Here is a 242,249-nt window from a genome sequence, read left to right as displayed (position 1 = left end):
TCACAGCCGTACCCCTTTCTAGATGCGAAAACTAGCTTGTGGTAGAGATCCTCAGAGTATGGGCCGACTCTGTAACGAATTAGTCTTTCGAACACCTTTGACAGTGACGGTGATATCGATAATGGCCGGTAATTGGATTTCATTATATTGCAGTCCTTCTTATGCACTGGAGAAATTTCACCAAGTTTCCATTGTGACGGCACAGACGCGTGATCTAGCACATAGTTAAATAGTGTGCTAAACGGCTGGACACTTCCACTGATTGCTGAGCAAGTCTTGTTGGAATTAAGTCGCAACCAGTCGCCTTGTTAGGCTTTAATCCTTTCCGAACTTCACATACTTCTATCGGGTTTGATTTCTAAGTGACAGCGTTGAGTCAACAGCTAAATGTGAAAGATCAATACCGCTACTGGAACGACTACAAATGTGGCTTTGGTGACCTGAATAGTGAATTTTGGTTGGGACTGGACAAGATTCACCGCCTGACCTCATATATTGACAACACGCTGCGTGTGGATTTGGAAGACTTTCAAGGGAACACAGCTTATGCCAAGTATAACTTGTTTGGAGTTATGAGTGAGAAAGACAAGTACAAGTTGATCCTTGGTTCTTATTCAGGTAGAACTGTAAGTTTTGTGATTTTTAGATTAAGAAGGGAGGAGTTGACTGATAATCAGTGCGTTAGTGAGCTCTAGGGCTTACACGTAAAGAGGAAAGTGATTGGGCATGAAGAAAATATACAGAAAAAAAGTTTTAATGATGACGTCATCTATACATCTGTCCTCCAATAGATCATATGTGAGAACCAATCATAATGCGTGCATAACTAAACTTATTATATAAACCGTTATATTTGTTTTCATTATCGTCTTTATACTTTGATTTTACAGATTCGTTTAAATATAACCTTTTGAAACGGTTTATTATTGTTAAGTTTCTTATGGATCTTATCTTATTAACCATCGTAATTACTATCGTATTAATCTGATGTTCTTGAAATGCATTGATTAAGCAGATGAACTTTTAAGTTTCAGTCACCGTACGGCCACCTGGAGGTGGGCAATATTTTCACATTGAATCTCTTCATGTTTTGCGCAAATATTAGTGACATGAGTAATTTTCTTTGTCAGGAACTACTCCTGATTCTCTCTCTTACCATCGTGATCGTCCATGGAGCACGCAAGATCAAGATAATGATGAGAATATACGGGATAATTGTGCAATTTTGTACAAAGGAGCCTGGTGGTACAACAATTGCCATCACGCGAATCTCAATGGTTTATATCTTCGTGGAAATCACCCCTCCAACGCTGATGGAGTGAACTGGGCTGCGTGGAAGGGAAATTACTACTCGCTGAAGAGGACCGAGATGAAAATAAGACCAGTAGATTTCTGACTTCAATTCATGACTAACTATTCCCATAGTCTTTGGCCAACAGCATAACTTTAACACAGTTGAAGTTTAAAAGAATTGATTGATTCGAACAAATCTGTTTAATAGTCTCAAAAGTGTGGCTTATTTTCCGTGTAAATCATGTAGTTCAAACCAAGTATTGTAAATTTTGGTAGTTTTAATTGCTTCCTTGCGTTTTTTATTGTTTTCGTCTGAGTTTCGGTGTTTGCGTTTTGCCTTTGGTGCATTCAACTCACTATCTCTTTTCTGATTAACCGGGAGCATACAGTGAATTTCCAGCATCAGCCGTCGGCTTCGGCTAATAACGCCTGCCTATACCTTGATTATTCTGGATGTCAAAATACTTCATCCCGGCAATGATTGTTTAGAAACAGCTCGCAATGTCATTGATCGATATATGCCACTATAATTATAAAAAACACATCTTCATGCTCAAGGTCATTGTTTGTGTCGAGGCTAATCTGTTCATAATACTTCATAATGACTTTGAAAAATACCAAATGTAACTAGTAAGAGTAGACGAGAATACAATGGAATAACAGTAGAACACGAGTTAAGGAGTAAATATCATCTGCTATATGTTGAGATATTTCTCTTAAATTAGGTGGAAAAGTCACAAAACTAATGGAATCTCCTGAAGCCTATTGATGTGAATTGTAGAAAGGAGAACAAATCAGTTGACAAGTATATAGAGTGATAACCAGAAACTTTATCATTACAACTCTTGCAAATTAAACAACACCTTTTCCGAATAGTCGTAACAAGCTAGCTTTTCAAGTTCATCGCAAGTCGAATGTCGATTAATTACATCCTGCTTTCTTACTTGGTGGTATTACGCGGAGAGAAAGATTTCATGAGTTTATGTAATATTTAGTTTCTACAGGTCCATTTTTTGCACGAGGGTCAAGGTATTCACAAGAGCTACGTCGATTGAAGATGAAAATAATATCATCAATAACGCTCTGTTTGGAGGCGTTCGGAATGATAGCCTAAGAAACCCTTACGGGGAATAATTTGCATTATCAACTCATTTAATAGAACTAAGTTATCTTGTCATTAATAACAGCCTGTTTTAACAAGAGCACAAGACCGCAAAATAGGTTTTCGCGCAAGATGAGGAGTATCGTACAACGCTTACTTGTAACAGTATATACTCTGTAACACTACGTTTATCATTACTTAGGCCTATGGGTGAAAAAAAAACCTCAAAGTCGACATGTACCCCTTGCATTTTATCGCCATTACCCCCGCGTTTCTGAGCACTTATTACTGTAACATAAAATAAATAAAGCTGGTATATATATTTTCAGTCAAAAGAAACTACGCAGAAATCTACAAATCCACGGATAATCCAACTGACGCTGTGTACACCATTAAACCTGATAACTTGCCTGCCTTTTGATGATGTATTCTGTGACCAAACGACAGCCGGTGGAGGGTGGACTGTGTTCTAGAAAAGACTGAACGGCTCGGTTGATTTTTTCCGCTACTAAAAAGACTACAAATGTGGCTTTGGTGATCTGAAAAGGGAATTTTGGTTGGGACTGGACAAGATTCACCGCCTGACCTCACGACATGCTGCGTGTGGACTTGGAAGACGTTGAGGGGAACACAGCCTATGCCGAGTATAACTTGTTTAGTGTTATGAGTGAGAATGACAAGTACAAGTTGATCCTTGGTTCTTATTCAGGTAGAACTGTCATTTCGTCTCTTCTATTCTAGTCATTATAAGAAGGGGGAGGGGAGGGGAGGGGAGGGCAAGAGAGTGCTAAGTAATGTAAACATGATTAAACTATTTAATATCATTCAATAAATTTAGAAGACAAAAAAGTAACCTCAGCTAATCGATATGTAATCCTAGTCCAAAGGTTTTCACCGGTAGATCATGCGTAGTTAACCTGACGAACTTATGAGTTTCTCGGCAAACTTATTTATTGGTATTATTAAATTGAGTCATTCAATCCCTAGATTCTTCGAATAGAATCGTAGATATTTGTAAGAATTCTTTTAATCCATATCGTTATTGTTAAATTATACTTATCTGACATTTCAAGATTTGTTCTGCCTTATGAACGGCTCGTTGTTGGTCAAACCTAATACTCATAGTGCGGCTCATGTTTTCAGGAAGTTCTGGTCACTCTCTTGCTGTGCATCACGGTATGCCATTCACTTCGAGAGATCAAAATAGTGGCAATCAGGGGGGTCACAACTGCGCTATCAAGTTCAAAGGATCCTGGTGGTACAAGAGGTGTCACCGCTCAAATCTCAATGGCTTGTATCTTCGTGGCAATTACTCCTCTTTTGCTGATGGAGTGAACTGGGTCATTAATACTCCCTCAAGAGAATCACGATGAAAATAATACCAGTGGATTTCTCAACTGTCATGCTTATAGCACAAAAATGAAACAGTACCAACTTAACAAAAAAATATTTGAATACTTGATTCTGTAGAATCGGCCAGGTAACCGTTAATAATAATAATCATAATAGTAAAACTAACTTAATCTATATAGCGGCATATATAAAAAGCTCCTTATCAATGGCTTGTATCATCATGGCCATCATGCCTCCTATATTTCGCAAAAGTCGCAAAAGTAATGGAATATCCTGAAGCCTATTGATGTGGATTGTAGAAAGGCGAACAAATCAATTGACAAGTGTAGAGAATGATGCCTAAGCAAACTTTATCATTGCGACTCTTGCAAATTTAACTGCACCTTTTTCAAAAAGTCATAACAAGCTAGCTATATATTTTAATCGCAAGTCCAATGTCGATTTATCACAAACTGCTTTCCAACCTGTCATCGCAGGTCAATATGTGGAAAGTTTGGTGGGAGGGTTTCACTGACAAAACGAACAGCGAGTAACTAGGGCCTAATTCATAATTTTATGTAACATTTAGTTTGTACTGGTCCATTTTTGCACAAGGGTCATGTACAGGAGTTACGTCGATCGACATGAAAATGATGTCATCAATAACGCTCTGTTGAGGGCCGTTCGAAACAGTAATCCTAGAAACCCTTTACGGGGACCAATTTGCATTTTCAACACAGTTGATAGAACTAAGTTATCTTGTCGTTAATAACAGTCTGTTTTGACAAGAGTACAAGACCGCAAATCGGGTTTTCGCGCACGATGAGAGGTATCGTACAGCGCTTACTTGTAACAGTATATCACATTCTCTGTAACACCGTATATTTTATCATCACTCTGGCCTATGGCTTCCTGAGTAAAAAAAACCTCAAAGTCGACATGTTTCCCTTGCATTTTATCGCCATTTTCCCCAAGTTTGTGAGCACTTTCTGTTAGGATCACTTTTGTAAGCGGACAGATATTGAGTCAAAATGTTGAATTTGTGATGACGTCGTTAATAATTTCGGCATGTGCTAAAACCTGAAACAGCAAAACGAAACTACCAAAACGTAATGACCGTTACGACTAAAACAAAACCACTACAGTGATTCAGACGAGTGGACGATGAAAAGTCGCGGAAAATGTAGACTTCACTTCAGATATTCTCTCGTATTTAAGGATTTTACATATCAAGGCCGTCTCACGAAACTTAACTTTTTTCCACCACGCGAGCAGCTGAAACTACAATTTGACACTAACATGTAGTCTCCAGTTCGGAACGCCAGCCTCATTGAATACCCAAGCGTATACGGATAGGAGAGGAAGAAACAGATTACGGTATTCATTGACAACGTCTATGTCCGTGACTCTTTTATTGATTGTTTTTTCTAACTAAGGTTCCCTCGAAGCCTAAAGCTAAGTCGATGGCAATCAAGAGATAACTGAATTTCCCCGTGAAGTAGATCAGGAGAAGACCATAAGGGCATTCATTTTATTACTACTGACTGTTATTTTCTGTATACTTTTTTGGTCGTTAGGTTCGTTTCATTTCGATCGTTTTGTTTTGGTCATTACGCGTCCATACGTTTTAGTTAGAATATGTTCGCGTACGTCCTATTTTTGAAAATGTAACAATTCACGGCAATTTCATGTGATCAGCTTATTAATTAGAATTCTCAGACACATCACAGGTGCATCGATTTATCCACGGTGTAGGCGGAGCCAAGAAACTGCTTTCCTAGGAAAACCAAGGTTTCCGGCTTCAACATTCAGCGTAAACAAAATTACTTCTTACAACACTGCGAAAAGCCGCTCAAACTCTCTTTAGGGATACAAATTATTGTACAGTACTGTTGCTTCTGTCTAACTTATCGAGTAATTTTTAATTTGTAGAGAGCATTTTTTGCAAGATACTCTCTAAATTGGAAAAAATATAACCACATAGATAACACCGCAGTTAACACCGGAGGAAAATGCGACATGTTGTATAGTTTTAAAAATTTATATTTTCAAAAATTTTTATTTGAAAGACATAAAACTGATCATAACACCTTAGTTACCTCCAGGGAAAACAGGAAAACTTTGTGTAGTTCTAAAACTTCTTACATGTCCCGCTGAAAGTGTTTTGACCAAATAATTTGCAGCTTTGTTTAAGAGTTAGACTTGCCATATAAGTTTTTCAAAACATTCTCTGTTTTTCATTGAAGTATTTCGTTGACTGTCATATCCAGTGCTGAGATGTGAGATCAGTCATTTAAATTTAAACACAAAAGCTATGAGCTGATGACTAACACAATTAGAACAGCTGGACAGGAAGAGTGGCTGTGGCGTATAGAGCCACAATTCTGTTTTGTAACCATAGTTACAGAAGCTCAAACAGTTCCATAAATTAAAGAAAAGCACGACACCATAAAGTTTTCACTATTGATAATCTCAGGAACAAAACCAAGTGCAAAAAACACTTCTTCGCTCAGAAGGTAAGAAATATCTCTGTGAGCTACTTATCTATATATCTTGGACCAAGCCTTTCTTGTTCAGACCAATTGCGCTGATAGCAGAAATGATCGAGAAAACTTTTGTGTAAAATTCTGTCAACTCAGCCACACGATGTTTCACATTCTGTCAAAGTTGTTACAAATTTGTTTTTTTTTTATAGGTTGAAGCTCTCAAATACCATACGAAAGTCAGAATGCTTGCGACCAGTCTAACTAAGATAAAATCGGGTAATGTGTAATGCTAACTACCATGCTCAACTACCATTAGCAAAACGAGCCATAAAAAAACTTAGACCTCTGTGCCTTAAGGTTGCTACAAAGTTAATTTTTATTTTCATAATGTGCAATGCTGCTTTTATCGTATTGGAGAATGTTTTGAGATAAAAAAGGATAAATTGTTAAATGTTTGTATTTTCAGAAGTGATCTGACATCTTTGTCGGTAGCAAATCTGCAAAAATTTGTTTCTCGCTCTTAACTTGATTGCCGCAAGTTCAAAGTTAAACAGGCTGAAAATAAACATATTGATAAACTCCTGTCACCTCCGTAAGTGTGATGTGCTCTATTACGTTTTTCTCCGACGCTTTTGAAAATATTATGGCTTATCAGAATAAGATAAAATTTACAACGTAGAGTGAGAATTTTAAAATACTCCAATACAGATAAATGGCGTTACGGCGGTCTATAATTTTCCCTTTTTTGCGCCTTTTGCAGCCGTTAACACATCTTCGAAAATGAATATTTAACATGAAGAAATTCAAACTAAATTTTTTTTTTGTGCAAGGGATGAAACAAACCTGTTAGCATAAAAACGTGTTTTAGAACAATTACATGATTGAACGAAGTATTTGTCTTCGAGATGTTGTGCAAGTTAAGAGTCCCTTTAAGTAGACAAAGCTGGCAAATAAATGCCGAACACCTGTCTTACATTTGTCTACATTCAAATTTACAGGAAAACAGAACGATTTATATTTTGGGGCGCTCACTATCATATTTTTACCTTGAATTTACAATTATTTATTTATAGCGATGCAGTTCAAGTTTTCTATTCAACCGATCATTAATATTCTCTATATCTTCCATGGAATTATTCTCCTACCATGTTTCTGTTGCACAGGTGAGTATAAATCCCTTTTTGAATTTCTTGCGTTTTATCTTTCTGGTGTCGTTTCCTCAAAACCGTTACACCAACTACATATGCTACCTGCTGATCAAAGTAATAATCTTTAAGCAGACAATCTTTAACTAACTATTATGTCTACTATTATGGAATAAAGGATACAAAAAAAGCCAAATTTCAAAAAGACCCCATCACATGCGCATCAATGGTTCAAAATGATGAATTTAAGCAAACGATTCACAGATATCGTGGTGTGGTAATGAACGCTGTGAAAATACTCTTGATATTTTCCTTAATATTTTCTTTCCGCGCGATAATTCACAATCAAAGATTGATTTTTGTTAAGTTTAATTTCAAGAGATGACGATCACCTTTAGAGAAAATTCGTCAGGGTTCTCGTGCAGTAAAGTTTTGAAAGAAAGTGGTCTAATGTGCCTTTTTCATGGGTGAAAATAAAAACGTACCTCGAGTGAGTGGAAACTAAACGATATATTTGTTTTGCCTACCGCAGACGATGATTGTCGAAACATCATTTTCAAGCATCCAATACCAAACATGACCATGAAAAATCACGCGATCAAAAGTGTAAACGTGCCCAACGAAGGAAGTTGCAGAGTAATGTGTTATATGGAGCCTAATTGTGTGTCCATCAATATTGGACCTGTTGCAGGAGGAAACCAAAAATGCGAGTTGAATAACGCCACAGAGGAAAACCATGCTCCATTTCTTCTCGTGAAAAATCCGGGTTACACATATCTTGCAATCGAGGTAACATTTCACATTCCTACGAAACTACGGTGCCAGAAGAGATTGTTTCGTTTTCTTGGGCTAAAGACATAACATAAGGAAGATCTGCACTATAGCTTACTTTGTTTTGTCAACAGAATCTATGCAGCAGCAGCCCATGCTTAAACAATGGCACCTGTCAAGCTGGATTCACCAATAAAGGATTTCGTTGTGTCTGTCAGGAAAAATTCACTGGAGAAACCTGCCAAGTTGAAGGTAAAATGGCTGGATTATGTAGACCAGTCTCTCGCGTAGTACGCGAGGAGTTACTCACTAAAGTTTCAAAATTGACTTCAAGAACAAAATATTAACCACTGAATGAAAGCTAAAAAGGAAAAGCCACGTACGGTCACTTTCAGTGAATATAGCTGGTAGATATTAAGGAAGAAGAATTGGTATTTGTTAATGTTCAGAATCAAGTTTTATCAGCCAGAGCAATAGTCAGGAAAGCAAACAAAAAGCACTCAATATCCAAACAATTTAAAGTAGGCGTGAAGTTTTGTTTTTTGTTGTTGTTTTTTTTAACTGATTTTCAGTCAAAAGAAACTGCGCAGAAATCTACAAATCCGCGGGTAAACCAGCTGACGGTGTCTACGCCATTAAACCTGATAATTTGCCTGCCTTTGATGTATTCTGTGACCAAACAACGGAGGGTGGAGGATGGACTGTGTTCCAGAAGAGACTAGACGGCTCGGTTGATTTCTACCGCTACTGGAACGACTACAAACGTGGCTTTGGTGACCTGTGTGGTGAGTTTTGGCTCGGACTGGACAAGATTCACCGCTTGACCTCAGATGATAAAAACGTGCTGCGTGTAGACTTGGAAGACTTTGAAGGGAACACAGCTTATGCTGAATATAACTTGTTTAGTGTTATGAGTGAGAAAGACAAGTACAAGCTGATCCTTGGTTCTTATTCAGGTAGAACTGTCATTTCTTCCTTCCTATTCTAGTCATTCTAAGAAGTGGGAGGGGGGGGGGGGGAGGAGGAGGAGAGAGCTAAGTATTGTAAATATGCTTAAACTCTTTTACATCAATAATTTTGGAAGACAAAGAAGTAACCTCAGCTCATCGCTATGCAATCCTGGACAGCGCATACCAGACTTTGATTAGTCCAAAGGTATTTGCCGGTAGATCATGCGCAGTTAACCTGACCACCTAATCCAAATCTGAGGAGTGTCTCGGCGAACATGTTTATTGTAATTATTATATTGAGTATTTTAATCCCGAAAATCTTCGACAAGAATCATAGATATTACTAAGAATGTTTTTAATCCATATCATTATTGTTAAATTATACTTATCTTATATTTTAAGATTTCTTTTGAATTACGAACGGCTCATTGTTGGTCAAACGTAATACTCATGGTGCGGCTCATTTTGTCAGGAAATTCTGGTGACTCTCTTACCGAGCATCGCGATATGCCATTCACCACTAGAGATCAAGATAATGACAAGTTTAGATCCAACTGCGCAATTGCGTTCAAAGGAGCCTGGTGGTACCGTTGGTGTCACCACTCAAATCTCAATGGCTTGTATCTTCGTGGCAATCACTCCTCCCATGCTGACGGAGTGAACTAGTTTCACTGGAAAGGACATTATTACTCTCTAAAGAGAACCGAGATGAAAATAAGACCAAAGGATTTCTGAACTGTCATGTTTGTGGCACAACAATGAAACAGTACCAACTTAACCAAAAAGACGAGTGTCTCGATCAAGTATATTCAGCATTAGACAATGACTCTTAAATTGGAGCTTAGCGGAACGTTGTTCAGGGTTTTTCTTGCTTCTTTGTGCATGTTTTTCAAAATAGGAACAGTTGATACTGTGGAATCGGCCAGTTAACCAATAATAATAATCATCATAATAGTCATAATGACTTAATCTATATAGCGGTACATACAAAAAGCTTCTTATCATAGTTGGAAATTGACAGTTAATCATAAGAAGCTCTGAAAAAATGCGCTTTCGTCTTTTCTCGAAAAACAGAAACCAATGGACTCAATTCAAGGTCTATGAGTGAGACATTCTACAGCCTGGGGGCAGCGACTGAATAGACCCTGTCTCCATAAAATTTTAGGTGGGTCCTAGGTATTCACAAAAGTTATCCTCGAATCTCAATGGCTTGTGTCATCATGGCCATCACGACTCCTATGCTCCTTCTGTCTGGATTATACAAGTTTTGATTCTTTAAATTTTTGACTCGTATTTTCACTTGACGGAGCACAAAGCCATCACAAAGCCTTCATTTTTTCAATGTCAATATCAGAAGAGTAACAACAGTCGCTAATTCAGTTCTAGTTCCCTTTGATTTCTATAACGAAACTTCAAAAAATTACCTAATGTTTTGACTCTAAAAACGTTATCAGAAAAACAAATATTTCAAGTTTTAGTGTACAATGTAACGTAATGTTGATGATTCTAAAATGCTTCAAATATTGCTTTTATTTGTATTTTCTTAGCTTTTGTTAAAGTACACCTTGCACTGTTATTGATAAACATATTACACTTTAAACCATAAAAACACATTGTCAAGCCCAAGGTCCATTTGTAGATATGGCTCATCAGGTGATTATGTTACAAACTGAGTTTGTAGAAATACCAAATTTAAGGATAAGTAGGTGAGATTTCTTTTGTTTTATTCCCCCCTAGCCTCGGAGCCATGTTAGAATCTTGATATATCAAAAGTGACGTATTGGATCACTTGTGATCATTGGTTTGCAGGCTACAAGAGGACTCCTTACAGCTTTATTTACTTATAAATGATTAAAATCTTTGATACATTAAAGTTTTCGGTTATTCCCAATTTGAATGCGATGGGGAACGAAATCAAGAAACCGAGACCGTTCTTTTGGCTCGTTCTGCGGCTATGGCGTCCAGCTCGTGTAAGGTTTTTAATTTAGAGGTGAGTTTGTCCATATCTTTGGGTGCACGCCCCAGGTACTGAAGAATCTGCAGGTAGCTTTCCACCATCCACGCTCTGAGACTCATGGCTCTAGTGACAACAAGAAATTTGTTAGTGACAGGCTCAAACGATTCACCTTCGTTTCACCCTTTACACCCTAACATCAGGATGCATATTCTCCATACTGCTCTCTATACATTTCCTAAGATGATGACAGGGAGAATTTGTTTAACAATCAAGAGCTTCTTCAGTTGGTGATCATTTCCTTTCTTCTCATGACCTTAATGTTTGATTCAGGGTCAATAATGTGAGGAGAAATTAGATGTTAGTCATTCTTAAGGGTCAAAGGGTTAATAATCAGCACGGATTAGTTTAGGAACGATTTTCGTTTTAAAACCGAATTCTCTGCATCAGATAACTGAATGAACAAATAGATAAATAAAAAGATGAATAAATAAAGGAAAAGATAAACTAATCAATTAATTGAATAGGCTTTAATAAAAAACATTTCAACCCTAAGCGCGGTTAGACGTGTCGATGTCGTCCTAAACATCACCATCAAGAAAGTTAGAGTCGCACTCAGAGTAGTGACAAATGAGTGTAAGAGATAAAATGAGCTCAATATTAGCATGATTATGTGAAGAGAGGATGATTACAGCTAACCATGGACAGAGGTTTCAATGAAAGCTGGTTATCGGCGGTGTCTCTCTCCTCATATAAAACCTCTTACCGCCGTCTGTTTAGCCTGAGAGCAGGCTCTTGTGTTTGGGTTTGTTTAGAAACTTTCAGGGAGAGGAATCGAACCTCAGACCGTCGGATTCCGTTTTCCGATGCTCTACCACTGAGCCACAGAGACTCAACAGTGAGCGAAGTCTATAACGAATTTATATGACACGCGTCCTGCATACTGTTAGGATCAGCAATGGCGATAGCGTCATGTATGTAAATAAATAAGAGAGATGGTAAGTTTAGAGCTCGGTAATGAAATAGAGAAAGATGTTTTACGTATAGTCACGAGCATCGGACAAAGAAAAAACTCTGAGTTCCCACGAGGAGTCGAACCTCAGACCTTCGTATTCCACACTCCGATGCTCTACCAATGATGAGCCACACGTTGAGCGAGGTCTATTACGAAGTTCATACTCGGACACGCGTCCAGCGTACTGCTAGGATCAGCAATTCAATAGCGTCATGTTTGTAAATGGAATCAAAGAGATGGCAAGTTTTGAACTCGGTAAAGAAATAGAGAAAGGTGTTTTTCGTCGTGTCACGAGCGTGGGACTAAGAAAAATTCTGAGTTGTCTGAGGACGTATGACTCAAGGACCATAGACTATATACTATGCTTTATATGGCCGTAAATTCCCGCAATGGCGCTGCAAAAAAAGGTCCAAAATTGGTGTCCGATAGGTCGCGAATGAAAATCTTTGAAATTTTCCAAAATTTGACCCATAGTAATACTGGTAGATTAACTGGAAATCTCTTTTCTCGCATTCGAAGTATTTCCATAAAAACCTATCAAAAAGTGAAAAAGGTAAAAACAAAACAGTAGCCTAGGGGAGAGGGGAGGGGGCAGGGGAAAGGGAAGGATATAGAATGTGGTTCTACAGGAAAAAGCTTGAATCTCTAAAACATCCCATCGGTTCTCGAAGCGGAGGTGGGTGGGGTTTGATCCTTATCAAGGGCTCCGATATTTTTATCTGTCCAACGTCCACGATTAATAAAGCTGTACAGAAATTTCAGTATTTGCATTTCGGTCTGTTAAATTTAAGGAAATCTACAAATTATGACAGTTTGCTACAGTAAAAATACATCAAAAAGTCAACAAAGGAAATTAGAGGAAGTGCCCTGCTAAAAAATGGTGCCATTAACAGGAAAACGTGCCAAAAAATCTGCGGCAAGAATAAATTATTTCGAAGTGAAATAACACTATCCACACCTGAACACAAGCAGCATGCTCCGTGGAAGCTGTTTTAGAATTATTACTTTCTCGAAGTGTCCTTCAGCTTTGTCGTGATTGTCAAATCCTCCTCAGTCACTCTTAAAGATCATCTGTACATAATGCTTCATAATGCTTCATAATGAGTTTGAAAAAATACCAAATGTAACCAGTAAGAGTAGGCGAGAACACAATAGAATAACAATAAAACATGAGTTCAGGGGTGAATATCATTTGCTATGTGTTGAGATATTTCTCTTAATTAGGTGGAAAAATCACTATTAGGGTTCCCTCGCCGCCTAATAACAAGCCGATGGCAATCAAGAGATAACTGAATTTTCCCGTCAAGTAGATCAGGAGTAGACCATAATCTAAACAAGAAGAATATGACGACTGACATCTGACGCCCGAGGGAATTCATTTTATTATTACTAACTGTTATTTTTTTTTTTATACTTTTTTGGTCGTTAGGTTCGTTTCGTTTCGATCGTTTTATTTTGGTCATTTCAACTTACGCGTCCATATTACGTTTTAATTAGAATTTGCTCGCGTACGCCCTAATTTTGAAATTGTAACAATTCACGGCAATTTCATGAGATCAGCTTATTAAACTCAAATGTCTTAGCTTTCGCAGTCTGTCTTTCGGAGAATTCTGGCTCGGGCACATTATAGGTGCATCGATTTATCCACGGTGTAGGCGCAGCCTAGAAACTTCTTTCCTAGAAAAATCAAGATTTCCGGCCTCAACATTCAGTGTAAACAAAACTACCTCTTTCAACACTGCGGAAAGCCGCTCAAAATCTTCGGGGAAGCAAATTATTGTACAGAACTGTTGCTTCTGTCTAGCTTATCGGGTAGCTTTAATTTGTCGAGAGCATTTTTTGCAAGATACTTTCTAACTTGGAAAAAGCATAACCATATATATAACACCGCAGTTAACACCGGAGGAAAATGCGACATATTGTGTAGTTCTAAAAATTTATATTTTCATAAATTTTTTTTTGAAAGTCATAACACCTCAGTTACCTCCAAGGAAAATAGGAAAACATTGTGTAGTTCTAAAACTTCTTACATGTCCCGCTGAAAGTGTTTTGACCAAATAATTTGCAGCTTTGTTTAAGAGTTAGACTTGCCATATAAGTTTTTCAAAACATTCTCTGTTTTTCATTGAAGTATTTCGTTGACTGTCAGATCCAGTGGTACTGAGATGTGAGATCAGTCATTTAGATTTAAACACAAAAGCTATGAGCTGATGACTAACAACAATCAGTACAGCTGGACAGGAAGAATGGCTGTGGCGTATAGAGCAGCAATTCTGTTTTGTAACCATAGTTACAGAAGCTCAAACAGTTCTATAAATTAAAGGAAAGCACGACACCATAAAGTTTTCACTATTGATACCCCCAGGAACAAAATCAAGTAAGAAAAGCACTTTTTCGCTTAGGAAGTAAGAAATATCTCTGTGAGCTACTTATCTATATATCTTGGACCAAGCCTTTCTTGCTCAGACCAATTGCGCTGATAGCAGAAATGATCGAGAAAACTTTTGTGTAAAAATTCTGTCAACTCAGCCACACGATGTTTCACATTCTGTCAAAGTTGTTTCAAATTTGTTTTTTTTTTATAGGTTGAAGCTCTCAAATACCATCCGAAAGTCATAGAATGCTTACGACCAGTTTAACTGAGATAAAATCGGATGATGTTTAATGCTACCATACTCAACTACCATTAGCAAAACGAGCCATAAAAAAATTAGACCTCTGTGCCTTAAGGTTGCTACAAAGTTAATTTTTATTTTAATAATGTGCAATGCAGTTCTATCGTACTGGGGAATGTTCTGAGATAAAAAAAAAGATAAATTGTTAAAAGTTTGAATTTCAGAAGTGATCTGACATCTTTGTTGGGAGCAAATCTGCAAAAATTTGTTTCTTGCTCTTAACTTGATTGCCGCATGTTCAAAGGTAAACAGGTTGAAAATAAACATATTGATAAACTCCTGTCACCTCCGTAAGTGTGATGTGCTCTATTACGTTTTTCTCCGATGCTTATCAGAATAAGATAAAATTTACAACGTAGAGTGAGAATTTTAAAATACTCCAACACAGATAAATTGCGTTACGGCGGTCTATAATTTTCCTCTTTTTGCGCCTTTTGCAGCCGTTAACACATCTTCTAAAATGGATATTTAATATGAAGAAATTCAAACTAAGTTTTTTTTTTATGTAAGGGATGAAACAAGCCTTTTAGCATAAAGACGTGTTTTAGACCAATAACATAACTGAACGAAGTATTTGCCTTTGAAATTTTGTGATAATTAAGAGTTCCTTTAAGTAGATAAAGTTGGCAAATAAATGCCGAACACCTGCCTAACATTTGTCTACATTCAAATTTACGGGAAAACAGGACGATTTATAATTTTGGGACGCTCACTATCATATTTTTACCTTGAATTTACAATTATTTATTTACAGCGATGCAGTTCAAGTTTCCATTTAAACCGATTATTAGTATTCTATATATCTTCCGCCATGTTTCTGTTGCACGGGTGAGTATAAATCCCTTTTTAAATTTCTTGCGTCTCATCTTTCTGGTGTCGTTTCCTCAAAACCATTATACAAACTATATATGCTACCTGCTGATCAAAGCAGTTAATCTTTAAGAAGACAATCTTTATCTACGGTAACTCAAAATGTCTACTATTATGAAATAGACGATACAAAAAAAGTCAATTTTCAAAAATACGTGATCACATGCGCATCAATGGTTCAAAATGATGAATTAAAACAAACAATTCACAGATATCGTGGTGTGGTAATGAATGCTGTGAGAAAAATTCTTGATATTTTCCCTAACATTTTTTTTCCGCTCGTTAATTCACTATCAAAGATTAATTTTTGTTAAGTTGAATTTTCAAGAGATGACAATCCCCTTTAGGGAAAATTCCTCAGAGTTCTCATGCAGTAAAGTTTTAAAATAAAGCGGTTTAATGTGCCTTTTTCATCAGCGAAAATAAGAAAGTACCTCGAATGAATGGAAACTAAACGATATATTTGTTTTGCCTACCACAGACGACGACTGTCGAAACATCATATTCAAGGACCCAATACCGAACATGGCCATGAGAAATCACGCCATCAAAAGTGTAGAGGTGCCCAACGAAGGAAGTTGCAGAGTAATGTGTTATATGGAGCCCAATTGTGTGTCCATCAATATTGGACCTGTTGCAGGAGGAAACCAAAAATGCGAGTTGAATAACGCCACGGTGGAAAACCATGCTCCATTTCTTCTCGTGAAAAATCCGGGTTACACATATCTTGCAATCGAGGTAATACTTCACATTCTTACGAAACTAAGGTGGTAAAAGAGATTCTTTCGTTTTCTTGGGCTAAAGTGATCTTATCCTTGAAATAGAAAGATCTGCACTTTACTTTATTTTGTAAACAGAATCCTTGCAGCAGTAGCCCATGCTCAAACAGTGGCACCTGTCAAGCTGGATTTACCTATAAAGGTTTTCGTTGTGTCTGTTGGGAAAGATTCACTGAAATGGCTGCACTGTGTGGGTCAGTCTCTCGTGTAGTAAGCGAGGAGTTACTCACTAAAGTCTGGACTCCAAGAAAACAAATATTAAGCGCTTAGGCGAAAAGCCTATTACTGTAACTTTAAATGAATATAGCTGGGAGATATTAAGGAAGAAATGGTATTATTAACCATCGTAATTACTATCGTATTTATCTGATGTTCTTGAAATGCATTGATTAAGCAGATGAACTTTTAAGTTTCAGTCACCGTACGGCCACCTGGAGGTGGGCAATATTTTCACATTGAATCTCTTCATGTTTTGCGCAAATATTAGTGACATGAGTAATTTTCTTTGTCAGGAACTACTCCTGATTCTCTTTCTTACCATCGTGATCGTCCATGGAGCACGCAAGATCAAGATAATGATGAGAATATACGGGATAATTGTGCCATTTTGTACAAAGGATATCTTCGTGGAAATCACCCCTCCAACGCTGATGGAGTGAACTGGGCTGCGTGGAAGGGAAATCACCACTCGCTGAAGAGGATCGAGATGAAAATAAGACCAGTAGATTTCTGACTTCAATTCATGACTAACTATTCCCATAGTCTTTGGCCAACAGCATAACTTTAACACAGTTGAAGTTTAAAAGAATTGATTGATTCGAACAAATCTGTTTAATAGTCTCAAATGCGTGGCTTATTTTCCGTGTAAATCATGTAGTTCAAACAAAGTATTGTAAATTTTGGTAGTTTTAATTGCTTCCTTGCGTTTTTTATTGTTTTCGTCTGAGTTTCGGTGTTTGCGTTTTGCCTTTGGTGCTGGATGGCGGTTTCTATTACGTTTTCAGTTCAGGAAAAATTGATTCCGTAGAGTGGTTCATTTACCTGATACGGGCGATTCGATTACCTTTGACATGCTTCTGAACTTTTATGAACGCTGTGTAGTATTAACTCGTGTTTGTATTGCTATATGGTAGATGAAAAAAAGTCGCTGATGTAACGATTTTACATTCTCGTTTAAAGTTAACAAAAAGTTAGCGGACGCGCACTAACTTTTTATTTACTACTTTAACGAAACACAAAACAAAACGGGGTATTTTAAAGTATTTCAAGAATTCAGCCAAAAAAGTAGATATTTCAAGTTTCATATTCTTTTGATTTCAATAGGCTGTATCAAATATTGCTTGCATTTATTTCCTTGCTTCTTTTTCAAGTTATTAAACATTCAACTCACTATCTCTTTTCTGATTAACCGAGAGCATACAGTAAATTTTCTGCATCAGCCGTCGGCTTCGGCTGATAACGCCTGCCTATATACCTCGATTATTCTGGATGTCAAAATACTTCATCCAATGATTGTTTAGAAACAGCTCGCAATGTTATTGATCGAGATATCCCACTATAATTATAAAAAACACATCTTCATGCTCAAGGTCATTGTTTGTGTCGAGGCTAATCTGTTCATAATACTTCATAATGACTTTGAAAAATACCAAATGTAACTAGTAAGAGTAGACGAGAATACAATGGAATAACAGTAGAACACGAGTTAAGGAGTAAATATCATCTGCTATATGTTGAGATATTTCTCTTAATTAGGTGGAAAAGTCACAAAACTAATGGAATCTCCTGAAGCCTATTGATGTGAATCGTAGAAAGGAGGACAAATCAGTTGACAAGTATATAGAGTGATAACCAGAAACTTTATCATTACAACTCTTGCAAATTAAACAACGCCTTTTCCGAATAGTCGTAACAAGCTAGCTTTTCAAGTTCATCGCAAGTCGAATGTCGATTAATCACATCCTGCTTTCTTACTTGGTGGTATTACGCGGAGAGAAAGATTTCATGAGTTTATGTAATATTTAGTTTCTACAGGTCCATTTTTTGCACGAGGGTCAAAGTATTCACAAGAGCTACGTCGATTGAAGATGAAAATAATATCATCAATAACGCTCTGTTTGGAGGCGTTCGGAATGATAGCCTTAGAAACCCTTACGGGGAATAATTTGCATTTTCAACACAGTTGATAGAACTAAGTTATCTTGTCGTTAATAACAGTCTGTTTTGACAAGAGTACAAGACCGAAAATTGGGTTTTCGCGCACGGTGAGAAGTATCGTACAGCGCTTACTTGTAACAGTATATCACATTCTCTGTAACACCGTATATTTTATCATCACGCTGGCCTATGGCTTCCTGAGTAAAAAAAACCTCAAAGTCGACATGTTTCCCTTGCATTTTATCGCCATTTTCCCCAAGTTTGTGAGCACTTTCTGTTAGGTTACCGGTTACCTCGCCACCAGGGAGACTCGCCACCAGCGAACTCGCCACCAAGGAACGATCTCGCCACCAACGTACTCGCCACCAAGCGAAGTCTTCTCGCCACCAACCACCAATAAAGAGATAAACTAGAATAAAGTAGTCGAGGAGAGTAGGATGTTCCAACGAGCACAATTCAAATCGGCCGATACGTTTGTGCGCTTGTCTGTATTTAAATTATGACCTTCAGCGACGTGTTAGATGTGTTCCGTTCCTAACTCATTGACATTGAAACGTATCGTTTTTGGCTTTTGCACGTAAGCGAGGAGAAATTGCAAAACTCGATGCGAGGAATAAAAACTTACTTCGGTTTCGAACGTGCTATCGACAACATACATTTATAAAGTTTGAGTACAGACAAGCGAACAAACTTATCGGTTTCGAACGTGCTTTCGACAACATACGTTTATAAAGTTTGAGTACAGACAAGCGAAGAAACTTATCAGCCGAACATCCTACTCTCCTCGACTAATCTCTCTTTATTGGTGGTTGGTGGCGAGAAGACTTCGCTTGGTGGCGAGTACGTTGGTGGCGAGATCGTTCCTTGGTGGCGAGTTCGCTGGTGGCGAGTCTGCTTGGTGGCGAGGTAACTGGATACCTTCTGTTAAGATCACTTTTTGTTAAGATCACTTTTGTAAGCGGACAGATATTGAGTCAAAATGTTGAATTTGTGATGATGTCGTTAATAATTTCGGCATGTGCTAAAACCTGAAACAGCAAAACGAAACTACCAAAACGTAATGACCGTTAAGACTAAAACAAAACCACTACAGTGATCCAGACGAGTGGACGATGAAAAGTCGCGCAAAATGTAGACTTCACTTCAGATATTCTCTCGTATTTAAGGATTTTACATATCAAGGGCGTCTCACGAAACTTAATTTTTTTCCACCACGCGAGCAGCTGAAACTACAATTTGACACTAACATGTAATCTCCAGTTCGGAACGCCAGCCTCATTGAATACCCAAGCGTATACGGATAGGAGAGGAAGAAACAGATTACGGTATTCATTGACAACGTCTATGTCCGTGACTCTTTTATTGATTGTTTTTTCTAACTAAGGTTCCCTCGAAGCCTAAAGCTAAGTCGATGGCAATCAAGAGATAACTGAATTTCCCCGTGAAGTAGATCAGGAGAAGACCATAAGGGCATTCATTTTATTACTACTGACTGTTATATTTCAACGTCCTATTTTTGAAAATGTAACAATTCACGGCAATTTCATGTGATCAGCCTATTAATTAGAATTCTCAGACACATCACAGGTGCATCGATTTATCCACGGTGTAGGCGGAGCCAAGAAACTGCTTTCCTAGGAAAACCAAGGTTTCCGGCTTCAACATTCAGCGTAAACAACATTACCTCTTACAACACTGCAAAAAGCCGCTCAAAATCTTTAGGGATACAAATTATTGTACAGTACTGTTGCTTCTGTCTAACTTATCGGGGAATTTTTAATTTGTCGAGAGCATTTAAGATACTTTCTAAATTGGAAAAAATATAACCGCATATATAACACCGCAGTTAACACCGGAGGAAAATGCGACATGTTGTATAGTTTTAAAATTTATATTTTCATAAATTTTTATTTGAAAGACATAAAACTGGTCATAACACCTTAGTTACCTCCAGGGAAAATAGGAAAACATTGTGTAGTTCTAAAACTTCTTACATGTCCCTGAGAGTGTTTTGATCAAATAATTTGCAGCTTTGTTTAATAGTTAGACTTGCCATATAAGTTTTTCAAAACATTCTCTGTTTTTCATTAAAGTATTTCATTGACTGTCATATCCAGTGGTACTGAGATGTGAGATCAGTCATTTAGATTTAAACACAAAAGCTATGAGCTGATGACTATCGACAATTAGAACAGCTGGATAGGAAGAATGACTGTGGCGTATAGAACAGCGGTTTTGTATAGGTAATCACATGAGGCCAAGTACTATTAAGGATTAATTGCACGAGCTTCGCGACTTGGGCAATTTTGGAAAATTTTGAAAACTCAAGTGCAATTAATCCTTAATAGTACGAGGTCTCATGGGATTACTTGTTTATCAATAAAGGGCAAAATTATGCAACGGATTAGCCAATCATTAACAGGTAATCATGCCCTCTCTTGATTACCAAAAAGGTATCCAGTCACCTCGCCACCAAGCAGACTCGCCACCAGTGAACTCGCCACCAAGGAACGATCTCGCCACCAACGTACTCGCCACCAAGCGAAGTCTTCTCGCCACCAACCACCAATAAAGAGATTAGTCGAGGACAGTAGGATGTTCGGCTGATAAGTCTGTACTCAAACTTTATAAACGTATGTTGTCGAAAGCACGTTCGAAACCGATAAGTTTGTTCGCTTGTCTGTACTCAAACTTTATAAACGTATGTTGTCGAAAGCACGTTCGAAACCGATAAGTTTGTTCGCTTGTCTGTACTCAAACTTTATAAACATATGTTGTCGAAAGCACGTTCGAAACCGATAAGTTTAGTTTTAATACAACTGCTATCGAGTTTCATTTCATCACTTATTTCTTCCCATGAAGTTTCATTTTCTCTCAAGTAAGTTTTTATTCCTCGCATCGAGTTTTTCAATTTCTCCTCGCTTACGTGCAAAAGACAAACACGATACGTTTCGATGTCAATGAGTTAGGAACGGAACACATCTAACACGTCGCTGAAGGTCATAATTTAAATACAGACAAGCGCACAAACGTATCGGCTGATTTGAATTGTGCTCGTTCGAACATCCTACTCTCCTCGACTACTTTATTCTAGTTTATCTCTTTATTGGTGGTTGGTGGCGAGAAGACTTCGCTTGGTGGCGAGTACGTTGGTGGCGAGATCGTTCCTTGGTGGCGAGTTCGCTGGTGGCGAGTCTGCTTGGTGGCGAGGTGACCGGTAACCACTAAAAATGCCCTCGATTAAGAAAAAATGCCCTCTCTCTCAACCAATCAGCGCTCAGTAATTTTGCCCTTTATTAATAAGCGTTGTAAACATAGTTACAGAAGCTCAAACAGTTCTATAAATCAAAGGAAAGCACGCCACCATAAAGTTTTGACTATTGATAATCTCAGGAACAAAACCAAGTGCGAAAGACACTTTTTCGCTCAGAAGGTAAGAAATATCTCTGTGAGCTACTTATCTATATATCTTGGACCGAGCCTTTCTTGCTCGGACCAATTGCGTTGATAGCAGAAATGATCGAGAAAACTTTTGTGTACAATTCTGTCAATTCAGCCACACGATGTTTCACATTCTGTCAAAGTTGTTTCAAATTGTTGTTTTTTTTATAGGTTGAAGCTCTCAAATACCATCCGAAAGTCAGAATTCTTGCGACCAGTCTAACTAAGATGAAATCGGGTGATGCTTAATGCTAACTACCATGCTCGACTACCATTAGCAAAACGAGCCATAAGAAACTTAGGCCTCTGTACCTTAAGGTTGCTACAAAGTTAATTTTCATTTTAATAATGTGCAATGCTGTTCTATCGTATTGGAGAATGTTTTGAGATGAAAAAGGATAAATTGTTAAAGTTTGTATTTTAGAAGTGATCTGACATCTTTGTCGGTAGCAAATTAACACACCTTCGAAAATGAATATTTAATAAGAAGAAATTCAAACTAAGTTTTTTTTTGTGCAAGGGATGAAACAAGCCTGTTAGCATAGAAAAGTGTTTTAGAACAATTACATGACTGAAAGAAGTATTTGCCTTTGATCTAGATGTTGGGCTAGTTAAGAGTTTCTTTAAGTAGACAAAGCTGGCAAATAAATGCCGAACACCTGTCTTACATTTGTCTACATTCAAATTTATAGGAAAACAAGATGATTTATATTTTGGGACGCTCACTATCATATTTTTACCTTGAATTTACAATTATTTATTTATAGCGATGCCGTTCAAGTTTTCTATTCAACCGATCATTAATATTCTCTATATCTTCCATGGAATTATTCTCCCACCATGTTTCTGTTGCACAGGTGAGTATAAATCCCTTTTTGAATTTCTTGCGTTTTATCTTTCTGGTGTCGTTTCCTCAAAACCATTACACAAACTATATATGCTACCTGCTTATCAGAGCAAATAATCTTTAGGCAGACAATCTTAACTTTATCTAACTATTATGACTACTATTATGGAATAGACGATACAAAAAAAGCCAAATTTCAAAAAGACCCCATTACATGCGCATCAGTGGTTCAAAATGATGAATTTAAGCAAACGATTCACAGATATCGTGGTGTGGTAATGAACGCTGTGAAAATACTCTTGATATTTTCCTTAATATTTTCTTTCCGCGCGTTAATTCACAATCAATCACCTTTAGGGACCTCGAGTGAGTGGAAACTAAACGATATATTTGTTTTGCCTACCGCAGACGATGATTGTCGAAACATCATATTCAAGCACCCAATACCAAACATGACCATGAAAAATCACGCCATCATAAGTGTAGAGGTGCCCAACGAAGGAAGTTGCAAAGTAATGTGTTATTTGGAGCCTAATTGCGTGTCCATCAATATTGGACCTGTTGCAGGGGGAAACCAAAAATGCGAGTTGAATAACGCCACAGAGGAAAACCATGTTCCATTTCCTCTCGTGAAAAGTCCGGGTTACACATATCTTGCAATCGAGGTAACATTTCACATTCTTACGAAACTACGGTGCCAGAAGATATTGTTTCGTTTTCTCAGGCTAAAGACATAACATAAGGAAGACCTGCACTATAGCTTACTTTGTTTTGTCAACAGAATCCATGCAGCAGCAGCCCATGCTTAAACAATGGTACCTGTCAAGCTGGATTCACCAATAAAGGATTTCGTTGTGTCTGTCAGGAAAAATTCACTGGAGAAACCTGCCAAGTTGAAGGTAAAATGGCTGGATTCTGTAGACCAGTCTCTCGTGTAGTACGCGAGGAGTTACTCACTAAAGTTTCAAAATTGACTTCAAGAAAAAAATATTAACCACTGAATGAAAGCTAAAAAGGAAAAGCCACGTACGGTCACTTTAAACGAATATAGCTGGTAGATATTAAGGAAGAATAAATGGTATTTGTTAATGTTCAGAATCAAGTTTTATCAGCCAGATGAATAGTCAGGAAAGCAATAATATCAATATCCAAACAATTTAAAGTAGGGGTGTTGTTTTGTTTTTTGTTTTTAACTGATTTTCAGTCAAAAGAAACTGCGCAGAAATCTACAAATCCGCGGGTAAATCAGCTGACGGTGTCTACGCCATTAAACCTGATAATTTGCCTGCCTTTGATGTATTCTGTGACCAAACAACGGAGGGTGGAGGATGGACTGTGTTCCAGAAGAGACTGGACGGCTCGGTTGATTTCTACCGCTACTGGAACGACTACAAACGTGGCTTTGGTGACCTGTGTGGTGAGTTTTGGCTCGGACTGGACAAAATTCACCGCTTGACCTCAGATGATAATAACACGCTGCGTGTGGATTTTGAAGACTTTGAAGGAAACACAGCTTATGCTGAGTATAACTTGTTTAGTGTTATGAGTGGGAAAGACAAGTACAAGCTGATCCTTGGTTCTTATTCAGGTAGAACTGTCATTTTGTCTCCTCTATTCTAGTCATTCTAAGAAGTTAGGTGTCGGGGAGGAGGGGGAGAGAGCTAAGTAATGTAAGTATGCTTAAAATCTTTTACATCAATAGCTTTGGAAGACAAAGAAGTAACCTCAGCTCATCGCCATGCAATCCTGGACAGCGCATACCGGACGTTGATTAGTCCAAATCTATTCGTCGGTGGATCTTTCGCGGTTAACCTGACCAACTAATCCAAATCGGAGGAGTGTCTCGGCGAACATATTTTTTGTAATCATTATATTGAGTATTTTAATCCCTACAATCATCGACAAGAATCATAGATATTACTAAGAATGCTTTTAATCCATATTATCATTGTTAAATTATACTTATCTTATATTTTAAGATTTATTTTGAATTACGAACGGCTCATTGTTGGTCAAACGTAATACTCATAGTGCGGCTCATTTTGTCAGGAAATTCTGGTGACTCTCTTACCAAGCATCGCGATATGCCATTCACCACTAGAGATCAAGATAATGACATTCAGAGGGATCACAACTGCGCCATTAAGTTCAAAGGAGCCTGGTGGTACAGGAAGTGTCACCGCTCAAATCTCAATGGCTTGTATCTTCGTGGCAATCACTCCTCTTTTGCTGACGGAGTGAACTGGAAAGACTGGAAAGGACATCATTACTCCCTCAAGAGAACCGAGATGAAAATAAGACCAAAGGATTTCTGAACTGTCATGTTTGTGGCACAACAAACAGCAGCAACTTAACAAAAAAACCGAGTGTCTCGATCAGGTATATTCAGCATTAAACAATCACTCTTAAATTGGAGCTTAGCGGAGCGTTGTTCGGGGTTTTTCTTGCTTCTTTGTGCGTGTTTTTCAAAATAGGAACAGTTGATTCTGTAGAATTGGCCAGTTAACTAATAATAATAATAATCATCATAATAGTAATAATGACTTAATCCATATAGCATACATATATACAAAAAGCTTCTTATCCTATTTGGAAATTGACAGTTAATCATAAGAAGCTCTGAAAAATTGCGCTTTCGTCTTTTCTCGAAAAACAGAAACCAATGGACTCAATTCAAGGTCTATGAGTGAGACATTCTACAGCCTGGGGGCAGTGACTGAATAGACCCTGTCTCCATAACATTTTGGGTGGGTCCTAGGTATTCAAAAAAGTTATTCTCGAATCTCAATGGCTTGTGTCATCATGGCCATCACCACTCCTATGCTCCTTCTGTCTGGGTTATACAAGTTTTGATTCTTTAAATTTTTTACTCATATTTTCACTTGACGGAACACAAAGCCATCACAAAGCCTTCATTTTTTCAATGTCAATATCAGAAGAGTAACCACAGTCGCTAATTCAGTTCTAGTTCCCTTTGATTTCTATAACGAAACTCCAAACAATTACCCAATGTTTTGACTCTAAAGAACGCTATCAGAAAAACAAATATTTCAAGTTTTAGTGTACAATGTAACGTAATGTTGATGATTCTAAAATGCTTCAAATATTGCTTTTATTTGTATTTTCTTAGCTTTTGTTAAAGTACACCTTGCACTGTTATTGATAAACATATTACACTTTAAACCATAAAAACACATTGTCAAGCCCAAGGTCCATTTTGTAGATATGGCTCATCAGGTGATTATGTTACAAACTGAGTTTGTAGAAATACCAAATGTAAGGATGAGTAAGTGAAATTTCTTTTGTTTTATTCCCCCCTAGCCTCGGAGCCATGTTAGAATCTTGATATATCAAAAGTGGCGCATTGGATCACTTGTGATCATTGGTTTGCAGGCAAAAAGAGGACTCCTTACAGCTCTATTTTCTTAAGAAAGATTAAAATCTTTGATACATTAAAGTTTTCAGTTATTCCCAATTTGAATGCGATGGGGAACGAAATCAAGAAAACGAGACCATTCTTTTGGCTCGTTCTGCGGCTATGGCGTCCAACTCATGTAAGGTTTTTAATTTAGACGTGAGTTTGTCCATATCTTTAGGTGCACGCCCCAGGTACTGAAGAATCTGCAGGTAGCTTTCCACCATCCACGCTTTGAAACTCATGGCTCTAGTGACAACAAGAAATTTGTTAGTGACAGGCTCAAACGATTCACCTTCGTTTCACCCTTTACACCCTAACATCAGGATGCATATTCTCCATACTGCTCTCCTTACATTTCCTAAGATGATGACAGGGAGAATTTGTTTAACAATCAAGAGCTTCTTCAGTTGGTGATCATTTACTTTCTTCTCATGACCTTAATGTTTGATTCAGGAGCAATAATGTGAGGAGAAATTAGATGTTAGTCATTCTTAAGGGTCAAAGGGTTAATAATCAGCACGGATTAGTTTAGGAACGATTTTCGTTTTAAAACCGAATCTCTACGCCAGATAACTCAATGAACAAATAGATAAATAAATAGATAAAGAAATAAAGAAAAAGATAAACAGATAAATTAACTGAATAGGCTTTGAAAATACTTCAACAAAAATATCAAAAATTAGCGCGGTTAGACGTTTCGATGTCGTCCTAAACATCACCATCAAGAAAGTTAGAGTTGGAGTCGGAGTAGTGACAAATGAGTGTAAGAGATAAAATGAGCACAATGTTAGCATGATTATGTGAAGAGAGGATGATTACAGCTAACTATGGACAGGGGTTTCAATGAAAGCTGGTTACCGGCGGTGTCTCTCCTCAAATAAGACCAGTTACCGCCGTCTGTTTAGCCTGAGAGAGGGCTCTTGTCTTTGGGTTTGTTCAAAAACTATCAGATAGATAGATCAGATTAGACCTTCGGATTCCGTTTTCCGATGCTCTACCACTGAGCCACTGAGACTCGACGGTGAGCGAGGTCTATTACGGATTTATATGACACGGGACCAATTTACATTATCAACTCAGTTGATAGAACTTAGTTATCTTGTCGTTAATGACAGTCTGTTTTAACAAGAATACAAGACCGCAAATTAGGTTTTCGCGCACGATGAGAAGTATCGTGCTACACTTATTTGTAACAGTATATTACATTCTCTGTAACACTGCATATTATGTTCTTAGTCAGGCCAATGGCTTCCCTTGCATTTTATGACCATTTTCTCCAAGTTTCTGAGCACTTTCTAGTAAAATCGCTTTTGTCAGCGGAAAGATATTGAGTCAAAATGTTAAGTTTGTGATGATATCGTTAATGATTTCAGCATGTACTAGGACCCGAAACAGTAAAACGAAAGGACCAAAACTAAAACAAGCGAAACGGCCAAAACAAAACGACCTTTATTACCAAAACAAAACCGCTACAACGATCGAGCGGAGTGGAGGATGCAATGTCACGTAAAATGTATACTAAATTTCACTTCAGATATTCTCTCGCATTTAAGGGTTTTAGATATTAAAGCCGTCACACGAAACTTTATATTTATCTACCACGCGAGCAGCTGAAACTATAATTTGACGCTTTTTCAGGGTTTTAATTAATATCACTAGTATTCATGATATTATTTCTTCTTCGTGGTTGTCAAAGAAAATGAGAGTAATTTTGACAAAATTTTCCCCACGGTTAACTCCGGAGGAAAATGCGACACACTGTGTAGTTCTAAAAGTTCATATTTCCATAAATTTTCAATTTGAAAGACACAAAACCGATCATAACACTTTAATTATCTCCAGGGAAAATAGAACGATATAGTGTAATTCTAAAACTTCTTACATGTCCCGCTGAAAGTGTTTTGACCAAATAATTTGCAGCTTTATTTAAGAGTTAGACTTGCCATAAAAGTTTTTCAAAACATTCTACTGGATTTTCATCGAAGGATTTCATTGACTGTCATATCCAGTGGTACTAGGATGAGACCAGTCATTTAGATTAAAACACAGCAGCTATGATCTGATGTCTGACAACAATTAGAACAGCTGGACAGAAAGAATGGCTGTGGCGTATAGAGCAACAATTTTGTTTTGTAACCATAGTTACAGAAGCTCAAACAGTTCTATAAATTAAAGGAAAGCAGGACACCATAAAGGTTTCACTTTTGATAATCCTAGGAACAAAATCAAGTACGAAAAACACTTTTTCGCTCAGAAGGTAAGAAATATCTCTGTGAACTACTTATCTATATATCTTAGACTAAACCTTTATTGCTCAGACCAATTGCGCTGATTGCAGAAATGATGGAGGAGAGTTTTGTGTAAAATTCTGTCAATTCAGACACGCGATCTTTCGCATTCTGTCACATCCTCTTGGTCAAAGTTGTCACAAATTTGAAATTTTTAGGTTGAAGCTCTCAAATACCATCCGAAAGTCATAGAATGCTTACGACCAGTCTAACGAGCATGAAATCGGGTGATGTTTAATGATAACTACCATGCTCAACTACCATTAGTAAAACGAGCCATAAAAAACTTAGGCCTCTGTATTTAAAGTTGCTACAAAGTAACCTTTCATGTTAATAATGTGCCATGCCGTTTTATCGTATTGGAGAATTTTTTGAGATAAAAAAGGATAAATTGTTCAAAGTTTGTATTTCAGAAGTGACCTAACACCCTTGCCGGTAGCAAGTCTGCAAAAATTTGTTTCTTGGTCTTAACGTAATTGCCGCAAGTTCAAAGTTAAACAGGCTGAAAATAAACATATTGATAAACTCCTGTCACTTCTGATAAGTGTGATGTGCTCTATTTTGTTCTTCTCTGGTACTTTTGAAAATATTATGGCTTATCAGAATGAGATGAAATTTACAAGGTAGAGTAAGAATTTAAAAAATACTCCAATGCAGACAAAATGCGTTACACCGGTCTATTATATCTTCCTCTTTTTGCGGCTTTTGCAGCTGTTAACTCACCTTCGAGAATGAATATTTAATATGAAGAAATTCGTACTAAGTTTTCTTTGAGCAAGGGATGACACAGGCCTGTTAGCATAACAACGTGTTTTAGAACAATTACATAACTGAACAAGGTATTTGCCTTGAATTTACAATTATTTATTTATAGCGATGCAGTTCAAGTTTTCTCTTCAACCGATCATTGGTATTCTATATATCGTCCTTGGAATTATTCTCCCACCATGTTTCTGTTGCACTGGTGAGTATAAATCCCTTTTTGAATTTCTTGTGTTTTATCTTTCTGGCGTCGTTTCCTCAAAACCGTTACAAGAACTACATATGCTACCTGCTGATCAAAGCAAATAATCTTCAATCAGACAATTTTTATCCAACCCAAAATGTCTTCTATTACGAAATAGAAGATACAAAAACAGTCAAATTTCAAAAAGATCTCACCAACTGTGCATCAATGTTTCAAAATGACGAATTTAAACAAACGATTCACAGATATCGTGGTGTGGTAATGAACCCTGTGAAAATATTCTTGATACTGATTATTTTTAATATTTTCTTTGCGCTCATCAATTCACAATCAAAGATTAATTTTTGTTAATGAAAGCCTCCCTGTTAAGTTGAATTTTCAAGAGATGACAATCACCTTTACGGCAAATTCGTCAGGGTTCTCGTGCAGTAAAGTTTTGAAAGAAAGTGGTGTGGTGTGCCTTTTTCATCAATGCAAATAAAAAATTACTTCGAGTGAGTGGAAACTAAACGATATGTTTGTTTTGTCTACCACAGACGATGGTTGTCGAAACATTATATTCAAGGACCCAATACCGAACATGGCCATGAGAAATCACGCCATCAAAAGTGTAGAGGTGCCCAACGAAGGAAGTTGCAAAGTAATGTGTTATATGGAGCCTAATTGTGTGTCCATCAATATTGGACCTGTTGCAGGAGGAAACCAAAAATGCGAGTTGAATAACGCCACAGAGGAAAACCATGTTCCATTTCTTCTCGTGAAAAATCCGGGTTACACATATCTTGCAATTGAGGTAACATTTCACATTCTTACAAAACTACGGTGGTAGAAGATATTGTATCATTTTCTCATGGTAAAGTGATCTTATTCTTGGCATAAGGAAGATCTGCACACAAGTTTACTTTGTTTTGTCAACAGAATCCATGCAGCAGCAGCCCATGCTTAAACAATGGCACCTGTCAAGCTGGGTTTACCAATAAAGGATTTCGATGTGTCTGTCGGGAAAGATTCAGTGGAGAAACCTGCCAAGTTGAAGGTGAAATGGCTAAGATTGTGTGGGCCAGACTCTCGTGTAGTACGCAAGGAGTTACTCACCAAAGTCCCAAACTTGATTTCAAGAACAAGATATTAACCACTGAAATAAAGCTAAGAAGGAAAAGCCTATTGTTGTAACATTAAATAAATAAAGCTGGTGGATATTAAAGAAACAGTAATGGTACTTGTTAATGTTCAGAATCAAGTTTTATCACGCATAGCATTAGACAGGAAAGCAAGCAAAAAATATTTAATATCCAAACAATTTAAAGTGTTTTTTGTTTGTTTGTTTGTTTTTACTGATTTTCAGTCAAAAGAAACTGCGCAGAAATCTACAATTCCCCGGATAAATCAACTGACGGTGTGTACACCATTAAACCTAATAACTTTCCTGCCTTTGATGTATTCTGTGACCAAACGACAGCCGGTGGAGGATGGACTGTGTTCCAGAAAAGACTGAACGGCTCGGTTGATTTCTACCGCTACTGGAGCGACTACAAATGTGGTTTTGGTGACCTGTGTGGTGAATTTTGGCTCGGACTGGACAAGATTCACCACCTGACCTCAGATGATAACAACGTGCTGCGTGTAGACTTGGAAGACTTTGAAGGAAACACAGCTTATGCTGAGTATAACTTGTTTCGTGTTATGAGTGAAAAAGACAAGTACAAGCTGATCCTTGGGTCTTATTCAGGTAGAACTGTCATTTCGTCTCTTCTATTCTAGTCATTCTAAGAAGTGGGGGGGGGGAGGAGGAGGAGGAGGAGAGAGCTAAGTAATGTAAATATACTTACGCTAATATAATATAATTCAATAGCTTTGGAAGACAAAAAAGTAACCTCAGCTCATCGATATGCAATTCTGGACAGCACATACCGGACGTTAGTTAGTCCAAAGGTATTCACCGGTGGATCATGCGCAGTTAAACTGACGAACTAATCCAACTCTGATGAGTGTCTCGGCAAAGATAATTATTGGCATTATCATACTGAGTAATTCAATCTCTAGAATCTTTGACAGGAATCATTGCTAAGAATGCTTTTCATCCATATTATTATTGTTAAATTATACTTATCTGACATTTCAAGTTTTGTTCTGCCATACGAGCGGCTCATTGTTGGTCAAACGTAATACTCATACTGCTGCTCACTTTTTCAGGAAATTCTGGCAACTCTCTTGCTTTCCATCGCGGTATGCCATTCACCACTAGAGATCAAGATAGTGATAATTATGAGCATCACAACTGCGCCATTAAGTTCAAAGGAGCTTGGTGGTACAATAAGTGTCACCGCTCAAATCTCAATGGCTTGTATCTTCGTGGCAGTCACTCCTCTTATGCTGATGGAGTGAACTGGAAAGACTGGAAGGGTTATCATTACTCCCTCAAGAGAACCGAGATGAAAATAAGACCAAAGGATTTCTGAACTGTCATGTTTGTGGCACAACAAACAGCGCCAACTTAACAAAAAAACGAGTGTCTCGATCAAATATATTCAGCATTACACAATCACTCTTAAATCGGAGCTTAGCGAAACGTTGTTTAGGGTTTTTCTTCCTTCTTTGTACGTTTTTCAAAATAAGAATAATTGATTCTGTACAATCGGTCACTTAACCAATTATAATAATAATAATAATAATAATAATAGTAATAGTAATCATGACTTAATCTATTTAGCGGTACATACAGAAAGCTCCTTATCATAGTTGGACAGTTAACCATAAGTAACTCTGAAAAAATGCGTCTTTAATCTTTTCTCGAAAAACAGAAACTAATGAACTCAATTCAAGGTTTATGGGTGAGACATTATATAGCCTGGGCGTAGCGGCTGAAAAGACCCAGTCTCCATAAAAGTTTTAGGTAGGTTTGAGGAATTCACAAGAGTTATCCTCGAATCTCATGGGCTTGTGTCACCATGGCCAGCCTATACTCTTCCTATCTCGGTTATACAAATTTTGATTCTTTAAATTTTTGACTCGTATTTTCACTTGACGGAACACAAAGCAATCACACAGCCTTAATTTTTTCAAAGTCAATAGCAGAAGAGTAACCCAGTCGCTAATTTAGTTCTAGTACCCTTTGATTTCTATAACGAAACCCCAAACAATTACCCAATGTTTTGACTCTAAAGAACGCTAACAGAAAAACAAATATTTCAAGTTTTAGTGTACAATGTAACGTAATGTTGATGATTCTAAAATGCTTCAAATATTGCTTTTATTTGTATTTTCTTAGCTTTTGTTAAAGTAAACACCTTGCACTTTTATCGATAAACATATTGCACTTTAAATCATAAGAACATATTGCACGCCCAAGGTCCATTTTGTAGATATAGCTCATCAGGTGATTATGTTACAAACTGAGATTGTAGAAATACCAAATGTAAGGATAAGTAGGTGAAATTTCTTTTGTTTATTCCCTCCTAGTCTCGGAGCCATGTTAGAATCTTGATATATCAAAAGTGGCGTATTGGATCACTTGTGATCATTGGTTTGCAGGCTAAAAGAGGAATCATAACAGCATCATTTACTTATAAATGATTAAAATCTTTGATACATAAAACGTTTTCGATTTTTGACGATTTGAATGCGATGGGGAACGAAATCAAGAAATCGAGACCGTTCTTTTGGCTCGTTCTGCGGCTATGGCGTCCAACTCATGTAAGGTTTTTAATTTAGACGTGAGTTTGTCCATATCTTTGGGTGCACGCCCCAGGTACTGAAGAATCTGCAGGTAGCTTTCCACCATCCACGCTCTGAGACTCATGGCTCTAGTGACAACAAGAAATTTGTTAGTGACAGGCTCAAACGATTCACCTTCGTTTCACCCTTTACACCCTAACATCAGGATACATATTCTCCATACTGCTGTCTATACATTTCCTAAGATGATGACAGGGAGAATTTGTTTAACAATCAAGAGCTTCTTCAGTTGGTGATCATTTCCTTTCTTCTCATGACCTTAATGTTTGATTCAGGGTCAATAATGTGAGGAGAAATTAGATGTTAGTCATTCTTAAGGGTCAAAGGGTTAATAATCAGCACGGATTAGTTTAGGAACGATTTTCGATTTAAAACCGAATTCTCTACATCAGATAACTCAATGAACAAATAGATAAATAAAAAGATGAATAAATAAAGGAAAAGATAAATTAATAAATTAACTGAATAGGCTTTAATAAAAAACATTTCAACCCTAAGCGCGGTTAGACATTTCGATGTCGTCCTAAACATCGCCATCAAGAAAGTTAGAGTCGGAGTCGGAGTAGTGACAAATGAGTGTAAGAGATAAAATAAGCACAATGTTAGCATGCTTATGTGAAGAGAGGATGATTACAGCTAACCATGGACAGAGGTTTCAATGAAAGTTGGTTACCGGCGGCGTCTCTCCTCATATAAGACCTCTTACCGCCATCTGTTTAGCCTGAGAGCAGGCTCTTGTGTTTGGGTTTGTTTAGAAACTTTCAGGGAGAGGAATCGAACCTCAGACCGTCGGATTCCGTTTTCCGATGCTCTACCACTGAGCCACAGAGACTCAACAGTGAGCGAAGTCTATAACGAATTTATATGACACGCGTCCTGCATACTGTTAGGATCAGCAATGGCGATAGCGCCATGTATGTAAAAATAAGAGAGATGGTAAGTTTAGAGCTCGGTAAAGAAATAGAGAAAGATGTTTTACGTATAGTCACGAGCATCGGACAAAGAAAAAACTCTGAGTTCCCACGAGGAGTCGAACCTCAGACCTTCGTATTCCACACTCCGATGCTCTACCAATGATGAGCCACACGTTGAGCGAGGTCTATTACGAAGTTCATATGACACGCGTCCAGCGTACTGCTAGGATCAGCAATTCAATAGCGTCATGTTTGTAAATGGAATCAAAGAGATGGCAAGTTTTGAACTCGGTAAAGAAATAGAGAAAGGTGTTTTTCGTCGTGTCACGAGCGTGGGACTAAGAAAAATTCTGAGTTGTCTGAGGACGTATGACTCAAGGACCATAGACTATATACTATGCTTTATATGGCCGTGAATTCCCGCAATGGCGCTGCAAAAAAAGTTCCAAAATTGGTGTCCGATAGGTCGCGAATGAAAATCTTTGAAATTTTCCAAAATTTGACCCATAGTAATACTGGTAGATTAACTGGAAATCTCTTTTCTCGCATTCGAAGTATTTCCATAAAAACCTATCAAAAAGTGAAAAAGGTAAAAACAAAACAGTAGCCTGGGGGAGAGGGGAGGGGGCAGGGGAAAGGGAAGGATATAGAATGTAGTTCTACAGGAAAAAGCTTGAATCTTTAAAGCATCCCATCGGTTATCGAAGCGGAGGTGGGTGGGGTTTGATCCTTATCAAGGGCTCCGATATTTTTATCTGTCCAACGTCCACGATCAATAAAGCTGTACAGAAATTTCAGGATTTGCATTTCGGTCTGTTAAATTTAAGGAAATCTACAAATTATGACAGTTTGCTACAGTAAAAATACATCAAAAAGTCAACAAAGGAAATTAGAGGAAGTGCCCTGCTAAAAAATGGTGCCATTAACAGGAAAACGTGCAAAGAAAAAATCTGCGGCAAGAATAATTATTTCGAAGTCAAATAACACTATCCACACCTGAACACAAGCAGCATGCTCCGTGGAAGCTGTTTTAGAATTATTACTTTCTCGAAGTGTCCTTCAGCGAGCTTTGTCGTGATTGTCAAATCCTCCTCAGTTACTCTTAAAGTAAACAGCATTCCAGCGCTTCTTCAAGCGAACGTAGGTTGAAGAAGAATCTGACAAAAATTCTCGAAACCTGGAAGATAAAACGACATTTAAAACGAACACAAGTCTAGATACCTACTTTTTAAACTAACTCTTGATGGATATATCCCACTATAATTAAAAAAAATGTATATTGTCATGCTCAATGTCATTGTTTGTGTCGAGGCTCATCTGGACATGATGCTTCATAATGACTTTGAAAAAATATCAAATGTAACCAGTAAGAGTAGGCGAGAACACAGTAGAATAACAATAAAACATGAGTTCAGGGGTGAATATCATCTGCTATGTGTTGAGATATTTCTCTTAATTAGGTGGAAAAGTCACTATTAAGGTTCCCTCGCCGCCTAATAACAAGCCGATGGCAATCAAGAGATAACTGAATTTTCCCGTGAAGTAGATCAGGAGTAGACCATAATCTAAACAAGAAGAATGTGACGACTGACATCTGACGCCCGAGGGAATTCATTTTATTATTACTGACTGTTATTTTTTTTTTATACTTTTTTGGTCGTTAGGTTCGTTTCGTTTCGATCGTTTTACTTTGGTCATTTCAACTTACGCGTCCATACGTTTAAGATAGAATTTGCTCGGGTGCGCCCTATTTTTGAAAATGTAACAATTCACGGCAATTTCATGTGTTCAGCTTATTAATTAGAATTCTTGGACACATCACAAGTGCATCGATTTATCCACGGTGTAGGCGGAGCCTAGAAACTGCTTTCCCAGGAAAACGAAGGTTTCCAGCTTCAACATTCAGCGTAAACAAAATTATCTCTTATAACACTGCGAAAAGCCGCTCAAACTCTCTTTAGGGATACAAATTATTGTACAGTACTGTTGCTTCTGTCTAACTTATCGGGTAATTTTTAATTTGTCGAGAGCATTTTTTGCAAGATACTTTCTAAATTGGAAAAAAATATAACCGCATATATAACACCGCAGATAACACCAGAGGAAAATACGACAGGTTGTATAGTTTTAAAATTTATATTTTCATAACTTTTTATTTGAAATATATGAAACTGGTCATAACACCTTAGTTATCTCCAGGGAAAATAGGAAAACATTGTGTAGTTCTAAAACTTCTTACATGTCCCGCTGAAAGTGTTTTGACCAAATAATTTTCAGCTTTGTTTAAGAGTTAGACTTGCCATATAAGTTTTTCAAAACACAATCTGTTTTTCATTGAGGTATTTCACTAACTGTCATATCCAGTGGTACTGAGATGTGAGATCAGTCATTTAAATTTAAACACAAAAGCTATGAGCTGATGACTAACACAATGAGAACAGCTGGATAGGAAGAGTGGCTGTGGCGTATAGAGCCACAATTCTGTTTTGTAACCATAGTTACAGAAGTTCAAACAGTTCTATAAGTTAAAGGAAAGCACGACACCATAAAGTTTTCACTATTGATAATCTCAGGAACAAAACCAAGTGCGAAAAACACTTTTTCGCTTAGGAGGTAAGAAATATCTCTGTAAGCTACTTATCTATATATCTTGGACCAAGCCTTTCTTGCTCAGACCAATTGCGCTAATAGCAGAAATGATAGAGAAAACTTTTGAGTAAAATTCTGTCAATTCAGCCACGCAGTTTCACATTCTGTTACAAATTTTTTTTTTATAGGTTGGAGCTCTCCAATACCATCCGAAAGTCAGAATGCTTGCGACCAGTCTAACTAAGATAAAATCGGGTGATGTTTAATGCTAACTACCATGCTCAACTACCATAAGCAAAACGAGCCATAAGAAACTTAGGCCTCTGTACCTTAAGGTTGCTACAAAGTTAATTTTTATTTTAATAATGTGCAATGCTGTTCTATCGTATTGGAGAATGTTTTGAGATGAAAAAGGATAAATTGTTAAAGTTTGTATTTCAGAAGTGATCTGACATCTTTGTCGGTAGCAAATTAACACACCTTCGAAAATGAATATTTAATAAGAAAAATTCAAACTAAGTTTTTTTGTGTGCAAGGGATGAAACAAGCCTGTTAGTATAAAAATAGAACAATTACAGTATTTGCCTTTGATCTAGATGTTGGGCTAGTTAAGAGTTCCTTTAAGTAGACAAAGCTGGCAAATAAATGCCGAACACCTGTCTTATCATCTACGATCAAATTTACAGGAAAACAAGATGATTTATATTTTGGGACTCTCACTATCATATTTTTACCTTGAATTTACAATTATTTATTTATAGCGATGCAGTTCAAGTTTTCTATTCAACCAATCATTAATATTCTCTATATCTTCCACGGAATTATTCTCCTACCATGTTTCTGTTGCACTGGTGAGTATAAATCCCTTTTTAAATTTCTTGTATTTTATCTTTTTGGTGTCGTTTCCTCAAAACCATTACACAAACTATATATGCTACCTGATTATCAAAGCAAATAATCTTTAGGCAGACAATCTTTATCTAACTATTATGTCTACTATTATGGAATAGACGATACAAAAAAAGCCAAATTTCATAAAGACCCCATCACATGCGCATCAGTGGTTCAAAATGATGAATTTAAGCAAACGATTCACAGATATCGTGGTGTGGTAATGAACGCTGTGAAAATATTCTTGATATTTTCTTGAATATTTTCTTTCCGCGCGTTAATTCACAATCAAAGATGGATTTTTTGTTAAGTTTAATTTTCAAGAGATGACGATCACCTTTCGGGAAAATTCGTCAGGGTTCTCGTGTGGTAAAGTTTTATAATAAAGGAGTTTAACGTGCCTTTTTCATCAGTGAAAATAAGAAAGTACCTCGAATGAATGGAAACTAAACGATATATTTGTTTTGCCTACCACAGACGACGATTGTCGAAACATCATATTCAAGCACCGAATACCAAACATGACCATGAAAAATCACACCATCAAAAGTGTAGAGGTGCCCAACGAAGGAAGTTGCAAAGTAATGTGTTATTGGAGCCTAATTGCGTGTCCATCAATATTGGACCTGTTGCAGGAGGAAGCCAAAAATGCGAGTTGAATAACGCCACGGAGGAAAGCCATGCTCCATTTCTTCTCGTGAAAAATCCGGGTTACACATATCTTGCAATCGAGGTAACATTTTACATTCTTACGAAACTACCGTGCCAGAAGAGATTGTTTGGTTTTCTTAGGCTAAAGACATAACATAAGGAAGAACTGCACTATAGCTTACTTTGTTTTGTCAACAGAATCCATGCAGCAGCAGCCCATGCTTAAACAATGGCACCTGTCAAGCTGGATTCACCAATAAAGGATTTTGTTGTGTCTGTCAGGAAAAATTCACTGGAGAAACCTGCCAAGTTGAAGGTAAAATGGCTGAATTGTGTAGACTAGTCTCTCATGTAGTACGCGAGGAGTTAGTCACTAAAGTTTAAAAATTGACTTCAACAACAAAATATTAACCACTGAATGAAAGCTAAAAAGGAAAAGCCACGTACGGTCACTTTGAATGAATAAGAAATGGTATTTGTTAATGTTCAGAATCAAGTTTTATCAGAAAAGCAAACAAAAAGCACTCAATATCCAAACAATTTAAAGTAGGCGTGTTGTTTTGTTTTGTTTTGTTTTGTTTTTTTAACTGATTTTCAGTCAAAAGAAACTGCGCAGAAATCTACAAATCCGCGGATAAACCAGCTGACGGTGTCTACGCCATTAAACCTGATAATTTGCCTGCCTTTGATGTATTCTGTGACCAAACAACGGAGGGTGGAGGATGGACTGTGTTCCAGAAGAGACTGGACGGCTCGGTTGATTTCTACCGCTACTGGAACGACTACAAACGTGGCTTTGGTGACCTGTGGGGTGAGTTTTGGCTCGGACTGGACAAGATTCACCGCTTGACCTCATATAATAACAACACGCTTCGTGTGGGTTTTGAAGACTTTGAAGGAGACACAGCTTATGCTGAGTACAACTTGTTTGGTGTTATGAGTGAGAAAGACAAGTACAAGCTGATCCTTGGTTCTTATTCAGGTAGAACTGTCATTTCGTGTCTTCTTTTCTGGTCATTATAACAAGGGAGAGGGGAGGGGAGGAGAGTAGAGCGCTAAGTAATGTAAAATATGCTTAAACTATTTAATATCATTCAATAGCTTTGGAAGACAAAAAGGTAACCTCAGCTCATCGATATGCAATCCTGGACAGCACATACCGGACGTTGGTTAGTCCAAAGGTATTCGCCGGTGGATCATACGCGGTTAACCTGACGAACTAATCCAACTCTGATGGGTGTCTCGGCAAACATATTTATTTGCATTATCATATTAAGTAATTCAATCCCTAGAATCTTCGACATGAATCATAGATATTACTAAGAATGCTTTGCATCCATTATTATTATTATTAAATCATACTTATCTGACAATTCAAGATTTGTTCTACCGTACGACGGGCTCATTGTTGGTCAAACGTAATACTCATCCGGCTGCTCATTTTGTCAGGAAATTCTGGTGACTCTCTTGCTTACCATCGCGGTATGCCATTCACCACCAGAGATCAAGATAATGAAAATCATGGGGGTTACAACTGCGCCATTAAGTACAAAGCAGCTTGGTGGTACAAGAGGTGTCATTACTCAAATCTCAATGGCTTGTATTTTCGTGGCAATCACTTCACCTCTGCTAATGGAGTGAACTGGAAAGACTGGAAGGGTCATAAATACTCCCTCAAGAGAACCGAGATGAAAATAAGACCAGTCGATTTCTGAACTGTCACGTTTATGGCACAACAATGAAACAGTACCAACTTAACAAAAAAACGAGTGTCTCGATCAAGTTTATTCAGCATTAAACAATCACTCTTAAATTGGAGCTTAGCAAAACGTTGTTCAGGGTTTTTCTTGCTTCTTTGTGCGCTTTTCAAAATAGGAATAATTGATTCTGTAGAATCGGCCAGTTAACCAATAATGATAATAATCATAATAATGATAATGACTTAATCTATTTGGCGCTACATTCAAAAAGCTCCTTATCATAGTTGGAAATTGACAGTTAATCATAAGTAGCTATGAAAAAAATGTGTCTTTAATCTTTTCTCGCAAAACAGAAACTAATGAACTCAGTTTAAGGTTTATGGGTGAGACATTTCATAGCCTGGTTGCAGCGGCTGAAAAGACCCAGTCTCCATAAAATGTTTAGGTGGGTCTGAGGAATTCACAAGAGTTACCCTCGAATCTCAATGGCTTGTGTCATCATGGCCATCCTATACTCTTCCTATCTCGGTTATACAAGTTTTGATTGTTAAAATTTTTGACTCGTATTTTCACTTGACGCAACACAAAGCGATCAAACAGCCTTCGTTTTTTCAAAGTCAATATCAGAAGAGTAAACCCAGTCGCTAATTCAATTTTAGTTCCTTCTGAATTCTATAACGAAACCCTAAACAACTACCTTGACTCTAAATAACGCTATCAGAAAGACAAAAATTTCAAGTTTTAGTGTGCACTGGAGTGCGGTGACTTAATGTTGATGATTCTAAATGCTTCATATATTGCTTTTATTTGTATTTTCTAAGCTTTTCTTGAAGTAAATACCTTGCACTTTTATTGATAAACATATTGCACTAAATCATAAGAACATATTGCACGCCCAAGGTCCATTTTTTAAATATGGCTCATCAGGTGATTATGTTACAAATGTAAGGATAAGTAGGAAATTTCTTATGTTTTATTCCCCCCTAGCCTCGGAGCCATGTTAGAATCTTTATATATCAAAAGTGGCGTATTGGATCACTTGTGATCATTGGTTTGCAGGCTAAAAGAGAACTCCTTACAGCTTTACTTATAAGTGTTAAAATCTTGATACATAAAAATTTTTCGATTCTTCACAATTTGAATGCGATGGGGAACGAAATTAAGAAACCAAGACCGTTCTTTTGGTTCATTCTGCGGCTATGGCGTCCAACTCATGTAAGGTTTTTAATTTAGACGTGAGTTTGTCCATATCTTTGGGTGCACGCCCCAGGTACTGAAGAATCTGCAGGTAGCTTTCCACAATCCTCGCTCTGAAACTCATGGCTCTAGTGACAACGTAATAATCCGTAATAATTGCTTCCTAATTCAATTAAAGAACAACAAATCACAAGTTACGTGCTTATTGATTACACTCACTTTTCCTTTTGGAGTTCTCTCGATCTGACTCAAAAAAACTGCGCATAATGCAGAATGTGATATAACTAGCAATGATGGGTTTTGAGAATAATTGATATGACAAGATTGAATTCTGTGGCATTTTTTTCTTGGATAAATCATATCCTTCAGTACTACCATGGCTAACACGAAATACTTTCTTTTTCATAGGAAGAATAAAGGAACAGTTCGTGCATAAATTTACACAATCAAAAAAAAAAGCTACAGCCCAGTTTTTATTTAGAAGAAGACAAAATCCCGTACCACTTTATATACATCACGTTTTTGGAGACCAAAATCAGACGTGTAAATTTACCATCAACTCCGAGTTGTTTACTAAAATATTGCATCTGTTCATTGAGCCTGCTGGACTTCCACAGTTGACACAAGGCTACCCTGTCTCTGAAAAAAATTTGAAAACAAAGTCATATTCTAAAACGTATTATGATAAATCAAGAGATCTTGCATAAACGTATTGAGCCAATAACTGAGGGCCAAATTGGATTTTCTGCGCTTTTTTTCTAGCTTATTTATATCATTAGCTTAACGTTCGGCATTGAGAATTACAATTATCAAAACAATTGTAGACATAGTGTCTGCTAATTTCGTCACACATCCTAATTCCAGCATTTTCGACTCTTTAACAACTGCACTCACAATGCATCTACCGCTAACAGTGTAAGAGGGGGGTATCGATGCACAATGGAATCTTTTAATTGACTAGTATCAGTAAGTGAGAATTATCCTGCAGGCTCTTTCACCTTTCCCCGCCCTAACGCACCTCATTTGCTTGCCGTTCGAAAAAAGATAGATTGTCTTCAAGCTACAGTCCTTTCCAACAAACACCAAACAAAAAGATAATTGCTTACTATTGCTGGAGAGTTTCGTAAAGCCCGTGGTCAATGATGACTATTTCAGCTTTCCCATCTTTGCCTTTCCTAACGAGAACTTCAACAGAAAAGAGAACAGGAATCAGTTATCGATGGATTGTTATCCCTTTCATCAGAACATCAGTATGCACTTTATCAATATTGGTCCCTATACATTTCCTGAGGTGCTGACGAGGAGAATTTATCCAACAATCAAGAGCTTCTACGGTTGATGATGATTTCCTTTTTCCTTATGACCTTGAAGTTTCATTCAGGGGTGATATTGTAAGGAGAAATTAGATGTTAGTCACTCAGAAATTAAAGGTTAGATAAAATATTGGGTAGAACTAAAACAGCTTGTGAATGTTTCTTGATCAATATCGGACCACGCTGCAGAAAACCAATAGGATTGCGAGTTTTCATCGAGGACTAGAGCCTTTGATATATTTCGATCGAATAGGTTTTCCTTGCTGCTTGCTTCGCTGGGTGGCCCATTCTTTTACAGTGGATCAAACAGCGTTAATTAAGCTTTGGGCTATGCTGTCCAGGGAAAGGGGAGTGACATCCAGGGTGACGACTTGGGAAATGAGAATAATTGAGCTCACTCTAGGAAAGTGTCCCAAATGTTATGTGCAAAGGGTCTGATTGTGTGCCCTGATCGGCCAATTTTGTTGAGTTCTAAGGCAACACACTTTGCTCTCAACAGTGCCTCTCTCTTCTTACGAGCGGAAACTGTTGTGAAAACTTGACATGTCATCGAAATCATGCGACTACATGTGCGAAAAGATCATCAATAATACTGTTTGGTCCCTAATGTTCTGGTGATATTCATTGAAGCCGTTGGTTGTTCTCGTCAAGCAACAGGTTCTGACGCCCGTTGTCAGAGCGAATGACGAAGGGCCTCCGACCGAAGCTTCAGCTTTGGAAACTCTTTAGGGTGGCTATTTACATTATGAACCCAGTTGATAAAACTAAATTATCTTGTAAACAAAAATTGAACTACAGTTGAACCATCCTGCGCCACCAAAAGAAATCACATCGAGGTTGAGAGATGAAAAATAAATTTATTTTGTTTTATACCCCCTAGCCTCTGAGCCATGTTAGAATTTTGATATATCGAAAGTGGCCTTTTGGATTGCTTGTGATCGTTGGTTTGCAGGCTAAAAGAGGACTACTACAGCTCTATTTACTTACAAATGATTAAAATCCTTGATACATCAAAGTTTTCAGTTATTCCCGATTTGAATGCGATAGGGAACGAAATCAAGGAACCAAGACCGTTCTTTTGGCTCGTTCTGCGGCTATGGCGTCCAACTCATGTAAGGTTTTTAATTTAGAGGTGAATTTGTCCATATCTTTAGGTGCACGCCCCAGGTACTGAAGAATCTCCAAGTAGCTTTCCACGATCCACGCTCTGAAACTCATGGCTCTAGTAACAACAAGAAATTTGTTAGTGACAGGCTCAAACGATTCACCTTCGTTTCACCCTTTACACCCTAACATCAGGATGCATATTCTCCATACTGCTCTCTATACATTTCCTAAGATGATGACAGGGAGAATTTGTTTAACAATCAAGAGCTTCTTCAGTTGGTGATCATTTACTTTCTTCCCATGACCTTAATGTTTAATTCAGGGGCAATAATGTAAGGAGAAATTAACTTCTAGTCATTCTACAAGATCAACACGGATTCAATGAGAGCCGATTACCGGCGGTGTTTCTCCGCATATAAAACCTCTTATCACCGTCTGTTTAGCCCACGACCTGGCTCTTGTGTTTGGGCTTTGGGTTTAAAAACTATCAGATGCCAGTCGTAAAACGTATGCCCGGATGTGATGTAGCAGTATCATCCAATTACTGGAAGTACAATAATCGGAATTAGATTCGTAACAGAGAACCGGAAGTCAGAACACTTTAAGGACAAGGAAGGTAGAAACCGCGTTCGAGCTGGCGGGCTCCCTATGCGATAATAACTCGTTTTGCGAACCGTAAAAACTGAACCAGTCACTACCATGGAAACTTTTGAAATTTTCCAAAATTCGACCTATATTTATACTGGTAGATTAACTGGAAATCTCTTTTCTCACCTTCGAAGTATTTCGATAAAAACAATCAAAAACCGTGAATAAAAGCAAAAACAAAACGGAAAGATTTCGTAGAAAAGGTTGTGGTTATTCATTGTGGTGAATAACAATAAAAGCTAAGTTTTTCGTTTGTCTCATGATGTAGTCACGTGTGATGTAGATCGCGACGTTTCGACTGCATACTGCTAGTCTTCTTCAAGCGACGAGGTCGACTGGTCATGCATGATGTTATAAAGCATGATCCTCTGCTATGATTAGTTGTTTTTCAACAGCTTGGTGAATTTCGATCCTTGCTGTTCACTCAGTGATTTGCTCCCTCGGCGGTCCGCTGTCGCACGGCTCTCCTGTTGTTGTGTTTTTTTGATCGTGGGCATCCACGCTTCTGGAATTTCTATTCCAATATCCCTGTTGATGTTTTTAGGGTGCAAGCTCGCACGCTACACCAACCATCTCACCTTCCTAACAAGGTCCCTGTTGATGTTTTTAGGGTGCAAGCTCGCACGCTACACCAACCATCTCACCTTCCTAACAAGGTGCATCAGGAACCGCGTTGTTCCTTGTTTTATTAAAACAGAAAGAAGACCACAGGATACAAATATTTTTCACCAACCATCTGGCCATGAGAACAAATTTATCCACTGGTTCTCCTAGTTCCTGATTAATGTGTAGAACTGTGTTTAAGTTCCTGAAAAAAGAGAGAGAGCGAGAGAGAGAGAGAGAGAGAGAGAGAGAGAGAGAGAGAGAGAGAGAGAGAGAGAGAGAGAGAGAGAGATGGAACAAGGTTGAATACGAAGCAAACAGTTTTCAACAGCGGTAGGCTGGGGGAGAGTGGAGGGGGGAGGGGAAAGAAAAGGATACAGAATGTAGTTCTCAAGGAAAAAACTCGAATCTCTAAAGCATCCCACCGGTTATCGAAGGGGAGGTGGGTGAGGGTCGGATGGTAGGTTCGATCCGAATCAAGGGCTCAGAGTCTTTTACTCTGTTCAACGTCTACGACTACTAAAGCTGCGCAACAATTTTAGCATTTGCTCTTCGGTCTGTTAACTTTAAGGAAATCCACAAATTATGACAGTTTGTAACAGTAAAAATACATAACAAATTCAACAAAGCAAATAAGGTGAACTTGGCCTCGCTAAAGAATGGTGCCATTAACAGGAAAACGTGCAAAAATATCTGCGGCAAGAACAAGTTATTTCGAAGTGAAATAAAACTATCTACACCTGAACACAAGTAGCATGCTCCGTAGAAGCTGTTTAAGAATGATCGTCACTTTCTTGAAGTGTCTTTTAACGAGCTTTGTCATGATTGTCAAATCCTTTCCAGTCACTCCTAAAGTAAACAGCATCCCAGCGCTTCTCCAAGCGAATGGACGTTGAAGAAGAATCTGACAAAAATTCTCGAAACCTGGGAGATAAAACGACATTTAAAACGAACATAAGTCTTAAACTTACTCTGGATGGATATATCCCACTTTAATTATGAAAATATATATTGTCACGCTCAATGTCGTTGTTTATGTCGAGGCTCATCTGTACATAATGCTTCATAATGACTTTGAAAAAATTCCAAATGTAATTATAATAAAGTTCGGATATAACGCGCGCTGTCATTGGTTAAAAGAGCGTGCTCTATAAGAGTTTATAATAAAGTTCGGATATAACGCGCGCTGTCATTGGTTGAAAGAGCGTGCTCTATGAGAGTATAGAGCATAGAGCTGAGCTAAAGCCGTCACGCCGTCTGCCAAATTGTACTATGTTCGACCTTCTCCGGGATTTCTTTTAGCTTTTTTTCGATAATTGAAAGTGAAATTTCGGAACAAGCGAGCCGGCGAGTAGCGACAGAAGTACCAAAAAATGGTTTGTAAACATACCTGGCGCCGTAATTTACGTTATTAAAACGTGCGCAGATACAAAAATCCTCAAAGGGAAAAACAAAATAGACATTCCGAGTTTTAAAGATTTTCACGCTCAGTTAGATTGCAAGCTTACGCACGGTAATAAAATTAAACACAACTAACACTCGTATAGTATATAAAGTTCAGTGTTCAAAAACAAAACAGAACAAAACAGAAATGATGAAAAATATAACCAAACTGGCATAACCTTTCAAATTCATACTAATCATGACAATGTCTGAGCGAATATGATCATGCTGAAGTCCATCGCGGCTTGCTCATCATGGCGATCTCCGGTCATCACATTACGGCAAGCCTCAGAAATTACATCGGCCGCCCTTCGAGTGAAAAAATTAGAGCTTGCTCTGATATCCTTTCCCATGCGTTGAGGGGAAAGTCACATCAGTCACTGCAGCGAACTATTTTAGTTTGTAAACTATCGCAGATTGTGAACTTTGATGGTTTGACACTTTTGACAGTTTTTGTCCTGTACAGCCAATTAGATTATTTGAACCATTCTAACAGGGATTCTGATTGGCTTCTCCCTAAACTTCTTTCGTGCTCTAGCCGCTTCCTGCGTGCTTTATAACAGAACAGAGCACAGTCAAGGCTTCTCTATTTGTTAATTGGTTAGAGTAGGCGAGAACACAATAGCAAGTCAGTATGTGGAAAGTTAAGTGCGAAGGTTTCACTGAAAAAATGAAGAGCGAGTTACTGGGGCCTATTTCGTAAGTCCATTTTTGCACGAGGGTCAAAGTATTTACAGGAGTTATGTCGATCGACGATGTAAATGATGTCATCAATAAAGCTCTGTTGAGGGGCGTTCGAAATGATAGCCTTTGAAAACCTTTATCGGGACCAATTTGCATTATCAACACATTTAAGAGAACTAAGTTTTCTTGTCATTAATGACAGCCTGTTTTTAACAAGAGTACAAGAAGTATCGTACAGTGCTTACTTGTAACAGTATATGACATTCTCTGTAACACCGTATATTTTATCATCACTCTGGCCTTTGGCTTCCTGAGTAAAAAAAACCTCAAAGTCGACATGGCCCTTGCATTTTATCGCCATTTTCCCCAAGTTTGTGAGCACTTTCTATCAAGATCACTTTTGTTAGCGGACAGATATTGAGCCAAAATGTTGAATGTGTGATGATATCGTTTATAATTTTTGCATCTGCTAAAACCCGAAACAGCAAAACGAAACGACCAAACCGTAACGACCGTTATGACAAAAACAACACCACTACAATGATCGAGACGAGTAGATGATAAAAAGTTGACTTCACCTCAGATATTCTCTCGCATTTAAGGATTTTACATATCAAGGCCGTCTCACGAAACTTAATTTTTTCCACCACGCGAGCAACTGAAACTTTAACTTGACACTTATATCTAGTTTCCAGAACGTAACGCCAGCCTCATTGAATACTGAAGCGTATACGGAAAGGAGAGAAAGAAACAGATTACGGTATTCATTGACAACGTCTATGTCCGTGACTCTTTTATTGACTGTTTTTTTTCTTTGATTTAGGTTCCCTCGCCGCCTAATGCTAAGCCAATGGCAATCAAGAGATAACTGAATTTCCCTGTGAGGTAGATCAGGAGTAGACCATAATCTAAACAAGAAGAATATGACGACTGACATCTGACACCTGAGGGCATTCATTTTATTATTAATGACGGTTATTTTTTTTTTTGTATACTTTTTTGGTCGTTTCGTTTTGGTCGTTAGGTTCGTTTCGTTTCGATCGTTTTGTTTTGGTCATTTCGGTGGTTTCGCTAGTTTCATTTCGTTTTCATGTTTCGGGTTTTAGTAAATGTCAATAATTTCCATGATATCATTTCTTCATCCTGGTTGCCTTAGAGAAATGAAATTTTCAGGTAACACTGTAAAGAAGAGAGGTAAAGTAGAGCAAAAATAGGGAAGCAAACCTGCTTCAAACTTTGTTGTGGCTTAAGATTATTTGTATCTAGCAAATTAACAAAACATACGAGTGTCATCCTCTCCGATTCGGAATCGCTTTTCTTCTAAATGGCAAAGTGGCACAAAGTGTTGGGAAAAACGAGTCCTGGAAAACTCACGCGTCCATACGTGTCAATTAGAATTTGCTCGCGTGTGCCCTACTTTTCAAAATGTAACATTACAACATAGCGCGCGTGCTTGCCCTATATAAATATGAACAAAATCTTTATTTAAGCACGCCCGTGCGTAAATAAGATGACGTGAGCATTTTTTTCACCAGGCTTCAGAGTTTCCGTCTTGTTAAGCTGCAGAGCAGTTTTCTCTTTGAAATATGGAAGAAACCAGCGAAGAACTGCCCAATTTTTCTATCGGCATTGACCTTTTAGGTCCTGATCCAACAAGCAACAAAAATAAAGCCGAAAAAAACTCCCAAGTAGTTTCGGTCTTTGACTTTTAAAACATTTTTTAGTGACACTTGAGTTCATTTGGCTCTGATTTTCTCCATTTTCCCCGTAAATTTTGAGCTTTTCATTCACAGTTGTCGGTTAACTGGTTCAAATGTTCTCGCTCAAAGCAAAGTATAAAATGTGGCGTGTCACAGTTTTTGACCAGCCAATCGGAACGTTTGTTTTTTTTTTTTTGTGCGTTGTGAGAATTTTGCACTGTATCACAATAAAAGGCTTCTTCGCGCAGATCCTTGTCGTCGCTCCGTTATAAAAGAATTTGCTCTTGCTTTTAGCTGTGCGTATATCGAGTTATGGATGCACGCGGGAAGTTTGGAGAGCACTCAAAAAGCTATAGTTGCCCTCGGTTGCGCCTCTCTTACGCATTTTTCGTGCTCTCCAAATTTCCCGCGTGCATCCATAACTCGATATACGCACGCTAAGCATGAACAAATTCTTAAATTCACGGAGATTTCAATTATCAGTTTATTAAACACAAATGTCTTAGCTTTCGCAGTCTGTCTTTCGGAGAATTCTGTCTCAAACACATCACAGGTGCATCGATTTATCCAAGGTGGAGGCGGAGCCTAGAAACTTCTTTCCTAGAAAAATCAAGGTTTCCGGCCTCAACATTCAGCGTAAACAAAATTACCTACTACAACACAGCGAAAAGCCGCTCAAAATATCCAGAGAAAAAAATTTATTGTACAGTACTGTTCCTTCCGTCTAACTTATCGGGTAATTTTGTCGCGAGCATTTTTTGCAAGATACTTTCTAAATTGGAAAAAGCATAACCTCATATATAACACCATAGTTAACTCCGAAAGGAAAATGCGACATATTGTGTGGTTCTAAAAATTTATATTTTCATAAATTTTTCATTTGAGACACAAAACTGGTCATAACACCTTAGTTACATCCAGGGAAAACAGGAAAACATTGTGTAGTTCTAAGACTTCATACATGTCCCGCTGAAAGTGTTTTGTTAAAATAATTTGCAGCTTTGTTTAAGAGTTGCCATATAAGTTTTTCAAAACATTCTCTGTTTTTCACTGCAGTATTTCGTTGACTGTCATATCCAGTGGTACTGAGATGTGAGATCAGTCATTAATTAAGATTGAAAAGCTATGAGCTGATGACTAACACAATTAGAACAGTTGGACAGGAAGAAGGAGTGTGGCGTATGGAACAGCGGTTTTGTTTCGTAACCATAGTTACGTTCAAACAGTTCTATAAATTAAAGGAAAGCACGTAAGCTAGTTTTCACTTTTGATAATCTCAGGAACAAAACCAAATACGAAAAACACTGTTTCGCTCAGAAGGTAAGAAATGTCTCTGTGAGCTCTTTATCTATATATCTTGGACCGAGCCTTTCTTGCTCAGACCAATTACGCTGATAGCAGAAATGATCGAGAAAACATTTGTGTAAAATTCTGTCAATTCAGCCACACGGTGTTTCACATTCTGTCAAGGTCGTTACAAATTTGTTTTTTTTTATAGGTTGAAGGTCTCAAATACCATCCGAAAGTCAGAATGCTTGCGACCAGTCTAACTAAGATAAAATCAGGTGATGTTTAATGCTAACTACTATGCTCAACTACCATTACCAAAACGAGCCATAAAAAACTTAAGCCACTGTACCGTTGCTACAAAGTTAATTTTCATTTTAATAATGTGTAGTGCTGTTCTATCGTATTGGAGAATGCTTTGAGATGAAAAAGGATAAACTGTTAAAAGTTTGTATTTCAGAAGTGATCTGACATCTTTGTCGGTAGCAAGTCTGCAAAAATTTGTTTCTCGCTCTTAACTTGAATGCCGCAAGTTCAAAGTTAAACAGGCTGAAAATAAACATATTGATAAACTCCTGTCAGCTCCAAAAAGTGTAATGTGCTCTATTCCGTTTTTCGCTAGTTAACTATCCCTTTAAGTAGACAAAGCTGGCAAATAAATGCCGAACACCTGTCTTACATTTGTCTACATTCAAATTTACAGGAAAACTGGACGATTCATATTTTGGGACGCTCACTGTCATATTTTTACCTTGAATTTACAATTATTTATTTATAGCGATGCAGTTCAAGTTTTCTATTCAACCGATCATTAATATTCTCTATATCTTCCATGGAATTATTCTCCCACCATGTTTCTGTTGCACTGGTGAGTATAAATCCCTTTTCAAATTTCTTGTATTTAATCTTTTTGGTGTCGTTTCCTCAAAACCATTACACAAACTATATATGCTACCTGCTTATCAGAGCAAATAATCTTTAAGCAGACAATCTTTATCTAACTATTATGTCTACTATTATAGAATAGGCGATACAAAAAAAGCCAAATTTCAAAAAGACCCCATCACATGCGCATCAATGGTTCAAAATGATGAATTTAAACAAACGATTCACAGATATCGTGGTGTGGTAATGAACGCTGTGAAAATATTCTTGATATTTTCCTTAATATTTTCTTTCCGCGCGTTAATTTACGATCAAAGATGGATTTTTGTTAAGTTTAATTTTCAAGAGATGACAGTCACCTTTAGGGAAAATTCGTCAGGGTTCTCGTGCAGTAAAGTTTTGAAAGAAAGTGGTCTAATGTGCCTTTCTCATGAGTGAAAATAAAAGAGTACCTCGAGTGAGTGGAAACTAAACGATATATTTGTTTTGCCTACCACAGACGACGACTATCGAAACATCATATTCAAGGACCCAATACCAAACATGACCATGAAAAATCACACCATCATAAGTGTAGAGGTGCCCAACGAAGGAAGTTGCAGAGTAATGTGTTATTTGGAGCCTAATTGTGTGTCCATCAATATTGGACCTGTTGCAGGAGGAAACCAAAAATGCGAGTTGATTAACGCCACAGAGGAAAACCATGCTCCATTTCTTCTCGTGAAAAATCCGGGTTACACATATCTTGCAATCGAGGTGCCAGAAGAGATTGTTTCGTTTTCGTAGGCTAAAGACATAACATAAGGAAGATCTGCACTATGGCTTACTTTCTTTTGTCAACAGAATTTATGCAGCAGCAGCCCATGCTTAAACAATGGCACCTGTCAAGCTGGATTCACCAATAAAGGATTTCGTTGTGTCTGTCAGGAAAAATTCACTGGAGAAACCTGCCAAGTTGAAGGTAAAGTGGCTGGATTATGTAGACCAGTCTCTCATGTAGTACGCGAGGAGTTACTCACTAAAGTTTCAAAATTGACTTCAAGAAAAAAATATTAACCACTGAATGAAAGCTAAAAAGGAAATGCCACGTACGGTCATTTTAAATGAATATAGCTGGTAGATATTAAGGAAGAATAAATGGTATTTGTTAATGTTCAGAATCAAGTTTTATCAGCCAGATCAATAGTCAGGAAAGCAAACAAAAAGCACTCAATATCCAAACAATTTAAAGTAGGAGTGTTGTTTTGTTTTTTGTTTTTTTTTTTTAACTGATTTTCAGTCAAAAGAAACTGCGCAGAAATCTACAAATCCGCGGGTAAACCAGCTGACGGTGTCTACGCCATTAAACCTGATAATTTGCCTGCCTTTGATGTATTCTGTGACCAAACAACGGAGGGTGGAGGATGGACTGTGTTCCAGAAGAGACTGGACGGCTCGGTTGATTTCTACCGCAACTGGAACAACTACAAACGTGGCTTTGGTGACCTGTGTGGGGAGTTTTGGCTCGGACTGGACAAGATTCACCGCTTGACCTCAGATGATAATAACACGCTGCGTGTGGATTTTGAAGACTTTGAAGGAAACACAGCTTATGCTGAGTATAACTTGTTTGGTGTTATGAGTGAGAAAGACAAGTACAAGCTGATCCTTGGTTCTTATTCAGGTAGAACTGTCATTTTGTCTCCTCTATTCTAGTCATTCTAAGAAGTGGGGGGGGGGGGGGGGGGGGAGGAGGAGAGAGCTAAGTAATGTAAGTATGCTTAAAATCTTTTACATCAATAGCTTTGGAAGACAAAGAAGTAACCTCAGCTCATCGCCGTGCAATCCTGGACGGCGCATACCGGACGTTGATAAGTCCAAATCTATTCGTCGGTGGATCTTTCGCAGTTAACCTGACCAACTAATCCAAATCTGAGGAGTGTCTCGGCGAACATATTTATTGTAATTATTGTATTGAGTATTTTAATCCCTACAATCATCGACAAGAATCATAGATATTACTAAGAATGCTTTTAATCCATATTATCATTGTTAAATTATACTTATCTTATATTTTAAGATTTCTTTTGAATGACGAACGGCTCATTGTTGGTCAAACGTAATACTCATAGTGCGGCTCATTTTGTCAGGAAATTCTGGTGACTCTCTTACCAAGCATCGCGATATGCCATTCACCACTAGAGATCAAGATAATGACATTCGGAGGGATCACAACTGCGCCGTTAAGTTCAAAGGAGCCTGGTGGTACCGTTGGTGTCACAGCTCAAATCTCAATGGCTTGTATCTTCGTGGCAATCACTCCTCCCATGCTGACGGAGTGAACTGGAAAGACTGGAAAGGACATCATTACTCCCTCAAGAGAACCGAGATGAAAATAAGACCAAAGGATTTCTGAACTGTCATGTTTGTGGCACAACAAACAGCAGCAACTTAACAAAAAAACCAAGTGTCTCGATCAGGTATATTCAGCATTAAACAATCACTCTTAAATTGGAGCTTAGCGGAACGTTGTTCGGGGTTTTTCTTGCTTCTTTGTGCGTGTTTTTCAAAATAGGAACAGTTGATTCTGTAGAATTGGCCAGTTAACTAATAATAATAATAATAATCATCATAATAGTAATAATGACTTAATCCATATAGTGATACATATATACAAAAAGCTTCTTATCCTAGTTGGAAATTGACAGTTAATCATAAGAAGCTCTGAAAAAATGCGCTTTCGTCTTTTCTCGAAAAACAGAAACCAATGGACTCAATTCAAGGTCTATGAGTGAGACATTCTACGGCCTGGGGGCAGCGACTGAATAGACCCTGTCTCCATATCATTTTGGGTGGGTCCTAGGTATTCAAAAAAGTTATTCTCGAATCTCAATGGCTTGTGTCATCATGGCCATCACGACTCCTATGCTCCTTCTGTCTGGGTTATACAAGTTTTGATTCTTTAAATTTTTGACTCGTATTTTCACTTGACGGAACACAAAGCCATCACAAAGCCTTCATTTTTTCAATGTCAATATCAGAAGAGTAACAACAGTCGCTAATTCAGTTCTAGTTCCCTTTGATTTCTATAACGAAACTCCAAACAATTACCCAATGTTTTGACTCTAAAGAACGCTATCAGAAAAACAAATATTTCAAGTTTTAGTGTACAATGTAACGTAATGTTGATGATTCTAAAATGCTTCATATATTGGTTTTATTTGTATTTTCTTAGCTTTTGTTAAAGTAAATACCTTGCACTGTTATTGATGAACATATTACACTTTAAACCATTAAAACACATTGTCAAGCCCAAGGTCCATTTCGTAGATATGGCTCATCAGGTGATTATGTTACAAACTGAGTTTGTAGAAATACCAAATGTAAGGATGAGTAGGTGAAATTTCTTTTGTTTTATTCTCACTAACCGAGGAGCCATGTTAGAATTTTCATATATCGAAAGTGGCGTATTGGATCACTTGTGTTCATTGGTTTGCAGGCTACAAGAGAAATCCTAACAGCTTTGTTTATTTACAAACGATTAAAATCTTTGATACATAAAAAGTTTCGATTTTTCACAATTTGAATGCAATGGGGAACGAAATCAAGAAACCGAGACTTTTCTTTTGGTTCATTCTGCGGCTATGGCGTCCAGCTCGTGTAAGGTTTTTAATTTAGACGTGAGTTCGTCCATATCTTTAGGTGCGCGCACGAGGAAGGGGGGTAAGAGAGGAGGGGGGGTAAGGGAGGAGGGGGGTAAGGAAGGAGGGCGGGTAAGGGAGGAGGGGGGGTTGGATCCTAATTAAGGGCTCCGATATTTTTCCCTATCCAACGTCCACGACTAATAAAGCTGCACAACAATTTTTAGGATTTGCTTTTCGGGTTGTTAAATTTAAGGAAATCTACAAATTATGACAGTTTGCTACGGTAAAAATACATCAAAAAGTCAACAAAAGAAATTAAACATAAGTGAACTTGGCATTGTCAGGAAAACGTGCAAAAAAATCTGCGGCAAGAATAAGTTATTTCGAAGTGAAATAACACTATCCACACCTGAACACAAGCAGCATGCTCCGTGGAAGCTGTTTAAGAATGATTATCACTTTCTCGAAGTGTCCTTGAGCGAGTTTTGTCATGATTGTCAAATCCTCTTCTGTTACTCTTGATTTAAACAGCATTCCAGCGCTTCCCCACGCCAACGGACGTTGAGGAAGAATCTGACAAAAATTCTCGAAATCTGGAAGATAAAACTAAATAAACCTTAAATGACCTTAATGTTTGATTCAGGGTCAATAATGTGAGGAGAAATTAGATGTTAGTCATTCTTAAGGGTTAAAGGGTTAATAATCAGCACGGATTAGTTTAGGAACGATTTTAGAGTCGGAGTCGGAGTAGTGACAAATGAGTATTAGAGATAAAATGAGCACAATGTTAGCATGATTATGTGAAGAGGGGATGATTACAGCTAACCATGGACAGAGGTTTCAATGAAAGCTGGTTACCGGCGGTATCTCTCCTCAAATAAGACCTGTTACCGCCGTCTGGAGAGCAGGCTCTTGTGTTTGGGTTTGTTTAGAAACTATCAGAAGGAGGAATCGAACCTCAGACCTTCGGATTCCGTTTCCCGATGCTGTACCGCTGAGCTTAGAAAAAACTTAGGCCTCTGTACTTAAAGTTGCTACAAAGTAAATCTTCATGTCAATAATGTGCAATGCCGTTCTATCGTACTGGGGAATGTTTTGCGATAAAAAAGGATAAATTGTTAAAAGTTTGTATTTCAGATTGCTCTTAACGTAATTGCCGTAAGTTCAAAGTTAAACAGGCTGAAAATAAACATATTGATAAACTCCTGTCACTTCTGATAAGTGTGATGTGCTATATTTAGTTCTTCTCTGGTACTTTTGAAAATATTATGGCTTATCAGAATGAAATTTATAAGGTAGAGTGAGAATTTAAAAAATACACCAATGCAGACAAATTGCGTTACACCGGTCTATTATATCTTCCTCTTTTTGCGCCTTTTGCAGCTGTTAATTCACATTCGAGAATGAATATTTAATATGAAGAAATTCATACTAAGTCATTTTCTTTGTGCAAGGGATGACACAGGCCTGTTAGCATAACAAAGTTTTTTAGAACAATTACATAACTGAACGAGGTATTTGTCTTCTTTTACCTTGAATTTACAATTATTTATTTATAGCGATGCAGTTCAAGTTTTCTCTCCAACCGATCATTAGTACTCTCTATATCTTCCTAGGAATTATTCTCCCACCATGCATCTGTTGCACTGGTGAGTATAAGTCCCTTTTTAAATTTCTTGTGTTTTATCTTTCTGGCGTCGTTTCCTCAAAACCGTTACACGAACTACATATGCTACCTGCTACCTGTATTTTGGTTCGAAATGATGAATTAAAACAAGCGATTCACAGATATCGTGGTGTGGTAATAAACGCTGTCAAAATATTCTTGATATCATTTTTGATATTTTCTTTCCGCTCATTAATTCATTGGAAATAAAGTGGTTTAACGTGCCTTTTTCATTAATGAAAATAAGAAATTACCTCGAGTGAGAGGAAACTAAACGATATATTTGTTTGCCTACCACGGATGACGACTATCGAAACATCATATTCAAGGACCCAATACCGAACATGGCCATGAAAAATCACGCCATCAAAAGTGTAGAGGTGCTCAACGAAGGAAGTTGCAGATTAATGTGTTATATGGAGACTAATTGTGTGTCCATCAATATTGGACCTGTTGCGGGAGGAAACCAAAAATGCGAGTTGAATAACGCCACGGTGGAAAACCATGCTCCATTTCTTCTCGTGAAAAATCCGGGTTACACGTATCTTGCAATCGAGGTAACAGTTCACATTCTTACGAAACTACGGTGGTAGAAGATATTGTTTCATTTTCTTAGACTAAAGTGATCTTACTGTTGACATTTGGAAGATCTGCACAAAAGTTTACTTCGTTTTGTAAACAGAATCCATGTAGCAGCAGCCCATGCTTAAACAAGGGCATCTGTCAAGCTGGATTCACCAATAAAGGTTTTCGTTGTGTCTGTCGGGAAAGATTCACCGGAGAAACCTGCCAAGTTGAAGGTGAAATGTCTGCATTATGTGGGCCATTCTCTCGTGTAGTATGCGAGGAGTTATTAACTAAATTCCCAAACCTAACTTCCAGAACAAAATATTAACCACTGAAGTAAAGCTAAAAAGGAAAAGCCTATTAATGAAACTTTAAATGAATGTAGCTGGTAGATATTAAGGAAAAAGGAAATGGTACTAGTTTACTACTAATGTTCAGAATAAATAGTCAGGAGAGCTAACGAAAAGCGTCAACATCCAAACAAATTAAAGTGAGAGTTTTGTGTTGCTTTTTGTTTTTAATAATATTCAGTCAAGAGAAACTGCGCAGAAATCTACGAATCCGCGGATAAACCTACTGACGGCGTGTACACCATTAAACCTGATAATTTGCCTGCCTTTGATGTATTCTGTGACCAAACAGCGGAGGATGGAGGATGGACTGTGTTCCAGAAGAGACTGGACGGCTCGGTTGATTTCTACCGCTACTGGAACGACTACAAATGTGGCTTTGATGACCTCACAAGTGAATTTTGGATGGGACTGGACAAGATTCACCGCCTGACCTCAAATGATAGCAACATGCTGCGTGTGGATTTGGAAGACTTTGAAGGTAACACAACTTATGCCGAGTATAACACGTTTGACGTCAAGAGTGAGAATGACAAGTACAGGCTGATTCGCGGTTCCTATTCAGGTATAGCGGTATTTTTCCTTTTTATTATTACGGGAGAGGGGAGCGTAAATTAGAATAAAGAAGCTTCAATTCTTTTACAGCAATGGCTTCCAAAGATGGAAAAAATGATAAGCTAAGCCCATCTAAATGCAATAATCCTAGACAGTGCAGACCAGACGTTGATTAAATCTGAAAGTGTTCGCCGATGGATCTTATCCTGTTAGCAGGTAATTTAGTGTTAACAGCTGGGTTGAAGACGTAAATTAGCCACCGTAAAGAGTAAAAAAGCTGACGTTTCGAGCGTTAGCCCTTCGTCAATCGCTCTGACTAAGGGCTAACGCTCGAAACGTCAGCTTTTTTACTCTTTACGGTGGCTAATTTACGTTTTCAACCCAGTTGTTAACACTAAATTACCTGCTATACTCTCCCACCGACGCAGCACCACAGTTTCTTTAGAAACTTACCCCTTTATTCACTTGTCCTGTTAGCCCGACAATTCAAGTCTGATAATTATTAATCTATTAGCAATATCAAGCTAGCGATTTCATTTCACAGGGATGTTTGATAAGGATTATGTAAATTTTTATTTTATTGACTTTGTATTACCGTTAATTCCAATTTTTTTAGGAAACGCTAGTTCCTCTCTCCCTCGTGATCGGCCATTCACCACTGGAGATCACGATAATGATCATCACAGAAACCGTAACTGCGGTAACTCCATTGCGTTCAAAGGAGCCTGGTGGTACAGCGCGTGCCATGCGTCAAATCTCAATGGCTTGTATCGTGGCAATCACTCTTCCTATGCTGATGGTGTGAACTGGAAAGGCTGGAAAGGTTATCATTACTCCCTAAAGAGAACCGAGATGAAAATAAGACCAGAGAATTTCTGAACTATCATATTTATGTCATAATTTTGATTAAGAACCTACTTAGAAACGAGTGATTTGATCAAGTCTGTTCAGCGCTAAAAAAAGACATTGATGGGTTTGCCAGTTTAGTGAACATTCATTGAACTTTCTAAGGTTGTATATATTGTTTTTCTTTTCGTTTCGTTTTGGGTTTCATCTCGTAATTTTTTTCTATTGAGGGATGGATGTATCCCCCTTGCTATACGTTTTAAAAAACGTAGAAGGTTTGTCTCATATTATCACCAGCTTCTCGAAACATTAAACGATTTAGTACACGGTTGTTATTCTTTCAAAGAGACTTTATGAAGAGTAAGTGACCCGTCATTATTTATCACGGGGTGGGGAAGGGGGTGTTGAAGGCCTAAATGTAATAACTTTCCTAAATGTAATAAAGTCCTAAATGTAATAACATTTGGTCCTAAATGTAATAACATTTGGTCCTAAATGTAATAAGCCTTCAAAGCAATCGTTTAACTCCGTCAGTGCATTGTTGTTGTAGCGGACATTCACAGTGAGATGTTTAAGTGACAGCTGTTGCACCAAGGAATCCTCTGACCAATATTTGGTATATTGCAGGCTCGTTGATATTAATCAGCGTCTTTTTATTTGCTAGAGATGTAAGTCGAGAAGTATTGGCCACAAACCCCTATACTGATGTGCTTTTGGCATCAAATTGACAGACGTGAAAATATAAGAACGCTGACCAATACCTCTCTTTATATTATTGGCTCAGACTCTTTAGTGCAACAGATTTTGACGATAAATTTGTGTGATCAGTGCTGAAGTTAACACTTTATGAACCAAATTACAAGGAAAAGGAAGTCCATTGACCCATACGTAAGACAAATTCCGAACTCGGAAGTGAATTTTTTGCACTGTCTTCCCTTGCCAGATTTGGATGGGTCTGCATGAAATATGTTCATTTTTTTTTTTTTTTAGAGGGCACGGTAAAAATCCTGCAATCTGATTGGTTCTTTACCCGGTCAGTATTTTCCTATCTCTGCCCACGGGCCACGGTAACGCTTTCGTGAATCGCTGAGTACATCTTAAATTTTTTTTTTCATAAATATATCTCGTTTTTTCCGGCTGGGCAGTATTTTCGAGCAAACACGTCGGTCACTACCTAAGGCTGATAAATAACTTATGAATCCTCTCTTTCCTCTCTCTCAAACCACTTTGGTTGACAGAAAAATATTGGTTTCAGAATGAATTTGTATAAGCAATAGTGTCATAACGTTGGTTGACAAGCGGCCTTAAAACCGTCTGCAATTAAATTGACACAAAAGGTACATAGAAAGTTAAAACGTAAAGTATTTGGTTACAGTTAAACTGAACGATGGAACTTTCATTCATTTGATATCTGAATTTTCTCAAACAATTTGTTCATAGTGAAAGAGCGAGCGAAGTTTTAATTTAAGTTCTACAACAAATATACGCTCTCGGTGAGTCTTTTCAAGTCCGTTCAATCTGGACATTTGTACTGTAAGTTGCACAAGAGAAACTGAAGGAATTTAATGAGAAAAGGCCGCATTGAATCCTCGTGTGTTTCGTTGGAGTGTGCCATTCGAATTTAGTTTTTGTGGAGGAAAGACCAGATTTACACACGCCATTGCAGCAAACAAACGAGCAAACTCTCACAACTTCAAAATTCAAAATTTGAATTTACAATTACTTTCCTCGCCGTTTACTTAATGAACAGAGGTAAATCTTCGTACATGAATGAATCGTCTATGAGAGTGAATAATACTTTCCATTTGATCATTGACTGTTCTTGAAGAAAACATTGTCGTGACAGTCCTTGCCAAACTAGTTCCGTTGTTTTTCAAATGTTCTTGCGCTTTTTTTTCTTACGCGCTCTCTAATTGGCAGGTGTCAGATTGTGTAAAACTAATGTTTCAAAGTCTGTTTGGAAGCCTTTTTAATCACCTTCGTTGTTACGGAAATGAAAATGTTTCGGTGAGGCATCTCTCTTTAATTTGCATCACCTCTATTTTAACTACCATTTACTCGCTCAAAAATTGTTCAGTTTATGGAAGATCTTGCTGTATTTACAGCTCTAAATCATTCGGGTTCTTTCGGAAAGAATTTCGTCAAGTTTAAAAAAAATAAATATTTTATTTACCGGCTAAGGGTCGACCCGTATGGTGAAAAACTGTGACCTCGGTCTTGTATTTTCAAGACCTCGGTCACAGTTTTTCACCATAGGACCTCCCAGCCGGCAAATAACATATATATGCGTTACTGACCAAGCGTGAGGTCAAGATAGATGGATATTGGCCAAGTTCTTTTGTTGCGTTTTTGTGGACCGAGACGAAGTCGGGGTCCATAAAAACGCAGAAAAAGAGCAAGGTTAATATCCAGCCATCTTGACCGAATAAGTTTGGTCAAGAGAGAACATATATTCTACAGTCGATCTCAAGTCGATTTTATTTCATTTTTTGTCTTTATCTCTCCTCCCCGCCGAGAGGGGAGAAAAATGAATAGATAAATAAATAAATGAAAAAAGAAAGCTCATCAGTTTGCACTTATAGTTATATGGCACATGAACTGATTATCGAGGTGGAGTGAAGCCATAAAGGAATCCCAAGTTCAAAAAATGTATATTCGAGCCTGCAAATTGTCCTACAAGTCAGAGGACTCCCTTATACAAGTTTGTACTTTGGTTGATGACTTGTTAACTCGCTCACTCATCACACAAGTATTACGTATTCACATTTTTTCAAAGTCTATTGTACCTAAGAGTCTGAGCCAGTGATATTTGGAGAGATATAGGTCAGCGTACTCATTGTTAGCCAGTTGTCATCTGATGCTAATTGTTTATCAGTATAACGGTTTGCAGCCAATGCTTCTCGACTTACTGAGTCTAGCAAATAAGAAGACGCTGATTAATACCAACGAGCCCCCAATATGTGACATGAATACTGGTCAGAGGATTTTTTGGTGCAACAGCTGTCACTTCAAGATCTCAATATGGATGTCCGCTATAACAACAATGCACTGGCGGAGTTATACGATTGCATTGGAGGCTTATTTTATTTAGGACTAAATGTTATTACATTTAGAACCAAATGTTATTACATTTAGGACTTTATTACATTTAGGACCAAATGTTATTACATTTAGGACTTTATTACATTTAGGACAGTTATTACATTTAGGCCTTCAACAGGGGGGAGGGGGGATCGAGGGTTCTTGGTTGGACCTATTCTCCCCTAAGGTTCTGTAGTATTCGAAGATTCCCTTCATTTGCAATCAATGTTCTATAATTTCCACTTATTGTATGATTACCTACGATTACGTATTATTACGTATTATTTTTATTATTATTACTGTTATTCATGAATACTAAACGTCACTTTCGTAGGAAAAGGGCTCATAAAGTGCATTATGCTACATTACTTCGTTAAAATACAAAATGTCAGAATGAGTTTTCTCGAACAGAAAAAAAATCAAAACGTATTCTTATTTTGTTTCTCTCAACTCTGTGTTGAAAGATGTAACTATATGTAGTTAATTGGACATTTTTCAGCTGAAAAATTGCTCACGTACTGACTTTGATCTTCCAATTACCAAGCTAAGTTATTTGCAACTTTGCGAAAGAGTTTGATTCTCCACATTTTTCAAAGGCCTCTTGTGCGACGGTAATTCAATGACTTCAAATTATTGGATCACAAAGTAAAAACTAGTCTAGCACATAAAAAAGAGAAAACTTGTGAGCTGGAAAACTGCCCTAAATTTGAACAGCTGCAAACAGCAAGAAGGGCAGTGGCGTTTGTGTTCATCGCTTATAAAGCGGCGGTTTTCTTCTGTAGTCCATAGCTACAGCACTTACACACCTGGTTTTTTGACAATAAAATTAATAGAGTAGATTAAAAAATTTCATGTGCTCCAGTGCAGACGAATTCTATTAAAATGATCCATTTTTTCCACTAAATTTGCCTGTGCGAGTAACTCATCTGGAAAGATAAAACTTTAATATGGAGAAATTCCACCTGATTCCACCACATTCTTCAAGGAATGAAATAAACCCATTAGCAGGACGGCGTCAATGCTACCAATAACATCACAGAGGGAATTACTCGCTTGCGACTGAGTACCACGATAATTAGGACTAAGCTCAAACATAAATGCCGAAGACCTACCTGGCACTGAATTTGAGAGGGAAAAGGTATTTCAGCTATTATGGAGACCAGTTTTTTTATCAATGTTATCAAGATCAATTCATAGTTTTCAATTATAGCGACACATTTCAAGCTTTTCCTTGAAGCTGTCAATGGGAATCTCTAAATTTTTTTCAGAAACTATTCCCCCACTATGTTTTTTTCGCACTAGTGTTTATGATTCGCCATTTAATTCTTTTTTCTATGTTCGTGTTCGATTTTTCTGGCGACGTTCCCTCGAAACCCGCATTAAACGAACTTCATAAGCCACCAATTATAAAAGGAAATAATTCTAAAATTAAGCAAACACGATATTAAACTAGAAATATTACTGTTTTCTATTGTCAAACTTGACACTAGTTTCTACTGCGTTTGTGTTCCAACAATTATCATCCACATCTAATCATTTGTGGCTTTTTCATAGAGTTTGACTTTCTGGCATTTTTCAAAAACCCTCTACTGGACTATCAAAAGCATAAAAGACCAAAACCATGAGCTGATGAATATCAGCAATTTGAACGACCGATTAGGAAGAAAAACTAAAGCGCTTCTGTTCATCTCTTATTCAACGTTTCCTGTTTTGTAACCATGGTTACAGTACTTCAAATAGTTTTATTCATGATGGCACGACACCACTTTTAGCCACCGATATTTTCTGGAGTACTTAAGACCTTCACTTTAATCTGATAAAAAAAGATGCCATATGCTGTAGTTTCGTGGTATAAATGTTTGGAACAATGACCATATCCTTTGACAGCCGATTTCATATAATTGTGATCGTTTGAAGATTTTTCCGACGGCTCTGACATTTGGCTTGTTTTGAAATACAACTAATTACTAAATAAACCCCTTCAGGCGGCTGGTAAATCGGCTGATAATGCCCACGGCTGAGATATTGTCCAAAATTAGGGATGCTTGGCCGAGAAGTAGAGCCTCGAGGGAAAATGTGAAGTTTTGAGGACAAACTTTAATTTATAACGTACCGATGGTAAGTTACAAATTTATTTGTATAGATTATTTATTTTTTTATATCACGCGAGATCGCTCGCTCTGAGCGTAGTTGCGACCAAGTTTCTAATATTTTACTGGACTCTACACATAGAATTTGTTTTCTTCTGTGTAAGATAATTGAGCTGGCTCTCTTCCACTGGCTATATTTCTTTGCAACGGAAATACCGGAGTTATAGCGTGGTAACTGTCCGGATTTCTCTTGAGACTCGGGAGGCTGATATATCAACGTACCCTGTTATTAATTTTCATATGATCCGAAACCGCTTTTAGAAAACAAGTGCTTGCCACTGTTTTCTACTTGGCGACTGATCTTGGTTTCGCCCAGATTAGTCTCGTGCGCTCCTTGGGCTTTCGCTCGGCTTGCTTGTTCCGCTCACTGTAGAACGAGATCTTTAGAAGGGTTGAACCGAATACTACTTTCCGCACCACGTCTTTACAAGCGACGGGGGCTGTGTTAACTGTATAATCCGGGGGGGCTGTGTTAACTGTATAATCGACAATCAAACCGTCAGCGATCATAAAATTTAACTACAAAATATGTTACTCCTCCGCACTCTGTGCTAATTCTAATACACTTATTACATGCGGGAACGTGTGGGTTGTCCTAGTGACACCCGCCCCTTGATAAAATAATTCACATGTAACCCTTGCTATCTATTAGGGTTACATACATAAACTAGTTTATAGAGATGAAAGATTCAACGAGTCACCCGCCAAATCGACGCAGAAATTGAACCGACTGTCAAGTCAAGCCGAAGCTAATTTCGTATATGTTAATGAAAAGTCTCACCTTCTTTAGTTTAGGCGCCGCTCACGCTTCACAAGTCTACACAAAGACCGTAAACAATGGTTTGTTTACTGCTCTGCTCGCGCTTTACACGACCACACAAAGACCGTAAACGGTGGTTAATTTCATTTTAATACACATCTTAATGCTCAGTTTTACAGTTGCACGTTTCTTAATTCATTTTAAGCAAAATATCTTTTACACATTCGTAGACGACCGGGTTCCGCCATAATAAAGTTTTTAAAAACATTCGAACTTAGATGTTTTAGCGCGTTGTTTTTCTAGCCATCGAGGATAGAATGGAAGAAATAATACAAGGAACAAAGACTCTTAATAATTCCGATTTAAAGCTTCAACATCTGACTCGTAGGCGAACTGACATATAAGACGTAGGCGAATCGACTCTATTCGTAGGCGAACAGACCGTGGGCGAAACGACCCGTAGGCGAAACGACCGGATACCCTGAAACCGACAAGTCGTGGAGGTTTTGAAAGTATTTAGTGACCATCCGGCAGGCATTATGGCGTCAAGCTCGTGAATGGGCACAGAAAATTTTGTCGCTTGCAAAAGATTTGGCGCGGAAGGAAGACCACCGAACAACTCTTTAAAGGTCTCGGCATCCTTCGGCATGGTGACAGACGAACGTCTCACGATGCTGGTTGTTGGCGGTTTCTTCATGTTCAGCTTTTCTGCCACTAACAAAGCTAAGGTCTGCAGCAAGCCCAGAGTTCCTTGGTGGCGTGTCCTAAACACTTGTTTAAGGCGCTCGTTTGTGTCGGCTTCACCCACCCAGCTATCGTTCTTCTTTCCATAGCCACGCCAGCGGACGAGGTACTGAACGCGACCGTGGGCGTCTGTACGCTTATCGAGCACTTTCGAGACTTCGTAAAACTTGCTCATGTTCTTAGCTATTCTCTCAGTAAGGGATAATCTAAAGTGATTATGACTTGCGTTTACGAGGCCTTTATATGCAAGTACCTCTGATAAAATTTAAGACCTTTTGACCCGTTTATTTTTGAACGGCGTCGCGTGAGCGGATAAAAAAAAAGCAAATCTACGAGAAACGTGAGCGCGCGCAAGGTAGGGAGTCGTTTCGAAAAAAAAAAGGAACAAAAAACGACGGTTTAAACAAGCAAGTCCAAACAAGTCACCATTTTTTTTTCACTCACCTAATGCAGTGATGAACATTTTTTGTTTAAGAACTTGTGGCCAACCGGAGAATAAAGTCACTGAAACGGAAAAAGGTGCGAAAATTGCACCTATTGTTTTGCCTTCAACAGCGAGGTTTCTTTGCTTCAATAGACCAAAAAAAAACAAAAACGCGAGCCTGACAATAGTCTAAGAATACCAAAACCAACCCGCCTTTCTACACACTCTCGACATCGAGCGGTGTCTTCATTGCAATATGTCTTAATTTTTTTTCTTATCTTATTTAATTGTTTTTTTTTTTAGCAGTAGAACAATAATCATCATATTCATGTGCCAGAGTGTGCTGCCGGCCAACTACGCAACACCCGTCATTGACCAAGCGAAAATGAAACTCTATAAATTTAAACCGCTAATCGCCATAAACTGCTCAACCCTGACGCTACTGTTTATATTCCTATCTCATCTTCCATACTGCATCAGCCAATCTGCCGCTCAAGTCCTTTTACCTTGCCTTTCTGTCTGCGTTTGCTGTTTCTGCGCACTTCAAGCGGAAAAAGTGAAATCAGTCAAACGTAAAAAGGTGCGAAAATAACACCTTTTTGTTTTCTTGGCTTGCATACTCTTTTATACTCATCGCGCCAGTGGTTGAACATTGACAACGCGAGAAGAAATTTTTAGCAGAATACAATTTAGACTTCTGCGATCAGTCCTCAAGGCCTGCCTGCGTAAACGGTCCTGTCCTGGCTTATAAGCTCTAGACCGCATTTTCAATCACTCCAAGCTACTCGCGGCCCCTTGCCGTGAAAACATGAACTGAAAACAAACTATTATGTCACAAGCGGCTGAATTCCAATTTATTTTATACTGACGGCTTATCTTGCTTCTGAAGAAGTCAGAGGAAGTTACTTTAAGAGAAAATACATTAACGGTCCACTCGTTTCAAACACTGTATGACAATCGTTACCCTGGACAATTACTGACTAACCCCCTGTTAGTCTGTTCAAATTTTCCCAAGTAGACTACCGCTGGAGAAAAATGTCATCGCCGACAGTTTGCCGAATGAATCCGAATCAAGCCGAGTAAAAGCTCGTGATACTAACTAGAAAAGTCCCTAAAGATGGATAACAAAAGGCCCATTGTATTAAAAAATCCTAACCATAACAATAGGCAAAGTTTGATATGCTGATGCGGATGCGTAGGTGCGACCAGCCTTTTAATATTTCACTACACTCTACAAAAAGAGTGTTTTTCTTCCGTGTAAGATAATTGAGCTGGCTCTCTTCCACTATGAAATATAATGGCTCATTGAAGCATAGAAAACAAAAATTATGTAAGTGGCTCATTGTATGCTGATGTTCCTCTTTTTGTGCCTTGAATGAATGAATTTTTATTTACTAAGGAGAAATTCCCATAATGATTACCTTTCCAAAGAGAGGAAATGAAAAAACCCATCAGCAGAATGGCGTCGATACTTTCAATAATACAAATAAAACAAAGTATTTGTTATCGAAATTTCGCGATTACGAAGAGTTCCTTTGAGGAGAAATAGCTGAACAATGGCATGACCTTTATTAGCATTTCAATCGATAGAAAAACAGGAAGTTTCATAATTTGAGACGACTTTCAATGGTCACGATCATGATTCTTACCTTGGAGTTAATTTATAATTTATAGCAATGCAGTTGAAGTCTTTCCTTGAAGCTATCATTGGTAATATCTATATTCTTCTTGGAATAACCCTCCCACCGTGTTTTTGTTGCACTGGTGAGTATAACTACGCTGTTATTAAATTTTTTGCGTTTCATTTTTCTGGCGCTGCTCCCTCGAATCCATTAGAAGAACTAGGCCACCGTCGAACAATGCAAACAATCTTTAAGCGAATACTTATTTTCTAACTCAAAATGTCTCCTTTTAGGCACATATACGGAGACTATTGGATACGGTTTTCCTTCACCGTATTTGAAAAAAGCCCTAAAAGATGCGCATATTTATAAATTGAAACAAACGAGTCAAAGATATTGTAGTGTGGTAATTAACGCCATGAAAATTATTATTTTTCGGATATTTTCCGTAACATATATCCTTTACGCTGAATAAATAAAACCTCCTGTTAGAATTGAAGTATGAAAAGATGAAAATATCCTTCAGAGAAAACTCTTCAATAAAGGTTTTCATGCAGTAAGTTGGCAAAAGAGCGTGCTTTAATGTGTTTCTCTACCAATTGACAATAAGAAATTTTTACGAGTAAGCGATAACCTGCATGGACGAGTATGTAATCCTATTCGTTTTGCTTTCCCCAGGCGACGATTGTCGAAACATTATATTTAGGGACCCAATACAAAACATGGCCATGAAGGATCGTGTGATCTGGAGTGCAGAAGTGCCCAATGAGGGGAGCTGCAGAGTTATGTGTTATATGGAGCCTGATTGCGTGTCCATTAATATTGGACCTGTAGAAGGAGGAAACCAAAAATGCGAGTTGAACAACGCCACTGAGGAAAACCATGCTCTATTTCTTCTTGTGAATAAACCAGGCTTCATATATCTTGCAATCGAGGTAAAAATTTCGCACATTTTACCAACCTGAGAGGAGTCGGACACATGATTTCTTTTCATTTAAGGTTAAAGTGATCTTATTCTTGATTCTTGTCTAAGGGGAAAGCTACAAGAGCTTTATTTTGTTATTGATCAGAGGAGGTTGTTTAATTTTTTGGCGCTAAAGTGATTTTATTCTTGATGTAAGGAAAAGTTTCACGAACTTTACTTTGTTTTACCAACAGAATCCCTGCAGTAGCAGTTCATGTTTGAACAATGGCACCTGTCAAGCTGGATTCACCAGTAAAGGTTTTCGTTGTGTTTGTCGTCATGGATTCAGTGGAGAAAATTGCCAGTTGCAAGGTAGCATAAAAAGCGTTTTCGTTCACAAATCCTCTTGGGTTAAATGAACCACTGGAATTAGGGTAATTTACTAACTGTTTTTGGAATCTGGTGTCAGAAGTAGATTTAAACTCATTCTTAAATCGATCATTGTGGAGTATATATTTAGAAATGATTGAAATTTTATTCCTTGGACGAGTGTCTGGTGTGCGCGGCGTCGAATTCTACAATTTTCTCATTTATTCATAGGCTTGAAAAAAAATTGTGCTGAAATTTACAAAGCTGGGGATAGAAAAGATGGTATGTACACTATAAAACCTGATAACTTACATGCCTTTGATGTATTCTGCGACCAAACAACGAAGGGTGGAGGATGGACTGTGTTTCAGAAGAGACTGAACGGCTCGGTTGATTTCTACCGCTACTGGCACGACTACAAACATGGCTTTGGTGACCCACGTGATGAGTTTTGGCTCGGACTGGATAAGATTCACCGCCTGACCTCTGATGTTAACAATTCGCTGCGTGTAGACTTGGAAGACTTTGAAGGAAAAAATGCTTATGCTGAGTATAATATGTTTCGTGTTATGAGTGAGAAAGACAAGTACAAGCTGATTCTTGGTTCTTATTCAGGTAGAACTGTCATTTTGTCTCTTCTACTCTAGTCATTCTAAGAAAGGGTGGTAGGAGGGAGGAGAGGGGAGGGGAGGAGAGTGCTGAGTAATGCAAATATGTTTAAACTATTTAATATCATTCAATAGCTTTGGAAGACAAAAAAAAGTAACCACAGCTCATCGATATGCAATCCTGGACAGCGCACACCGGACGTTGATTAGTCCAAAGGTATTCGCTGGTAGATCATGCGTAGTTAACCTGACGAAATAATCCAACTCAGATGAGTGTCTCGGCAAACATATTTATTGGCATTATCATATTTAGTAATTCAATCCCCAGAATCTTCGACATGAATCATAGATAATACTAAGAATGCTTTTATTCCATATCATTACTGTTAAATTATACTTATCTGATATTTGAAGATTTCTTTTGAACGGTTCATTGTTGGTCAAACGTAATACTCATCCTGCTGCTCATTTTGTCAGGAAATTCTGGTGACTCTCTTGCTGAGCATCGCGATATGCCATTCACCACTAGAGATAAAGATAACGACATTTCTAAAACCAACATTAACTGCGCCATTAAGTTCAAAGGAGCCTGGTGGTACACGAGGTACACGAACTGTCATGTTCGTGGCACAACAATGATACAGTATCAACTTAAGATCGAGTCCATTCAGCATTTAATAATCACTATTAAATTGCAGCTTAGCGAAAGGTTCATCGCAATGTTCGAGGTTGTTCAGGGTTTTTCTTGCTTCTTTGTGTGCGTTTTTCAAAATAGGTGTAATTGATTCCGTAGAATCGGCCAGTTAACCGATAATAATAATAATTATAATAATAAGTAGCTCAGGAAAAATACGTCTTTAATCGTTTCTCAAAAACAGAAACTGATGGACTCAATATAAGATTTATGGGTGAGACATTCTGTAGCTTGGGGGCAGCGGCTGAAAAGACCCTGTCTCCATAAAATTTTAAGTGGGTGTTTGGTGTTTACAAGAGCTATCCTCGAATCTCAATGGCTTGTATCATTATAGCCATCACGACTCTATGCTCCTTCTTTCTCGGTTATATATGTTTTGACTCGTATTTTCACTTAACGGAACACAAAGCGATCACAAAGTCTTCATTTTTTCAAAGTTAATCAGAAGACTAAACCCAGTCGCTAATTCAGTTTTAGATACCTTTGATTTCTATAACGAAACCCTAAACAATTACCCAATGTTTTGACCCTAAAGAACGCTATCAGAAAAACAAATATTTCGAGTTGTAGTGTACACTGGAATGCGATAACGTAATGTCGATGATTCTAAAATGCTTCATATATTGCTTTTATTTGTATTTTCTTAGCTTTTGTTAAAGTAAATACCTTACACTGTTATTAATAACATATTGCACTCTCAATCATAAGAACACATCGTCACGCCCAAGTTCCATTTTGTAGATATGGCTCATCGGGTGATTATGTTACGAACTAAGTTTGTAGAAATACCAAATGTGAGGATGAGTAGGTGAGAATATAATGAAATAAAAATAAATCAAAAGTTAAGGATTGAATGTTGTCGGTTCAGAAGTTTTTCTTGATGGGGAAGAAACCTCTTAAAATAATGAAATCTCCTTGCGGTGTAAAAATGCGAACTGCAGCAAAAGAAACAAATCAATGGACAGAAAAAAAATCTTTTAAGAAAGCAGAACTTTCATTATAACCATAACAAAATTAATTAAACCTCTCTCGTAAACAAGTCATAATAAGCCAACTTTTGAAGGTTATCGCGAGTCAGATGTCGATTAATCACATCCTACTTTCCTACTTGGTGGCGTAATGTGGACGAACAAGATTCCTCCACCAAGACGGAGTTACGGCAGTCAATATTTAGTTTGTACCAGTCCATCTTCGACGAAAGTCAAGGCATTCAAAGGAGCCATATCGATCGACACTGAAAGTGATATTATTTATGTTAAGTTATTCTAGCAGCCGCACTAAATCGCAAGTTAGGACTTCGCTCTTGATGAGAAGTATCGTATAACGCTTGTAGGAAAACAATCTTTCTATATATATGTATATATATATATATATATATATATAGGAAGTCTGTGTATTGATTTTTCCGTTTTACAGTGCTCGATACGAAGGAGTAGAGCGCGATATATGTTGCAATTGGGGACACAGGCTCTGTCTGACGAGCGCTTAGGCGCGAAACTCAGAGTAACAGAGAATCGATGCGTCCTCTTTGATTCTTTCACTTATATATACTCAGCTCTGCTACCACAGCATTGAGCACTTTATGCCAAGGTAGACTCTACCCCCACATTTATATATATGTGTATATATATATATATATATATATATATATATACACATATATATATATATATATATACATATATATATACATATATATATATATATATAGGAAGTCTGCAAGTCGATTTTCGCGTGGAACAGTGCTCAATACGTTGAAGCAGAGCAGGATAAATATTATGAGAGGAAAAAAGGGACGTAACTACATTTCCCGACAAGCCTGTTTCGTGAATCGCTTCACTCTTCAGGGGTTTAAACCCCTGAAGAGTGAAGCGATTCACGAAACAGGCTTGTCGGGAAATGTAGTTACGTCCCTTTTTTCCTCTCATAATATTTATATATATATATATATATATATATATATATATATATAAGCAGCGTAGAATTGGTATACCTGACAAATCAATAAATCGATAAATCAAAACTCAAACGTGGCTCCCTCATAGGCTTCTAAAACAAAAGAAATCACATCGAGGTTGAGAGATGAATAATTAATTTCTTTTGTTTTATACCCCCTAGCCTCGGAGCCATGTTAGAATTTTGATCTATCGAAAGTGGCCTTTTGGATAGCCTGTGATATTGCTTTGCAGGCTAAAAGAGGACTTCTTACAGCTCTATTTACTTATAAATGATTAAAATCTTTGATATATTAAAATTTTCGGTTATTCCCAATTTGAATGCGATGGGGAACGAAATCAAGAAACCAAGACCGTTCTTTTGGCTCGTTCTGCGGCTATGGCGTCCAACTCATGTAAGGTTTTTAATTTAGACGTGAGTTTGTCCATATCTTTAGGTGCACGCCCCAGGTACTGAAGAATCTGCAGGTAGCTTTCCACCATCCACGCTCTGAGACTCATGGCTCTAGTGACAACAAGAAATTTGTTAGTGACAGTCTCAAACGATTCACCTTCGTTTCACCCTTTACACCCTAAAATCAGGATGCATATTCTCCATACTGCTCTCTATACATTTCCTAAGATGATGACAGAGAGAATTAGTTTAACAATCAAGAGCTTCTTGAGTTGGTGATCATTTCCTTTCTTCTCATGACCTTAATGTTTGATTCAGGGTCAATAATGTGAGGAGAAATTAGATGTTAGTCATTCTTAAGGGTCAAAGGGTTAATAATCAGCACGGATTAGTTTAGGAACGATTTTCGATTTAAAACCGAATTCTCTACATCAGATAACTCAATGAACAAGTAGATAAATAAAAAGATGAATAAATAAAGGAAAAGATAAATTAATAAATTAACTGAATAGGTTTTAATAAAAAACATTTCAACCCTAAGCGCGGTTAGACGTTTCGATGTCGTCCTAAACATCACCATCAAGAAAGTTAGAGTCGCACTCAGAGTAGTGACAAATGAGTATTAGAGATAAAATGAACACAATGTTAGCATGATTATGTGAAGAGAGGATGATTACAGCTAACCATGGACAGAGGTTTCTTTGAAAGCTGGTTACCGGCGGTATCTCTCCTCAAGTAAGACCTGTTACCGCCGTCTGGAGAGCAGGCTCTTGTGTTTGGGTTTGTTTAAAAACTATCAGAAGGAGGAATCGAACCTCAGACCGTCGGATTCCGTTTTCCGATGCTCTACCACTCGGAGCCACAGAGACTCGACGGTGAGCGAGGTCTATTACGGATTTATATGACACGGGGACCAATTTACATTATCTACTCAGTTGATAGAACTTAGTTATCTTGTCGTTAATAACAGTCTGTTTTAACAAGAATACAACATCGCAAATTAGCTTCTCGCCCACGATGAGAAGTATCGTGCTACACGTATTTGTAATAGTATATTACATTCTCTGTAACACTGTATATTATGTTCTTAGTCAGGCCAATGGCTTCCCTTGCATTTTATGACCATTTTCTCCAAGTTTCTGAGCACTTTCTAGTAAAATCGCTTTTGTCAGCGGAAAGATATTGAGTCAAAATGTTAAGTTTGTGATGATATCGTTAATGATTTCAGCATGTACTAAGACCCGAAACAGTAAAACGAAAGGACCAAAACTAAAACAAGCAAAACGGCCAAAACAAAACTACCTTTATTACCAAAACAAAACCACTACAACGATCGAGCGGAGTGGAGGATGCAATGTCACGTAAAATTTATACTAAATTTCACTTCAGATATTCTCTCGCATTTAAGGGTTTTAGATATTAAAGCCGTCACACGAAACTTTATTTTTATCTACCACGCGAGCAGCTGAAACTATAATTTGACGCTTTTTCAGGGTTTTAATTAATATCACTAATTTTCATGATATTATTTCTTCTTCCTGGTTGTCAAAGAAAATGAGAGTAATTTTGACAAAATTTTCCCCACGGTTAACTCCGGAGGAAAATGCGACACACTGTGTAGTTCTAAAAGTTCATATTTCCATAAATTTTCAATTTGAAAGACGTAAAACCGATCATAAAACTTTAATTATCTCCAGGGAAAATAGAACGACATAGTGTCATTCTAAAACTTCTTACATGTCCCGCTGAAAGTGTTTTGACCAAATAATTTGCAGCTTTATTTAAGAGTTAGACGTGCTATAAAAGTTTTTCAAAACATTCTACTGGATTTTCATCGAAGGATTTCATTGACTGTCATATCCAGTGGTACTAGGATGAGACCAGTCATTTAGATTTAAACACAGTAGTTATGATCTGATGTCTGACAACAATTAGAACAGCTGGACAGGAAGAATGACTGTGGCCTATAAAACAGCGGTTTTGTTTTGTAACCATAGTTACAGAAGCTCAAACAGTTCTATAAATTAAAGGAAAGCACGACACCATAAAGTTTTCACTATTGATAATCTCAGGAACAAAACCAAGTGCGAAAAACACTTTTTCGCTCAGAAGGTAAGAAATATCTCTGTGAGCTACTTATCTATATATCTTAGGCTAAGCCTTTCTTGCTCAGACCAATTGCGCTGATTGCAGAAATGATCGAGGAAAATTTTGTGCAAAATTCTGTCAATTCAGCCACACGATCTTTCGCTTTCTGTCACATCCTTCTGGTCAAAGTTGTTACAAATTTGAAATTTTTAGGTTGAAGCTCTCAAATACCATCCGAAAGTCATAGAATGCTTGCGACCAGTCTAACTAGGATGAAATCGGGTGATGTTTAATGCTAACTACCATGCTCAACTACCATTAGCAAAACGAGCCATAAAAAACTTAGGCCTCTGTACTTAAAGTTGCTATAAATTAACTTTTCATGTTAATAATGTGCAATGCCATTTTATCGTATTGGAGAATGTTTTGAGATAAAAAAGGATAAATTGTTAAAAGATTGTATTTCAGAAGTGACCTAACACCCTTGCCGGTAGCAAGTCTGCAAAAATTTGTTTCTTGGTCTTAACGTAATTGCCGCAAGTTCAAAGTTAAACAGGCTGAAAATAAACATATTGATAAACTCCTGTCACTTCTGATAAGTGTGATGTGCTCTATTTTGTTCTTCTCTGGTACTTTCGAAAATATTATGGCTTATCAGAATGAGATGAAATTTACAAGGTAGAGTAAGAATTTAAAAAATACTCAAATGCAGACAAAATGCGTTACACCGGTCTATTATATCTTCCTCTTTTTGCGGCTTTTGCAGCTGTTAACTCACCTTCGAGAATGAATATTTAATATGAAGAAATTCGTACTAAGTTTTCTTTGAGCAAGGGATGACACAGGCCTGTTAGTATAACAACGTGTTGTAATACAATTACATAACTGAACAAGGTATTTGCCTTGAATTTACAATTATTTATTTATAGCGATGCAGTTCAAGTTTTCTCTCCAACCGATCATTAGTACTCTCTATATCTTCCATGGAATTATTCTCCCACCATGCATCTGTTGCACTGGTGAGTATAAATCCCTTTTTAAATTTCTTGTGTTTTATCTTTCTGGCGTCGTTTCCTCAAAACCGTTACATGAACTACATATGCTACCTGCTGATCAAAGCAAATAATCCTCAAGCAGACAATTTTTATCCAACCCAAAATGTCTTCTATATGAAATAGAAGATACAAAAAAAGTCAAATTTCAAAAAGATCCCACCAACTGCGCATCAATGTTTCAAAATGATGAATTTAAACAAACGATTCACAGGTGGTAATGAACGCTGTGAAAATATTCTTGATATTTTCCTTAATATTTTCTTTCCGCGCTTTAATTCACGATCAAAGATTGATTTTTGCTAAGTTTAATTTTCAAGAGATGACAGTCACCTTTAGGGAAAATTTCGCCAGGGTTCTCGTGCAGTAAAGTTTTGAAAGAAAGTGGTCTAATGTGCCTTTCTCATGAGTGAAAATAAAAGAGTACCTCGAGTGAGTGGAAACTAAACGATATATTTGTTTGCCTACCACAGACGACGACTATCGAAACATCATATTCAAGGACCCAATACCAAACATGACCATGAAAAATCACACCATCATAAGTGTAGAGGTGCCCAACGAAGGAAGTTGCAGAGTAATGTGTTATATGGAGCCCAATTGTGTGTCCATCAATATTGGACCTGTTGCAGGAGGAAACCAAAAATGCGAGTTGAATAACGCCACAGAGGAAAACCATGCTCCATTTCTTCTCGTGAAAAATCCGGGTTACACATATCTTGCAATCGAGGTGCCAGAAGAGATTGTTTCGTTTTCGTAGGCTAAAGACATAACATAAGGAAGATCTGCACTATAGCTTACTTTCTTTTGTCAACAGAATTTATGCAGCAGCAGCCCATGCTTAAACAATGGCACCTGTCAAGCTGGATTCACCAATAAAGGATTTCGTTGTGTCTGTCAGGAAAAATTCACTGGAGAAACCTGCCAAGTTGAAGGTAAAATGGCTGGATTCTGTAGACCAGTCTCTCGTGTAGTACGCGAGGAGTTACTCACTAAAGTTTCAAAATTGACTTCAAGAACAAAATATTAACCACTGAATGAAAGCTAAAAAGGAAAAGCCACGTACGGTCACTTTAAATGAATATAGCTGGTAGATATTAAGGAAGAATAAATGGTATTTGTTAATGTTCAGAATCAAATTTTATCAGCCAGAGCAATAGTCAGGAAAGCAAACAAAAAGCACTCAATATCCAAACAATTTAAAGTAGGAGTGTTGTTTTGTTTTTTGTTTTTTGTTTTTTAACTGATTTTCAGTCAAAAGAAACTGCGCAGAAATCTACAAATCCGCGGGTAAACCAGCTGACGGTGTCTATCCCATTAAACCTGATAATTTGCCTGCCTTTGATGTATTCTGTGACCAAACAACGGAGGGTGGAGGATGGACTGTGTTCCAGAAGAGACTGGACGGCTCGGTTGATTTCTACCGCTACTGGAACGACTACAAACGTGGCTTTGGTGACCTGTGTGGTGAGTTTTGGCTCGGACTGGACAAAATTCACCGCTTGACCTCAGATGATAATAACACGCTGCGTGTGGATTTTGAAGACTTTGAAGGAAACACAGCTTATGCTGAGTATAACTTGTTTGGTGTTATGAGTGAGAAAGACAAGTACAAGCTGATCCTTGGTTCTTATTCAGGTAGAACTGTCATTTTGTCTCCTCTAATCTAGTCATTCTAAGAAGTTGGGGGGCAGGGGAGGAGGAGGAGAGAGCTAAGTAATGTAAGTATGCTTAAAATCTTTTACATCAATAGCTTTGGAAGACAAAGAAGTAACCTCAGCTCATCGCCATGCAATCCTGGACAGCGCATACCGGACGTTGATTAGTCCAAATCTATTCGTCGGTGGATCTTTCGCAGTTAACCTGACCAACTAATCCAAATCTGAGGAGTGTCTCGGCGAACATATTTATTGTAATCATTATATTGAGTATTTTAATCCCTACTAACATCGACAAGAATCATAGATATTACTAAGAATGCTTTTAATCCATTTTATCATTGTTAAATTATACTTCTCTTATATTTTAAGATTTCTTTTGAATTACGAACGGCTCATTGTTGGTCAAACGTAATACTCATAGTGCGGCTCATTTTGTCAGGAAATTCTGGTGACTCTCTTGCTTTCCATCGCGGTATGCCATTCACCACTAGAGATCAAGAGAATGACGATCATGTGGATCACAACTGCGCCATTAAGTTCAAAGGAGCCTGGTGGTACAAGGAGTGTCACCGCTCAAATCTCAATGGCCTGTATCTTCGTGGCAACCACTCCACCTATGCTGATGGAGTGAACTGGCATCACTGGAAAGGACATTATTACTCTCTCAAGAGAACCGAGATGAAAATAAGACCAAAGGATTTCTGAACTGTCATGTTTATGGCACAACAATGATACAGTACCAACTTAACCAAAAAGACGAGTGTCTCGATCAAGTATATTCAGCATTACACAATCACTCTTAAATCAGAGCTTAGCGAAACGTTGTTCAGGATTTTTCTTCCTTCTTTGTGCGTTTTTCAAAATAGGAATAATTGATTCTGTACAATCGGCCACTTCACCAATAATAATAGTAATAGTAATCATGACTTAATCTATTTAGCGGTACATACAGAAAGCTCCTTATCATAGTTGGACAGTTAACCATAAGTAGCTCTGAAAAAATGCGTCTTTAATCTTTTCTCGAAAAACAGAAACTAATGAACTCAATTCAAGGTTTATGGGTGAGACATTATATAGCCTGGGCGCAGCGGCAAAAAAGACTCAGTCTCCATAAAATTTTTAGGTGGGTTTGAGGAATTCACAAGAGTTATCCTCGAATCTCATGGGCTTGTGTCATCATGGCCATCCTATACTATTCCTATCTCGGTTATACAAGTTTTGATTCTTTAAATTTTTGACTCGTATTTTCACTTGACGGAGCACAAAGCCATCACACAGCCTTCATTTTTTCAAAGTCAATATCAGAAGAGTAACCCAGTCGCTAATTCAGTTCTAGTTCCCTTTGATTTCTACAACGAAACCCCAAACAATTACCCAATGTTTTGACTCTGAAGAACGCTATCAGAAAAAACAAATATTTCAAGTTTTACTGTACAATGTAACGTAATGTTGATGATTCTAAAATGCTTCAAATATTGCTTTTATTTGTATTTTCTTAGCTTTTGTTAGTGTACACCTTGCACTTTTATTGATAAACATATTGCACTTTAAATCATAAGAACATATTGCACGCCCAAGGTCCATTTTGTAGATATGGCTCATCAGGTGATTATGTTACAAACTGAGTTTGTAGAAATACCAAATGTAAGGATGAGTAGGTGAAATTTCTTTTGTTTATTCCCTCCTCGGAGCCATTTTAGAATCTTGATATATCAAAAGTGGCGTATTGGATCACTTGTGTTCATTGGTTTGCAGGCTAAAAGAGGAATCATAACAGCATTATTTACTTATAAATGATTAAAATCTTTGATACATAAAACGTTTTCGATTTTTGACGATTTGAATGCAATGGGGAACGAAATCAAGAAATCGAGACTGTTCTTTTGGCTCGTTCTGCGGCTATGGCGTCCAACTCATGTAAGGTTTTTAATTTAGACGTGAGTTTGTCCATATCTTTAGGTGCACGCCCCAGGTACTGAAGAATCTGCAGGTAGCTTTCCACCATCCACGCTCTGAGACTCATGGCTCTAGTGACAACAATAAATTTGTTAGTGACAGTCTCAAACGATTCACCTTCGTTTCACCCTTTACACCCTAAAATCAGGATGCATATTCTCCATACTGCTCTCTATACATTTCCTAAGATGATGACAGGGAGAATTTGTTTTAACAATCAAGAGCTTCTTCAGTTGGTGATCATTTCCTTTCTTCTCATGACCTTAATGTTAGATCCAGGGTCAATAATGTGAGGAGAAATTAACTTCTAGTCATTCTTAAGGGTCAAAGGGTTAATAATCAGCACGGATTAGTTTAGGAACGATTTCCGATTTAAAACCGAATTCTCTACATCAGATAACTGAATGAACAAATAGATAAATAAAAAGATGAATAAATAAAGGAAAAGATAAATTAATCAATTTACTGAATAGGCTTTAATAAAAAACATTTCAACCCTAAGCGCGGTTAGACGTTTCGATGTCGTCCTAAACATCACCATCAAGAAAGTTAGAGTCGGAGTCGGAGTAGTGACAAATGAGTGTAAGAGATAAAATAAGCACAATGTTAGCATGATTATGTGAAGAGAGGATGACTACAGCTAACCATGGACAGAGGTTAGGAGGCAGCAGGCTCTTGTGTTTGGGTTTGTTTAGAAACTTTCAGGGAGAGGAATCGAACCTCAGACCGTCGGATTCCGTTTTCCGATGCTCTACCACTGAGCCACAGAGACTCAACAGTGAGCGAAGTCTATAACGAATTTATATGACACGCGTCCTGCATACTGTTAGGATCAGCAATGGCGATAGCGTCATGTATGTAAATAAATAAGAGAGATGGTAAGTTTAGAGCTCGGTAATGAAATAGAGAAAGATGTTTTACGTATAGTCACGAGCATCGGACAAAGAAAAAACTCTGAGTTCCCACGAGGAGTCGAACCTCGGACCTTCGTATTCCACACTCCGATGCTCTACCAATGATGAGCCACACGTTGAGCGAGGTCTATTACGAAGTTCATACTCGGACACGCGTCCAGCGTACTGCTAGGATCAGCAATTCAATAGCGTCATGTTTGTAAATGGAATCAAAGAGATGGCAAGTTTTGAACTCGGTAAAGAAATAGAGAAAGGTGTTTTTCGTCGTGTCACGAGCGTGGGACTAAGAAAAATTCTGAGTTGTCTGAGGACGTATGACTCAAAGACCATAGACTATATACTATGCTTTATATGGCCGTGAATTCCCGCAATGGCGCTGCAAAAAAAGGTCCAAAATTGGTGTCCGATAGGTCGCGAATGAAAATCTTTGAAATTTTCCAAAATTTGACCCATAGTAATACTGGTAGATTAACTGGAAATCTCTTTTCTCGCATTCGAAGTATTTCCATAAAAACCTATCAAAAAGTGAAAAAGGTAAAAACAAAACAGTAGCCTAGGGGAGAGGGGAGGGGGCAGGGGAAAGGGAAGGATATAGAATGTGGTTCTACAGGAAAAAGCTTGAATCTTTAAAGCATCCCATCGGTTATCGAAGCGGAGGTGGGTGGGGTTTGATCCTTATCAAGGGCTCCGATATTTTTATCTGTCCAACGTCCACAATCAATAAAGCTGTACAGAAATTTCAGGATTTGCATTTCGGTCTGTTAAATTTAAGGAAATCTACAAATTATGACAGTTTGCTACAGTAAAAATACATCAAAAAGTCAACAAAGGAAATTAGAGGAAGTGCCCTGCTAAAAAAATGGTGCCATTAACAGGAAAACGTGCACAGAAAAAAATCTGCGGCAAGAATAAATTATTTCGAGGTGAAATAACACTATCCACACCTAAACACAAGCAGCATGCTCCGTGGAAGCTGTTTTAGAATTATTACTTTCTCGAAGTGTCCTTCAGCGAGCTTTGTCGTGATTGTCAAATCCTCCTCAGTCACTCTTAAAGTAAACAGCATTCCAGCGCTTCTCCAAGCGAACGTACGTTGAAGAAGAATCTGACAAAAATTCTTGAAACCTGGGAGATAAAACGACATTTAAAACGAACACAAGTCTAGATACCTACTTTTTAAACTAACTCTTGATGGATATATCCCACTATAATTAAAAAAATATATATTGTCATGCTCAATGTCATTGTTTGTGTCGAGGCTCATCTGTACATAATGCTTCATAATGAGTTTGAAAAAATACCAAATGTAACCAGTAGAGTAGGCGAGAACACAATAGAATAACAATAAAACATGAGTTCAGGAGTGAATATCATCTGCTATGTGTTGAGATATTTCTCTTAATTAGGTGGAAAAGTCACTATTAAGGTTCCCTCGCCGCCTAATAATAAGCCGCAATCAAGAGATAACTGAATTTTCCCGTGAAGTAGATTAGGAGTAGACCATAATCTAAACAAGAAGAATATGACGACTGACATCAGACGCCCGAGGGAATTCATTTTATTATTACTGACTGTTATTTTTTTTTATACTTTTTTGGTCGTTAGGTTCGTTTCGTTTCGATCGTTTTACTTTGGTCATTTCAACTTACGCGTCCATACGTTTTAATTAGAATTTGCTCGCGTACGCCCTAATTTTGAAATTGTAACAATTCACGGTAATTTCATAAGATCAGCTTATTAAACTCAAATGTCTTAGCTTTCGCAGTCTGTCTTTCGGAGAATTCTGACTCGGGCACATTATAGGTGCATCGATTTATCCACGGTGTAGGCGCAGCCTAGAAACTTCTTTCCTAGAAAAATCAAGATTTTCGGCCTCAACATTAAGTGTAAACAAAACTACCTCTTTCAACATTGCGGAAAGCCGCTCAAAATCTTCAGGGAAACAAATTATTGTACAGAACTGTTGCTTCTGTCTAGCTTATCGGGTAGCTTTAATTTTTCGAGAGCATTTTTTGCAAGATACTTTCTAACTTGGAAAAAGCATAACCATATATATAACACCGCAGTTAACACCGGAGGAAAATGCGACATATTGTGTCGTTCTAAAAATTTATATTTTCATAAATTTTTTTTTTGAAAGTCAGAACACCTCAGTTACCTCCAGGGAAAATAGGAAAACATTGTGTAGTTCTAAAACTTCTTACATGTCCCGCTGAAAGTGTTTTGACCAAATAATTTGCAGCTTTGTTTAAGAGTTAGACTTGCCATAAAAGGTTTTTCAAAACATTCTCTGTTTTTCATTGAAGTATTTCGTTGACTGTCATATCGAGTGGTGAGATGTGAGATCAGTCATTTAAATTTAAACACAAAAGCTATGAGCTGATGACTAACAACAATCAGTACAGCTGGACAGGAAGAATGGCTGTGGCGTATAGAGCAACAATTTTGTTTTGTAACCATAGTTACAGAAGCTCAAACAGTTCTATAAATCAAAGGAAAGCACGACACCATAAAGTTTTCACTATTGATAATCTCAGGAACAAAACCAAGTGCGAAAAACACTTTTTCGCTCAGAAGGTAAGAAATATCTCTGTGAGCTACTTATCTATATATCTTGGACCAAGCCTTTCTTGTTCAGACCAATTGCGCTGATAGCAGAAATGATCGAGAAAACTTTTGTGTAAAATTCTGTCAATTCAGCCACACGATGTTTCACATTCTGTCAAAGTTGTTACAAATTTGTTTTTTTTTTTTAAGGTTTAAGCTCTCAAATACCATCCGAAAGTCAGAATGCTTGCGACCAGTCTAACTAAGATAAAATCGGGTGATGTTTAATGCTAACTACCATGCTCAACTACCACTAGCAAAACGAGAAATAAAAAACTTAGGCCTCTGTGCCTTAAGGTTGCTACAAAGTTAAATTTTATTTTAATAATGTGCAATGCAGTTCTATCGTACTGGGAAATGTTCTGAGGTAAAAAAAAGATAAATTGTTAAAAGTTTGAATTTCAGAAGTGATCTGACATCTTTGTTGGTAGCAAATCTGCAAAAATTTGTTTCACGCTCTTAACTTGAATGCCGCAAGTTCAAAGTCAAACAGGCTGAAAATAAACATATTGATAAACTCCTGTCACCTCTAATAAGTGTGATGTGCTCTATTCCGTTTTTCTCCGACGCTTTTGAAAATATTATGGCTTATCAGAATAAGATAAAATTTACAACGTAGAGTGAGAATTTTAAAATACTCCAACACAGATAAATTGCGTTACGGCGGTCTATAATTTTGCTGTTTTTGCGCCTTTTGCAGCCGTTAACACATCTTCGAAAATGGATATTTGATATGAAGAAATTCAAACTAAGTTTTTTTTTTTTGTGTAAGGGATGAAACAAGCCTTTTAGCATAAAGACGTGTTTTAGACCAATAACATAACTGAACGAAGTATTTGCCTTTGAAATTTTGTGATAATTAAGAGTCCCTTTAAGTAGACAAAGTTGGCAAATAAATGCCGAACACCTGCCTAACATTTGTCTACACTCAAATTTACGGGAAAACAGGACGATTTGTAATTTTGGGACACTCACTATCATATTTTTACCTTGAATTTACAATTATTTATTTACAGCGATGCAGTTCAAGTTTTCATTTAAACCGATCATTAGTATTCTCTATATCTTCCACGCATTTATTCTCCCACTATGTTTCTGTTGCACTGGTGAGTATAAATCCCTTTTTAAATTTCGTGTGTTTCATCTTTCCTCAAAACCATTACACAAACTACATATGCTACCTGCTGATCAAAGCAGTTAATCTTTAAGAAGACAATCTTTATCTACGGTATCTCAAACTGTCTACTATTATGAAATAGACGATACAATAAAAGTCAATTTTCAAAAATACGTGATCATATGCGCATCAATGGTTCAAAATGATGAATTAAAACAAACGATTCACAGATGTCGTGGTGTGGTAATGAACGCTGTGAAAATATTCTTGATATTTTCCCTAACATTTTCTTTCCGCTCGTTAATTCACTATCAAAGATTAATTTTTGTTAAGTTGAATTTTCAAGAGATGACAATCACCTTTAGGGAAAATTCCTCAGGGTTCTCATGCAGTAAAGTTTTAAAATAAAGTGGTTTAATGTGCCTTTTTCATCAGCGAAAATTAGAAAGTACCTCGAATGAATGGAAACTAAACGATATATTTGTTTGCCTACCACAGACGACGGTTGTCGAAACATCATATTCAAGGACCCAATACCGATCATGGCCATGAAAAATCACACCATCATAAGTGTAGAGGTGCCCAACGAAGGAAGTTGTAGAGTAATGTGTTATATGGAGCCCAATTGTGTGTCCATCAATATTGGACCTGTTGCAGGAGGAAACCAAAAATGCGAGTTGAATAACGCCACGGTGGAAAACCATGCTCCATTTCTTCTCGTGAAAAGTCCGGGTTACACATATCTTGCAATCGAGGTAATACTTCACATTCTTACGAAAATAAGGTGGTAAAAGAGATTCTTTCGTTTTCTTGGGCTAAAGTGATCTTATCCTTGAAATAGAAAGATCTGCACTAAAGTTTACTTTATTTTGTCAACAGAATCCTTGCAGCAGTAGCCCATGTTCAAACAGTGGCACCTGTCAAGCTGGATTTACCTATAAAGGTTTTCGTTGTGTCTGTTGGGAAAGATTCACTGGAGAAACCTGCCAAGTTGAAGGTGAAATGGCTGCACTATGTGGGCCAGTCTCTCGTGTAGTAAGTGAGGAGTTACTCACTAAAGTCCCAAACTTAACTTCAAGAACAAAATATTAAACGCTTAGGTGAAGCTTAAAAGGAAAAGCCTATTACTGTAACTTTAAATGAATATAGCTGGCAGATATTAAAGAAGAAATGGTATTTGTTAATGTTCAGAATCAAATTTTATCAGCCGGAGCAAAAGTCAGGAAAGCAAATAAAAAGCAGTCAACATCCAAACAGTTTAAAGTTGGAGTTTTGTTTTGTTTTTTTTTTTTTTAACTGATTTTCAGTCAAAAGAAACTGCGCAGAAATCTACAAATCCGCGGGTGAACCAACTGATGGTGTTTACACCATTAAACCTGATGAGTTGCCTGCCTTTGATGTATTCTGTGACCAGACAACGGACGGTGGAGGATGGACTGTGTTCCAGAAGAGACTGAACGGCTCGGTTGATTTCTACCGCTACTGGAACGACTACAAATGTGGCTTTGGTGACCTGAATAGTGAATTTTGGTTGGGACTGGATAAGATTCACCGCCTGACTTCATATAATAACAACACGCTGCGTGTGGATTTGGAAGACTTTGAAGGGAACACAGCTTATGCCAAGTATAACTTGTTTGGAGTTATGAGTGAGAAAGACAAGTACAAGTTGATCCTTGGTTCTTATTCAGGTAGAACTGTAAGTTTTTTGATTTTTAGATTAAGAAGGGAGGAGTTGACTGATAATCAGTGCGTTAGTGAGCTCTAGGGCTTACACGTAAAGAGGAAAGTGATTGAGCATGAAGAAAATATACAGAAAAAAAGTTTTAATGATGACGTCATCTATACATCTGTCCTCCAATAGATCATAAGTGAGAACCAATCAGAATGCGTGCATAACTGAACTTATTATATAAACCGTTATATTTGTTTTCATTATCGTTTTTATAATTTGATTTTACAGATTCGTTTAAATATAACCTTTTGAAACGGTTTCTTAATGTTAAGTTTCTTATGTAGCTTATCTTATTAACCATCGTAATTACTATCGTAATTATCTGATGTTCTTGAAATGCATTGATTAAGCAGATGAACTTTTAAGTTTCAGTCACCGTACGGCTACCTGGAGGTGGGCAATATTTTCACATTGAATCTCTTCAAGTTTTGCGCAAATATTAGTGACATGAGTAATTTTCTTTGTTAGGAACTACTCCTGATTCTCTCTCTTACCATCGTGATCGTCCATGGAGCACGCAAGATTAAGATAATGATGAGAATATACGGGATAATTGTGCAATTTTGTACAAAGGAGCCTGGTGGTACAACAATTGCCATCACGCGAATCTCAATGGTTTATATCTTCGTGGAAATCACCCCTCCTACGCTGATGGAGTGAACTGGGCTGCGTGGAAGGGAAATTACTACTCGCTGAAGAGGACCGAGATGAAAATAAGACCAGTAGATTTCTGACTTCAATTCATGACTAACTATTCCCATAGTCTTTGGCCAACAGCATAACTTTAACACAGTTGAAGTTTAAAAGAATTGATTGATTCGAACAAATCTGTTTAATAGTCTCAAATGTGTGGCTTATTTTCCGTCTAAATCATGTAGTTCAAACCAAGTATTGTAAATTTTGGTAGTTTTAATTGCTTCCTTGCGTTTTTTATTGTTTTCGTCTGAGTTTCGGTGTTTGCGTTTTGCCTTTGGTGCATTCAACTCACTATCTCTTTTCTGATTAACCGGGAGCATACAGTGAATTTCCAGCATCAGCCGTCGGCTTCGGCTAATAACGCCTGCCTATACCTTGATTATTCTGGATGTCAAAATACTTCATCCCGGCAATGATTGTTTAGAAACAGCTCGCAATGTCATTGATCGATATATGCCACTATAATTATAAAAAAACACATCTTCATGCTCAAGTTCATTGTTTGTGTCGAGGCTAATCTGTTCATAATACTTCATAATGACTTTGAAAAATACCAAATGTAACTAGTAAGAGTAGACGAGAATACAATGGAATAACAGTAGAACACGAGTTAAGGAGTAAATATCATCTGCTATATGTTGAGATATTTCTCTTAATTAGGTGGAAAAGTCACAAAACTAATGGAATCTCCTAAAGCCTATTGATGTGAATTGTAGAAAGGAGAACAAATCAGTTGACAAGTATATAGAGTGATAACCAGAAACTTTATCATTTCAACTCTTGCAAATTAAACAACACCTTTTCCGAATAGTCGTAACAAGCTAGCTTTTCAAGTTCATCGCAAGTCGAATGTCGATTAATCACGTCCTGCTTTCTTACTTGGTGGTATTACGCGGAGAGAAAGATTTCATGAGTTTATGTAATATTTAGTTTGTACAGGTCCATTTTTTGCACGAGGGTCAAGGTATTCACAAGAGCTACGTCGATTGAAGATGAAAATAATATCATCAATAACGCTCTGTTTGGAGGCGTTCGGAATGATAGCCTAAGAAACCCTTACGGGGAATAATTTGCATTATCAACTCATTTAATAGAACTAAGTTATCTTGTCATTAATAACAGCCTGTTTTAACAAGAGCACAAGACCGCAAAATAGGTTTTCGCGCAAGATGAGGAGTATCGTACAACGCTTACTTGTAACAGTATATTCTCTGTAACACTACGTTTATCATTACTTAGGCCTATGGGTGAAAAAAAAACCTCAAAGTCGACATGTACCCCTTGCATTTTATCGCCATTACCCCCGCGTTTCTGAGCACTTATTACTGTAACATAAAATAAATAAAGCTGGTATATATTAAGGAAAAAGAAATGGTACTTGTTAATGTTCAGAATCAAGTTTTATCAAACATAGCAATAGACAGAAAAGCAAGCAAAAGACAGCCAATATCCAAACAGTTTAAAATGGGCGTTTTGTTTTGCTTTGTTTTTTTGTTTTTTCTGATTTTCAGTCAAAAGAAACTACGCAGAAATCTACAAATCCACGGATAATCCAACTGACGCTGTGTACACCATTAAACCTGATAACTTGCCTGCCTTTTGATGATGTATTCTGTGACCAAACGACAGCCAGTGGAGGGTGGACTGTGTTCTAGAAAAGACTGAACGGCTCGGTTGATTTTTTCCGCTACTAAAAAGACTACAAATGTGGCTTTGGTGATCTGAAAAGGGAATTTTGGTTGGGACTGGACAAGATTCACCGCCTGACCTCACGACATGCTGCGTGTGGACTTGGAAAACGTTGAAGGGAACACAGCCTATTCCGAGTATAACTTGTTTAGTGATATGAGTGAGAAAGACAAGTACAAGCTGATCCTTGGTTCTTATTCAGATAGAACTGTCATTTCGTCTCTTTTATTCTAGTCATTATAAGAAGGGGGAGGGGAGGGGAGGGGAGGGCAAGAGAGTGCTAAGTAATGTAAACATGATTAAACTATTTAATATCATTCAATAAATTTGGAAGACAAAAAAGTAACCTCAGCTAATCGATATGTAATCCTAGTCCAAAGGTTTTCACCGGTAGATCATGCGTAGTTAACCTGACGAACTTATGAGTGTCTCGGCAAACTTATTTATTGGTATAATTGAGTCATTGAATCCCTAGATTCTTCGAATAGAATCGTAGATGTTTGTAAGAATTCTTTTAATCCATATCGTTATTGTTAAATTATACTTATCTGACATTTCAAGATTTGTTCTGCCTTATGAACGGCTCGTTGTTGGTCAAACGTAATACTCATAGTGCGGCTCATGTTTTCAGGAAGTTCTGGTCACTCTCTTGCTGTGCATCACGGTATGCCATTCACTTCGAGAGATCAAAATAGTGGCAATCAGGGGGGTCACAACTGCGCTATCAAGTTCAAAGGATCCTGGTGGTACAAGAGGTGTCACCGCTCAAATCTCAATGGCTTGTATCTTCGTGGCAATCACTCCTCTTTTGCTGATGGAATGAACTGGTTTCACTGGAAGGGTCATCATTACTCCCTAACGAGAATCGCGATGAAAATAATACCAGTGGATTTCTGAACTGTCATGCTTATAGCACAAAAATGAAACAGTACCAACTTAACAAAAAAATATTTGAATACTTGATTCTGTAGAATCGGCCAGTTAACCGTTAATGATAATAATCATAATAGTAAAACTAACTTAATCTATATAGTGGCATATACAAAAAGCTCCTTACCAATGGCTTGTATCATCATGGCCATCATGCCTCCTATATTTCGCAAAAGTCGCAAAAGTAATGGAATATCCTGAAGCCTATTGATGTGGATTGTAGAAAGGCGAACAAATCAATTGACAAGTGTAGAGAATGATGCCTGAGCAAACTTTATCATTGCGACTCTTGCAAATTTAACTACACCTTTTTCAAATAGTCATAACAAGCTAGCTATATATGTTAATCGCAAGTCCAATGTCGATTTATCACAAATTGCTTTTCAACCTGGTGGTGTTTCACAGAGTCATCGCAGGTCAATATGTGGAAAGTTAGGTGGGAGGGTTTGACTGACAAAACAAACAGCGAGTTACTGGGGCCTACTTCATAATTTTATGTAATATTTAGTTTGTACTGGTCCATTTTTGCACAAGGGTCATGTACAGGAGTTACGTCGATCGACAAGAAAATGATGTCATCAATAACGCTCTGTTGAGGGCCGTTCGAAACGGTAACCCTAGAAACCCTTTACGGGGACCAATTTGCATTTTCAACACAGTTGATAGAACTAAGTTATCTTGTCGTTAATAACAGTCTGTTTGACAAGAGTACAAGACCGCAAATTGGGTTTTCGCGCACCATAAGAAGTATCGTACAGCGCTTACTTGTAACAGTATATCACATTCTCTGTAACACCGTATATTTTATCATCACTCTGGCCTATGGCTTCCTGAGTAAAGAAAACCTCAAAGTCGACACGTTTCCCTTGCATTTTATCGCCATTTTCCCCAAGTTTGTGAGCACTTTCTGTTAAGATCACTTTTGTAAGCGGACAGATATTGAGTCAAAATGTTGAATTTGTGATGACGTCGTTAATAATTTCGGCATGTGCTAAAACCTGAAACAGCAAAACGAAACTACCAAAGGTAATGACTAAAACAAAACCACTACAGTGATCCAGATGAGTGGACGATGAAAAGTCGCGCAAAATGTAGACTTCACTTCAGATATTCTCTCGTATCTTAAGGATTTTACATATCAAGGCCGTCTCACGAAACTTAACTTTTTTCCACTACGCGAGCAGCTGAAACTACAATTTGACACTAACATGTAGTCTCCAGTTCGGAACGCCAGCCTCATTGAATACCGAAGCGTATACAGAAAGGAGAGGAAGAAACAGATTACGGTATTCATTGACAACGTCTATGTCCGTGACTCTTTTATTGATTGTTTTTTTTAATTAAGGTTCCCTCGAAGCCTAAAGCTAAGTCGATGGCAATCAAGAGATAACTGAATTTCCCCGTGAAGTAGATCAGGAGAAGACCATAAGGGCATTCATTTTATTACTTTTTATTACTTTTTATTTACTTTGAAGTAGATCAGGAGAAGACCATAAGGGCATTCATTTTATTACTACTGACTGTTATTTTCTGTATACTTTTTTGGTCGTTAGGTTCGTTTCATTTCGATCGTTTTGTTTTGGTCATTACGCGTCCATACGTTTTAGTTAGAATTTGCTCGCGTACGTCCTATTTTTGAAAATGTAACAATTCACGGCAATTTCATGTGATCAGCTAATTAATTAGAATTCTCAGACACATCACAGGTGCATCGATTTATCCACGGTGTAGGCGGAGCCAAGAAACTGCTTTCCTAGGAAAACCAAGGTTTCCGGCTTCAACATTCAGCGTAAACAAAATTATCTCTTACAACACTGCGAAAAGCCGCTCAAACTCTTTAGGGATACAAATTATTGTACAGTACTGTTGCTTCTGTCTAACTTATCGGGTAATTTTTAATTTGTCGAGAGCATTTTTTGCAAGATACTCTCTAAATTGGAAAAAATATAACCACATATATAACACCGCAGTTAACACCGGAGGAAAATGCGACATGTTGTGTGGTTCTAAAAGTTTATATTTTCATAACTTTTTATTTAAAAGACATAAAACTGGTCATAACACCTCAGTTACCTCCAGGGAAAATAGGAAAACATTTTGTAGTTCTAAAACTTCTTACATGTCCCGCTGAAAGTGTTTTGACCAAATAATTTGCAGCTTTGTTTAAGAGTTAGACTTGCCATAAAAGGTTTTTCAAAACATTCTCTGTTTTTCATTGAAGTATTTCGTTGACTGTCATATCGAGTGGTGAGATGTGAGATCAGTCATTTAAATTTAAACACAAAAGCTATGAGCTGATGACTAACAACAATTAGAACAGCTGGACAGGAAGAATGGCTGTGGCGTATAGAGCAACAATTTTGTTTTGTAACCATAGTTACAGAAGCTCAAACAGTTCTATAAATTAAAGGAAAGCACGACACCATAAAGTTTTCCCTATTGATAATCTCAGGAACAAAACCAAGTGCGAAAAACACTTCTTCGCTCAGAAGGTAAGAAATATCTCTGTGAGCTACTTATCTATATATCTTGGACCAAGCCTTTCTTGTTCAGACCAATTGCGCTGATAGCAGAAATGATCGAGAAAACTTTTGTGTAAAATTCTGTCAATTCAGCCACAGGATGTTTCACATTCTGTCAAGTTCGTTACAAATTTGTTTATTTTATAGGTTGAAGCTCTCAAATACCATCCGAAAGTCAGAATGCTTGCGACCAGTCTAACTAAGATAAAACCGGGTGATGTTTAATTAATGCTAACTACCATGCTCGACTATCATTAACAAAACGAGCCATAAAAAACTTAGGCCTCTCTATCTTAAGGTTGCTACAAAGTTAATTTTCATTTTAATAATGTGCAATGCTGTTCTATCGTATTGGAGAATGCTTTGAGATGAAAAAGGATAAATTGTGAAAGTTTGTATTTGTGAGTGATCTGACATCTTTGTCGGTAATAAGTCTGCAAAAATTTGTTTCTCGCTCTTAACTTGAATGCCGCAAGTTCAAAGTTAAACAGGCGGAATACAACATATTGATAGACGCCTGTCACCTCCAATAAGTATGATGTACTCTATTCCGTTTTTCTCCGATGCTTTTGAAAATATTATGGCTTATCAGAATAAGATAAAATTAACAAGGTAGAGTAAGAATTTAAAAATACTCCAATACAGATAAATTGCGTTACGGCGGTCTATTATTTTCCTCTTTTTGCGCCTTTTGCAGCCGTTAACTCACCTTCGAAAATGAATATTTAGCATGAAGAAATTCAAACTAAGTTTTTTTTTGTGCAAGGGATGAAACAAGCCTGTTGCATAAAAGCGTGTTTTAGAACAATTACATGATTGAACGAAGTATTTGTCTTCGAGATGTTGTGCAAGTTAAGAATCCACAAGGTAGGTTTAAGTAGACAAAGCTGACAAATAAATGCCGAACACCTGTCTTACATTTGTCTACATTTAAATTTACAGGAAAACAGGACGATTTATATTTTGGGACGCTCACTATCATATTTTTACCTTGAGTTTATAATTATTTATTTATAGCGATGCAGTTCAAGTTTTCTCTTCAACCGATCATTAATATTCTCTATATCTTCTATGGAATTATTCTCCCACCATATTTCTGTTGCACTGGTGAGTATAAATCCCTTTTTAAATTTCTTGTATTTCATCTTTTTGGTGTCGTTTCCTCAAAACCATTACACAAATGCTTATCAGAGCAAATAATCTTTAAGCAGGCAATCTTTATCTAACTATTATGTCTTCTATTATGGAATAGACGATACAAAAAAAGCCAAATTTCAAAAAGACCCCATCATATGCGCATCAATGGTTCAAAATGATGAATTTAAACAAACGATTCACAGATATCGTGGTCTAGTGATGAACGCTGTGAAAATATTCTTGATAGTTTCCTTAATATTTTCTTTCCGCGCGTTAATTCACAATCAAAGATTAATTTTCAAGAGATGACAATCACCTTTAGGGAAAACTCGTCAGGGTTCTTGTGCAGTAAAGTTTTGAGTGGAAACTAAACGATATATTTGTTTTGCTTACTACAGACGATGATTGTCGAAACATCATATTCAAGCACCGAATACCAAACATGACCATGAAAAATCACGCGATCAAAAGTGTAAACGTGCCCAACGAAGGAAGTTGCAGAGTAATGTGTTATATGGAGCCTAATTGTGTGTCCATCAATATTGGACCTGTTGCAGGAGGAAACCAAAAATGCGATTTGAATAACGCCACAGAGGAAAACCATGTTCCATTTCTTCTCGTGAAAAATTCGGGTTACACATATCTTGCAATCGAGGTAACATTTCACATTCTTACGAAACTACGGTGCCAGAAGAGATTGTTTCGTTTTCTTAGGCTAAAGACATAACATAAGGAAGATCTGCACTATAGCTTACTTTCTTTTGTCAACAGAATCTATGCAGCAGCAGCCCATGCTTAAACAATGGCACCTGTCAAGCTGGATTCACCAATAAAGGATTTCGTTGTGTCTGTCAGGAAAAATTCACTGGAGAAACCTGCCAAGTTGAAGGTAAAATGGCTGGATTATGTAGACCAGTCTCTCGCGTAGTACGCGAGGAGTTACTCACTAAAGTTTCAAAATTGACTTCAAGAACAAAATATTAACCACTGAATGAAAGCTAAAAAGGAAAATCCACGTACGGTCACTTTCAGTGAATATAGCTGGTAGATATTAAGGAAGAAGAATTGGTATTTGTTAATGTTCAGAATCAAGTTTTATCAACCAGAGCAATAGTCAGGAAAGCAAACAAAAAGCACTCAATATCCAAACAATTTAAAGTAGGAGTGTTGTTTTGTTTTTTGTTTTTTGTTTTAACTGATTTTCAGTCAAAAGAAACTGCGCAGAAATCTACAAATCCGCGGGTAAACCAGCTGACGGTGTCTACGCCATTAAACCTGATAATTTGCCTGCCTTTGATGTATTCTGTGACCAAACAACGGAGGGTGGAGGATGGACTGTGTTCCAGAAGAGACTAGACGGCTCGGTTGATTTCTACCGCTACTGGAACGACTACAAACGTGGCTTTGGTGACCTGTGTGGTGAGTTTTGGCTCGGACTGGACAAGATTCACCGCTTGACCTCAGATGATAATAACACGCTGCGTGTGGATTTTGAAGACTTTGAAGGAAACACAGCTTATGCTGAGTATAACTTGTTTGGTGTTATGAGTGAGAAAGACAAGTACAAGCTGATCCTTGGTTCTTATTCAGGTAGAACTGTCATTTTGTCTCCTCTATTCTAGTCATTCTAAGAAGTGGGGGGGGGGGGGGGAGGAGGAGGAGGAGAGAGCTAAGTAATGTAAGTATGCTTAAAATCTTTTACATCAATAGCTTTGGAAGACAAAGAAGTAACCTCAGCTCATCGCCGTGCAATCCTGGACGGCGCATACCGGACGTTGATAAGTCCAAATCTATTCGTCGGTGGATCTTTCGCAGTTAACCTGACCAACTAATCCAAATCTGAGGAGTGTCTCGGCGAACATATTTATTGTAATTATTGTATTGAGTATTTTAATCCCTACAATCATCGACAAGAATCATAGATATTACTAAGAATGCTTTTAATCCATATTATCATTGTTAAATTATACTTATCTTATATTTTAAGATTTCTTTTGAATTACGAACGGCTCATTGTTGGTCAAACGTAATACTCATAGTGCGGCTCATTTTGTCAGGAAATTCTGGTGACTCTCTTACCAAGCATCGCGATATGCCATTCACCACTAGAGATCAAGATAATGACATTCGGTGGGATCACAACTGCGCCATTAAGTTCAAAGGAGCCTGGTGGTACAATAAGTGTCACAGCTCAAATCTCAATGGCTTGTATCTTCGTGGCAATCACTCCTCCCATGCTGACGGAGTGAACTGGAAAGACTGGAAAGGACATCATTACTCCCTCAAGAGAACCGAGATGAAAATAAGACCAAAGGATTTCTGAACTGTCATGTTTGTGGCACAACAAACAGCAGCAACTTAACAAAAAAACCAAGTGTCTCGATCAGGTATATTCAGCATTAAACAATCACTCTTAAATTGGAGCTTAGCGGAACGTTGTTCGGGGTTTTTCTTGCTTCTTTGTGCGTGTTTTTCAAAATAGGAACAGTTGATTCTGTAGAATTGGCCAGTTAACTAATAATAATAATAATCATCATAATAGCAATAATGACTTAATCCATATAGCGATACATATATACAAAAAGCTTCTTATCCTAGTTGGAAATTGACAGTTAATCACAAGAAGCTCTGAAAAAATGCGCTTTCGTCTTTTCTCGAAAAACAGAAACCAATGGACTCAATTCAAGGTCTATGAGTGAGACATTCTACAGCCTGGGGGCAGCGACTGAATAGACCCTGTCTCCATAACATTTTGGGTGGGTCCCAGGTATTCAAAAAAGTTATTCTGGAATCTCAATGGCTTGTGTCATCATGGCCATCACGACTCCTATGCTCCTTCTGTCTGGGTTATACAAGTTTTGATTCTTTAAATTTTTGACTCGTATTTTCACTTGACGGAACACAAAGCCATCACAAAGCCTTCATTTTTTCAATGTCAATATCAGAAGAGTAACAACAGTCGCTAATTCAGTTCTAGTTCCCTTTGATTTCTATAACGAAACTCCAAACAATTACCCAATGTTTTGACTCTAAAGAACGCTATCAGAAAAACAAATATTTCAAGTTTTAGTGTACAATGTAACGTAATGTTGATGATTCTAAAATGCTTCATATATTGGTTTTATTTGTATTTTCTTAGCTTTTGTTAAAGTAAATACCTTGCACTGTTATTGATGAACATATTACACTTTAAACCATTAAAACACATTGTCAAGCCCAAGGTCCATTTCGTAGATATGGCTCATCAGGTGATTATGTTACAAACTGAGTTTGTAGAAATACCAAATGTAAGGATGAGTAGGTGAAATTTCTTTTGTTTTATTCCCACTAACCGAGGAGCCATGTTAGAATTTTCATATATCGAAAGTGGCGTAGTGTTCATTGGTTTGCAGGCTACAAGAGGAATCCTAACAGCTTTGTTTATTTACAAACAATTAAAATCTTTGATACATAAAAAGTTTCGATTTTTCACAATTTGAATGCGATGGGGAACGAAATCAAGAAACCAAGACCTTTCTTTTGGCTCGTTCTGCGGCTATGGCGTCCAACTCATGTAAGGTTTTTAATTTAGACGTGAGTTTGTCCATATCTTTAGGTGCACGCACGAGGAAGGGAGGTAAGAGAGGAGGGGGGGTAAGGGAGGAGGGGGGGGTAAGGAAGGAGAGGGGGTAAGGGAGGAGGGGGGGTTGGATCCTAATCAAGGGCTCCGATATTTTTCCCTATCCAACGTCCACGACTAATAAAGCTGTGCGACAATTTTAGGATTTGCTTTTCGGGTTGTTAAATTTAAGGAAATCTACAAATTATGACAGTTTGCTACAGTAAAAATACATCAAATAGTCAACAAAAGAAATTAAAAATAAGTGAACTTGGCTTTGCTAAAGAATGGTGCCATTGACAGGAAAACGTGCAAAAATTGAGGTTTCAATAAAAGCTGGTTACCGGCGGTGTCTCTCCTCAAATAAGACCTGTTACCGCCGTCTGGAGAGCAGGCTCTGGTGTTTGGGTTTGTTTAGAAACTATCAGAAGGAGGAATCGAACCTCAGACCTTCGGATTCCGTTTCCCGATGCTGTACCGCTGAGCTTAGAAAAAACTTAGGACTCTGTACTTAAAGTTGCTACAAAGTAAATCTTCATGTCAATAATGTGCAATGCCGTTCTATCGTACTGGAGAATGTTTTGCGATAAAAAAGGATAAATTGTTAAAAGTTTGTATTTCAGATTGCTCTTAACGTAATTGCCGCAAGTTTAAAGTTAAACAGGCTGAAAATAAACATATTGATAAACTCCTGTCACTTCTGATAAGTGTCATTTTTCTGGCGCTGCTCCCTCGAATCCATTAGAAGAACTAGGCCACCGGCGAACAATGCAAACAATCTTTAAGCAAACACTTATTTTCTAACTCAAAATGTCTCCTTTATAGGCACATATACGGAGACTATTGGATACAGCTGTTCTTCACCGTATTTGAAAAAGCCCTCAAAACATGCGCACATTTATAAATTGAAACAAACGAGTCATTATTATATAATTATATTTAGGGACCCAATACGAAACATGGCCATGAAGGATCGTGTGATCTGGAGTGCAGAAGTGCCCAATGAGGGAAGCTGCAGAGTTATGTGTTTTATGGAGCCTGATCGCGTGTCCATTAATGTTGGACCTGTAGAAGGAGGAAACCAAAAATGCGAGTTGAACAACGCCACCGAGGAAAACCATGCTCTATTTCTTCCAGGCTTCATATATCTTGCAATCGTGGTAAAAATTTCGCATTTTTGCCAACCTGAGGGGAGTCAGACACATGATTTCTTTTCATTTTAGGTTAAAGTGATCTTATTCTTGATTCCTGTCTGAGGGGAAAGCAACAAGAGCTTTATTTTGTTGTTGATCAGAGGAGGTTGTTTATTTTTTGGCGCTAAAGTGATTTTATTCTTGATGTAAGGAAAAGTTTCACGAACTTTACTTTGTTTTTACCAACAGAATCCCTGCAGTAGCAGTTCATGTTTGAACAATGGCACCTGTCAAGCTGGATTCACCAGTAAAGGTTTTCGTTGTGTTTGTCGTCATAGATTCAGTGGAGAAAATTGCCAGTTGCAAGGTAGCATAAATAGCGTTTTCGTTCACTCATCCTCTTGGGTTAAATGAACCACTGGAATTGGGGTAATTTACTTACTGTTTTTAGAATCTGGTGACAGAAGTAGATTTAAACTCATTTTTTAAATCGATCATTGTAGAGTATTTAGAAATGATTGAAATTTTATTCCTTGTACGAGTGCCTGGTGTGCGCGGCGTCGAATCCTTCAATTTTCTCATTTATTCATAGGCCTGAAAAAAATTGTGCTGACATTTACAAAGCTGGGGAAAGAAGAGGTGGTATGTGCACCATAAAACCTGATAACTTACATGCCTTTGATGTATTCTGTGACCAAACAACGGAGGGTGGAGGATGGACTGTGTTTCAGAGGAGACTGAACGGCTCGGTTGATTTCTACCGCTACTGGAACGACTACAAATGTGGCTTTGGTGACCTGAATTATTTAATTTTGGCTCGGACTGGACAAGATTCACCGCCTGACCTCTGATGTTAACAATGTGCTGCGTGTAGACTCGGAAGACTTTGAAGGAAAAAATGCTTATGCTGAGTATAATATGTTTCGTGTTATGAGTGAGAATGACAAGTACAAGCTGATTCTTGGTTCTTATTCAGGTAGAACTGTCATTTCGTCTCTTCTACTCTAGTCATTCTAAGAAAGGGTGGTAGGAGGGAGGAGAGTGCTAAGTAATGCAAATATGTTTAAACTATTTAATATTATTCAATAGCTTTGGAAGACAAAAAAAAGTAACCACAGCTCATCGATATGCAATCCTGGACAGCGCACACCGGACGTTGATTAGTCCAAAGGTATTCGCTGGTAGATCATGCGTAGTTAACCTGACGAAATAATCCAACTCAGATGAGTGTCTCGGCAAACATATTTATTGGCATTATCATATTTAGTAATTCATCCCAGAATCTTCGACATGAATCATAGATAATACTAAGAATGCTTTTATTCCATATCATTACTGTTAAATTATACTTATCTGATATTTGAAGATTTCTTTTGAACGGTTCATTGTTGGTCAAACGTAATACTCATATTGCGGCTCATTTTGTCAGGAAATTCTGGTGACTCTCTTGCTGAGCATCGCGATATGCCATTCACCACTAGAGATCAAGATAACGACATTTCTGAAACCAACATTAACTGCGCCATTAAGTTCAAAGGAGCCTGGTGGTACACGAGGTGTCACAAATCAAATCTCAATGGCTTGTATCTTCATGGAAATCACTCCTCCTATGCTGATGGAGTGAACTGGCTTCATTGGAGAGGTTATCATTACTCCCTCAAGAGAACTGAGATGAAAATGAGACCAGTGGATTTCTGAACTGTCATGTTCGTGGCACAACAATGATACAGTATCAACTTAAGATCGAGTCCATTCAGCATTTAATAATCACTATTAAATTGCAGCTTAGCGAAAGGTTCATCGCCATGTTCGAGGTTGTTCAGGGTTTTTCTTGCTTCTTTGTGTGCGTTTTTCAAAATAGGTGTGATTGATTCCGTAGAATCGGCCAGTTAACCGATAATAATAATAATTATAATAATAAGTAGCTCAGGAAAAATACGTCTTTAATCGTTTCTCAAAAACAGAAACTGATGGACTCAATATAAGATTTATGGGTGAGACATTCTGTAGCTTGGGGGCAGCGGCTGAAAAGACCCTGTCTCCATAAAATTTTAAGTGGGTGTTTGGTGTTTACAAGAGCTATCCTCGAATCTCAATGGCTTGTATCATTATAGCCATCACGACTCTATGCTCCTTCTTTCTCGGTTATATATGTTTTGACTCGTATTTTCACTTAACGGAACACAAAGCGATCACAAAGTCTTCATTTTTTCAAAGTTAATCAGAAGACTAAACCCAGTCGCTAATTCAGTTTTAGATACCTTTGATTTCTATAACGAAACCCTAAACAATTACCCAATGTTTTGACCCTAAAGAACGCTATCAGAAAAACAAATATTTCGAGTTGTAGTGTACACTGGAATGCGATAACGTAATGTTGATGATTCTAAAATGCTTCATATATTGCTTTTATTTGTATTTTCTTAGCTTTTGTTAAAGTAAATACCTTACACTGTTATTAATAACATATTGCACTCTTAATCATAAGAACACATCGTCACGCCCAAGTTCCATTTTGTAGATATGGCTCATCGGGTGATTATGTTACGAACTAAGTTTGTAGAAATACCAAATGTGAGGATGAGTAGGTGAGAATATAATGAAATAAAAATAAATCAAAAGTTAAGAATTGAATGTTGTCGGTTCAGAAGTTTTTCTTGATGGGGAAGAAACCTCTTAAAATAATGAAATCTCCTTGCGGTGTAAAAATGCGAACTGCAGCAAAAGAAACAAATCAATGGACAGAAAAAAAATCTTTTAAGAAAGCAGAACTTTCATTATAACCATAACAAAATTAATTAAACCTCTCTCGTAAACAAGTCATAACAAGCCAACTTTTGAAGGTTATCGCGAGTCAGATGTCAATTAATCACATCCTACTTTCCTACTTGGTGGCGTAATGTGGACGAACAAGATTCCTCCACCAAGACGAAGTTACGGCAGTCAATATTTAGTTTGTACCAGTCCATCTTCGACGAAAGTCAAGGCATTCAAAGGAGCCATATCGATCGACACTGAAAGTGATATTATTTATGTTAAGTTATTCTAGCAGCCGCACTAAATCGCAAGTTAGGACTTCGCTCTTGATGAGAAGTATCGTATAACGCTTGTAGGAAAACAATATTTCTATATATATGTATGAATATATATATATATAGGAAGCCTGTGTATTGATTTTTCCGTTTTACAGTGCTCGATACGAAGGAGTAGAGCGCGATATATGTTGCAATTGGGGAAACAGGCTCTGTCTGACGAGCGCTTAGGCGCGAAACTCAGAGTAACAGAGAATCGATGCGTCCTCTTTGATTCTTTCACTTATATATACTCAGCTCTGCTACCACAGCATTGAGCACTTTATGCCAAGGTAGACTCTACCCCCACATTTATATATATGTGTATATATATATATATACACACATATATATATATATATATATATATATACATATAAATATTATGAGAGGAAAAAAGGACGTAACTACATTTCCCGACAAGCCTGTTTCGTGAATCGCTTCACTCTTCAGGGGTTTAATTAAACCCCTGAAGAGTGAAGCGATTCACGAAACAGGCTTGTCGGGAAATGTAGTTACGTCCTTTTTTCCTCTCATAATATTTATTCTGCTCTGCTTCAACGTATTGAGCACTGTTCCACGCGAAAATCGACTTGCAGACTTCCTATATATACATATATATATATACATATATATATATATATACATATATATATATATATATATATATAAGCAGCGTAGAATTGGTATACCTGACAAATCAATAAATCGATAAATCAAAACTCAAACGTGGCTCCCTCATAGGCTTCTAAAACAAAAGAAATCACATCGAGGTTGAGAGATGAATAATTAATTTCTTTTGTTTTATACCCCCTAGCCTCGGAGCCATGTTAGAATTTTGATCTATCGAAAGTGGCCTTTTGGATGGCCTGTGATATTGCTTTGCAGGCTAAAAGAGGACTCCTTACAGCTCTATTTACTTATAAATGATTAAAATCTTGATATATTAAAGTTTTCGGTTATTCCCAATTTGAATGCGATGGGGAACGAAATCAAGAAACCAAGACCGTTCTTTTGGCTCGTTCTGCGGCTATGGCGTCCAACTCATGTAAGGTTTTTAATTTAGACGTGAGTTTGTCCATATCTTTAGGTGCACGCCCCAGGTACTGAAGAATCTGCAGGTAGCTTTCCACCATCCACGCTCTAAAACTCATGGCTCTAGTGACAACAAGAAATTTGTTAGTGACAGGCTCAAACGATTCACCTTCGTTTCACCCTTTACACCCTAACATCAGGATGCATATTCTCCATACTGCTCTCTATACATTTCCTAAGATGATGACAGGGAGAATTTGTTTAACAATCAAGAGCTTCTTGAGTTGGTGATCATTTACTTTCTTCTCATGACCTTAATGTTTGATTCAGGTGCAATAATGTGAGGAGAAATTAGATGTTAGTCATTCTTAAGGGTCAAAGGGTTAATAATCAGCACGGATTAGTTTAGGAACGATTTTCGATTTAAAACCGAATTCTCTACATCAGATAACTCAATGAACAAATAGATAAATAAAAAGATGAATAAATAAAGGAAAAGATAAATTAATAAATTAACTGAATAGGCTTTAATAAAAAACATTTCAATCCTAAGCGCGGTTAGACGTTTCGATGTCGTCCTAAACATCACCATCAAGAAAGTTAGAGTCGGAGTCAGAGTAGTGACAAATGAATGTAAGAGATAAAATGAACACAATGTTAGCATGCTTATGTGAAGAGAGAATGATTACAGCTAACCATGGACAGAGGTTTCAATGAAAGCTGGTTACCGGCGGTGTCTCTCTCCTCATATAAGACCTCTTACCGCCGTCTGTTTAGCCTGAGAGCAGGCTCTTGTGTTTGGGTTTGTTTAGAAACTTTCAGGGAGAGGAATCGAACCTCAGACCGTCGGATTCCGTTTTCCGATGCTCTACCACTGAGCCACAGAGACTCAACAGTGAGCGAAGTCTATAACGAATTTATATGACACGCGTCCTGCATACTGTTAGGATCAGCAATGGCGATAGCGTCATGTATGTAAATAAATAAGAGAGATGGTAAGTTTAGAGCTCGGTAATGAAATAGAGAAAGATGTTTTACGTATAGTCACGAGCATCGGACAAAGAAAAAACTCTGAGTTCCCACGAGGAGTCGAACCTCAGACCTTCGTATTCCACACTCCGATGCTCTACCAATGATGAGCCACACGTTGAGCGAGGTCTATTACGAAGTTCATATGACACGCGTCCAGCGTACTGCTAGGATCAGCAATTCAATAGCGTCATGTTTGTAAATGGAATCAAAGAGATGGCAAGTTTTGAACTCGGTAAAGAAATAGAGAAAGGTGTTTTTCGTCGTGTCACGAGCGTGGGACTAAGAAAAATTGACTCAAGGACCATAGACTATATACTATGCTTTACATGGCCGTGAATTCCCGCCATGGCGCTGCAAAAAAAGGTCCAATATTGGTGTCCGATAGGTCGCGAATGAAAATCTTTGAAATTTTCCAAAATTTGACCCATAATAATACTGGTAGATTAGCTGGAAATCTCTTTTCTCGCATTCGAAGTATTTCCATAAAAACCAATCAAAAAGTGAAAAAAGTAAAAACAAAACAGTAGCCTGGGGGAGAGGGGAGGGGGCAGGGGAAAGGGAAGGATATAGAATGTGGTTCTACAGGAAAAAGCTTGAATCTTTAAAGCATCCCATCGGTTATCGAAGCGGAGGTGGGTGGGGTTTGATCCTTATCAAGGGCTCCGATATTTTTATCTGTCCAACGTCCACGATCAATAAAGCTGTACAGAAATTTCAGTGTTTGCATTTCGGTCTGTTAAATTTAAGGAAATCTACAAATTATGACAGTTTGCTACAGTAAAAATACATCAAAAAGTCAACAAGGAAATTAGAGGAAGTACCCTGCTAAAAAATGGTACCATTAACAGGAAAACGTGCAAAGAAAAAAATCTGCGGCAAGAATAAATTATTTCGAAGTGAAATAACACTATCCACACCTGAACACAAGCAGCATGCTCCGTGGAAGCTGTTTTAGAATTATTACTTTCTCGAAGTGTCCTTCAGCAAGCTTTTTAGTGATTGTCAAATCCTCCTCAGTCACTCTTAAAGTAAACAGCGTTCCGGCGCTTCTCCAAGCGAACGTACGTTGAAGAAGAATCTGACAAAAATTCTCGAAACCTGGGAGATAAAACGACATTTAAAACGAACACAAGTCTAGATACCTACTTTTTAAACTAACTCTTGATGGATATATCCCACTATAATTAAAAAAAATGTATATTGTCATGCTCGATGTCATTGTTTGTGTCGAGGCTCATCTGTACATAATGCTTCATAATGACTTTGAAAAAATATCAAATGTAATTAGTAAGAGTAGGCGAGAACACAATAGAATAACAATAAAACATGAGTTCAGGGGTGAATATCATCTGCTATGTGTTGAGATATTTCTCTTCAGGTAGAAGAAAGTCACAATTAAGGTTCCCTCGCCGCCTAATACTAAGCCGATAGCAATCAAGAGATAACTGAATTTTCCCGTGAAGTAGATTAGGAGTAGACCATAATCTAAACAAGAAGAATATGACGACTGACATCAGACGCCCGAGGGAATTCATTTTATTATTACTGACTGTTATTTTTTTTTTATACTTTTTTGGTCGTTAGGTTCGTTTCGTTTCGATCGTTTTATTTTGGTCATTTCAATTTACGCGTCCATACGTTTTAGTTAGAATTTGCTCGCGTACGCCCTAATTTTGAAATTGTAACAATTCACGGCAATTTCATAAGATCAGCTTATTAAACTCAAATGTCTTAGCTTTCGCAGTCTGTCTTTCGGAGAATTCTGACTCGGGCACATTATAGGTGCATCGATTTATCCACGGTGTAGGCGCAGCCTAGAAACTTCTTTCCTAGAAAAATCAAGATTTCCGGCCTCAACATTAAGTGTAAACAAAACTACCTCTTTTAACACTGCGGAAAGCCGCTCAAAATCTTCAGGGAAACAAATTATTGTACAGAACTGTTGCTTCTGTCTAGCTTATCGGGTAGCTTTAATTTTCGAGAGCATTTTTTGCAAGATACTTTCTAACTTGGAAAAAGCATAACCATATATATAACACCGCAGTTAACACCGGAGGAAAATGCGACATATTGTGTAGTTCTAAAAATTTATATTTTCATAAATTTTTTTTTTGAAAGTCATAACACCTCAGTTACCTCCAGGGAAAATAGGAAAACATTGTGTAGTTCTAAAACTTCTTACATGTCCCGCTGAAAGTGTTTTGACCAAGTAATTTGCAGCTTTGTTTAAGAGTTAGACTTGCCATATAAGTTTTTCAAAACATTCTCTGTTTTTCATTGAAGTATTTCGTTGACTGTCTTATCCAGTGGTACTTAGATGTGAGATCAATCATTTAGATTTAAACACAAAAGCTATGAGCTGATGACTAACAACAATCAGTACAACTGGACAGGAAGAATGGCTGTGGCGTATAGAGCAGCAATTCTGTTTTGTAGTTACAGAAGCTCAAACAGCTCTATAAATTAAAGGAAAGCACGACATCATAAAGTTTTCACTATTGATAATCTCAGGAACAAAACCAAGTGCAAAAAACACTTCTTCGTTCAGAAGGTAAGAAATATTTCTGTGAGCTACTTATCTATATATCTTGGACCAAGCCTTTCTTGCTCAGACCAATTGCACTGATAGCAGAAATGATCGAGAAAACTTTTGTGTAAAATTCAATTCAGCCACACGATGTTTCACATTCTGTCAAAGTTGTTACAAGTTTGGTTTTTTTTTTATAGGTTGAAGCTCTCAAATACCATACGAAAGTCAGAATGCTTGCGACCAGTCTAACTAAGATAAAATCGGGTGATGTTTAATGCTAACTACCATGCTCAGCTACCATATGCAAAACGAGCCATAAAAAATCACCCCTCCAACACTGATGGAGTGAACTGGGCTGCGTGGAAGGGAAATCACTACTCGCTGAAGAGGACCGAGATGAAAATAAGACCAGTAGATTTCTGACTTCAATTCATGACTAACTATTCCCATAGTCTTTGGCCAACAGCATAACTTTAACACAGTTGAAGTTTAAAAGAATTGATTGATTCGAACAAATCTGTTTAATAGTCTCAAATGTGTGGCTTATTTTCCGTGTAAATCATGTAGTTCAAACCAAGTATTTTAAATTTTGGTAGTTTTAATTGCTTCCTTGCGTTTTTTATTGTTTTCGTCTGAGTTTCGGTGTTTGCGTTTTGCCTTTGGTGCTGGATGGCGGTTTCTATTACGTTTTCAGTTCAGGAAAAATTGATTCCGTAGAGTGGTTCATTTACCTGATACGGGCGATTCGATTGCCTTTGACATGTTTCTGAACTTTTATGAACGCTGTGTAGTATTAACTCGTGTTTGTATTGCTATATGGTAGATGAAAAAAAGTCGCTGATGTAACAATTATACATTCTCGTTTAAAGTTAACAAAAAGTTAGCGGACGCGCACTAACTTTTTATTTACTACTTTAACGAAACACAAAACAAAACGGGGTATTTTAAAGTATTTCAAGAATTCAGCAAGAAAAGTAGATATTTCAAGTTTCATATTCTTTTGATTTCAATACGCTGTATCAAATATTGCTTGCATTTATCTCCTTGCTTCTTTTTCAAGTTATTAAACATTCAACTCACTATCTCTTTTCTGATTAAGTAAGTTAGTAAGAGTAGGTGAGAACACAATAGAATAACAATAAAACATGAGTTAAGGAGTGAATATCATCTGCTATATGTTGAGGTATTTCTCTTAATTAGGTGGAAAAGTTACAAAACTAATGGAATCTCCTGAAGCCTATTGACGTGTGGATTGTAGAAAGGAGAACAAATCAGTTGACAAGTATATAGAGTGATAACCAGAAACTTTATCATTACAACTCTTGCAAATTAAACAACACCTTTTCCGAATAGTCGTAACAAGCTAGCTTTTCAAGTTTATCGCAAGTCGAGTGTCGATTAATCACATCCTGCTTTCTTACTTGGTGGTATTACGCGGAGGGAAAGATTTCATGAGTTTATGTAATATTTAGTTTCTACAGGTCCATTTTTTGACGAGGGTCAAGGTATTCACAAGAGCTACGTCGATTGAAGATGAAAATAACATCATCAATAACGCTCTGTTTGGAGGCGTTCGGAATGATAGCCTTAGAAACCCTTACGGGGAATAATTTGCATTATCAACTCATTTAATACAACTAAGTTATCTTGTCATTAATAACAGCCTGTTTTAACAAGAGCACAAGACCGCAAAATAGGTTTTCGCGCAAGATGAGGAGTATCGTACAACGCTTACTTGTAACAGTATAATCTCTGTAACACTACGTTTATCATTACTTAGGCCTATGGGTGAAAAAAAAAACTCAAAGTCGACATGTACCCCTTGCATTTTATCGCCATTACCCCCGCGTTTCTGAGCACTTATTACTGTAACATAAAATAAATAAAGCTGGTATATATTAAGGAAAAAGAAATGGTTAAACTTGTTAATGTTCAGAATCAAGTTTTATCAAACATAGCAATAGCCAGGAAAGCAAGAAAAAGACAGTCAATATCCAAACAGTTTAAAATGGGCGTTTTGTTTTGCTTTGTTTTTTGTTAATTTTCAGTCAAAAGAAACTACGCAGAAATCTACAAATCCACGGATAATCCAACTGACGGTGAGTACACCATTAAACCTGATAACTTGCCTGCCTTTTGATGATGTATTCTGTGACCAAACGACAGCCGGTGGAGGGTGGACTGTGTTCTAGAAAAGACTGAACGGCTCGGTTGATTTTTTCCGCTTCTAAAAAGACTACAAATTTGGCTTTGGCGACCTGAAAAGGGAATTTTGTTTGGGACTGGACAAGATTCACCGCCTGACCTCACGACATGCTGCGTGTGGTCTTGGAAGACGTTGAAGGGAACACAGCCTATTCCGAGTATAACTTGTTTAGTGATATGAGGGAGAAAGACATGATCCATGGTTCTTATTCAGGTAGAACTGTCATTTCGTCTCTTCTATTCTAGTCATTATAAGAAGGGGGAGGGGAGGGGAGGGGAGGGCAAGAGAGTGCTAAGTAATGTAAACATGATTAAACTATTTAATATCATTCAATAAATTTGGAAGACAAAAAGTAACCTCAGCTAGTCGATATGTAATCCTAGTCCAAAGGTTTTCACCGGTGGATCATGCGCAGTCAACCTGACGAACTAATGCAACTAAGATGAGTGTCTCGGCCAACGTATTTATTGGTATTATTAAATTGAGTCATTCAATCCCTAGATTCTTCGAATAGAATCGTAGATATTTGTAAGAATTATTTTAATCCATATCGTTATTGTTAAATTATACTTATCTGACATTTCAAGATTTGTTCTGCCTTACGAACGGCTCGTTGTTGGTCAAACGTAATACTCATAGTGCAGCTCATGTTTTCAGGAAGTTCTGGTCACTCTCTTGCTGTGCATCACGGTATGCCATTCACTACGAGAGATCAAAATAGTGGCAATCAGGGGGGTCACAACTGCGCCATCAAGTTCAAAGGAGCCTGGTGGTACAAGAGTTGTCACCGCTCAAATCTCAATGGCTTGTATCTTCGTGGCAATCACTCCTCTTTTGCTGATGGCATGAACTGGTTTCACTGGAAGGGTCATCATTACTCCCTAACGAGAATCGCGATGAAAATAATACCAGTGGATTTCTGAACTGTCAAGCTTATAGCACAAAAATGAAACAGTACCAACTTAACAAAAAAATATTTGAATACTTGATTCTGTAGAATCGGCCAGGTAACCGTTAATAATGATAATCATAATAGTAAAATTAACTTAATCTATATAGCGGCATATATAAAAAGCTCCTTATCAATGGCTTGTATCATCATGGCCATCATGCCTCCTATATTTCGCAAAAGTCGCAAAAGTAATGGAATATCCTGAAGCCTATTGATGTGGATTGTAGAAAGGCGAACAAATCAATTGACAAGTGTAGAGAATGATGCCTAAGCAAACTTTATCATTGCGACTCTTGCAAATTTAACTGCACCTTTTTCAAATAGTCATAACAAGCTAGCTATATATTTTAATCGCAAGTCCAATGTCGATTTATCACAAACTGCTTTCCAACCTGGTGGTGTTCCACAGAGTCATCGCAGGTCAATATGTGGAAAGTTAGGTGGGAGGGTTTCACTGACAAAACGAACAGCGAGTTACTGGGGCCTAATTCATAATTTTATGTAATATTTAGTTTGTACTGGTCCATTTTTGCACAAGGGTCATGTACAGGAGTTACGTCGATCGACATGAAAATGATGTCATCAATAACGCTCTGTTGAGGGCCGTTCGAAACGGTAATCCTAGAAACCCTTTACGGGGACCAATTTGCATTTTCAACACAGTTGATAGAACTAAGTTATCTTGTCGTTAATAACAGTCTGTTTTGACAAGAGTACAAGACCGCAAATTGGGTTTTCGCGCACGATGAGAATTATCGTACAGTGCTTACTTGCAACAGTAAATCACATTCTCTGTAACACCGTATATTTTATCATCACTCTGGCCTATGGCTTCCTGAGTAAAAAAAACCTCAAAGTCGACATGTTTCCCTTGCATTTTATCGCCATTTTCCCCAAGTTTGTGAGCACTTTCTGTTAAGATCACTTTTGTAAGCGGACAGATATTGAGTCAAAATGTTGAATTTGTGATGACGTCGTTAATAATTTCGGCATGTGCTAAAACCTGAAACAGCAAAACGAAACTACCAAAAGGTAATGACCGTTACGACTAAAACAAAACCACTACAGTGATCCAGACGAGTGGACGATGAAAAGTCGCGCGAAATGTAGACTTCACTTCAGATATTCTCTCGTATCTTAAGGATTTTACATATATAGGCCGTCTCACGAAACTTAACTTTTTTCCACTACGCGAGCAGCTGAAACTACAATTTGACACTAACATGTAGTCTCCAGTTCGGAACGCCAGCCTCACTGAATACCGAAGCGTATACGGAAAGGAGAGGAAGAAACAGATTACGGTATTCATTGACGACGTCTATGTCCGTGACTCTTTTATTAATTGTTTTTTTTAATTAAGGTTCCCTCGAAGCCTAATGCTAAGCCGATGGCCATAGAGAGATAACTGAACTTCCCCGTGAGATAGATCAGGAGTAGACCATAAGGGCATTCATTTTATTACTACTGACTGTTATTTTCTGTATACTTTTTGGTCGTTAGGTTCGTTTCATTTCGATCGTTTTGTTTTGGTTATTACGCGTCCATACGTTTTAGTTAGAATTTGCTCGCGTACGTCCTATTTTTGAAATTGTAACAATTCACGGCAATTTCATGTGATCAGCTTATTAATTAGAATTCTCAGGCACATCACAGGTGCATCGATTTTGGCGAAGCCAAGAAACTGCTTTCCTAAGAAAACCGAGGTTTCCGGCTTCAACATTCAGCGTAAACAAAATTATCTCTTACAACACTGCGAAAAGCCGCTCAAAATCTTTAGGGATACAAATTATTGTACAGTACTGTTGCTTCTGTCTAACTTATCGGGTAATTTTTAATTTTTCGAGAGCATTTTTTGCAAGATACTCTCTAAATTGGAAAAAATATAACCACATATATAACACCGCAGTTAACACCGGAGGAAAATGCGACATGTTGTATAGTTTTATAGCGATGCAGTTCAAGTTTTCTATTCAACCGATCATTAATATTCTCTATATCTTCCATGGAATTATTCTCCTACCATGTTTCTGTTGCACAGGTGAGTATAAATCCCTTTTTGAATTTCTTGCGTTTTATCTTTCTGGTGTCGTTTCCTCAAAACCGTTACACGAACTACATATGCTACCTGCTGATCAAAGTAATAATCTTTAAGCAGACAATCTTTATCTAACTATTGTGTCTACTATTATGGAATAGACGATGCAAAAAAAGCCAAATTTCAAAAAGACCCCATCACATGCGCATCAATGGTTCAAAATGATGAATTTAAGCAAACGATTCACAGATATCGTGGTGTGGTAATGAACGCTGTGAAAATATTCTTGATATTTTCCTTAATATTTTCTTTCCGCGCGATAATTCACAATCAAAGATTGATTTTTGTTAAGTTTAATTTCAAGAGATGACGATCACCTTTAGAGAAAATTCGTCAGGGTTCTCGTGCAGTAAAGTTTTGAAAGAAAGTGGTCTAATGTGCCTTTTCATGGGTGAAAATAAAAAAGTACCTCGAGTGAGAGGAAACTAAACGATATATTTGTTTTGCCTACCGCAGACGATGATTGTCGAAACATCATTTTCAAGCATCCAATACCAAACATGACCATGAAAAATCACGCGATCAAAAGTGTAGACGTGCCCAACGAAGGAAGTTGCAGAGTAATGTGTTATATGGAGCCTAACTGTGTGTCCATCAATATTGGACCTGTTGCAGGAGGAAACCAAAAATGCGAGTTGAATAACGCCACAGAGGAAAACCATGCTCCATTTCTTCTCGTGAAAAATCCGGGTTACACATATCTTGCAATCGAGGTAACATTTCACATTCTTACGAAACTACGGTGCCAGAAGAGATTGTTTCGTTTTCTTAGGCTAAAGACATAACATAAGGAAGATCTGCACTATAGCTTACTTTGTTTTGTCAACAGAATTCATGCAGCAGCAGCCCATGCTTAAACAATGGCACCTGTCAAGCTGGATTCACCAATAAAGGATTTCGTTGTGTCTGTCAGGAAAAATTCACAGGAGAAACCTGCCAAGCTGAAGGTAAAATGGTTGGATTGTGTAGACCAGTCTCTCGTGTAGTAGTACGCGAGGAGTTACTCACTAAAGTTTCAAAATTGACTTCAAGAACAAAATATTAATCACTGAATGAAAGCTAAAAAGGAAAAGCCACGTACGGTCACTTTAAATGAATATAGCTGGTAGATATTAAGGAAGAAGAAATGGTACTTGTTAATGTTCAGAATCAAGTTTTATCAGTCAGAGCAATAGCCAGGAAAGCAAACAAAAAGCACTCAATATCCAAACAATTTAAAGTAAGCGTGTTGTTTTGTTGTTGTTTTTTTTAACCTTATTTTCAGTCAAAAGAAACTGCGCAGAAATCTACAAATCAGCGGGTAAACCAGCTGACGGTGTCTACGCCATTAAACCTGATAATTTGCCTGCCTTTGATGTATTCTGTGACCAAACAACGGACGGTGGAGGATGGACTGTGTTCCAGAAGAGACTGGACGGCTCGGTTGATTTCTACCGCTACTGGAACGACTACAAATGTGGCTTTGGTGACCTGTGTGGTGAGTTTTGGCTCGGACTGGACAAAATTCACCGCTTGACCTCCGATAATAATAACACGCTGCGTGTGGATTTGGAAGACTTTGAAGGAAACACAGCTTATGCTGAGTATAACTTGTTTGGTGTTATGAGTGAGAAAGACAAGTACAAGCTGATCCTTGGTTCTTATTCAGGTAGAACTGTCATTTTGTCTCCTCTATTCTAGTCATTCTAAGAAGTGGAGGGGGGGGGAGGGGAGGAGGAGGAGAGAGCTAGGTAATTTAAATATGCTCAAACTCTTTAATATTATTCAATAGCTTTGGGAGACAAAAAAGTAACCTCAGCTCATCGATATGCAATCCTGGACAGCACATACGGGACGTTGGTTAGTCCAAAGGTATTCGCCGGTGGATCATACGCGGTTAACCAACTCTGATGGGTGTCTCGACAAACATATTTATTTGCATTATCATATTCAGTAATACAATCCCTAGAATCTTCGACATGAATCATAGATATTACTAAGAATGCTTTTCATCCATATTATCATTGTTAAATCATACTTATCTGACAATTCAAGATTTGTTCTACTATACGACGAGCTCATTGTTGGTCAAACGTAATACTCATCCTGCTGCTCATTTTGTCAGGAAATTCTGATGACTCTCTTGCTTACCATCGCGGTATGCCATTCACCACCAGAGATCAAGATAATGACAATCAAGGGGGTTACAACTGCGCCATAAACTACAAAGGAGCCTGGTGGTACAAGAGGTGTCACCGCTCAAATCTCAATGGCTTGTATCTTCGTGGCAATCACTTCACCTCTGCCAATGGAGTGAACTGGAAAGACTGGAAGGGTTATAAATACTCCCTCAAGAGAACCGAGATGAAAATAAGACCAGTCGATTTCTGAACTGTCACGTTTATGGTAAAACAATCAAACAGTACCAACTTAACAAAAAAACCAAGTGTCTCGATCAAATATATTCAGCATTACACAATTACTCTTAAATTAGAGCTTAGCGAAACGTTGTTCAGGGTTTTTCTTCCTTCTTTGTGCGCTTTTCAAAATAGGAATAATTGGTTCTGTAGAATCGGCCAGTTAACTAATAATGATAACAATAATAAAAATAATAATAATAATAATAATAATAATAATGATGACTTAATCCATTTGGCGGTACATACAAAAAGCTCCTTATCATAGTTGGAAATTGACAGTTAATCATAAGTAGCTCTGAAAAAATGTGTCTTTAATCTTTTCTCGAAAAACAGAAACTAATTAACTCAATTTAAGGTTTATGGGTGAGACATTTCATAGCCCGGTAGCAGCGGCTGAAAAGACCCAGTCTCCATAAAATGTTTAGGTGGGTCTGAGGAATTCACAAGAGTTACCCTCGAATCTCAATGGCTTGTGTCATCATGGCCATCCTATATTCTTCCTATCTCGGTTATAAAAGTTTTGATTGTTTAAATATTTGACTCGTATTTTCACTTGACGGAACACAAAGCGATCACACAGCCTTCATTTTTTCAAAGTCAATATCAGAAGAGTAAACCCAGTGGCTAATTCAGTTCTAGTTCCCTTTGATTTCTATAACGAATCCCCAAACAACTACTTTGACCGGCTCTAAATAACGTTATCAGAAGACAAACATTTCAAGTCGTAGTGTACACTGGAATGCGGTGACGTAATGTTGATGATTCTAAATGCTTCATATATTGCTTTTATTTGTATTTTCTAAGCTTTTCTTGAAGTAAATACCTTGCACTTTTATTGATAAACATATTGCACTTTTAATAATAAGAACACCCTGTCACGCCCAAGGTTCATTTTTTAGATATGGCTCATCAGGTGATTATGTTACAAACTGAGTTTGTAGAAATACCAAATACCAAAGGATAAGCTGGTGAGATTTCTTTCGTTTTATTCCCCCTTGCCTCAGAGCCATGTTAGCATCTTGATATATCAAAAGTGGCGTATTGGATCACTTGTAGTCATTGGTTAGCAGGCTAAAAGAGGGATCATAACAGCATTATTTACTTATAAATGATTAAAATCTTTGATACATAAAAAGTTTTCGATTTTTCACAATTTGAATGTGATGGGGAACGAAATTAAGAAACCGAGACCGTTCTTTTGGCTCGTTCTGCGGCTATGGCGTCCAACTCATGTAAGGTTTTTAATTTAGACGTGAGTTTGTCCATATCTTTGGGTGCACGCCCCAGGTACTGAAGAATCTGCAGGTAGCTTTCCACCATCCACGCTCTGAAACTCATGGCTCTAGTGACAACAAGAAATTTGTTAGTGACGGGCTCAAACGATTCACCTTCGTTTCACCCTTTACACCCTAACATCAGGATGCATATTCTCCATACTGCTCTCTATAAATTTCTTAAACTGATGACAGGGAGAATTTGTTTAACAATCAAGAGCTTCTTGAGTTCGTGGTCATTTATTTTCTTTTCATGACCTTAATGTTTAATTCAGGGGAAATAATGTCAGGAGAAACTAAATGGTCGTCATTCTTAAGGTTCAGCGCGGATTGCATGAAAGCCGATTACCGGCGGTGTCTCTCCGCATATAAAACCTCTTACCGCCGTCCGTTTAGCCTACTAGCTGGTTCTTGTGTTTGTGTTTGTTTAATAACTATGAAATTCCAGTCGTAAAACGTATGGTCGGATGTGATGTAGCAGTATCATCCAATGACTGGATGTAAAATAATCGGAAGTAGAGTTGTAACAGAGAACCGGAAGTCAGAACACTTTAAGGGCAGGGAAGGTAGAAACGTCGTTGGAACTGGCGGCCTCACTATGCGATGATAACTCGTTCTGCGAACCATAAAAATTCTACATGGAATATATGATGAGAACGACAAGAAAACTTATCTCAAGCGGTAGTACTGGGAAGAACTTCCCACTTATTTGGAAAACATAATTACCTTATTTTCACATCGAGGACGTATGATTCAAAGATTGTCTTCATCTTCGACCATAGACTACTATGCTTTATATGGCCGTGAATTCCCGCGATGGCACTGCAAGAAAAGGTAAAAAAATTGACGTCTAAACCAGTCGCTACCGTGGAAACTTTTGAAATTTTCCAAAACTGGACCTATATTTATACTGAAAACCTCTTTTCTCGCCTTCGAACTATTTCGATAAAAACAATCAAAAACCGTGAAAAAAGTAAAACTAAACAGAAGGAAGACCACGGAATACAAATATTTTTTCACAAACCATCTGGCCATGAGAACAAATCTATCCACTGGCTCTCCTAGTTCCTGATTAATGTGTCGAACTGTGTTTAAGTTCCTAAAAAAAAAAATGAGATAGTACAAGGTTGAACACGAAGCAATTTTTCATCAGCGGTAGGCTGGGGGAGAGGGGAGGGAGGAGAGGAAAGGAAAGGAAAGGATATAGAATGTAGTTCTACAGGAAAAAGCTCGAATCTCTAAAGCATCCCATCGGTTGTTGAAAGGGAGGAGGGAGTAGGGAGGAGGGAGGAGGGAGGAGGGAGGAGGGAGGAGGGAGGAGGAGGAGGGAGGAGGAGGAGAGGGAGGAGGAGGAGGGAGGAGGAGGAGGGAGGAGGAGGAGGGAGGAGGGAGGAGGGAGGAGGACGGAGGAGGAGGGAGGAGGTGGAGGAGGAGGGAGGAGGGAGGAGGGAGGAGGGAGGAGGGAGGAGGGAGGAGGGAGGAGGGAGGAGGGGGTGGGGCTTCGATCCTAATCTAGGGCTCCGAGTATTTTCCTCTGTTCAACGTCCACGACTCTACAAGCTGCGCAACAATTTTTGGATTTGCTTTTCGGGCCGTTAAATTGAAGGAAATCTATAAATTATGGCAGTTTGCTACGGTAAAAATACATAAAAAAGTCAACAAAGGAAATTAAAAATAGGTGAACTTGGCTAAAGAATGCTAAAGAATGGTGCCACTTAACAGGAAAACGTGCAAAAAAAATCTGCGGCAAGAATAAACTATTTCGAAGTGAAATAACACTATCCACACCTGAACACAAGCAGCATGCTCCGTGGAAGCTGTTTAAGAATGATTATCACTTTCTCGAAGTGTCCTTGAGCGAGTTTTGTCATGATTGTCAAATCCTCTTCTGTTACTCTTGAAGTAAACAGCATTCCAGCGCTTCCCCATGCGAACGGACGTTGAAGAAGAATCTGACAAAAATTCTCGAAATCTGGAAGATAAAACGACATTTAAAACGAAAACAAGTCTCATAATACCTACTTTTTTAACTTACTTTTGATAAGGTAAACCCTATCAAGATTTGACCTCATCTTGTTACTCGTAAGGTTGACCCTAACGGGTTGCTTTACATTCTGCTACATGCTCGTATTATTAAAACAACCATCCAGTGAAATCATACGAGGCATCGCGTGATACTCAACCAACGTCAGGCCGTATTCCGCCTGATTAAGGGTGATAATTGCTTCCTAATTAAATTGAAGAACAACAAATCACAAGTTACGTGCTTATTGTTTACACTGGCTTTTCCTTTTGGAGTTATCTCGACCTGACTCAAAAAAAAACTGCGCATAATGCAGAGCGTGATATAACTAGCAATGACAGGTTTTGAAAATAATTGATATGACGAGATTAAATTCTGTGGCATTTGTTTTGGATAAATCATATCCTTCATTACTACCAAGGCTAACACAAAATACTCTCTTTTTCACAGAAAGAATAAAGGAACAGTTGGTGCATAAATTTACACAATAAAAAGAAAAAGGTACAGCCGAGTTTTTATTTAGAAGAAGATAAAATCCTGTACCACTTTATACACATCACGTTTTTGGAGACCAAAATCTGACGTGTGAATTTACCATCAACTCCGAGTTGTTTACTAAAATATTGCATATTCTTCTGGTCATTGAGTATGATGGACTTCCACAGTTGACACAAGGCTATCCTGTCTCTGAGGAAAAATTTGAAAACAAAGTCATATTCTAAAACGTATTATGATAAATTAAGAGATCTATGCATAAACGTATTGAGCTAATAGCTGAGGGCCGAATTGGTTTTTCTGCGCGTTTTTTTTTTCTGGCCTATTTATACCATTAGCTTAACGGTCGGCATTGAGAATTACTATAAACAAAAACAATTGTTGACAACGTCTGCTAATTTCGTGGCGCATCCTAATTCCAGCGTTTTCGGCTCTTGGCCAACTTTTCTGTGCAAGACACAGGGCACTCACACGGCATCTACTGCTAACAGTGTGAAAGGGGGGTTTCGGTGCACAATAGCATCTTTCAATTGACTGGTATCAGTAAGTGAGACTTATCCTAGAGGCTCTTTCACCTTTCCCCGCCCTGACGCACCTCATTTGCTTTCTGCTGGAAAAAAGACAGATTGTCTTCAAGCTACAGTCCTTTCCAACAAACACCAAACAAAAAGATAATTGCTTACTTTTGCTGGAGAGTTTCGTAAAGCCCGTGGTCAATGATGACTATTTCAGCTTTCCCATCTTTGCCTTTCCTAACGAGAACTTCAACAGAAAAGAGAACAGGAATCAGCATGCGCTTTCTCCATACTGGTCCCAATACATTTCCTGAGGTGCTGACGGGGAGAATTTGTTCAACAATCACGAGCTTCTACGTTTGATGATGATTTCCTTTTTCCTCATAACCTTAAAGTTTCATTCAGGGGTGATATTGTAAGGAGAAATTAGATGTTAGTCACTCTTAGAGATCAAAGGGTTGGATCAATATCGGACCAAGCTACAGAAAACCAATAGGATTGCGAGTTTTCATCGAGGACTAGAGCCTTTGATATATTCCGATCGAACAGGTTTTCTTTGCTGCTTTCTTTGCTGCTTTCTTTGTTGGGTGGCCCATTCTTTTACAGAGGATCAAACAGCGTTAATTTAGCTTTGGGCTACGTATGCTGTCCAGGGAAAGGGGACTGACATCCAGGGTGAAGACCTGGGAAATGAGAATAAATGAGCTCACCCTAGGAAAGTGTCCCAAATGTTTTGTACAAAGGGTCTGATTGTGTGCCCTGACCGGCCAATTTTGTTGAGTTCTAAGGCAACACACTTTGCTCTCAACAGTGCCTCTCTCTTCTTACGAGCGGAAACTATCATCCCGTCCAGGAATAATACCAGCGATACCCCACGTTACTTTATGATAGAGAAAAACTTCGACAGGAATAAGCCCACGATATAAGTGGACTAGTATCACTTAACTTTATTTTTTATCATGTACAGTAAAATAACTTACCATTTGCGGGATGAGGATCGCCGTGAATAAACCCACTACGAAACAACTGCTCGCCAAACGCTTTGATCATTTTCTCGTCAACCTTAGGATCGTGAATAAGACAGAAAAACAGTTTTTCATCTATCTATCACAAAAGACACAATGAAATTCTCAAACTCCAAATTGATCAATTTCCAAGCAAATGTTCTTGGTATTGGGACAGACTGAACTCTCAAGGCCCAAGAGTTAAGATGAACAGGATTCACCTTTCTTCTCCAAAGTCCGTTAAAACGGCCTTGAGCCTTTGCGATATTTTTCTCAAACTTTTTCAACCTGTAGTTTGTGACTAGGTATATATAGTATTGCAAACTTACATCAGCCACGTCCAGTCCTCTCCGTCTAAGATCTTCAACGTCATCCACCTTACAAGCATCCATATACTCTGCCGTCAACACACGCTGAAAGACAATCACAAGGATTCTGAGATGGCAAGAACGTATTTCTTACAACAGTTTACAGTGTTGCTCCTGAAACCCGGATGGCAAAATCGTAGCTTGTTGTTCTAATCTCCGCGTGGAGTGACCCTTTCACGTTTCCTGCTGACCATAGAAGTGAAGATGCGGGAGACGAGGTTTTCGGTTTTTTGTCCTCATCCGAAAAACTAGAACGTCGAAGTATTTTCAGGGCAACACATGTTCCTTGACTATTTAAGCCTTGTACTCTCAACCTCCGCATAACAGTGCAGTTCTTTACCTGACTCGACACGTAGACCGGACTGCATGTCAAAGGAACCAGTCCAAGAATCAGCTACCCTGGGTGCTGACAACCATTTTATCAAAACTGATTAGCCTCGTTAATCCCATCAAAAGATCTACTTCCGTTATTTGCATAAATTTCACGTTTCTCTCAAATAGTAACAAAGGTAGATAGATTGAGTAACCCTTTATAGTAATCAAGCACATGGCCTGACCAAAATGTTACTACTAAGTCGCAAATACAGCAGAACTTACGGCAACTGGAAAGAGGGTGCAACAACCGTTTCGAGTGAACTTTGAGAAGCACCCCCTTCCCCACCACCAAACTGTTGAAAACGTACATTCCTAGCCGGAAGTGAACATTCGATCACCGAGTGTTGTTGAAGGCCTAAAGAATTGTTTGTTTTCCTACCCAGTAACGACTGATAGACGACTCTTACCTTGGTAGTAAGATCCCAGTGTATTTTAGGTACATAAACATAACTGAGATGCTTCAGTTCATCTGCGCATCTTTCCCCATTGTGAGCTTCGTGTACAAAATCAAGCTCCTGCCTTAAAGTCGCCTGAATGTCCTGCATGTTGTTAAATAGGAAACTATCATTACCAAGTTCAATAAGGTTTCACAGCATTGGGTCATCAGGACTCGCCATCGAGTTCTCTTTAACTCTGTGCTAAAGCACCAAAGCATGGAACCCGAAGGCCTGTGGTTCGTTTCCTCGTGAGAACTTTTTCTTTGTCGCTTGCTCGTGACAAGACGGAAATATCTTTCAACAAATGAATCAACTATTCAAGCAGTATTGCTTTTTTGGTATTAACCTTCTTTTGATGCAATGAATAAACAAGGAGAATCTGTACCAGGTTTTCAGCCATAAGTTGTTATATGTTTTCTATCACCCTCAGAACTTACGTCTAAAACCCAAGCAAACTCAAAAGAAGGATGCATCCACGCAATCACTTGAAGTAAGCGTTTTAATGTCCACAGATCTCCATCATATCTGTCCAGAAGGTCAATGTATTGAATCTATCAGACATAAAAATCATAATTGAAAAGGCATGGCTGGACACCCCTATGAATAACATGCACAAAACAAGGCAGTAAGTAAACATACTGGCTGTCAGGCTCAAGCTCAAGAAAATGTGATCAATTAAGCAGCTATTACAACTAGTTTTGCATCCAATTGGTTGCTAGAGGGGCATGATTCTTTTTTCAACCAATCACAATTCCGGATTACTTTCAAAACTCAATTAGAAAATTTCTAATATGCACAAAATAACCAAAGCACACCAAACAGAGTGGCCAGTCAGGTGGTAATAACAATAATTATTGCCTACCTTCACAGCCACCTCTCTCCCATCATGTGTAACAGCTCTGTGCACCTGTGCCAGACTTGCGGCAGCTATGGGGTTGTGATCAAACTTCAGAAATAAATCATCAGCTTTCTTGCCAAAGTCCTCAAGAAATAACTCGTCTACCTAAGTAGAAATTTTCAAAAGTTATTCAGCATCAAGAGAATTAAATGTAGTATTAATAACTGCATAATGAATTTCATGTTCCAGATCACCTTTTTGCCATGTCACTCGTTAAATTAGAGTCAACTGCTAAGGCTCACTTTGGAAATTAACAATGGCATGGGAACCAAAGTTTCAGCACAAGTGCTAATGGGATTGTTTGGGGAACAAGGGTTATCTGGCTACTTCCCATGGTTAAATGCCTGTGCTAATAGAGGTTTGACAGTCTTTTGTAATAAGAACAATTTTGAATAACTAACCTCACCATGTTTCCTTCGAAGGGCCTACAAAAGAGTAACAAAATTGTATCAAAGAAAGAATTAACCTATGTCCTTTCTTTTAATGGCCGTCTTATAATGATCTTAATATCTACTCTCATTATTCTCTGCTGTACATTTCTTGTAATGCAAGTTTTAAGAATTTAATCATAAGTCTCATGTCAAATAATTGACATATTTCTTTAATCTAATCATCTGTCTGCTTGGAAAGTTCATGTATTTGCATTGAAAAGGGGGCATCATTCATCAATTACTTCTGGTTGTGAAAAAGTTAATGTAAGAAATGATACCACACTTCCTGATTTGAAGAGCACATCCCAGATAATAGATTTGGAAACTTCCATAAAGAAAATGTAAAAAAATTACTTTGATAGAGATCAACAGAGAGATGGCCAAAAAAGAAAAAGAAAAATGAACAAATGGAATAGTCATTAAGAATTAGTATTCTGGATTTCTGTGTGTTGATATCTTGAAGAAGGTTTGTCAGAGTTTCTCTCCTTATACCTTATCTTGTAATACTGGTAGAGTTTCTGTATACTCCCGTGGCAAGATATGGTTAAGGCAAGCAAGACCTTGTCCTAACTTGACATAAATCCCTCCATTTTCAATTGCACCAACCACAATCCTGTCTGCTGCTCTCTGGTGACATCCTTTAATGGCTTGGGCATATTCCTCTCCTTCCTTATCAACATTTAGATAAAAAATGTTAATTTGTGTAATAAGAAGCATAGATTATGTGCTTCTGGAGCAATTTAAAGCAAAATTATTCAGAAAGGATTTAATTACCTTTTAAGTTCCAACAGTTTTGAAAGAGAAGTTAAGATGAGACAAAATTCACAAGGTAGAATGTACTACTCACAGGATCTAAGTTGTGCAGGGTCCACCAGTAATCTAATGATATTTTCATTCCAACATAAAAACACCTAATCAGCAAAAAGAAAAGTAGATCAACATAGGAGATGCATTATTCTAATTTACTATCAAAGTGGTCTCCAGACCTACACACATGCATACTGTAAAGTATAACTGTTTCTTTGAGGTGTTTGTCCTCACTCAGTCAGAATGATTTCTGTATCAATAGCATCATACCAAAGTTGATAAGGGTCACAAGATCACAGGTTCTAATCCTACAGAGATTCTTAACCTTTTTCAGGCTTCTTCTGTCATATTAACCTTTTACACCCTAACATCAAAATTAATATTCTTCATACTGTTCTCTATTCATTTCCTATGGTGCTGACAAGGAGAATTTGTTTAACAATCAAGAGCTGCTTTAGTTTGTGATTATTTCCTTTATTCTCATGACCTTAATGTGTGACTCAGGGGGGATATTGTAATGAGAATTAGATGTTATTCATCCTTAGGGGTTAAAGGATTTAAAAGAGTACCTGTCATTGTCTGCTAGAAAATGGGAAAATAAGCAGGAGCCATTCTATAGACTGATTATGTCCTTTTCTAACCCATCTGGAGACATCTTGTCAAAGAGATGGGGCATTTTCCTTTGAGGGGTTCAATACTTTTCTTCAAAGAACTCAACATTAAAATAAAATTATGACCCTTATAGTATTTTTTTTAGGGTGGGGACAAAGAAAAAAATTTTTGGATTTTACCTCTCAAAGCTGACAAAAAAATTCAGAAGTTCGGCTTTCAATCGTTTTAATGGAAGGAGGCGGGGGAGGGTTTGGGATTAAAATGGAAAGTCGCCTCCCCCCCTCCCTAAACTTCTAAATTCAGTCAGGCCCATAAAAGCCTTCAATTCCTTACTTGACTAAATATTGGGAATTATTTTTCTTACCTGAAGAATCTTCCTACCCCCTCTAGTGAAACTCGCAGTCTTCTACGCTGTCTGGCCTCCCACAGTCTGTTATGGTAAACGTTCATCGCTAGTAAAGATGCACCGCTACCAAATAAGAGCCAAAACCATTTTCTCTGGAACAGTCGTTTTCTTCCCACGTGTACCATGGCCTGTGAACTCATTGGTCGTAATTTCCAGTGGCATTTTTTGCACATTAACGAAAAGTTACTCCTTGAGGTAGCAAAAGGTCGACCAAGGCTCGCCCAAATAATTCGTGAGGTTGCTGCCATCGTGAAAGTGTTTTAGGCGAATAGTTCATGTAATTTACTTGAAGTATTTGGTGATAGAGAAGTACGTGAATGTTCGCAAGAAGTCTGGGGTCGAAAGAAAATAAATATGGCGGCCAACGCGAACGCACGAGGTTGGCCGAGGAGTCGGGCGGCTAGTAATGCAGGCAAATACATGACGGGGCCGCAGGGAATACCAGGGGAACGGACCGTACGACTGTAAGATTTTAAATAGGTCATATATTTGATTTTTGTGTTGGTTATTTTTATAACACACCTATTATTGACAGTAACAACAACTTCAAATTATGTAGTCGTGTTTCCATGCCAGCAAGCAGAGCGTACCTTACCTACCGAAAATAAGAAAGATTAATGGAGGGAACAAGGCCTCTCCGTTCTAAAAGCAAATAAGATTAACACTGAAGATGATCGATAGTCGGGGTGACCGAGCAGTATATTTATCATATACAGTGCAGCTGATTTGATTCTTTTTAAAAATATGTCAGATACGTGCACCGTACCGACCTCTGTCAACGTCAGTTTCACAGCGGGTAATTAGACTTAAAGTTTGAAAGATTATATACAGTTTATGTTCCTGTCGTTAGCTATATGTCTGTTACATCTATGTATTAATTTTTTCAGGTATCCATTGACGAATTACACTTTCGGAACCAAAGAAGCGTTGTATGAAAAGGACAGGTAATAAATATGATCTAGTCTGGAGGTTCAAATTTTCCTTGGTCTAAACATTTTCTAACCAGTTTGATTTGAGTTTTCTTTTGTGTTAGATTATCATGATAAATGCAAATAAGTAAAAAAAAGAGCCTTAAAACCATCTGGTTGAAAAATTTTAAACCCTAACTGAAATTAAACTATAACATCAGTGCACCCCACAAGGAACTAGTAGAAAAGTTTGAATGTTCTTTCATACATACATGTATATAGCTCTCTTGTCACGTAGCTCCTGGTCATTCTTCCATGAAAATTATGTAGACCTGCAAACTTTTTCAGAGGTTAATCCATGATATTTTCCCAAACTTTATTTTAATTTTAAATTTTGCAGCTCTGTTCAAGCCAGATTTACTCGAATGAGGTAAGAAAAAATCAGTCTACATATTCAGGGTCACAATACAATAATAGCTAGTGTAATTGTGTACTTTTTTGATACCAAGTATTATATTTATGGCTTCATTTTCTTTTAATATCAAGGGAGGAATATGAAAAATTTGGAATGAGGAAGACTGTTGAAGGTGTACTGATTGTTCATGAACATGGATTGCCACATGTGCTTCTTTTACAGTTAGGAACGACATTCTTCAAATTGTAAGTCACCTACTACTTTCTTGTTTAATGTTGGTGGTTTATATGGCAAGCACAAAATGCAGTTATACATTTTTATCTGAAAGTACAATTGAAATGATGTAAAATGTGTTAAATAGTCTACTTTTGAATAAATTGATATTTTATCAGACCTGGAGGGGAACTTGTTGCTGGGGAAGATGAAATTGATGGACTTAAAAGATCAATGACTGAGGTAAAAAAGAATTATTTTAGACTGATTGCTATTAATAATTGTTTGATTTGCAATGTTTTTGGTTAAAAAATTGTAGTGAAATGCCATTCTTTCATTGCAAAAATACACAATAAGTTTTGCACCATTTGCAAAGAGAAGCAGGTCTTTGAACAGCCTTCAAATTTGCTCTCATTAATAACAAAGCTTACCAGATTCATGGTAAAGGGCAAGGTGAGTGGCAAGACATCTTTAAGGAATTTGCTAAAACACCTGCAGACCCCTTGCATACTCATGTTGCTTCAAGGTCTGCTTCTCTGTGCTGTTTTTATTTTCTATTTTTTTGGCAATTTCTTATACTATGTTTCAAGCCACATAATTTTATAATTATTGTTTGATGTTACCATCAATTTACCAGAATTTTAATGCAGTAAAAGATTTCTTTTACAGTGTAGATCTCAATGTTTTCCTGTTCTTCAGATCTTAGGCCGCCCTGAACAAGGAATCGAGGTAGACTGGGTTGTGGAAGACACCTTAGGAAACTGGTGGAGACCAAACTTTGAAGCACCTCAGGTAATTCACCCAATGTAGGAGAATCACCGCTCACCTTTCTTCGTAAATTAATAATCTTCATTTGATTTGGTACACATGCGCAATAATACTCTTTTTTCCCAAATTGAGGAGTCTTTTGACATGTCACTCCCTCTCTATCTACATGTAGTTCAGTATTTCTGGAAAGGAATATTTTATGGTATTGTACTCAAGTGATAACCTTAAATGTTCATTTTTTTTTCTCTGCAGTATCCATATATTCCTGCTCATATAACAAAGCCAAAAGAACAAAGAAAACTCTTTCTAGTTCAACTTGGAGAAAAAGGTAGAATTGAATTGAATTAGTTTTCACAAAAGCGCAAAACTTCCGTATGAATGTAAGTTGAAGGTTTACAGCAGTCATAGGAAATCTGGAAAATCAAACTGTTTTCTTTCTCATTAAAGGTACTTTAAATCAATTCAAAGCCCTTCAATTTTTTTTTCAGCTAACTTTGCTGTGCCTCGTAACTACAAGTTAGTGGCAGCACCATTGTTTGAACTGTATGATAACTCTCCTGGTTATGGTCCAGTCATAGCCAGTCTTCCACAAGCACTTAGTAGGTGAGTGGCCTGAAGTGTCATGTAACTTTAAAGACAACTCTTATGAATGGGTGGAATCAAAATTAATAACAGAGGTAAAAAATAACTAGCAGGAGAAATACATTTTATTGTAAGGAGTTCTGTTAGTCCTCAGCCTCATCCTTAGCAAGAAGGGCTGTAGAACCAGCCCTTAGTGTTTATAATTCTGAGAAATGGTCAACTTGTAACCTCTCCCCTCAATTTGGATGCAATATTCAGCAATCAGGTTATGAGGGTTGGTAATGTTATCAGTGAGAGGCTGCGTCCTTGTTAAAGCACCCAATTCTCATAACTGATTTACATTGAAATGTATAGCAGCTAGAAAGGAGAATTACAAATTGGATCAACAGATGTGAAGGGTTTATAAACACTCAGTAGACAGCTGATACCTACAATCAGCAAAAAAAACTGGTGATGCATAGCTCTTTTCAACCCCCTATTACTTCAGTTTTATCTCTTTTACCCTCCTTAAGTTAACCTATTTGCTCCCTCCCCCCCTAAAAAAAAGATATTGAATCGTGATTCAGTGAACTTCAGTTTAGCCAACTTTGAATTGGAAAGGGGGGTCTTATCAATGATTTAGAGTGTGGTAGAAACAGGGAGTGTTATTCTACCCATAAATAGAACTCTTCAAACATGTTGTGTCAATCAATTTTGTGGCTGATTGTAGCTAAGGGTTCATTTTGCTTCTAAGGATGTTTATTTAACTTACTCCTTGCACCCATTTGTTCTAGAGAAATTTGGTTTGTTTTTGGTTTGGTGAGAAATTTGGTTTGTATCAACTTACCGGGCATTACGTTTTCTTTTTCAGGTTTAGTTTTATATATTTATAAATTAAGTGACGGTGCAAGTCGCGACGTGAAGAAGAATGACTATGTTTTATCTCACTTTCTTTTTCTGCAATTTCTCTCTGTAATTACCTCGTAAAGTTTATTCGCTGTATGTCTTTTTAGAAATAAAATCAATTCAAAATGTCAGCAACTAATCTGTTCCTCTGTGAAATGAGTGTGACCTATAGCCTCTAGCGGTATACGAGATATTTGTAGCCGTCAAAATTTGAATTAAATCTGATCCACAAGAGAGGCAAAGTGCTTGAAGAAAAGAACGATTTAAGTCAGTTTTTTTTTTAGCTTGGGACAGAGGAGAAATCTCTAGAAATGGTGTAGTTCCTAAGGAAATGCGATTACATTGCACAAATTTGACTTGAGTTTTATAGGAAGCTTTTTCCATAAGTAATGTGAATATGGACATCAAACGAAGATGGTAAAAAAAGCGAAAGCAAGATACTTCAGGTCCTTCAAAGGCTGTCTCCATGACGAATTGGAGATTTGGGGGCGATCAGTTAACGAAGTCTACGTTTATGTACCTTAGGCCCTCGAACTAATGGATTTTGATATCTGATTTCATTAATTGCTTTCGAAGGAAATCAAAGCTTTTCAGGGTTAGTCATCAACTTTGCTAACACTGCAACCCGGTGAAATGACACTAGGACCAGTCCTCGTATGCAGGCCATACATAGAAATATGCCAAAAAGGTTTAAAGATAGGCTCAATGTAGTGAATCAACTTAACAGACCATTTTTAATGTCGACAATCTTGAATAAACTCCACGTCTTGTCTTCTTCTTATCCTGAGGGGAAGGTGAGTGAGCGAAGACGAAACAATATTTATGAACGTTGCGTAAACCACAGCGTTCAGGGTCGTTTTCCTTTTCGCTTTTTTTTTTTTTTATTTATTTATTTTTTTTTATGACGACTGAAGTTAAGGCAATCAGGTGTACATAGCACCTTTACGTCAGTCAAGGGTTACCAGAAAAATAAAGACCTGTCGCTGTGTGAATGGTGAAGACCCGTAACTTCGAGATCAAAATGAAAGCTACTTTAAGTCATTTTTATTCCATCTTTCCAATGTTTCGTTCTTCGAAGGAGTGATTTGGTCTCGATTTCGCAAGCTAAGAGTGAATAAAAATGTATTGGATGATCGGGTTTTTACCCGAAATAGAAAAAAAAATTCTGAACTGAACAGGTTCCTAATTGTTTAAGGGCTTTGTTTGACGCCGCACACTAAAGTTTAAAGATATTGAATAAATGCTAAGAGAGAAAGAAAAGCGTTGGAGGGGATGACCATGTTTTTACATCTAAGGTTAATCAGAACTGGATTCCTTCTTTTCATTTTGATGAAGACTAGTTTAGCAGTCCTCAACCATGGTAAAAAGCCGCACATTGTATTCATCTTAGCTGACGATCTGGGATTTAATGACATTGGCTACCACAACTCAAAATTCAAAACCAAAATTTTGGACGAGTTGGCTCGCACCGGGGTTCGACTGGATAACTATTACGTTCAACCTATTTGTACTCCAACGAGAGCGCAGCTTTTAACGGGACGATACGACATACATACTGGACTGCAACATGGAATAATTTGGCCCTCGCAGGCGAACGCGCTGCCGAGTAACGAAACTACAATCGCAGAAAAATTGAAAGACAGTGGCTACAGGATCCACGTGGTCGGAAAATGGCACCTCGGGTTCTATCGTAAGAAGTTTATACCAACAAGAAGGGGATTCGATTCGTTTTACGGTTTTCTAACCGGTGGACAAGATTACTACACGCATCGGAATCGACTTGGGTTTCCTGCATCGGGTTACAAGTTTCTTAACGGTTATGATTTTTGGCGGGATGAAAAGCTTGAACCAAATGTAGTCGGGAACTACACCACCAATCTCTTCGCTAGAGAAGCCGAAAGGATAATTAAAAAACATGACCCCCAAAACCCACTTTTTTTGTTTTTATCATTCCAAGCTCCCCACTCGCCGCTACAGGTACCTGAACGATTTTTGAAGCAGTACAAAAACATTAAGGATCACAATAGACGCGTGTACGCTGCCATGGTTTCTTGCATGGATGAGGCAGTTGGAAACGTGACACGAGTGCTCAAGAAACGCGGTTTGTGGGAAGACACTGTGCTCATTTTTAGCAGCGATAACGGAGGACAAGTCACGGCGGGGGGAAACAACTGGCCGCTGCGGGGTTGGAAAGCTTCGCTATGGGAAGGAGGCATAAGAGGCGTCGGGTTTGTAAACAGTGATCTGATTCAAAAGCCGGGGAGAGTTTATAAGGGACTGATGCACGTATCTGACTGGTTTCCCACCATTTTGCACTTGGCCAAGGTATCGGTTGAGGGCATTCCTCTGGACGGGGTAAGTCAGTGGGCGAGCATTAGCGAGAACTTGACGCCACCGAGGAACGAGATCTTACATAATATTGACCCTGTAGATACATTCTGGGGAAATCCGGACGGATATTCTCACTGTCGTAGCGCCGCTTTCAGAAGAGGGGATTGGAAACTCTTACTTGGTTGTCCAGGAAACGGAGATTGGGTTGCGGCGCCGGAATCCGGCTCCAAGACCCAGTCTTCCTGCAACCAACATAACGCAAATAGCGTGTTTCTTTTTAACATCACGGGCGATCCCCAAGAGAAGAGAGAAATTTCAGAACAGTTCCCAGATGTAGTGCGCGATTTACTCGGTATGATAGAAAAGTATAATACTACTGCGGTGCCTGTTAGATTCCCAGATCCCGATCTCAAATCCAAGCCAGTAAATCATGGAGGGGTCTGGAGACCTTGGATGGACTGAGTAACCAGGAAGAATATCAAATCGTTTTTGTTTAGGTGTTGCGAATTATGCTAAAAATAATCCATTATTTTTGCTAGCGCGCGATTGGTCTAAGTGCAGCACGTGACCGAACACTGGGCGATATCCGAGAATAACACCCAAGTGCTATTCCCTAGTTTTCAAACCTCACGTCCACTACCACAGGTCTTCTTTTAAAGATTTAATTCAAGACGAGAGAACGTTTTGTGATGGTTACAGAAGAAGGGAGATATTTTATTGTTTATAAAGTTTGTACTCCAAAGAAATCATCTCACGCTTCATACAGTTCGTAAACAATTTTTCACGCGCGTTGCAAAATCTTTTAAGGATACTAAACAAAATAGCCTCCATTTTGCGCGAAAGTGTGCCTGTACATTTTCCCTTGACACTATTTGTTCCTCGAAGTTCACAGTTTTCCTCGGGCTTCGCTCTCGGTAAACTGTTCGCATAATGGAACAGATAATGTCCGCGGACAAATATCCGTGCATATTTTTGCACCAGATAAAGGTTATTGTTTGTATATCGTAACCTCATTTTGTTTTAAACGGTATAGCCTATTTAGCTCGGTGATTTAGTCGTGCTTTCCTTCGTGAAGCTACACGAAATCTGCGCACACACTTTTGCAAAGAGCCTCTTCTGGCTTCCTGATGTCAGGTGTCTAAAAATATTTAACTTGATCCATCAAAAGTACGTATAATATTTTGTCACTGGCGTGGGAGGGGGTTTTAGAAGGACAACAATGATAATATCCCCTTAACACAGAAACAACGTAATTTTAAAACATTTCAATTTAGTGTTTATTGAAGTAAATCACAACAAAAAGGAATAAAATAACATTACCTCACAGCTTTTTAAAGAGGCTATTCACAGAGAGTAAGCTAAAAGCAGCTACACCTCAGCAACAAACACCATAACTCACGAAATTTAAGGAGGCACTCTGATCAACAGAATTTTTTTACAGTAAGCCTTGGTCAATATCACAACAGAATATTTGCACTTAATTAGGTGTGCAAGGCCTAAATGATGCTATCACCCTCTTAAAGCACAGATCAAATAGTACCTGCACTTATTTTTTTCATCTAATGCTGACATTATCTGCGTAAAAAGTTGTTTAAATTTGTTCAGTTATTGAGCCCCTCAGGAGTGGGGTGAGGGACGATACACGATCTTGCGGCTCTTTAACACTGACCACTTGTGACGCTTGTAGTAGTACGAGGCAAACGTAAGGAACCCGAGAATCGTCATGGCCTTAGGAAAAACAAACAAACAGACACAAGAGAAGAAGTAAATAAGTACACGGATTTGAACATAGTCTTTCAAAGAATGCTTCAGGAGACTTCTCTTTTAAAACGACAACAACTTCAACAAGAAACAAGGTTTTACTTCAGATCGAAGATGGAGTTCACACCAAGCATTGTGAAGAAAAACAAAGGATCCAACAAGATTAATAAAACATGCATGAAGATCTTGTTAATTTAGTAACAAAAAGTCAACTCATCCAATTTATCACAAAAACTTATTGAAAAATGTGATGTGCACTTTGCAGCTAAGTGCTCAAAACACGTTATATAGATCTATATACACACGGCTGCATGTACAGAAAGGAATACCATGGTGGCACTAAAGGAAAATTTACAAAATACTAAAACTGCAAGCTACATGTATGTTTTAATTAATCTTCACCCTTCTACTTTGGTGAGGCAGAATACATGTTAGGTTTGGTTTGTTGTTTAAGTATAACGAATGAAGATTTGAATATGCATTATACCTTCATTCCCATTCTTTTGCGGTCATCATGTTCAGGTTCTACAAAGACAATGCAATAACATCAAGCCATTAACAACTATTTGCTGACTGTAACTCCTAATACCCCAATTTCATCATACAGTAGCTCTGGAATACACACCAGCTATGATGAAATGCTGCAGATGGAAACAAACTTTAGAATAAACCCAGTAATGCCACACTGAATTAGAAGAATAATGATGATGTTAACTAGTACCTTTCAAAGAGCAAAAATGACAACTTGGATACAACTAAGTGATCTGTACCACCATTATTGAACCTAAGGTGCTAGGCAACTAAAATCTGTCTTGGCTAAAAAAAGTGAGACACTAGAATGGATGACATGTCTTTTTTTTTACATAATACTACCACATGATCTATTGCAATCATTGTTAGTGATAAAGGAAACATTGTTTTGAAGTAAACATAATTTGGAAGTAAAAACACAGCAGCATTTAACCGCGTTAATACAGTACTGTAGAAAATAAATTCTCACCTGCAGCCCACTTAAGGAAAGTACACACATCTTTAGCCAGCTGGCTGACTGTCGCAGGTGTACCTAAATTTCAACATGCACCAACATTAGTAAGAGATAAATTAACCATTAACACCCTAACATTAAAATGCATATTCTCCATAATGTTCATTATACATTTCCTAGGGCACTGAAAAAGGGAATCTGTTTAACAATCCTGAGCTTCTTAAGTTGATAATCATTTCATTAATTCTCATGAATTTTCTGTGGACTTAGCAGTGATACTGTAAGGAAAAATAAAAAAACCTGTCTTTCCTATGAGTAACCCTTCTCATTCCCAATTTCTCATTAAGAATTATCCTTACTGTCTGCCATACAATTCTTAAGATGTTAGTTCAGAGAATCTGTCATCGGATCAACTTTTAATCCCCTCACTGACACTTTTTTCTAACTATCATCACTTGTCTGTTTGATATTGCTTGATATTGTAAGGAGAAATTCTTTCTTGGTCGCTAGTGGGAGTGAAAGAATTAATAAGAGAGATTAAACAGTTTAATAGAAATTGGCTGGTAAGTTGGCTATAGGGAATCTTCCTCTACATTTCAATGCAATCTTACCATCCTCATATTCAATGATTTCATTGTACAATGCTGGTGCCATGGCAATATTTTGCCCTGGGAAGTATGGATTGTAGTACAAGTCATCCTTGACTTCTACTCCAGCAGGAGGATCTGTGTAACCTGTCAAGATACTGAATACATAGTCCTGTGGCAAGAGATGAAAAACAACCTGTTACCTACAGTGGAATGCTGATTGCTGACAACACCCCCTATAATCCATCATATATTTTCACTCTTGCATGATTGGCCTAAATGAGTTAAATGACCAAATATGCCCCAGCTAAACTATGGAATATCCACTATTATTGTTTTTTTAGAGGGCATGGTAACGAATCTTGCAATCTGATTGGTTCTTTACCCGGTCAGTATTTTCCTATCTCTGCCCACAGGCCACGGTAACGCTTTCGTGAGTCGCCGAGTACATCCCAACTTTCGTTGTCATTTTTCATAAATATACCTCGTTTTCCGGCTGGGCAGTATTTTTAAGCAAACATGTCGGTCACTACCTCAAGCCAATAAATAACTTATGAATCCTCTCTTTTCTCTCTATCAAATCACTTTGGTTGACAGAAAAATATTGGTTTCAGAATGAATTTGTATAAACAATAGTGTCATTACGTAGGTTGACAAGCGGCCTAAAAACCATCTGCAATTAATTTTAATCGTTCACAAAAAGTACCCAGAAAGTTGAAACGTGAGGTATTTGGTTACAGTTAAACTGAACGATGGAACTTTCATTCATTTAATATCTGAATTTTCTCGAGCAATTTGTTCATAGTGAAAGAGCAAGCGAAGTTTTAATTTAAGTTCTACAACAAATATACGCTCCTGGTGAGTCTTTCCAATTCCGTTCAATTTGGACATTTGTACCTTAAATTGCACAACAGAAATTGAAGGAATTGAGAAAAGGCCGCATTACATTCCCTTGTGTCTTGTTGGAGTGTGCCGTTCGAATTTAGTTTTTGTGAAGGAAAGATCAGAGTTAAACACGCCATTACAGCAAACAAACGAGCAAACTCTCACAACTTCAAAATAAAAAAATTGAATTTACTCACAATTACTTTCCTTGCTGTTTACTTAATGAACAGAAGTAAATCTTCGTACATGAATGAATGGTCGATGAGAGTGAATAATACTTTCCGTTAGATCATTAACTGATTTTGAAGAAAACATTGTCGTGACAGTCCTTGCCAAACTAGTTCTGTTGGTTTTCAAATGTTCCTACGCTTTTTTTTTCTTGCGCGCTCTCTAATTGACAGGTGTCAGATTGTGACAGATACTTGTAAAAATAATGTTTCAAAGTTTGTTTGGAAGCCTTTTAAATCACCTTTATCGTTACGGAAATGAAAATGTTTCGGGAGGCATCTCTCTTAAATTTGCATCACCTCCATTTTAACTACCATTTACTCACTCAAAAATTTTTCAGTTTATGGAAGATCTTGCCGTATTTACGGCCATAAATCATTCGGGTTCTTTCGGAAAGAATTTCGTCAAGTTTAAAAACAATAAATATGTTATTCACCGGCTAAGGGTCGGTCCGTATGGTGAAAAACTGTGACCTCGGTCTTGAAAATGCTGCCCTCGGCCTACGGCCTCGGGCAGTCTTTTCAAGACCTCAGTCACAGTTTTTCACCATACGGACCTCCCAGCCTGCAAATAACATATATATATTCCCCAAGTGACATTCCCCCAAATTTTATACCTTACAACCAATATAATGAAAGTCTTTGTTTAAAATTTAATTCAAACACAACTCCTTTCCTCCTTTCACTTGAACACAAATCAAAAAGCCATGACAAGGTTACTAATCTGGGACCAGTTGAATGAAGGTCAGATGACGTTATCCAAAAGATAAATCACTATCCAGTGGATAAGTGATAGCAAAATGTACTACACTATCCTCCCGATAGAGATTTATCCAGTTGATAGCATTATCCAACCTTCGCACAACCAGGGCCTGATGGATAACCAATTTATCAACACATGCAAACAAGAATGCTTAAGGTGCTTGAAAATTTAACACACTGACAAGATGTGTCAAATCAAGTCAATTCAGGGTGCAAGCACTCAATACACCAAAAAAGTAACACCACAAAAACTGGAAGGAAATAAATGTGTAAATTCTACCTCTCCACCATGTCTTGCTGATGTAATAAGGCTCAGGTCTGGGGGATAAGCACCTAAGATGTGGTGAAAAATCACAAGAAATGAGTACTCCTCACAACACAAGTACACATCTTTATAAAATGGTTTAAAACACAAATAATGGGTGTATAATAAAATACATAACATTACGCATTTTCCAAGGCATTTCTTACCAGCATTAGCAGCTCTTGCAGCCTGTTCATTAGGATATGGCTTAGGGAAGGAGTCTGACAACTGAAAAATGCAACAATGGGTTTTACACCAAGTCACCAAGCCAACATATGTAGCAATACACATGGATTTACAATGTCCTTGAGAATCAAAACAGATTTTGTTCTAAGTTGACTGATTGCTGTATCCATAAGCTTTACCAGGTATCTCACCTTTCCTGGTCTGGTGAACATGTTTCCATCATCATCAGGACCATCTTCAATCTGCGCCTGTGAAAAACAAACAATTCACCTCCTTCAGTTAAGTGTCATAACCACGTGCACAATGAAAAAGAACAGAAACACTAAAATAGCATCAACAGTGACAATAACAATAACATCATCTATGAAGATATTAAGAGGCAACCTGGTTTATTTATCAAAGGGGAACATGTATATGGTCAGCTTGCTTAAACTTTGTCTAGTAGATTATAGGGGAGAATATTTCATTTACACCACTTAATAACATTGTGTTAAACATCCCAATATAGCGTCCAGGCAATACATTGACACTCTCAGCTAATTTATTGCGTACCTCTGATGCAATAGCTTTCATTTCTTCTTCTGTGTAAGCCACATCCACAAGATGTCGATATGCCAATTGCTCCATTGAGTGGCAAGCAGCACAGACCTGTCTGTACACTTCATAACCTCGTCGGATGCTAGTAAAAATAAAACATTGCCAGTACTGGTACCTCAGTACTGTGAGAAATAAACTGGGTACCTCTATATTGGGTATTCGGCAAAACATATACACTCTATGCCTCATACCACATCAATCACAATTAAATTATTGTTTCCCTTCAAACATACCTTGCATGGTCAAGTGAACTCAAAAAGCCTTTGTGAGCCCAAGGGTAGTGGGGAGGGTGAAGTTCAAGTTCTGCAGCATCAACAGTTGGTTGAAGGATGTAACCTGTGGCAAGCCCTCCTGCAGCAAGTGCACCAAATGCAAACCACATCTGAAAGAGTCGTAATTGGATAATAAATAAAACGGTAAACACTTTCTTTCCAAAGAGTGACCAAAAATTTATGATTCCCTAAAACATCAGCACCTTTTCAAGGAGAAAGACAAACTATCTAAAAGCACAATTTCAATTCATAAGTAACTGATTTTGGCCCAACTTACTTTTGCATTGCTTTTCCCTCCTTCAACTGTGGCTGTTGTTGTTAGCCTGGTCTGTACCTAATGATGAGAAATAGACCTCTAAATTCAAACAGACTTTAATTCTTAGTTTCTAAAGTATTTCTATAATGGATGAAATTCACTGACTAAGACAATCCTAATTTTGAAAAGCCCTCAGGGTTAAGAGTAATTTCGTATTATTTAGTAACACAATGAGTCACCTGCTATCAGAGGGCTGGAATCAAGGGGACAACACATATATCATTGGCGTGCCAATTTTGCCAAACATATACTCTTAGAATGCTTGGGAGCAACGTCATAAACTGGTGTGCCAGAGTATATGTGGGTAGATGTATTTTGTACATTTTGGTGAGCAAAACTATATGTCACAAAAACATTTGCATGGGTACTTGAAGATCCAATTCTTCCAAAAGAAAAGAAATTCAAGCCAAATCCAGGAGGTGCTCACTGCTAAAGTTACTTTTACCAACAACAATCCCGAAACTTTACAATATCAAAACGCGAATTCAAGTCAACGGTTAAGAAATGAGAACTATGCTTAAATTGACCTTACAAAAAACATACCCGAGTTTTATAAAATCAAAAAAGGTTCAGTTTATAGGAGAATACTTGGAACATGATTAATCATCAACACAGATTTTCTGTTCGTGAGCAAAACTTTAGTACTACGTAACGAACAAAGTACGTACACTTACATCAAACTCAGTGGCCACGATCTCAGGTACTCTTCAAATATATTCTGTACAGTCTATTGTTAGATCTTTTAGGTGATAACTTTCAGCATAATACCAAGATGATTTCACCAATACAATCATTTCTTACCTTAAATACATCTTGTAATCGTTTTGATAATCCATGCGACCGGCACAATCTAAACGCCATCTTGAAATGGATGTGGGTTATTACCCAGAACGCAACGCGGTAGTATTGCATAACTTTCTCACTGCGCATGACTGCTATTTCGAGCCTGTAGCCGCGCCATCGATACTTACCGTGTGCGTGCTTGAGAGCCTGGAAAAGAAACTATTCAAGATGGCGGAAAATATTTGACTTTTGAGGAGCATTTCCATAGGTAAGCGCATTTGTTGGAAAGGAACTATTGTTTAAGCCCATTAAAACATAATTAAAATTGCGTTCAGTCTTTTCCCTCGAAGCTTTGCATTCTGTGGCGCGTGTTGTGGTGGTAATCAAAGTTCATTGCAGTATGTGAGTTATTACTTGACGAATTTTAAAGCTTGCTAACTTAAAAGTGTCTTTATCTGTTTCAACTTCAGCCTTAAAATACACCTCATATCCAGCTCTTTTGTGTGTAGTCAGTGCGAGAGAAATGGGTCTCTTGTCAGATGTTCGAGGACGGAAGAAAATTGTGGATGTTTTAGTAACTCATTGCTCAAAGCTGTGGTAACGAGGCTTTAAATTTTTGCAAGATTTTTCTCTTAGTATTATTAGGGATTATACTTCTAATACGCTTTCAATTGATGTTCTTATGTTTTATTTGACAAATTTTCGAAGTTTTTGTGCATAGATGTACGATGTACCACCATGCCAAAATTATAAGGAGATTCACGTTTAAGAGACTAATTGTATCTATGTCGTCCAATTTTCATTTTGACTTTTCCTTTCTTTGGATTTTGCTGATGCATGGTAATGAAAGTAGACAACAGCACAAAGTAAAATGTCAACCACAGCAAACTCTCGCCCACACTGATTGGCAATGATCTATTGATTCATTTATCAATTTTATGGTTCTCTTCCTTTTTCCAGTGTTCTCAGTTACATTATTGGTATCATCTGGCTGTGTGCTTTATCTGATCGCACATTCAATGGTCGTGTTTATTTCTCTGAGAATGCATTGTTGCCTGGTTTGGTTGAAGCAGAATTCAAGAATCACAGACTTGCTTCAGAGTTATTTGGGAAGTTATCAACTCTTCCAGAGGGAGATATTAGGTACCAATCATTACAGTTCTACTCTGCTTTTATAATTTAAGGGTCTAGAAAAAAGACTTACAGACTGATTGAATACTTCACACAGAATCCTGGGAAATTGTCACCTACATGTAATGGTTCCTTTGTGAAACTCAGAATTAAATTTAAGTTCTCATCCACAGGCACCAAGGGCTTTGTTATACACCCATTAAGTTTAATTTCTTAATAATCATGAGTAAAAGAAACGGCTTTTTCATTAGTAGTTTGGGAAAGAAAAATAGAACATTTATATGTGGCCATTATTTTTAATTTAGCTGTCTTTCTGTAAAAACATCTTATCTGAGACATGCTTCATACCCATGCTTGTTTGTCTTACATGTAAAATAATATAACTTTTTCTCTGGTCTCCGACAATTTTATTTGAAATTGTTTTCCTGATAAAGTACATTTATAGAAAAAATGTTTAGGCAAACCTCTATAATTTTCCTGTTGATGTGTGTAAAAACTATTACTGACAATAACCACCCCTCTCCCCCTTGTTTTTGGATCTGGACTTACTGGACCATAATTTCCTTCAATTACCATGTGCATTATTTTCAGTCAACATAATGTCCATTTTTCTTTAGCAATGCTGCATCACAGATGATCACAAACACAATGGAAAACATTGGTCTTTACACTTACCAACAGAACTTCACAGTTTACACACCATTTCCTGGCATTTCTGAGCCACGTGTGATAAATGGCGTAAATATTTATGGGATTCTTAGAGCTCCCAGGATTGCAGGCACTGAAGCACTTGTTATCAGTGTCCCGTACAATCAAGGGAACAATAAAGGAGCCTTAGCACTAATGTTGTCATTTGCTGACCATTGTAGAAGTGAGTATAAAGTGGTATTCAAAGTTTGAAAAATGTCTTTTAAGAAGCTTCAAATTAATGCAACTTTGCTTCCTAAGACTTAAATTAAATGGGAATGACTTCTATTAAATGACATTTAAAAAACACCAGCATATAGTGCTGAAGGATTTAAGAAAATTTTTCTATCTCTGATGGTAATGACTCTGCCCTCTGTGGAGTCAGTGTTTTTAAGGGACTATTGCTTTTCTCCAGAAAATCTTGAGCTGCTTTAATGTCCCGCACATGGAGTGGTATTACAGTGTTACGAACAGTGCTGTGATTTTCCTCTGGATGGACACTTTCTCTGGTGTGTCTCCAGAAAGCTTAGGATATTGAAACATTCATTCTTGATCAAAGAAGACTTTGTGTGAGAGCTTTACAAACATTATGAAGTAAAATATAATGTTATGCAGGATGAGAAGTGTATACTTCTTCTTCATGCCCACCCGTTTATACTCCTCATGCATGGTTTCTGTTGAGAAAAAGGGAAGTCCACTGTGATCTTCAAATTGTGTACTGTACATGTTTCTAGTCACCCCGCTCTGCCTAATTGTAATGTACAATGTAACTGGTTAGTTGAGGGGGGGGGGGGGATTCTGTACAATTTTCTTTTCTTTTCTTGTTTTCTTTTTACTTTTTCAGTATTTGATTTTGATAAATTAAAAAGAAATATCTTTTTTCACAGGGAAAAGTTACTGGTCAAAGGATATCATTTTTCTTGTGACTGATAGAGATCAACTTGGTATGCAAGCTTGGCTTGATGCATACCATGGTGTTACAAATTCTTGTAAGTATTAGTTTCCTGCACTTTCTTTGTTGATATAATCAACTCAAACACTTTGATTTAACAGGTTGAAATAACTCCCCTTGAGTAAATACCAAGTAAAGAGCTCAGAACTTACCTTCTTTATTATTTTGTTTACCAAACTTGATGCCATTGACATTGCTGATCCTAGCAGTATGCAGGATGCGTTTCATAAATGTGTTTCTCTGTGGCTCTGTGTATCGGAGCCCAGAAATCAGAAGGTCTGAAGTTCAGTTCCTCATGGGGACTCAAAATTTTTTTTGTTCCAAGCTCATGATAAGATGAAATAACATCTTTCTCTATTTCTTCACTGAGCTCAAAACTTACCACCTTTCTTATTGTACTTGAAACAACTTGTTTTTCCATTTGCAGATATTTCTTCTGCTCCTCTTGAGGGACATTCTGGTTCCATACAAGCTGCACTGAACTTGGAATTTCTGCATGAGAAAGTGAACTTCTTTAAGATTGCCATTGAAGGAATTAATGGACAGCTTCCTAATCTTGATCTAGTAAATACCGTGTTCAGGATGTGTCGCAAAGAGCATGTTCCAGTTTCTCTACACACAGAGGTGAATTGGATTTTTTATTTAGTGGGAACAAAGAGTGTATTAGTATATGACTTTTTTTGTTAAAAAATCATTTTCCTGGAATTCATTTTAACCTAAAAGATAGCTATTGTGTCTCTGATAATTAAACAGATATTCAAAATCGATAGAAACATGATTAGAAAACTTTTCTAGTACAGTGACAGAGGCAAACCAGTTGGGTATTTAATTATAATGGGCTGTTGGATCACAAGTTGAACGTGGTTACCTGTTACATGGTCCATCTTGAGCAAAAGTCATCTTAAGAGTCAATCTTTATGACTTTGACTTATCAGTGATGACTTCTGCTCAGATTTTTCACATTTTATACTTTTTCACTGACAAAATCTTTTCCAGGGCTGCCCCACTGGGAAAATCATCACTACAAATGAAATAATTGAGTACATAGTGGTTATTTTTATTCAAGTCCTCATTAAGCCTTTCACTCTCAAGTTCTACAAATGAATTCTCTGCATTATCTGTCATGAATTTCTACCAATCATAGCTTTGAGAATTTGGTGATTAATTGGTCAACTTGCCCTTGTTGATATTTTTCTTCCTGATCACTTTTCTGTACAGAAATGTATCTAGGTACTTTGTAGTAAGAAATTTATTTTTACTCACTACCTAGAGTGATTGAAAAAAAGCTCAGGCCCTTAAAATTTGGCAAAAAGATTGTGCATTGTAGGCTAAGAATTCTCTGATCTACAGTTTCTCATTAGCACCACGTTACACCCCTCTAAGGAGTTTTCTCCAGCATGTTTGGACGCATTTTGTCATTTAGTTGCCTTACAGTGTTTGTGTCATTTGATGTTGACAGGGATATCATGAACACCTGGGACCTTGGGCAGATTCTGTGCAATCCCTTGTTACCATGGTGATAATGATGTTTTACCAGGCCTCTGGAAGGGCTTCTGGCAATCATGGCTTGTTTCACAGATATCGTATTGAAGCTGTTACAATGAGGGGTGGCGGAGAAACCTTTCAGTATGGGCGTGGATTTCAGGAGACTGGAAGGTGGGCAGGTGTTAATAGGATTCCATTTAACCCTTTAAATTCCAAAAGTGATTAACATGTAAGTTCTCCCTGAATTATCCATAGATTATCCAGCGAACAGGTAATGAGAATAATCAAACTTTTCAGGTAGAAGTTGTTATCTTGATCTAACCCCAAATTCTCATAACTGATTTACATGGAAATGTGTAGTAGCTAGAGGGGAGAATTAACAATCAGATCTTGGGAGTTAAGGGGTTAATAAAACTTCATTGATTCTTAAAGAACCAATTTGAGCTAATAATATTGTTTTGAAGTCTGCTCTCAAGCTGGTTTGCCCATCCAGCTAGAATTTAGCCTGGTTTCCATTGCATGACACATTAATCCCCGAATTTCATCAGGCTTCCATGACAGATCACTGGTACCCATTTTATACTCCTGGGTGGAGAGAGAGAGAGAGACTGGAACACTTAAGTGTCTTACCCAAGAACATAGCACAGTGACTTTGCAAGGACTCGCCCGTTTACAGGAGAGAATAGCTAAGATGAAAGCTAAAATAGTTAATAAGGCTCTGAATGGCACTGAATGGCACTGAATGGCACTGAATGGTACTGAATGGCTCTGAATGGCACTGAATGGCATGCTGCTGCATTATCTCTCTAAAAGGGTTAACTGTTCGCTTGTCTTTCACGAGGGCCAAATTTAGATTATTTTGTGACATTTCGTACTATCCTCAATAAAGAAAGCCTCACCTTTCAACCCAGTGTTCAGCGTGCTAGTCATAAGGCATCACTGGCATCATTTTGTTTTACTGTAGACATGATTTAACAGTTAGTTCATCGTAGGTTTCCCCGGATTAAGTTAAGTTTCCCTTTCAACACAGTCATACTGGAATCTTTTCTATCGACTCTTAAATATTTGCTCCTTGCTTCGACAGAGTCATTGAGGGTATATTCCGTAGCTTGAACAACCTCCTGGAGCAATTTCACCAATCATTCTTCTTCTACCTTCTACCTGAGTCTAATCGCTATGTATCAATTGGCCTGTACATGCCTCCCTTTGGCTGCCTTCTGTTAGGTCCTCTGATCATGGCTATCGTGATGTGGGTATTAGCCGGGTCTGCTCCAGAAAATGGCTCAAAAGTTGACACCTCACAAGACGAAGCATCGAAGGAAGAAGCTAAATTTAAAACAGCTGAGGTGGAAAGTCGTGAAGAAAAAAGTGGTGATACTGGAAAGGAAATCCCTAATTTAGAAACTGAGGTTTGTTGAGCTTTCAATTTGATTTTCAACCCTGTTGAATTTAATTTAAAATGAAATCAAAATTGTTGAAAAAAGGAAAGAGAAATACGAGAGGCGAACCTTCTCACGGTCACATGTAACATGCGCCTTTTATAATGATGAAGGAACTACTGTTGGTCGCGGTATTTAGAGTCATTTTTAGCTCCGCAGAGAATTGCCTTTCAAGTGAATTGCCTTTTAAAATATTAGTTGGTTAGGTTCGATAAACAGCCTAGAGAAAAGAGTAAGCTATAAAGAAACCAGGCTGATAATGGATGAAGAAGATTGACTTACATTACAAATGATGGGAATTAAAAATTTTAAGCGAAACTTTTCAAGATGCACCAGCCATGACGCAGCTCCTGAAACTGTCGTCTGTGATGAAAAAAACCGCTGAAGCCTATCATGATGGTATGTAAGATGCTCAGAATGTCTTAATTTTGCAGGTAGCATTTTTGAAGTATCCTCCTGACATCGGAAGCGTCGTGCCTATTGCCATGGCAACACACGTGGCTGGTGTTGTAGTGTTTTATTCTCCAGAGCTTAGTTATAAACTGGGACAAGCGACAGGACTAGATCCTTTGCTATGTACATATGTTGGAATGGCTGTCTCCTTCCTTGTGGTAGTACTTCTTCCTTTTATCACAAGGTAAGAGACGTTTTTCACATTACTAGGGGAGATTACTGAATGAAATAAAGAGTAGATGGATAAATGACGCTTGCAGAAACGAAAAGTAGCAAGAATGAACTCACATTTTGAGCTATTTTCAATTGGTCGAAAGTAAGCTAAGATTGCATTGTTTTGCCCTACTTTGCTCTGCTACTTGCGCCTCTCCCCCAATCGGATGCAAAACAAAAACCAATTACGACTTTAAGAGATCCTCGCAGTTAAGAACACTACTGAACTAGTAGTTGAAAATAGGACCTGAAAGAATTCAGGCTCGTTCGGGATTTGAACCCATGACCTTTGCGATACCGATGCAGCGCTCTACCAAATGAGCTAACAAGCCAACTGAGAGGTGTCAATATGTTGGGTCCAAATAAACCATCCAAGTGATGAATAATGATTTTAGATTTGTGAAATTAATATATATTTGCACTGCGGTGAAGAGACGAATTTAAGAGATCCTCGCAGCTAAGAACACTACTGAACTAGTAGTTGAAAATAGGACCTGAAATCGCAGAGGTCATGGGTTCAAATCCCGTACGGCCCAGAAAACACCAAGATTTTACAAAAACCGAGTGGGTTGTGTATATAGCCTGACAGTACTGTTCAGAAGTAAGTTTATCAATCTCGTGTTTGGAGAATCTCGAAAGCCAAAAGATTGAAATAGTTTCCAAGTAAGTCTGAGAGAGATGTTGAATAGAGCGATGTTTTTAGTGGAGTGAGGGCATAGACATATTCAAACCAGCCTGACGCCATTATGTCTTTACAATGTTTGTTTGTTTTAACCGTTACCAAGTGCACCGCTGTATTTCGCCGTTGTAAACGTATAGTTAGCAACTTGTGCTCTAGAAACAAACACTGTATTTTGTCTCGGCTTAAACAGGATTATATAAATTCTCGGTGCAAAAATACAGAGTAAGAAGCCTAAGGCACTGGTGATGTTTGTGGCGCATTCAAGCACAGTTATGTACCATCCTTCGATCGCGAACGCTACCGGATAATATGATATTACGGAGAGAAATAAAATATACATGGAGAAGCCGATGCGCCTCGCTTCATTGAAGTTTTCGGGGATATTTCTCACCCTGAAAGCGTAATACGCACAAAACAGCCACAGAAAAACTCCGTACGCGATGTTTGCGAGCAAGATGTTTTTTCCAATAAGGGTAGAATATGCCTTGCATACAATCGAAATGTGCTGCAGATGAGTGATGGTGATTTTCTTGTAAGGCGGGCCAGTAATGAGCCAAACTACCGTTAAACCTATCTGAACAGCAGTAAGAGTCGCCAGGAGAGCTCTCTGTGTACTGGCTTTGGCGGTAAAGGGCTTGGCATTCCGCACGACGCTGTGACCTTGAAACACGCTGACAATACGCATCGTCTTTACAAGAAGCACGGCAACGCACATGATCCAAATCGTCATACGTCCACAGTGACTGAAGCAGCAGATTGTGTCGGCCGATTCGGAGAGATTCAACAGAGGTATGACAAACAGAGAAGTGATCCCTACCAAGAGGATCAAACTCATTTCTCTGTCGGCCGCCTTAGCTACGGGTGTGTTGAAATACTTCGCCAAGGTGCCCCAGGTGATGAATGTCAGGACGAGTCCGACAGCAGAGAAAACTGCTACAAGTACACCACTCACACTGTTCATTTGCATGCGTAGTATTGGTAAATCAACACAGCGCGTTCGTTCTTCGTTCGATTTCTGTGTTTGTGAGCATTCGGTGCAATTACGAGAGTTGTGACGCGTGCTTATGCTGCCCAGCGGGCACCTGATACACTTCCAGCAGCAAGGCGTGGTTGGCGACTGCCTGGTTCCTGGAGAACAGTCTTTAGCGCAGATTGACCGCGGAGCACTTTGATTTAAAAGTGTGTTCCATACTACATTTGAATTTAGTGTTAGTTGTGGATTCCTGTCTTTCATCCAAGACCCAACCAAAACTTTTTCGTACTTTTTCTCTCGCTGTTTGTTTCGCTGAAAATTGATGATATCGTAGGAGGCCACTAATCGATCTCCAAAATGGTTGAATTGCACTTTGCCAGTGGCTCCGTGAAAACTTACGTTCTTAAGGTAGTTTGGGAGGCTTTTTCTAACATTCACGGGTATAACACCAGGACATTTTCCTTCAGGCAGAAGACCGTTCGGTTCAACGCATTTGTAGATGTTGTCGAGAGCATGAGCTACTGCGTACACGGCATCTAAAAGGTACGGAACAAATGAGCTGCGAAATTGCCTAATCAAATGATGTGAAGAAATGTTGTCTTTACAATCAGACAGTGTTTGGTTACAGATCTGTGTCCAAAACTCATCCCACCATGCCGAATTTCTCTTCAATGTTGCGTTTCGTGTTAAGTGCTTCAAATGTTCATCAAAGGGTAAGTGTCGGAAGTCTTGAGGCTGAACTCCAAGTGACCCATCGAGTCCTGCAAAGCGCGGGTCAAGATGCACGCTTTCCTCGGCGGTCATAGCGTCGCTAAATAGCCAAGTACGGTCGCGAACGCCTTGTTTGTGTGTCTCGTGGAGAAAAGCTCTTGCATACCCGCCTGATAACCACACAAGTACGACTCCAATGTTCTGCTGTTGTTTGAGCTTAATAACAATTTGAACGAGCTTTTCCTGGTAGTCTAGTCTTGGAATAAACTCGGAAAAAGCGATGCAAAAGGTTCTTCGTCGGTATATCTCTTTTTCCACCGCCCAAACACCCTGACGTCCGTACGAGTCATCGATAGCGACAGCGGCGATGTAGGTCCATTTGAAATGCTCGATAATGTCGGCCATGACTCTCGCCTGCCACATATCGCAAGGGATTGTGCGAAAAAAATCCTGGTACATTTTGGAGCTGAGTTCGTGGCTTGTGGCTGTAGGGCTGATTGCAGCGATTTCGTGCACTTGGAGAAGACTTCCTACCAGAACAGCGCCTGCCGAGTCGTGCGGGCCTATCAGAGCAACCACTGGCTGCGTAGGTGAAGAATTGTCATCCAACGTGCGGTTCTTATCTGCCCGACAGACTGCATCAGTGTTTTGAACCAAGTCGTTCGCCATTCTCATGGCTATTGCTGCGTTTTCGCAGTAATCTCGAATGTCATAACCGATAGTGACGTTTGGTAAGATGGTAGAGTCGTTGTTGACGCGTTCAATGGCGAACAACATGGTCTCGACATGGCCAAGGCCCATAGTAAACAACTCGCCGCAGTCATCGTTGGGTCCATTGAAGTGGACATCAAAAAGACCCCCTAATGTAACATCTGCTGGCTTGAAAATTCGATTCTGATAAAACTTGGTGTCCGTTTGATGTATGGGATCTATCACGCTTAAAATGGACAAGAGGGAGACGATTCCTAGACGTTGCATGGTCAAAAGCTCGCAGCTATGCAGTCGTACTTCCTCCTTCGTGTAGCCTGGTAGGGCTTAATTGAATGCGAGAATTACTTATTAAGAAACTTACTGCTTCACAAGAACCATTCGAGATATTTTGACACGTATTTGTTGACACAAATATTTTCCTTTCGTCAAACAGGAAAAGTCTGTGTAAGTAGCTAAGTTATTGATTCTTGTCGGTCCCGTGTTTGCACTATATGTGAGTCCCCAAACTTAATCAAATAAAACGGCGACTCAATTTTACTCTCAAAACGGATTTTGATATTGTAAAAGCTTCTTTGGTTTGCTAATTCTACTTCCATACAGAGGAAGTGGAAAAAGTCAACGAATGCCTTTTATCAGATTCTATCGACATGGACCATTAATTATTTATTTTTTTTACACCTTTCCATTAAGAAGTCGATTACCTTTATCTGTGAGGTATAATATTCGAGTACTGGTGAACTTAACACAACAGATAAATTGGAAAAAATGCTCTTCACAAATGAGAAAAGGGAAATTTAACTATTTTCTCGCTTGCATTGATAGACATTGACATTGATGATGCGCCTTCAACTGATAGATCCAATAGAGAAATAGAAACACTGTACTCGTCATCTTCATAACAATAGCAATCTTTCCATATCATTACTCAAACAGGTGTAGGGTAAACAGCAGTGGTGTTCATTCCATTCGCGTAAAAAAAGGTTCTAAAAAAATCCCTCTGTATTTACTTGATTAAGGAGAACTTGTCTGTAGATGAATTGGTCGAACAAGATAGTTAAGAATTTATGCCCTCTGTTTCTGAAATGGAGGAAATATTTTTAACTAACTCATGCGTCAAGTTATTGTGTCAGCAAATTTTAAGTAAATACTTTTGTAAATGTGAAGCACCATTGTAAACACTAATGATCTGAATTTATATCCTTGAACTGTTGCTGCAAAAGGAGTTACAAAGCGTGTTTTTATGGTTTACTTTGTATTCCCGTTTTGATTCTCTAGTTCAGGACTCGCAAGAGTCATTTCGTATTTCTTTTTAATTTTAGACAGAGTGCACTTTATTAAATATGATTCAATGCGCAGGTGAACTTCGAATGGCGATAAACTAAAGAAAACAGAAATTAAGTTATCACATTTGATTAAGTTTGATGAATGTGCATATATTTTGTATTAGAACTTCTCAACTTATGCTCCCTTGCATCTGCCTGCAGGCTTTTCAACGCCAGTGAAATAATTGTACTGTTTTTTGTTTTTTTGTTTAAACAAATTTTTAGGTTTCTTTCATTTGATGAATAATTTCAATTGCTTTTTTGTGAAACGACCGTCCTTTTCTTCGCTTTACCCGTGTTTACACTGGAACTCTTTCCTTGCCAAATTAAGTTGTATGAGTGAAATTGCTTGTCAAGGTCGCCTCAAAAGAAAAAACCGAAACAATTTACATAAACCCGTCAAATGTTTCATGGCAAGTGTACTTGTCAAGAAAATTTTGTCGTCAAATTTTTCTTTGGGAGGATACCTGTTAAAACTCCTATTAAAAGGGACAAAGATAAAGCTACAAATTTCCCAAGTAAACACAGCCAAAAATAGGCTTGTCAAACGAAAATTGATGGTGTAAGGCAGATCCATGATACAAGCCACTAATTTCATTATTATGCTCCATTGAAGGTATTCGAGTGACGTAAGCTCTCATCATGTGACCCTTCGAAGCCATTATATGCTCAAATGTGGAGCTTTGATACTCTTCTCTGTTCTCATGGGAGCAATGGCGGCCATAAATTTCTCTCTGGCCTTTTTGGTTAGCATGTTCCAAGTGCCTGTATACCTGTTGGTGGCCCCTTGGGGGAGGAGGTTAGTAGTTCATTCATTTATTGGTTAATTGCGGAAATTGTAAATGTCCAAATTTTTTTTTGCCTCATTGTTGCGCATATCAAAAACATCGTACACTACTACTGACCAGAATCCACCTGGGTTTCTCTAGCATGAGGCGACCACGTGTGACACTACTCCTGCTGAACGTTATTCTTGATCATCGCTTACCCCTTCACAACACCTCCACTTTGTCGAGGTGGCTACCTGAAATTTTCCTAGTACCGTCAGTGCAATGTTTCAAAGTCGTTCTTACTTTGTATTGTTTGTTGTCTCAAATCAATATTATTTTGCAGTAACATTCTCTAGGCTAATGCTATTATCACTGATGTTCAAAGTCTCTCAAGGTTTACTTCTTCATCCAAAAATTACCCATCAGTGTAAGAAGATCAAAGACTAATTGAAATAGAAAATTAAATCTTCAGCTGGAACTCCTCTCATTTTTCAAAGAAACTCTTCAAAGCTGATGTAATCAGTAAACTTCAATAATGACTTGTCATTGATTTGCAAAAACTTTATACGTTCATTTTAAGATGATGATTAAAATTCTTGTTCGCATTTTGTTGACAGGAGTCGCCGTCTTCTCCAAGCAGTGCTACTAGTTTTGGTATCGCCGCCGATGATTCTATTTCTCCTTTCGCTGGCCTATAACGTAATTGTCTCACAAACCGAAGCTAACATCAACATCATACTTCAATCCACTCTTACAACTGTCTGCCAAACCGTGACGTCATCAATAAAAGAAGCCCGGATGTTGGGCACGTGGTCCTTTGCGATGACGTGTCTTGGGATTTTGCCCAACTGGCTTATGTTTTGGTGTTTAGCGTGGCGCTGAAATATGAACTAAATTACCTAAGGTCTTACGTTTGATTCTTCATGGTTTGATTTCTTTGTCTCATGCTGGCGATAAGAAGAAATTAGAACTTCTTGGGAGTCTTTTCAAATCCTTTTAAAGATATTTACCGGGAAAGTTCTGACTTATGAAGTCATTTCGAAACATGGGCAACTGGTAACGCTGAGAAAATTTTTTTTTATTAAATTAGAGTCGTCTACCCATTTACATTTAAGAAGTTTGTTTTGTTGTTTTAAGATTAAATCTTCTCCCTGATACTAAAGCTTGTACGCTTTCACTACCATTTTTACAGTTTGTTGTTTTAAGATTAAATCTTCTCCCTGATACTAAAGCTTGTAACCATTTTTACATTAAGAAGTTTGTTGTTTTAAGATTAAATCTTCTCCCTGATACTAAAGCTTGTACGCTTTCACTACCATTTTTACATTTAAGAAGTTTGTTTGTTTTAAGATTAAATCTTCTCCCTGATACTAAAGCTTGTATGCTTTCACTACCATTTTTACATTTAAGAAGTTTGTTTTGTTTTAAGATTAAATCTTCTCCCTGATACTAAAGCTTGTACGCTTTCACTACCATTTTTTCCTGAAGAATGTCTTGGTATTGTAAGGAGAAGTAGCATGTTAGTCACTCCTAAAAGTTGACGGGTTGAATGTGAAACCATTATCGCAGTATCCTGTATCCCATGTGTGAGGTTTACCGCTTCCTTAGTCAAATTCTTTTCCGGTTAGATAAGCCTATTCGTTCTATTTTCGCTTTTCTTGTATAGTCATTGTACTTGGTATTGCGGTTTGCGGTAGTCATCGAATTAGTTTAGTTCAAAGTGTCCCGTTCACTTCAAAGAAACTTTAAAATGCAGATATATGGAATTCACCGAGTATTACTGACGAATAATTATTAACTACAACCACATTTAGTGAGAGCAATTTCTTTTTTCTTTGTGCTAAATTGTTGATAGTGCATATCAAATGACCTGGACCCTCTAACAGGTGTACACATGAAGATGTGTAGTTTCAAAACTTACGCGGTCTAAAAATATCAACGACATTTGAGACCTTCGAAATATTCCTTTTCAATTGGCAAAGTCACTTCCCAATCAAAACTCATCACATATCCATGAAATCTTTGAGGTATAAGCGTGTTTTCGGTCAATGGAACAGTCCATGTTCACTCGTCCTTACTAAATAAGCTGAAATCATCAGAGTGATGTAATATTCTGTGTACAAGATATTGATGACAGATTCACGCTGGATAACTTTTTATAATTTTAAAGGTTTCCAATTTTCTTATCAATTTACTTCCCACTCAGGTGAATTTATAACGTCATGTTCAATATTTCACGATATCAAATACCCAACTACATTTATTCGATGCCTTTCAGTCGGATCTGTCATGGTGGTGGTTTCGAACCTTCTATGCAATATCTATTATTATTGAACTCAAAACTTGTTGTACCATACACTATCATTACAAAGTAGCGTTGTTTGTTGTTGTGCGTGTCTCATAACACTTGCAATGGAATGGAAATGGGTGGCGAGATCCAAATGATAAAATGTTCAAGGTGTCAGGGGAACTCAAACAGACAAATCATGGGGACCGAAAACAAACGTTAAATAGAATGATCACTAATGTCCCTCTCACGGACTTAACCTGTTTGAGTAATGATGTGGAAAGATTGCTATTGTTATGGAGATGACGAGTACAGTGTTTCTATTTCTCTATTGTATCTATCAGTTGAAGGATAGGAAGCAACGCAAGCATGGAAAGAGTAAAATTTCCTTTTTCTCATTTGTGAAGAGCATTTTTCCCAATTTATCTGTTGTCTTAAGTTCACTAGTACTCAAATATTATACCTCACAGATAAAGGTAATCGACTTCATAATGGAAAGGTGTAAAAAAAAAAATTGATAGTCCATGTCGATAGAATCTGATGAAAGGCGTGTTTTGACTTGTTCCACTTCCTCTGTCTATGGAAATAGAATTAGCAAACCAAAGAAGCTTTTACGTTATCAAAACCCGTTTTGAGAGTAAAATTGAGTCGCCGTTTTATTTGATTAAGTTTGGGGGCTCACCTATAGTGCAAACACGGGACCGACAAGAATTAATAACCTAGCTGCTTACACGGGCTTCCTCTGACTATGATTGTATAAAATCATGGTTGGAAGAAAAGCTAGTCAGTACAAGTCAAAACAGACTTGGAAATATCTTTCACCCCGCATCATCATTGTGATTTAGTTTGGTATTTTTAGGTTCGCGGGACAAACCTTTATCACCATGATCAGGTTCACTTTGGAAATTATGCGTTTTCTTTACGTAAAAGCACTTACAGGTTTCGAAACTGTTCTTCAGTTGTTCCAGAACATATTTATTTGGGATAAGGGTCGAAAAAAACACAACACAAAGTGCACCTCAGTTGTGGAAGGCGGACGACATTAAAAAGTCTTGATTACCTACTGGAGGTTTCTCTTCTTCTCGGGATTAAAAGGAAAGGAAAGGAAAAGAAAGAAAAAAGGTTGGTAAGAAAGTACACCTCTTGGGAGTTAAGAGAGGTCATTTGCCTTAAAAAAAAATTCCAATTATTTGAAATTTGTCATCATGACATGTCTTCTCCATCCTTACTCATCTTCACGGCCTCACAAGATTGCACTCGGTGATCTCACGAAGAAAAACCATTCTGATAATAGAAAACTACCAATCCAAGTCTAGATAGGTAATTTGTCGGGTGCGCTGAAGCTCAATTAGTCCGCACTAGATAGACAAATGAACATTTGAAGAGTTTCAATCGATAAACAATAATTTGCATTGAAAACGTCCGAAATTTACCCTAACAAATGACCAGTTCATTCCTTGGACTTATCTCCGAGAGAAATTTAAATAACATAGTTGATGTTTATATCAGGCGCAAAAAGAAGAAGAACATAACGAACAAAGAAACCGGCAAGTTCACATCACAAATCAACTAGAAGAGAGTAAGCAAGTAAAGGTGGAAAATGCTTTCATCACATGAGTGCATCGCCTGGACAACGGTTCACATCATAGGATGCGTTGCCATAGTAACGCTCAATATCATAACCATCATTGTTTTCACGAAGAACTGCAGCCTGCGTAGGCGCAGTACTTATTTGCTCGTATATCTGGCAGTAGTTGATATGCTGGTTGGATTGGTAGGAACCTTCACAGTTTATGAACTTGGAGCATACTGTAAACTTTGGGAGAATTCACTGGGTTTATTGGAAGATTATTTTTTGAGGGTGCTCCGCTTGCTTTATTCAATTTCCTCGCTCGTCAATATTGCACTTATTTCTGTGGAGAGGCTGCACGCCACTGCTCGACCATTCAGGCATCGCTTCCTTAAAAGAAGATCTTACCTAATAGCAATAGTCTCCAGTTATTTGATATCTGCGCTGTTTTCCATTACATCCTTGGTAATTCCTCGTATTTATCCGTTTGAAAAGTCTCATAATGTAGCAACTTCATTGATCTCAATATGTATCGTGATTATAGTTTTCTCCTATTCGCTCATCTTCATCAAAGTCAAATGTGGTTCTCAGCCTCGTCATCATACTGCAGCTGGCATGGAAGGTAGGCTGACGATGACTCTGTTCATTGTGACTGTAGTCTCGCTGATGATGTGGTTACCATTTATAGTGCAATCTTTCCTTTGGTACACAACTAAGATATTTAGCACATATCCGTCGCACTTAACCTGCTTCATCATCTTTTTAGTCGGAGCTAATTCTTTAGTAAACCCCTTATTATACGCGATCAGAATACCAGAATTCAGGAGAACGGCGAAGGCGATGTTTTGCTAGGAAGTGACGTACAGATTCGGGCAATATTATTTCAAAATAAGTCCTATTTACTTGGTCAGGGTGGGCAGAAAGTGAAGTTTTCCTCCCTAACCCCCCCCCCCCCTTCCGCGTCAAGAGCAGTTAATTCAAAATTAAATCAAAACTACACCTGTCTAAGGAGGAAGGCATATAGGGAAATATTCACTCCTACCCCTTCTTCCCCCCCCCCTCCCCCCACCTCGGCGTGAAAGGAAATTGGTCAAAATCACAGTATTATCTGTCCAGGGTGGGCAGATAGGGAAGTATTCACCCTTTCACCACCCCCACTCCCACCCCGCATCAAGTGCAATAAATAATAAAGCTGTTAGTTTTGATATGTATCGATCGAACTCAAAGTAAAGTACAGTAGACATACTATAGGACTAAAATGCTGATGAACGTGAGTGGCTTGTGCATATCTCGGCTCTATATCATTGACGTGTAGTGCAATAGATTAGCAAATAAAGGACAAAGGTTAGACAGCAATGTCTTGTGAGTACATCCGGTAAATTGATTAAAATGGTGGGGATTTCAAACTAAGTGAAGTTAATAAAGAGTCAAACGGGTAAACTACGAGTAAATGTCTCCGGTATTATGTACAAACGGCCTAACAACTTAGCCCGTAGGCGTAAAAACTGACAAATTTTAACCGATTGTTGTGAAAAAAAGATAAAAGAAAGTTCTGGCGACAACAATGGGATTATATTAACTGTTAGCCGTAAAGTGGCCAAAATTTTAATCGTAAGTCGTAAAAGCTATCACCTCGTTGAGACCCTCTGACAGGGTATCAGTGGTCTTAGCTGAGCATGAATCGACTTAGTATGAAGCGTCTGTGGGTTTTAAAACAAGCTCTAGATGGACACGTGGCGAAATACCCTTCTCTAATATTTGTACACTCTATCAATTAAACAGTAAGAGGATTTCTACTCAGCACTTTGCTTGTCGCACAAAAACACTGAGAGGTGTATCTTTGCTTTTAGTGATTAACCCACCCGTTAGATGAAAGCTTTTCCGGTTTCCAAAGCTAATGCGATTGTTATCGCTCGCCTTTCAGTTGATGAGATCATTGCCAGGGGTTATTTACAACAGTAAGTGAGTGTAAAAGTTATTGAGATGACTGTCCAGGGGCTGTCAATCGTTTAGGGCAGGAAATCCTTGCTCATCCACGTTCCTTACTTTGTCGATTCCTTGAAGTAATACTGAAGCTTAGAAATTACCCTGGTTCTCTAAAATGGATGTAACATAATACGTACTTGTCATATGACCACTATGAGTTGAAAATTTTTAAAACTTTGTGTCAACCTGAATAGGACGCGGAAGACGGACGCAAGAGAGACAACCACGAAAATAAAAACTACAATAAAAACTATTCTTTTCCCGTGTGTTTTCGAGTCAGAAAAAAGACTTATAACTAATTTATCGAAAAACGGCGACCTCTTTTAATATTTCCATTTCTCCTTTAAGGTTTTTCAACAAAGTATTGTAAGTGCAGGGACGGACGGGTTTTTCCGGATCGGCTCACGTCAGCCCGTCCAGCTCTACACCTATTAAGTTACACGATTGCTTTCGATGAGATTATGCAGGCGAGTCCATACGGGTCTCTACGGGTCATATGATAACAGACTTAAGACAGAGAGAATAATGACACCAATAGAACAGCTTAATTTTAACTGGTCTTGTATTTTCCTGAACTAGACGAACCACATAATCTCAATATTCATTGGTGTTATCTTTAAATATCTTCATCTGTATCAGACTTCATCAAGCAGGCACATTCAAGCAGTCATGGTTGTGATATTGACATCACAGAACTATGTTTAGCGCTAAACTTAAATAACAGGAGTGAATCTGAAAAGAAGTCACTGTGAAGAGATACCGAGAACGTTCCAAGACGTTGGCGTTGACTAGTAATCTCAAAATTTATGAGTTTTATACTATCCACTCCCTAGTTCGTAATGTTTATCGCCATTACACACCCCAGGCTCTTTTTAATTCTAACGATGAGAATTCGGTTTTAAATAAAAAAAAATATATTCCCTTAAGTGACTTTTTCCCTTTTTTTCTCTTTCCTCATCGCCTTTCGACTTAAAAATTTATTTCATCGTAAGGAGAAATCAATTTTTGGTCATTGCTTGGAGTGAAAGCGTTAATAAATACGCCGTTCAAGCGAAATGATGGTATCCCATAAGCGTACAAAGCGTTGAGAAAAAACTTTTTTATCGTTGCCGCAATCGATTGCGTGTCATTGACTTAAAACTTGCCTTTGCCTCGAGCATCACTTCCTAATTTCAATTCAATTTTTAACCGACTGTAAAAGTGGTACAACATTACTGTTCTTTCCTTCGCTTTGTGATTGATGTAAAAATGCATTACCTTGTTAACCAAGGAATTGCAACCAATCCTAAGTTACTTAGCCGTTACTCGCATTTTCTGACGCTTCTAGCGGCCTATTGTTTTTAATTTGCGTTCCTCTGATTCTTTGTGGTATTTTTTTTTCCCGACGGGCCGTTGTGAAATGATGTCTATTTCAGGAGATCTTAAGACCCAAGGTCAAAAAAAAAAAAGAAAAAAGGAATTACGTCTTCATTCGGTTGACCGACAAAAGATTGTCGCTGATTGGACAAAAAGGTTTTACCGTAAATTTGTACAATTCATGAAGAATCATCTTAAATATAAACAAATTCTAATTTGAAAACAGGATTTTCATTGCTTTAAAACTTGTTTATTTTGAGAAGTTTACTTTATTTTTAATATCGAAAAGAAAGATTAATCCAAAGGTGTTTAATGGAAAAAAAGTTGTGTGAAATACGGCACTTCGCAGCTGTTATTTAGGTTATATGTCTGGAAGCATTACGCAAATTTTACACTTGTCATCTTAAACTCTTAAACATTACATCACAATTTTTGCCGCAGAAATCTCAAAAGTGTTTCGAATGATTCCTTACGAAGAAGCTCTTTTACCCGTCGAAATTTATAGGAGAGATTACCTTTGATTTGCCTCATGAATAATAATACTCCGGAAAAAAAATTTTAATAAATAATTTTTTCAGGCTGTTATCATTCGAGGTTAAAAATTGGCTTTAAACAATCCCAGAATTTGGATATTTTTTGCACCTGTGACATCAACATAATTTATGCATCAGAACAGCTTGGAAGAATTTTAACGCTTTAATAACGAGTGTTAGCTTCAGTGAATTAAGAAGCTTAAAATCCAATCAGATTTGCTCTGATTCAAGGAAAGCATATTTTATTTACGGGACATCTTTGAGACCAATTGAAAACTGGCGAAATTTTGTGTCAGCGAGCGGCGGTGTATCAGAGAATTATTGTTAAAATTGAAAAGAACTTCATAGCATATTTTCCAGATTTTGATATCAATTCCCGCTGAGGAGGGCGCGTGGGTTTAAAAAGTGGTAGGAGACAAAAAAACCACGAATTGAAAAAAAATTCCTTTCCGCCATGCTGCTAAAAGCTGAGTGATATCAAAACAGAGAGTGACTCAGATACAAAAACCAAAGCACTTTAGGTAAGACAGAAATGAAGTCAATAATTCAAGAACATATCTATGGAGCTTACAAATTTCTCCGAAATGTCTCAGACGACGAAAGCGATCAAGAAGCTGCAGAAGAAGATAAAGAAAATAATCATGCCATTTCTTCCATGGAAGAGGATGACCACAACAAGACGACCAACTTGCAAACTTTCTGGAACATTTTTAATTCAAACCAAGGAGTTGCCATATTGGCCATGCCATATGTTGTCAAAAGTGGAGGTTATATGGCTCTTTTCAGCATACTTGCCATAGCCTTTATTTCCAACTTTACCAATAAGATTCTGGTGCAGTGTCTGTACGAATATTCACCAGAGCAGATCCCATTCCGAGTTCGAAACAGCTATGTCGAAATCGGAGAAGCGTTTTCGCCGAAAATCGGGCGACACCTGGTCAACGCGGCGCAAATGTTTGAACAGCTCTCGTACTGCACGGTGCTGTTGATTCTGTGCGGTTCCATTTTGGCCTCCACGTTTCCCTTCGTGCCGCTTTATCAAAGCCATTGGACAGCGTTAGGAGCCATGCTTCTGCTTCCAAACATCTTTCTCAAATCTCTCAAAGAAGTATCGTGGGTAAGTTTCCTGACGGTCATGATCGGAGGAATCATTTACCTCACGGTCACAATGTACGGCGTCCTTCATCACGAGCGCTGGAATTTTGCATCGCTACCCGATTTCAAGCTGAAGAGCTTCGGTGCAGCTGTCGGGATCGTTGTTGTGAGTTATTCATCGCAGCCTTACATGCCAGCAATTGAAGGTAGCATGAAAGAGCCCCAAAAATTTAGCGTTATAATGAACGTCACCTACATGGCCATAACCTTAGTGAAGGTCAGCTTTGGCCTCATCGGATATCTCACGTTCACTCAAGACACAGACCAAGTCATAACCAACAATCTCCCCATCGGTGGACTTCATATGTGCGTTAACCTACTCGTCCTTCTACTGGCCGTTACATCGTTCACAATACCAGTGTACACAGCATTCGACACTCTGGAAAACATTGAGTTTCCCTGGTGTAAAGTAGACAGTCCCAGCCAGGCAAAAGACACAATTTCCTACGCACAGGCGCTTGCAGCGCGCTTGTGTATAGTTTCCTTTACTTTATTCGTAGGAGTGTTAGTTCCTCACTTTGGTTTATATCTAGCTTTAGTCGGTAGCTTTACAGGAATGTGTCTAGCATTTATTTTTCCGGCGATTTTCCACATGAAAATCTGTTTTTCTAGAATGCAATGGTACGATTTTGTTGTCGATTCAGCAGTCGCCTTCTTTGGGCTGGTTGGGGCAATTATAGGTTGTCATTTTTCAGTTTTAGCTCTGATCGCAGAGTATCAAAAACACGAACTTTAAGGAATGGCCCTTTCAAAAAGGGAAAGAAGAAATTCTATTTTCTTCGTAAGCGTCAAAGTATTCAAATAAGCTTGTGTTATACCATTCATTTGAATTTTATATTACAGCTGATTAATTTTAACTGTCGCCTAAATTGACTTTTTTGCCCTTAAAGATCTCGCGCCAAAATTCTGTGGTTTTAAGGGTAAAGAAAAACTAGACATTGCAACCAATGATGCCTTTTTATGGATCCAAGAATATTTCAAATGAAACCAATATTATTGCAGTTAATTATTGACCGCAAAAACCGACAACCTTCTTGAACGTGCCAAATTCAAATTTCAGCAATGAATTGAAAAATTCAACAGGGGATTAAAGTTCTATGAAAAGTAAACTTAAAATTTTTTTAGCCATAGCTATTGTTGCTTTTGACCCCAAAAAAACTTCATTTAAGCATATGGGAAAAGGAATTATGACAACTCGTTAACGACGTATGTTAGAATTTCGCAAATGAATTAAATCATATCTCTTCGCAAGCAAACAGATATATAAATATAAGGAATTTCTTCTCGAAATAACAGATAACTTCTGTAATTTATACCATATTGTTAGTATCATTGACTGAACTATAATTCTGATCGATGAAAGCTAACTCAGGAAAGTTCCGGCTGCCAAGTGCATATTTAGTATATGTATATTTACCGGGAGACACAACATAAAATATTTCTCGTTTGAAAATATTGTTAGTGTTCTCTGTGCAATACCAAAAAAGGTTGCGTGAAGTAAAGTTTAAATCTTCTTCTTAGTTTGATCATTTTTCTTTTATCTCATCGCTAAAAGGTGACCACGAACCCTCTGACCGAGAGTAGAAATAAAAAGTACAGATAAGATTATCTAAGCGATAGACTCATGTAAAAGGCACAAGCTATGGGTTTTTGCCACTCGCAAGCCGCAAGGAAGATATATAATGAGAAAGATTTTTTGGATCAGTTTTCTGTTTTTTGTTTTTTTGTTTTTAAGATGTTCTCGTTTCTAACTGAAATCGCCTACTTGCCTGAAAGTAACTTTTCTTTTCAGCCCCTTACTCAATCAAACGCCTAATTCCAAGGCCAATCTCTCTTAATTTTGCTTCTTCAGATTTCTCCCGATCGTGGAGATTTCATTTGGATCATGAAACAACCGATCCTACTACGAATTTTGCTTACGTGAACATACTGCTAAAAAGACTTCTCCCATCCAGCCTCTTGTTTGATTCGTTACCCATCGGTAACCCAAAATTAAACTCCCCGACCGCACCTTGGGCCAGAGGATCGACTGGGTTCTAGTTCGTTTGAACGTCATTACACAGGTTGTGTACAAGAGAGAATAAGGGATATTGTTAAGGCTTTCCTGGGATTATGAAATAAAAATATAAAGGGGAAAGAGGTATCGAAACGAATAGGGTCATCTTTGGTAAAATTACACTATTCTGAAAATGGCCCTCTGTGCTGATTTTCACTAACCAGGAGAAAATAACATGGAATGTTCCATTATGTTCTCTTGCCCGACGCACAAGCACATATAAACAAAAGCAGAGTATCAAAAACACGAACTTTAAGGACTGGCTCTTTGAAAAAGGAAAGAAAAACGTATTTGTTCGTTGAGCTTCCTTTCTTGAAGAACTCAGATAAGGTTTTGTTATCAGTACCACTCTTTTTAATTTTATATCATAGCTGATTGATTTTAAATGTCGCCGAAATCTATCTTTACCTGAAGGATCTTGAGGTAAAATCCTTCAGTTTTTAGGTAATGGTAAGGTGATATTGCAACAAATGGTGACTACATGTTGATAAATTGCACTTAATTGTCGACCAAAAATACTGTTAACCTTCTTGAACTTGCCCATGTACCGATTCAACAGTTCTCTATTTCTATTTAGCAAAGGAGGAGAAATGTGAGCGGAACGAGAGTCACGCGAAGGCATTAGACGAATAGGAACTAAGGTTGAGAGGTCAGCTTAGGTCACAAGATGAAATTGTGCAAAGCAACTGAATCTACCATTCTCGCCTCATTTTAAGGTCAATTCCTCTGGACGTCTTTACTTAGATTACTCCTAAATCGGGAGATTTCGGATGGATTTGGAAAGAACCTTCTGTTACCGATCGATATCCCGAGATTGACTCCTTTACCACACTTTATCGACAGGAGTTCTAGTATTGTGCACATAATCACACATGTGACTAACAAAGATAGAGATGAGAAAAAGTTACATTACATGGTGTTCTATTGAGGAATTGTAAAATCAACGACTTTAAGAAACAAGTAAACAAATGAACTGGGTAACAATCACAACACTTCATGAATCACGTTTATTGGTCAACAAAATTTAAAGCTGTAAATCTAACCACACGGTAGTGGTGATAACGATACGTTTAGACAGCCCATAGTCCATAGATATTAGTATTGGTAATAACATGATTTTGAGTGCAATTGGGTTTTAATATGGACAGGTAAATTTCTCAAAGACCACAAAATTGCATGAGCCCTTAGGGCGAGCGCAATTTCTCACTAGTCTGAAACATTTATGAGTGCTCATTTACACCAAATTGCACAAGAAATCAGGTTACTATAATTTAAACGATAAAGCATCACGAAAAATCAAGACAGACAAAATTTTGACAGTGCGCACACTATTCGTAATTTGCACTCGTGATACAACTTATTACACGTACTACAACTTTGCACTCGTGTTACAACTTTGTATAACGGGGTAATTTAGTGTTGTACTCTCCCACCGACGCAGCACCACAGTTTCTTTAGAAACTTACCCCTTTTACAACTTTGTACACTTAATACAACTCTGCACTCGTATTACAACTTTGGACTCATGTTCCGTAAAAAATGCACACGTTTTCAGCCAATCAGAAGCGCGTAATTTTTTAATGTATATCATTATTGCATCAAGAAAATAGTGCTCCGTGGTAGGCGACAATACTCCTCAAGAAGCAGTTAGTTTTTGTTTTTTTTCTCCTCATTACCTGTTTACTAAAGAAATGCACTTTTTTATAATTTGAATGTTAAAAAGCATACACTTTTTTTTATATAAACTTCCTTTGCTTTTGTAACGTCATTAAATACAAAATAAGTATTTCACAGAGTTTTACATTGCCTTGGAAAGGAATTAATCATATTTGCATTAATTAAGCATTCTTCCTATTCTATGGTTGTTGGTTTATTGCCAAAGAATCAGCTCGTCTGTAATAATCTGAGAATGTTCAACTGTGTAATTCTTTAGATCATCATAAATCTTACTCACAATAATGACAAACTATTTACAATTTTTTTTCATGATAGATGTATTTTCTCATTTATTTCAAATCTCTCTGATATTAAAATTAATTGATAAACGATTTATTTTGATACTTTAAATTATGTAACATCTGTATAATTTGTATTTCATCACGTTTGTACCGCATTTCTGCAAAAATACTGCTACTACACGCGTGCTACACGTTATAAAGAGGACTTAACCCTATAACTTTCAAGATCTCACTAGTAATTCTCCTTACTGTCTGCCATACAGTTCTTGTGATGTTAGTTTGGAGAATTTGGTACTGGATCAACTTATAATCTGTCTTGGTCATTCATGGGAGTTAAAGGGTTAACCCTAAAAGTGGAACCGAAACGAAGAGAATTATCGGTTCATTCAGATATATATATTCTGCAGACCGTTAACAAATAGTCTACGACCAGGCTCTCATTGGCGCCATCCGCAGGTTACGTTACATACTTAGCTTATCAATTTGCGCGCGCGGAATGAATCGAACTCTTAAAAAGGAAATCTCCGTGAGCTTAAATCTAATTGAGAATAATTATTGAATATTTCTTGAGGATTTTCTGGTCATTTTTACATGATATAAATCGCGATAATAACATTTTTTATTGACTAATTTCTTCATCTATATAATTGAATGACAGTTGCTTCATGGCTTTACCATTTGGCGTTATTTCGTAGTTAATTAGAAGACACACGTATATAAGTAAACTGACATTCTTTCCATTTGTTGTGCAGGTCAATAAATGGTTTTTGTTAAAGCGTGATCAAATCGATTCAAAGATCCATCCAAAGGTATCTCTCTGATGTGTAGGGATTGTGATTGTTATATTTCTGATGAGATGGTAGCTAAAACGGTCGATGTGCGTGACACGGTGGCGAGGCAGGCGCGTTGGTCACACCATACCTAACCAAATGCCCAGACTTCCACTCCGATACAAATGAAGTCCTCTGTCGCGGATAGCATTTCACTGTTGTAAGTATCACACGCAGTGCTTCTACCATGGTAAAGTTCACTGTCCAGCCACAAGCCAAATTTCCCCCTGAAAGTTATAAACATGTCTCCCTGATAATTGTCTCGTGTCTCTCTGGAACTATAGAATCAACTGTCTCTTCACTGGGGCGTTTTCAATCAGCGGCTAAGTTTCAGGTTGCCGTAAAGTCAAGCTTAACATGAATTATTTTTTTTTATTTTAAGGTCACCTTTGCACCCGTTCTTTGGTAAGTCGAGAAAAAAAATTTTTTTACGTGCCACATCGTTGGTTGGGGAGATAAATTGTATTAATAAACATTCGCAATTGGTTTTTTAGACTAACGGAAAGCGCCTTGGATCTCCCATCGTTTATTTCAGGTGCTCAAATAGATGGTCATAGATGGCTGTGAACAGTCTAGAGAGGCGACTATGAACTGAACATCAATCACACAATGTCTAAAATAACAACATAAACAACAACAAAGAAAGAGAGAAACCCAACTGGTATTCAACTTTTAAACAATGCCGTCATCTCTGCACAGCTCACCGGCTTCTGAACCACTTAGATTAAATAGCTAACCGCGTTTAATTCTTTAAACATTATTTGAAGTACTTACTCGCTACATCCAAATGCAAGGTTTGTGTTGTCCCCTGTCATATAATAATTATTCTTTCCACTGCATGGATAGATCTGAGGAAATCAACATCGTAAATAAATTTAAATTTAGGTTGTTAACTCAAGCGAACTATGCGCTAAGTCAAAAACAAAGACAAGGAACAGAAACACTGAAGTACACCTTGATAGAGTATCCTAACACTAAAACCACAGTAATCAGCAAAAGCCAATCAAGAACTCGCCCGTTTCCCAACATATAATGATCATCTACTATATAACCCGAAGAACTAAAAAAAATTGTTGACAGACGAAAGTAATGCTGCATTCCTTTCGCGATTGTTCAGAGATTGATATAAACTTTTTATCATATCGGGGCAAATATATTCTTATAAAAAACACAAAACAAAAAAACTAATTTACATAAATGTTATACACAGCCGATGGTAAATCAAAGACAATACATGAAAAGAGCCAAAGGCACTTTGATACGCGAGAGACTAGTGTGAGTTTGTGTCTGATTGACAGTGTGGTAAAGCAAAACTAGCTTACTACCGCATTAAATGCGAATAAAAATTCCTTTCAATTGTTTTCATACCTCGTATTTGGGTTTACAAGTGAATAAAAATGATTTCCCAACGCCAAAGAATTTGTCAGGACCAATCCTGGGTGCCACTGGAGAAAACACACCAAACACCTGCCACAGAAAAGGCACATTTGGTTGGGCTTCCAAGGCTAAGTCATCGATATTTCGTTAAATACTATGAGAAACGTTCTCTGGACACTTCCCTTTTAAAACTATTTAGCTTCCTTCCGCCAGGATACTCATTGAAACGCGTATTTTAGAGGCAACTTATTTAGGAGATCGGCAATCTTTGGATAAAAGGTCTTATATGCAGATGGTCTGTTACGCTTTATCGCATTTTTGGATTTTATCTTGATAGGGTTGATTCCGCCTCGCAAACGATAAAAGAAAAAATGACAAAAAATACTTACAAATCCATTGCTATCTTCGACCACCAGAAGAACAGGAGTTTCAACTTCTCTGACCCGGTGATATAATGTATTAAGACTCATACCATGTTGAAATGTGCTGTAGGCCAAGATCCACGTTGTTGATTGGAGATAAAGGGCCAGCTGAAAACAATCAAACCGGGTTAAACCTTAAGTTCCCAGGATCTGATTAGCAAGTCTCCTTTTCTAACAACTATACATTTCCTTGTCAATCAGTTAAGAGATTTTGGTATCGAAAACCATGTTTGTTCAGAATTTATTGAAACCGCGGAAGAGTTGGTACAGACCCTGTTACATTATATGAGCTCGTTTCACATGGAATCGCGAGTATACAAGGTTTAGATAGCCACTGAGAAATATTCACGCGAGAGTTTCGAGGCGCGTGTAAAAACACGCGAGATTTGTCAACGCTTCACTCCTCGCTCGCTCGCGATAGGGAATTGATTACACACTTTAGATGAAACGGTGGAAACATTTTCCGTGCCAACTGGCAGAAGATCTGATTGAATTAAGAAAACTTGAGACACTTGATACCTTGTCGATGTCTTCCTCAGACAGTATATGGGATTCTTCTGCAAAGCTTTGATGTGTAGAGATGCTTAGAGTCCTAAAAGAGAAATGAAATTGAACTATCAATTGCACCAAATCATCTTTTGAACAACTGTTAGACAAGAAAGTCACATGAAATGGTACTTTCCTCAAAATGATCTGGACACGGGAAGTTCAACGTGTCCGTCTAATCCCAGTTGTTCAAAGGGTGGATAACACTATCCAACGGATAAACCGCTATCCTAAGGATAAGGGATTACAAAATGAACTACTCTTTCCACCAGATGGCGATTTATTCAATATATAGGGTTATCCGACCTTCGAACAACTGGGGCCTGGTGTCCAGAACACCTGTTCTGTTTTCTTTATTTGCTGCACGACCTGTTTTGACTACCTTCATCAGCCAGCTTAAATACAACAAGGTTATCTCACTTACTTCCTTTTTGCGTCTTCGTAACTCAGCATCTGTTAAGAAAAACGTAAATATCTTTACAATGGCACGTTGCCACCAGAATTGGTTCCTCACTGAAGAACCGTGGAGTTGTAAACTTCACTCACTGACTGTGAATATATGAAAATCATATATGTGTACTGAGGAATAATAACTAAATATGAAATAGATCTTCGCAGTAATGAACACTAATTAAGCAGTAGTGGAAATAAGGCCTGAAAAAAATTCAGGCCTTTACTGAAGTGTAACCCATGACCTATGCGATACCGGTGCAGTGCTCTACCAACTATGCTAACAAGCCAGCTGGAAGCTGGTCATTTTGTGGGTTCGTTATAATACCAATTGAGCTAACCAGCTTAGTTTTTATTTACCGAACAAGGTTTTTGTGAGAATGAGGGTATTGTATTTAAGAAGGCTACGGTCAACTACTCCCATACCTCCCAATGTGAGGTTTGAGACACGCGATCAAACGATACCTCCCAACTTTGACGAAGTTTCTGAGAAAGGAAAAAACTGTGCATTAGATAAACATTTTCTAAAAAAGAAGAAGTTTTCACGGAAAAAGGCGTTCATTTCTTACCGCGTCTTCGTCGCATCTCGCATCATTAACTGTGTTTTCAGTACTTTCCGTCATTTCAACTTGCTGTGATCTTCGATTCGTCGTTCTTCTTCGATAAAATTTTGGACTCCTCTCTTTTAAACCATCAATTTCCGTGCTATCTTCAAAGGTCTCAATTTCCCTGCCTTTGGTTTTTGGAAGAAAAAATTGACATAAAAAACCAGTTGTCAGAGAGAGGAGTCCCATCACACCGAGCGGCACTACGGCTTGAGTCTGCAATTGGAGCTTCATGATCAGAGGAGCCAGCGCTTCGCCCAAGTAGGCAAAACTAAATACCAAGCAAACGGCCGAGCATCTGTAGATATGAATTGAAACTAGGGGTAAAAACTGTATTCTAAAATTCAATTGTAATTTCTAACGGAGAGACTGATAAACTAACACCATAAAGCTAAGAACTGAATCCACATTATAGAATTGCTCCGATACTCTGGAACGCTACAGTCATACACCTCGCCTTTTAATGGGATTTGCTCTTCTGTGCCACCTCGTTACCGTATCCTGCGGATCGTACGGCTCAATCAGTATTAAAGTAACTAACATTAAGTATAATCACCTGCCTACTGTCGGGAACAATTCAATAGAATATAAATTGAGCGAAGCCTGGGAAGCCATCATACATACACGGCCTGTTAACTGAATCACTAACGTGACTGCATGACGCTCTGAAAAAAAAGACCCAAAAAACGCATACATGTTTATATCAATAGGTGTAAGAATCAGGGGCGCAGCTAGCATTTTACGCGAGGTAGACAAGGACGAAAAAATGAATTTTCCCGCGCTTTCTTGTTTTCATTTTGAGTCCTTGTAATAATTTCTTTCATTCTGATTGGTTGTTGCGATTGCCTTACTATTGGTCAAATGACACTCAAAAGAAAAGCGAAGGTCAGTTACCTGCTTTCAAAAATTCACGAGAAGCGAGAGAGAACAGCAAACAGAAAACACCGGCGAACATCATGGAAAGAACCGTGCATGCACGTCGACCGATCCTGAAAAAAGTTTAACACATGACACGTACACGACATGTATGGCGGAGGGGAAGGGGGAAGGGAGGGGGGAAGCGGAGGGGAACTCGGGGAGAGGGAGTAAGAGACAAATGCAGGGGGAATGAGGGAGGGGAGAGTAAACATTTTACCTTGTGACCATAAAGAAGAATAAAGCAACTCCAAGCAGGTGGACAATTTCTCGCACTGCATAGTTCGCATAGAAATTCGGAAGAAGCTGTATAGAACTTATGTTCAGTCCACGGTACAATATTCCCAAGGAAAACCTGTCATGAAAAATAGTAAGAAAAGTTAGACCTTAGGAAACGAATACTAGTGTAATTTAGTAAGTTTCTGCTAGGATCGTTGTTTTCGTTTATTTCTTTCATTATTCATCGATAACGCCATGACTGTCGTTGTCGTCAACAACATCTTCACCAACCTAGTTCCTAGGCACTCTCTCATCCTTGGAACGAGGTTGCATCAAACAGCAAAATCATGATCACTACAATCAACATACTATTGTCATTGTCAACGTCCACTTCATCGTCATCAAATTGATTGCCAGCGAACCAAATCACCAAACCATCACCTTCATTCCCCAGCAGGGTGCTTTTGCATTATCGCCACCGCCATTTTTGTCTCAAACTACCAAGATTATCATTACCCCCCTGACTCTCAAACCCAATTCAAATGTAGTAAAAGAAAACTCTCATTAGAATAAAGGTGGTAAATTTTTATAGAAACTGTGATGCTGCGTCGGTGGGAGGTATAACCAGATATATATCAATAGTATAAGTCTCCTAGCATTTTATTACAAACGCTGCAAACTGATTGGCTACGCTACTCGCTATACATTCCCTGATAGACAGTGGGTGAACGGCTTAACAGTGTGCAATGGTAAAATGAAAAAAAAAAAATGGGATAGAAAAACACGTACCATGTCTTTCTATAAAAAAGTGGCACATGTAGATTTGAATTGCAGTTATCTATCACCTAATATATAACGATAGCGAATCATCATTATTATTCGTCAAACAGCAACCCCTGCTCCTCTAACGGTTCAAGAACTTTCTTTACTCACCATGCAAACGCCAACACAATTGTTTTTCTTCGAGGATCCTTGCGTCGTAGAAAAGCAAAGCATCGGTTGTTCGACTCCACGTTTGGTGGGGTATAAAATTTTCTCCACATCGATAAACAGTCTCTAAATTTTGAGGTTTTCCTTTGACGTTCGTCAACTGCTCGCTCCAACAGCACATGCGCCTCGTTTATTTCTTCATCGGAGGAGGAATTGAGTAGAAACCAACGGGGAGACTCCGGAGCGAACCTAAGAGAGGCAAAATGCTTGTCCTTTAGATACGAACTGTGTCAGTGAGTCACAACTCCGAGATTTCAAGCAACGTGATTAGGCTTCGCCCACAGGAGCGTGGGTAAATTTGAAAAAAAGAAATGCTGCCTCAGTTTTTGTTGAATGCGAAATTATTCCCTCCCTGAGGCTCCAGCAACATTCAAACTGGCGTTCAATTGAGGAGTGTGTTGGTAGTTGGCGGACTGTAGCCTCGACAACAAGCTGATGTTCGTAAGGGGAACTTTCAGGCCTGTAAAGGTCGAACGACAAGAAAAGAAAATCAGAAAGTCCCGGCTTTCAAGTCCGCATATGAGTTTTCAACCCACCGAAAGACAACACCTAACTGCGGTATCAAATTCCTTAACTCCGAAGAAGTATTTTAGAAGCCCCGCCTTTGGTAACGGTAAACCTGCTATATAATTATAATTATAATTTATTACTTATATAGCGCAAAATACATGTGGATATGATCTAATGCGCTATAAAGTGGTCAGGCAAAAACTGGCATTTTAGTACTAAAAATGAACATACTTCCACAGCAGAACGGTCAGTAGTAATGGAAGCGTCATTCCAAGAATGAACATTTGGATATTTTGCAGCGCATAGGCGAGCCCAGCTGCTGACATGTAGGCCAGAGTTGTAGTAATCCAAAAAAATGACAGTAAGGTTGGTCGATGAGTCGAACTGACGTATTCAGCCACCAGAATCAACGTGATTTGAATGGCGCCAGCTAGAACAAAAACAAACTGGTTACCCAGGATGTGGAAAACCTTGTATTAGGTTTTGATGATGGTTTCACTACTTGAGCTGTCAGCTCAGACTACACCATACAGAATAAACTCTTTAACCCCAAGATCTGATTGTTATTTCTCCCCTCTAGATGCTACACATTTCATCGTAAATTAGTTACAACAATGTGGTATTAGATCAAGATAAAAACTCCTACTTGATTAGTTTAAGTATTCTTATTACCGATTTGCTGGATAATGTATGGATATGATAGGGAGAAGTTACATGTTAATCATGTCTGGGAGTTAAAAGATTAAAAATGTTGCTGTTCAGCTTTAACTTTATGTACCTGCTGCAAATCCAATCACACCTCGCAGGAAAATAAATATCCAAAGAAAATGAAAAGCAAGAGAACTTGCTATCCCTGCTATAAAAATCACAAAAACAGAAGCAAGGAGAGTCTTCAGTCTGCCACTGGCATCTGCTGTAAGTCCTAGGATCAAAGTTCCCAACAACATGCAGACTGTATGTGTTGTAACCAGGATAAGTACAACTTTCTCCACAGGGTCAGTACTAGTCTGAAAAAGTTAATCAAAGACAAAAATTAGTAATACTAATGAAATTAATAATAGTGATAATAATAATTATAATAATAATATTAATAGCAATGATAATGGGAGTTTAGTTTGACATGAGGTCATACCAATGAATCCTGCAATCTGACTGGTTCTTAGGCAGTCTAGAATTTCCTTACTCTGCTCGCAGCCACAATAATGCTTTTCTGACTTGAAAATACAGCACAACCTTTGTCAAAGTTTTTAATTATACCGACCTCCCAGCCATCAAATAACATCTACTCTATATAGATACATATATACATATAAGTGGATGTTAGTCTTCTGTGACATATAACTAAAAATAAGGGTCTTTCAAACATCTGCAAGATTCTGAACATTGTCGTGCTTTGTGCTCAGCAGATAGCTTCCATGTTTTGGATCATGTCTTTACCATTTTTCAACTTAAGATAAAAGAGGTTATTCATATTCAAAGAGAACAACCCTCTTTGAATCAACAATTACTTCATTTCAATCTAAAACTATCCTTTTAATTCTCACACTTTCATGCTTTGCATCTTTCTTGTTATCACCATTTATCATAATTAGCATTTTTCTAATTATTATAAATTCAACTTCCAATGCTTTGTACATTAATTAACTGAAGATGATAGAAGTTTCTGTTGAAATATGTTTTACAAACTCAAAATTTTTGTCGTTTTCTTCAAAAGAAGTAAAAGTTGCTGATGGCAAAATAATCCAAGCATCAGTCCTATAATAGATCACTACTGATAACCAATCAAAGTGAATGTAATATTCAGTATATCCTATTTACTGGTATATATTTATTCATCTACCTGTATTTACATTTATACCTGGTGCCTCTAGCATTCATCACACGTTAAAAAAAAAAAGTGAAAAATTTGACTCCAGGTGCCACAGTCACTGATGGCAAATAAAATATCGATAAATTAGAAGGAATTTTTACTAGGCAGAGAAAACTCAAGCATGACCAGAGATGAGAAATCTTAACTTCTGAGAATGACCCTGACTGATGAAAGCATGATTGGAAACTGGGACCAAAATGAATATAGCCTAATGAAAATCACTATTGCCATTTTCAAGTAAGTTGAGATAATTTTTCAAGCAGTAAGGACATAGAGATTATTCAATGGAAAGTGACCAAGAATGATTTTTATTTACAAGGTATGATGCATCAAGAAAACAAACAATTGAAAACAAACAAGTCAGTTTTTTATGCATCAAGTGATAGAGTAAAAATTGTTCAAGCACTTATCATGGTATGATGTTTTTATTTACACTATGAAGTACCAAGCAAATGATTGTGAAAATACATCATTCATCCAATCAGAGACAAGACTGATAGTACTTCAAAGAGTAAATCTCAATATAAATGAAATAAAAAGCATTGTTTTCATTCTTCAGCTCCTATTTATAGTAATCCTGCTCTGAAGGTTTTCCTAATGTCCTCCCAAATAAGTGAGAAGAGGTTTAATGTTATGTTAATCCTCTATACCATAAGATCAGTATGCATGTTCTCCATACTGTTCTCTGTACAATTCCTGAGGTGCTGACAAGGAGAATTTGTTCAACAATCAAGGGCTTCTTCGTTTTGTAATAATTTCCTTTCTTTTCCTGACCTCAATATTTAATTGAAGGGTGATATATTATGGAAAGAAATTGGATGTCGGTCACTCTTACAAGGTGAAAGGGTTAAGACAACAATTAGGATCATGATTTTGCTTTTCTCATCATTGTTGTACGTAACATCGTCATTTGCTATATAAGGGAGAAGTCACAGGTTAATCAATAACTGCAATTGGTGCCGGAAGTCGTAAAGATGAACTGAATAAATTCTCAACGCGAAAAATGGGAACTACAAACTTGCTCTACGTACGGGTCTGCTAATACCAACATCTACTCTGAACGCTTGATTCAGAAACTATCACTCAACCTGTTGTGACAAAAATTGTTCCCCCTTACGACATCATCGTTAACAAACATCATTGACATTGATGATGAAAACTGCTAAGTGACTATCCACGCACACCCTGATCAAAAATTACACTCGAAAAGGAACTGACAAAACCAGAGATTTGCAATCATTTGTGATGATTCGCTTTGCATTCAAATAAAAAAAGGCAATTTCAGTACCATACGGCGAAAATTTCTCAGAGACGTTCACAACCATAGGAACGAAAATATAAATTTTTGGCAAAAATATCATACCTCGGTAGAGTTTGTCGGTAGACTCGAATTGTTCAGCGGCTGAACATCAACGCTTGTATATACCAGACAGTTCTCTGGAAATGAAGAAATATAAGTTCACATCACATCAGTGGAGAAAAATTGTTAAGATACAAATTTATATAGCAACATCACCCGAAAAATGTGACCATGAATTGAAAACCCAAAGAGCCACGTGAAGCGGAATGCGCACTAACAAATTGTAATTTCTTTCGTCAATAGCAATTTCCTATGCAGTTTTCATGGTCATCACAAGATTACACCTGTATTAAAGAAATCATTCCCTCTTCGTTCGTGTCAAACGAGCAAAATTAGACTGTAAAAGTGACCGATTAAAGACAAACGAAGAAAAAGTGAAAGCCTGTTTGAAATGCGTAACACAAAGAAGAAATTCGAATAGTGCTTACTTGCTGAAATACAGACACCCTTCTCTTGTTCGTCGATTAAGAATTCCAAAATGGCCATTTGATATGTGAGGAAGAAAAGAATGAAAGCTAATATCGACGTACTCCGATAAAGAACAGATTTAAGTCTCGGAAAAGTCGCGTAGAAGCTATCAACTGGAGAAGGACCAGCCATGTTTGTTGTGATGTTACGCTTTTAAATCTGTCACGAGATATCACAACGACCGTGACGTAACGCAATTCGCTATAACATCTTAAATGAATGTCTACACAAAGGCGCATTCTCTCAATGAGTAGCAACACTCGGTTAAAGTGTATTGTTTCTGTTCAGGCTTGGCGTCTCTATACTTCCTTTATGCTAGACAGAGAACGTAGATTTTCACTTTATAAGGCATTTTAAAATAGTGTAGTCTCCCTGATATATAGGCGATAGTTAGAGGTACTCGTGATCGACTCGTGAAAGAAATTGAATCAAAATGCTATGCATGCAAGAGTTACTCTCAAAATTGGGTGGGGCTGGACAGTTACACGCCTCTTACACGTCCCTTCTCCCCACACCTATTAATTTTAAAAGGAACAGCAGATATTTTCATTTTTGACAAAAAAAAGAAGCATCAAATTTAAGATATTCCCACGAAAAAAGTCAAAGAGAATGGAAAAGGAGAGAAATAAAAAAAGACACTAATCCTAATGTTAACTCCAAGATTCAGTTTAATAATATACGTGAAAAAATTACGCTCGTATGATCGGCTGAAAATGAGTGCATTTTTCATGCAACACGAGTGCAGATTACAAATAGGGCGCAAGCGCTGCCAGAATTTTGTCTGTCTCGACTTTCTGTGATGCGTTTTTCATGTAAATTTTCAACAAGTAACAACGTAATTTCTCGTGCAATTTGGAGTAAATAAGCACTTATAATTTTTCAAAGACTACAAATTGCACCCGCCCTACGGGCTCGTGCAATTTTTTTGTCTTTGAAAAAATCGCCATCAGTACCAAATTGCACTCGAAATCATGTTGTTATCTATACTAAGCGATGTCCGTAGCTATCGAGGATCGAGCCGTTAAAGTACTGGCACTACTTTCCTATTGGAGTACCCAGAGTCCTGCTTATTAAACACCCCTACCAAATTTCGGCTCCTGCATTCAGTGTCGCTTTACCGTTAAAGCAAGAAACAATATGCAAGTGCTCTTTTTCAGCCGTATAATTCACTTTGCCTTCTTGACCCTCTGCATTCACAGTGAGCTAGCCAGCTCTACGATGAATGATGGCAACTGCAGTAATGGTAACTGAGATCATTTTTCATTCATATATTAATAGTAGTTTCCCATTAGCTATTGAGAACGATATACTTTGCTGTCCGGGCTCAAAAAAAAAACTATTTCAGTTCCAAGCAAAACTAAAAGCATATTGGATAGCGCGCTTACAAAGTACTCTTGCGGTTGAAATATCACTTCATTCGTTTACGTGAAGTGCTTGCTTGTTAATTTATAAGCGATCGCTAGCTACAGCTGTACGCTTTGAGTTCTGCCTTTACTGACACTTAAAAAAGAAAGTCTTCCTTCAGCACGGTTTGAATCCTTGAAAACCCAAATACGTGAATTCCAAACATAACTCATCGCATCTGAATAAGCTTAAGCAAGAAAGTGTCACGGCTATCTCAATATGCTTTTAGTTTGCAACAGCTGTATCTACGAGGTATTGTCTGGTTTGGGGATAATATGAGCAATATTGCACATTCGAACAATTCTTAGTTTTGTTCTTATAAAATAAAACAATACGGATATTATAAAAAACTCTTAATCATTTAATTTTCCGTCGAACCAGGAAAAATGCTAAATATTTTCTACACAAAAGTTATCGGGATATAATGAGAATCAAACTCGGACTTCTCGAAAGACTCTAATAAATGGTATTTGTTTTTACTGATATAACAAAAATGTCTATCAGTAAAAACAAACACCATTTATTAGTTTCTATTTATTAGTTTCCATTTAGAGACCAGAGGAGGATTTTCATGTTATGCACTCCTGTTGCCTGATCTCTTATTAATCTTCTCCTTCGTTGTTTCTCCTCCCAAAGCGAAATTTTTTCACACCATCAGAAAGTTACTCAAAATCTTGGTACATTTACCCTAAATAGGATCTCTGATATTCATATCCATATTGGAGCACTGACACTGAAAGTTATACAAACCAAAAATAATCTCAAGCTTTTAGAGTATTTTACAATCCTCTAAGCTGGATGTATTCTTATTAAATTACGAGACGGGGTTTCGCCTCCTTTTTCTGTTCGGGCGCTGAAAAGGAGAAAGGTGAATGGGTTAGATCTAAAATGAAAATGACAGGGACACGCTAAGTAGTAGCTGGTAGCGTGTAGATGATTGATTTTAGCCTGACACATACTTTTTTAAACTAATGCTTATTTCATAATTGCTCAAATTTAGACCGGGACAAGTTTTCCCTGTCTACGGTGGCACACTGCACAAGAATGATGAAATCATCTTCAAGTAGTCAATACAAATTGGACGCAATGGGTTCAGACAAAATGTCCATGTGTCGTGTTCTCGCTTAACCAACTCTTGAATCACAGGCGTATACAGTATCAGCAGAGTTACTTAACCAAGCAGGTTGGCAGGGAATAAACAGCGGCCATCTTGGATTGCTTTTTAACGCAAGGGATGAGAACAACTTTGATTTTGCCTACTTTAGGTGAGTTTTGTCTCCTAGCTTTAACGGGGCGCGACTGCGCGACGGTCAGAGTGAATGATCCTCAGCTCGCGCGCGTGTTACTCGCGCGTGTTGCTCACATGATAGATACTCGCGCACATGTTGCTCAAACGCTTGTTGCTTTCTCGCTGAATGCCATTTGTGCGGGGAATTCTTCGGGAGACCATTTCAAGAGTGTGCGCAACGCGGCCCTTTGTATCATGAAAACTGGTTTACTGTTGCCAAGATTTCTCAAGTGTAGGATCCAGCTTGGCAAACAGAATGAAGCTTTAAAGATTGCTTTTAATTACGGTTGATAATCTAAACTTTTCCATCTGAACGGCACAATTTTCAATCTGGAATTTCAACTCTATAACCGATATGAAATTTCCCAAATGAGTCGCAGACATGATTTGTCCGTTCTATCTATACCAGGCGGGTCATATGCCAAGAGCGAAGGACGTTATTTCATTTGTTAAGTTTTCCATTCTTCATGCACACAGACCTCATAGTGCTGGCGGCTGTTATCAGACAGGATTCATGAAGAGCGGAAACCTGAACTTTATCGAGAGTAAAGCGTGTCCTAAAGGTCCACCCAAAGGTGGGGTCTGGTTCCAAGTGTCGGTTAAGGCTCACGATCAAGATGCACAGATCTATTTCAATGGAGACTTGGTGACGACTATCAAGACCCATCATACCCTACAGGCTCGTGCAGGAGTTTTCACCTTCCATGGATACCAAAATGTGGTTCTTTTTAGAAACTTCCAAATCGACCCTCAGCTCTACGTCTCTAAAAGATGCGCGAGAACAGTCGAATTTCCGGGGTATGTCAAACTCGATGCAGATCACGGAAGCTGGCCGAAGGATGGTTTTTGTCAAGTATCGTACTTGAATGGCTGCGGGACCGGGAACTACCAGATAAGTGTGGACATGTATAACTTTATTGGGCGAGATGGAGTAAACTTCGGGCATTTAGGTGTATTTTTCAACGCTGAAGATGGGGACAACTATGACTTCGTGTACTTCAGGTTTGGAATAGCTATTTTTGTCTCAGATTAAACTGACACAAATCGAGTTTAATTCTCGAATGATTGGATTGATCGCTCTGAAACCAGCCCTAATCGTCAATAGGGAAGTGGTTGCCCATCGTTCTCTGAAAACTGCTTGACGAGACCAAAATGCCATTCCAGCTCCAAAACTGCCAAAAACTGAAATAAAATTTGTGTGGGAGAAAGAAATGAAAAGAAAGCTCTATTTATCACGATCAATTTGAGTGAGCATAACTCGGCAGAGTAATATTCCATGTACTATAGTGATTCCTTTGAGTGAGACTTATGGGTAAAAATGTTTTTCACGGGTAAACAAAAGATTATGGGAAGAAGAAGGGCCTTACACCCCTCATCCTCATCAGAGAGGACTTGAACTGTCTGAGAATCAGTTAAATTCACCATAGGTTTCAAAAACTTTTACGATAAGCGGCTGCCGATGGTATTATAAGCGGCAACACCCACGAAATCCAAAAACAATGGCCCGTTCGGGGGCTAAACAGACGGCCAATAAGAGGTCTCCTAGGCGGCGGTGGACCACCAGTATCCGACTTTACTGAAACCGGCCCTGATTCTTATCACACTTCCTTTGCAGAAGCACTGACAAAATCAGAAATACACATTAAGTGCGAGGGAATGGACGGAATATGAAAAAATTGCAGAAATATAGTGGAAACATAAACTGAAAGACTTAAAACTAAACGTGTGTCTCGAGCCTGCAACAAAGTAAGAAGCGATAACCTACCCGAGAAGATTGAGTCCACTGGCTGATCCGATTTGGCTTTCGGACGCTTTAATTAGTCAAAAGGCTTAGAAATTTCCTTGCCTGCCTCTTCACAGATGTATAAAGTACTTACTATTGCAGAGCCATTTTATCCCACTGTCGATTAAGATGTGCCATAATTACCTCTAATTTTCCCTATTTCTTTTTCTCAGGCTGCACAGTGTTCACAGTTGTTTTCAAACAGGTTACGTTTACAAAGCCGAACCAAAGTTTGACGGAGCCAAAAGCAGTACTTGCCCTGCCGGTCCCCCCAAGGGAGCAGAGTGGTTTAGTGTCAAGGTGACCGTATCAACAGCCCTTCCTGCAGGGAAAGTCAAAGTATACCTTAACGATAATCTGGTGACGTCTTGGAATCCCCGTTATGTTGTCAAAAGTCATGGAGGTGTTTTGGTTGCAAATGGTTATAAGAATGTAGCGTACTTCAGGAATTTTCGAATGTTTTGAGAAAAAAATTCAGATGGTTCTCTATTTCTATCTCGAGGGATTGTAGATTTCTCGGAAATTCAGTTCAAATCGTATGCCGGCAGGCAAGCGTTGTAGTTGTCATTTAGATTAAAGAAAGAGTCATGGGCAATATGCAATCTTTTTTTTCTGAGTGTCTCTTCTCCTTATGCTAAGATTCGACCGTTCACAGCGTCTTTAATAAAAGTTCTCCTATCGTGGGGTGGACGAAAAACCAAGTGCATTTAAGGAAAAGTGACCAAACCGAAATCTGCCCTGAATAGGATCTTGGCGCCACCCCCACTCTTTATTTTATCTTTTTTGTTTGTTTTCTATTGCAACAAGAGGAGGTTTCCTTCAATTCCCAGCTATCTCCAAACACCAAGTTTATTTAATGACAAGGGACCAAGCTGAGATATGTTCAGAATTGGAACTAAGAGCCACCTACACTCCTCTATATATATTTTTTCTTTTCAATATTGCGACATGAAAAAAGAGACAAAGGTTTCAATTCTCAGTTGAAGATAAGGTTAAAGCAAAGTACCTGGGAAGTAAGTAAAGAGGTATTTAATAGTCGAAGGGGAATCTTTGAATTGATAGATTATAAACAGTTTACAAGCTCCTAATTTATTACATCGTCCTGAAGGAGGAACGTACCAATAAGTCCCTTTGATATCTTTGACCTTCATGTCTCAACTTGACACTTTCAAATAAGTCTGAAAATATTCCCCTTCCGCCAGCTCTCCCGACAAAATTGGAAAATCACAGTTTAAAATACATTATGTCGTGACAATAGAGGTTCATGTTTCCTTCGTCGTGACAGCACTGACATCACGGAAAGCTTGCGTTATGTACCTTTTGTCACGCATATTATTAAGTCATCTGACCTCGGGAGAGCTGGTTTATTTACGCTGTGTGCTTTGTGAGCTGTTGAGAAAATGGAAGGAATTTATTTCCTCCTCACTCTCTATTCCTTTCTGAATTTAGCATCATCGCATCAAGCAGTGAAACACCTTTTTATGTCTGATTTGGCACCGTATGATTCTCCTCATGGACCCGAGCAAATTCACATTTCCTACGGAAATATTTCGAGTGAAATGACAATAATGTGGTCGACCTCGAATTCGTCGGAGTTTGCCAGTTCGGTCGTCCTCTTTGGCTTAGCGCCGATGAATTATTCTCTTGAAGCGAAGGGAAAATTTGTTTTATTTACCGAAGGAGATCTGGATGGATTAAAATACATTCATCGAGTTGTTCTTCAGGTAAGAGCCACAGAAGTGTTTTAAAACAATGGTGACTTGATTCCTAATCGATCGATCGTGCAATGTAATTTCAAAGTTTTCAGTTTTGAAGCAGTTTTCAATAGCCTATGATGGTAACTGTTTTTAGTCACAAAGTATTGTGCTAGCTCTGCCAGAAGGTCTTTTACAGTCAGCTAGTTTATTTCGTGAAGACTGGCCTCAACAGGAAATGGACCAGTTGTTCAGTGACGATTCACCAAGCGATAGTTTACACTTTCTATCGCGTTAGGTTAGCAACATGTGACTTAGACAATTTTGTAAGGGAAATATATTGCTTTTTTGAAACAGCAGTTCAAAAAAAATTACAAATAGGGCGCGCACGCTGCCAGAGTTTCATCCGTCTCGATTTTCTGTGATCCGTTTTCTATGTAAATTATCAACAAGTAACAACGTGATTTCTCGTGTAATGTGACGTAAATAAGCACTTATAATTTTTCAAAGACTACAAATTTTACGGATTGTAACACGGTTCCTATATTCAGTGTCGCTTTACCATTAAAGAAACAACATGCAAGTGCTCTCTCCCTTGCCTTCTTGATCCTCTGCATTCACAGCGAGCTAGCCAGCTCTAAGATGAATAATGGCAACTGCAGTAATGGTAACTGAGATCATTTTTCTTTCATATATTAATTGTAGTTTTTCCTTAGCTATTGAGAACGATATAATTTGCTGTCCGAGCTCATAATAATCAAACAAAATCATTTCCCAGGCAAAACTAAAAGCGTATTAGGTAGCGCGCTTACAAAGTACTCTTGCCGTTGAAATATCACTTCATTCGTTTACGTGAAGTGCTTGCTTGTTAATTTATTTAGCGATCGCTAGCTACAGCTGTACGCTTTGAGTTCCGCCTTTACTGAAGCTTAAAAAGAAAGTCTTCCTTGAGAACGGCTTGAATCCTTGAACACCCAAATACGTGAATTCCAAACATAACTCATCGCATCTGAATAAGCAAGAAAGCCGTGTCACTGCTATAATAATATGCTCTTAGTTTGCAACAGCTGTATCTACGAGGCATTATCTCGTTTGGGGATAATATGAGCAATATTGCACATCCGAACAATTCTTAGTTTTGTTCTTACAGTGTGAAATAAGACAATATGGATATCACAAAAACTCTTAATCATTTAATTTTCCGTCAAACCAGAAAAATGCTGAATATTTTCTAAACAAAAGTAATCGGGAAGTAATGAGAATCAAAGTCAGACTTCTCGAAAGACGCTAATGAATGGTGTTTGTTTTTACTGATACAACAAAAAATAGAGTTTCCATTTAGAGACCAGACGGAGGATTCTCATGCTATGCGCTCCTGTTGCCTGATCTCTTATTAATCTTCTCCTTCGTTGTTTCTCCTCCCAAAGCGAACTTTTTTCACACCATCTGAAAGTTACTCAAAATTTCGATACATTTACCCTAAACAGGATCTCTGATATTCATATCCATTTTGGGGCACTGACACAGGGAGTTATACAAACCAAAAATGATCTCAAGCTTTGAGAGTATCTTGCAGTCCTCTAACCTGGATGTATTCTTATAGGGGAAGTAAATTACAGGGTTTCGCTTCCTTTTTTCTGTTCGGGCGCTGAAAAAGACTGATTAAGGCTCACCGTGAGGTAGCTATCAGGAATAGGAGGCGAGGAGGAAGGGTATCGGGTTAGACAGGGACACGCTAAGTAGTAGCTGGTAGCGCGTAAATGATAAATTTTAGCCTGATATATACTTTTTTAAACTAATCCTTATTTCATAATTGCTCAAATTTAGACCGGGACAAGTTTTCCCTGTCCACGGTGGCACACTGCACAAGAATGATGAAATCATCTTCAAGTAGTCAGTACAAATTGGACGCAATGGGTTCAGACAAAAGGTCCATGTGTCGTGTTCTCGCTCAACCGACTCTTGAATCACAGGCGTATTCAGTATCAGCAGAGTTACTCAACCAAGCAGGTTGGCAGGGAATAAACAGCGGCCATCTTGGATTGCTTTTTAACGCAAGGGATGAGAACAACTTTGATTTTGTCTACTTTAGGTGAGTTTTGTCCCTTAGCTTTAATGAGGCGCGACTGCGTGACGGTCAGAGTGAACGATCTCTAGCTCGCGCGCGTGTTACTCGCGCGTGTTGCTCACATGATAGTTACTCGCGCACATGTTGCTCAAACGCGTGTTGCTTTCTAGCTGAACGCCATTTGTGCAGGGAATTCTTCGGGAGACCATTTCAAGAGTGTGTGCAACGCGGCCCCTTGTATAATGAGAACTGGTATACTGTTGCCAAGATTTCTCAAGTATAGGATCCAGCTTGGCAAACAAAATGGAGCTTTAAAGATTGCTTTTAATTACGGTTGATAATCTAAACTTTTCCATCTGAACGGCACAATTTTCAACCTGAAATTTCAACTCTATGGGCGATATGAAATTTCCTAAATGAGTCTCAGACATGATATGTCCGTTCATCTATACCAAGCGGGTCACATGCCAAGAGCGAAGGACGTTATTTCATTTGTTAAGTTTTCCATTCTTCATGCACACAGACCTCATAGTGCTGGCGGCTGTTATCAGACCGGATTCATGAAGAGCGGAAACCTGAACTTTATCGAGAGTAAAGCTTGTCCTAAAGGTCCACCCAAAGGTGGGGTCTGGTTCCAAGTGTCAGTTAAGGCTCACGATCAAGATGCACAGATCTATTTCAATGGAGACTTGGTGACGACTATCAAGACCAATCATACCTTGCAGGCTCGTGCAGGAGTTTTCACCTTCCATGGATACCAAAACGTGGTTCTTTTTAGAAACTTCCAAATCGACCCTCAGCTCTACGTCTCTAAAAGATGCGCGAGAACAGTCGAATTTCCGGGGTATGTCAAACTCGATGCAGATCACGGAAGCTGGCCGAAGGATGGCTTTTGTCAAGTATCGTACTTGAATGGCTGCGGGACCGGGAACTACCAGATAAGTGTGGACATGTATAACTTTATTGGGCGAGATGGAGTAAACTTCGGGCATTTAGGTGTATTTTTCAACGCTGAAGATGGGGACAACTATGACTTCGTGTACTTCAGGTTTGGAATAGCTATTTTTGTCTCAGAGAATAGATTAAACTGACACAAATCTAGTTTAATTCTCGGATGATTGGATTGGTCGCTCTGAAACCAGCCCTAATCGTCTATAGGGAAGTGGTTGCCCATCGTTCTCTGAAAACTGCTTGACGAGACCAAAATGCCATTCCAGCTCCAAAACTGCCAAAAACTGCAATAAAATTTGAATGGGGAGAAAGAAATGAAAAGAAAGCTCTATTTATCACGATCAATTTGAGTGAGTATAACTCGGCAGAGTAATATTCCATGTACTATAGTGATTCCTTTGAGTGAGACTTATGGGTAAAAATGTTTTTCACGGGTAAACAAAAGATTATGGGAAGAAGAAGGGCCTTACACCCCATGCTTCCTCATCAGAGAGGACTTGAACTGTCTGAGAATCAGGTAAATTCACCATAGGTTTCAAAAACTTTTACGATAAGCGGCTGCCGATGGTATTATAAGCGGCAACACCCACGAAACCCAAAAACAATGGCCCAGAAATACACATTAAGTGCGAGGGAATGGACGGAATATGAAAAAATTGCAGAAATATTGTGGAAACATAAACTGAAAGACTTTAAACTAAACTTGTGTCTCGAGCCTGCAACAAAGTAAGAAGCGATAACCTACCCGAAAAGATTTGGAGTCCACTGGCTGATCCGATTTGGCTTTCGGATGTTTTTATTAGTCAAAAGGCTTAGAAATTTCCTTGCCTGCCTCTTCACAGATGTATAAAGTACTGACTATTGCAGAGCCATTTTATCCCACTGTCGATTAAAAAGTATGCCATAATTACCTCTAATTTTCCCTATTTCTTTTTCTCAGGCTGCACAGTGTTCGCGGTTGTTTTCAAACAGGTTACGTTTACAAAGCCGAACCAAAGTTTGACGGAGCCAAAAGCAGTACTTGCCCTGCCGGTCCCCCCAAGGGAGCAGGGTGGTTTAATGTCAAGGTGACCGTATCAACAGCCCTTCCTGCAGGGAAAGTCAAAGTATATCTTAACGATAATCTGGTGACGTCTTGGAATCCCCGTTATGTTGTCAAAAGTCATGGAGGTGTTTTGGTTGCAAATGGTTATAAGAATGTGGCGTACTTCAGGAATATCCGAATGTTTTGAGAAAAAAATTCAGATGGTTCTCTATTTCTATCTCGAGGGATTGTAGATTTCTCGGGAATTCAGTTCAAACCGTAGGCCGGCAGGCAAGCGTTGTAGTTGTCATTTTAATTAAAGAAAGAAATAGTCGCGACCAATATGCAATCTTTTTTTCTGAGTGTCTCTTCTCCTAATGCTAAGATTCGACCGTTCACAGCGTCTTTAACAAAAATTCTCCTTTCGTGGTGTGGACGAAAAACCAAGTGCTTTTAAGGAAAAGTGACCAAACCGAAATCTGCTCTGAATAGGATCTTGGCGCCACCCCCACTCTTTATTTTATCTTTTTTGTTTGTTTTCTATTGCAACAAGAGGAGGTTTCCTTCAATTCCCAGCTATCTCCAAACACCAAGTTTATTTAATGACCAAACTGAGATGTGTTCGAAATTGGAACTAAGAGCCACCTACACTCCTTCATATATTTTTTCTTTTCAATATTGCGACATGAAAAAAGAGACAAAGTATTCAATCCTCATTTGAAGATAAGAAATAATTATAAGTCGAAGGGGAATCTTTGAACTAATAGATTATAAACGGTTTATAAGCTCCTGATTTATTACATCGTCCTGAAGGAGGAACGTACTAATAAGTCCCTTTGATATCGTTGACCTTCATATCTCAGCTCAACACTTTCAAATAAGTCTAAAAATATTCCCCTTCCGCCAGCTCTCACAAAAAAATTGGAAATCACAGTTTAAAATACGTTATGTCGTGACAAGAGAGAATTCGAGGTTGATGTTTCTTTCGTCGAGACCAAACTAGCATCACGGAAAGCTTGCGTTATGTAGCTTTTGTCACGCAAATTATTGAGTCACCTGATCTCGAGTGAGCCGGTTTATTTACGCTGTGTGCTTTTTGAGCTGTTGAGAAAATGGAAGGAATTTATTTCCTCCTCACTCTCTGTTCGTTTCTGAATTTAGCATCATCACATCAAGCAGTGAAACACCTTTTTATGTCTGATTTAGCACCGTATGATTCTCCTCATGGGCCCGAACAAATTCACATTTCCTTCGGAAATATTCCGAGTGAAATGACAATAATGTGGTCGACCTCGAATTCATCGGAGTTTGCCAGTTCGGTCGTCCTCTATGGCTTAGCGCCGAAGAATTATTCTCTTGAAGGCAGGGGAAAATTTGTTTTATTTACTGAAGGAAATCCGGATGGACTGAAATACATTCATCGCGTTGTTCTTCAGGTAAGAGCCACAGAAGTGTTTTAAAACAATGGTGACTTAATTCCCAATCGATCGAGCGTAATTTCAAAGTTTTCAGTTTTGAAGCGGTTTTCAATAGCCTATGATGGTAACTGTTTTTAGACACAAAGTATTGTACTAGCTCTGTCTGAAGGTCTTTTGCAGTCAGTTAGTTTATTTCGTTAAGACTGGCCTCAACAGGAAATGGACCAGTTGATGACGATTCATCAAGCGATAGTCTACACTTTCCATCGCGTGTGGTGCTTTATGTAATTGCATGAAGTAAATAAGTGATTGGTGATAAAGTTACCAACACGTGATTTAAACCGTTTTAGTAAAGGTAATATGCAGCTTCTTTGAAACAGCAGTTTGAAACATTCTCTTTTTGGCAATTGGTTCTGACCAGATTCAATATGTATTAGTATACATTTAGAAGGCCGCAAAGCACATTGTGTAACTCGTTCTTGAATTTGGCGAATTTATCAGGCTGGTGCTGGCTACGCATTGGTAATCTTCTTCTCAGTTTTAAGAAGATTTATTGCCAATGTCAATATAACAAGTAGTCAAATGAAAAAAGGGGGTAACTTTCTGAAGAAATTGTGTTTGATCTGTGTAACAAAGTTTGGTTTTAACAACCGAGTGAATAATGTAAATTGACCACCGTAAAGAGTTTCTCAGCTAAGAAACTCTTTACGGAGGCTAAGTTTCATTATCAACTCGTTTTATAAAACCGAAATACTCAGAGCCTTCCTTACTTAATGGTTGTGTAGAGTAATGGTTGCGTTGACTAAAACTCCAGGTTAATCCTACATCAGAAAAAGTATCATTTTAGGTAAGGTATGGGTTGCACCTTGAATATTTTTAAAGGACTGTATTTACTTTTTAATAAAATCTGTTTTCAATTGTTCCCCAAATTTCCAGTCAACAAAAACATTAATGGTGTTGTAGTACTTTAGTGGGGCAAATTTTGAAAAAATTGAGCTAAACAATAACAATAACAGCAGTAACTGACAGTGCTTACTAGTAAAGCATTATTGATATAACCCTTTAACTCCCAAGATCTAATTGTTAATTCTCCCCTCTAGCTGTTACACATCTCCTTGTAACTTAGTTATGAGACCTTAGTGCTAGATCAAGATGGCAGCTTCTACATGATAAGTTGGATTATTCTCATTACCTGTTTGCTGAATAGTGTATGGATATTATAGGGAGAAGTTTCATGTTGATAACTTCTGGGAGTTAAATGGTTAACATGAATGGAGATCAGTTTTATTTTGTCTGACAATGTTGATGTTTTTACACAAATTATGTCAATACTTGAATGGGGAGCTAATTGACCCAGATGTATGAAAAAGGTAGATAGCAAGCCAATTTTTGTCTACAGGTTTTAAGTTAGATTTTCCACTATTACCTCTCTTCAAGCTACCAACCAAATGCAGGCTTCATTTACTTATCTTTTCTAAACAGAATATAATAAACTGCCTCTGATTGAATAAAAGGATTAGCACAGTGGTTGAGCAAACTGTTCAATGGGATACAAAGCCATGATATCCTATCATTGGAGAACATGAATATTAGCCATCTTGTACTTACTTTCTGGTGTACTCCAGCTTTCAATGTGTCAAAACATTTATACTTACTTATAGTAATATAACCACTAGCGCAACCTTACTTGGTTGACTAACAGTTTTGGCATTTTACTCAGCAGAGTAGAAAAATCTTCTCAAGTAAGACCAATGTTGTAATTTTACAAATATTTCTTATTTCAGTAAATTACAATTATGGAACTTATTTTTGAACTTCCTAAGTTTATGTTTTGTCAAGTCTCCTCACATGTTTGCTGGATGTTGTATTGGAATTGTTGTGTGGAATTTATGTGTTGATCATGATTATTTTCTTACATCTAATGTTGATATTTTTTCACTCTTTCAGGGTTTAATTCCTGGGATGAAATACTCGTACCGTGTACAAAGTGGTAGTAACATTAGTGATGGGTTTGAATTCACAGCTAAAAGAGATGATGAGGTAAGGTGCTAAATATCTCTTGAGCCCCCTCACTCTCAAGATCTCATTAGTAATTCTCCTTACTGAATGCCATTCAATTCTTATGATGTTATGGTGGAGAATTTGGTATTCAATCAACTTTTAATCTCCTTATTGATGTTTTTCTTTATTCTCATTGCTTATCAGTATTGATATTGTAAGGAGAAATTCTGTCTTGGTTACTCAAGAGAGGATTTATGAAAATAAGTAAACAAAGACAACTAAATAAAACTTTATCCTATTTGAATTGTCTTTCAAGAAATCTGAATGCCATGCAAGTAATTGACTTGATTCACATGTGTTTGGAATGAGATTTTGTCCTTTCTCTAAAACACTTACCAAACAAAATGTTTTGTGTGATTTTGTCATTTCTGTTAAGGATAAAAGACATTTTATTAAGAACGTACAGGAAAAAAATTGGATGCAACAAAATAGTTTGATTGGTGATTAGTACATTTTTAGATATTTTATGTGGCATGTCCAACCATTTAACAATGTGCCCCACTGAAAATGTATTTCTGCCTTGTATCCTTGTGGCATAAATTTTTCCAGAGTCTATGAAAAGTGGAAGAGAGGGTAGATGTGTTAGTCTGGCACTCATCCGTATACATGTAGCTTCTGAAATCCCTCTATCTGCCATTGTTGCCTGAACAGTTGGAACAGGTATAACCAAGTTATGGCTGCTACAAAATAGTATGACAAATGGCTTATTACCTTGTAATTAATGTTTGGAACAATTTCCTTTTGTTTGGCATTAAAACAGCCTTAAATTAGGCAGTTGTAATTTTGAATTGATCATTCTCTTATTTGATTTGTTACATAGGAAGAATACTTGACTTTTGATATCTACAGGCTTGAAAAGAAAATTTGTAAACATCATTTTGATAAGTGTCAAGAGTTGCTGCTGCTTTGTATGAAACCTTTTTTCCTTCCCTTCCCATCAGACCATTTTATTATGTATTACTATTAATTATTATTATTATTTATTTATGTAACCTTTATCAGTCAACAACTATGATAGTCAAAAAGCTTCTCCATGAGGATTTTAAAAACATTGAGTCTCATTTGCAGTAAACATTTCCATTGTTTGTATCTAAGTGATAGTTGAGGCACTCTTCTTCAGCCATCACTAACAAAAAATTGAGAATTAGCACAGAACATTTGGAACCAACCCGCTTTCAATACTTGCTGCAGAGAATGGAACGTAATGAATTGCCGAAGCTTTGGTTAACTTTTCATTTCTCACCACTAGTAAACTCTAGAATCATTCCTAAACACATATTTTTTATTATTATTATCTTGAATTTTTTTGTTGGTTTACTCATTTTTTCGTGTTGTACTTAGTAAGATTGCATTACTTGTTTAATCATAACCATTACAATTTCCTCAACTGTGTTTGGCGCATCAGCTGCTTTGAATATCACTAATCACTTTGAACAGCTGTTATTGAACAGTGTAATCGGACAGTCAAAGCAGCCAATCATACTAAGTCCACTCAGCTAAATCCACCACTCACAGAATTAATCACAATGACCATAGCAACAATTACTTACCCTGAAAAAAAAAACTGGGAAATTTCCAAATTTTTTGCTTTAGACATTGTTCCTACTGGAGATGTTTGTCCTAAATGTATTTTTTTTTCGCTTCGCGGTCGTCCGATTTTGTTAATCACTCGTATGATTACAGACCGAATTGAACTCCACTCAATCCTATCACCATTATTATAATTAGTAAAGAAGAAACTTTCGTGTGCGCTGTACCAGCAACAACAAAGTGACCTAAGTTTTGTTTTGAGGCGAATGGTATCTCTCTGTCAATTTCACGAGCACGCAAGTAACACCTTACCCAATCACGAGCGAGAGTTTTTATTTTACTGACATGTGCTTGTCAGTGACTTCGTCGCCACCTTGGCAACAAATTTCGCTCAATTTGCTCGGCGATGATCGAGGCATCTAGGGCGTCGTCTCCAAAGAACGAAACTCTTCTGGTAGACAACTTTTTAACAAAATACTGTCAGGACAAATGAGCGAGACTTCTAGAAAAAAACAGACACACGACAGAAAAGAGCGCAATCCTTCGTGTACGCTCTGCATCAATCATGGAGTCCGATCGAAATTCAAGGGTCACAAACGCCTTGGTTGTCCGTTTTTGAGTTGCCACTGTGAGCTGTGTGTAAACGGACGTCAAAAACGAGTCACTATGAAAAAGCAAGTTCGTCTTCGGCGAAAGCAAATGAAAGATATCGGAAGAAGGAATAATCAGTGCATTTCACCCGCCGTGGAGCCCACTCGAGGTAACAGAACAATTTTTATGTGTTGTTTTTCATTTCACCGAATGTCATTTTTCCTTTGGTGTAAATCAAGCATTATCTTTATGTATCTTCATGTCTACAGTTAAAACAGTTAGAGAGTCTAGCGCTTTTGGCTTTGTCTTCTTGGATTTAAGCTGACCATTTAAATAAACAACATTCTTTCGGACGTGCTAGTGAAGTTGTTGCAACTTCCAACTTGTTCTTTTTTTAAAATTGTTTATTTGAAACTCAGAAAAAATATCAGAAACGCATTTTGTTAATGGTTTTATACGCTTAAGGAAAGTTTCTTTCTCTGTTATTAAAAGTTTTCTTTAATGGCTATCAAATGGTTTTCCAAATGAACCATTTTTTTTTTAACGAAGCTGTTTGATCAAATTTGCAGTGAGTTTCTTTCCTGCGGTTGTTAAAACTGGATCGCCTTTCACCGAAGAATACAGCACCGTCAACGGACTTGAAAAGACAACGAAAAACGGAAATGGAGGATTGATTCAGAGTGTGTCCAACATTTTGCATTCTCAGTTCGGGGTCGTTGGACAACATCCACTCAACTGTAGTGCTTACTTGTCTACACCTTACCAGCCTCAATGGACTGTAGGGGATGTTTACCTGGGCGGCTTTCATTACAACAACTGGCAGACATCAGAGCGGACAGCCTCTCACTCTGTGATCGAACCTCTAACAAGCCCTAACTTGGCCTTTTCGGACAACAGCGCTATTTTGAAGTACCGCAATCTTTCCCCGAGAACGGAAAGCAACTCCTTCAGTCTCAGTACGTCTTTGGAAGCCGCCGCCGTTTTGGCGTCATTTGCGGGAAATCAGAAACACCGAGTGCCGAAACTTTGAAGGCGTTTTAAAAACTTTTTTCTTCTCATACTTGCCCTCACTTGTTTCCTTCACTGTTTGTCGTTCTTGTGGGCTGCAAAGGAACTGTTAGCTTTCTTTATGAAATTGTGGTTTCCGCGAAACAGGAAATTTTTACTACACCGTATTTATGATATGTGCACCGTTTTTTTGTCAATCATATAAGAAAATTCATTACCTGACGAGGGAATTTCGTATTAAATTGCACGCGAAAACCGATACGAATCGCTAAGCGATGATATCGGTTTTCATGTGCAATTTAACGCGGAATTCACGAGTTAGGTAATGGATTTTCCTTGAATCGCATAATTGAATAAAAATGAGAAAAAAAGAAAACAGTAATAATATTGTTTGTTTTTATCCTGAGCGCGCGCCCCAGAAAGCCATTTCAAAGTCAATTGTCAGAACTGTCACTGCGTTAGCGAATAGGAAGCAAGGTCAGTCATACACGTTGGAATCTTCGACAAATTTGTTTGTACCTTGTGCTTGTTTTTACATTTGTTGTCAAACTTTTAAACAAGCTTCACACTATTTTGAGGATGATGGTGGTATTTCACTGAATTTAAAAGCTGTTTATCTCTAACATCTTTTTTCAAATTTCCAAATCATTTGCTCGAGAAGGAAAATAATTTACACCTTTTACCTCTTTGGTGGCAATACTGAAAGAAATGAAGTGTTCAAGCGAAAGCACTGAAAGTTGACATCGCGATTAAAAGTATTTATTTCTTCTTCTGTGTATATGACAATCGACCCAGACACTTCTTCCGTTGTCGATTCTTCGTCTTGTTTAGTTGAACTTTTGCTTGCCATTCTCGTTTTCGCGAGCGAAAGAGGGTTTTTCATGCCTCTCCAAGAATTTTAGTTCATTTTAAAACAGGGAAGAGCCTCTGGCTCACTTTAAAAAACGCTTTTGTTTGTTTTTAGCTCTTCAAAAGGTGACGATGGTTTTGAAAACACTTTAAAATGACATTGTAGATAACTTTGTTAGAATATGACAATAGTTGTTATGATTACGTAGATGCGAATCAATATCACTTAGCCTCCATTTCAACATCTGAATTCTACGCTAATTCTACTGAATTCCTTCGCTTCGTTGACCAATCAGAATGCGAGATTATATTCAATTGTGCGATTCCATTAGACATTTTTATGATAAAGTTTCGACGTAATGCTGAATATTTCTTTCAGACAAGTATGATTGTTTACCTAATTTGAACCGCAGAACTGTCTTCCAACAAACACTTGTTGACTTTGTTATTTGCTATTTGTTTCATGCCTTTCAAATAGAAAATTTAGTCTTAGTTCTAACCATTTCTCCGGTAGACAGATCTAACTATGCGTCAACTGATTTTTACTTTTTTTATAGATTGGCGAAAATTTTTGGTTTATAACGTTCCCGAAACTAATGATAATTATATGATATTGTTTTAGGAAGTTTATAGGTAGACTAGAAAAGCTATTTGTAACTATCTTGTTTGTAGCTGCTGTACGTAGTTGGTAATTTTTGCGAAAGCAGTCTCTGTTGATTTTGAAAACCCTTGCTAAGGCTTCTTTTCCCCTGGGAACAGACGTAGACGATTAAAAGACAGCTCGGCGTCTGTTGGGAGTTTCGCGCGACCCCTGGAAAGTAATGTATGTTGACATGTTCACATTCAACCCGAGATTAACGATAAACAATCCTCACGTATCAATAGCTGATTAACGAAGTAAGAAACGTTTGTGCAAATATGTTCTTTGTATGATGCAATCTTTCAATGCGAGTACACTTTCCCCAGTCAGACCTTAAGTTCTGAATGATAAGTGCTCGTATTTCAGTTCCCACGAACACCTCAAGACAGATTTGTCCTCTACACCTGAACAGATCGCGCCATTTGATTACCATCATTTCAGTGTTGTGCTTTCACGTTTCCAGGTCGTGTCCAGTGCAAGGATCGGCAGCAATTTTTCGAGGCACTTTTCTGGGAAATTCGTTACAATCTATTCATAGTTTAACCGAATTTCCGAAAATTTTTATGCAGTTCTGTTTGGAAGATTAAAATTCAGTTCCGTTTGTAATAATAACAAAGCAGCTTTTAACTCGCAGATATATATTGGAAAATAGCCGGCACTTCACTGTAATTAAACATTTCTTGCTCTTCGGCCTTAACTCAGTCTCGCCTAAATCGAGAATCTTTGTACCTCTTCTTGACAAACTTAGCAATTCAGTAAAAGTTGTCAATTAATAGCTTCGCAATTTTTGTAAGGCTCTTGGAGTGAATGTGGTACAATCAAAGCCCCCCCTCCCTCCTCCCCTGAGGGAGGGAAATTGGGTCTTAGTCGAAATAACGTAAGAAATTCAGCTTAGAAAGTGGCGTATAGTTTAGCGAAACCGGAGCCATTTGAGACTACACCCTACACATATTTAAAAATAGTTAAAGGTGATGATAATTTTATCAATCTAATCTGCGAAGGGAACTTAGTCTGATCAGGTTGGTACCAGACAACGATGATGAAAGAAATTTGTTTTCACAATTTTTTGTCCTTTGCAGGATTGGTCGCCGCAGTTCTTGGTTTATGGAGACATGGGTCGAATTGGAGGAGCTCCCAGTCTCAAACGGCTTATTATGGAAGCTAGGTCCGGACACAACACGGCTGCATTGCATGTTGGGGACTTCGCCTACGACCTTCAAACTGATGGAGGACTTGTAAGTAATGATGCAGCTTTTTCTATTCGCTCGATGTAATGCCCATAAGCACCCTAAAAGTACACGGTGCGAGTGAAATTCAAGCAATAGGAAATTGTCAGCTTTAAGATCGGAGATTTTCTAATAAACTGTTTCAAACCAACTCCATGTGCCTCCCAAGGCGCTGAGGTATTAAATTATTCTAATTAAATGTTATTGTTTTGGATCTCTTTTTAGTTTTCCCTTCCTTTTAAATCTTTTCATCTCTTTCTAGAATTTTTTCATCGTTAACTTGATTTTTTCGGCTGATTTTGTCTTGTTTTGTGATAAACAGGAATAAAATGAACAATTAAAGGGCCAGATTCGGGTTGCAAATCGATGAATTGATACCCAATCGAGGCGCACTGATTAAGATCACTGTCATGAAAGTGTAGAGCAGCGGAAAACTGTCTGTCGTAGTTCAAAGCTTTCCTTGGCTACCGTTCATGTGGCTTGAAGCCTCAGTTTCAAGCCTTTCTCGGCAGTTTCGTAGCCTGAGATCAGTATTTTTTTCTCTTCGGTTTTTCGTTTGTGACATACTCACTTGGAAATTCTTAGTCTCTCTTATTCTTTACCTACCTCAGAATGGTGACGCGTTTATGAACAGAATTCAGGACATGGCCGCGTGGATTCCTTACATGACATGTGTTGGAAATCACGGTAAGAGTTTACTCTTGGTTCAGTAGGAAAACTTCTCAAATTGTAGATTGAAAGAGGCTTAGGAAAGTCATTTAAATTCATGAAGAGAACGAACGTTGTCACCAATAGCCTGTAATGCAAGCGTCGTATTAGGACGAGTTAGCGCGGTTACAAGCTTGCGATCGTTTATCGGGCCGGAGTGGACGGGTGGGTGGAGAAGGTAGGGAAAGATGAGACTGCCCTCTTTTGACTGTCGCTTACGCTGTTGTGACAAACTTCTTTCTCTCCCATCCTCCCCTGTAAAAATGAAAGCTCTAAAAATCAAAGATGGCAGCTATAGTTTTCATCAAGAAAATACTGAGCTCTCACTTGCCAAAATCACGCCTTCTCTGCAGTTCATATCACTTATTATGAGATGTATTTGAGTTTTTTCCTTTTGTTGCAGAGATTCCTTTCAACTTCAGTCATTACCGATACAGGTTTTCCATGCCGCAACTTCAGTGGCCCACTGAAATCGACAGAATGTGGTACAGCTTTGACGTCGCCAGAGCTCACTTCATCGCGTATGTTTATCTCATATTTTACATTACTTTTTGAACCCGTCAAGGTGAAAAATCACGGGGTGGTTCGTGCGTTATCTGCGTCATAAAATTCAGCGCCGAAAAGACGACTGAGGTCGTTGTCAGGTCATGGAAAATGTCTTCTCTGATCAACCTCACCAGAATACTGAAACATCATGACAGCTTCTTGTTTTACGGACAGCCCCCTTCATTTCATGCGGTAGTCCCCCATCTTTATTTTTCCCACCCTCCCCCCTCCCCCCTCCCCCCTCCCCCCTCCCTCACCAGGTACAGCAACTTGTGCTGAGTTGGGAACTCTAAACCATAAATCAGATTCATTGGATGGAATTCGAACGGATTTTATTTTTATTTTCTCTTGAATTTTTATTTCCATTTGTTTTCCTCACAGTTACTCGTCTGAAGTATACTTCACCAACGGCTCCATTCAGGGTCAACTCGAGTGGTTAACCAACGACCTTAAAAAGGCGAATCAGCCCGAGAACCGTGCTAAGCGTCCTTGGATAATTGCATTTGGTCACAGACCAATGTACTGTTCAAATATTGATAAAGATGATTGTACCACGCTTCACTCTGTGGTTAGACACAGGTTGGTTACGCCCCTCCCCCCATTTTTTTTTCTCTCTGCGACATGTGAAATAACATTTTAGTACGAGGTCCCGGAGGTTTCGAATGCGATATAGTTTTGGGTAGTTTTTTTTTCAAGATGTTAAAATCCTGACCCAGTTCCTTTTGAAAAGAATAATGGAAAGTTAAAACAGGTTAATCTAAACAAGCGTAAATGAAGGCTAAGGTTAGCGCAGAGGACAATGGGCGTCGATGATATTGCCGACAGAACAGCGTTTGAAGGAGTGAAAGTCTTTAGAGAGAGGTGATCAAAGAATCCTACAGCATGGAAGGTACAGATCATGCGTGCAAAAAAAAAAGCCTTTTGAAAAAAACGAAACAGTAAGCAAAGTATACGCGTGGAAACATCTAACGGGAAGTAAGCTTGGAAAACACAGAGATCATGGTGACATCGGTGAACTTTTAAGGTATCAATTGTCCCAAAAAACAATTTTATGGATCAAAATTTTCCCTTGCTTGACGTTGCTTGAGTTAATGTAATGCACAATACTTCTACGATAACGGAGAGCGAACAGTTAGATGGTGAATTCGAACCAGTTTTGTGTTTGTGTTTTTCTTTAGCTTGGAACCGTTGTTTTTCCAGTACGGTGTAGACATTATCATCGAAGCGCATGAACACTCGTACGAACGCCTCTGGCCAGTGTTCAACGACACAGTAACAGCCCACAACTACAGCAATCCAAAGGCCCCAGTCCACCTGATATCGGGCGCAGCAGGCTGCAATGAGGCTTATGGAATATGCGTGAATCCCATGTTAGGACCTAGAGGTATGCAATATTTTATTAGCCGGTATAAATGAGTGTGTTTTCCTTGGTCGTGGATTTCCAAATCAAGGGCGGTTTAATATATAATAGGTAGCACTGTTGCCCTTCAAGAAAATCGAGGGTCGCCGTGCTAAATCTTCATAGTATAGTCTCGCTATCCAGAACTTAAGCCGCTGCTTCTTTTCGCGGTCGTAAAGTTGTGGTTTGTTCTAAATAATTCGCGTCCTTGGTACCTCAAACCGTTTTCACCAGCTGTACTGCAGTTTCCTAATAATTATCCTATCTTAAAATATGCTTCGGTTTCAAAATTTAGAAAGAGTCTCATGCAATTAAAACTGCTCGGGAAGCCGCTTTCTATTTATTAAAGGCATCACTTCAAAAACGTGTCAGGCTTTAGTCAAGAGCGTCTCGTTATTTGTGCTGCTAAGGGTCAAGATCTGAAATCCTTGTGAACTTTGTGGATCCAGCTAATACAAATTAGAGGTAATACGTTTGGTAGAGTTTTTTTCTAGTTTGTTAAATTTAGGACGCGGCTATTTCGTTAGTTAAAGAATAGTACTTTATCGCATACTATCTTGCTTGTAAAACTTTACTTCGAAGAAGAATTACCACCTCTATATTCTACATTCGACAAGAACTTTCGTCGATAAGCCGCAACCCCTCTGCATTCGTGGTTCTTCGAACGACCACTAGTACATTTAAAATGGTGGTCGTTCAGAACAAAACGCCAGTATAGCAACGAAAATGGAGACGTAATATCCACTTGTGCAGATTTTTGACGTTGGAGGTCCATCTTTGGTCAAAAAATAATTTAATCTTTCTTGACGAGGAAATCAACTATTCGCTGAGTTCCGCCTCTAGTTTTTTTTTTTCAAGAAATAAACTCAGCAGAAGGTAACTGGAACGTCATTTCGTGATCTGCTAAAGCTCTACCAAAAAAGAGTAACAGAGCGTCCTTTTGTTGAAGATACCATGCGCCTGGCTGGTTATCAACCTCTGTAGAGTTTCTGGAGAAGTGATTTTTATAAGTGTGGAATAACTTATTCCAGAAAAGAATCGGTGGCGTCTGCATTTGAAATGCTGGACAGAGGAAGTACCTTGGTAATCTTACCGTTCACTTGGTCACCACACCTTCATTTATTGACAAATTAATCCCGTGCAGTGGGGGTCTGGTGCTAGCATTCGTTTACCTTCAAAACTGCATCGTACTGTGATTTCTGTTCAAGATTTGTTGGAAAGTGCAAGGTATAGAGGAAGTCCTGAGTAAATTCATATTAATAGGTGGCATTCATTTGTGACCAGCAAAGTCTCGTCATGGATTCCAGATCAGCTGAACCACTCGCAGGACAACGTGCTGTTTTTCAAACATATTAGAACTGGCGCCATTCTTGTTTTGATTGTTTGTTTTTTAACCAATTTATACACTTTGTAAATATGTTTGCGATTTCATTTTTGGACTCCAGTCTCAGCCTTAATTTCAGTTTGAATTATGGGTCAACTGTAGATTCGGTGTTAACTACAATCGACACATTTAATGTGAATCAATCTTAAGAAGATGTCTACTCCTTCTTCAATATCAAAACAAAAAAAAACTTTCTCTATGTTATACAATTGTCCGAGTTAACGTGACTGTGGAATGAAAAAAAAGTTGCAAGGTGAATTCCTTTCTTTGCAGATCACCACTGCTTGCTTCTCGAGGCTTTCCTCATTTTTATATTTCTAGATAACATGAATTGATCTTTTAGTAACATGGTGCCTTAAGGGGCTACGTCGTAGATTGTTCCACTTGAAAACTGTAGATTTCAGCGCATAATCCTCGCTCATCTTCCCTCTGCAACATAATGAAATGTCTCTACGTAGATTCTTGGAATAGATTACAAGTGTTAATCGTCGTCTTTCGTCAGGTCCCTGGTCCGCCTTCCGCGAGTGGTTCCCAGGCAATGCTGGTTACGGTAAACTGAGGATTGAGAACTCGACTCATGTGTACTGGGAACAAATTGAAGCTTATGATGGTTCGGTTACAGACAGTATATGGATTAAACAGGAACACCACGGGCCTTTCAAACCCCTGGATCCGTGATTATAGTAGGAGACAGAGGGTAACAGCACAAAGTACAGGACACTGTATATTTAACCTAGAATTTCGCTGACCAGCTACTTTGGAATCATTCAATGGAACTCAAAATGTTATTTATTCCAAAACATACAGTACAACGTTTATATTTTTAGCACTCTTTAACTGCTTTTAACATAATTTTGGAGAGATTTCGAAGTTTCTATTCTTCAAAAATGTTCGCACTGAATGTAATAAAATTGAAGTAGTATCATATTGAACTGGAGCTCCAAAAGTCATCTGGATGGTGTCAGATTGAACGAAAAATATTTCTTATTTAAGACTGTAATCTCGAACTGCTACGATCATGTACGCTCGAACTGCTACGATCATGTACGGGACTCTTATTGTAAGAATTGAATTTTGAATACATTTAAGATTCTTTTTCGGCTTCGTATATATATGTAACCACCTTTCCACCGCCTTAGTGCACTCGTGTGCGGGCGTTTGATATTTTAGATGTGTTAGACGCGATGCATTACTTCGATGTGATGGTGGGTCAAAGGGGAGCAAAGTCATTTGACGGGGAACTAATAGATAATAAACATGGATTGTGTTGTTGTGTCGGGTTTTAAGGAACAAATGGCGACATCGCAGTCATTTAAACGATCTTAGGAGCATGTAAAATCATTCTATTTCTCGTACAGTATATGAAGCCGGTTTTTACCAAAGAAATTGTGTATGAAAGGTGGAGTTTTTTTTAATAAAGTACTCGTTTGTCAGGAGCTGTTTTAGTGCAGGGTCTCCATATGTAAACAAATCAGTTCATCGCTAGATTAACTGAGCAGACATATTTTACCACCTGCAGTGCATGACTTTCCGTGCGTGTTCTATGACTTGTTTGTCAACGTGACGGAAAACAGTGTCTACTTTTTATTTGAGTTGAGACACAGCAAAACGAGCTTTAATAACCTTTTGAGCAATGTGTGTTTGCTTAAGTTAGTCCAAAGGCGTTCCATTGTTCGCGTTTATTAAAACTGTCAAAGCGAGCGAGGTGTAATGTATCTCCAAGTAAACCCATTCAAAGCGTTTTGTTTTCCTCCAAGATCAAACAACATGTTATTGTCAGCCGCTTTGCGAGTCAAAAGAACTCGTACTTGGTAACTGTACTGGCAGTTGTTCTCAAAAGTAATTATCTAGAACTCTTTGTTCACTTGTAAAGTGAGACAAAACTTAACAAAAGGCACGAAGAATTGCTTCGCGTGCGATTGCCCAAAAACGATGTTTACCAAACTCCGCGCCCTCTTCCTTCCGTCAAAAGAAATCGTTCTCTGTCATTCACCACCAAAAATTTTCATGAAACTGACTTATTTTTAATTTTATCAAGTCGTCAAGAATTGCTAAGATTTTATCGCTACTGGATGGTGAAATGATAAGCGAATCGTTGGCGCGATTGTTACCGGTGGAAATCTTGAAGCGAAAATCAATGGAGCAATACTTTGTGCTAATAATGTGTTGTTAACAAAACCAATAACAAGCTGCTAAATATTGCTGTTCCTCCAACGCTCGTACTAACACCTAATTAAACAGTCCCACATCTTGTTAATTAAAAGGAAGTATATGAATTGATAAGATCACAAGCAACGCAGTTCACATCAGATTCAACTGAGATAAAACGATTTTAATGTGTGGAGAATATATCAGAAAGTTCTGTTCATCCACCTTTTGCTTACCTTGTTAACCGTAGGAAAACGAATATAAGTAGTTTCCCATTTCCTTTAATGAAAGATCGAGGTAAACAAAAAAAGTGTAATGAGATTTGTCGCTCTTTGGTATGTCTTTGAAGGTATTGTGAAACTGGTTACTTTTTTAAAAATATATTTTTTTTTGGTGCAAAAGAAAGGAGTGCTTTTGTTGTCAAATTCCCCATTTTTTTCGTGATCTGACAATCAATAGTGTGGCTTTGAAAGAGAACACGCGAAAACTCTGTTGAATAAAGGAATGAACTCAGTTATGAAGTAGGTTGAATACAATCGCGCAACTTGAGGGGATGTCATTATCAGGCGAAACTCCCAGCATCAATGAAAACTCTTTGAAAACACACCGTGTGCTCCCACATGGCTAATAAAAATGACAATGATACCCAACATGGTCCCACTACAATACACTGTTTTCACATGTTGTAAGCTATTGTTTACGCCTTTCTTTGCGGTAACCGGTATTGTCAAGCTATCTTTTGTTGTAAGCTCTCTACGACCCGCAAAGTTCACGTTTCTTGTGCGTTTGTGCCATAGGAAGTATTTTAACTTTGCGCTCGGCGCTGACGGCACATGCAAGATAATAACAATTTCTTTCTCGGGTGTAGAGAGTCTTGGTCTTGCATTACTTCCTCTTTCACAAAAAGTGGTTAAAAATTATGCCTTTTTTGGCACAAATAAACTACACCGGTGATTAAGTAAGTCAGAAATAAACGGTATGATGAGTCAAAATAAATGTGCGGTGAAAATCTTATCTAACACCCACGCTGAAAACATGAATGGTTTCTCCAACGGTGGAATATCTTCCGCAAAGGGCTAGACGATACAGGGAAAATTACCTTTCTCTGGCCAGGAGAATTAAATTTACAGATTAGGCCGACGGAATTGAACTCCTAATAGGACAAATGTGTATTTGAGCACGCTAATTTGAGAAGTGCTTCGAATCACAGAGTAATGAGCTTGTTGCCTAATTTGTCTCTCAGACTAGAGGTTTGTACCGTGAGTGAAAAAGGGGGAAAAGTTATATTGTCGGTTGAGTGTACAAAAGTTGAATGTTTCACACTTTCTTCTCACTAGAGCGCGAACAATACTTTTATTGTTATGATCTCTGGGCGTTAAGGGCATTTCGATAAACAAAACATTTTTTTGTCGGTTTTCTCGATTCTGGTTAAACTTTTGCCATTTACCACTTACACTAAAACGATATGGCAGCAAAGGGGACATTCATTTCAATTCCAAAAATTTTCAGTGAGAGTTATGCATAGTAAATGGGAATTAACTTATTTTGAGCAACATTAAATAACTTTCCATTTGACTCGTCAGTGCTGCATTCAAACTGAAAAGCCTAAACAAGGCAGAAAGGGGGAAAATTGTCAGAATGAGTCATACTTAAAAACTTGAATTTCACTTTTGTTTTCTAAAAAAAGGTTCCATTTGTTACTTCAGTGCTGTATTCAATCTAGAAAGCTTGAACGCGGCAAAATTTGCTTTAGACGGTACGAAGTTTGCACAACTGTATAAACCAAAATTTCGTTAATTATCTAAACCTCATGTGCAACTTACGAACAATTTAAAATTCAAGCATTTACGATAACTCAAATGTAGAGTAGACGGTTATGGCTAAGTTGAATTTTAAATCGAATTTCAAGCTTTGTATGCACCAGTTTCGATTTTTGCGTCAAGTGCTTACATGATGACAAATACAAGGCGAAGATTCTTCACGTTCACTCTTTTATTTACTCTTATATTACACAGATAAGAATTTTACATACTTCTTTTCAAATATCAGCGCATTTCTGATATGTAATAATTTGCTACGTATTCAACAGAAAAAATGAAGACTTTTACAAAAATTTTCATTTACAAACTTGAAATTTGTAATACTTGTTCAACAAAATTCGTACCTACTAATACATAGGGTGTCGCAAGTCACTTTAGTATTATACATTTCGATCCATGTAACAAAAAGAAAAATATTTTCCTCAAGGGATTGTTTTGAACGCCACAATTTGTGGCGCTGCTCGCTACTGTATAAAAAAATGTTTATTCTTAAGTGAAGTCTGACTAATTTTCAGGCAATCACTATGCAGAAAACTTAAAGCGTATGGCAAAAATAACACTGAGATATACATTAATTCTCAAATATCGAAATGTATACAACTAGGCAAAATTGAAATGGGCTGGAAAACGGACTTTACTCTTCATAGTTATCTGAAATGAATAGAAAAGAAACTTTAAACTTGTTCGTTATAAATGAACTTTGCAACATATTTTACAGTATTTTTAAGTACCGCGTAGCTTAGACATAAAAATAACCACAATGATGATGTTCTATTACAAACGAAGTTTTAACATATTTTTGAAAGAAAGTGAATTGGTTTGTCGAAGTCTTTTTTTTTTTTTTCCTATCAATGTTGATGTTTGAATTATGATAACTTTTTCGACCGGTGAACTTTTTTTTCCACAACTCTAATTCATTTTAAAGTCGTAAATATTCGCGGTCATTATATATACAAAGTTGAGGTCTCTATTCCGGCGAACTACGGTCAACAATACCTCAAAGAGCTCATTAATTTATAAAGAGTATTTGGAAAAGACTAGGCAATCCAATAAATCATTTCTAATTTACTAGACTCTTGGTAAAATAAGCGATGATGCTTTCACGCCGTGTGGCCTTCGTTGGTTGCCTATCCCAGCCTTCACATTTTTCGGTCGTGTGTTTGTTTGAACAAATTGGACAGCCTAGAACTTTCGCTTCTCAGTTTGCTTATCGAAATTGGCATGTGACTAAATCGACCACCGAGGCATGAATTAAATTTCCGTAGTCTACCATGCGTTCGGCATGTGGGTTTGGATCTCATAATTTACAATTTGTCAAAAACAAAATGACGATAACTTGAATGCGAAAGTGTCGTGTTACTTTGACTGTTTCATGTAATAGAGTAGAAAAACTTCCTTAAACTCTCTAGCTTGCCATTAAGGGCGAAATTAACTTAATGGAAACTACCTCAGCGAGCGACATGAAAGCTTTTGATCGCACCGCGCCATAAATATGCAAAAACGTGAAAAAAATAAATATTTCAAGTAATCTTTCGCTCCTTTCGTACCTTGAGCGCGGGATTGCACGCTGGCGACAGAGGCGATGAACATTATGTAAACATTGGTATCTCTTCATTGATCGTACTAAAAAGAAAGTTGTACCTAGATATTTAGAAATTGTTTTGTTCTCGTCTTTGACGTGGCCACTTGTTTTATCGCATTAAGTGAATTACAATCTTTGCATAACAATGACCTAAACAGAATGTTGGTTTGAATCCCGAGATTAGAGTATTGTTCCGCTATATAACAAGATGCCGTAGTGTCAAATACATGCCCGGCCGATTGAGTTTATAATCAGAGCCAAACTCTTAAACTTCCTTCGAGATAAAACAGTTGAAGCATTGTGCCCTTGTTTGTTCACAACATACGTATGCACCAGATAATGCGCATATATTAAAACGAAAAAAATTAGAACTTCATTTTCGATTTCGTTTGATCGCTCTAGAATAGTTTCAGATCAAGAAGACATCAAACCGTTACAGCAAATTGAATGTCTGTGATACCGAGGGATATGTTGTTACACTATATTAACCGAGTTATTGTACCGTTTGACAAGACTTCGTCATTATTCATTGTAAACTCAAAATTGTTCCTCATTAATCCGTATTTATCACAAGCCCGCGTTCTTTGTGCTAAACGGAAATTTGCTGCTAGAAATAATACAGAATTCAACTGACATGGACTGAAAAGGCGTCTGTAAGACGCATTATCACATGCTTCTAATGTACTCGTCGGCGCTAATAAACTTTATACTTAAGCAAAAGAAAAAAAACTAGCGAAAACATTCGAGATAAAGTGATCTTCGTTCATTATTATAGAAACTGAATGATTTAACTTGGTAACGTATGTTGACAATGAGTTTCATGCGGTAAGTTTCTGGTATGATCGAATCTTTAATGATATACTATCAGTTTATGGGTTAGTCCTTAAATTAAAAGGTGTGGCAAATACATAAGAAATTTAAAGCAATACCGGGACATAGGCCACTGGTCGGGACAGATCCTGTTGAGGCTGCCAAACGCGTTGTCCGTTCAGTTCAGCAGTGGAAACTGTATAACCACTCGACTTGCTCGGTGCGTCACTGCTTGAAGCAGTCGGACTGGAAGACGCTCCACTACTGATAGAGGCGCCTCGTGTTTCGTCCACGCTAGAAATTCTCTGCTGCATTTGGGAAGGTAGCGCAGTTTGGAAGGCTTGACTGGTGTACAACGCTCTGTTGTGGCTCATGACATCGGCGGCGCGGAATGAATGTGTCGTGTCCAAGGAACTAGCGAATAGCTGACGCGATGGTGGAGTCACCGAATGGTGAGTGTTCACTGCGGTTACGTTTGGATAAATCACTGGATATCCTGGTGAAACCGAGTGATGAAACGCTGCTGCTCCATTTATTTTGGAATACATTGGGTCCGCGGACAAAGCCGTTGAATGAGCTATTGTTTGAGGCAATTGATTCGTTGAGAATTTATCGACCGCCATCATTGGGGCGCTGTATGGCGAAAACATCGGGGCCGCAAGCTCTTTCTTCTGCAGTGATTTCGGTTTGCGTCGCTTCGGCTTGTACTTATAATCGGGGTGCTCTTGGATGTGGATGGCCTGCAGTCGCTTCGCTTCCGCCACGAACGGTTCTTTTTCCTCTTGTGAAAGCATTTTCCACTCGGCTCCGAGTCGCTTGCTGATTTCAGAGTTGTGCATTCGAGGATTTATCGCAGCATACTGCTTTCTCTTACCACGACTCCACACCATAAACGCGTTCATGGGTCTTTTAATGTGGCCTTCTTCTTGCTTGCCCATGTCGTTGAAGTTGTTAATAGGATTGATCCCTGTTGTCTTGGCAGTCGGTGACGGACGGAGTTAGGTGATGTTCACGCGAGGATGAGTACGGTCAAACTGTTCTCAAAGGAGCAACCTCAATCTGTTATTTGCCTGGTCGACCGGCTCAACAGCTACAACACCTCACAGGCGTGATTATGGCTGATGGGTATAATGATATAATAGGACAATGCTAATATTTCATTTCAATAATAATACAAGAAGTAAACAATAGGTGTTAATTATTTGTGCATGAATTATGTATATTTCCGTTGTCGGCCAATCAATGCGCGGGAAAGTTCGGCGGCAATTCTTGTGCCATAACTCTGAAGCACGTGCGCCAGAGCGGTGAAACTTTCGCTTGTAGCCCAGAGATCGATATTTTGAGAATTACACGAGGATCGCACAAGTGGGAACACTTAGCGGCGGATTATAACGCAATGATCACTGAGTTATTGGAAGTTTTCGGTTCTGTTTGCTCTCTCATTCAAACATTGTTCTAATCACAGTGGCGCGACACCTGCACGGCTCAGGCAGGTGCGCTTTTCAAACTATTTCAATATAATAATGTTTTCCGTTCAATGCCTTCACCACATCTGCGGCATTCGCTATTGTTAGCTTTGCACGTGTTTCATTAAGGGCTTACCTTGCCTTTCTGTGCGTCATTGTCGCTTTTTTAAAGAGATTTACAAACTTTTCAGCTTTTCTGTATTTAATGGACTGCTTGGAGCGATTTACATAATGAAAACAGTATTGTGTGATCCTTTCGCGAATAATCATAGCGAACTTCGCATATTCGAGGTCAATTGGTTTTCATTGAACGGCACAATAAATGAAAAGAGAAAAAGCTTTTCAAACAGTGGCCTAGAGGTCTTCGTTTATTGTACTCTAGATGTAAAAAACTAAGAGGGCAAAACACAGTTTTAAAAATCCTCAACGCTGATTTTCCGTGCATGAGTGCGCCTTGAAGTGCGAACGCTTTCGATACTTGATGATTGCATTACCTACGAGAGAACATTGACAAATTAGATCCAATCTGCTGATAGACCGTCGTATTTGCAGAGTCATTAAGAACTAGGGTTACAGGCGATTTGCACCGCTAGATAAATATTTCCGAATTGAGAATTGGCAAATTTTATTGTGATCATTGTAAGTACTATTGTCCTAGCCGAAAGTTTAAACATGTACTTTTCTTTAGCGTGTGTGCGCCGAATTCAATATAGCAAAGCGATTCAATTTTTACGTGCTTTTTTTTTTGTCTTAAAAATTTCGTAAAAATCCAGGAGACTCCTGCGAAGAAGTCGTTTTTTTATTCTTTGTCGGGTGCTTTCCGTGCGATCTGAAGCAGTTTTCAATCATATTTTTAAAATTCTGGGGCGAACCCGTGGGAGTTGAGTCGAACAGAATATTGGAGCTGCATGGCTTGCGACGTGGAATTATGTTTATGGAATTAGAGAAAAATTCTCTACACTTGCATTTGTATTTGTATTCCAATTGATTTCCTCTCTGTTTACACTGCTAATCGAGGGACAAAAACTGGCTTTAATTACGTTATTTAGCACGAAGGACAGCTTCAATTGTTGACGGCACAAAAATGGAGGAAAAGGGATTTTCGCTGCAAACTATTTCCAATTAGACAAAGTTGAAAATTTACTTGTGTCCCACTGTGAAGTTTACCACGAGAGAACGAAAGGTAGAAAATGAATGCTGCACAAAAGAGATAAAGCTTACCAAAACAGCGCTCTTTGTTCTCTTTTTTATCTTTTGTTTCTTGTGGATATATCGGTGATTGTGATTGTCTTAGGGAGCAGCGAGCAGGAAGGAGCGCTGCCCACCCGTGAAATGCCTTGGATAATTGGATAGCAAATAACAGAGATCGCTTTTTTCTAAAACAACCTAATGTTGCGAAGTTAACATTTCTCGACGTGCGACTTTTAATTATGGCCCCTTCTGCTCGGGGCTAAGATAACAAACTCTTCACTAAATTAACGTTCCTCGCAAAAATTAGGATAAATGAAAAATGATGGTATTTATTACTGTGAGGCTGGCGTTAAGCGATGTGATATCTTTTCCTGGTTGTGTAAATAAACTTTGACCGCTGAATTAATCCAACTAGCGAGACAAAGATGGGAGAAAGACGATCTCTTGAGAAAAATAAACATTCTGTTGTAATATAGCTAGAGGCAAGTTTAAATGCTAGTTAAAATTGTTAGACACCTGTCTACGGCTCGAGAAAGCAATTTAGATCTTATGTGGAATTTTTAGTCTAAGATTGTACTCAAGATAACTATCAGGGCGGGCGGAAAAAAAAAGATTGAAAATAAGTCTATTTTTTTTCAAGAAACCACGCTCCTTTCAGTTGAATTTTTTGTTCTTCGCGGGAAAATATTTTGATGTATGAATTGGGTTATCACCGTTGGAGACTACCAAAGCACTCCCATTAACTTTACCGAGCTCTAAAATACCAGAAGAAAACAATTCTTTTCGCTTCTCAATAACGGCATGAGAATAGGGTGATAGTTGTTGACATTTAGAAGTGAATTTGTTCTAGCACCTTTATGAGCGGGCATCAATGAAGAATTACCGAGCAGTCTTTTAAAATTATCACTTACTTCGCTCAGAAGGAGTCAAGAAATTGTCATGACTGCGTGCATGGCTTGTTATTCTATAGCAGTGGATTCAGCCCTGTCTAAAATAAACCTTTCTTTTTGGTCTTCAAAACAACGCACAATGGAGAGCCGTTGAAATGGCTATAGAGAAAAATGGGATGAAAATAAATGTTTACCCCGCATAGAATAGGCGAATACAGCGATTTGTTCGCTAATACGACCATAGTTTTGCCAATTTGCATTTCTAGCAAGTAAAATTTGCCGTCTTTACAAAAGACATGCTAATAAGGAACAGAGAAAACACTGGCTATATAGATATCGCGGTTTTCGTGCTCAATAAATTGGTAGGTTGGTTTGAATTACTTCAAGTTATTCGCGAAGACAGCAGTGGGATAAGTTTCTGTGAACGCACAACTGGTAATTGAGCGAACGTCTTACGGAAAAGGAAGAGAAAATATTGCTTTAACAAACCAAGTGTGACAGACGAAAGCGGAAAATTCATTACTTCAAGTAAGTTTAAGTGCTTCAAAAATGCTCGCAGTAGTGGACGTTTGAAATTTTCCCTGAATCTTTTAAAGTCTTTTTTTTTAAGTCTAGGAAATGGAGGAAATGTACCATTTTTTGGAAATACATAATGACACCTGCTCTAGTTAGATGGAAGTATAACGAGCGTTTGCGGGTCACTGAGAAAAAAAGTTCTTCAAAATTTTGATCGTATCTCCAATAAATGGCTCTCTTTTCTCTTTAAAATTTAAAAGAATGCGCTATCAGATCGACAAGTCCATTAATGTGAAAATATTATATTTTTTCGTTGAATGTTGGAAGCAGAGTTTAAGCAAAATAAAACTAGTCAATTTGGCAGTGAATTAAAATGATAAAAATGGATGCTGAGAAAAAAAAAATGATTCGCACGAGAAAGTAATCTTAATGTCCATCTCCTCTGACCTGCACTTTAAAAATGTAGTTCGATATAATATCGCAAATTCGCTCCGTCATCGCTGTTTTAATGGTGAAACAAAATGATCGCTAATCGACGAACGAAAGGCAAGGAAGGGCTGTAGTGATCATCACAAATTTGCGGTGCGCGAAGAAAATTATTTGTGGTTTTGAAACAACGTTACATAAAGTATCTTTCGTCCTTAATTTCATAAATAAACAAGAGTTTTACTCGGCAAACATTTCTAAGGTCTTGAAAAGAAACAAATGATATAATAAGGGAAATGAAAATGTTAAAAATGCTCCCCCGCTATGCGTCAATTGAAAACATTGAGTTCATAACATCAACGTTATGTAGGGAAAAACGCGGGGAATGAAAATTGCCAGGGTTACTCAGTACAAGCATGCACTTTTGAATTTTCCAGTCTATTAATTTGCCTTTTTGGCTATAAAATTATTTTCCTCTTGAAAATTTGGAGGGTAAATAATTATTTTCTACCTGAGCAGTGGCTTGTAAGTGTTATCTTGCACCACTCGAACCTGAGCGGAATTTCACTGCCAATACGTTGAAGTGATTAAAACTTCAAGCAAAACCGCCCGCAAGTTAAAAAAGCGTTTCTTGTTAAATTATTCCTGTGAAATCCAAGTCAGCTGACCGACTCTGAAGAGCTGTTAGAAATTCAGAAAAATTAACTTCAGGGAAAAAGGAAGAAAAAAAGAGGAAACAAATACTTAAAATATTTATTACCTTTGGGATATGGTTTTGATGATGTTCGCCCTCCGCCTTCCACTTAGTAAGCTGTGACTGGTGTTTGTTTATCGCTTTTGGCTATCCAATGCAGGATAATAACACTACGGTTAATTTGTATCCTGTTATTTTATTTCACGGTTTGGCCATCATCCTGTTTTAAATGGCAGAAATTAAAACATATTTTGTCGGTGTATTTCGTGCTAGTTAATGTTCACATGTTTTATTTCGTATGCTCTCTTCGTGGGATTACAATTTCGCATGATCCTTTTTTTTTCTTCGTTGAGAATAGTCTCAGATTCAAAGCATCTCAAGTGTCAAAGGAAAAGTTGCAGCTTAATCAAAACGTTTTCCGCCATTTGGGTAGAAGATCGGTAATTTAAACTGTCAATTATCATATCCAAACACTTGTGTATGGATGGTGTTTTCCCAGAGGCAATCGGCTTAAACATTTCATGGTTTTGTAAAGGTAAAAATACGCGAACTTTCCTTTCCTAAATTTTGCCATCGGCAAATTCAAAGGTTAAAATTTTCAAAGCGGCTTTCCCTTTTTTACTTCCATTAGTCCTTTGAATGAATAAAGAAACTCTAAAAGTCATGCACACAGAAATATTTCTTGTACTATTAAAATAGTTTGAAATAATAGCGTATACCCAATTCTATATAATGGCTTTCTGGATTCTATTCTATATCTTAGCTTTTATCTTTTCCATAACAGGGAATTCACTTTGACAAAACTAAACTGTTTTCAGTTTTTTTTTTGAAAATAGCTGTCTCTTGTTTTCTTTCTTAAGTTTCGTACAAGTGGTTTATCAGGATGAACTGCTGTGAAATATTTAGGTCGCCGAGTCCAAGAAAAAAAATTCTTGTTTTAGTTTGAAAAAGAATGAGCCGCTCGCTTTAAACGTTTATTTGGCTAAGTGAAGTGTCCAAATGCGTTGTTTGAATAAAAATAACCTTTAAAAGTGAGGATAAGCACAATGAACAAAGGCTGCTGTTATTGATGAGGAACAGAGAAATGCTCACTTGATTGCTTTGCACTTAAACGAGTAATTAACGCTACAACGTTTAGACTAATAATCTACGATTTTACGAAATTGAAAATATAAAGCTTTTTAGATAGTGATACCAATTAAAATACTGGAATAAAAATCTTCAATTTTGTTCAAATCTGTTGGGAAATGGGTTCGGATTGAACTCCGTTCTATAACGGGTTATTTATGTAAAATATGACAGGTAAAAGAGAAAAAAAAATAATGAGCAGCACCCGTGTTACAATCAAGCACTAGAAGAGACCAAGAAATCAAACCTAGATTTCAATTAATTTGTTTGATTTTCCTTTATTTAGCATTTTCCTTGAATCACAGAGGGGAGATTTGAAATTCGCTCGTGTTAAAATGTAGATATAATCTTTCTCGAAGAAACAAGAAACAATTTAATCGCAGCGCAATTATCAAGCTTATATTTGCGTGTTTTGATTTCGCTTCAGGAAAAAAATGTTTCAAATTTGAGTTCGACCATTATCTAGGGAACATTTTAAGAGGCACTTTGTGTGCAGTGGCCATTAACTGCTCATTACAGCTTTTGTTTCGCGAACTCGATAGAAAGAGGCGAACACACATCCTAGCTGGATATATTAAATCTTTCGCCTGGAGCGAGAAAAAAGAGAGTAAGATTGGAATACATGCTTCTGAAGCGTGAGGCCTGTTTTTTACGATAAGCGAACGAAATATTGGGTATAGATAATCATTATAAGCAGGAAGAAAGAGGGGAAAGTTTAGTTCTTTTGTTTTCTTTAGCTCTTTAAGTATAAATTATTCGCTTATTTTGCGAGGAGCTAACGGAAGACAAACACAAGTGGCACATGGTCGAGGGAACGCGACCAACTGTCCATGTTGAAAAATTTTTTTATTTCCTCTTCATATTGCTCCCCATTCGTGTACGCGTTATCAATATTACTTGATCTCACATTCATCTAACCCTGTTACAAAAGTTTCATTTTATAAACTGAAAATATAGTTTTTATTTTAAAAAAATTTAGTGGATATTTTTGGTGATTGCGACTGAATTCGTTGTTTAATTTTTTTTCTTCTCTGCGAATTAACAGGGATTTAACATGCTTGAAAATTAAGTAATTATCTATCGTTATGTTTGCCGCAGTTTTAAATCATGAAAGTGAAAAGAGGTTTTTCACTGTACGTTCCAGACGTATACACGTTTGCTGAACAACAACTGCCTATTTTTGCTTTCAATCATGTTGTCTCGTCGCCAAAATCTCCGGTACAGTAATTAAGGTTTCTTTTGCAGAGAACACCACCTTTTTGTCAAGATCATGAAAAGATTCCCTAAATGAACCTTTGAATGTTTTTCCATGGGTTATTCAATGTGGGAATAGTAATTAACCATAAGATTAGACGGAAAAGTTATTCTACCGTTGCCACGCTTAAATTATGTTGCACTATTGTTAAAAAAAAAAAGTTAAAAGTTTTATTATGGTAGTTATTTTAGTCCGTGGTACACAATAATTCGACACGCACGATTCTAGTTTTTTTTTTTCGGATATTAGATGTAAAATATTTTTCGATTTTTAGTTCGATTTTCAGGGCCTACGTTTTAAACATTGTCTTATGAATCATGTATTTCCACAACATTTCACCTGATTATGTAACGAGCTTGTGTTTTTTGCATAGCTAAATTTTCCTTTTCTACCGTTGAGATGGTGTTTTTCGAGGAAGGCGGTTTTCGCAGTTCAGCCAGAATATTGAACTTGATCTATTTTTCTTTATACTTGATCTATTTTATTTAATTCTGGTGTTTCAGCGACGAACTCCTGAAGTCTATTTATCATTAGGCGTGTATCGAATTGAGTCCGCACCTTTCAGGTGTGGCAGATGCTACTTTAAATTCTGTTTACCTGATAACCGTCCAGGCTACATACTCCCTGTGGCAGTGCTGGGGGAGATATGCGAGCTGCTTTCCGATAATACTATAGTATGTTTTGCTTTTCTTTTCTTATTATCGTCTATATTTACAGTTCAGTTTTTTTGGGTATTACAGTCTATACAGTGTGTCATTGAGACAGAAGACAGAGTCTTTGTCTTTTCTGTTCATGTTATCCGTTTTTATGTATGCTTTCTTGGGGCTGAAGGAAATAAGAATTTTTTTTGTTCTATTTTGATCTCAAGGTGTCAGCGTTAAAATTGAGTTGGAAAGTTACATATATATACCCTCGAGGAAGGGAATACGGGCTCCTGCAACGAACGACGACTGGTTATTGAGCCGGCGGGGGAACAGGGGCGTGGGTGGTAACCGACTCCCATCTCCACCGCACGATTCTAAACGCACAATGTTTTTAGTATCTGATGTTAAAGATAAGTCCATGGATGGCGTAGAAACGTCGGTGTGTGGGTCAAAGCCTTAATCCCGAACGTAAATGCGAATAAATGCAGACGATATTTGTGATGAATAATATCAAATGTCTAGCACCCCAGCAAGGTTACTGGGATGTTCTTGTAAGTTCCAACAAGATGTGTCAGAAGTGTGCTACTGGTATTGAATGTAGATGGACTTTTCTGTAAAAATGATGTGAAGGGAATAATCATCACTTCATTAGCAATAGGCTCATCGATGACAATTTTTTAGATTTGGAAAAAAATAAAAACAAACATGAAGATTTTCCTCGATGCTTCGCTTTAGGTCGCAAGGAAAAATGAGTTCAAAGAGCCACTCGAAAAAACATGTGTGGTCTATTTCTCGGAAGCGTGTTGACAACAGTACATATTTTCACAACTCCATGTTTGGTAACTGTTTAGTTCACAGCTTTGAGGTAAACCTTAAGTATTAAGCTCCTGTTCAAACTTTCCTATTGTCTGGTAATTATCACTCTTATTTAAACTTAGCTTGGTGAAGTTGTGTTCGCACGTGGGATAGAGTGTTTCTCGATTACTTTAATTATTGTTGAGAAACAAACGAGTGACTTGAACATTGTTGGGTGGAAGATCAAAAAATAAATTCATTTGTTGTGATAATGGGCAGGTGTCTGTTTCACGCCCGAGTTCGACACCTATCAAGAATTGTTAAAGCACATGGTTGTCGATCTATCCTTGCCATTAAAATGAGATCTTGGCTTCGAAAAAAAACGCACTTTCATTTCGGCGGTAGGTCTCGTTAGCTGGCAGAAAGATTGAACTAAATAAATGTCTCGACCTGTAAGTGTGCACAAAATCGCCTAATGCACAAAGAGTGTTTTATTTTGCTTTTTCGGAGAAGAAAAATCCCATTCAACGTTTTAAACTCACAATAAGAGCTATGGGGATTGCAAACGGGTTTGGTTATAATTTGAGAGAACTGCGATTCCTGAAAGCCATGTGAATCGATGTATAAAAGTGTGTTCAGCTAAGCAACACCAACTCTGACACAAAAGGGCGTTAGATCGTGCGCAAGATTCCCTGCGGTGTAGCTCTTCCAAATAGTATTTGATAGAGATGAAATAAACTATTTTCTTTGTTTGAAGGTTAATTAATCAGCCTAGCACTGTTAAACGAGCTATGATCACCATCAAACCATCCTGTCATCAAAATAGTTGTGCTAATGAGACATCAAATAATTTTTGAATGGGTTTGTTGTAACGCCTACATAATTTTAAAAACAGGGACGAAAAAACAGGTTTATAGACCAGCATCCTTCTTTGATGTATCAAATTTTAGAGTTGTGTACTCTGTCCTAATTACCTTTAATTTATATCATGTCTGGTTATTAATCTCTTTTCTACTTTGAGGAACTTTCCTTTAAAAATCAAACTTTTCCTTTGAAACCGCAGACGATTGTCTGGCGTTACAGAGGAATGTTAGTTCTTGCATGGTGTAATTTTTATTTTTTACATCAATTAATGAACAAACGGATAGTCTTGAATTAGTTGAGTTGTTTTTTGCAAAGTTTCGTTTTGAAGGCGATGAGACTTAATTTTATATATCACTTCTGACAATTACAGTTAGTTAGAAAAAGAGGAAAAGTTTAGTGGGGATGTTACCTAAATTTTACGGATTTTTATTATCCAAACTAGACACAGTAAGGCAAAGGATCGACTAGTAATTTCAAATGTAAAGGGGCTTCTTAATCGCTAAAGAAACAATTTATCTAAACACTTTGAGCGGTCTGTCCTCCGAGGAGTGAACCTGTTTGTTTTAACAATAGAGCACGCATGGACGACTTTTAGTTTTTAGCAACCAATTTTCATCCTTGTCAAAATTTTCTTTGAAGGAAACAAATAATTTTCTGTAGACAGGTCATTATTGTTTATGAGTTAGTTACGGTTTTGATTTTTAATCGACTCGAATTACAGTCATCCGACTCTTCTACATGTACCTTAGCAATCCAAATCATCGTAAACAAAACGTTTCACAGTCGATTACAATCTGCATGCATCGGGAAATTCACGGCATAGCGGGAAGTTAAACAAACCTTTAACAGCTGTCATGGACTGCGATATCACATTCAGCTTGTTTAAACACTCCAACCCACGCAACGTGTCAGCACAACACGAGTTTCTTTGTTATACCTTGCAGTGTCAATTAAACACTTAATATCCTAAGGATGTGCTTAGTAAGGTGTGTATATTCACGAAAAATACTTTGCGCGCCGCGTCAGAGGGTTTCATTCAGGGCGCCGCGTAGGTCAAGGTGAAACCATACGAACTAGTTATCTATTTTAGTGCAAAGTTTTAAGCCTCAAGTGTACCCATAACTATCTTGATAGGGGTTTCTATTAGCATTACAAGCTAGCGTGAGTCTGCGTTCTTTTTCTTTCTCTCTCTCTCTCTCTCTCTCTCTCTCTCTCTCTCCTCCAGCATTCCCAACCCACGACTTCAAAATGGAGATCACACATTTCATTGATTAATATATAAGTACTCAGCGTTCACCCAACGAATACGCTTGGGCACAGAAAGAAATCATTTTATTTTGGACATAAAATGAATCGCAGTGGTAAACGATTCTCACGTAGAGCTCAAGGTTAACGACCATGGCAAACTTGACCTTAAAGCAACATACAGCGCAAGACAAAAAGCTCACAGAAATCAGTAAGGAGATTACACTTGACGGGGCCCTTCTTTCACAAGCGCAACACCTTGTTATTGTCACAACCAAATGAAATCTTGTGATTTTGTTCCTCGCAAGCAACTGTCTGGCCAAATCACGCCTTCGTATTATTCCTTCGACGTCTGCCAAGAAAGCTTTAGCATGATTCAGAAAAACTGCGATCTTTGACAAAATTTTGGAAAGCAGTTCTCAAGGAAGGTTCAAGCTTAGCCGCTCTTTTAAAAATTTTTGTTTTAGATATCAGAAAGAAATCTTTTCTAACTATTTTCAACAATATGGAAATGGGGATGGAGGATATTTTATGATACAGGTTAAAATGTAGATGCAACAGTAGTTCATGAAGCGCGAAACGTACTTTGCAAATGCTCAATTTTTGAAATGAGGTAGAGGGTTGAGTAGGAAGAAATTTACTCCCAGGTTAAGGAATTCATGGCCACGTGAAACTTTAGGCAAGAAAGGAGTTTCCTCGTGACCCCCACTCCTTTCTAACACTAGGGATGGGACTGTAAGCGGGAAGTGATGGCTGTTTTTTGGCTCGAAAGACAACGTTACCATAACATTCTGAATTAAATCTTTCCACATATAACATACTTTATGATTGGTCAGTTATAGGTGCCATACTATTTACAGCACGTGCCACCTGTCACATGCTACATTGAGCCAATTGTCGTTTTCCTAAGTTCGATTTCTGTAACTCGCGTGTTCGCGTGAGCAATAGAACCATTGATCACGATCCGCATCTTTGACACGAAACTCTGTAACTATATTAAGAGGAGCTCTTGAATTCCCTCGTCACGTTCACGGCTCTTTTCATTTTCTCGAATTGAGGGAAACGTGCCTTCTTTGTAGAGGACAAAGAATATGTTTAGATCATTCTTTATTGATGAAAAATAGAAGTCGTGTCGGTTTAAAAAAAGCAGCGGTGGCGGTGATTGTTGTGTGAAGTCTTTTGTGAGAACAGATAAATGATCCTTTGTTCGGAAGCTTGTTAGTTGGTGAAATAATCAAATGGATTGCCTTTGGGTTGGGGACAAAAGAACACATGGGTGGAACTAAGCGCAAAGAAAACACTGAAACAAAACGAGTCAAAACAATATTATCAATATCAAAAAAGTTAACGGAATCAACAAGATAAAGTTAACGAAGCGTTACAAACCCCACAAAGGAAACCCGTCAGTTGCAAACCGAAAGCGATCCTGACAATTTCTGTTATTTGGCGTAGCAGAAACTTATCATGTATAACACTACTCGTTTTGACAGTAAGAGAAAAGGCAACCCTTATGCATACAGTATTGTTGTGAACCGATTTTTACTTAGAATGATTTTTCTAGGCCATAGTTGTGCCATTTTAATTGGCTGCTACCCTATCTTTCACGTTGGAAACAGCTTGCACGACGTTATTCTATGCATGAACTTAACAACGACGGTGGATCGTAAAACAAAAATCTCTCGTGATTCTAGCGAAAACAATGGAGTGACAATGAACGAGAAAAATGAGACCGATGTAAAATTGAGCAGCTGGTTGAAAAATTCTGCTTCGCATTGCATTGAACATATCCTTGGAAGTTGAGTCTCGTTTAATTTTTAAACAGCAGGAGTTTTGCTGAACTTTATTTAGCCACTTTTTCTCCAGCGTCACGTAGAATACAAGAGCAAAAGTTCACTTAGTAAGACTCATGAAAAGCTCATTTTCTGTGGCTCGCTATGTGAATTTTAGAAGTACACTCACTTACACCCATCTGCAAGTAATTCTTAGGATAGAAAGTAGCAAAGAAGTCCTCAAACGAAAGCTCGCTTCCGAATTGATCTTCTGCGCTTGTGATTTTTGTTGTTGATTTTATCAAAAGATTAGACCATAAAGGGGCAAAATAGTCGTTTGACTGTTATAATTCCCTTCTGTTTTTTTAATTTAATTATCTTTTTGTGTCGACTGGAGATTATAACGTTAGTTAAAGTCGCGTTCCATATCAAAACGTGTTTTTAGATGAACAATTCTTTTAAACAATTGCAAAAGTACCCGCGAGGCCATTTGATTATAAAGATCATCGTTATTTCATGGCAAACCGAAGCTGCTTTCTTTTGTTGTGGTTTTATTTCTCTCGCGTTCTTTCTCGCCCATGACAAAGCACATACTTATCATTTGGTTATCAAGGGCCTTTAAGACGTTTTAGTGAATTTCAAGAGACCATTTTACACGCTACTAAAGCGGCGCCTAGTGAAGTACGTCTGAGCAGGAATTGCCACCCCAAGGGCACTTGTGAAGAACAAAACCTCTTGCATCATAATTTACGTACTGAGCTAATTAATTTACTCCCGATAGACACCACGACTTTATAAGCACTTGAAGTACTTGGGAAACACACAGGTAAATGGCCTGCGGTTTTTGATGTAGTTCTATTTTTAAGTGGCCATGTTGTTCAGTCTGCGCACTTATCTAATTTGTTTGTCTCTGAAAATGATTAAGAATGTGTTATAAACCATCTTTCGTCAGCTCGTTCTTTACAAACCTATGAACATTACTTCTTTATGATTCCTACGTAAAATTTTTATGCTGTTTTTATTGCCTATTTTGTTTATGTTCCTTGAACGACTGCTCAAGGGAGCGCTGGCATTGTAGTGAGACAAAGTGCGATGCAGTGATCACTTCGTTGTCTAAAACCAAGTAGGATAACGATAGTATAGACTAACCTTTCTGGAAATAAAACAAAACTGTTTTTGTAGTCGTTTCATTACTCTGAGATGTGATTACCTTTAAGGGTTTTGTTTTTATTTTAAACTTGTAAGTGCTCTTCGCCTTTCAGGGAGAAAGGGGCCTTTCTTAACTAATGACCCACAAAACCATAGACGCCTTTCTGAAGTTTTCTTCTCGATTACAGTCATACGTTTTGTTCTAAAAGTATGCATTTGTCGAGACTTTTAAGAATAAAACGTACTAATACAACCTAAAAACGTCGCTTAACCAAGTTTAAGAATCAGAAAGGAAAGCATTAGATAGACCATCAGATTTTTTGAATATAATTTAACACATTGAATCGTTTTACAAATTCCATAAATTCCTGGAGCTTTACTTAAAACTGTTTCTTTCTGTTTGAGCTCTAAAAAAGGGAAAACTCGGACACCTTGGCTTTACTATTAAATACATTCAGAGACGAAGACTAATTTAAAAAGATTTTTATGACTGGAATGTACTATAACAAAAAAAATGATCGGAAAGATTGACAAAGCGCCGGAAACGTGGGTTTGAGCGATGTATCAGCGCATCTTCTACTCAATAACAAAAAAAATTTGGACTCTCAAAGTTCTAGAACAATATCATAATGGAGGTACACGTTGCGGTTCGCCCACATGCCGGATGTTTCTCAGCTGGGCTTCGAGGTATCGAAGTGGAAAATTACGTTCATTCGCGCGATGCTGCGTTAGAATATTTTAACTGAGTTGCGCTCACGCTTCAGTAGCTCGCCTTTAATACTAAGGTTGCAAATGGAAAAAGTCATTCTATAGTTTTGTGCAGTTGTAACGAGTAGCATTTTCAGTGTAAAACAAAGCTTTTTTTCTGAGCTATACCTCGTTTAATTTCTTTAGCAAATAATTTTGAAGGGTGAAGCAAAATTGTTTAAACCTGTTGCTACTTTGACCAAAGTCGTCAAGTATAGTGTTATGGCAGCGTTCTTCGTCAAATGTAACCCACTTTCTAGGAAATATTCCAGTGTTTGAATTTTACATGCATCGGGTCGGTTAAGCTGAGGCACGTGCGTACGGGTTGAAAAATGACTTGAGAAGTAAATTCAAATCTTACCCAGTCCGGTATCGTGCTTATTTAGAACTTTTTGTTAATTGCGGCGATATCGGCTTTGAAACGACCTGATCACAATATTTGCGAAAAACGTGAATTGTACTCCGCGCATGTTAAGTCAATTATTCCTAGTTGTTTTAAGTTGTGAAGCTAAAAATGAAGACGATTTACCTTTTCCTTTCTTTCTTTTCTTCTGTAAAGCGTGTTCTATGGCGTTACTCGTTATTCACACCATAAATATTGGGGAAAATTGACTGCGTTTTTAGTCATGGTGTTATTAGAGATGAGTGTTAACTCTTGAAGTGTTGTATTACATCGCAAGGTGGTTATTTGATTCCCCGTGTTTAAGGAGGCTGCTAAAAAGAGTTCGTCTGTTATTAAGCTGTCACTAATTTTACTTCACTGTAAAGACACAACTCATTACACTGAAAGAATAACAAAGCTACATGCGTAAAACAGTAACAGTGTTTAGTATATTCATGTTGAAACATCCTCAAGGTATTTCTAACATATGAATCTCTCTAAAAACAAATCTAGATGAGAATGTCTCTATGAAGATTGAAGAGAGTTGAGAAGAACTTTTTCTCCCTATAAACTTGATGTAAAAGAAGAATTTACCCCGGATGTGAAAGCTTTTCTCGTATGTTACAATAGCTTTAAATTTAGAAGGAATTCCAACGTGTCGACATAAAGCTTCTCTCTCCCACACGTTTTAAGAAAAAGTTTTTTCTGGCTTTCCGCTCTGAAATACTGATATAGTTGGCTTTCTTTTGTTGTCTTTCTTTTTCTACTAGCTTTTTTTCTTTTTGTATTTTGTGTAGTGTGCGCGCGTGTATGGTATCTGACCTTTTAAACAATAATTTGTTAATAACCTAAGTGAAGCTGCCCTATCTTTTAGCCCTCAGTGGTTATTATGGAAAGTCTAAACTCTCCATTTTTCATGTAATATATTTTTTGGATCGTATAAATTAATTTAGGGTACAAAATAAAGTTGTTGTGTTTGAAAGAGGGGGCGTTCATTCAGGAAACCTGCTTTTTGTTTAAATTTACTCGTTTTTAGACGGGAAGTTTATTGAAATAAAAACGTATGTTTATTCATCCCACGATTGCAGTGTTTTATCAATAACTCCAATTCATTATCATTCTTCTTCGTGTATTTGTTTGTATACCCTAGTAAATTTCATGTCTACTTCTTTAATAATGAAGGTGTCATGACAACGCCCATCTTTTTAGAGGGGTTGAAAAAGCACGTAGGTGTATTTTTCTTGATTCAATGGATAATGGAAAGAATAAATACACCTTATTCAATGGTTTAATACAAAGTACGTGCTGATATTTTGCGAGTTGCATAATATTTTCATGAGCCTTGTAGGGGGCAAGGAAAAATAAGATCAATGAGGAAAATACCGCTAGTATAACATATTAAACCAAAGGGGATTTATTACTCCAGATTTATTTCATTTTCTAGTCTTATGGCATTTAGTGTTCGAAACCTAGTAGGGTCATATCTGAGCATCTTACCGACCACATATGGAGTACGTGAAAGAAGAAAACAACATTAAATAATTCTTGTGGTATTTTAAGTTAGTTGCTGAAAAAAAAATCATTTCTAAAAAACGGAAAAGAAATCTAAGATCGCGCGGATCGTTTCTGTCCGTCTACAAAGTAATACCGTAGCATATTTTGTGCGTTCCATTGTCTTAACATGGTAAAATGACGTGATAGTGAATAATAAAGATAGTTATTCGACACTAGCTTATGGTTCATGTGCAACCACTGAAATGTACTCCTTCACTTTGTTGGCAAGCTCTTCTTTCTTGTCCTTAGATTTCACAGGGACACCTCGCTTTTTAAGCCAGTCGATCAACGTCGCCATGTTTACCTTGTGGAGCTAAATGTATGTTGTATGTTTAAGCTTCGTAATGAGGCAAAGCACTCAAGATAATAGTAAAGTGACGAACAAAAGCAGAGGGGAAGGCTGACTCCCTGATAAGTGAGAGTTAAGGGCGCGGTTCAAATTTCAAAATGAAATTTTAGGCTAAAAATCAATATGAAACTAACTGGAAGAGCGGAAAAGGGAACAGCTGTTAGCATTGATAAAACAGAGTTAAATGCCTTGACGGTTAGAAAGATGAGGATCTGCTTCCTTTGTCAGATAGCCTTAAGCTTCTTCTCGTGAAAAGAACGCATTTGGTGGACTACTGGGTTCTTCTTTGAAACAAAGTTGTTAACACATTTGAGAATTTGGAATGAAATGAGGCTGGAATTGGAAAACAGTTTTCTCTTTGTTTTCTTTGAATTACTCATTTCTGTTCGCAACGATTACTGCTCTGCAAGCTGATCAAATTATTTTCTTGAATTCTCGACAGACATGCAGCCTATGACTTTAGGCTCAGTGTACAATAAAGGAGACGATGCCCTTAAAGATGATAAAATCCGAGAAAAGCAATATGGAACAAGGAAGGAATACTTTACTTTACCTGCTGCTTTATGGCCAGCTCTCTGACATCCACATTCTCCTGAAGTTTCGGCTTTGACTTTGGCCCTTTAGAAGGCGTGCCTTCATTTAGAAGGCCATTGATCTGAAACGGAAAAAAGCTTTCAATCAATTTAAAGACCTAAGTAGGGATTGGATATTTTTATGTTTATTGTGACATTCCTGAAGTATCGGGGGATACTTCGGATTACAAGTGACTTCTGAATAATGTCAAAGAAGAAATAAATTACTCAATTTTTTCTGGTGTTGAAAATGAACCCGAAAAACCTCCCGGACAGAGGTTAAACCGCATAAACACTTATCGGGCTATGATAAAATCATTCCACATAAAACTATGTACCCGAACAGGAGTAGAACAAGGCTCATTCAGCAGACAGGGACTGGTACCCAGTCTGCCATTTTCTGCTACTGATAATGAAGATCTATTTGCAGGATTACTGCTTGACGACAGACAAATTTCATTCCCTGCGTACGCGGTGTCTTCAAATGATCTGCAGTTTGTGTTATCTGTAGGGGAGGCCGCAATATTTCTACGTTTAGGCGCTTGTGTTATTATTAATCCAGGTCTCGCTTGAGGCAAGGACCTTGAAACTGGACTCGACAGGCTTAGACTGTGGCCGGAGGAGATGTCACGCCTAGATAATGATGCCCCATTAAAAACCGTCGTGGGAGAATCCTCTGTCACACACACTGGGCTTGAAACGCTTCTCCCAATATCTTCACTTGCCCCATCACTTATACCTCGTCTTCCTTCAGCGTGAATGTTCCTGTTTTCAAGCAGAGTGCGGCTCGAGTGTGTTGATTTATTTCCTGATTCATTTCTCACTGTCTTCCTCATTTCTGCTTGGTGGAAAGCTAGCAATGAATTCGACGAATTTGAAAGTGGGCTTTTGTGCGTGTGAGCAGCGTGATAAATTGATAAAAATCCAGAGAACGCCGTTTTTGCTCGAGGTTCAGATCCTCCTTTAAGATCTGTTTTGTGCCCTTTTTTGTAACCTGTACGTTGTTCCTCTTCATGGCTCGGCACTCGTTTTCTTGAAAACATTGGAATTATTCGTGTGCCAGTGAATTGGGAAGCAGACGCTGTAATTAGGTCAGAATCATTTGATATGCTGCTGACAGAGCTACTGCTGGTGAAACAAGGTAAATATGGTGAAGAAAGGTGTGAAATAGGTTGAACGACAGGAGAGTGAGAGGTCGGCTGAGACGAAATCAAACGAGATAATGAAGATGTGACTACTTGCTTCTGAGTGTCCTCGGGTGTTTTTGTACCTCGCACAGTGAAGGGTTTACATTGGTTGAATTGAGGGGGTGTTTTCTTTGTCAAATTTAAGTGGTTTGGGTTAGAAGCGTGTTTAAGGCTGCTCGTTGGATAGAGTGGAGAAGAGCTAAAAGTCAATGGTGCCCCGCACACAGTTTGCATGCGCATTGAAAGGTCTCTTAAAAAAGAGTTGAAAATTAACTGGTGATCACAGCGAGGAGACACTAACACTTGGCTGCTTCGAATACAGCTAGCTGGGTATCTGCGTCAATGTTAAGAAATTCTCCCGTCTCTATCATGAAATCTTAAAAGAGGTCAAGTTTTGGTCTAGTTAAGTGTAGCTTTTACCGACTGGGCTTATCTCCCATGGCTATTGGTACGCTCCGGATTGAATGCTTGTTCATCGTAGGTTACCACCACCTCTTTCTCCTCTTCTTCCCCCCCCCCCCCCTTCTACGCCATTTTGTCAGGTTTCTAAGAAATTTTGCCATAGCCATTTGCACTTTTGGGGGGGCGACGAAGGGGCAGTATGGGACTAACAAGCTTTCCTTACAACTAAAACCCGGCAGGGGTTTCGATGGCTTTTGAGGCCGCTGAAGTCTCCTTTTTTCCAGTCCAGCCTCTTAATTAAACCACAAAATTAACTTACATTCAGTATTCTTAGGGCCCCATTTTAAAGTCGGAAATTGCACTATTCGAAAAACGTCGAGGAAAGGATACGTAAATATTTTATCTTTGATGTAATAGAACTGTACATTGTAGAAAATGTTTTCTTCCGGTGGAAGTCTGTATCCGTACTGTTGAAATAAATAAAAAGCCCAAAAAAGTGGACGAAGTTAAGTAATTTACGAAAATGGGGTGCATGGTTTCACTTATAAACGTGAATAAAAATTCCTACAATAGCTAATCTAGCATTTTACTCTTATTTATAAAAGACCGGAAAAGTTTACACTCATATTTGTTTTTAAGGTCCCCACAAAAAAAAACTAGATATCAAAATATATTACAGGTTCTAACACGAACTTGAAGTTAGACTGTTCCATGCGTTCAATTAGTAAAGAAGGTGATTGAGGGTGATTGTAAACTGCTTGGTAATAGCGGCGGGACGAAAACTGGAGGGAGGTTTGGGAATGTGGTGTTCTTTACGCGACCCGACCTGACTATAGCGCCGTTCATTTTTTTGCTCAGCCCCTACTGTCGCGTCGTGTAATACTGCGCTCCGTTTTGTCGCACTTAACCCCTGGAACAGTCTACTTTGAATCGGTTATCCGTTTCAATAATGTTCAATCTTTCAATGTTCATACCATCAGTTTCCAATGTTTTCGCAGTTCTTCGTAACTTGTAAAAGGGCATTCATCAGGAATTTGGTGTGTTATGCTAACAATCCTTCCTTTTTTCAGGCTAAAACAGTGCAAAGGTCAATTTGCGACAGCAAGATAATGATAAGATGCACTAGATATAAGCTTTCTTACAACAGAACATCTTTCCAAGCATTTCTGAACTCCATTTTCTGCTGTAAGCGTGATAACATTTTTTTGCTTAGTTAGGATCATTAAAAAGCCCCGCCTCCTTTCAGCCCTCTTTAAAAAAGGTTGGAAAGCTTATGCACGCGACATCCAGCGAGTCAATAGCGCACAGTTTCTATCTATTTTTTGCAATGTACGTGTGAAGTTTCCTCTGATGCAAATCTACTATGATTGTAGTTGAATGCTTATGTGAGGTAGCTTACCTTGGCAACACAAAACACAAGTCGTCAGAAATAGAGATGTCACTAATGTGAGATTCTTTGTTACTGTGGAATTCTTCTAGTGCTTTTACTGACACGGTAAAATGCTCAGGCTAGATAAAAATTAAAATAAAATAAAATAAGCAAAGGTCAAAGTACCAAAAAACAACCAAACGATGTCTTACGCGCCTGGTTTGCGCCGCAAATGCACATTTCGTTCGGTAGATTATCATAATTTTCGAAGATTTACTCAAGATAAAGCTTTTGAAAAAAAATACAACTCATCGTAGATGAAATGGTTGTCTTTTTCCTCTTGCGGTTACCCTGAACGTTCGCCCGTAAAATTGAATACTTTTAAGTGGACAGAGGCTCTACAAATGTAAAATACCTTGCACGGGGTTAACTTGAGAGAAAAAGGTTCCAATCCAATGAAAATCTTGTCGGTGATTGTTACTTCCAAAGCTGCAATTTTAACGTAAACTGCACTAAAAAGACTTCAAAGACCAATGAATTCGAGCTTCATAGGGTAAAAAGAGGGGAGTCATTAGATTTAAACTTGAGAAAAACATGGTTTGCATAAGATATATCGAATAGCGAGAACAGAGTTGACTATTTAATTTGTGACCTCATTCTTGATTACCATTCCAGCCATCAAGATATAATTTCTCCAAGCTTCTCTTATAAAACTGAAACTTAACAGCTGAGGATTCTTAATATTGGGCAACAGTGAGTTGTTACTCTAAAAGTGGTGAAAAATTTAGTTTTATACTCTTATCCAAACTATCTTTTACTAAGCCAAGGGAGGAAGTGAACGTTGCCAAGTTCAGATAAGAATTCCAGCTTAACTCTCCCAGATAATGTCTCAATATTACTTACAGATTGCATTTAGCTTTGAATTTTCCAGCATGAAGTCTCGACCTATGTAGCAATATAGATAAATGAGTAAATAAGACTGTACAAAGTGAAATAATTTATTGATTGACAAGCAAAATAGCTTCAGTGTTTTTGCAAGCATTTAGGTATCATTCATTATTCATAGCCTGGGAGAGTTGCGAGGGCGGGGTGGGAGCTACAGTCAATTTTCTTATTGTCCCCTTTATATTATGTTGGCAGCATCTGATCCCTCTCCCTTCCACCCGAACACCCTGCGATACCCCTTCCCCCCCCCCTCAAAAGAAAAACCCTCCGACACTCCCCCTCTCCAGGCAATAGATAATAAATGGTCTCTTAGAGGCTAAACTTGAAAGTGTTGAAATATCCCAAACCTACTTTGTGACAGAGTGTTTTCCTGCTACGAAACAAACATTTTTGTTGTATACAAAGTTCACATACAGCATTCTTCATAAGATGTAAATAAAGAATCAACTAATGATTTGCGGCCACACCAAAATTACCTTGGACAAGAAATTCGCCAGCTTTGTTCCACAACGGTGCAAGTTTCTGTCTCATTGTGAAAGAAAAACAGAACTGAAACACAGTCCTAGTCAAGGTTACTGGTTCTGTAATCTGTTAAGAATAGATAAACACAACTATTGTTCTATATACAAAATAGACTGGAAGGGAAAGTGGGGCAGTTCACACATCTGAGTCTTTGCTACAAAACGGACGGACCCTTACAATCGGAGTTTGATGGAGGAAGTATTTTCTCTTCAGGCGAGTCCAGGTTAGCTATCCAACTATTTTTGGAGAGGTAATGTGTTAAGTGTTTCTGGGCTGATTTCATACTCCATTTGATTGAGCTGTAGTCATGATTACCTTGATGCTCAGCCTTTGCAGTAGCTCTTGAAATTGAGGAGACTTAGACATTGGCTTCTAAAAAGTACATGGTTGAAAGGAAAATTAAGTTGTAAGACGGAATGCCATTCAGATAAAGAGCACAATCTTTAAGTACACACCTCGGTTTGATAAAATCTGTAAGAGCTACCACGACGAACACAGCAACCATAACAACCATAACGACAACAAAGGCAAGAACAACAACACTGAACAACAACGAATTAATAAGTTAATAAATAATCAATTTAATTGAATAACTTTTTCTCTTCGTTAGCTCATTCAACTATTCAATTTGGTTTTACCCTTAATACAACTCAAGCATTCATCATTGTTGTGTATTTGAAATTCAAATAATCAATCAGTTGCTATAATACACATAGCGGCTCCAGTTCTACCGGTTTAAAAATAATTGATACCAACCGCAGTTATGAGAAATAATTGATTCCTTTCTTCCATTAATGGTGACACAAGAACTTTGGGTTCCGTGAAAATTAACTCTCTGCAAGCAAAATTCAAACACCTGCAAATCAACTGAGACAAAAGCTACCATCTTTATGCTTTGCCAGTAAAATCGAGTTTAAAAATAGCAGTAACCTTAGGGCTACCGAAATAATCTATACCTGCAACACAAGGGCTGGATAGTGCTTATTTCATCGTCGTTTCTCGATTGAATGATGGCTTTGACCGCCATTAGTTCGTCGAAGCTTGGCAGAGAACCGAGAAACAGAGCTTCGCGGTCCCTCATTTTATAATTATTTAGGGGATTAGTGTCTGCTCGAGTTTCGTCGTGAAATCAGTCAGTGAAAGATGTGATAAGCTATTGAAAGAAAGATAGAAGGCAGAAATATCGTTTCCATTGAACTGAATGAAAGTTCTTCGCGAAAGGTCGACCAAGGTTTTCAACTGCTCCAATTCCTTGGCGGGAAGATTTTCCCGCCATTTTATTGCTCAGGCTTCCGCTGACTCACACATCCTTAGGGCCTCACTACAGCAGTAGGCGGCCACATGAAGAGCATTATTAAGAAATTTCACATAAATGCCAAATAAGGAGAATATAATGCCATGTAAGGTAAAAATAACAACAACAACAACACCAACAACAGCAAAAACCGAAAAGACAGAAAAAAGGCGAAAAAATGGCTCATTCCCGTACCCAATTGAAGATGCTCAAATTATTTTTCCCAGTCACACTTTCGCCATCTGATAAAAAATAATCTCAGACTCAATGTTCAAATAATACTTCGTTTTATTACAATAAATCTCTTTAACTCATTCTTCCTTATTACCTTATCAGCTATTGTGACCAAAACTACAAGAAACATCAATCAATCAATCAACCTCAGTGGATTACTTTGCCAGTAATCTAATAGCAATTGCAGGGAATTGCTTTAATAACGTAGTTTTATTAATTTAGTGATATGTTAAGGACCAACCACAGAGAGTGTAGTATTCCAATTATTTTTAAAAATGTAGCTCGGTTAGCGTCTTACTGCAGCCTAGTCACTACTTAATGCTGCGTTTTAACAAAGATACTTCTATTAATCTCGTCCAGTACGACCCACGCTTTTCTTGATGGTGACGTAGTGTTAAGTCGTTGCGTAACGAGGTCAAGGGAAGAGGTACCAGTCCTCACTAAGCCTGCGGTTTAAGTCGTCAGTGGAGTGGCTAGGCAACACAACCTGCCCCACTGTAAGAAGACTTTCGAAAGCTCTCCTTAGTTACGTAACTCAGTTCCCACGGCTGAGTGTTGCAAAGATATAACATTACATCACCATCATTACGCTACTACCCTGAACTTTGTTTTTCATGATATAACTCTGTAGGATAACGCATACCATCAGGCTTCTATGGGCCGCCTCTTAGGGCCAGGTCACTAAAACTGGCACGTCCTCCTTGTCGTTCAGCCAAAGAAAATCAAATGCTCGACATCTTTCAAAGTAATATTTGATTTTTTTAAATAATAATCCTACGCTAGTTATTTTGAATACACGCTATCCACCTTCTTATTTCTGAGATCTACAAAAGTAAAGGCAATTTACCCAATTACTGGAGCAAAAGTAACATTGACATTAAAATAAGATATTAAAATATTAAAACTTGTGTCTGATTAAATAAGCTCAGTGAAAGTCAAAACTATTAAATCTACAATAAAAATTAGGATAAAGTCATGTGGTATAACAAAGCACTAAATACAGGAAACTCATAAATGAGTTGTCTGTGACATAGGCCGTAACAAAATTAAAACTTCTGACGACACTCAGCAGAAGTATCCTATACTCTTGTATCAAGCACGAATGCCATAACTACCATCAAATCTAAGCGACATTACTGAGCCTTTAACCAATGCCTCGGTCGCATCAAAGATAAAAAAAGAAAGAAAGAAAAGGCTTTATTGCAAAAACGATTTGACAAATTACCATCACATAGTGCATGTATGGATATGGAATAAAAAAAATTAAATTTGTCAAAAGGAACAAAGAGTGATTGCTTTCGGCGCAATTACAGCTAAGTAATATGAAACATTTTCTTCTTTGAATCAATAAAATAGTTCAAACCAACCAATGACAAGATACGATTTTCCCAGATTTCACAAGAAAATCGCACAATGCACAAGAGCCTTGCCTAACTTCCTGCTTCACAGGTTACATCTAAATCAAATATGAGCCACGTGGCGCGCCCGCGTTCCAAATAGCTCTTTAAAAGGCAGCGGCTTCTCACAACCAAAGATGCAATCGATGAACATCTTACCGGCTTCATGCGAGCCTGACTTTGAATGACATCTGATGCTATCCGTAATTAGCTTTTTTTAACTTCACATTTACATCTTGCTTTTCAGTTGAATCCCAGTTGTTTATACAATAATAGATCATTTGTCCAAAAATAACATTCAAATATTACACATCAGTATGAACTCTTAAACAATCTGATCATGATATCCGAGATTATGGCATTTACAAGCCAATACAAAAGATATGTCAAGTCCCATAACTAATTCATGATTCCTTATAACATGTAATCCTTTGTTAAACGCTTCTAATCACCAATATCTTAAAATTTATCTCTTTCCTAAATAACAAACATATTTTATAAAGTTGGTTCTAACAATTTGGTGTTAATATATCTTTTCAAATTAATCCCCTCTCTTTTTGACAATACGTTGATATTTCCCTTCCATGAGACAAAGCAAAAATTTTTTCCGGCTCATAGCGTACAGATTCAAAGTTGTTGTATGTCTACCGCATCAGTCATTCGAGTAGGTCTCCCCGAACAGATTAAAGAATAAAACTAAAAATCATTCATCAGTTACTAAAACAAGATAAAAAGTTTACAACGTAAAATAGTCACTCTACTCAATTTTCACCGGAATTAAAAGCGGGGATTTGACTTGTATTGGGTTCCATGCCCTACTCCGTAGTGAGATGGTACCTGAAGATGAGCTTGCGGTAACTGCTGACCTTGCTTACGAAAACCTGTTAGAACCGGTTGGAACGCCGACTGTGCACCCGCTGTGCCGCGGCCTCGCTGCAAAGTACCTAGCTTTCCGTATGGCATATTGTCAAAAGCACGTTGACGCTGAAGGTTTGTATGGTAACGTGCATAAGAGGGGTGGGGATATCCTGAAGGTACAGCACCCCTCCCCTGAGGCCACCAGTTCTCCCTTGGGAGGAAAGGGTCGCTGTAGTGCTGCGGAGGAAGGGGAGGCCGATGGTGAGAAGGCCTCAGAGTGTCTTCCGTTAACGATGTCGTCTTGGCCCACAGTGGAGGAGGGGAAGAATCTCGAGAGGACCAAGGATTCTGATGAAATAACAAATTATGAAAATCATCACGTATTACAATTCAATTTCAACTTGACAAATAATAAAAAACAAATGATAACCGAGTAATAAAACACCTCGCATGTAGGAGGGGTCATAATTTTACCCCCCTCAATTCTCTATGAGAATCAAACCCAAGAGCAAAGACGATCATTAAAAACAAGGAAAGTGCTTCCTTTCCAGCTTTCGGGTAGTTATCGTCGTATAATAATAATAAGATGATAATTCTTTTATCCACCAAGAAGAAAAAGAAAATACTGAAAGAAAGAGGGAGAGAAGGAAGTAAGGAGGGAAACAAACAAGCAAACAAGAAAACGCACGTTTACCTTTTGTGCTAAATCTTCCACACTCCAAGGCTTTCCGACATTAGGTATAAAGGAGACACTATCCGTAGGCATTGCCTCACAACTATAAATTAATCACACAAAATACCATTACATGAACAACGAGAAGTAAGAATGTAGCTGCAGAACATTAAAAAAAATACTATTGGACCAAACATATCATAGCCCGAGTTTATATGTTTGGAAACAAGCCTACAAAACTTGATCTAGCACGCGAAGTCACGGCTCACTGGTAAACGTTTTGGTAAAAAATAAAGTTTGATAGACAAATCTTGAACTTTGAAGTAAAGTTTTCTCGAAACCAGAACCTGCAAAGAATTCAATCTATCTAAATATCCCACATAATTAATTCATGCTTGCTACATGAGGTACCTTCCTCCCCGGGCAGCAGCTAACAGATCCGGTCCAGTAATCCCCAGCCCAAGAGAGAATACAGTCTTTCCTCTTCCAGATCCATCAGCGGTAAGGGATTCCTGAGACTGGTTCCAATTGCTCGCAGAAGCCTGCAAAATCAGCAAATAATATTGAAACAATGAATCTTAAAATGCATTTCGCCAATGACCTCGCGTATTATAACAGGTGACAAATATATCTGTTGAAGTCGTTTTGGGCTATAAACTATGATTTGCATATATAACTACATTAAATCTACCGACTTATCAAATTGCCGTTTCTTTCCAATTGGCATGGCTTGAAAACATAAACGTTCCAAACTTTATGGGCAGATTAAAATCTTTGGCACTGGCAAGGGAGGAAAATTTTAAATTGATACTTACACTGGGAATGTTGGCCCATACTGGGTTGCCATGGATACTGTTTCCATAACTGGACCACTTCAAACCAAGGTCCATTAGTCCTGGGCCTGAATTACTGGGCAGCAAACTCTCGTTCAGACTCTTGGCATCTTCATTAGCTTCATCATTTTTCTCATTTCCTGGGAAATCAGACAGAGACCAGCAGCTGTGGTAGAGAGTGTCCTGTGATCCATGTATGTCTTTCTTATGTAGCAGTGAGCCCTCTGAAATGATGTCAGAGGAATCTGATGGAGGGCTAGCATTCTCCCAAACACTCCTATTCAAGAACAAAAAATGGAATCCAGTTACTTCTTCCCATGTCACAGGTATCTATTTGTCTAATTGGCTAGGGAGAAATTTTGTGAGAATAAACTGTCGAGCCCACATGCAAGAGTACAACTCACATTCCAGTCATGTACATCTGTTAAATAAGAAGTGATTCTTACCTAAGGCTCTCACTGATGGTCACTGTTTTCTCATCAGGACACTCATCAGAGCTCACTGTCACCAAAACTGGGCTGGGAGTCTTACTTTGCTTTACCTGCTGGTTAATTGCGATACTCAATGTAGGTGCATCAGCTAAGGGGGCACTGTCGGTACTCTTAACACTCAAATCACTACCATCTTGCTTTGTTTGTGATGGCAACACTGGCTGGGGAGTGTTGGTCTTCTTTTCAGCACCGTCAACAGTTTTATTTTCACTTTCTGACTTCGCATTATCTGGTGGTAACTCTAGGACTGGATTTTTGACACCACCTTCTTTATCTTCCTTTGCCGGCTGGTTTTGCTCAGGTTGGCTTTCATTGTCTGCATTTGCTGATTTGACAAACAAAACTGGACATGTTTCAGTTGATGGTGAGGTCTGTGTTTCTGTGGTGACCATCGTTCCTTGGGAAGAGTTAACCCCCTCACACAAATTAAGCACTGGGGTGTTAACACTTTCCTTGGTTTCTGACTGACTCTTGTTGCATGATTCCTTTTTTTCAGTTTCTTCATTTGGACATGCAGTTGCAGAGCTAGGAACAGTAATGTTGCTTAAAGCTACACTGTAAATGCTTCCCAGGCCACTGTCTATGGGAGTCATGTGGCTTTCTGCCATGCTTGGATTTGCATCATCATCTGATAATAGCCGATGTTTGATTGGTGCACCAGAAAGGAAGTTTATCACATCTGTGAGTTCTTCTTGAGAAGCAAGTGACAATTCACTCTGACAGTCTAAAAATAAAGATTTTTTCCCTAAATATGAAATGTTGTTAAATCTCAATCAACCACAAAATAGCTTAGTGAAAGGCGCAAAATATTGTGGACAGTAAAGAATCAAATGGTAGGTCAACATGTAGACTTTGACCCAACCTACCTTCTGTGTTAAATCTGTTGACGTTGTATTTCTATTTGTACTTGATTATTGAATACTTTAAAACAATATCTGAATTTTTTCTGTTGTTCTTTCCTTCCAAGAAGCAAGAGCTTTGTACAATTTACATTTAATTGCTCATGAATTCTACTTACACGGCATTGTGCTTTTAAAAGTTGGCAGTGGAAATTGTGGAACAGACTTTGACCAATCGCTTGGTGACAAAGGATCATCAGCCTTGCTCAGCTCTTCAACAATCTTTCCTGAGGTGGAACTAATACTCTCAGGAGCCATTGATTGTTCTTTGGCCCTTCTTGCCCAGTGACGTGGGCGTGGTGGGGGAAGAGGAGCTGGGTCATCAATGTCAGTGTCATGTTCCTCTCCTGTGTCAGTGCTGGATGCAACAGATGTGCGGTAACCTGAAATCCAGAGTGATATGAAATCAAATTAAATGATTTTGTGAAAACAGAAAAACTCTGCATGTATGAACCAAATATTTAGGACAGTTAGGAGATAGGATCTCTGTTTAGACCCACTTCACAGAATGACCCTGGGCAAACTGCTTTAGTAAACATGTAATTATGTGTTTTAAAACAGTGAGGCTTTGTTTAATTGTTACACTTCAGTTGTATAGAAACTCTGAGAGAAATAAACTTCAATCCCCTTCAGATTGCATTCATTTAGACAGAACCAATATCCATCCAAAAGAAAAAAAATGTTTTCCTTATAGATTTTTCTCAAAAAATAAAAACAAACAAAATATTGAAGAACATTGGATAAAATACTGCAAAGCTGTAAGTTGAAATAAAGTTTAATTACATAGCTCATTGATCTCACAATAAAATCCACTTCCTTATAGATGACGATGATGTGATCACGATTATTTTCTTTCTGGGATGTTTGATCACAATTTTAATATTTTGCTTATGCACAGTATACCTGATGACTCCTGTTTAGCCCCAGCACCAGATAGAACATTTTGATTGCTTGCATCTACCACAGCATTCAGATTATTGACTGCTTTGGATGTCACAGACTTTCGAGAAAATATCTTGGACGTGGCTTTAGTAAAAGTCTTTCTGAAGCTCTTGTGCTTATGATTTGGTGATATATCAAGTTTGGTCAACAAGGGTGGAGACTTGGAAAGGTTACGACGCTTAACATGAATTGCAGGTAAAGGCCTTTCTCTGTAAACAACAACAACAACAACAAAATTAGGAGAGAAAAAACACTGACAATAATACTATGATATAAATAATAAACAACTTGTTAAAGGATCTGTCAAAAACCACAATAAAGAGATGTCAACTTATTTACACAATAAGCCTCATTCCTACATGCCCCCCTCCCCCCCCCCAAAAAAAAAGATATCCTTAACACTACACCCATTAAGAAGAATAAGTGGAATAGAATTTCCAGAACATATTTTCCCACAATAAAAAACAAAATAAAACAAATACTAGACTAAACAACTAAAAGTTGCCTTTATACAGGCCCAAGTGGCCCATGGGGCCAGTGCTTAACTCCAGTTTTCTTGGCATGAAGCAGCTAGGAGTATTGCTACTCCCCCCTGGATGGGATGCTAGTCCATTGCAGGGTTACCCCCAGCACATTTGGTGGTACCCATTTGTACACCTGGGTGAAGAGAAGAACTAAGAACACAACACAATGAATTTCACTCACTTGTCCTCTAAATAATCCATTAAACTAAACTTGGATGTGTAAACAGCATCAACTGTTCCCAGAGGAGAAGGAAAGTCCAAGTCCTTAGACAGGCAAGCAAAGGTGGAGGAGTCTTCTGTGATTATCCTAAAAAAATGAAAAGTGCAAAACCATTTTATGTTTTGGATACTTTACAAGTATGGTAGCATGCAACTGTTAACATGTCGTCTTTTTTGTTTGCCTCTCTCTGTATCCCTGATGTTTGTTTTAGCATTACCATTACTGCAACTGCAGTTATTAAGAGGTTTCACTTTCTAGACTTAAGGATATTAGTCTGTAAGCCAGAGCAGAATACTTAAAGCTTTTGTTGAGGATTTGCACCAAAATTAATAATTCTCCCATCTCACTTGCTTAATGAAATGTTTTAACCAAAACGGCCAGCTACCTTACAAATATATCGCCAAGCAAGAGAATCTGTTGAAGTCTGGAAAAATTCACTCTTATCTCTTTTTTAGACAATCTCTTTATTTCTTCTCTCATTTTTGTGTTTGAAACTTAGTCATTAACTTTTTAACTCCCAAGATCTAGTAACAAATTCTCCCTTCTTGCTGAAAAAAATTGTTGTTATACAAAGTCTAGCTACCTGATAAAAACATCCTATTTCCATTTCTGATTTATTGACACTGGGTGGTAAATTTACACACAGATTAAGTCTAGCATTTAAAAAAGGAATCAGTTGAATATTATGTATCAAACCAAATATCTACATACCATGTGGTGGACACCTCTACATGAATGGATGTTCCTTTTACATACACTTGGGCCAGCCGAGTGTTTTTCTCTTTGCTTGGTTTAGCTGTTACCTTAATACAAGAGTAATGCCATGCAGTTAAGTAACAATGCGTAAGTTGCTTTGTAGCATATTTTCAAATATATTCTGTATGCCAAGAACAGGGCAAAAAAAAAAACAAAAAAAAAAGGCAAGAAAAGAACAAACCTAAAATAACTGTGAATGGATTTGCTAGTTCTCACAACCATTCAAATGGTTAAAATCCATTGACCAACTCAGGCCACTTAATATAAAGCTTCATAACCAACACTATTGGCCTATTTTTTTTCTGACTTTGTGTTTTGGCTATTAGCAAACAAATACATGTTCCTGTGTTCTACCTTTTGAGTTACAAAGCTTCTAAGTTAACCAGTCCAAAAGTATTATCAAAACAATCAGAGCTGCTGAGTCTCATGAATAATTTTCTTACCAAATGGGCTTTGCCAAACAGAAGCTGTACAGCTGTTTTGGCTGCAGAACTGCATGCTGGAGAACAGGCCTCATACAGCACCATCAGCACAAACATATCCAAGGTATCACGATTGAGAGGGATGTCATTCTGCTTTGCAACAGAACTAACCAGGTCTCTGATACAGTGCTGTTTGGGTTGAAATAAAACTTCACTTAGTGACACAAAAGGTTATGCGGTATAAGAGAAAATGGCTGCATTCAAAAACTGTCCAGTTACACATCTACTTATTATCTACTTAAGGTAGTTACCAGCTTAGATTTGTAATTGTCATTGGCTTTACTTGGAGAGGAGCAAACTTCAGTCAACACATGACCTGAGAGAGAAGAAGAAGAAGAAGACAAAGACAAATTTATTTTCCCTGTGATCACTTCTTTTAAAACAACAAGTTTCATACCAGTAGAAATTAGCCCAGAAAGGACACAACTTATCAAGAGGAATAGAGGAATATATCAAATTTATGGCCTTATGCACTTTTTGGCTGGATAAGAATGGATGACCACAATGATGATGACAATGAAAAGTTAACATAAGTTGCTTTTACCTGACTCTTCAACTCTCAAGATCTGTTTGTCAATTTTCCCCACAAACTACTTCACATTTCCTTCTAGATCAAGATAACAACCCCTTATTGTATCTTGGATTTACAATACAACATTGAAATAGTGTCTGGCATATGTATCATCTAGTTTATATTAATTTAGTAGCAAGATTACTCATCAAACTATCTCTCACCAATTTTTAGTTGTAATTTTGGAATCTGCTTCAAAATCTGCAGTTCCATTTCTTGAGCAGTAACAGCTTCTGTGACACCACCAGCAGCCATTGCTTCCACTTCACTACAGCAACCCTGTTAAAAGTCATGTCCATGATTTCGCAGTCTTTAAATGTACCAGATGTTCTGATTTCTGAATCTAAAGTGCCTAGGAGCTAAATAACTCTATCTCTTGGTTACTTAGACCAAAAGAATTAGATTAAATTCTGATCATTTCATTTGTTTTGAAGTTGCACAGCATTTCATCACAATCCAGACACAATGTTTTCTGACTAATCTGTATTAATATATTTGACATTATCTCTTACCATGAATCAATGTTCAAATATAAATTGTTTACCTCTTCAAAAACAATCATCATCAAACCTCCTTCCACAATAAAATAGAGCAGTTGAGTATCATTTTATGGCCAAAATGTGGCCTTTTCGACGGCCAGATTTTTTTCACATAGTCTACTGCATCTGATGATGTTACATACCTTTAGAGCCAGCTCTATTCCCCTGGGATTCCTGTGGAAGCCAGCAGGTATGTCTGCTTCTGGTGTTGGAGCTTGATTAAACACCTTTTTGTAATTCTATAAACAAGCCCCATAAACAAATATGGAATGTCTCTGTTTCTCCTAATTTATGGGATATGCATGGTGTGGAAAATTGGGAAAATTCCCACAGGGAGGGAAGAGGGCTCATGGTTCAATACCCAAAAGTGACATAATTAGTAGTTTCTTTTTGTTAGAATTTGTTTTCTCTCTTTATTCTTAACCTTAACAGCAGTATGCATATACTCCACACTGTTCTCTATTCATTTCCTAAGATGTTAATAAGGAGAGTTTGGTGATCATTTCCTTTATTTCAAGATTTTAACGAATAACTCAGCAGTATTACTGTATGGAGAAATTAGATGATGGTCAGTCTTAGGGTCTAAAGGGTTAATCAAATGATATAAAACATTAAATACTATGTGGCTCATTTTGCTCTTTCCATAGAAACACAGGTTAACCAGCTCTTCCATTTTTAATTCAAGCCAAACCTATGTACAGGGTGTATATACCCTAAATGTTCTTTTTTAAAAATCAAACCAACATTATACTGCATGGTAAAAAGTTTTACCTTGAGCAAATTGTTGACTTTCAAAATCAGTTCTTTTCTCTCTGGATCAGCCAGTTCTCCTTGAGCACCCAATGTTAAGAATTGCAACTGTTCCCTACTCAACATCTCTCCTTGACGCAAAGCTTGGTTTGACTGCAAGGAAAAGTTTTGTACTGTAACAGCTGCAAGGATAATAAGTATTCCCTATGGAAACATGTATCTTTTCAATTTTAACATTAGCTTGCACTGAGAAATCTTGATTTAACTTTGATAACAGTTAAGCCTGCACTCCAGCAAAGTGAGCCATCATGATGAAGCATATCCCAGCTTCGCTGGCATAACATGACAAGGAAAGTTGGTATTCTCTATAAATCTATTCTGCAAGAATGTTATAGCATTTCACCAGATTAACTTGCCAGTTTGCTGGTACTCAACACAAACTCTTGAGTAAAGAGGGAGGCTATGAGACTATAGTAAGGAAAATGTATTTCCCTCAAGAACACAAAAAAAAAATAACCCCTCCCTCTCTCCCTCCCTCCCTCTCTCCCTCTCTCCCTCTCTCCCTCCCTCCCTCCCTCTCTCCCTCTCTCCCTCTCTCCTTCCCTTTCCCTGAGGACTTGAACCTGACTCTCTTAATCAGGAGTGACCATACAATCTCTTAGGGCATGTCCCCCCCCCCCCCACCCACCCAGTGTTGATTTAAGACTTCCTAGAATTTGATGAGCATGTAATTACGAACATGAGTCAGAATGCTAATAAAATGAATTGAGTGAACAGGGACTTCATGGAGGGACATGATGTATGAGTTACCAATGTAAGTCACACTAATGCAATTTGACGATGACAACAACTACAAAAATAACAACAACCAGGGTACTGTTGGTAATGGTCATGACAACATTCTCTGTGATAGCAATCATTTTAAGTTCTGATAATTATAGTTCAATAGTAATCTTCTAAAAGCACATCAAGTACAGCATGCTGATATGGAAATTAAAGAAATTCTGAAAGCTGCAGTTTTCAGAAACATCTTCAAGTTTGTTTTCATTTTCATCCTAAGTTTACAAATATCAAATAGATAAATAAAAGTTGACTTTTCAAACATACTTGAGCAAGTGACAGCCATGTTGCAGTGGCATCTTTGAGAGCCAGGGTGACTTCTCTGTCCCGCAGATAGTCACCAATCTCATGGAACCCACCCAATGATGTTGTCAAGTCAGCTGATGATGACAAGAACTGGGACTGCACTTGTAAGAGTGAAAGGAAACATGATCCCAACATCTAGAAAAGAGGATCAAAATCAGAGTTGACTTTTAGGGTGGTAATTAGAACCTTAATAAAACAAATACACAATAAAATAAAACTTGGTCATGTTGACTGAATGTAAATAGAGACATCAACAATTTATGTATTTGTGCAAAACTCTTCAACAGAACAGTAACTGCATAAAAAAGCAGATTGTAGTTCACTGCAAATTTAAATAAAAGGTAGAAGTATTGACATTCTTGAACATTTTTCAGGTTGGGTCCTCAGTGCTGCAATTAAGAAGATGAAAGCATTCAACCCTGTTGCCTTAAAGATTTGTCTCATTTACCACAAGTTCAACCCCTTAGCTTCAAGTCTTTTTGAACATGGGAAACTGGTTTCCTCCATAGCTTTTAAAAGTTTAATGTTCATTCAGAATCCTTGTAAACTGGATTAATGGAAAATCGATTTCAATAGGAATGGTCAGACAGGATATTTATTTCTTAATTGTTGCTATCCAGGGCTTTTTCAGCAGTTCATCATCATATAAGAGTCACTTCTCTTAATTTCTGCTGTGGGATATCATACAGCATATTAGATCTACCAACAATTTTCAGACTTATCTCATTAATGAGCATCCAGAGAGAGGAAGGGTTATCAATTTCTATGATTTTCAGAAGAGGGATGTTTTTGCAAGAGGAGAGCTTATCAGAGAGGAAAGTTTTATCAGACACTCACTGATGAGAGACAAAATGCACGACATCACACTCCTTCTGACTATTTCCCAGCTGTATATAATATTGAATCAGTATGTATTTTATGGAAACCTTACAATATTTAGAATGAAAGCTGACATAGGCTTTCCCATATAAGTATAACGCTGAACTAAAATGATACCTAGCCCAAGTGAACAATAATTTCAACTAAATCCTCTCCCAGTTTAAGGGAGGAGATTGGTTGGAAAGCATAATCCAATTCAGAGGGAACTCATTAAAAACATGAAGCTCTAGATAAAGTTAATCTGAGAAGGGGTGGCTTATCAGGGCATTCCGAAAAGATAAACCCAAGAATTTTGGACAGGTTATTCTAATTATGACAGTCAGTGGTCTGTTGCAAATAAAAGTGAGCAGAATCTAAGATATGACAAAAATGTGTCATTCTATTTAGTAGGTCTTTTAGTAGCTGTGATAAACTCTGACTCTGTCAACAAAACTGAACTGTCTAGTATCCATTAACACTGAAAATTTTTTAATTTTGTTATTTTTTCTTAGTGGAGGTGTATAATAAAAAAGGGACTCAGGAAATAGCGAGCTTGTTCTGTCTTTCCTTTTCCTGTTTCCTTTATCTCTTCATGGCAAAATCAAACATGTTTGTAGCTATCAGTCATCCAACAGACTGCTTGTCAATTTTTCTATCAACCCAAAGCCTCAAGCCACAATTAATAACTGTGCTTAAATAAAGAATAAACCACAGGGGCAAAAAGCCTTCCTGTTTAAAAGGAAACAATGGTAAGTGAAAAGCACTTTCATTGATATATATGCACATAGTAAGTGGCTTAATTAGCAGCCAGGTAGAAGCTTCTAGAACCACATTTTACTGCAAAAGATTTCAATTCTAGATTGGAAAAAGCAATAACAAAAATCGATGTACTTTTGAAGGTATCAATCAATGTCGAAAAAATGCTCTACAGACAATGAATTCTGGTCATTTGAGGTGGTAGGTAAGTAGAAACATCGGTTGCTTTTAAATAATCAATTAAAATAAGTATGAACAATTAATCTTGAATTTGTATTCAGAATTATGAAAATTATTTTTCACAGTGTCTATGAATATTTACTTGAGGGCAGAATAACTAAAATTCTATCTTGAAAAAACACTTTTCCAAATTCAAGCATATTTATTTTCAGATTTCAATGATAACGTATGCATAGAGTGTGTAATGACATGAAAAGGGGCAGGTAAAATCTTTGCTTCTTTTTGTAATGAAAATAAACATACAGACACAATGCAAAAGAAAGGGAGTTGATCTGAATTTATTTTATTTCACTCACACCCATATGACTAAAAACAAACCGAGTGGAGAAAGAAAATTCTCACTATGAAAGAAATTAACTCTTTGCATAAAGTTATGCAACTTGCTAGATGTATCAAATACGCTTTGAAGTGTGAAAATATTTTCAATTCAGCATGAGGGACCTATAAAAAAATCCAAAACTTTGGTTTTCATTTCGCATGGAGGAGTAATCATTTTAAAGACGTCCTGCTCCCCATTATCAAGGGCAAGAATTTAATTTCAAATCAAAAAACCCAAAAAGACGCCATCTGGGTCTCAAAAAAAAATTGTTTTAGTCCTCCACAGCTGATGGCCAACCACTCTTGTTTACAGGGGTAAGTTTCTAAAGAAACTGTGGTGCTGCGTCGGTGGGAGAGTATAGCAGGTAATTTAGTGTTAACAACTGGGTTGAAAACGTAAATTAGCCACCGTAAAGGGTAAAAAAGCCGACGTTTCGAGCGTTAGCCCTTAGTCAGAGCGATTGACTTGATTCACTCTTGTTTACATTTGACAAATTCCTCGAACATCTCAGCATTGCCCCTCATACTCTCTCTAATGCGCTAGTTCCTTGGTCGCTACGAAATTTTTTCAGCATTTGTTCTGTGATTTTCATGTGATGCGCTCTCTGGCTCTCTACAGTCACGGCTATTTTGAGACCATGACAAAATGATTACACGAGGGCATTTGTTGGACTGGCCTTGTAACAAGAAATCCATTAATCTACTCAAGCAAAGCCAGAAGATACCTCAGTAAAGGTCAAACTTGTTCAAATTCATCCAGTTATAGTAATGTCTAAAGAGTTTATTATGTCAGACAGATATTTATAACTTCATCCAGTTTATTTAAACCGAAGCAAACAATGAAAGTAAACTGAAGATAATTAAAACAAGTCTTAGTGCGTATGAAATATCCCACCGCATTGCAGATCCTTTCAGCGTGTCTGTAATCAATGAATCAACACATCATGCCGAATCGAAACAGAACATTCTAGAATCAAAAACAACATACCTTAACTCGATTTTCCTCCACTTCTGAAAAGCTTCTGTACAACTTTTCTTCTTCATTCGTAAGTTCTTCAGTTGCAGCACGGAATCTTTGTCTGGTTGTTTTGAGTCGCTTTCCATCACTGTTTACAAAGCTATCGTCTCGCTCTAACCAGTCCAAGTTTTCTTGACACGATTCGTAATTTTGTACGCTTCTCTTATGCGCTTCAATGGCTCGTCTAAGACCAGGCAAAGTGGCTGTGAACTCGCAAAGCGTTCCCAAAATGTGACTACTCGTGATATGAACACTCGACTTATGAGCGACATGATCGATTTCCTCCACGACTTGTTTCAGCTGTTGAGAAATCTCTAAAAGCGGCGTTTCTTTCAAAACCGTTGAAAAGGCTTCCGCTAGTTGGGAACCAGCCCCACAGAAACCTTTTGTAGCGTCTAAATAACCAGTTATCAGCTTGTCTATCGCCCCGACGTTCGCCTCAAGAGCTTCGACGTTGGCTAGTAGTCTTTGATGATAAGTGACACTTACGTCGTCCTTACTTTCTTTCCATTGATGGTAAGACAAATAGCGCACGCTGTCCATATTTCACACTAAAACAAGCTTGGCAAAAACAAAACATGAGTATACGACGATAAAGCAGAATCGGAAACCCGCAGTTTCTTCCGATCGCAACATAGGCGTTCAACGAAGTTCTCACTTCCTTCAAACATCTGAGTTATTATGAACACGCGAGGTTTCAGCGGAGTGAATATGCACATGCGTAGTTCTTTCCAAGAGGAATATGGCGGTGGTCTCTACAGAAGTGAAGGCATGGTGTATCCAAGAATTGTTGAAAATTAGAGACGTCGACGACGATTTGACGGGGTATATTTTGTCACTGAATACTGCTAGTGAATTAGAATCATATTTGCGAAGTTTTCTAGATCTCAAGAATCGCGAACATCAGCAAATTCTGGTGGAATTTTCCAATGTAGTGAGGACGGAAACTACGAACACCTCAGATGCTAGCGATACTTTTTCTTACTCCCAAAAATGTTCAGGTGAACTTGGTAATGGGTTAAATGATCCACCTATTTATCCAGGAATACAAACAAAGAAGAAAGCCCCTAAGTTTGTGCCACTGTATGGGGCAGAGGGACAATCGCGCACTTCGGTTCTCCTTCCCGGAAGACACCCATGCGAGTGCTTGGCTCAGAAACACGATCTGGTCAATAACTGCACAGATTGTGGACGGATTGTCTGTAAACAGGAAGGCTCAGGGCCTTGCTTTTTCTGTGGAGCTTTGGTTTGCACTAAAGAAGAGCAAGAGATACTGGCGCGGAATTCAAAAAAGAGTCACAAACTCCACGAGAAACTACTGAAGCAAGGGATAGAAAACGACTCACGTACAAAATTAGGCGAAGGCCTACAAAGAGCAATTGCTCATAAGAACAGACTCATAGAGTATGACAAGAGTGGTGTCCGTCGTACCAAAGTGATTGATGATGAGTGTGATTACTTTGCTAGTGACACCAATAAGTGGCTGTCTCAAGAGGAGAGGGAAGTTTTAAAGAAGAAAGAAAACGAAGTGCGGGAAAAGCGTTATGGTTCACGCAGGCAGATGAAGGTTACCCTTGACTTTGCAGGTCGAAAGGTTGTTGATGAGAATGAACCTGAGGTTGATTTTGATGCTGATTCATCCGTTCTTGCTTCAGGTTATTATAATTTGGATAAAAATACCAAACCACCAAGAGTTGCTAATCTTAATTTTCCAAATGTCTCTTCTTTAAAATTTGTTTCCTCTGAGAAAGGAGGTAACAAAGCACCTAACTATGAAGGTGTTTTGGAGAAAAAACATGGTAAAGAAGTTTTACGTATCCAGGATAAGGAATTCCAAGAGATGAGTGATACAGGTGCTTGCTTAAGTATGCATCAGCCTTGGGCATCACTCCTTGTGTTGGGTATCAAGAGAGTAGAAGGCCGCACATGGTACAGTGCTCATCGTGGACGTCTATGGATTGCAGCAGCTGCTAAGCAGCCAACTCAACAGGAAATTGCAGCAGTGGAGAGTATGTACAAGACTCTGTATGGGAATGAAAATGTTGTATTCCCTGAGCATTACCCTGTATCATGTCTACTTGGGTGCGTAGATCTCGTGGAATGTCTTGCCCAAGAAGATTACAAGGAAGAGTTCCCTGAGGGCGAGTCTGAATCTCCTTATGTCTTTATCTGTGAGAATCCTCAGCAACTGGCTTTAAAATTTCCTGTAAAGGGACAGCATAAAATATGGAAACTTGACCTTGCAATCCACAAGGCAGCCAAGGGAGGCCTTAGAAAATCAGCTTGAAAGAACATCTAAAAGTATCCATGTCATAATCTTGATACAAGTAATGCAATGAACTTAGGACTAATAGTTGAATGGTGTTGGTATAGTGAGCAATTAAGAATATTCTTAAAGAACACTTCTGTTAGTAGAAGTGACAAATTGATAACTGAATGGGAAGTCATAATCTGTGTCCAGTAATAAAACAAGTGATAACATCACAAAAGTCACCTTAACTCTGATAATGATTACTAGTCAGGTTGTCAATGAAATGTCATTCACTGTTAACTGCCATAGTAATTTCCAGGGTCAGGTTGTTCAAATCTGGGTTAAAATAATGCAGGGTTAGTTTGAAATTTGATTTCAGATCTGAAAGTTTGAAAAGAAAATTCAATTTAATTCTTTTTGTCTACAGTTTGATAAAAGGCTTTTGAATATAGAAATAAAGAAACCTAAATCAAAATTGAACCCAGGGTAAGTGCTAATGCACCTTCAAACATTCTGAAGTACTTTCACCAAAATGATTAGACTGCACAATGTGGAGTATTTTATTTCACTGTTTGTGGTCATGCCTACTTCAGGGTTAGGATCAACAAACATTGACCAAAATTACTGGTATCATATTAGAGCAAAGATTACCAAATTAAAGATCAAACTTGATTCACTCATCTAATGTCACTTAGAATGTATTTTGTTGAATTCATGTCATAGTTGAAGTTAGTGGCGTTTTAGTTAAAAAAAAATTATTTAGTTTCTCCTTTCCCTGTCCTATTTGACAATTGCAGGTTAAATTTTAATTACTGTTTGGGTAATCTAAATGCAACAGAAAGTATATTGTTAAAGAGAAGTGTAAACAATAGTGCATCAAGTTGGTGTTAAAGGTTGCGTAAGGTTGAAATATTACTGTATTTCGTCATTTCTATCTGGTGTATTCATGCACACCAAATTGAGAATTATTTTTTATTAAATCATTTGGTAGATCTGTTACCACCTTGTAACTGGTAGATGCTAATTAAATTAATAAAAACAGTTTGTTTCTTGTTTGAGGAATTATCACAATGAAAGAGATGATTAAAGACTGTTGAAAGAATTGTTTCTTTTTGTAATTGATTATTAACAAGAAACAGGGTCACACACTTTTTTAAAGCATTGATCAAAAGAAAGGAAAAGAAGCTTAGACCTTGTGATTTCCAGGAGTGAGATTTTTTCTGTGGCTCACATTTCTTAAAATGTCATAAAACATTTCTATCTTTAACAGTAAAACAGGAAAATCATAATTTACCACCTTTATTTATCTGTGAATACTGTAGCCATTGCAGGTGGTACCGGTTGTCATATGGTACATATGCATGTGCCTTTCTCCAAGGTGGATATTCTATGAGTTGCATGGTTACCCAAGAATTGACCATGATGGATGAATGATGACTTTATCTATACATGCTCAAAAAAATTAGTAAGGAAAACATGTTTGAAACTCACGGCCTCT

General features: G+C 37.9%; 22 protein-coding genes, 1 non-coding gene and 6 pseudogenes across 25 annotated transcripts; 22 read left to right on the top strand and 7 right to left on the bottom strand.

Moving 5' to 3' along the window:
- The first annotated feature begins 121 nt into the window (after positions 1-121).
- LOC136279704 (ryncolin-1-like) lies at positions 122-1,396 on the top strand. The gene is made up of 3 exons (XM_066163645.1): positions 122-128; positions 364-618; positions 1,131-1,396. Exons 1-3 carry the CDS (start codon positions 122-124, stop codon positions 1,394-1,396), a joined length of 528 nt encoding a protein of 175 aa, XP_066019742.1.
- Positions 1,397-2,989: 1,593 nt separating this feature from the next.
- Positions 2,990-3,768, top strand: LOC136279703 (ficolin-1 pseudogene; annotated as a pseudogene).
- A 4,200-nt stretch (positions 3,769-7,968) lies between these two features.
- On the top strand, positions 7,969-9,814 carry LOC131798967 (microfibril-associated glycoprotein 4-like; annotated as a pseudogene).
- Positions 9,815-23,332: 13,518 nt separating this feature from the next.
- LOC136279778 (microfibril-associated glycoprotein 4-like) lies at positions 23,333-25,219 on the top strand. The gene is made up of 4 exons (XM_066163963.1): positions 23,333-23,482; positions 23,599-23,716; positions 24,022-24,405; positions 24,867-25,219. Exons 1-4 carry the CDS (start codon positions 23,333-23,335, stop codon positions 25,130-25,132), a joined length of 918 nt encoding a protein of 305 aa, XP_066020060.1. The 3' UTR covers positions 25,133-25,219.
- A 4,851-nt stretch (positions 25,220-30,070) lies between these two features.
- Positions 30,071-31,955, top strand: LOC131780049 (microfibril-associated glycoprotein 4-like). The gene is made up of 5 exons (XM_066164107.1): positions 30,071-30,283; positions 30,409-30,526; positions 30,680-30,682; positions 30,836-31,219; positions 31,684-31,955. The coding sequence occupies exons 1-5, from the start codon at positions 30,071-30,073 to the stop codon at positions 31,947-31,949; spliced, it is 984 nt and encodes a 327-aa protein (XP_066020204.1). The 3' UTR covers positions 31,950-31,955.
- A 5,513-nt stretch (positions 31,956-37,468) lies between these two features.
- LOC131787820 (microfibril-associated glycoprotein 4-like) lies at positions 37,469-39,985 on the top strand (annotated as a pseudogene).
- Positions 39,986-51,380: 11,395 nt separating this feature from the next.
- On the top strand, positions 51,381-54,212 carry LOC131782286 (microfibril-associated glycoprotein 4-like). The gene is made up of 5 exons (XM_066164155.1): positions 51,381-51,593; positions 51,681-51,798; positions 51,951-51,953; positions 52,117-52,500; positions 52,967-54,212. Exons 1-5 carry the CDS (start codon positions 51,381-51,383, stop codon positions 53,230-53,232), a joined length of 984 nt encoding a protein of 327 aa, XP_066020252.1. The 3' UTR covers positions 53,233-54,212.
- Positions 54,213-56,533: 2,321 nt separating this feature from the next.
- Positions 56,534-58,477, top strand: LOC131787822 (microfibril-associated glycoprotein 4-like). Its single transcript, XM_059104886.2, has 4 exons — positions 56,534-56,683; positions 56,809-56,926; positions 57,225-57,608; positions 58,215-58,477. Exons 1-4 carry the CDS (start codon positions 56,534-56,536, stop codon positions 58,475-58,477), a joined length of 915 nt encoding a protein of 304 aa, XP_058960869.2.
- A 14,273-nt stretch (positions 58,478-72,750) lies between these two features.
- LOC131768838 (microfibril-associated glycoprotein 4-like) lies at positions 72,751-78,719 on the top strand. 2 transcript variants are annotated; one of them, XM_066164036.1, is made up of 6 exons: positions 72,751-73,024; positions 75,167-75,256; positions 75,763-76,019; positions 76,107-76,224; positions 76,544-76,927; positions 77,390-78,719. In XM_066164036.1, the coding sequence occupies exons 1-6, from the start codon at positions 72,991-72,993 to the stop codon at positions 77,653-77,655; spliced, it is 1,149 nt and encodes a 382-aa protein (XP_066020133.1). In that variant the 5' UTR covers positions 72,751-72,990; the 3' UTR covers positions 77,656-78,719. The 2 variants fall into 2 exon arrangements, with proteins under 2 accessions (XP_066020133.1, XP_066020134.1); XM_066164037.1 differs by lacking the exon at positions 72,751-73,024 and adding an exon at positions 74,187-74,261.
- A 5,367-nt stretch (positions 78,720-84,086) lies between these two features.
- On the top strand, positions 84,087-86,013 carry LOC136279702 (microfibril-associated glycoprotein 4-like; annotated as a pseudogene).
- Positions 86,014-92,216: 6,203 nt separating this feature from the next.
- Positions 92,217-94,798, top strand: LOC131787823 (microfibril-associated glycoprotein 4-like). Its single transcript, XM_066164070.1, has 5 exons — positions 92,217-92,223; positions 92,652-92,908; positions 93,025-93,142; positions 93,460-93,843; positions 94,311-94,798. Exons 2-5 carry the CDS (start codon positions 92,696-92,698, stop codon positions 94,574-94,576), a joined length of 981 nt encoding a protein of 326 aa, XP_066020167.1. The 5' UTR covers positions 92,217-92,223; positions 92,652-92,695; the 3' UTR covers positions 94,577-94,798.
- Positions 94,799-96,873: 2,075 nt separating this feature from the next.
- Positions 96,874-98,682, top strand: LOC131798960 (microfibril-associated glycoprotein 4-like; annotated as a pseudogene).
- A 2,345-nt stretch (positions 98,683-101,027) lies between these two features.
- On the bottom strand, positions 101,028-122,209 carry LOC131798965 (uncharacterized aarF domain-containing protein kinase 5-like). Of its 2 annotated transcripts, none has more exons than XM_066164368.1 (15): positions 121,908-122,209; positions 120,972-121,035; positions 120,617-120,793; positions 120,095-120,118; positions 119,658-119,798; positions 119,233-119,346; positions 118,766-118,897; positions 117,945-118,028; positions 117,592-117,673; positions 116,780-116,858; positions 116,197-116,288; positions 115,367-115,550; positions 114,603-114,677; positions 114,305-114,400; positions 101,028-101,213 (listed from the first exon to the last, which is right to left on the bottom strand). In XM_066164368.1, exons 1-15 carry the CDS (start codon positions 122,195-122,197, stop codon positions 101,048-101,050), a joined length of 1,800 nt encoding a protein of 599 aa, XP_066020465.1. In that variant the 5' UTR covers positions 122,198-122,209; the 3' UTR covers positions 101,028-101,047. The 2 variants fall into 2 exon arrangements, with proteins under 2 accessions (XP_066020465.1, XP_058972607.2); XM_059116624.2 differs by lacking the exon at positions 101,028-101,213 and adding an exon at positions 113,022-113,646.
- On the top strand, positions 109,785-112,461 carry LOC131798966 (microfibril-associated glycoprotein 4-like). The gene is made up of 6 exons (XM_066164198.1): positions 109,785-109,848; positions 110,362-110,618; positions 110,735-110,852; positions 111,008-111,010; positions 111,170-111,553; positions 112,010-112,461. Exons 2-6 carry the CDS (start codon positions 110,406-110,408, stop codon positions 112,273-112,275), a joined length of 984 nt encoding a protein of 327 aa, XP_066020295.1. The 5' UTR covers positions 109,785-109,848; positions 110,362-110,405; the 3' UTR covers positions 112,276-112,461.
- A 73-nt stretch (positions 122,210-122,282) lies between the features above and the next one.
- Positions 122,283-125,855, top strand: LOC131798972 (cleavage and polyadenylation specificity factor subunit 5). The gene is made up of 9 exons (XM_059116633.2): positions 122,283-122,413; positions 122,837-122,893; positions 123,258-123,287; positions 123,404-123,517; positions 123,665-123,728; positions 124,185-124,277; positions 124,506-124,581; positions 124,742-124,856; positions 125,686-125,855. Exons 1-9 carry the CDS (start codon positions 122,304-122,306, stop codon positions 125,705-125,707), a joined length of 681 nt encoding a protein of 226 aa, XP_058972616.1. The 5' UTR covers positions 122,283-122,303; the 3' UTR covers positions 125,708-125,855.
- A 980-nt stretch (positions 125,856-126,835) lies between these two features.
- Positions 126,836-129,752, top strand: LOC131798976 (arylsulfatase I pseudogene; annotated as a pseudogene).
- On the bottom strand, positions 129,305-135,807 carry LOC131798977 (cytochrome c1, heme protein, mitochondrial-like). The gene is made up of 11 exons (XM_059116637.2): positions 135,735-135,807; positions 134,895-134,951; positions 134,579-134,727; positions 134,301-134,427; positions 133,940-133,996; positions 133,730-133,790; positions 133,539-133,591; positions 131,409-131,556; positions 130,813-130,875; positions 130,300-130,337; positions 129,305-129,779 (listed from the first exon to the last, which is right to left on the bottom strand). Exons 1-11 carry the CDS (start codon positions 135,792-135,794, stop codon positions 129,669-129,671), a joined length of 924 nt encoding a protein of 307 aa, XP_058972620.1. The 5' UTR covers positions 135,795-135,807; the 3' UTR covers positions 129,305-129,668.
- A 121-nt stretch (positions 135,808-135,928) lies between these two features.
- On the top strand, positions 135,929-148,296 carry LOC131798980 (glycosylphosphatidylinositol anchor attachment 1 protein-like). The gene is made up of 11 exons (XM_059116642.2): positions 135,929-135,984; positions 136,187-136,313; positions 136,677-136,859; positions 137,465-137,718; positions 138,422-138,523; positions 138,914-139,110; positions 139,946-140,142; positions 141,056-141,380; positions 141,845-142,047; positions 147,092-147,274; positions 147,863-148,296. Exons 2-11 carry the CDS (start codon positions 136,240-136,242, stop codon positions 148,125-148,127), a joined length of 1,983 nt encoding a protein of 660 aa, XP_058972625.2. The 5' UTR covers positions 135,929-135,984; positions 136,187-136,239; the 3' UTR covers positions 148,128-148,296.
- On the bottom strand, positions 142,778-145,446 carry LOC131798979 (extracellular calcium-sensing receptor-like). Its single transcript, XM_059116641.2, has one exon. It carries the CDS (start codon positions 145,418-145,420, stop codon positions 142,847-142,849), a length of 2,574 nt encoding a protein of 857 aa, XP_058972624.2. The 5' UTR covers positions 145,421-145,446; the 3' UTR covers positions 142,778-142,846.
- Positions 148,297-151,132: 2,836 nt separating the features above from the next.
- On the top strand, positions 151,133-151,954 carry LOC131798959 (neuromedin-U receptor 1-like). Its single transcript, XM_059116620.2, has one exon. It carries the CDS (start codon positions 151,133-151,135, stop codon positions 151,952-151,954), a length of 822 nt encoding a protein of 273 aa, XP_058972603.2.
- Positions 151,955-155,364: 3,410 nt separating this feature from the next.
- Positions 155,365-157,597, top strand: LOC131798978 (vesicular inhibitory amino acid transporter-like). Its single transcript, XM_059116640.2, has one exon. The coding sequence runs from the start codon at positions 155,510-155,512 to the stop codon at positions 156,866-156,868; it is 1,359 nt and encodes a 452-aa protein (XP_058972623.2). The 5' UTR covers positions 155,365-155,509; the 3' UTR covers positions 156,869-157,597.
- A 1,590-nt stretch (positions 157,598-159,187) lies between these two features.
- Positions 159,188-170,844, bottom strand: LOC131798969 (organic cation transporter protein). Its single transcript, XM_059116630.2, has 16 exons — positions 170,669-170,844; positions 170,244-170,317; positions 167,789-168,017; positions 167,242-167,440; positions 166,444-166,689; positions 165,512-165,646; positions 165,271-165,365; positions 164,933-165,041; positions 164,341-164,674; positions 164,198-164,257; positions 163,746-163,774; positions 163,295-163,367; positions 162,743-162,883; positions 162,345-162,443; positions 161,751-161,824; positions 159,188-161,203 (listed from the first exon to the last, which is right to left on the bottom strand). The coding sequence occupies exons 1-16, from the start codon at positions 170,838-170,840 to the stop codon at positions 161,068-161,070; spliced, it is 2,205 nt and encodes a 734-aa protein (XP_058972613.2). The 5' UTR covers positions 170,841-170,844; the 3' UTR covers positions 159,188-161,067.
- Positions 170,845-173,240: 2,396 nt separating this feature from the next.
- On the top strand, positions 173,241-181,253 carry LOC131798975 (uncharacterized; the record flags this gene model as incomplete). Its single annotated transcript, XR_010716927.1, has 7 exons — positions 173,241-173,377; positions 173,878-174,402; positions 175,357-175,731; positions 177,429-177,544; positions 178,705-178,969; positions 179,469-179,993; positions 180,837-181,253. It is a non-coding gene; the product is annotated as an uncharacterized protein (transcript).
- A 732-nt stretch (positions 181,254-181,985) lies between these two features.
- Positions 181,986-195,716, top strand: LOC131798970 (acid phosphatase type 7-like). The gene is made up of 8 exons (XM_059116631.2): positions 181,986-182,356; positions 184,286-184,378; positions 190,097-190,252; positions 190,855-190,930; positions 191,355-191,472; positions 191,879-192,076; positions 192,676-192,881; positions 194,783-195,716. The coding sequence occupies exons 1-8, from the start codon at positions 182,033-182,035 to the stop codon at positions 194,956-194,958; spliced, it is 1,347 nt and encodes a 448-aa protein (XP_058972614.2). The 5' UTR covers positions 181,986-182,032; the 3' UTR covers positions 194,959-195,716.
- Positions 186,214-187,858, top strand: LOC136279892 (doublesex- and mab-3-related transcription factor 1-like). The gene is made up of 2 exons (XM_066164326.1): positions 186,214-186,689; positions 187,090-187,858. The coding sequence occupies exons 1-2, from the start codon at positions 186,419-186,421 to the stop codon at positions 187,548-187,550; spliced, it is 732 nt and encodes a 243-aa protein (XP_066020423.1). The 5' UTR covers positions 186,214-186,418; the 3' UTR covers positions 187,551-187,858.
- Positions 195,717-198,410: 2,694 nt separating the features above from the next.
- LOC131798971 (transcription factor Sox-14) lies at positions 198,411-201,767 on the bottom strand. The gene is made up of 2 exons (XM_059116632.2): positions 200,760-201,767; positions 198,411-198,899 (listed from the first exon to the last, which is right to left on the bottom strand). Exons 1-2 carry the CDS (start codon positions 201,576-201,578, stop codon positions 198,849-198,851), a joined length of 870 nt encoding a protein of 289 aa, XP_058972615.1. The 5' UTR covers positions 201,579-201,767; the 3' UTR covers positions 198,411-198,848.
- Positions 201,768-217,284: 15,517 nt separating this feature from the next.
- LOC131798958 (uncharacterized protein C18orf63-like) lies at positions 217,285-223,941 on the bottom strand. Its single transcript, XM_059116619.2, has 13 exons — positions 223,658-223,941; positions 223,458-223,536; positions 223,017-223,073; positions 222,656-222,767; positions 222,138-222,179; positions 221,650-221,723; positions 221,265-221,374; positions 220,840-220,936; positions 220,256-220,332; positions 218,748-219,797; positions 218,615-218,696; positions 218,258-218,359; positions 217,285-217,668 (listed from the first exon to the last, which is right to left on the bottom strand). The coding sequence occupies exons 1-13, from the start codon at positions 223,780-223,782 to the stop codon at positions 217,534-217,536; spliced, it is 2,142 nt and encodes a 713-aa protein (XP_058972602.2). The 5' UTR covers positions 223,783-223,941; the 3' UTR covers positions 217,285-217,533.
- Positions 223,942-224,265: 324 nt separating this feature from the next.
- LOC131798962 (granule associated Rac and RHOG effector protein 1-like) lies at positions 224,266-239,176 on the bottom strand. The gene is made up of 16 exons (XM_059116622.2): positions 238,471-239,176; positions 235,272-235,445; positions 234,186-234,317; positions 233,558-233,653; positions 233,040-233,154; positions 232,556-232,620; positions 232,266-232,433; positions 231,778-231,869; positions 231,028-231,153; positions 230,284-230,531; positions 229,500-229,763; positions 228,437-229,205; positions 227,973-228,267; positions 227,569-227,699; positions 227,179-227,260; positions 224,266-226,832 (listed from the first exon to the last, which is right to left on the bottom strand). Exons 1-16 carry the CDS (start codon positions 239,041-239,043, stop codon positions 226,404-226,406), a joined length of 3,759 nt encoding a protein of 1,252 aa, XP_058972605.1. The 5' UTR covers positions 239,044-239,176; the 3' UTR covers positions 224,266-226,403.
- Positions 239,177-239,206: 30 nt separating this feature from the next.
- Positions 239,207-241,853, top strand: LOC131798964 (activating signal cointegrator 1-like). Its single transcript, XM_059116623.2, has one exon. It carries the CDS (start codon positions 239,243-239,245, stop codon positions 240,785-240,787), a length of 1,545 nt encoding a protein of 514 aa, XP_058972606.1. The 5' UTR covers positions 239,207-239,242; the 3' UTR covers positions 240,788-241,853.
- Positions 241,854-242,249: the final 396 nt, after the last annotated feature.

The sequence above is a fragment of the Pocillopora verrucosa genome, chromosome 3, assembly GCF_036669915.1.
Source record: "Pocillopora verrucosa isolate sample1 chromosome 3, ASM3666991v2, whole genome shotgun sequence".
Taxonomy (NCBI): Eukaryota; Metazoa; Cnidaria; class Anthozoa; order Scleractinia; family Pocilloporidae; genus Pocillopora; species Pocillopora verrucosa.
This window is presented reverse-complemented; position numbering and strand designations above follow the sequence as displayed.

Excerpts from the sequence above, each read along its gene's own strand:
- LOC136279704 (XM_066163645.1), top strand. Across the intron at positions 619-1,130 it reads GATCCTTGGTTCTTATTCAG|GAACTACTCCTGATTCTCTC; the intron begins GTAGAACTGTAA and ends TTTCTTTGTCAG.
- LOC136279778 (XM_066163963.1), top strand. The coding sequence starts at position 23,333 with ATGTGTTATTTGGAGCCTAATTGCGTGTCCATCAATATTGGACCTGTT. Across the intron at positions 23,483-23,598 it reads ACACATATCTTGCAATCGAG|AATCCATGCAGCAGCAGCCC; the intron begins GTAACATTTCAC and ends TTTTGTCAACAG. Across the intron at positions 24,406-24,866 it reads GATCCTTGGTTCTTATTCAG|GAAATTCTGGTGACTCTCTT; the intron begins GTAGAACTGTCA and ends TCATTTTGTCAG.
- LOC131780049 (XM_066164107.1), top strand. The coding sequence starts at position 30,071 with ATGGCCATGAGAAATCACGCCATCAAAAGTGTAGAGGTGCCCAACGAA. Across the intron at positions 30,284-30,408 it reads ACACATATCTTGCAATTGAG|AATCCATGCAGCAGCAGCCC; the intron begins GTAACATTTCAC and ends TTTTGTCAACAG. Across the intron at positions 31,220-31,683 it reads GATCCTTGGGTCTTATTCAG|GAAATTCTGGCAACTCTCTT; the intron begins GTAGAACTGTCA and ends TCACTTTTTCAG.
- LOC131782286 (XM_066164155.1), top strand. The coding sequence starts at position 51,381 with ATGACCATGAAAAATCACACCATCATAAGTGTAGAGGTGCCCAACGAA. Across the intron at positions 51,594-51,680 it reads ACACATATCTTGCAATCGAG|AATTTATGCAGCAGCAGCCC; the intron begins GTGCCAGAAGAG and ends TTTTGTCAACAG. Across the intron at positions 52,501-52,966 it reads GATCCTTGGTTCTTATTCAG|GAAATTCTGGTGACTCTCTT; the intron begins GTAGAACTGTCA and ends TCATTTTGTCAG.
- LOC131787822 (XM_059104886.2), top strand. The coding sequence starts at position 56,534 with ATGTGTTATATGGAGACTAATTGTGTGTCCATCAATATTGGACCTGTT. Across the intron at positions 56,927-57,224 it reads AGAAACCTGCCAAGTTGAAG|TCAAGAGAAACTGCGCAGAA; the intron begins GTGAAATGTCTG and ends AATAATATTCAG. Across the intron at positions 57,609-58,214 it reads GATTCGCGGTTCCTATTCAG|GAAACGCTAGTTCCTCTCTC; the intron begins GTATAGCGGTAT and ends CAATTTTTTTAG.
- LOC131768838 (XM_066164036.1), top strand. The coding sequence starts at position 72,991 with ATGCTCTACCACTCGGAGCCACAGAGACTCGACG. Across the intron at positions 75,257-75,762 it reads ACCATGCATCTGTTGCACTG|ACGACGACTATCGAAACATC; the intron begins GTGAGTATAAAT and ends TGCCTACCACAG. Across the intron at positions 76,020-76,106 it reads ACACATATCTTGCAATCGAG|AATTTATGCAGCAGCAGCCC; the intron begins GTGCCAGAAGAG and ends TTTTGTCAACAG.
- LOC131787823 (XM_066164070.1), top strand. The coding sequence starts at position 92,696 with ATGACCATGAAAAATCACGCGATCAAAAGTGTAAACGTGCCCAACGAA. Across the intron at positions 93,143-93,459 it reads AGAAACCTGCCAAGTTGAAG|TCAAAAGAAACTGCGCAGAA; the intron begins GTAAAATGGCTG and ends ACTGATTTTCAG. Across the intron at positions 93,844-94,310 it reads GATCCTTGGTTCTTATTCAG|GAAATTCTGGTGACTCTCTT; the intron begins GTAGAACTGTCA and ends TCATTTTGTCAG.
- LOC131798966 (XM_066164198.1), top strand. The coding sequence starts at position 110,406 with ATGACCATGAAAAATCACGCGATCAAAAGTGTAGACGTGCCCAACGAA. Across the intron at positions 110,619-110,734 it reads ACACATATCTTGCAATCGAG|AATTCATGCAGCAGCAGCCC; the intron begins GTAACATTTCAC and ends TTTTGTCAACAG. Across the intron at positions 111,554-112,009 it reads GATCCTTGGTTCTTATTCAG|GAAATTCTGATGACTCTCTT; the intron begins GTAGAACTGTCA and ends TCATTTTGTCAG.
- LOC131798965 (XM_066164368.1), bottom strand. The coding sequence starts at position 122,197 with ATGGCAGCAACCTCACGAATTATTTGGGCGAGCCTTGGTCGACCTTTT. Across the intron at positions 120,119-120,616 it reads TACCAGTATTACAAGATAAG|GCCCTTCGAAGGAAACATGG; the intron begins GTATAAGGAGAG and ends ACTCTTTTGTAG. Across the intron at positions 116,289-116,779 it reads TACGAAACTCTCCAGCAAAA|AGACAGGATAGCCTTGTGTC; the intron begins GTAAGCAATTAT and ends ATTTTTCCTCAG.
- LOC131798972 (XM_059116633.2), top strand. The coding sequence starts at position 122,304 with ATGGCGGCCAACGCGAACGCACGAGGTTGGCCGAGGAGTCGGGCGGCT. Across the intron at positions 122,894-123,257 it reads GCGTTGTATGAAAAGGACAG|CTCTGTTCAAGCCAGATTTA; the intron begins GTAATAAATATG and ends TAAATTTTGCAG. Across the intron at positions 123,729-124,184 it reads TTAAAAGATCAATGACTGAG|ATCTTAGGCCGCCCTGAACA; the intron begins GTAAAAAAGAAT and ends CCTGTTCTTCAG.
- LOC131798977 (XM_059116637.2), bottom strand. The coding sequence starts at position 135,794 with ATGGCGTTTAGATTGTGCCGGTCGCATGGATTATCAAAACGATTACAA. Across the intron at positions 134,728-134,894 it reads GAGGGAAAAGCAATGCAAAA|ATGTGGTTTGCATTTGGTGC; the intron begins GTAAGTTGGGCC and ends CGACTCTTTCAG. Across the intron at positions 130,338-130,812 it reads TTTCCTTAAGTGGGCTGCAG|AACCTGAACATGATGACCGC; the intron begins GTGAGAATTTAT and ends TTGTCTTTGTAG.
- LOC131798980 (XM_059116642.2), top strand. The coding sequence starts at position 136,240 with ATGGGTCTCTTGTCAGATGTTCGAGGACGGAAGAAAATTGTGGATGTT. Across the intron at positions 142,048-147,091 it reads CTTCTTCCTTTTATCACAAG|GTATTCGAGTGACGTAAGCT; the intron begins GTAAGAGACGTT and ends GCTCCATTGAAG. Across the intron at positions 147,275-147,862 it reads GTGGCCCCTTGGGGGAGGAG|GAGTCGCCGTCTTCTCCAAG; the intron begins GTTAGTAGTTCA and ends TTTTGTTGACAG.
- LOC131798979 (XM_059116641.2), bottom strand. The coding sequence starts at position 145,420 with ATGCAACGTCTAGGAATCGTCTCCCTCTTGTCCATTTTAAGCGTGATA.
- LOC131798959 (XM_059116620.2), top strand. The coding sequence starts at position 151,133 with ATGCTTTCATCACATGAGTGCATCGCCTGGACAACGGTTCACATCATA.
- LOC131798978 (XM_059116640.2), top strand. The coding sequence starts at position 155,510 with ATGAAGTCAATAATTCAAGAACATATCTATGGAGCTTACAAATTTCTC.
- LOC131798969 (XM_059116630.2), bottom strand. The coding sequence starts at position 170,840 with ATGGCTGGTCCTTCTCCAGTTGATAGCTTCTACGCGACTTTTCCGAGA. Across the intron at positions 165,042-165,270 it reads TCGTGAATTTTTGAAAGCAG|AGCGTCATGCAGTCACGTTA; the intron begins GTAACTGACCTT and ends CTTTTTTTTCAG. Across the intron at positions 163,775-164,197 it reads CTCAAACCTCACATTGGGAG|ATGCTGAGTTACGAAGACGC; the intron begins GTATGGGAGTAG and ends TTTTCTTAACAG.
- LOC131798970 (XM_059116631.2), top strand. The coding sequence starts at position 182,033 with ATGGAAGGAATTTATTTCCTCCTCACTCTCTGTTCGTTTCTGAATTTA. Across the intron at positions 182,357-184,285 it reads TTCATCGCGTTGTTCTTCAG|GGTTTAATTCCTGGGATGAA; the intron begins GTAAGAGCCACA and ends TCACTCTTTCAG. Across the intron at positions 184,379-190,096 it reads CAGCTAAAAGAGATGATGAG|GATTGGTCGCCGCAGTTCTT; the intron begins GTAAGGTGCTAA and ends TGTCCTTTGCAG.
- LOC136279892 (XM_066164326.1), top strand. The coding sequence starts at position 186,419 with ATGAGCGAGACTTCTAGAAAAAAACAGACACACGACAGAAAAGAGCGC. Across the intron at positions 186,690-187,089 it reads CGCCGTGGAGCCCACTCGAG|TGAGTTTCTTTCCTGCGGTT; the intron begins GTAACAGAACAA and ends TCAAATTTGCAG.
- LOC131798971 (XM_059116632.2), bottom strand. The coding sequence starts at position 201,578 with ATGGGCAAGCAAGAAGAAGGCCACATTAAAAGACCCATGAACGCGTTT. Across the intron at positions 198,900-200,759 it reads GACCAGTGGCCTATGTCCCG|ATAACTATGAAGAGTAAAGT; the intron begins GTATTGCTTTAA and ends TATTCATTTCAG.
- LOC131798958 (XM_059116619.2), bottom strand. The coding sequence starts at position 223,782 with ATGAGGGACCGCGAAGCTCTGTTTCTCGGTTCTCTGCCAAGCTTCGAC. Across the intron at positions 220,333-220,839 it reads GAAAACATTGGAAACTGATG|TACGGATACAGACTTCCACC; the intron begins GTATGAACATTG and ends TTATTTCAACAG. Across the intron at positions 219,798-220,255 it reads ATCAAAGATAAAATATTTAC|ATACCCAGCTAGCTGTATTC; the intron begins GTATCCTTTCCT and ends ACATTGACGCAG.
- LOC131798962 (XM_059116622.2), bottom strand. The coding sequence starts at position 239,043 with ATGGACAGCGTGCGCTATTTGTCTTACCATCAATGGAAAGAAAGTAAG. Across the intron at positions 234,318-235,271 it reads CATGGCTGTCACTTGCTCAA|TCAAACCAAGCTTTGCGTCA; the intron begins GTATGTTTGAAA and ends TTTTCCTTGCAG. Across the intron at positions 229,206-229,499 it reads TTTTAAAAGCACAATGCCGT|ACTGTCAGAGTGAATTGTCA; the intron begins GTAAGTAGAATT and ends CTTTATTTTTAG.
- LOC131798964 (XM_059116623.2), top strand. The coding sequence starts at position 239,243 with ATGGCGGTGGTCTCTACAGAAGTGAAGGCATGGTGTATCCAAGAATTG.